Source organism: Corythoichthys intestinalis, chromosome 8 (genome assembly GCF_030265065.1).
Source record: "Corythoichthys intestinalis isolate RoL2023-P3 chromosome 8, ASM3026506v1, whole genome shotgun sequence".
NCBI classification, from domain to species: Eukaryota; Metazoa; Chordata; class Actinopteri; order Syngnathiformes; family Syngnathidae; genus Corythoichthys; species Corythoichthys intestinalis.
The window spans coordinates 14,723,793-15,012,150 of NC_080402.1; the positions used below are offsets into that span (position 1 = coordinate 14,723,793).

The following is a 288,358-nucleotide window of genomic DNA, read 5'->3' on the forward strand; positions in this document are numbered from 1 at the left end:
GAGGACAGTACAGCTGCATTCAAGTGATGCCAGTACATGGTATCAGCGCCCTTATTTGTTGGTACTAGCCGATACCGATACCAACCTTTCGCCGTAATTTCCCGAATATAATGCACACTTTTTTTCCCCAAAATCAACTTGTAAAATCATGGTGCGCATTATAAACGGGTACATGGATGGAGACAGAAATATATATATATATTATATGTCTTGAAAAAAAAAAAACTAGAATACTTCGAGTGCTGCGTTCAACGTTTTATTTCTTGCTTTCAATGAACTTAAATGCCGACAGTCCGGCTATAATGCGGCGCTCTTTTGTCTAGCCTCAGCGGCCCTCTGGCTCATAGACAATCACAACATAGATATGACAAAACAGCAGCATGGATCCACCAGTGCCACAACATAGAACAACATAACATAGAATATCAATATGTCACAGTGTCGACAGCGATGAGCTCTCTCAGATTTCCGACTTACGTTTTCACTTTCATTTTTTCGTATCAGTCCATGGAAGAAACATTTATTCATAATGATGAAACGAGCAAGTTATACAGAAGCCTTTAAAAGAAAAGTCACATCTGTTTTGTTTTCTCCTAGATTCTGGTAAATTGGAGAAGTTGTCAAATCATACTATTACCGTAAATATTGTCAGTTTATGGTAATGTTTTGAACTACCAATATGCTATGCTTGTGCTGTGTTTCACCAGTCAGTAAAATGACATTTCTGTATCTGTACACGAGCTCTGTTTTCTTGTATTCTTCTATTTGTTGGTGCTAAAATTAGGGTGCGTGTTATGTATAAACGGGTACAATAATTTTCCCTAGATTTTTCAAGTAAATTTGGGGTGCGCATTATACACGGGTGCGCCTTATATTCGGGAAATTACGGTAGGCCGGATCAGCGCCCCCTGCCAATCCTGGTATTGGTGCAACATTAATAAGAACCATTGACCTAGTTGGTTGCGACCAACTATTTGAGAAACACTGACCTAAAACAATAAAGTAAAGCAATGTTGTTGTTTTTGACAATTTTAATCCTTTAACACCTAAGCCTATTTTGGCCGAATTTGCATGCATTTGATGTTGCCTTTATATTTCGAAGAAAAAATTGTTTACAATGGCCAAGTTGGGTCCCTTTCTTCAGAACACCTTGAACTTCATGTCCAAACTGTTGTTTTCTTCACTGACCAATTACAATCCACATTTTGGACCCAAAAAGACAAAAAAATCCCAAAATCTTTTTTCAAAATTTGTAATGTTGATGTCCAATTGACAACCAAACATGCTCGACCAACCGTTTTGAAGCTTGATAATATTTATTCAACTAGTTAGGATAAACATTCAATAGAAAAAAATAAGATTGAATAGTTTTATGTTTGACAATTCAACACAAACAGCAGGTATGGTCATTGGCGTTTTTGGCCTTTACACATACTATGGTCAAAACAGATTATATACTGTGCAAAACAGTGAGAAAAAAATTATATATATCATCTAACACAAAAAGGGTTTGGAGGATATCTCTTTGTGAAGTTAGGTGTTGTACCCATCACCTTATCAAAAGTATATACGTACATGCAATCAAGCTTGTCGGACACACATCTACATAAAAATGGAAAAGATTATAGTGAAGAAAAAATATATATAGCATTGGAAAAAAAATGTATTTTCAAAAATATTGACAAGTAGTTCAGTTCAATTCAAGTTTTTTCAGGCATGTGACCCAATAAAGGTTTGTTTTTTTTGTTGTTTTTTTTTTCGCACTCAATAAAGCTTCTTCTTGAACAGGTCACGGAGCTGCGTCGCACACAACGTCACACAGCTTACTCTTTCGCCGTTTGCGCGCTGCTGTCACTTCTACTTGCAGTAACGCCGACTCATCCCAAGAAAACAACGACAAATACGGCTCATCTTCTTCCTTGAGTTAATGAAATAACGCATTAGCTTGCGCTAAATGTAGTTTTAGATTCATTCTGCACATTTCAAAGTCGCTCGCTCAAACCAACCGGCCGTTGCTTGCTTCGCATGTCTCCCTTTCAATAGTTGGCGCCTCGCTCGGAAATTTATTAAAAATGATCACATTCGGTTCGTCCTTCATGACATCACAACGGCTCTTGGGATAAGTAGTCTTTTGTGCTGCTTTCGGTTTTGAAAAAGGACAAGAAATGATGGAAATATGGATACATGGTCCATGCAGCGTTTTAATGCATATTTATGAGTGCAATAAAACTATAAAACTCAAATGACATCATCTCCCGTTTTTCTTGGCCGATTGACTTCTGATGTGGACATCAACTCCCGCACTTTCAAACGAGACCTACCAGCGGCACGTGGGTGACGTAATTACAGCGTGATGAAGCTTCAAAGACGATATGCGTAAACGCGTCGCTGCCGACACGTTCGGTGTTAAAGGGTTAAAAGATGACAATGTTGATCAACATTTTGTATTTTGATCGATTTGAATTTAATTGTTCTTAAATTAATATATCGATGTAGATCTCTTTATCGTAACACCTGTAGTTCTATCATGCTGCATGAACTCAAAACCAGACAAAAATATGAATTCAGCTGACAGTTTGGCCTTGTGTCAAGCCTGCAAATGGACAATTGGGTTATACCAGAGTTCAGTATATACACAACATTGTTAAAGCAAATGGTAATGTTAAAATGGCGGCTGATTATATTCATAAATATTCCTTTCGCACAAGTGTCTCCACCATGCTGTGTTGCTGTGCTGTGATATCACAAGGATCGTTGATTGTCTAGCCAGAGTTTGACTTTTGCATCTGGGAAACATCAGTTGTAAATCAAAAGGTAGCACGTTTGCCAAGCTGGAGACTGTCAAGGGGCAAAGAATGTTCTGGAAAATCGAATCAAAACTATCAAAAAATTTACGGATGATTTATTCAACAATGTAAATTAAAACCAGAAACATTATACATACTTCAAATGTGATGTTTTGCTTTGCATCAACTATTGCAAAACAATTTTCCATTCTCAAGGTCAATATTATCCATTGTGACTACATCGAGCCAATAAATGTGTTCATCCCTAAAACCGTGACTTTCTGTGAGAAATATTCTATTCCAACATTTTTTTTTTTTACTGACAATACCATCTTAAAACAAGCACATGAATTCCTTGATAAAAATATATTCTTACAATGTAGAAACACAGACAAACTGCTGTCAGTCTTGTTCTTGTTTATTGAAAAGATCCAATACAGTCATGGGAGTGTTATTTCTGCACGGATTTCTTTATATTTGGCTTTTGATCCCATGTCGGCACTTTGTGGGAATCACACAATATAAATCAAACATTTTAGAAGTAATAATCCCTCGGTCAAAGTTGCGTGTCACAACCCTATAGTGCATCTGTGTCTATTGTGTGTCTATCAACTTTGACAGGTCTGTCAACAAACTGACCGTTCGTCCACAATGAGGCGGTGCATTGAAAGGACATTCATCTTCATTTGAATTGTTTTCGCTTCAATATCTACTTAGTGCCAGCTAAACAGAACCTGATACCAAGCCCGTCGACAGGGGAGGGGCAACTGGGTATGTTGTCCCGGGCCTCAAGACCATAGGGGTCCCTGAATGACCCTTAATTTTATTTTACTTTACATTCACATATTTCTTTTTTATTTAAATCATTGTCTGATTAAATATTATGTTCTACTCGACATATACCGTCATTTCCCGAACATAAGCGCACCTCAAATTTACTTGTAAAATCTAGGGAAAATTATTGTACCCGTGTATAACGCGCACCCTAAATTTAGCACCAATAAATAGAAGAATACAAAAAAACAGAGCTCGTGTACAGATACAGAAATGTAATTTTACTGACTGGTGAAACACAGCACAAGATTAGCACATTGGTAGTTCAAAACATTAGAGTAAACTGACAGTACGTACGGTAATAATATGATCTGATCACTTCTTCAACCTACCAGAATCCAAGAGAAAACAAAACAGATGTGACTTTTCTTTTAAAGGCTGCTGTATAACTTGCTCGTTTCATTATGATGAATACATGTTTCTTCAACACGGACTTTCAACTCCCTCCACAGATTTTCCATGGGGTTGAGATCTGGAGACTGGCTAGGCCACTCAGGACCAGTGTTGTTAATTTTACTTTAAAAAAGTAATTAATTACAGTTACACATTACTTCTCCCAAAAAGTAACTCAATTACCTGAATTTAAGAGTAATTAGTTACTTGGCAAAGTAACTAGAGATAATTTTTATGTTTTTCAAAAAAAAAAAAAAAAAAAAAGGTCACACAATGTGAAGTTTAAAGGGTTTTTGGGACAATTGGCCCTAGCCCAATTCTTTACCCTCCACTTAACTAGACACAAGGGTATTGCAATAACTAGATCGTAACCTTTGCTATGTGTGGAAGTCATTTAAAGTTGTGAATCAACCGTTAAAGTTGTTAAAATTGCTCCCGCTATTGCATTAGTTCCCTCATGTCTACTTTCAACATGTGTACGTTTTAAAACTGTTTCATCATTTAAAGATAGATTTAAGTCAAGATTTTGCTGATTTAGGACCATTTTAGATTAAAAAAAAAAAAAAAAAGTAGGTTCGCTAGGAAGGATCTCTACAACGGAGCCTTCCCGAGAGGTCTACTGCTTTAAGATGGCGGCTGTTTACTAACGCATGTAGTCCTTAAAACATGTTGCTAATGCAGCCGTGTCTATCATTTGCATCTAGTTCTATAATATGTGATATCTACCATATCATGTGGGTGTAGTTTGTAGGCTACAGTCAGGTATTATTGGAGCCACCTAGCATCGCGTTTGCAACGGCGTCTTCCCCACTCCTGCTCTGCTCTCTCGTCTCCGTGAGTCCGTCTCTCTGACTTTTTTTATTCAACCAACTTAGTAACACATAGTAACGCACGCCTTTCCAGTCTCAGTAATGGTAACGGCGTTGCCAAGATGAGAAAAGTAATTAATTAGATTACTCACTACTGAAAAAAATAACACCGTTAGTAACGCCGTTATATTGTAACGCAGTTATTAACAACACTGCTCAGGACCTTGAAATCCTTCTTACGGAGCCACTCCTTTGTTGCCCTGGCTGTGTGTTTGGAATCATTGTCATGCTGAAAGACCCAAGCACGTCTCATCTTCAATGCCCTTGCTGATGGAAGGAGATTTTCACTTATAATCTCTCGATACATGGCCCCATTCATTCTTTCCTTTACACAGATCAGTCATCCTGGTCCCTTTGCAGCAAAACAGCCCCAAAGCATGACGTTTCCACCCCCATGCTTCACAGTGGTTATGGTGTTCTTCAAATGCAGTTCAGTATTCTTTCTCCTCCAAACACGAGAACCTGTGTTTCTCCAAGAAAGTTCTATTTTGGTTTCATCTAACTATAACAAATTCTCCCAGTCCTCGTCTGGATCATCCAAATGCTCTCTAGCGAACCGCAGACGGGCCTGGACGTGTACCGGCTTCAGCAGGGGGACACTTCTGGCAGTGCAGGATTTGAGTCCCTGGCGGCGCATTGTGTTACTAATAGTAGCCTTTGTTACTGTGGTCCCAGCTCTCTTTAGGTCATTCACTAGGCCACCCCGTGTGGTTCTGGGATTTTTGCTCACCGTTCTTGTCATCATTTTAACGCCATGGGTGAGATCTTGCATGGAGCCCCAGATGGAGGGAGATTATCAGTGGTCTTGTATATCTTCCATTTTCTAATAATTGCACCCACAGTTGATTTCTTTACACCAAGTGTTTTACCTATTGCAGATTCAGTCTTCCCAGCCTGGTGCAGGTCTACAGTTTTGTCTCTGGTGTCTTTCGTCAGCTCTTCGGTCTTGGCCATAGGGGAGTTTGGAGTGTGACTGACTGAAGTTGTGGACAGGAGTCTTTTATGGTGATAATGAGTTAAAACAGGTGCCATTAATACAGGTAACGAGTGGAGCCTCGTTAGAAGAGGTTAGACCTCTTGGACAGCCAGAAATCTTGCTTGTTTGTAGGTGACCAAATACTTATTTTCCACTCTAATTTGGAAATAAATTCTTTAAAAATCAAACAATGTTATTTTCTGGGGGGGGGGTTTCACATTCTGTCTCTCATGGTTGAGGTTTACCCATGTTGACTATTACAGGCCTCTCTAATCTTTTCAAGTAGGAGAACTTGTACAATTGGTGGTTGACTAAATACTTATTTGCCCCACTGTATATTTAAGAAAAATGCAGCCCTACCATTGCTATTAAACCATTCAGTTCAACACAGCAGCTTTTCCATCCTCCTGTGATGCTGCACCCTGCAAAACAATGCCAAACTTTAACAACCATTTTCAAAGCATGCTTATTCACACACAGCCAAAATTCTACTTCCAACTACAGTCTGACCGTGTTTCAAATTTAGATAAGAATCCATTACTATTGGTGGATCCAGCACACAGCCTCAAATTAACTCGTACGCTTCTCGCTAGTGTTTGCTGGCAGAGCATTAATCATCATTTGCTGGTGCTGTCAGCAGTATTTGTGATTTTTCTTGATTGAAGCAGGTGATACAAGGTCACCCGAAAATGTCCTGTTCAATATCAGCCGGAGAAGAAAGGAAAGTGCTTCAAGGCGTCACTACTACTGAGCACACCCTGATTCAAAGCCACATTATACACACATGCAAGTCAACATTGATTTATTCTTTGAGAGACGAGATGCAGCTTCAAGGTTAATAAATGAAATTAACAAAATAAAATGACTAATGGAATGCAAGTGATGCGCATTCACATCATTTTTTCTCTGCAAGAATTGTGTCTGGTTCTCAGCCTTTATAAAGACATTTGTAGGCTCAATTTTGACTGAGAAGTATAGATTGATAATCAGATGATTAGTGTGTGGGGTGAGGCTACTGAAGAGCTTTAGTGTTGATTTAAAACAATGTGCAAATATGGGACAATTTAGGAAACTGAATAAAGATTTTCCAAAAATATAAGGGTGAAGGAGATGTGGAGGATAACTAGGTGTGTTGTGACAATTGTGACACATATTTGTGATATTCTGGTTATTTATGTATAATGTTTTTTTATTTTTTTTATGGGTTAGATTAATGGACTAGGCCAGGGGTCGACAACCCATAATGTTGAAGGAGCCATATTGGACCAAAAACACAAAAAAACAAATATGTTTGGAGTCGCAAAAAAATTAAAGCCTTAAATATGCCTAAGAATGAAGGCAACACATGCTGTATGTATCTGTATTAGCTATATTCCAGTCCCCCCCCCCCCAAAAAATAAACAAATCCAAAATGTCTAAAGCAGATCGTCATATGTGGGGGAAAAAAAAAAAAAAAATCAAAGACTATGACTATGACCAAGACAGTGATCCCTCACTACTTCATTCGCTTCAAACTTCACGCTCTCTGTCCATCGTAGATTTTTTTTTGTATTAAAAAAAAATTAATTTAATTTTAAAAAAATACAGATGAGCTGTCCCGAGACGATTGCGTAATCTCACTCTCCCTCCCTCTCCCTACTCTTTGTTGCTCAGGCAGTGCACTGGAGTTGCTTATTAACGTTAACGATGATTGACAGACGTTTAATGTTTGATTTAGCCAGACACCTGGAACCTGAAGCTTCAAAGCACCGCATGTGTCAATCATCGTTTAACTTGTTAAACACTTGCTGTGGCAACTCATTGAGCAGATTTGAGTGGACTCACTCAATGAAGCATTTAATAAAGACAAGCATTTTTATTAGGGTTGTTCCGATCATGTTTTTTTGCTCCCGATCCGATCCTGATCGTTTTAGTTTGAGTATCCGCCGATCCCGATATTTCCCGATCCGATTTTTTTTGCGCTCCCGATTCAATTCCAATCATTCCCGATAATTTTTCCCGATCATATACATTTTGGCAATGCATTAAGAAAAAAATGAATAAAACTCGGACGAATATACCGTATTTTTCGGACTACAAGTCGCTCCTGAGTATAAGTCGATCCAGCCATAAAATGCCCAACGAAGAGAAAAAAAAACATATACAAGTCGCACTGGAGTATAAGTCGAATTTTGGGGGGAAATTTACTTGATAAAATCCAACACATAGAACAGACATGTCATCTTGAAAGGCAATTTAATATAAAAATACAACAGAGAACAACATGCTAAATAAATATACAGTGTACAGTGCATGAACAACGAAATGGGAATATACTGTCCTACGCTACAGCTCGGTCCTGGCTGTACAGCGAACTCCCAAAAGACAATGCTGGACGTCCATATAATTTGCTGAATCAATTTGGTCCTCGATAGAAAACAGGTTCGCATCAACGTAAATAAATGATAATTAGGTACTATTAGTAATAAGTAACAGGTTAGCATGCGTTCGATATCATTAGCACATCGTTCAAACAACCACACAACTGGCTCTAAGTGTCCGATCGCGGGTGGAAAACACACAACAACAACAGAAAAGATGATACACGCAGGCGTTGCCTCTGCAGAGATGATTTTAAAGCATAAACAATGAAAGTAGGCTAGCAGCCGTCTATTCTCTCTCGCTGTAACTCGCCCACTCACTGACTCACTCACTCAGAGCTACGTAGCTGTCCGTCTTCTTCTGGCGTGTGAGCACTCTTCTCCACGTAAACAAGTGCGAGTGCGCCCTCACGTGGGCATGAAAGCGCCACAAACTAAATGCATCCATTTCAAGATAAAAAAGTCAATAATACAATTGAACATACACTGCCAAAGGCAGAACGCGAACGTGGCCATAGCTATAAAGAGTTATTCAGATAACTATAGCATAAGAACATGCTAACAACTTTACAAAACCATCAGTGTCACTGCAAAACACCAAAATAACATGTGAAATTATATCATAATGTGTTAATAATTCCACACATAAGTCGCTCCTGAGTATAAGTCGCACCCCCAGCCAAAATATGAAAAAAACCGCGACTTATAGTCCGAAAAATACGGTATACATTCCACATACAGTACATAAGTACTGTATTTGTTTATTATGACAATAAATCCTCAAGATGGCATTTACATTATTAACATTCTTTCTGTGAGAGGGATCCACGGATAGAAAGACTTGTAATTCTTAAGGGATGAATGTGACTTTGTAAATTGTGACTAAATATTGCCATCTAGTGTATTTGTTGAGCTTTCAGTAAATGATACTGCAGCCATTCAACCCAACTGCAAGATGGGAAGTGCAACCATGACTATGCGTAGGGGCACCAATTTATATATCTTCTCTGCGTTGGGAAAGAACATAGGGAGTTAAGAAAATGATCAACTACCACCTTTCTTCCTCATATTGCCTCACACGTTAATTTTAATTGCTGAGAGAGGGAATGTAAGGCTTTAACCAAATAAAAAAAGGCTCCAAAGGCTGTCAAAATTCTCACTATTCATTATACGCTGCGTTTAGCTTTATATATTGGTAAAACGGTGCCTTTATGGATTGTACGCGACAATGCGTGAGTGGGACGTGCAGCTCATTCGTTAATTATTTAACGTGATTAATTGAGAAAAAATACCGCCGTTAACGCAATAAATTTGATAGCCCTACTTTAAGCCAAAACTACTCTGGATGAGTGTAAGACATTTTGTCTGTAACGTTATATACAATTAGAAAACGATTAAAAAAAAAATATATATATATATATATATATATATACACATATATATATATATATAAAAGGCATGTCCGATATTTTTTTGCCAATTCCGATACTTTGAAAATGACGTGATCGGACCCGATTGATCGGCATCATCTTTAATTTTTATACTTTATTCTTGTGCTTAAAAACCATCTATTAAAATATGTACATGGCGGAAAACACACACAAGGCTGAAAAAGAAGTTTCTGCTCTTGCACCCCTCTTTAAAATAAACTAGTGTATTTTAAGCCAAAAGAACTGTAGTGTTTGATTGAACAATGTGTTTATATGCTGACATAGCAGTTTCATGGTGCAATATGCTCCAGGACTATTTTTAATTTGTCCGTTTTACCCTGGAAACGCGCGTTTACAGACACTGCACAACCGCTTTTGTTTCAACCCAGCTATAAAAAGAAGGTTATTATATTTATGATTCGAAATGCCAATCATTTTTAGCTTAGAATCAGCCCACAAAATAGAGATTTTAGGTTTTCCAATGATGTATCACACATGCATCTAGGACCCGAGCTTGAGACAAACAGCATCCCACCCGACTAGGGGAGATGGTGGGACTCAACTCTTACTATTTTTACACACTAAAACGCCCAAGAATGCAAAGGGGTAAAACATCGGAATATTCTGAAGTTGCCTTCAATAAGCACTGATCTACAGTATATCCGTTCAAACGTCTGTGGAAAGAACTTTCTTTGGCCACTGTCACTGTGGCATTTTCAAGTTTTTCGACCATCATCAATTACAGCCAATAAGATATGTTGTCAGCGTGAGAGTGACCATACCTTCGGTGATCATGCTCAAAAAGTGCTTTTAATTCATTAATAAAATGCATGAGAGCTGTCATTACAAAAACGACCAATGATCTCAGCCTCCTTCCCAGTTGATAACACTGAAGCTTCCAACTGCTGTTCATGCAATAAGGAGATATAGGCAATATAGTCAAGGGAAAAAAAACACATAACTTATCAAGACTGAGATCTATAACTAACATATGCTGTTTGGACAATTTAAACCTGTGCACAGTGAAATAACGTAAGGCATGTGGAGTGTTTCCTTTGCTCATCAGGACCAGATGGAATCAGCTATTAGTTAAGAACTTGAGCTTCACTGGAAAATGTTGGATTTCACAGCAAGTGTTGTTTCCTTGTGTGACTAAGCTACCTACACTTGATGTCAATGTAACACACATGCGCTTTAATCCATGTCTAGTAGCCACACGAGGGGAAACAGAAGAAATATGCATGCCCTACGGTGTTTTTATCATGCTATTCATCACCTATGGGGCACTTTTCACTTCACCACGGACTGTTTATTTACATGTGCGGCAAATGTACATGAAACAGTCTGCTATAAGGTGAGAGTCAAAAGAATATGAAAATTCTAAATAAATAGTCAAATATGCCGAGGCGGAGGAGAAAAAACAGCCTCTTAGATGTCAGTCACCTTGACATACGTATGTGGGGGGTTATGGTGTTTGCCGGCTGAACAAATAACAGAATTAAGTAAAGGAGATGCAAAGTAGATAAAGAATATCCACTGTATGGTCCACATTTGTCAGCTGGGACCTCCTGGACAGGATACACGGATGGATGGACGCTAATAGCTGTTAAGTGCCTTACTTCATACAAACTCAGCACACACAATCAACCAGGAAAGAGACCTCTGAACCTAAGCGTTAAAAAATTTGGTACAATACCACTACATCACATACATAGACTTCATAATATATTGACGGGGCCCGGGCCCATTAATAGGGGGCCTGTCACCGTAAAAGCTGACCGAGTGGAAACACAGACAAAGAGCTTTTTACGTTGAAAATTTTTGTGAATAAATGCTTACAGTGCCTGTGACACGAAAAAGCATGTTTATCTCATAATACGCGGTATTTTATGCTCCTGAATGAAATGGACCGCTTGGATGTGTGGAACTTTCTTTATATAAAGGACCACTTACGTTTGATCATGGATGGGCACGTAAAAAGCTCTCCTCATACACATTTGCTGCACATGTTAGCTGCACAACAACTGCAGCTGCTCGCCTATGACTCTCTCTGGCTGTTCACGACTTCGCAGTAGTAGTAACGTAAAGTTATGTTACACGCTACACAGCTACACAGTGATCCGACGTCGGCCTGTTTGTTCAGCGGTCATTGTCCAGCTGCTTCCCCGGCGAGCTCTCCTGTCCGTAGTAGCAGGGAAACGAGCTGTAAATTGCTCTCCGCCGGGCGGTTTGCCAATCGGCGAAGACAATCAACAACCCAGTCGTCATGTGAAATGATCAGGTCTAGTTATGCGTGATTTTCGGCTTCGAAGACTTTGAAACATCACTGGGTTCGGGTTAGCATGTTTGGTAGTTGTCACGCCTCTTGGTTTTCTTACATTCTCCGAAGCCGGGGAAGGGAAATGACAGAAGCTCGATTTAGGTGGCATAAAATATTGTTCGGGAGGTGCGACAGTAAAGGTGAAGTTGACAGTTTTGACCATTATGGAGTAATTTTGCCATGTCGTCTTGAATAAATGCATTTTTATTATTTCATATTCCATTTAGCACATGACTGTTATTTGTCATGACCATGCCATTTATTTAGCTATTGGGGAAAAAAATACTTGGATAAAAAAATATCCTGTAAAAATATTGGAGTAGAGAGACTGAAACAATGACATTTTGCGGCTCTCTTCGTCACTTTTTCCTCGTTCTGAATAATTCCCCCTCAACGGGCTGACTGGTCCTTCTCAAACCATTTATTTAGCTATTGGGGAAAAATACTGGGATAAAAAGAATATCCTGTAAAAATACTGGAGTAGAGAGACTGAAACAATGACATTTTGTGGCTGTCTTCGTGGCGTTTTCCTCGTCGTGAATAATTCCCCCTTAATGGGCTGCATACTAAATCAGATGAAATCGTGACTCCGCTGACGTCATCCACCTGTTGGGGACGCTAGAACCCTATAATGGTAGGCGTGGCTAAGTGGCAGATTAAAAGACTAATTTCTCGTCACCTGTGCTTTGCTAAATTGTTGTATATAGTCTAATCGTCTCAAAATATGATTCTAATTCACATAATAATCCTATTTAAGACTTTTTTCTCCTGTTGTACGCACTTTAAATCCCTGAATTCTTTATAGATATGGACGTAAAACAGTCTCGATTCTTGGGTAAAAGCAAAAAAAACCAGGCAGTTAGCATTTATTACACGTAAATATATCGAATGTACTGCTAGTCTTTAAGCAACTGTGGCGCCTTATCACCACAAAGAGCTTTTTACATTGAAAATTCTTCTGAACAAATGCTTAAATCCCTGTATACTTTATAGATATGAACGTAAAACAGTCTCGATTCTTGGTTAAAAGCAGAAAAACAAATTTTGCGAATTATGACGCCAATGCAGTAGTGGTTAATTTCTCCCATTGATTTATTTCACAACGTGTCAGATGCATGCATGGCACTAAACATATAATAATTACCTTGAATCCTTGAACAAATCACTCCTGAGATAATCCTTCCTGTTTGCATGCAGTACAGCTTTCATACTTTTTCAACCTATATCCGGCGTTGGATCGCTGCATGTGTTGAATAAATGTGACCGACTGCGAATAAATGAAAGGGAGGGTGGGATGGCCCCCTACTTGAAGGCGTGGCACAGTGTCTGTGGATGGGGTCCCGTCAATATCGTTATGAAGTCTATGTCACATAATAGCCGATGATGCGAGGAGAGTATAACTATGCAATATCTTGTGCTGATTATGAATATTAACTCTGTTTTGGTTGTTTTGTTTGTAATAACTAAATCAAAAATACAGTTGAACAAGTGGAAAAACATGATGTAAGGCACCATTTACAAAAACAGTTTCCAGATTGAACCCTATGCCAAAGTGTGCATGGTCGGTCTTTCTTAAATAAACAAATGCATGAATTATTTACAATTTGGCTGAAATTGGACAAGCGTGGTGATTGGTGAACTTTTCTACTGTTCAGATGATCCACAACAGAGAGTCTTGTTCCAATCACAAAGAGCACTTAACGCTCAATTAACACAGTTGTCAAGATGATCTCTTTGAAAAAGAATAACTCGTGGCCCATCAACTACCCCACTGGATTTATTTTTGGAGGATGGATTAAGGGTGCAGATACTGGTATGCGTGCATTGGCCAATATAAATAGTACTCTGACGCTTAAATTACTGCAATTTATGCTCTGTGAGGTAACAAGACTGTGCAAATATACCATCTGGGACCTTGAAAGCTGCCAGTTGCTCTGTGACATCAACAGTTGTTGCTAAATTACACATGATATTGCATTTAAAATGACAAAAAGATTTAAGTAAGATAGGAAGGTAAAAATTATCCATCCATTCATTTATTTACCCGATTGACCTCATTAGGTTAACAATAAGCATATCTCCAATGTGTAGGTAAAATAAAAGGGAACCACGGATAGAAAGACTAGTAGTTCTTAAAAGATAAACGTTATTATGAGTTAAAATAATTTGATATTAAAACCCCTCTTGATGTTTTTGTTTTTAATTCAATTTGGAACATTAATTAGTAGGTTGCCATTGTTCACAGTAACTGGGTTACGCTGCCGGGCTTCCAGAGTATGACTCTAGCGACATAAGCATTTCATCTGTTCAGCCCTTTCAATTTGAACCAGAGAGGAAAATTAATGAGCATTACAGACCTGTCGATATTTCGCAAAAGGAGCAGCAAACGCAAAACGGACAGGAAAGATGGGATGAAACGAGACGAGTAGGACAAAAACGGTGATCCGCCTAAAATTGCAACACCGGCGAAAAGTGCTACAAGAAACAAATTTGACAACCAAAGTACAGGGTGTCCATAAAGTCTCTTTAGCATTTCAAAAATGTATTAAAATTGCAGAAGCCTAACTCAGCGTTTAATCACAAAATAAGGATGGATGGGTTAGTGTAAGACAAAGACCATAAATGATTTCCAGAAAATATGTAAATCGCAGCACAACATCTTTATGTATTCTATTAAACGCTTTAGTTGTTTGTTAAAGAGTTAGATCTCCTAAATAATCAACATATTCATTCTCATTCGAGTGGTATGTGAATCTTTCCAAATTCCCCCCCAACAAAACTTCCCATGGAGAGTTCCCAGAAATAATGCAAAATGCCCTCCCTTTTGGAGCCCTAGTGACATTTTAGTCACAATTAAGTTTGTTGTTGACTATACTCCCAGAGTCACTTCAGTCCAACAGTCTCCTTGTACAGACAGGGAGGCTACCTGTTCACTGTTTACCAGAAAACCTGGAATCCCCCTTCCGAACAACAAAAGGTGGACGTGCATATGCAAGTGGACTGTGTCTATTTGTGTACACTTAAGTGTGTTGACTCCATGTCCTCTCAGATGTTGCTGCTCAGTCTCCCCACATCTCCCACTCACATACAGTAGGTGTGACCTGCTCTGTACACAGCCTGCACTCCTCATCCTTCCCAAGTCAGGGGTGCGAGCATTCAAGGGAGCAGCTCGCTACGGAAACAATGGCGACGTGCTTCAGGGTGACAGCAGGGGACAGGAATATGCACAAACACAGGAACTGGCCGTTCTGCCACGAAGGCAGGCCACCCTGAGAATCTGGAGGCGGGACTTTCTTTCCCTCTCTTATATGCCCAAATATGAGAAAAATGACACACTTGCTGATTGTGTACTGTTATTAGCCAACAGGTCCCTATGGGAGCGGCTCAGAGCGCCACACAGTCTTAGGGGATAGGATGGAGATATTCCCAGACAATGTATGGTTCACTTGGAGCCAAGAAATCTGCTAAAGTGAGTTTTCAAAAATTGTGAGGAATGATAAAAGGACTCTGCACGTGGGGTTGTGATTAAAAGGTTACACTTTATGTGACTGCTTCTTAAGATGGTGTCAGAACACTGTCATAATCATGACATGACACCTGACATGAATAAGAATGAATGCTTATGGCAGTTGTCATTAAGTGTCGTTTAGTAAACTGTCAATTTTAATCCAGAATTGTTTCAAATGTGTATTGGCCGGGGTTAGAGTTTAGGAACTGTTAGGGTTCGGTCACTTAATGACATCTGTCATAAGCATTCAATCATGTTTATTGAGATGTGTCATTTCATTATTATGAATTCATTATTATTATTATGTCTTATGACACTGTCGTAAGAAGCATTTTAAAAAACGGCTGCCTTATTTGCCTAAAAGCAGAGTTATGCTTCCGCGTCAGACTTCCGCCGTCAAGGAAGACCCGATTTACGACCCTGCGCCATAGCCTGACGTGTTCCTATAGAATTTTCAAACCCTAGCGTCGCGACGACGCATATGACGTAGTGGAAATGGACTGTGATTGGTCCGCTCAGGCTGTTGTTTCCGGTTCAGCGCTAAATCACCGCCATTGTAGAATAATAACAATAGAATCAAACATTATTTTTCTACACGCAAGAATGGACCAAGCTTACGGGAGTATCATCGAAGAGCAAGTCTCGTCAAGACATCATAAAGATTGCCAAATGGCAAGGTCAGCGATTGAATTTAAAAAAAAAAGACCACCGAGACGTGTGTGTTCGGAATCGAGTGGCCACACGAAGCGGTGACCCGGTCGGCCAAAAACTGCCAGCATTTTATCACTTTATGTCCTATTTTTGGTTGGTGCACTTCATCATTTATTGTGTACATCAGTTTGCTGTCAGTCTGACTTATTTACGAGTCACACTTCAAATATCTGAAGAATAAAGCACAGGTTTGGTGCCAAAAGAGTTGTTTTGATGTTTAATTTTCAACAACAGACAGTTCACACACACGATACATCATCACTGATTGAGAGTGCCTCGGTGCTTTTATGATAACGTTAACATCAAGGCTTCCAACGCAGTTTGGGAAGTTCCATAGACGCCAGAAATCTGCTATGGCTTCCCACTGGCTGGTTGTAGATCACGGCAAACAAATCAGGCCGGAGGGCTTTGCAGACCTCGGACAAAACGCTGGACGCAGTCCTCGATGCCAGTTTGAAGATAGCAGCCACAGCTAGCTGGCTTCCACCCGAGGCTAGAACTCTCTATGCGGCATCAAAAGTTGGACAGACCGCCTTGAAACCGTCTTCTGCGTCGCATGCGCCTCAACATTTGTAGGATCAACATTTATTCAATGTTGATGACCCGTTAAACTAGACAAGAGGAAGTCAACAAGCATGCTCCAAAACCGTACAAACATAACGCCACACCCCTTTGGTGGCTTGGCGGTGAATTACATCGCAACGTGTCACCTGGCCGGAGAACCATCGAATGTCGAATGACGCCGTAGTCACTGCACCGTCACCGCAACGCGGGAGCATAACTCAGCCTTTAGAACAGAGGTTTCCCAACAGGTCCTCAAAGTCCACTGTGGGTCCTGTTTTTTGTTCCAACCGATCGAGCACAGAGTTTAACCAATGAGGTTTCTGCTAAAACAAGCAGCATCTGATTGCAATCAACTGATTACGATTGTAAGACACCAGATTGGTGCAAATGTGTTTTCTCGTTTTGTTAGAATGAAATCTAGCACCCACTGCAGCCCTATGTGGAATAGTTTGGAGACCACTGCCTTAGGATCTCAGTTCAGATCCTCCTGACCCCGTTACAACAGAGATTGAGAGCTGCTCTTGTCAGGGTTCCCGCGGGGCATTAAAAAGTCTTATAAATACTAATCCTGATAAATGGTCTTAAATGGCATTGGGTTTTGTCTGATTGACCTTAAATTTCTTAAGATTTAAAAATAGTTCTGCATTACATGAAACTGTGCTGAGGAGTTACTAAAGTTTTATGATGTTGCCTGGGAAACTAACCCCAAAATTGGCATTAAAGTTTATTTGAAGTGGTCTGGAAAAAAAAAAAAGTCTTAAATTTCATGAAATCTTTCAGAATTTATTAATCCTATTCGTAATTTAAAGTGAATTATGTATTTTCTTGTGTATGTACTGCATTAACCAATCCACTGCCTCTGTACATCAACGGCGAGTGTATGAAGAGGGTCCACACCTTCAGGTTCCTGGGAGTCCAGATCTCAGATGACCTCTCATGGACAGCAAACATAACAGTCATCATGAAGAAGACTGAGCAGCGTCTGCACTTCCTCAGAGTTCTCAGGAAGAACAAGTTGGACAGAAAGCTGCTGCTGGCCTTCTACCACTCTTCCATTGAGAGCCTGCTAACATACTTTATTTCCACCTGGTACGGGAGCTGCACTGCTGGAGACAGGTAAAAGTTTCAGAGGCCAGTCAAGGCAGAACAGAGGATCATTGGCTGTCCTCTCCCTTCCCTGATGGACATCTACTCCTCCCGGTGCCTCAGCAGAGCTCTAAACAGTCTCAAAGACAGTTCACATCCTGGTTTTCAGCTGTTTGAACTGCTTCCCTCTGAGAGACGCTATAGGTGTTTAAAAGCTAGAGCAAACCGACTGAGGAACAGTTTCTTTACTAAAGCCATTTCCACCCTGAACTGCCATATGTAACACCACATCACCGAGCGTCCAATATTCATTTGCATGCAATATTCTATGCGCAATACTTACTACGTGCAATATTAATGTGCAATATTCCATGCCTTCACTGTCAAACTGCTGCTACTTACTTCCATTATTTGCACTGCTTGAACATAGGACTCATACACATTTTATATTTATATTTATTTAGATTTTTTACTTTTATACTTGCAAGTCACTTTGAGATTTTATCTTATCTTACAATGTAGAGGGAGATGCTCCATAATTTCATTGTACAACTGTATAATGACAATAAAGGGCTATTGTATTCTATTCTTAAGAAGATGTTCAAAATAAAAGTATCTTAACATACACTATGATATACAATTTGGGGCTGTATCAACATAATTGTTTTTTTTTTCTACGGATATTGTGTTACAATATAAAATAATCGCCAGGTTTTGAGACAAAAAAGTAACAGGATATCGTTCAAGATTTTTTTAAAGCATTGTTAAACTCTTTATTTATTAGCATAAGGCATTTTAGTTAAAAAAAAATAAAATTAAAAAAAAAACACTGAAAGTTCAAATATCCTGTTAGCATGTATCTAATCACAAACAAAAGTGGCCTTGTTTGTGCTTAGTGGTCAAAGGGTGATGAATAATTCTAATTAAGTATCAGTGAGGACCATTAATCATTGCTTGTATTTGGTGAATGGATGGTTAATGTTAGTGAGTGTGTCAGCTGTTTCTGCAGTTCCAACTTTAGCAATTTTTCATTTTGCGACTGGACACAGCCATAGTTACAGTATGTGCTGATTGACAGACTTGATGACAACCAGCTTTTATTCTATTCTTAATGTATGTATTGTGGTGGTAGTAGTAGTGTGTCATTAATTGTGTTTTCCACAATGGTACCGACTAATAGTAACGTAATAGAGCAATAAACCTGCCAATCCTTGATGCACAACAAACTGTTGACTTCCTGCCTTTGTCATTACTGTGTGCTGACAGCCTCGAGCTCTATAAAAAATTAACAGATTACCAATCGGCACACATGGGATATACACCTTAGTACCTACACCAAACTCCCCAACTTTCTACCCCCGCCCTCCTGTAGCTTTGTTGTCACATTGTTTGGTATTGATGAGCTTGACCTTGAGGAAATCCTCCACAGCGCCTGTCAGTCTGTCCTGGCAGGAGTTGCCAAAGTCAACACAGCTAATCAGACTATAAATCACGTTCGGATGTACATGACACCTCCCTGATTAGGAGTAAGCTCGTTGTGACCTTGTGGAACTATAAAACTACATAGCCACTGCCACTGGTGTTGGGAACATGGGCAACAGAATGTTAGGACTAAATAAAGCAGTTTTCCTCCTTCTATCCTGTATTACTCCCAGTCTGGGTCAGATTTGTTGTTTTTTGCAGGAACCTACCACTGAGTGAGACTTTCAAAGAGTACAAATTTAAAAGTTGGACCCATTAGGAATTTTTGAGAACATGCGTTGCTTCTTTGTGTAATAAACATTTAGTGCATTAAGGGCAACTACTGAATGAACTGAATTTCTGTGCAACTATAACTTGTAACTATAACAGAGTTACTTAAAAACCTAAATAACCAACTATACATCAAGTTTCTCCATCCATAAAATTGTAGCTAGGCTGGCCAAAACAGTGCTTTCAAATCACTACATTGTCTTAAACACCAATGGAGTGCTGTTAGGGCTTTTGTAACCTTCTCTGCTGGGTTTCATCTACACCTTAGAAAATTGTATTCATTTATTTCCACCAGTCTTTCCAGGTCTTTTTGTCTAATAAAGTTTCAGCTCCGTTTGTTGCTATATTAACACAATCTACCAAGACTTTCAAAAACCTATGTACAGTGGGGCAAATAAGTATTTAGTCAACCACTAATTGTGCAAGTTCTCCCACTTGAAAACATTAGAGGGGCCTGTAATTGTCAACATGGGTAAACCTCAACCATGAGAGACAGAATGTGGAGAAAAAAAACAGCAAATCACATTATTTGATATTTAAAGAATTTATTTGCAAATCATGGTGGAAAATAAGTATATAGTCAATACCAAAAGTTCATCTCAATACTTTGTTATGTACTCTTTGTTGGCAATAACGGAGGCCAAACGTTTTCTGTAACTCTTCACAAGCTTTTCACACACTGTTGCTGGTATTTTGGCACATTCCTTCATGCAGATCTCCTCTAGAGCAGTGATGTTTTGGGGCTGTCATTGGGCAACACGGACTTCCAACTCTCTCCACAGATTTTCTATGGGGTCTAGATCTGGAGACTGGCTAGGCCACTCCAGGACCTGGAAATGCTTCTGTTGAAGCCACTCCATTGTTGCCCTGGCTGTGTGTTTGGGATCATTGTCATGCTGAAAGACCCAGCCACGTCTCATCTTCAATGCCCTTGCTGATGGAAGGAGATTTTCACTCATAATCTTTCGATGCATGGCCCCATTCATTTTTCCTTTACACAGATCAGTCGTCCTGGTCCCTTTGCAGAAAAACAGCCCCAAAGCATGATATTTCCACCCCCATGCTTCACAGTGGGTATGGTGTTCTTCGGATGCAATTCAGTATTCTTTCTCCTCCAAACACAAGAACCTGTGTTTCTACCCAAAGTTCTATTTTGGATTAATCTGACCATAACACATTCTCCCAGTCCTCTTCTGGATCATCCAAATGCTCTGTAGCGAACCGCAGACGGGCCTGGACGTGTACTTTCTTCAGCAGGGGGACATGTCTGGCAGTGCAGGATTTGAGTCCCTGGCGGCGCATTGTGTTACTGATAGTAGCCTTTGTTACTGTGGTCCCAGCTCTCTGTAGGTCATTCACTAGGTGCCCCCGTGTGGTTCTGGGATTTTTGCTCACCGTTCTTGTTATCATTTTGACACCACGGGGTGAGATCTTGCATGGAGCCCCAGATCAAGGGAGATTATCAGTGGTCTTGTATGTCTTCCATTTTCTAATAATTGCTCCTACAGTTGATTTCTTTACACCAAGCATTTTACCTATTGCAGATTCAGTCTTCCCAGCCTGGTGGAGGTCTACAATTTTGTCTCCGGTGTCCTTCGACAGCTCTTTGGTCTGAGCCATAGTGGAGTTTGGAGTGTGACTGACCGAGATTGTGGACAGGTGTCTTTTATACAGATAATATTTAAAATAGGTGCAATTAATCTAGGTAACGAGTGGAGCCTCGTTAGACCTCGTTAGAAGAAGTTAGATCTCTTTGACAGCCAGAAATCTTGCTTGTTTGTAGGTGACCAAATAATTATTTTCCACTCTAATTTGGAAATAAATTCTTTAAAAATCAAACAATGTGATTTTCTGTTTTTTTCCACATTCTGTCTCTCATGGTTGAGGTTTACCCATGTTGACAATTACAGGCCTCTGTAATCTTTTCAAGTAGGAGAACTTGCATTATTGGTGGTTGACTAAATACTTATTTGCCCCACTGTATACTTGAAACTAAAAACTTTGTAACCCCCCTTTTACACAGGGATGGAAATCATTGGGCGACAATTGAGCGATGAAAAAATGTGCCTGGTCAATGATCTCGCAATGATTTTAAAGCAATCTCCAGGGGTTGCAACGGTCTCCTGAAACTTTTGACTCAGTCCAAAACAGTCTCTCAACAGTCTTGGAGGGAATAAACCTTTTCCACTGCCAAGTGGTCTATAGCTAATACTATTTGTAACCTCAACCACACCCTTGTCAATGAGGGGTCAGAGCGGAACCTACTGTAAGCTAGCTGGTTGGTCAATGATTTTTGTCTGCGTGCTCTTTAGCCACAGTATTATTTAGTATTTACTTAAACTGAAGTCTAGTTTACTTAAATTTATGACTTCGAACTACTCAAGGGAAGTCCAATTTATATTAAAGAGTGAGTTCAAACTACAAACCTGATGTCCAGTTAAGTTGTTTTTAGTTTGCTATCAAAACTTGACAATTCAAGTGAAATTAGGTGACTTGAAATTTCAAGTTCTGCGAACATTTTTTTACAGTCTGTGTGTGTGTGAGAGTTAGTATTAAAGGGAACCTCGGTCATAAAGACTTGGGGGCTCTAATGAGTCACAATTGTTCTCTCTTTTTTACTAAAATATGTTATTAGAAACACATAAATCATTGCCATTGATGTAAAAATCTATAATATTTAGTACAAGTTTTGACCTACGGAAGGTCCCATGTTTTACGCCCTGTGGGGTGATGACCCAGTTGGACTGGATTGGGAGAATAGTTGTGCTAGCAAGCAAGCTAAGCTGGTATGACAACTGGCATTATTTTGTCACATTCTGCTGCTAGTCAGATTGTTTTGTTACAGAGCTGTGGAATGAGTTGCCAACGACGTACCTGCATTCAATTCCAGCTCATCAGCATTGTCTTTAAACCGATCCTAGGTGGCTTGCTGAGATATTGACTTGCTGCCATTTGACAGTTTTTATTCCTGACCAGAGGTTGCGCTGGACATTTTCGTTGTCTGTCATTTTAACTGACAGGGTCATAAAAATCCGGTCATAATCTATTTTTACCCGTCACTTAAACTTTTAAAATGATAATGATGACATATTCAATAGTATTTAGTTTACATTCATTTTTAATTAATATTGTGACGCTTGCTTGGCGGCAAAAAATTAGACACGGAAGTCGTATTTTTCTCCCTCTTTTTACTCTGCTTACCGCCAACAACACCAACAAAACAACAACTCCACCTCCAAAGAAAAAGGGGCAACTATATAGACCCCAATCACCAACGTCACACAATGATCTTAATTGTGGTTGTCAGTCCAAAATCTTCTAAATATATATTAAATGCATCTTACCAGATATAAAATGACTACTACATAGTCTGTGGTGATCGTTTGGTGCTCAGATTTCTTGTCGAATTACAGCAGTCCATCTCGCTCTCCTCTTCGGGTCTCTCAGAATACGGTAGAACTTCAAGTCTCTCCGTCTATCTTCTCTATTACTGCAACCAACCGCCACACACGACTTCACCATTTTGATTATTAATGTTAACGAGCAGAAAAACACGCCGTAATAGGAAGCATTTACGTAGCGGTAATGTGTAAACACGACGAGTTGACGGACAATATGGCGGCTACAGTCAGGGGGGCAGAGTTGTGACGTCGTGTGATTGGGGTCTATACACAGGCGGCAATCTAGTCCACCAATTGGATGACGCGCTGGCACACTGGGTGCACCAATAAGAACCTCGCGTTGAGGTGTCAATCACGGTGCCGCCGCCAGACCCCGGTGATGCTACAACATTCTGACTGAATAGCCAACGACGTCATGCATTAAGAGAGACAATAGCTAATTAATATGCTCACTCACCACCCTGTGGTCTGGGGTGTGAATTGCAACCTGTCAAAATGACGGACGGACTTCAGTTTTTTCCGTCACCATTTTAAAAAACTGGTCAACGACGGAAAATATTCGGTTAACGCGACCCCTGTTCTTGACCCTTTCGTTGCAAGTTGCATCTTTGCCTTCGTTTTTCTGTTTGTCTGCGTCTCACCGCAGTTTTCACTCTTTAAAAAAAAAAAATTGGGGGGGGGGGGGGATCCCTACCTATGGTCACGGACCCTTTCTGTGGTCCCCCTTTTCGCAATCACGTGTGTTTTTTTGTGTGTGTTCAATAAACCCTTTTACGCAACCCCTATTTCATTGTTGTCTGCTTGCTTCCGCATTCGTGGACAATACCAGATTTGTTGGTTTTCATCTCAGGACTTGTTACTGATTGCAGCTAATAGATCGAATAGCTCTTTATAAGAAAAATCATGATTCCAACATCATGCGGAAGTATACCCATGTGGTCTACGCGTAACTTACAGTGCCTTGCAAAAGTATTCGGCCCCCTTGAATCTTGCAAACTTTCGCCACATTTCAGGCTTCAAACATAAAGATATGAAATTTATTTTTTTTGTCAAGAATCAACAACAAGTGGGACACAATCGTGAAGTGGAACAACATTTATTGGATAATTTAAACTTTTTTAACAAATAAAAAACTGAAAAGTGGGGCGTGCAATATTATTCGGCCCCTTTACTTTCAGTGCAGCAAACTCACTCCAGAAGTTCAGTGAGGATCTCTGAATGATCCAATGTTGTACTAAATGACCGATGATGATAAATAGAATCCACCTGTGTGTAATCAAGTCTCCGTATAAATGCACCTGCTCTGTGATAGTCTCAGGGTTCTGTTTAAAGTGCAGAGAGCATTATGAAAACCAAGAAACACACCAGGCAGGTCCGAGATACTGTTGTGGAGAAGTTTAAAGCCGGATTTGAATACAAAAAGATTTCCCAAGCTTTAAACATCTCAAGGAGCACTACGCAAGCCATCATATTGAAATGGAAGGAGCATCAGACCACTGCAAATCTACCAAGACCCGGCCGTCCTTCCAAACTTTCTTCTCAAACAAGGAGAAAACTGATCAGAGATGCAGCCAAGAGGCCCGTGATCACTCTGGATGAACTGCAGAGATCTACAGCTGAGGTGGGAGAGTCTGTCCATAGGACAACAATCAGTCGTACACTGCACAAATCTGGCCTTTATGGAAGAGTGGCAAGAAGAAAGCCATTTCTCAAAGATATCCATAAAAAGTCTCGTTTAAAGTTTGCCACAAGCCACCTGGGAGACACACCAAACATGTGGAAGAAGGTGCTCTGGTCAGATGAAGCCAAAATTGAACTTTTTGGCCACAATGCAAAACGATATGTTTGGCGTAAAAGCAACACAGCTCATCACCCTAAACACACCATCCCCACTCTCAAACATGGTGGTGGCAGCATCATGGTTTGGGCCTGCTTTTCTTCAGCAGGGACAGGGAAGATGGTTAAAATTGACAGGAAGATGGATGCAGCCAAATACAGGAACATTCTGGAAGAAAACCTGTTGGTATCTGCACAAGACCTGAGACTGGGACGGAGATTTATCTTCCAACAGGACAATGATCCAAAACATAAAGCCAAATCTACAATAGAATGGTTCAAAAATAAACGTATCCAGGTGTTAGAATGGCCAAGTCAAAGTCCAGACCTGAATCCAATCGAGAATCTGTTGAAAGAGCTGAAGACTGCTGTTCACAAACACTCTCCATCCAACCTCACTGAGCTCGAGCTGTTTTGCAAGGAAGAATGGGCAAGAATGTCAGTCTCTCGATGTGCAAAACTGATAGAAACATACCTCAAGCGACTTGCAGCTGTAATTGGAGCAAAAGGTGGCGCTACAAAGTATTAACGCAAGGGGGCCGAATAATATTGCACGCCCCACTTTTCAGTTTTTTATTTGTTAAAAAAGTTTAAATTATCCAATAAATTTTGTTCCACTTCACGATCGTGTCCCACTTGTTGTTGATTCTTGACAAAAAATTAAAATTTTATATCTTTATGTTTGAAGCCTGAAATGTGGAGAAAGGTTGCAAGGTTCAAGGGGGCCGAATACTTCTGCAAGGCACTGTATGCTAACATTTATCTTTTAAGAATTACATGTCGTTCTTTCCGTGCTAGCCTTTAAAAATGAAGATTAGCATAGAAATGTACAATTACCTGACTGTAACTAGTATCTAGACAATGGAATGGAATATTTTGTCAGCATCACTGGAGTATACAAACTGGGGAGATGGCTTAAGACCTGTGCTTATTTTGTCTTCATATAAAATAAATAATCTGACATGCTTTCCTTGAGACTCAAAATGTTGAGTTTGGACTGTGGATTTTCTGGTGAAAGAATGTGTCTGTTTGGGGAAATTAAAGAAAGAAAAAGATACATTTGGTAGAAGTGCAAAGGCGAGAATACTTGGACTCCATCAAGCAAACAAGGAGACAGTTCACCCAAGAAAACAATGGATGTTGTGATGCATACAGTCCATTGTCTATTGTGAGATTCTCCTAGCCTCTCCCAGTGTTACCCACAACATGTCCCTTTGACTATTACTGGAAAAAAACAGAGTGGCCAAGTGAATCCTGAACTCTTTTTATTTTCGAATACATCCCAACTGCAAGTGCTTTGTCTGGCTTAAGCCCAGGTTTCCATGATAATAGGACACATGGCCTCCTTTTGAGCCATACTTGTTCAATCGATTGCTGTATTTTATGTCAATCCTATAATTACAGAAATGTGTCAAATTTCTGCGAACTTAACCAACTGTAAAAATAACTAGAAACAGCCATTTCTGGAGAAATTACAATGGGGCTTTGCTGTGGTAGATACATACAGTTGTGGTCAAAAGTTTACATACACTTGTGAAGAACATAATGTCATGGCTCTCTTGTGTTTCCAGTTATTTCTACAACTCAGATTTTTCTCTGATAGAGTGATTGGAACAGATAGTTCTTTGTCACAAAAAACATTCATGATGTTTGGTTCTTTTATGACTTTATTATGGGTGAACAGAAAAAAGTGATCAAATCTGCTGGGTCAAAAATATTCATACAGCAGTGCTAATATTTGATAACATGTCCCTTGGCCATTTTCACTTCAATTAGGCGCTTTTGGTAGCCATCCACAAGCTTCTGGCAAGCGTCTGGTTGAATCTTTGACCACTCCTCTTGACAGAATTGGTGCAGTTCAGTTAAATTTGATGGCTTTCTAACATGGACTTGTTTCTTCAGCATTGTCCACAAGTTCTCAATGGGGTTTAAGTCAGGACTTTGGGAAGGCCATTCAAAAACCCTAATTCTAGCCTGATTTAGCCATTCCATTACCACTTTTGATGTGTGTTTGGGGTCATTGTCCTGTTGGAACACCCAACTGCGCCTAAGACCCAATCTTCGGGCTGATGATGTTAGGTTATCTTGAAGAATTTGAAGGTAATCCTCCTTCTTCATTATCCCATTTACGCTCTGTAAAGCACCAGTTCCATTGGTAGCAAAACAGCCCCACAGCATAATACTACCACCACTGCGCTTGACGGTAGGCATGGTGTACTTGGGGTTAAAGGCCTCACCTTTTCTCCTCCAAACATATTGCTGGGCATTGTGGCCAAACAGCTTGATTTTTGTTTCGTCTAACCACAGAACTTTCCTCCAGAAGGTCTTATCTTTGTCCATGTGATCAGCAGCAAACTTCAGTCCAGCCTTAAGGTGCCGCTTTTGGAGCAAGGGCTTCCTTCTTGCATGGCAGCCTCTCAGTCCATGGAGATGCAAAACACGCTTGACTGTGGACACTGACACCTGTGTTCCAGCAGCTTCGCTTCTAATTCTTGGCAGATCTGCTTTTTGGTGATTCTCGGTTGAATCTTCACCCTCCTGACCAATTTTCTCTCAGCAGCAGGTGATAGCTTGCGTTTTCTTCCTGATCGTGGTAGTGACAAAACAGTGCCATGCACTTTATACTTACAAACAATTGTTTGCACTGTTGCTCTTGGGACCTGCAGCTGCTTTGAAATGGCTCCAAGTGACTTTTCTGACTTGTTCAAGTCAATGATTCGCTTTTTCAGATCCATGTATGTATATTTTTGACCCAGCAGATTTGATCACTTTTTCTGTTAACCCATAATAAAGTCATAAAAAAACCAAAGTTCATGAATGTTTTTTGTGACAAAGAAGTATCTGTTCCAATCACTCTATCGGAGAATAATCAGAGTTGTAGAAATAACTGGAAAATCAAGAGAGCCATGACATTATGTTCTTCACAAGTGTATGTAAACTTTTGACCACAACTGTATCTCTCAGGTCACTTCCAGTTGATTTGGGGACATTTTGGGGACACCTGTTGAAATCAGGTCACTTCCTGTTGATTTTGGGACATTTCGGGGACACGCCCTGCTGCATGGCTGTCAATGGCATCGACTCACTTGGGCACCAGTTGAATGTCAATGTGCTGTAATAGTAAGTTTTTGGTCAAAAATCACAACCAGACAGGTTTTTCTGCCGTTGAAAATGAAAAGGGAAATTTGGACGTACATGGCCATCAATGGCATCGACTTACTTGGGCGCTTGTTTAATGTCAATGGGCTGTCATGATATGTCATGGTAAAATCTGGACGTACATGGCTGTCAATGGCATCCCATTAGAAATGAACTGGACATTTTTTGGCGAATTTTGGGGGAACCGTAAGTTATTGGCAAATTCTGTATACATCTTTTATGCCCCTAACTAGGGGTGTGACAAAATATCGAAATGGTGATATATCGTGATACTTTGTATCCCAAAATGTTATCGATATGCTACTGCCAAGAATCGGGATATCGTTTTAAAAAGGCTTCAATGTCTAAAAAATAAATAAATAAAAATAATAAGGAACCAACAAGTTGCTACCAAAATCTTCTACCATAATCGTGTCTGTTAACTCCAAGGCTGCATTGACGGTGCTCGACACCCAATCCATTCAGACTGGGGACGTTCTTTCATTCGAAACCAGAGCATTCACGGTCATTTTGTACGATTTTCAGGGCATTTACAGGTCAGTTGCTGTTCATTTTAGGGCATTTAGAGGTCATTTTCTGTTGAGTTTGAGTCACTGCCTATTCATTTGGGTGATTCCCAGGTCACTTTCTGTTCTGTAACTGTGACGGCCCTGGCCGTTTAATAGTTAATTTTCTGAGGTTCTTCCAGTCAGCTGATCGTCGCCTCCACCAGCTGGCTGCTTCCCCTCTCACTGTGACGAAAGCTGATCGACGCAGGACGGACCGACGACGTCGCTGCCGCTGATTGACCACGGAAAAAAGGCGTCAAGCTTCTTAAACCTGCCGCTGTCAACGCTCTATTAGGTCGCAATTGACAGCATTCGGTCGCGGTCCCCCTCGCCAGCTGTTTGCTCGCCATTCACTCTCGTTTGCATTTGATCTCTAGTTTGATACACTCCCGCTTTTTCGGTGAGGTCTTTTGTGTTTATTCATTATTGGATCGTTTTTGTTCACCTCTGTAAATAAGAGCACAGAAGCAAGTAAGGATAAGTCGGCATTTCTGTTCAACCCGTTTTCTCCTGTTTTGTATAGAGTAGGAAGTTAGGTTAGAAGCTGTCTTATCTTTGTTCCTTTTACATGATCAGGGTTTAGTTAGCGGGTGGGGTTTAAGTGTAGTTCCTTTTGTTTGTTGTTTTGGCCTGGGCTTACCCTGAAGTCACTCTTCGTCGGCATTCTGTACATATTCATTGCGAGTTTGATTGTTGTGTAAATAAATTTGTGTCCACTCGTACATTTGTGTGGCTTGTTTTATGTTACGCCCTTCGCGAGCCGTCCTTGGCACGTAACAGTAACCGAAAATAAACAGGAAGTGACCCATAAAATACCCCAAAATTAACAGGAAGTAACTGAAAATCAACAGGTAAATGACCTTAAATGGCCCAAAATGACCTCATTGCCTGGCATTGGCTGCCACTGACGGCCATAAACGTTCAATCCGTTTGAAGTGGGAGGGATGGCAGCGAATGAACGAACGTTCATTCGCTGCCACCCTCCCAGTTCAAACAGATTGGACGTCTATTATTGATAAACTCTTTCCAATTCACAGCAGAAGCTTATTTTTCTGTTTGTTAGTTGTTTGTAGAATATCCTAGAATGATTTCCTGACCAATGTATCGATAATCGTTGTATCGTCGTATCGTCAGATCATCGTTATCGTGAGCTTTGTATCGCAAATCGTATCGTATCGTGAGGTACCAAGAGGTTCCCACTCCTACCCCTAACCATCACAGAATTTTTTATGGGTAAGTTATGTGATTTGGTCAAAAATTGTAGGACTAGATACATTAAAAAATTTATTTTTTTTATTTTTTTTTTAAAACACATTTACAGGCAAATGGAAATTTTGGGGGGGTCAAATTGTGGTCATTTTGACATTCGAACCGTGACAGTTGGTCAAACAGTTTGGGCTGTACAGCGCGCCGAAGAAACGCCAGTCAAAAAAAAAGGAATTTACTATATGGGTCTTTGCCTTACAGAGCCCCATGTAATGATAATAATATTTTTTTTAAATGTGGGTGTTGTCTGGTTGTGGGCGATTATTGACCAATGATGGAGTGAGATCAGTAAAATTTCCATGGCCTTTCCACCACTTGTAATTAAAGATGTCCCGTATCACGTCATTTTCAAAGTATCGGAATCGGCAATAAAATATCGTACATGCCTTTTTTAATTAAAAAAAAAAAAAAGTTTTTATTTAGATCGTTTTCTAATTGTATTTAACGTGACAGACAAAATGTCTTACACTCATCCAAAGTAGTTTTGGTTTAAAGTAGGGTTATCAAATTTATTGCGTTAACGGCGGTAATGAATTTTTTAAAATTCATCACATTAAATAATTAACACATGCACTGCACGACCCACTCACGCATTCTCGCATTTAATCTATAATGGCGCCGTTTTACCTATATATAGAGCTAAAAGGCAGCGTAAAATGAGTAAAGTGAATTTTGGCAGCCTTTGGAGCCTTTTTTAATTGGCTAAAGCCTTACAATCCCTCTCCCTACGATTAGAAATATCGTGGGAAGCAATGAGGGGAAGAAAGATAGTAGTTGATCATTTTCTTAATACCCTATTTTCTTTCCCAACACAGAGAAGATATATCAATTGATGCCCCTACGCACAGTCATGGTTGCACTTCCCATCATGCATTTGGGCAGAACAGTTAAATGGCTGCAGTATCATTTACTGAAAGCTCAACAAATACACTAGATGGCAATATTTAGTCACAATATACAAAGTCACATTTATCCTTTAAGAATTACAAGTCTTTCTATCCGTGGATCCCTCTCACAGAAAGAATGTTAATAATGTAAATGCCATCTTGAGGATTTATTGTCATAATCAACAAATACAGTACTTATGTACTGTATGTTGAATGTATATATTCGTCCGAGTTTTATTCATTTTTTTCTTAATGCATTGCCAAAATGTATTTGATCGGGAAAAATTATCGGGAGTGATTGGAATTGAATCGGGAGCAAAATAACATGATCGGAACAACCCTACTTGTTATCATTTTCTCCTACAAAATAGGATTTCTCCTCAACAATATATTTAGGGTAGTGATCAGGCTTAGGGTTCATCTCTGCTCCATGTGTTTCAGATTTTCTTGGAGACATAGTGGATCATAGATACTGTATAAATGGGATAAGGGATTGTAGAGCTTTTAGGGATAACACTGCAAAGAGAGCTGCAAGTACATTCAAATTATTTCAGGAATAAAACATAATACTCAACATAGAGGCTGCAAGTACTGAAAAGATTAAGCTAATCGCAGATGAGTAGGGAGAAAACCTTCAATGGGTATTGAGATATCGTTGCAGTAATGAAATCCCAGTGGTTTCAACCTGTGGCATTCTTCCCATGCAGTATGTCAGGTACAGTTAATATCAAGCACACAGAGAATATACGTTGAACTATCATTAAGATTCTTGTATCCACCTGCACTTTATAATGAGGCTATTGCAACACACGCAGCGAGAAAACGATAATCAAATCACATGCCTGTCTCATGTGTCCACGTTCCTCTTTTTGTTAGCCTACAGCTTCTACGGTCTTTTTACTGCCACGGAGTCGAAGAAAAGTGTGTTTCTAATTATAAACTGGGCCCGAGGTTAAGCACACTCTCTACAGGCCACCATAGCCATGGGGATTTATGGTTCCGAGTTCCAAACTCCCACCAGAGATGCGATGCGGGCCACTTTCTCGTTGCAATATATCAAAAAGTATGCTACCAGACATACTTTTTGTCTGGTAGCAGCACTTGCTTTTCATACTGAGATGTATCCTGGAGGAAACAACAAATCTAAGTACATTTCAGGGGCCTATTCTAAAACACTTGAAACTTACAGTGGGGCAAATAAGTATTTAGTCAACCACCAATTGTGCAAGTTCTCCTACTTGAAAAGATTAGACAGGCCTGTAATTGTCAACATGGGTAAACCTCAACCATGAGAGACAGAATGTGGAGAAAAAAAAAACAGAAAATCACATCGTTTGATTTTTAAAGAATTTATTTCCAAATTACAGTGGAAAATAAGTATTTGGTCACCTACAAGCAAGCAAGATTTCTGGCTGTCAAACAGGTCTAACTTCTTCTAACTACGTCTAAACAAGGCTCCACCTGTATTAATGGCACCTGTTTTAACTCATTAGTGGTATAAAAGATACCTGTCCACAACCTCAGTCAGTCACACTCCAAACTCCACTATGGCCAAGACCAAAGAGCTGTCGCAGGACACCAGAGACAAAATTGTACACCTGCACCAGGCTTGGAAGTCTGAATCTGCAATAGGTAAAACGCTCGGTGTAAAGAAAGCAACTGTAGGAGCAATTATTAGAAAATGGAAGACATACAAGACCATTGATAAACTCCCTCGATCTGGGGCTCCATGCAAGATCTCACCCCGTGGCGTCAAAATGATAACAAGAACGGTGAGCAAAAATCCCAGAACCACACAGGGGGACCTAGTGAATGACCTACAGAGAGCTGGGACCACAGTAACAAAGGCTACTATCAGTAACACAATGAGCCGCCAGGGACTCAAATCCTGCACTGCCACACGTGTTCCCCTGCTGAAGCCAGTACACGTCCAGGCTCATCTGCGGTTTGCTAGAGAGCATTTGGATGATCCAGAAGAGGACTTGGAGAATGTGTTATGGTCAGATGAAACCAAAATCAAACTTTTTGGTAGAAACACAGATTCTGGTGTTTGGAGGAGAAAGAATAGTGAATTGCATCCGAAGAACACCATACCCACTGTGAAGCATGGGGGTGGAAACATCATGCTTTGGGGCTGTGTTTCTGCAAAGGGACCAGGACGACTGATCTGTGTAAAGGAAAGAATGAATGGGGCCATGTATCGAGAGATTTTGAGTGAAAATCTCCTTACATCAGCAAGGACATTGAAGATGAGACGTGGGTGGGTCTTTCAGCATGACAATGATCCCAAACACACAGCCAGGGCAACAAAGGAGTGGCTTCGTAAGAAGCATTTCAAGGTCCTGGAGTGGCCTTGTCAGTCTCCAGATCTCAACCCCATAGAAAATCTATGGAGGGAGTTGAAAGTGTGTTGCCCAACCACAGCCCCAAAACATCACTGCTCTAGAGGTAATCTGCATGGAGGAATGGGCCAAAATACCAGCAACAGTGTGTGAAAAGCTTGTGAAGAGTTACAGAAAATGTTTGGGCTCCATTATTGCCAACAAAGGGTACATAACAAAGTATTGAGATGAACTTTTGGTATTGACCAAATACTTACTTTCCACCATGATTTGCAAATAAATTCTTTAAAAATCAAATAATGTGATTTTCTGGGGGGGGGGAGTTCTCCACATTCTGTCTCTCATGGTTGAGGTTTACCCATGTTGACAATTACAGGCCTCTTTAATATTTTCAAGTGGGAGAACTTGCACAATTAGTTGTTGATTAAATACTTATTTGCCCCACTGTATTTTTATCCTCAGTCATTCATCTCATGTTTCACAACATAAAAGTTAAAATGTTTTAACCTTTAAAGAACCCTCATATTGTCAAATACGTGAAAGTGGTATTATTTATCACATTCACCACAACCTCTCTGTGATAAACGGAGAAAAAAAAAACTAAAAACACTGCCGCTTACCAAAATGTGCTGTATCTGACATTTTTAAAGTGATTTATTTGCATTTTCTATTGTATATCAGTACATACATTGTACAAGTGGTCAAAATATGATTATTTTTCACATATAATTTACCATATTAGCTTTACATTGTCACCAATATAATTTGGATCAAATCTGGAATAAACTGTGACCTAGCTTTACACATGTTTATTAGATTTCTATGCAAATTTTGTTAGTTGACAATTGAAAACAATAACAAAAACTCAGCAGGAAGCACACAAAACTAAAGGAACATATTCATACTAATGACAACATAGCCACTTTAAGCAGGTAAGCTAAGCTACCTATCATTCAAATACAGGCTTTTGTGGCCAGCCTGACATCATTAAGTTTGACTACCTCAATAAGACAGAGTGGACGTTTTGTGATCATTGGACATCTAGCACAGTCACAGGCAGCCAATGAGTTAATAACTAACAAGTAATTCATTAAAACATTTTGGCAGAGGTGGGTAATAAGACTTTACATGTACTCCGGTACATTTACTTGAGTAACCTTTTGACAAAAAATGTACTTCTAAGAGTAGTTTTACTAAGCCATACTTTTTACTTTAATATATTTGTGAAGAAAAAACGCTACTCTTACGACGCTAATTTGAGCAACACAAAGTCGTTATATTTTTTCTCTTTATTCTACATATTAGATTTATTATTTTTTGGCCGGCGATGCAAAGAGTAGCTTTACCAGTTTCACCAATGAGACGTCACAACAATAATCACATGACTCCATTACACCAATCTGACGCAAGCTTGCCGTTCTATGATCACGCCAGCCTGTTCAATCACGTGGCGTCTTTAAAGCACTCTAAAAAATGAAGTATTTGACACGCGCAGCCCTCAACATGACTCAAAAGCGCGGACTGAAACCTCTCTCCCAGTTTTTATTTGGCACTGATTGACCACGGAAAACTGGAGATATGATCCTTTTAATTTCATAATAGTAACTATGAAGGAACTACTATATTCACTATTCGAACTAGGAACTATTTTCTCCAATAGAGGGAACTCAAGGTCATTGGACAAATAATGCTTCATTTCTGCCTTTTTTTTTTTTTTTTTTGAGAGACAGCGAGAACCAAAAGTGGTATTTGCCATGTGGTAAAATGGGATTTTGCATGTGCCGTTTTTTTGACATGTGGCCTTTTTTTGGTTTGTGGCAAAAAGGAGTTTGGTATGTGGCTTTTTTGGGGGGGTTTGTGGTATTTTTACAGGCCATGCACGTCCATGTCATTGACGGCTAAGCATGTCCAAATTTTCCATTTTTTTTGAATGGCAGAAAAACGTGTGTCTGTGATTTTTGACCATACACTTTACATTACAGCGCATTGAGAAACAACTGGCACCCAAAAAAATGCCACCCTCCTCCAAAAAATGCCAAAAACCAAAATCCATTTTGCCACAAACGCACAAAAAAAAATGCCACAAGGCAAAATCTATTTTGCCACATGGTAAAAAAATGCCACATGGCAAAATCCATTTTGCCACATGTCAATATCAATTTTGCCACATACCAAATACCACTTTTCGTTCTCAGCCCTGCTGTTTTTTTTCTCTAGCCAGACTGCAATGATTTTATTTATCTATTTTGGGGGGGGGGTATTTCTTTGGGTTAATTTGGTTATGTAATGGGTTATTGTACAGTATCACAACAACAGTATAACAACAGTTCATATAGATAAGTTTGTGCTGAGAGAAAAAAACAAACAAAAATAAGCAGTTACTCAAAATGTTACTTATTACTTCAGTATTGTTTTGACTGCATATTTTTTTTTACTTGAACTTGAGTATATTTTTTACTCTTACTTGAGTAATATTGTTTTGGAGTAAAGCTACTCTTACTAGAGTTAAGTTTTTTGGCTACTCTACATACCTCTGCCTTTTGGTCACACAGGCAGAGAATTTCACAACAGACTCACAACTATATCAGGTAAAAATGTCCCGATCGATTGGTCCGATCACGTCATTTTCAAAGTATCGGAATCGGCAAAAAAATATCGGACATGCCTTTTTTTAATATAAATATATATATATATATATATATTATAATTAAATCGTTTTCTAATTGTATTTAACGTTACAGACAAAATGTCTTACACTCATCCAGAGTCTTTAGTGTTGGCTTAAAGTAGGGCTATCAAATTTATCGCGTTAACGGCGGTAATTAATGTTTTTTTTAATCACGTTAAAATATTTAACACAATTAACGCATGCACGACCCACTCACGCATTGTCGCATTCAATCTATAATGGCGCCGATTTACCTATATATAGAGCTAAAAGGCAGCGTAAAATGAGTAGAGTGAATTTTGGCAGTCTTTGGAGCCTTTTTTTAATTGGCTAAAGCCTTAAAATCCCTCTCTCAACAATGAGAAATATCGTGGGAAAGCAATGTGGGGAAGAAAGGTAGTAGTTGATCTTTTTCTTTACACCCTATGTTATTTCCCAACGCAGGGAAGATATATCAATTGGTGCCACTACGCACAGTCATGGTTGCACTTCCCATCATGCATTTGGGCAGAACAGTTAAATGGCTACAGTATCATTTACTGAAAGCTCAACAAATACACTAGATGGCAATATTTAGTCACAATATACAAGGTCACATTTATCCTTTAAGAATTACAAGTCTTTCTACCCGTGGATCCCTCTCACTGAAAGAATGTTAATAATGTAAATGCCATCTTGAGGATTTATTGTCATAATAAACAAATACAGTACTTATGTACTGTATGTTGAATGTATATATTCGTCCGAGTTTTATTCAAATATTTTTCTTAAATGCATTGCCAAAATGTATATGATTGGGAAAAATTATCGGGAATGATTGGAATTGAATCGGGAGCAAAAAAAAAAAAAGCAAAGCACTCGGATCGGGAAATATCGGGATCGGCAGATACTCAAACTAAAACGATTGGGATCGGATCGGGAGCAAAAAAACATGATCGGAACAACCCTAATATCGGGCCTTCATAATTCTGTTTCTCTTTCCAATTTTTTTTTTTTTAAACCAATAATTACAGAATTTTATAACACTGGCAGCTGGGATCGGCTCTGGTACCCCCACAACCCTCTTGAGAATAAAAATTATAGCTAACGGAGGCCTAGTGACAATTTCCACAAATCCAAAAGTTATTGCTGAGGCCCTAACATACCTTGAGATGAACCAAATGGTTTTACAGTAAAATCACGACGCAACAAGTGTTGATAACTCAGGGTTGGTCAGACTATTGAAAACAAGAGGAAATGCTCGGCAGACAGGAAAGTTTCCCTTGTGTGTAGTAAAGATTCAAAAAGTAATGACAAAAACAATATGGAATGTACATTTAACAATGAAAGGGAACAACAAGCTCTCCTGATAAATGTGTGATCTCTATGATCTGGCATGACTTTACACTCTGTCATAGGCTCACTAAAGCATTTATTGTCTAAGTGGTGATCTAAACAGGATGGCATTTCGAAATGTTATTCTAAGGAAAACACAAACAGCCTCCATGCTCACCAGTCCTTTATGGGCCTCCTATATGCATGTAGTATTGTTAATGACTAATGAGTCCAAAAAAAAAAAAAAACAGCATGGCTGTTCATAAACGCAGGAAACAAAGTTGACTATAAAGAGCTAAATCATTAGTACAGCTATGGAGTCAAGTTCAATGCGATATTGTTGATCGTAGGAAGCTCGTCTCAGTTATTAACAATGAGCAAACAAACAGAGGTGGGTCTGAAGTCACAATGTTTAGGAACAAGACTACAAGAAGGAGCTGTGGGGCTTTCCTACGTTGGAACATAGCTCTCTTGGGCCCTTATGAGAAAGTCCACTTCAATACATGGAGGTTTGGCAAGGAGGGAAAAAAAAAAAACCTTGAGTCTAAGATCATTCTTTGTTCTTGTTTTCAAGTACTCGGGGAGCCCATAGGTGAGCTGATGCTGGCCAACGGCTTTCAAGTGGGATAGTAACTACACAATAACTTATTGTTTATTCTCTGTCGACAATGTTTGCGTGGATTTATAATTAACAGTACTGGAAATAGAAGCCCTCAAGGGGTCTGTTCCCTTGCAATGACACATGGCATTGGATGCACTTGTGTTTTTCTATCTTCATAATAAAACAATCAGTCACAAAATGAAAACAAAGATAGTGTATAACAATGGCAATAGTGTTAGGTAATAGGTATGCAGGAAAAGTGCAACCTTGTCTAGGTGAAAAGCAACTCTTTTCTGCTTAATGCCGTTGCAGTCGGTGTAAAATAAACAAAACGGGTTCAAGTGACATCTAGTGGATTAAATTATGTATTACAACTATTATACACCCCCGCCAAAATCATTTTAGACCAACTTTATCCGTTCAAACATTGCAAAGTATAATTTCATCAAAGGCAAATTTTGACAAGACAAGAAAAACCACTAATACAAACAACAAACACTTGATTGGCTGAGAGTTCAATAACGAACCAATGAGCTTGTAGTTTGTATCAAACTGCAATTTGATTGGCTCTCTGACAAATGAGGAGGGCTTACTGCATGTTGTGCCCTTTCTCACGAGGAATCCAGCATATTCCGAAAGGTAAACATGATTTATTGCCATTTTTGTTATTCACGGTGATAAACATAGTCACTTGCTGTGACAACACTGATCCATGCAGTGTTATGATTAAGCTTTTCGCCATTGTATGCCGCCTAGCTGCTAGCTGCTAACTGAGAGGACGTGCTGTGCCAGTTTTGTAACCGTCCACCAGAATGTCAATGGGATTGCTCCGCAATCTAAAAAGACTACAGTATTTATTTTTATGATGTGTACTAAAGACTAACACCGGGGTGAAAGTGGCTCGAATTTCTTGCCAGAACTCCCCAACGTGAAGGTCGCCACAGAGCCAGAAATTTTATTTATTTTTCATTCAAAATTGTATTTTTTCAATGATTTGCAAAATAAAAGTGAACAAAAACGGCAATAACCCCAACCTCCATCTCCTAATTTTTATTTTCCCTAATTTCCTCACATACTAAATGCCAAATCTCAATTTTAACTACTTAAGAACATAGTATATACCGTATATTAAAATTGAAGTTAATGTAAACTGTTATTTATTTTATTTTTATTTTTTTATAATAAAGATATAAGTAACATACATTTAGAAAAATAAGTACAAATGACTTATTATGACTATATTATTACTTATATTATGCAGAGTGAAATGAAATATATTTTGAAGATCGCGCAAACATAGAATTTTTAAATCATAAGCAGTGTTGTTAATCTTACTGAAAAAAAGTAATTAATTATAGTTACAAATTACTTCTCCCAAAAAGTAATTGCGTTAGTAACTCAATTACCTGAATGTAAGAGTAATTAGTTACTTGGCAAAGTAATTGGTGATAATTACTTTTTTTTTTTTTTTCCCTCAAAAAAAACAAAAAAAACATTGGCCACACTATGTGAAGTTTTTTGTGAAGGTTTTTGGTACAATTGGCCCGAGCCCAATTCTTTACCCTAATTTACCCTTTACCCTGGATCAACTGTAAAAAGTTGTTAAAATTGCTCCCATTATTGCATTTGTTCCCTTCTCTCTACTTTCGACATATGAAAGTTTTAAAACTGTTTCATCATTTAAAGATAGATTCAAGTCAAGATTTTGCCGATTTAGAAGTATTTATATAAAAAGATTAAAAAAAGATAAAAAGTTACTTAGGTTCGCTAGGAAGGTTCTCTACAACAGAGCCGTCCTAAAAAGTCTACTGCTTTAAGATGGCGGCTGTCTACTAACGCATTTAGTGCCATGCAGTGTTGTTAATTTTACTTTAAAAAAGTAATTAATTACAGTTACAAATTACTTCTCCCAAAAAGTAATTGCGTTAGTAACTCAGTTACCTGAATGTAAGAGTAATTAGTTACGTGGCAAAGTAACTAGTGATGTTTTTTTCTTTCTCAAAAAAAAAAAAAAAACACACACACACACACACACACACACACACACACACACACAGGTCACACAATGTGAAGCTTAAAGTGTTTGGGGGACAATTGGCCCTAGCCCAATTCTTTACCCTCCACTTAACTAGACACAAGGGTATTGCGATAACTAGCTAGTAACCTTTGCTATGTGTGGAAGTCATTTAAAGTTGTGAATCAATCGTTAAAGTTGTTAAAATTTCTCCCGTTATTGCATTAGTTCCCTTTTGTCTACTTTAAACATGTGTAAGTTTTAAAACTGTTTCATCATTTAAAGATAGATTTAAGTTAAGATTTTGCCGATTTAGGAGCATTTTAGATTTTAAAAAATTACTTAGGTTCGCTAGGAAGGATCTCTACATCAGGGCCTTCCTGAGAGGTCTACTGCTTTAAGATGGCGGCTGTTTACAAACGCATGTAGTCCTTAAAACATGTTGGCAGTGCAGCAGTGTCTATCATTTGCATCTAGTTCTATAATATGATATCTACCGTGTCATGTGGGCGTAGTTTGTCAGCTATGGCTGCAGTCAGGTATTATTGGAGCCACCTAGCATCGCGGTTGCAACGGCGTCTTCCCCAGTCCTGCTCTGCTCTCGTCCCCGTGAGTCCGTTTCTCTCAGACTTTTTTTTATTCAACCAACTTAGTAACGCATAGTAACGCACGCCTTTCCCGCCTCAGTAACGGTAACGGCGTTGCCAAGATGAGAAAAGTAATTAATTAGATTACTCATTACTGAAAAAAATAACGCCGTTAGTAACGCCGTTATATTGTAACGCCGTTATTAACAACACTGATCATAAGGAAATGAATAAGTAGCCTAACATAAATGAACAAATATAAGTCCAAAGTGCACATTGACAGCTAAGATGTTCTAACCTCCGCATCAGAGCAAATACAACATTCATTCATTCATTCATTTTCCATGCCGCTTTTTCCTCACGAGGGTCACGGAGGTGCTGGAGCCTATCCCAGCCACCTATGGGCAGTAGGCAGGGGACACCCTGAACTGGTTGCCAGCCAATCGCAGGGCACAAGGAGACATACAACCAATCACGCACACACTCATACCTACGGACAATTTAGAGTGTTCAATCAGCCTACCATGCATGTTTTTGGGATGTGGGAGGAAACCGGAGTACCCGGAGGAAACCCACGCAGGCACGGGGAGAACATGCAAACTCCACACAGGAAGGCCGAAGCCCGGAATTGAACCCTTGATCTCAGAACTGTGAGGCAGACGTGCTAACCACTCAGCCACCGTGCCGCTGCAAATACAACAAAATATGATAAATAAGCCTAAACTCTTTCGTTGCTCTTAAAGATTTGATCCATTTTATGTTGGATTTGCCCTTTTTTTGTAGCATTAATTCAAGTTTTTTTTTTTTTTTTTTTTTTTGCTGTTCCAGAAAACATGCACATTTGAACCAATCAGACCTAACCATCTCTGCTGATCACATGTCAGTATGTCAGCCAACTGAACGGATGAGTCCAGGCGTTTTGCTTTAGTTTTGCTGCGTGCATTCGCACGTTGACGTGACTCATCATCGTCAGACTCAGATAACTGCAGCAGCTGGGGAAACCTCCATGCCGTCCGTGAAATAAAAACTGCGTTCCTGACCGTTCTGGCCCACTTTCACCCCCGACTAACACCAAGACATTGCGATATAAGTAGAAATAAGGTATAACCAGCAAAATAATAATTACTAATGATTATTATTTCTAAATTACAATCATACAAATTCAGTGAGTTTTTCCGCAATATTTTAATTTAAACGCTCCACCAGTTGCTATGCTAGTTTTTTTTTGTTTTTGTTTTTTTAATTTAATGAAATTACCTTAAAAAAAAGAGCCACTGTAACTGTACAATCTAAGTGTAGCGCCAATTTTATCAGTGTTGTGGTCTATTATAATGTAAAAGTAATGGATTGTAAAACATGAATTCATGTATGTGAATAAACCTAATCTCATTTTAAGGTCAATCTATTGGGAGCCAACCAAAAAGATGAATACAGAACAAAAAACAAATGGAGTGTTTTTTGATGGAAGTGAGGATGAAGTTCTAAGGTAAGCAAACCAAAACTGGATTATTTTTTTTTCACCTTTAATGTAGCATAATTTATAATGGCTTGCATTTATTTCTTCTTCCATGTAGTCCAAGTGACTTGTCTGAGATGTTAGCTGAAGGTACCAAGGAAGCCCACGACCGAGCTGAGAACTGCCAGTTTGTCAAAGACTTCCTCAGAGGACGCATTCAAAGAGAGCTGTTTAAGGTATCTGATAATGAGGAAGATTACCACTGTGTACGTTAATGATCTTCTGAATTGTCCAATTTTCAGATTCATGTGAAGAAAAAAAAAGGAGTGCAGTTGCTCTATCTAGTGGAGAATTGTAAAATTACACTTGTCACATATAACATCCAAATTGAATAGGTAGTTTAGAGAAGAATTTGATTTTGCATTCAGCAAAACAAAATTAAGTAATTTGTTGCCGATCAGGTTGCTAGCACAGTCTTAGGTAGGAGCATCTTCTTTTAAATTCAAAATATTTTTAAACACTTCACCTAATTTATGTCAGGTGTTCTAGAAAAGCTGTCGAATTTTAATTTTAGTTTTATAAGCTAGGGTGACCAAACGTCCTCTTTTGCCCGGACATGTCCACTTTTCACAACTTGTCCGTGGCTCCGGCCGCGTTTTATAAATTCAAGAAAATGTTAGGTTTTCATTATTTTTCACAGGACCAATTAGCGCGTGTTGAAGTTGACTGAATATTACGGTACAGTGCTGCCTGTGACGTGTTCCCAGAGAGCCTGCCCAGTTGTTAATAGATTTTTACGTTCAATAAGTATATAATCAAATGCTCACATACCAAAAGAGTAAGTGGAAAATACCTTTTTTCTACTTTGGATACAAATTTGCACATGCGTGCACAATCACAGACTTGCTTTATAATGGCGTTAACTTTCAATTCTTATTCACAAACAAACCTTCGTCACAACAGGAGCTCACAGGCTACAGGTACACTTGCTAAACTTACTTTTTGGCAACTGTTGAATTCTGTCGGAGCTTTGTACTGGCGTGATCTGTAAAATCCCGTTTGGTGTCGCATCGTTGCGCTGCTTGATTGATTTGATTTTGCCTCGGCTACCGGTTTTCGCTAATAGGGTCGCTATCAGTGAGCTAAGCCGCGCTTGGCATTGTGGGAAATGTAGTTTTGAACTGCTGCGTTTGAAAACATACCGGTTGAATAGTTCGTCAGTTTATTTCGGTTATTGTTTGCGTGCAATCGAGAACATTGAATGAGAAAAACTAGAGGGAAAAACTATTGAGAGGGAATAACAATTTGTCAATGACAATTGTCGTGATAGTAATTTATAAAAATGTTTAGTTGGCACATAGCCTACTCTTTGTGTGTGTATTGAGTGGACTACATTTCCATGAGTCTGCAGTGTATTATTATTTTTTTAATCATTATTTAATTCGTTTTTGTGTGTGTTTTTGATTATTTTTAGGAAAACTAAAGCTTGTTGAGTAACCTCTTAAGAATTTGAATTGTTCTTTGGTTATATACTATATGGCAATGCTTTTTTTTTTTTAAAAAAATATATATATATATAATTGAATTTTTCTATCCAGACGGAGGAGGCACACTTTAAATATATTGAAGTGATAAAGGCACCTTTGAGTGAACTTCGAGTAAAATTCAAGTATCTCAAGGCCGGGCCGTGTGTCCTCATTTTTGGAAATCAAAAATATCGTCACCCTATTATAAGCCAACAAGAAGGATTCCACCAATGAATGAAACTTGGATTCAAACACTAATGATCAAACAATGCAAACAGCATTGCTAAATGCTAATACCAACAGTTGCTGTTTTGGAAGCCACAATTAATGGAACAAAAACAGTGGAACAACACATATAAAACAAAACTCATTTTTATGGGAAAAAGAAGACTATCTTACATCCAAATGAATCACTTACAGTAGTAATGCACTGTTTATTTGCCAGATGTCAGTCAGTGTTAGTGCTTCCAACATCCTAAACTTAATTTTGTTATTCTTTTATTATCAGCGAGGAACAGCAGCTCTATACTTTGTCTATTTGGCCATGGAGGAGGAGATAGAGAAGAACAAAGATCACCCACAGGTTGCTCCAATCTACTTCCCCACAGAGTTGCACAGATGTGAGGCTTTGGCCCGAGATCTCGAGTATTTCTACGGTGCCGACTGGGAATCTCAGGTCAGCGAAAAAGCCTTTAAGTTTTCTAGTTGACATAATCATTTGGAAATCATCCTGAATGTCTCCATCTCTCTTAGATCACCCTCTCAGCAGGCACCAAGCCTTATGTGGAGCGCATCCATGAGGTTGGGGAGCAGGACCCAGTGTTGTTGGTGGCCCACTCGTACACGCGCTATATGGGCGATCTCTCGGGCGGGCAGATCCTGAAGAAAGTGGCTCAGAGGGCACTCAAACTCCCCTCCACTGGCGAGGGCGTCAACTTCTACCAGTTCGAAGGCATCCACAGTCACAAAGCCTTCAAGCAGCTGTACAGGAGCAGAATGAATGAGATAGAGCTGGACACTGAAACCAAGCGGAAGATTGTGGCTGAATCCAACCGGACTTTTGGCTTCAACATGATGGTGAGAGAATGGTTAGGAGTAATTCAGACAAGAACGTCCTAAGACTTGTCTAAAAATAGGTGTTCGGGGAGCTTGAAGAGATTGGAAAAAGCCTCCCAGAGGAAGCACGAGAGGCAGGTTTTGGTCATAGTCATGCAGAAATCATGCAGGGAGGTGATATCAACAAGTGCCCGTACTATGCAGCTAAAATGGGTAAGACATAGATCTACTGTACATTATTCTGTAGTCATATTTCTTATGACTAACCCGCTCTCTCTCTTTCCTCCTCATGTTCTAATGGCTTCTTTAAAGCCGTAAGTGGAAATCCAACATATGCTTGCCAGTTCGCCAAGGCACTTCTACAACATTTACCCTGTCAAGTGGCTCTGGCCACCTGGATCGCTTTCCTTGCCGGCTTTACAGCCTGGTACCTTCTGTGAATGTTGACAACTGTGGTATTCTATTTCATTCTGACATCCAGACAACTGCCATAATATACTCTCGTATTTATGTTGTGCTGTTAAATAACTGTATGATAATAATAATTAATTATTAAGAGGTCCTCCAGAGAAGTTATGACATTAGTGTTTCAATATATTTACTGCAATAATGACCTAAAGGGAATGACAACACCTTTATCATGTCGATCCCGGCTGGAAGAATCTTGTTTAATAAGTTGTAAAGACGCAATTTCATTTTCATTATGCATAATAGTGGAGAAAACTTGAAGGAGCCACTTGACATTGAGGCTGACACTTTATCAATGCGTGTCTGTTTTAGCCAATTAAATGTGAGTGTCCCAAATTGGCCGGCCTTCCTTGTTTTGTCATTAATACCCATCATCACATGCACCTGTTCACGAGCCTATCAGTGTATGTGTGTGACATGGTAGGGTCCCTAAGTGGGTCATTGTTTGTGTAAACATTATTTTCTCAATTATCAGAAAGCCAGACATTTACGATTTGCACACTTAAAAACTTTAACCCCTCTTTTTTTTTTTTTTAGTTTTTTTCTTTCCCTTTAAGCTCATGTCAGTGACAACAAATACATTCTTGTATGTCAACCACTACAAACGTTTGATCAAATATACTGTGATTTAACTGTATTCAAGTCTGTTCCTTATATTTTTAACTTGCAACCCAAATATTACACATCTCTCATGAAGCAGTACAGCTCTAACAAATGTGAACTACAGTGGGGCAAATAAGTATTTAGTCAACCAACAATTGTGCAAGTTCTTCTACTTGAAAAAAATAGAGAGGCCTGTAATTGTCAACATGGGTAAACCTCAACCATGAGAGACAGTATGTGGGAAAAAAAAAAAAAAAACAGAAAATCACGTTGTTTGATTTTTAAATAATTTATTTGCAAATTAGAGTGGAAAATAAGTATTTGGTCACCTACAAACACGCAAGATTTCTGGCTGTCAAAGAGGTCTAACTTCTTCTAAAGGTGTCTAACGAGGCTCCACTCGTTACCTGTATAAATGGCACCTGTTTTAACCCCTTAATGCCTAATTTTTTTTCCAATAATAAAAAAAATAATTGGGGTGTGTTTTTACTTTCAAATAGATGCTAAATTAAATTGAAAGTGTTAATTTGAATATAGCCCATAAAATAGTCATACATTTAGGTATGATGCCGATTAGCGACAACAGGCAATTAAGGAAAACAAATGGCAAAAAAGGCACATTCCCATCTCAGGTCTGAACACACTTTTATCGCAACATCTTTTTTCACTGCTTGTGAAATTCTGAAAATCAATTATTGTTTTTGTTTAAACACAGATGTACATCACATTTTTAATCAGACTAAAAGACATATGATGTAAATAAATAAATAAAAGATGATTTTTATCATAACAGGCAGGGCACTGGCAAATGTGCTGGCAACAATCACCCCTCTATTATCAAACCATTTGACTGCTCTTATGCAGACATTGTCCACAAGAGCCTCTTGCTCTTCAAATGTCCCTCTTCGCTTCTTCTTCATCTATGAGTCTGCACTGAAACAGCACCCACGCAGGTGATTGTGCTGCACGGTCCCAAGTGCAGGTATGCCCTTTTTTGCAAGAGCAACAAACAGATCTACAGATGAGAACCAGTTATCAAAGAACAGCAGGATGAATGACTTGTGCAAGCTTGAGCACAATGTTACCACTGGCTCCTATGTCTGGTTGGCCTGGTACCGGATCTATTTTCCCTGTGAATATGTCAAATGAGTGCACCAGACCTCTTGTGTCGCACAGTACAAAAATCTTGTATCCCAATTTGTGTGGCTTTTTTTTTGATATATTGCTTTAGGCTCGATCTGCCCTTGATGTAGCTCTTGCAGGTCTTGCAGGTGCAGCACTGGTGGTTGGAGGTGGATGAGGCGGATCATCATCATCATCTTCCTCACTGCTGCTAATGTCCACTGTAGAGTCATTGCTGCTGCTTTCATCACCTGGTGCAGAAAATAATAAATCACTTTAGGAAATACCAAACATTTTTATCTTTTCAGTGTGTTCACATAGTTACATCCATAGATGTCAAACAAGCTCAAACTTGACACAAACTCACCTTCACTTGCTTTATTAGGATTGTACTCCTCATCGCTGCCCTCACTCTCACTGAGAGCACTCTCAACAGGAGGTGGTTTGGCCCAGTGTGCTAGCTTTGCGTAAAAAGCTGCTGCATTCATTTGTATTTCTGCAGAAAAATAAGGTAAAGAAATTACTGTTATAATTTCAAAACAAAATGTGTTGAAAACCATCAACATACATACATTTGCTTCTGTTTGGTAGTTATCAGCTCATGCTGTGTTCATTTTTCATTATATAGAAATAAGAAAAATAGATCAATAGCAATGACATTGTTTATGCAACACGTTATGTTTATTATGTCTACAGATGACAACAAGTGTGGCAATGTCTGAATAAAACGTGTCTAAAAGTGGAACGACATGGAGGCACCCGTGTGCACCGTTGCATATAAAGGATGCGTTCATTTATTTGTTGTACAGAAAAATAGTAACCACAAATGCCCTTTTTTATGCAACACATTACTTTTGTAATGTTTACAGATGATAACGAGAGTGATAGTTTATGGATAAAACGCGTGCGAGTGTTGCAAACCTTCGACAAACAATGCATTTACGTTTGCGGGGTGGCGGGGGAGGGGGGAGGTGCTTTTCCGATGATGCCGGCTGTAGCGATAGCGCTACAAACCAAAATCGTCATAGAGCTTCAAAAATACTCATCATAGAAACTCGTATCTCATCGTGTTAGCAACACAAGTACACAATAAGACGGTACATATTTTTTTATTTTAGCTGACTTACCTTGAATTGAATGAATTAGTCAAGTTGGTGCGCAGGACTTCGACGTGGCTTTCATCTTGAATATCACGGTCCGGAAAAGGAAGCGGTGTTGTCTCTGGTCGGACACGACTGAAACTAATGCTTGAAAAAGGTTCCTAGGCATGTGTTTGACATTAATGTACCAGCAGTGAACAAAGGCAGACGATATTTTGGCCGCTTTCAAAGCGGGAACGGTATGATGCCGAATCGCGACATTCGGCGTTAAGGGGTTAACTCATTATCGGTATAAAAGACACCTGTCCACAACCTCAGCCAGTCACACTCCAAACTCCACTATGGCCAAGACCAAAGAGCTGTCGAAGGACACCAGAGACAAAATTGTAGACCTACACCAGGGTGGGAAGACTGAATCTTCATTAGGTAAAACACTTGGTGTAAAGAAATCAACTGTGGGAGCAATTATTAGAAAATGGAAGACATACAAGACCACTGATAATCTCCCTCGATCTGGGGCTCCATGCAAGATCTCACCCCGTGGCGTCAAAATGATAAGAACGGTGAGCAAAAATCCCAAAACCACATGGGGAGACCTAGTGAATGACCTACAGAGAGCTGGGACCACAGTAACAATGGCTACTGTCAGTAACACAATGCGCCGCCAGGGACTCAAATCCTGCACTGCCAGACGTGTCCCCCTGCTGAAGAAAATACACGTCCAGGCCCGTCTGCGGTTCACTATAGAGCATTTGGATGATCCAGAACAGGACTGGGAGAATGTGTAATGGTCAGATAAAACCAAAATAGAACTTTTTGGTAGAAACACAAGTTCTCGTGTTTGGAGGAGAAAGAATACTGAATTGCATCCGAAGAACACCATACCCACTGTGAGGCATGGGGGTGGAAACATCATGCTTTGGGGCTGTTTTTCTGCAAAGGGACCAGGATAACTGATCTGTGTAAAGGAAAGAATGTATCAAGAGATTTTGAGTGAAAATCTCCTTCCATCAGCAACGGCATTGAAGATGAGACGTGGCTGGGTCTTTCAGTTTGACAATGATCCCAAAAACACAGCCAGGGCAACAAAGGAGTGGCTTCGTAAGAAGCATTTCAAAGTCATGGAGTGGCCTAGCCAGTCTCCAGATCTCAACCCCATTGAAAGTCTGTGGAGGGAGTTGAAAGTCCGTGTTGCCCAACGACAGCCCCAAAACAGCACTGCTCTAGAGGAGATCTGCATGGAGGAATGGGCCAAAATACCAGCAACAGTGTGTGAAAAGCTTGTAAAGAGTTCCAGAAAATGTTTGGCCTCAGTTATTGCCAACAAAGGGTACATAACAAAGTACTGAGATTAACTTTTGGTATTGACCAAATACTTACTTTCCACCATGATTTGCAAATAAATTCTGTAAGTTCTAATGGATTCACTTAAAAATTTCAAACAAAGTGGTATCGGCCGATACTGCACAGCCAGGTATCAGTATCGGGGCCAAAAAATGGTATCCGTGCAACACTACTTTTGACCACCCTAGTTGTGATGATGAGTCCTTCATCATCTCAATCTCAGGATGGTATTTTTTATCATTTATGTGACAACAAAAAAAACTAACAAGACAGTTTGTAAAAACTACAGCAGCTTAGTTCATTTATTGGATTGCATGTAATACATACAGTAGTTTCATAAATACAGAACAGAAATACCATTCAGTATCATTCAGCAAAATTCTTTCCTACTACGGTACACATACTACTAACACACTGAGCAATGTTATCCTTAAATTTGGATACCACATAATGGAAGGAATTTTACATGAAAAAAATCATCATTTCTGTTGTGAAACAGACCAATTTAATCTTAAAAATTGAAATACAAAACTTCCGATCTATGACACGGAACACATGTCAACTCATACTACCAAACACCTTCTTAAAACGTTCTTTGTCTACCACTTGCCCAAAACGTGTGGAGAAATAAAAAGTCTGAGGAGTGCTGTATCGCTTGAGTTTTAGGATGGTCTCATTTGGAGAGTCCCCAGTGTCACCAACAGTCATAACATCTGATACAGGCATGAAGATGTCATGACGCCTGCCCCAAAAAGTCAGGTGGGACACTTTAAGCGTGCTATCGGACGAATCCAGGTACATCATTCCCACAACCCTTCTGAAGAAGTGGCTAGCTGTGTATAACATGACACCAGCAAACAGAGCCATTCCCGTCGAGTAGTTGACAAGAAAGAGTGGTACGTCTCCCATGAAGTACAGAGTGTACACAGGTGGGAGGATAATCACAGTGATCCCAGTTTGGAGTAATTTTAGCCTCGATACAGCTCTGAAGAGCTTTATATAATGGAATTTATAAATCATGTCGTAATTCCGTGTGGACAAGTCTGAATACCTGACACATGTGGTGATTTGAGGAGTAAGAGATCCATGAGAGCCATATAGGAGGGTTGGGAGCTTGGATGCAGAAGTCCGCACTCCAAAAAATGAAGGAATGGTGAACCGGCGTGATCTTCTTAAGCATGACAGAAAGTTGGGCATAAATCTGCCTGCTGACACTGACCAAATCTGGTGGGGGAAACGGAAGAACATGTTAGAAACATCTTTCCTAAATCAAATTGTGCAATACTATACCCTGTTATAATCTACAATAACTTATTCATTGCCAAAGGCATCTTTTTATGTCTTCTACCCATGAAAAGGTGTAAGAATGAGTACTGCAATTTCCATGTTTGCAAAAACAGGGCAACTCATTGATTGAAATGATGGCGATAAACCTCCATTTCATTTGAACTGGGAGGGGAAACAACATCACTGCCAGCCCTTCCTTGCCACCAATGCCAGCCAGTGAGGAAATAATGGCATAATACTAACATGGAAGTGAGTCACCCTGTTGTAGTGAGTCCCGCTTTCTCGGCGCATTATAATAAGGTATGTTACTGTGGACATATGCTCTAACTGCAGTAGCTATTCTGGCATAGGGGAGAGCAGAGTTGGTTGTCACATTTTTCACTCTGCCAAGAATATCTTCCAAAGCTAAGCTAAAAACTAGCATTCACCTGGCTAGCTATAAAATGTGATTTAAAACTGTAGCTTTGTTCTCATACTTTTTAGTGGTAACGTTGTAAAAGCCCACAAAAACAATAGTGAAAATCTAAAAATTTTGAAAAGGACTCTATCAATACTGCTACAGGTAGTTCCCGGCCCCAGGTTACGACATATCCAAATTACGTGATTTCGACTTTACAACGCCAGGGTCTTTTTTTTTTTTGTTTTTTTGTGATGCATGCTTTTATTTTGGCGCAGAAAGCGTAGAGCAGGTAGTACTTCCACACACAATTAAGAGCGCATATACACACTAGGGCTGCAGCTATCGAATATTTTGGTAATCGAGTAATCGACTGAAAATTCTATCGATTAATCGAGTAATCGGATAAAACAAATATACTTTTAGGTGAAGAGCAATTATAAATATACATGAGAAAACAAGACATTTTATCTAATCTTGAACCATTTTCAGTCAATCAATGTCTTTATTTTCGATGTATATTGTTGAAAACAGCCAACAATTGCATCTCAGATGTAACTAGAATAAAAAAGACTAATTCACTGCTTTCACTCAAAAAACCTTCAGCTCTTATAAAAATATATATATATATATATATATATATATACCTGAAAATGCCGTCACGCTTGATAACACACATCACCTAAAAGTTATGATTTTTTCCTACGTGTTTCAATTGAATTTCTATTTGTGTCAAGCCATTTTTAAGTTCCAGTTAAGTTTTAAGTTAGTCTAAACTGTAAGTCCTGATAGGATTTTGACTTTTTGCAGTGTTCAAAATAAATGTATGATACAGGCTGTATTGGAGCACATTAGGGACCAGTGCTACTTGGTGTTTTATCCAGCAATGACTACTGGGCTAAAATTGATAGTTAGCATTATTTAGTTTTTATTTTACACCCTCATCACGCCACAACTCTATGTTATGTTAAAGCCTGTATGTAAGACACGTTAGCCACGCATCGAAAGTGGTCATAATTAATAGAAAGGTAGCCCTCTGCACGGCTAACTTTACTTGAGCTAGTGACAGTAACGTTAATCTTATTTATTAGCGCTTAGCGCTCTACTGCTTTAAGATGGCGGCTGTTTATTAACGCTGCCCATATGCGGCCGAGTCTGTCATTCAACATACATGTGATCTCTATGAGACTCATCAGACGCTACCTGTTACCAACGTAGCATCGTGCGGGCTAGTATTTAGCAACGTCGACGTCATTTGTAGCGGCTGTCGGCTGCAGTAAGTTTTTTTTTTTTTTTGCTCCTTCCTCTACGCACGTGACATCAGCGCGTTGTCCCGCATTAAAAGTAGTCCGAGCAAAACGTGATGCTTAGAGCTGTCAAAATAAACGATTACTCTAGGTGAATAAAATTACACGAATCAGTTTTTAAACTCGAGTTAGTCGAGTTGCTCGAGTATTTGTTTCAGCTCTAATACACACGAAGAAGAACTTATTTGCACCCACGAGGAAGAGCGCACGCGCAACGAGGAAGAGGGCACGCGCACACACGAAGAAGCGAGTCGCACAGCCGAGTGAGAGAAAGGGCAAAGATGAAAGCTGAAAGCCTGTGCGCACATTTGTTGCTTGTGAAGCATCCACAAAGGCAACACCTGTATATATCACCTTTTGTACTGTTTAATGTGCGTTTTCAACTGTGGTCGAATACTTGGGGAGAGTTTATGTGATTGTTTTTTAATGCTGTGCTGACACTTAACAGATACATGCTAATCATTTGTGTAGGTTGTTATTGCTGTATCAGCAGCTAGTTATAAACACAAATTTGAATTGCTGTTGTTGAGGATGAAACATATTTACAGTAATTTCATTTTTATTTTTAGAGATGTCCCGATCGATCGGCATCCCGATCAATCGAGTCCGATCACGTCATTTTCAAAGTATCGGAATCGGCAAAAAAATATCGGACATGCCTTTTTTAATATATATATATATATATATTTTTTTTTATTTATTTTTTTTTTTTTTTATTAAATCGTTTTCTAATTGTATTTAACGTTACAGACAAAATGTCTTACACTCATCCAGAGTCTTTAGTTTTAGCTTAAAGTGGGGCTGTCAAATTTATCGGGTCAACGGCGGTAATAACATTAAAATACTTAACGCAATTAACGCATAGGCTGCACTACCCACTCACGCACTGTTGCATTCAATCTATAATGGCACCGTATTACGTATATATAGAACTAAAAGGCAACGTACAATGAGTAGAGAGGATTTTGGCAGCTTTTGAAGCCTTTTTTTTACTTGGCTAAAGCCTTACAATCCCTCTCTCAACGATCAGAAATATCGTGGGAAGCAATGTGGGGAAAAAAGGTAATAGTTGATCTTTTTCTTAACACCCTATTTTATTTCCCAACGCTGAGAAGATATATCAACTGGTACCATTACGCACAGTCATGGTTGCACTTCCCATCATGCATTTGGGCAGAAGTTAAATGGCTGAATTATCATTTACTGAAAGCTCATAAAAATCCACTAGATGGCAATATTTAGTCACAATATACAAAGTCACATTTGTCCTTTAAGAATTAAAAGTCTTTCTATCCGTGGATCCCTCTCACAGAAAGAATGTTAATAATGTAAATGCCATCTTGAGGATTTATTGTCATAATAAACAAATACAGTACTATGTACTGTATGGTGAATGTATATATTTGTCCAAGTTTTATTCATTTTTTTCTGAATGCATTGCCAAAATGTATATGATCGGGAAAAATTATCGGGAATGATTGGAATTGAATCGGGAGCACAAAAAAATAAAAGCAACTGGATTGGGAAATATCGGGATCGGCAGATACTCAAAACGATCGGGTTTGGATCGGGAGCGAAAAAAGAAGATCGGAACAACCCTATTTATTTTAGTTTTATTCTGCAAGTGTTGATGTCATGAGCAGCTGAATAAAGTCAGCAAACCACACAGATGTCTGACATCGTCATCATCTAGCTAGGACTTAGCTCCAACATCTTGGCGAGGACTGTACAATGACGTATAATCCATGTTTTTGGATAGCTATTTTGAGATTTAGGGAGTATCTAGGGGTACTTAAAAGGGTTAATTCCGACCTACACGGAAATTCGGGTTATGTCCCTAGCGTAGGAACGTAACTCGTTCGTAACCCGCCGGGACTATCTGTGTTGCGCAACATAGCCCTCTGGTGGTCAAATTATAACATGCATGACATCCAAGGAAGGTACATGTGTGCTTATTTTGGGGGGAAATACAGTACACAAACTTTCCATTGAAATTTTCCAGGAAGATTCCATTCTCCAGTCTCTGGCTGCATTTTGAACGTTCAATTTCCGTGCACGATTACCACTACTGCGCTACATTAGATTAATAACTGATTAAATAGTAAATAATTATTGTTCACCCCAACTTCACGGTTGGATATTTACCGTTTACAGCGAACTGACATCATCATAAGATATAAGGACATTTGAAAACACGTCTGATGTCTTATTTGCTGAGGTTTTGTGTAATTATGAGGATCATTATATTCGTAAGTAAATAAGGAATACGCCTAATGTCCACTAGAATGTTTTTTCCTCAAGGATTTTTTGTATTTGTCTACATACCATCTGACAGTGTACGTCAAAAACTTTGCCTCCTTGGATAATAATTGCTCTTCTTTAACAAAAAGCAAGACTTTAGCATTTCACACGTGTACTGTTTTACAAATAAGCAAATTTCTCACCAAAGCAGGCATCGGGACACGCAACGGGATGAATAAAGAAATGTTGCTTGTGAATTTAAGGAGTATATATTGCTGACATTGTGCAGCCGACTTCTGGATGTAGGGCACGAGAGAAACCCGGAAGTGTTTAAGTTCCTTCATAGGTCATGAAAGCAGCTCGTAAAACAATGCAAATGCTCACTGTTGCCACCAAGTGTAGAAAATAAGTCAACACCTTTTTATAAACGTTTTCTTATTTGACCTTCAAAACAAACCATCACAATATATTAATTTACATTTCAGTATGTGTTTATGACAACATATATTATTCGTTGCATTGTTGTATGTTGTCTAAAGGCGTCAGTTAACCACTTGCGGATATGACGCTGAGAGACTGCGGAGGTTGCGGCTTCGTCGCACATCAAACGGGACGAGGTACCGTCGTGGCCGGGGGGCGACATGCTGCAGCTGGGCGATGAAGTCTCACTCTACTCGGTCGTGTTCGTGTTGGCTCTGCTTGCCACTCGCAGCCCGGTGTGGTCCGGAGTCCTTACCGGCTGCCTCTACCTCTTCCTGGCCATGTTCCGTTTCCCGCAGCTGCCAGCCAGCCGAGCACGACAAGTGCTTCACCCGGCTGGATCCGGGAAGGTGTCCGTGGTCGCTCACCGGGGAGGCGGCCACGACGCACCAGAAAACACGATAGCGGCAATCCGGCTGGTAAGAGTGGGATTCCTTGGTTTTAAGGGGTTGGTGGGCTATGCCTTGTTGACACTCATACACGTCGTGGTAACTAATGAATTATTAACCCGTTAACAAACGATGTAGAAAATTTACCCATTTCCTAGATGCATTTATATAACAAAAACCCATTCATCCAAACATTTCCTGTGCTATGCTGTTTATACGCCTTTATTACAGTAACGTGGAGACGCCTCGAAACTCGTTGCTCAGTTCATATGCTCTTTAAAAGCTTCAGCAGCCATCTTTTAGTTTTCAAAATAAAAGGTCGCGTCAGGTCAACTGTTTTACTCTAAAAAGCGAAATACATGAGGATATAAATGTCTAGTCACTTTATTACTACACTGCTTGCCAAAAGTATTGCCACTAGAGCTGGGAATCTTTGGGCACCTAACGATTCGATTACGATTACGATTCAGAGGCTCCGATTCGATTATAAAACGATTATTGATGCACCCCCCTCCTTTTTTTTTTTTTTTTTTTAATGTTTTGTACATTAGTTCCAAAATTGTTCAAAAATACTCTCAGGCTAAACCACACTATTTCAGTATCAAGATAACATATAGCAGTAAACAAATATACAAAAATAAAATTAAATTAAAAACTCCAGTCCCCATTCTGTATCAGCAGCTTTAAACTACATTCAATTAATTTAATGTTGTGAATCAACTGTTAAATTTGTTAAAATTGCTCCCGTTATTCCATAATTTCCCTTTTGTCTACTTTCGACATGTGAAAGTTTTCAAACTATTTTAAAGATAGATTCAAGTCAATATTTTACCGATTTAGGAGTATTTTAGATAAAAAGTTAATTAGGTTTGCTTGGAAGGTTCGCTACAACAGCCTTGCAGGGAAGTGTACTGCTTTAAGATGGCGGCCGTTTATAACGCCCGCATCTAGCTTTTTGTAGATGTGCTGCTAACACTACCAAATTTTTATAGCATCTAGTCCTATATAAATGATATCCACCGTAACATTATATGGATGGACTTTGTTGCAGCTTTTCGGCAGCAGTCAGGTATGTTGTTGTGTTTTTCTATCTCGTTGCATGAGTTGAGCTAGAGCCGTGAGTTGAGCATTGGCATTACCCGAGGGGCCGGGTAATGGGAAGCATGATGTTTAGCTACTCTCGCTTCGTTCCGTCCCGAAGACCGCGCGGCGAAGACCCGCTTTACTTCGCATAGTTCAATAATCGGAATTTGGATGTTTGTGAATCGTTCTCGAATCTTCCACGGTCGAATTGCGAATAATCTAAGAATCGGAAATTTTGCACACCTCTAATTGCCACCCCTGCAATTCTGTCAGATAATGCTTCAAAACACAAAAGAGAATGAAAAAAAAAACAAATACAAATCATTATCATTTTACACAAAACTCCAAAAATGGGCCGTACAAAAGTATTAGCACCCTCAGCCTATACTTGGTAGCACAACAATTAGACAAAATAACTGTGAACAACAGCTTCCGGTATCCATCAATGAGTTTCTTACAATGCTCTGCTGGAATTTTAGACCATTCTTCTTTGGCCAACTGCTCCAGGTCTCTGAGATTTGAAGGATGCCTTCTCCAAACTGCCATTTTTTATCTCTCCACAGGTGTTCTATGGTATTCAGGTCAAGGCTCATTGCTGGCCACTTTAGAAGTCTCCAGTGCTTTCTCTCAAACCATTTTCTAGTGCTTTTTGAAGTGTCTTTTGGGTCGATTTCCTGCTGGAAGACCCATGACCTCTGAGGGAGCCCCATCTTTCTCACACTGGGCCCTACATTATGCTATAAAATTTGTTGGTAGTCTTCAGACCTCATAATGCCATGCACACGGTCAAGCAGTCCAGTGCCAGAGGCAGCAAAGCAACCCCAAAACATCAGGAAAACTCTGCAATGTTTGACTGTGGGGACTGTGTTCTTTTCTTTGAAGGCCTCTTTTTTTCCCTGTAAACTCTATGTTGATGCCTTTTCCCAAAAAAGTCTACTTTTGTCTCATCAGAAACCGACGTATAGTAAGGGTTCACACTGCTGTACCCTCGGACTGCAGGACCACCTGAACTTGTTTGGATGTTAGTCGAGGTTCTTTTCTTTCGTTGAAATCTCTAGGTCTATTTTTCTTATCCGTCCACATATACGGAGGTTAGCCACAGTACCATGGGCTTAACACTTATTGATAACACTGCAGACGGAAGACACAGAAACATTCAGGTCTTTGGAGAGTGACTCGTAGCCTTGAGATTGCCCATGCTTCCTCACAATTTTGCTTCTCAAGTTCTCAGACAGTTCTTTGGTCTTCTTTCTTTTCTCCATGCTCAATGTGCTACACACAAGCACACAGGACAGAGGTTGAGTCAACTTTAATCCATTTTAACTGCCTGCAAGTGTGATTTAATTATTGCCACCACCTGTAATGTGCCACAGGTAAGTAACAGGTGCTGTTAATTACACATATTAGAGAAGCACCACATGCTTATCCAAAGGTTGCCAATACTTTTGTCTGGCCCATTCAATTTAAGTTTTTCCAGTCACTCACACCCTTGCGAAACAAAGCTTCACCTAAGCAAAGCAAATGACCGTCTCTAAGGTGCTAGTCACAAGATTTGTTCGAAAATTATTTTGACCAATTATAAAAATACTTTTTTTGTTCGTTTGATTCATTTTTGTTGTTTGTTTTATTGCTTTACAACTTTTATAGGAAACATTTTACCGGCAAAGTCTTAATTTTAAACTCATATATTGAAAAGTCAATTACATACAATGACAGTTTCGGCCACCGCGTATGCTTGTTGACAAAAATGTTTAGTGTGAAAATAACATGTGAAATGATATAATAATGTCTTAGTAATTTCACACATAAATTGCTCCAGACCAAGTTGCACCCCTGCCCAAACTATTTTTTTTTTTTTAAACTGCGACTTGTAAACCGAAAATGCTAAACCAAGTATGATATATAACAGTTAATAACATAACATATAATATATATATACATATATGGAAGTGCCCTGCGATTGGCTGGCAACCAGTTCAGGGTGTCCCCTGCCTACTGCCCATAGTCAGCTGGGATAGGCTCCAGCACATCCGTGACCCTCGTGAGGAAAAAGCGGCATGGAAAATGAATGAATGAATACATATATGGAAATATTGCAGAATCTATGTGATATAACCAGAGTGACTGTTTCTTAATAATACATTTATAATGCATCGGCCTTTCTGACTGCCACCAACCACTCATTCTCACCTACTTCCACAGCATCTTCTATTTTATTCATTGATCTTATTATTTCTATCTTGCAGGCTAGCAAGAACGGGGCATCTGGAGTGGAACTTGACTTGGAGTTCTCTGCAGATGGAGTCCCAATTCTGATGCATGACGAGAGTGTGGATCGGACCACAAATGGATCAGGCCCACTCAGTCAAATGAAATTCGCTGACTTGGGTAAACTAGACGCAGCTGCTAAACATCGACTCAGGTAAAATTAAAGATGTGAATAAAACAACTTAAGTTTTTTTGTGTACAGCTTTAATTATTTTATTGTATGTCAGTTAATGGGATGCTTGAGAGTTCAGACCAGAGCTACATTCTGGAATTAAAACCACATATAAAAAGTGAGCTACCTAGGTTGGATTTGAAATGATCCACTTCTATGCGACTTGTCCCGTTCATGCGGTCAAGTTAATGCCTCGCTCAAGTCGGAAAAACACTAAAAAATCGGATTGTTGATTGATTGGAAATTGATTTGTGCATCAAGACTTGTGGTATGAACCAAGCCCAAATTCTGATGTTTGTGCACTCTTTGCGATAAGCTACAACAACATTAGCAGGAACTGTTAGCGCACTGAAAATCAACACTGATATACAATGGGGCAAATAAGTATTTAGTCAACCACTAATTGTGCAAGTTCTCCCACTTGAAAATATTAGAAAGGCCTGTAATTGTCAACATTGGTAAACCTCAACCAAGAGAGACAGAATGTGGATGAAAAAGTCCAGAAAATCACATTGTTTGATTTTTAAAGAATTTATTTGCAAATCATGGTGGAAAATAAGTATTCGGTCAATACAAAAGTTCAGCTCAATACTTTGTTATGTACCCTTTGTTGTCAATAACGGAGGCCAAAGGTTTTCTGTGACTCTTCACAACCTTTTTACACACTGTTGCTGGTATTTTGGCCCATTCCTCCATGCAGATCTCCTCTAGAGCAGTGATGTTTTGGGGCTGTCGTTGGGCAACACGGACTTTCAACTCCCTCCACAGATTTTCTGTGGGGTGGAGATCTGGAGACTGGCTAGGCCACTCCAGGACCTTGAAATGCTTCTTACGAAGCCACTCCTTTGTTGCCCTGGCTGTGTGTTTGGGATCATTGTCACGCTGAAAGACTCAGCCACGTCTCATCTTCAATGCCCTTGCTGATGGAAGGAGATTTTCACTCAAAATCTCTCGATACATGGCCCCACTCATTCTTTCCTTTACACAGATCAGTCGTCCTGGTCCCTTTGCAGAAAAACAGTCCCAAAGCATGATGTTTCCACCCCCATGCTTCACAGTGGGTATGGTGTTCTTCGGATGCATTTCAGTATTCTTTCTCCTCCAAACACGAGAACCTGTGTTTCTACCAAAAATTTCTATTTTGGTTTCATCTGACCATAACACATTCTCCCAGTTCTCTTCTGGATCATTCAAATGCTCTCTAGGGAACCACAGACGGGCCTGGACGTGTACTGGCTTGAGCATGGGGACACATCTGGCAGTGCAGGATTTGAGTCCCTGACGGCGCATTGTGTTACTGAAAGTAGCCTTTGTTACTGTGGTCCCAGCTCACTGTAGGTCATTCACTAGGTCCCCCCGTGTGGTTCTGGGATTTTTGCTCACCGTTCTTGTTATCATTTTGACGCCACGGGGTGAGGTCTTGCATGGAGCCCCAGATTGAGGGAGATTATCAGTGGTCTTGTATGTCTTCCATTTTCTAATATTTGCTCCCACAATTGATTTCTTTACACCAAGCATTTTACCTATTGCAGATTCAGTCATCCCAGCCTGGTGCAGGTCTACAATTTTGTCTTCGGTGTCCTTCGACAGCTCTTTGGTCTTGGCCATAGCGGAGTTTGGAGTGTGACTGACTGATCTTGTGGACAGGTGTCTTTTATACCGATAATGAGTTAAAACAGGTGTCATTAATACAGGTAACGAGTGGAGCCTCGTTAGACCTCGTTAGAAGAAGTTAGACCTCTTTGACAGCCAGAAATCTTGCTTGTTTGCAGGTGACCAAATACTTATTTTCCACTCAAATTTGGAAATAAATTATTTAAAAATCAAACAATGTGATTTTCTGTTTTTTTTTCTGTTGTTTTTTCCCCCACATTCTGTCTCTCATGGTTGAGGTTTACCCATGTTGACAATTACGGGCCTCTCTAATCTTTTCAAGTAGGAGAATTTGCACAATTGGTGGTTGACTAAATACTTATTTGCCCCACTGTGTGAGTATACATACATACATATATTATATATATATATATATTAGGGCTGTCAAAATTATCGCGTTAACGGGCGGTAATTAATTTTTTAAAATTAATCACGTAAAAATATTTGACGCAATTAACGCACATGTCCCACTCAGACAGATTTAAATGTCAGTAGAGTGAAATGCCCACTTGTTAATTGTGTTTTATGGAGTTTTGCCGCCCTCTGCTGGCGCTTGGGTGCGACTGATTTTATAGGCTTTCAGCACCCATGAGCATTATGTAAGTAAATATTGACATCAACAATGGCGGGCTACTAGTTTATTTTTTGATTGAAAATTTTACAAATTTTAATAAAAGGAAGACATTAAGAGGGGTTTTAATATAAAATTTCTATAACTTGTACTAACATTTATCTTTTAAGAACTACAAGTCTTTCTATCCATGGATCGCTTTAACAGAATGTTAATAATGTTAATGCCATCTTGTTGATTTATTGTTATAATAAACAAATACAGTCCTTATGTACCGTATGTTGAATGTATATATCCATCTTGTGTCATGATTAGCCAGGTGTGGGTTGGAACCAAAATGCAGATTCGGTGACAAGCTTGACAGTTTGGCCAGGAGGCCGTTTATTGCAATCAACAGCAGAGTGTAAAAACAGCAAAAAGAGGCAGACCGGATTACTGAAGTCAGGCGTGGTTGCGTGGCCGTCAAGAAGAGCAGGCAGGATTACATATGAAGGAGGTCTCAGGACGTGAAGCTTTGTGCTGGAACGATCAGACAGTGAAGTGATGTGAGCCTGCCACTTAAATACTCCCCTAACGATGATCAGTAGCAGCTGTGCCAAGCCGAGAGGCGGGAAAAGGCAGGTGAGTGAACCAGAGAGGCAGGGAACATGACATCTTGTGTCTTATCTTTCCATTCCAACAATTTATTTTACAGAATATATATATAATTTACAGAAAAATATGGCATATTTTATAGATGGTTTGAATTGCGATTAATTAATTAAGCTGTAATTAACTCGATGAAAAATTTTAATCGTTTGACAGCCCTAATATATATATATATATATGTCCTAGTATAGAGGACCTTTATGTGAAAGACGGTTGCTGTAATAACATAAATATGCAAATCAAGAATTTCCTAGAACTATGACAACAGAGAAAATAATGAGGAAAATTACACCACTAACAGGCGCTGCCATTTTAGGGCAAATGTGACGTCCGTTATTGGGATACTTGAGAGTTCAGACCGCAGCCACATTCTGGAAAAATGTGGCCCATGTCGGGTTTTAAAGCCACATATGAAAGTGACATACCTAGATCCGATTTGAAATAGTCCACTTCTATGCGACTTGTGCCGTTCAGACTGTCAAGTTAATGTCTTGCTCATGTCGGACAACCAAGAAAAAATTGGATTTGTGCAATGAAACCTGTGGTATGAACCTACCGGTAGCCCATATTCTGATGTTTGTGCACTCTTTGCGATAGGTTGCAACAACATTAGCACAAACTGTTAGCACACAGAACATAAACGCTTATATACTTAAATACAGTTTTAAAAAAGCAAAAATAAAATAGGCGCACAGTCGCACACTCTTTAAAGTTACTAAAACTGTTCTTGTGTGACATTAAATGACATGAGAAAAACTGAGATAAATTATGGACTCTGTACCTAGAACTGTTTTTAAAACAGCTGTCCGACCTAATTTAACAAAATTTATGTTTCCCAGTGTAACCCTTGCTGTTTATAACATCACTGTCTTCATCAGGGATAAATTTGCTGGTGAGAAGATCCCAACATTGCAGCAGGCTGTGGACGAATGCATCAAACTCCAGCTCAGCATTTACTTTGATGTGAAAGGACATCCAGATGAGGTACCGTGGAAAATAACTAAATAATGTTTGCTTCTGTTTAACACACTCACACAGATAAGAAATATGTGAAAATGCTCAAACAAGTATGTGGCATCCTTCCCTGACAGGCAGCTGCAGCTCTTTCCGCTTTGTACAAGAAGCATCCAATTCTGTACAACAGCAGCATCGTATGCTCCTTTGAGCCTAAGGTCATCTATAAGGTCAGAGGGTGTTTAAACATATTTTAAAGTGTTGGCGACTTATTTTTCCCCCTAACTTGTCTATCTATACACACTAATTTCTGCAATAGCGGTTATGTGTTTGACCTACTTAAATCATGTTTATTGTGGGAGTGCTTTGTTTAACACTTTTCATTCAATTAGGATTTTTTTTCAACCCTTACAGGAAACTCCTTTAACTCATTGGCTGCCATTGAAAGTCGTTCATTCGCCCCTCTCAGTCAAAAGGGATTGGACGTCTAGCGTTATCAATGGCACTGAAAGATGAGCATGAACAGCCAGTCTTCCCAGTTAAAGTGAAATTAACATCTATCGCAATCAATTGAAAAAACAAACGAAAATAACGTTTAACGCAGGCGACAATTTGAAAAGTGGTGCAGTAAAAAAGTACAGATATGTGCTGTATAATGTAGTGAAGTAAAAGTACCTCTTCATTTTTGTACTCAAGTAACGTGCAGATACAGTGGGGCAAATAAGTATTTAGTCAACCACTAATTGTGCAAGTTCCCCCACTTGGAAATATTAGAGAGGCCTGTAATTGTCAACATGGGTCAACCTCAACCATGAGAGACAGAATGTGGGGAAAAAAAACAGAAAATGACATTGTTTTAATTTTTAAAGAATTTATTTGCAAATCGTGGTGAAAAATAAGTATTTGGTCAATACCGAAAGTTCATCTCAATACTTTGTTATGTACCCTTTGTTGGCAATAACGGAGGCCAAACGTTTTCCGTAACTCTTCACAAGCTTTTCACACACTGTTGCTGGTATTTTGGCCCATTCCTCCATGCAGATCTCCTCTAGAGCAGTGATGTTTTGGGGCTGTTATTTGGCAACACGCACTTTCAACTCCCTCCACAGATTTTCTATGGGGTCGAGATCTGGAGGCTAGCTATGCCACTCCAGGACCTTGAAATGCTTCTTACGAAGCCACTCCTTTGTTGCCCTGGCTGTGTGTTTGGGATCATTGTCATGCTGAAAGACCCAGCCACGTCTCATCTTCAATGGAGATTTTCACTCAAAATCTCTCGATACATGGTTCCACTCATTCTTTCCTTTACACGGATTAGTCGTCCTGGTCCCTTTGCAGAAAAACAGCCCCAAAGCATGATGTTTCCACCCCCATGCTTCACAGTGGGTATGGTGTTCTTCTGATGCATTTCAGTATTCTTTCTCCTCCAAACACGAGAACCTGTGTTTCTATCAAAAAGTCCTATTTTGGTTTCATCTGACTATAACACATTCTTCCAGTCCTCTTCTGGATCATCCAAATGCTCTCTAGCGAACCGCAGACGGGCCTGGACGTGAACTGGCTTCAGCAGGGGGACACGTCTAGCAGTGCAGGATTTGAGTCCCTGGCGGCGCATTGTGTTACTGATAGTAGCCTTTGTTACTGTGGTCCCAGCTCTCTGTAGGTCATTCACTAGGTCCCATCGTGTGGTTCTGGGATTTTTGCTCACCGTTTTTGTTATCATTTTGATGCCACGGGGTGAGATCTTGCATGGAGCCCCAGATTGAGGGAGATTATCAGTGGTTTTGTATGTCTTCCATTTTCTAATAATTGCTCCCACAGTTGATTTCTTTACATCAAGCGTTTTACCTATTGCAGATTCAGTCTTCCCAGCCTGGTGCAGGTCTACAATTTTGTCTCTGGTGTCCTTCGACACCTCTTTGGTCTTGGCCATAGTAGAGTTTGGAGTGTGACTGACAGAGTTTGTGGACAGGTGTCTTTTATACCGATAATGAGGTAAAACAGGTGCCAATAATACAGGTAACGAGTGGAGCTCGTTAGACCTCGTTAGAAGAAGTTAGACCTCTTTGACAGCCAGAAATCTTGTTTTCTAGGTGACCAAATACTTATTTTCCACTCTAATTTGCAAATAAATTCTTTAAAAATCAAACAATTTGATTTTGTGTTTTTTTCCACATTCCGTATCTCATGGTTGAGGTTTACCCATGTTGACAATTACAGGCCTCTCTAATCTTTTGAAGTTTGAGAACTTGCACAATTGGTGGTTGACTAAATACTTATTTGCCCCACTGTATTGCCTCTAAATCAAAAGAAACTGTCCCTTAACTGCCATAAAAATGACCTAAATATCCCATATCATTCCCATGCAGTTTCACCAGAAATGTCATTTTCAAGTTAGAAAAAAAAAACATTTCACTCTTCCTTTGTCCATTCCTCACTCAGATGAGGCAGACTAACCCACAGGTAGTCACCGCATTGACTCACAGGCCCTGGAGTCTGAGCCGCTTCGGTGACGGCTCCCCGCGTTACAGTTCACCGTGGAAACACCATTGGCTGACATTAATGGATATTGTGTTAGACTGGGCTCACCATCACTTGCTATGGAAGCTATGCGGCATTTCTGCATTTCTGGTGCAAAAGAACTTTGTCTCGCAGTGAGTTTTTTCCCCCCAGTCATTAAGTCATATCTGTAATTCCAATGTGTAAGTATTCATGTTTTTTTAGGGACTATGTGCAATACTGGAGCCAGAGAGGAGTGGAAGTGGTTGCCTGGACCGTAAACACCGGCGTGGAGAAGCAACACTACCAGGAGCTTCTGAAAATCAGCTATATCACAGACAGCCTTGTGGAGGACTGCGATCCTCACTATTAACACTCCAACACGTACTGACAAAAAATCCAACGTAGAACTCCTCATGTGCCATTCTTTAGAAAGTACATGTGTATATGAATAGTTTATACTAGGAGTTTAAGAATAAATCAATCTGGATCATTACATCGGTTAAGCAACGAGCATCGGTTAACCAAATTAATTGATCGGAAGACAAATCATTGATCAATACAGTGGGACCTCTACTTATGAACGTCTCTACAAATGGAATGTTTAGGTTATGAACGCCTCAACAGGAAAATATTGACTTTATACGAAAGAAATTTCAGAATACGAGAGGCAAAAATACAATATGGTCTGCTACTCGCAGCTCTGAGAGTTACTGAACGAAACATGCTTAGTGATCCGACGCTACTTCGCGCTTCAAACTTCGCGCCCACAGTCCATCACAGATTTTTTTTTTCCAATTAAAAAATAAATAAATAAATGTGTCACTCATCGTTTAACTTGTTAAACAGTTGCTGTGGCAACTCGTGTGTAAGTGAAAAGCTTGAGCAACTCGAAGCATTTAACAAAGACATGTTTTTTTTTTTTACTTTATTCTTGTTTAGAAAATAATTCGATTGGACAGTAACATGTTTCAACTTATCATAATTCTTACAATCTAAGTGCTTAAAAACCATTTATTAAAATGAATGGCGGAAAACACAGGCAAGGCTGAAAAAGCCGTTTCTGCTCTTGCAGCCCTCTTTAAAATAAACTGCTGTATTTTAAGCCGAAAAAAAATGTTGTGTTTGATAAAACGATATGTCTATATGCTGCCATAGCAGTTTCATGGCGCATTAAGCCCCCAAACTATTTTTAAATTCTCTGTTTTACCCTGGAGACCCGTTTACTGACACCACACAACCGCTTTTGTTTCAACCCAGCCATAAAAAGAAGGTAAGTAACTGTATTTATTATTCAAAATGTCTATCATTTTTAGCTTAGAATCATTAATTGATGTCTAATATTTAGTTTAAAAAATAAAATAATAAAAAAGCGACTTTTAAAAAATTATTCACTCGCATATTTTAAACTTTTAAGGAAATTACATCACAATGAAAAAAAATGGTGTCTGTAAATAAGTCACGGATATCTACCTCATAACGATCGCTTAATTGTTTTTTTTTTTTTTTTTTTTTTTTTGTTACTGTCCTATTTTCCCCAATATTTTAGATGATAAATAATGGATTGAAACAAATAAATTGAAGGGAAAAAAACGTTTAAATTAGAGCTGAAACGAATACTCGAGCAACTCGAGTTTAAAAACTGATCCGAGTAATTTTATTCACCTCGAGTATTCGTTTATTTTGACAGCTCTAAGCATCACGTTTTGCTCGGACTACTTTTAATGCGGGACAACGCGCTGATGTTACGTGCGTAGAGGACGAAGCAAAAAAACAACAACAACAAAACTTACTGCAGCAGACAGCCGCTACACACGACGCCGACGTTGCTAAATACTTGCCCGCACGATGCTAGTTGGTAGCCGGTAGCGTCTGATGCGTCTCATAGAGATCACATGTATGTTGAACTAGATGCGAAATGACAGACTCGGCCGCGTCTGGGCAGCGTTGGTAAACCGCCGCCATCTTAAAGCAGTAGAGCGCTAAGCGCTAATAAAGAGCGCTAAGGCTAATAAATAAGATTAACGGTACTGTCACAAGCTCACGTAACGTTAGCCCTGCGGAGGGCTAGGTTTCTATTAAGTATGACCACTGTCGATGCATGGCTAACGTGTCTTACATACAGGCTTTAACATAACATAGCGTTGTGGAGTGATGAGGGTGTAAAATAAAAACTCAATAATGCTAACTATCAATTTTAGCCCAGTAGTCATTGCTGGATAAAACACCAAGTAGCACTGGTCCCTAATGTGCTCCAATACAGCCTGTATCATACATTTATTTTGAACACTGCAAAAACTCAAAATCCTATCAGGACTTACAGTTTAGACTAACTTAAAACTTAACTAGAACTTAAAAATGGCTTGACACAAATAGAAATTCAATTGAAACACGTGGGGAAAAAAATCCTAACTTTTAAGCGATGTGTGTTATCAAGCGTAACGGCATTTTTAGGTAAGATATATATATTTTTTTTTTCATAAGATCTAAAAGTTTTTTGAGTGAAAGCAGTGAATTAGTCTTTTTTTTATTCTAGTTACATCTGAGATGCAATTGTTGGCTGTTTTCAACAATATACATCGAAAATAAAGACATTGATTGACTGAAAATGGAGCAAGATTAGAGGAAATGTCTTGTTTTCTCATGTATATTTATAATTGCTCTTCACCTAAAAATATATTTGTTTTATCCGATTACTCGATTAATCGATAGAATTTTCAGTCGATTACTCGATTACTAAAATATTCGCTAGCTGCAGCCCTAGTTTAAATGATATATATATGAAAAAGAAAATGTAGACCACTCCTTGATGTTTGCGATTTCTGCATCGTGACCCTTGTTATATTACCATGTTTCACCCATAAAATCCCCCCAAAATCCTGCTGTGGCCATACACAGCTGTGTCTTGACACTCGGTTATACATGCTACATGGAGTTTTTGGCTCAAAAGAGGCAAGTTGGCGATAATATCTCGTTAAAATCACGGCCTCTTTAATTATGCTCTCGCATGCTCTCACCTCCAGTTGGGGTTTTGCTGTTCAATCTTTTTTTTTTAAATTCACTCCAGTTCAATTTTTTTCTTCCCCCAGAAAATTGAGATTTCAAGCTTTCCAATGATGTATCACACGTGCATATAGAACAATTTTGAAATTTGGCCATATTGGGGGTCTCAGAGCGGAACTTCAAGTCACCTGAGTGTTTTGCGCCATATACATTTTTTTAAAATTATACTTTGGGGGGGTTAAAGAATATGTCATATATATCACTTTCTAATGTTAAATTTAAATAAATACATTGAACACACACACAAAAATACAGCAAGAAATAAAAAATTTATGGGCGGGCGGGCGCTACTTCCGGGTTTTTCACTTATCCGGAAGGCTACTGTTCCCCATTAACCGCGAAAAACGAGGGATCATAGCTGCTCTGCCATTGGCTATTGCCTAACATCTTGCTGACATCCTATTGGCAAGGGGAACCTCTACTGTATGTGTATGTGTGTATCGCAGCGTCCTCTTCATTCGCTGTGAGGGGTACCGACATGATTTACGTGAGTGTATTAACTTTTATTCTTTACTCAATTTATCGTGTTTTTACATTATGCACCACTCTCATTTTATGTTTATTGTGCAATACACTAATTGTGACATGAATGTGTCACGTTTTGATGCATTTTTATGCTTTGTAAAAGATTTGTGTCTTAATTTGGAGGGCGAGGGGTGGAACAGATTAGGGTTTTACATGGAAAGCGCGTCTGTACTTTACGGAATTTTCAGTTTACGAAACTATTTGCAGAACGAATTAATTTTGTAAATAGAGGTACCACTGTATTGTCATCTTTTAGATATTCAATTTTATTGAAAATAATGTCTTTCTATCAAATTTCTGAAATGTTTCAACAACATTTTTAAAAATGTCTTAATTCCTTTTTAAAGCAACACTAGGTAACTTTTCAACCTTGATATTTTCATAACATTTGTGATATTTCAACTGGTAACTAGTTGAATGACACCTCTTTTATATCATGAAGGGGTCTGTATCGCTTTCACCGGCACTAATTAACTATTAGGAGGGTGGCAGGAACCCTGTCCATAGACTTCATAATGATATTGACGGGGCATGGTGCTGATAAATAAAGGGCCTGCATTGTTGGCGTGGTTGTCAAAGCTGACAGCGGAATCACAGACAGAGTTTTTTTTCAATGAAAATTCTTATGAGCAAATGCTTAAATCCCTGAAATCTTTATAGATATGGACGTAAAACTCTCGATTTTTGGGTAAAAGCAAACAAAAAAAACGTGCAGTTAGCATTTATTTTGCGTAAATATGCCGAAGTACGATGCTAGTCTGTTAGTCAATGTGGCGGCCGCCATATGTAAACAGAACTTTTCCATAGGGCTGTCAAAATTATCGTGTTAACGGGTGGTATTTTTTTTTTTTTTTTTTTTAATTAATCACGTTAAAATATTTGGCGCAATTAACGCACATACCCGCTCAAACAGATTAAAATGACAGTACAGTGTAATGCCCGCTTGTTACTTGTTTTTTGGTATTTGGCGCCCTCTGCTGGCACTTGGGTCCAACTGATTTTATGGGTTAGTACCATGAGTGAGCATGGTGTAATTATTGACATCAACAATGGCGAGCTACTAGTTTATTTTTTGATTGAAAATTTTACAAATTTTAATAAAACGAAAACATTATGAGGGGTTTTAATATAAAATTTCTATAACTTGTACTAACATTTATCTTTTAAGAACTACAATTCTCTATCCATGGATCACTTTAAGAGGATGTTAATAATGTTAATGCCATCTTGTTGATTTATTGCTATAATAAACAAATACAGTACTTATGAACCGTATGTTGAATGTATATATCCGTCTTGTGTCTTATCTTTCCATTCCAACAATAATTTACAGAAAAATATGGCGTATTTTATAGATGGTTTGAAATGCGATTAATTTTTAAGGTGTAATTAAATCGATTAAAAATTTTAATCGTTTGACAGCCTTACTTTTCCAGTGAAAATTCTTGTGAATAAGTGCTTGAATCCCTGAATTCTTCATAGATATGGATGAAAAACAGTCTCGATTCTTTGTTAAAAGAGCAAAAAAAACAAAAAACGTGCAGCTAGCTTATTTTTTTTTTAACGTAAATATGTTGAAGTACGATACTAGTCTGTTAGTCAATCTGGCGGCCGCCCACTTTTCCAGTGACAATTCTTGTGAATAATTGCTTAAATCCCTGAATTCTTTATAGATATGGACGTAAAACAGTCTCGATTCTTTGTTAAAAGAGCATAAAAACGGGCAGTCAGCATTTATTTTACGTAAATGTAACAGGTGTGTCAGCGCCGCCCCGCGTTCCGCTCCCACCTCTGACTAGGTTGGGACGCAAACCCGTGCTCCACGACACTTCCACTCGGCAGGTAGGGACACTGGCGGCTGTCCCGTTGGCTCGAACTTTATGGCGCAGTGGTTAGCGTCCCAACCTAGTCAGAGAGGTGGGAGCGGATCGTGTCGGGGCGCGTTTCAAACCGGTTACAATGGTGCCGTGACCCGGATCGGCAGTGAAGGTTTCGGGGGGTGAGTGTAACGGGTACACGCAGGGCCGTTGTGGAGCGTGGAAACCTCCCTGCCGATTCCTTCATGTGGGGACGCTGACGGCTGTCCCGTTGGCTCGAGCTGATAGTTGATGAACTAATGTTGATAAATAGTTGATTGAGGATTGACCGGCAAATCTGATTGAAAAGTAATTCAATTATGGATGAGCGGGCGTTTTGGTTGAAAACATAACATTGATTCAGCGTTGTTCCAATATTATTAATGATCCAAATGATGTTTAGATTTTGTAAGGATTTCAACGTTGAAACAACATTAATTGAAGATGCAAAATTGACGTTGATTCAACGATATAAGATGAACAGCGGAATGTTGATCCAACATCTTTTCAACGTCGGTCTGCTATCTGGGTACCTTGAATCCTCGGACAAATCACTCCTGAGACAATCCTTCCTGTTTGTATCCGGGACAGCTTTCATACTTTTTCAACCCAAATCCGGTGTTGGATCGCTGCATGTATCCCTGCAATCGACTGCGAATAACTGAAGCGGATTGTGGGATGGCCCCCTGTTTGAAGGCGTGGCACAGTGAAGGTTGAATCTGATACAAATGTGCTGACTGCTTTACGGCATACGTCACTTGCCCCTTTCCCCATTCATTATAAAGACAGAAGTCGATGCTAATGCTTTTGCGCTAATTCTGCAAAAGTGGCAGAGCGACAGAGACAAAAAGGAGAAAAAAGAAAGGGTTGCTAGCAGGATATACAGAATAAACATTGGCCCGGCTTTCACTCGCTGGCATGACGCACCCCTTCGCCACCACTGAACTCGTTAGCGCTGATGAGTTCGGGTGGGGTAGGGGTTTTAGCCACACTGTTGCGAACCGTCATATGTAGAGATGTCGGGTCCGATCACGTCATTTTCAAAATATCGGAATCGCCAAAAAAAATCGAACATAGGTTTTTTTTTTTATATATATATCTTTTTTAATTAAATCCTTTTCTAATTGTATTTAACATTACAGACATACTATGTTACACTTATCCAGAGTCTTTAGTTTAGGCTTAAGGTAGGGTTATCAAATTTATCCCGATAACGGCGGTAATAAATTTTTTAAAAAGTGTATCATGTTAAAATATTTAACGCAATTAATGAATGCGCTGCACGACCCACTCACGCATTGTCGCGCCCAATCTGTAATAGCGCTGTTTTACCTATGTAGAGAGCTAAAAGGCAGCGTAAAATGAGTAGACTGATTTTGGCAGCCTTTGGAGCCTTGTTTTAAATGGCTAAATTACAATCCCTCTCCCTACAATTAGAAATATCGTGGGAAGCAATGTGGGGAAGCAAGGTAGTAATTGATCTTTTTCTTAACACCCTATTTTATTTCCCAACGCAGAGAAGATATATCAATTGGTAGCACTAAGCACAGTCATGGTTGCACTTCCCATCATGCATTTGGGCATGGCTACAGTATCATTTACGGAAAGCTCAACAAATACACTAGATGGCAATTATTTAGTCACAATATACAAAGTCAAAGTCTTTCTATCCGTGGATCCCTCTCACAGAAAAAATGTTAATAACGTAAATGCCATCTTGAGGATTTATTGTCATAATAAACAAATACGTTGAATGTATATATTCGTCCGAGTTTTATTCATTTTTTTCTTAATGCATTGCCAAAATGTATATGATCGGGAAAAATTATCGGGAATGATTGGAATTGAATCGGGAGGGGGGAAAAAAAGCAAACGGATCGGGAAATATCGGGATCGGCAGATACTCAAACTAAAACGATCGGGATCGGATCGGAAGCAAAAAAAACATGATCGGAACAACCCTAGTCATATGCTATTGTTTAGCCACAACTGGATTCATTACCTTATTACTTTCCATCCTTCACACAGCCGCCGGAAACAGAACTGTTGTTTAATCCATCTGCAGGCGACCATCATGATTTTACGACAGTGCGGGTGTGCGCTGGTCCTGGGAAACGCAGTCTTCCTTTAGGCAAAATACTTCCGCTTTTGTACACCGGCGTCGCTAAAATAGACTAAAACTGAAAAGTTACCAAGTGTTGCTTTAGTTTTTATTGCTTTATGTGAAATGTAATGTTAAATATTATTGTATTAAATCGAATTGTGGCATACTTTCTAATATTGGCAAATATTGTAATAGTGTCCAAAGAATCAATATAATATCGCCATGAAATTGGTGATTTCCACCCATAGTACTGTATTATGCACTCTCCTACCAACAGCAGCAATAAAGGTGGCCAAATGCCCACAATGGTCAGATCACACAGAACATTCTGATTAAGCATTGGTTTCATAGTTTGATATGAATGTAACCTCAGGACATTATTCCAAAAATGTACTTCATTGAGTGTGTGATAGCAACCTTGTCAACTCATCTGTTTTTAAACTGAGACTCTTGCTTTTGGACAATGGACTCGGGTTAGTGACCCACATAGTAAGAGATAGGCAAACAGAGGTGATATCGGTCTGGATAAGCCTGTCTGAGCCGCTTCTTGATCGCAATGCTCATCAGCGTCAACCCACAGATGACCCTTGTTACCTCGAGTCTTAAACGGAAATTAAATGTACACTAAGAAAAGCTATGATGGAAGACAAATGATTGCATGTGTGTACATAAATGGTCTGAAATTTCATTTTGTGATATCATTATTAAAGCCAGTATTTATGAAAGTGTAACTTATGTGGAATGACTTTTAGGTTTATTAGTTTCCAATCGTCTATTTAATTGAGCCTGTGTAAAGCATTTGTAGGTGAAAGGTAAATTCCCACTGCAACCTCCGAGAAACACTCCAGAGGGTGTGAAGTGAGGTGACGGAGGGGGTTGCCCAGCCGATGCATGCAAATTACAGGGCGGAAATTAAAGAGTAGAACTTCAAAATAAAAGTGTTTTCTTTGAACGAGCACTGAGTTTGACAAGTGGAAGACAATTGCTCAAACATAACCTCAGGTTCAGTCATATTAATAATCAAAACTTAAAATGTATGCATCCCTAATGTCTGTTTTTTTCACGCCACTACAGCATCTAAAATACAAAATTGACTGGATTTTAAATGCATATGGCGGAAAACACAAAGGACTGAAAAAGCAGTTTCAGCTGTTGCAACCCTCTTTAAAATAAACGGCTGTATCTTAAGCCAAAAGAACTGTTGTGTTTCATAGAACAATATGTTTATATGCTGCAATAGCATAGTCATGTCGCATGAACCCCCGAACTATTTTTAATGTGTCTGTTTTACCCTGGAAACCTCCATTTACAGATGTCGTGCAACCGCTTTTGTTTCAACCTAGCCATAAAAAGAAGATAAGTAATTATATTTCTTATTCAAAATGTGTGTCATTTTTAGCTAAGAATCATTAATTGATGTCTAATATTTCGTATAAAAAAAAAAAAAACGACTTTAAAAAAATTATTCACACGCATATTTTAAACTTTTAAACAAATTTAGGGCTGTCAAACGATTACAATTTTTAATTGAGTTAATTACAGCTTAAAAATTAATTAATCGTAATTAATCGCAATTCAAACCATCTATAAAATATGCCATATTTTTCTGTAAATTATTGTTGAAATGGAAAGATAAGACACAAGATGGATTTATACATTCAACATACGGTACATAAGTACTGTATTTGTTTATTATAACAATAAATCAACAAGATGGAAAACTTGTAGTTCTTAAAAGATAAATGTTAGTACAAGTTATAGAAGTTTTATATTAAAACCCAGCGGCACGGTGGCTGAGTGGTTAGCACATCTGCCTCACAGTTCTGAGATCAAGGGTTCAATCCCGGGCTTCGGCCTTCCTGTGTGGAGTTTGCATGTTCTCCCCGTGCCTGCGGGCGTTTCCTCCGGGAACTCCGGTTTCCTCCCACATCCCAAAAACATGCATGGTAGGCTGATTGAACACTCTAAATTGTCCGTAGGTATGAGTGTGTGCGTGAATGGTTGTGTGTCTCCTTGTGCCCTGCGATTGGCTGGCAACCAGTTCAGGGTGTCCCCTGCCTACTGCCCGTTGTTAGCTGGGATAGGCTCCAGCACCTCCGCGACCCTCGTGAGGAATAAGCGGCATGGAAAATGAATGAATGAATGAATATTAAAACCCCTCTTAATGTTTTCGTTTTAATAAAATCTGTAAAATTTTCAATCAAAAAATAAACTAGTAGCCCGTCATTATTGATGTCAATAATTACACAATGCTCATGGGTGCTTAAGCCCATAAAATCCGTCGCACCCAAGCGCCAGCAGAGGGCGACAAAACTCCAAAAAACACAAGTAACAAGTTGGCATTGCACTGTGCTGTCATTTTAATCTGTTTGAGTGGGGCATGTGCGTTAATTGCGTCAAATATTTTAACGTGATTAATAATTAAAAAAAAAAAAACGCCCGTTAATACGATAATTTTGACAGCCCTAAAAATTACATCACAATGAAAAAAAATGGTGTCTGTAAAAGTCACGGATATCTATCTTATAACTATCGCTTAATTGTATTTTTTTGTTACTGTCGCATTTCCCCCGATATGTTAGATGATTAATAATCGATCCAAACAAAGAAATTTGAAAAAATACATTTAAAAGGGTAAATACATGAAAAAGAACATCTCGACCACGCCTTGATATTTGCGATTTCTGCATCGCAACCCTTGCTATATTACCATGTTTCACCCATAAAATCCCCAAAAAGTCTGCCTATGACCATTCACATCTGTGTTTTGACACTTGATGATACATGCTACATGGAGTTTTTTGGATCGAAACAAGATAAGAACGCAATAATATGTCATTAAAATCATGGCATTTTTAAATCTGCTCTCGTGTGCTCTCACCTCCAGTAAGGGTTTTGCTGTTTATTTATTTATTTATTTTTAAATGTCCTCCTGTTTAAAAAAATTTTCCCCCCAGAAAATTCAGATTTTAAGCTTTCCAATGATGGAATAATACACATGCATATAGGACAATTTTCAAATTTGGCCAAATTGGGGCGTGGCCTACTGACGCCAAGAATGCAATGACATTGTATTAGATGGAAGTTATAATAACTGTACTACTGTATCACAAATGAAATCAATCAATATTTTACGTAAGATGTATGGGTATGGGTCAGTGATGCTGTGGGGCTGTTTCACTTCCAAAGGCCCTGGGAACCTTGTTAGGGTGCATGGCATCATGAATGCTTTGAAATACCAGGACATTTTAAATCAAAATCTGTTCTCTCTGCCCGAAAGCTGCAGATGGGTCGTCACTGGGTCTTTCAGCAAGACAATGACCCTAAACATATGGCCAAATCTACACAGAAATGGTTCACCAGACACAAAATCAAGCTCCTCCCATGGCCATCTCAGTCCCCAGACCTTGTTTTGTTGTTAAAAGGGGGTTGTACAAAGTATTAACACCAGAGGTGCTAATAATTGTGACACACATTATTTGATGTCAAATAATAATATTTCTTTATGTGGGATTTTTTCCCCCACTGAATAAATGCACTTGTATTGAAGGTTGGATTTTTCTCTTTTTTCCATTAAGGTCCCATATTATTTAGAGAAAAAATATATTAGAAGCTAAAAAAAACACATAATTATTATAAATCCAATAATTATGGAGGGCACTGTGTATATATATACAGTGGGGAGAACAAGTATTTGATACTTTCCCCAGTGTATATATACAGTGGGGAGAACAAGTATTTGATACACTGCCAATGGGAAAACCCATTGACAATATATCAAATACTTGTTCTCCCCACTGTATTTAATACCCAATGTTAAATACTCTATTTTTCAATGTTTTTATTTATTTTAAAAAATCTACCAAAACACTTTTTTCTCCCCAACACCAGGGGTGCTGCAGCACTTCTCCCCACCTCAGCACCCAACTTCCCGCGCCACTTTGCCTCAGTAGCCCTGCAACCCTCATGAAGATGATGAATTAATTAATATTTGATGGTTTTTCTAATTCAAAAAAAGGGTTTTCCAATGTTTGAACTTTTTCCTGAGAGAATTTGATTCTATACGGCGATCCCTAAATTACTTGACAAAAAAATAAAAAACACTAAAATGATGAGAATGTTTTAATTTCCCTGAAGCCTCTATTGGAAAAATGTATCGTAGTACGTCCACACTTTGCAGGCTACTGTGTATATTTTAATTTTCCATTTTTTTATTACTTGACACTGAGATTACAATTGACCACATTTGTATCAAACCTGTCAATGACTGTCGATAACTATGCGTGCGAAGCAGATGTCTGTTTGAATTGTGAATTTTGGATGAAATTAAGATTTTTTTTAAAAATGAGTGCTTAATTATCTTCCCAGGTGTATATGGGCTCTGATTACACTTGCAAGAAATCGAAAAATCATAGCTTTTCTAGGATTAAAAAAACAAAACAAAACAAATGAACAGTCATAATGATCACATTACAAATATTACTCCTGAATGATTTCATCTAATCATAATTTTAAACGACAATACAGGACTGATTGAAATCGTCGTCGAATTATTTTGGAAATCACCAACCGGAAGTGATTGACATGAAAGAGGCTAACTTTAACGCTGAGGGAAACATGATCGTATTCCGTCCTAGTGTGGTGGAAATAATAAAGTGAGTCGTGTCCTTGTGTCCTGCAGTCAGACGCTGAGCGGCGGCACAGCGACTAGCTACTTTATCGGGAAGCAGGAGGCCAAGTGTCCGCTTCGTGAGTCACTGCCCTCGGGTACTGACAAGCGCCGTGTGTCCCCGTGTGCCAGTAAGTGGTGGCGGCGGCATGTGGAGCCGCGTTCTCCTTGGATGACCTACACGCCACGAGTAGAATACCTTGCCGAGGGTCAAGTGGAGCGGCGGGGTCCGTGCTCACCTTTCCACGCGTGCACGCCGACTTGCAAGGCGTCTTCCACCACGGGTTACGTCTCTCCGCCGCGAGCACGCACGAGGGTGTTGAATAAAGTTTGAGTGGGCATCATTCCGAAAGTGGACACTCGACACTGGTGTGGTCCCATGATGTACACCATCACCAGAGGGCCCAGCAAACTCGTTACACAACGGAGGACGACAGGTGAGCCTTACCTAAAATGTGACGCAATATCGCGTCATTTTGCGTTGACTGACATGTGCTCGTCTCATCTCGAAGCTCCCACGCAGCAGATAGAGAGTCAATTCGCCGAGTTGAAGCGCAAGCCGACCAAGTGGTTCACGTCCAAGTAAGTTGCCTTTTGTTTGTCGCCTTTTTGTAGACAATGACACAGCACGTAAAACTGCGTCACAAATTATGGCTTTTTCAACATGTGTCGAGCCAGCCTGGTTGTTGTTATGGTGCGTTCACGGCCCGTCACCCGAGACCTCACTTCTAGTACCAGGCCAGGACTGTTGGCTGCCATTGACACGGATAGACATTCAAAGGATTTGGACTAGGTCAGGGGTCTGCAACCAAAAATGTTGGAAGAAACATAATGGACCAAAACAAAAAACAAAATGTCTGGAGCAGCAAAAAATTAAAAGCCTTTTTTTTTTTTTTTTTTTAGCCTTGTAATGAAGGCAACACATATGTATTTATGTTAGCTATACAGTGATCCCTCGTTTTTCGCAGTTAATAGGGACGAGAATCCACCGCGATACGTGAAAAACCGTGAAGTAGTGCCCCCCACCCCACCCTGACATTTTTTTTGGTGTGTTCAATGTGTTTATTCAGAATTAGCATTGAAAAGAGATATTATTTTTTCCATCTTCACTTTCCCTGTAAAGGGTTAGCTAAATTCTGGCACCTGTTGCCCTTATTTGTTTAGGAGCATGACCTTTGTGTTCAACAAAACAGACCTAAATTTTAGACTATGTACATTTCTGAACGAATTGATCATTAAATAAGTTCACTTTCAGCAAAGCTACTGTGTAACTTCTGTTATACTGCAATGCTAACAAGTGTTTTTGACTCTCCCCCTCAGCACTCCACCTCCAAAGATCGTGTTTCATCGCTTCAATGGGAAAACTTACCATGTCCCGTCCGCGCAGAAAGTCAACAGCCCGGCAGAGGGATTCACTCCGGCTCATGAGGAGAACGTCAGATTTGTATATGAAGGTGAGAGATGCGAAACGTGCGATGGAGTAAATTGTTAAAACAACTGTAGAATATTCAAAATGTTACAATCACATACCTCCAAAGATGACAGGTGTCAAATCTACAAAGCAAAGTAAAGGCAACCGGCGCAGCACATGAATGGTGATTTACAAGCCACAATGAAGATATGCGTGCAGATAGGACGACAGTGATAGCATTAAGTGCACATGAACAAAACGGTGTAAATAGTGTAAAGCCTAATCATTAATCTAAACCCATTCACTAATACTCACTAGGATATAGTTCAATTTAAATGAGGCCTGCCTGCAATGTTATAGTTAATATGTTAAATCGGGACGGTAAACCTGAAACTTTTAGACAAGCCGGATTCCCAAGAAGTTGGGACGCTATACAAATTGCGGATAAAAACTGAATGCAATGATGTGAAAGTGCCAAATTTCAATATTCAAAATAGAACATAGACAACAGATCAAATGTTTAAACCGAGAAAAAGTATCATTTTTGGGGAAAACTACCTATTTAAAAATGGTGTCAACAAATCTCAAAAAAAGGTGGCAATAAGCAGCTGGAAAACTCGATTGTACATATAAGAAACATCTGAAAGAAAAATCGGCACTAATTAGGTCCATTGGCAACATGATAGGCAGGGTATGAAAAGAGCCCTCAGAGGCCAAGAGGAGTAGGAACTGCAAAGAATTTGATGTTCTCCTCATCCACAGTGTATATAATCCAAAGATTGAGACTCTAGAAATGCAGACATTTGCCACGTTTACATGGAGCCAAATATTCCAATTACAATCGGAATATTTGTTCAAACCGAATAAATGTGTTCCATATAAACACCTCATTCGGAATGAACAGGCCCAAACCGAATGGAATTTCATTCCGATTCACAGGGGTGGAATATTCCTTTTCCCAAACCGATTAGAAGTAAAATTATATCATGTAAACAGGGAAGCGGAATGGTGTCTGGTTGCGTTCTTTCTGCACATGCTCCGTACTGACGTGGTGACGTCACTTGGTGACGTTAGTAACGTCACTTGCAACATGGCTTCCAAGCACACGCACAGCGCACCCACCCAACTTTTTAAATGAACGGCGTATCATTCTGAAGTTTTGTTTCCACTCGAAAAGTTAAAACGGCAGCTGATCTGACGATCGATCTCCATGTTTTGCAACGTGACGCTTTGTTTTGATTAATCTGCGCATGTCAGACGGCAGTTGTCAAACGTCCTTTCGGAATAAAGGCAGACACATGTAAACGCTGGATCGGAATAGATGAAGTGACATGTAAACAGCTGATGTGAAATTTCCATTCGGAATGATTTGAATTGGTATGAATAAAAGTCAGCATGTAAACGTGGCTATTGTCTTTGGGCCAAATGGAGTGTGGAAAACCCTTCTCTCAGCGCTCGGTTCAGAAGCCTGTATCTATGGGGTTGCATGAATGTGTGTGACATGGGCAGCTTGCACATCTTGAACGGCACTGTCAATTCATAAAGGTATATTTCGGGATAAGGGTTTTCATGCATGCCAGTCAGATTATTAATTGGCATTAACCATAACCACCCCTCACGTTCAGATTACAATGTGTTTGATCGACCTTCATGAAGTTCTAGGTGGAAGCCTCTTCTGAAGACGGTACACAAGAAAGCCCGCCCGTCTCATCAGACCATAATACATGGTTCCAGTAATCCATCTGCTTTGTTGACATGTCTCCAGCAAACTGTTTGCGGGCTTTCTTGTGTACCGTCTTCGGCAGAGGCTTCCTCCTGGGGTGACAGCCATGCACACCAATTTGATGTAGAGTGCGGCGGATGGTCTGAGCACTAACAGGCTGACCCATCACCTCTTCAATCTCTGCAGCACTGCTGACAGCACTCCTGTAACAAGTCACATGACATTTTGGAAGGGAAATGACAAGCAGTACTCAATTTGGACATTTAGGGATGTACGTAGTTTCTATGGGGTGTACTCACTTTCGTTGCCAGGGGTTTAGATATTAATGGCTATATTTTGAGTTATTTTGAGGGGAAATTAAATTAACTCTAAGCTGCACAGACTACTTTTCATTGTGTAAAAGTGTCATTTTGTCAGTGTTGTCGCATGAAAAGATGTACTTAAATATCTGCAGAAATGCGAGGGGCATACTCACTTTTGTGATACTGTATTTTTTACTAGTTTTTAAGCACTTTAAATGTAATAATTATGATAAGTTTTAAACTAGGGCTGTCAAACGATTAAAATTTTTAATCGAGTTAATCACAGCTTAAAAATTGTAATTAATCGCAATTTAAACCATCTATAAAATATGCCATAATTTTCAGTAAATTGTTGGAATGGAAAGATAAGACACAAGACGGATATTTACATTCAACATACAGTACATAAGAACTGTATTTGTTAATTATAACAAATCAACAAGATGGCATTAACATTCTGTTAAAGCGATCCATGGATAGAAAGACATGTAGTTCTTAAAAGATAAATGTTAGTACAAGTTATAGAAATGTTATATTAAAACCCCTCTTTATGTTTTCGTTATGATAAAATTCGTAAAATTTTCAATCAAAAAATAAACTAGTAGCTCGCCATTGTTGATGTCAATAATTACACAATGCTCACGGTGCTTAAACCCATAAAATCAGTCGCACCAAAGCGAAAATTCATTACCGCCCGTTAACACGATAATTTTGACAGCCCTATTTTAAACACCTTACTGTCCAACTGTTATTTTTTAAATAAGAAAAAAAGACTCCCAATCCATTTTAAAAAAGTAAAAAAAAATTTTTTTTTTAAATGCTTGTCTTGATTAAACGCTGAGTGAGTCCACTCAAATTCACTCCAGCTACTCACTTACACACAGAGTTGCCACAGGAACTGTTCAACGAGTTAAACTGCGATTGATGCATGGGGTACTTTGAAGGCTGAGTCTCTGGGAAGATCAAAGCTTAAAAGTCTGTCAATCATCGTTTACTTTAACAAGCCACTCCACTTCACTCTCTAAAGAACAAACAGTAGCAAACAGCAGGGAGAGGGAGGGAGATGGAGAGTGAGACTATGCAATCGACTTAAGACAGCGACTCTGTTTTTATGTATTTTTTGAGAAAAACGTGATGACTGAGGGTGCGAAGTTTGAAGCGCAAAGTAGCAAGGGATCACTATTGTATTTTGTTTAATAATGGAGGATACACTGCCCTCTGGTGGCAATGTTAGGTCTGGCTGGACTGTCACCTTGTATGACTGAGAAGCAGACTCAGACGTCTATGGATAAAGGATAGCTGCGCTCTGGTTTGGGCCAGATAAGGCTGTAAGTCGTTTCAGCTAATATATGTTTGTGTATGCATTTGTAAGTAAGTTTACAGCTACAGTTAGTGGAGTTACGTGTGAGCGATTTACTATGGGAATCGTAAATATGCAAGCATTTGTAGCATTTGAGCTAGCGGACTTTTGTCAGGCAAATTTAGGCTAATTTAATCTACTAAATTTACATATTGATCAGACTAGATGGATGCTTGAACACCAATTGTTGATATTCTGAATTGGGTGTGTACATTAAGCATTTTTATTCCAAACAGGTTTGAATGAATGTTTCCATGTAAACCTATCCAGTGTTAAATAAATATGCTGTCATTAGTCTTTGGCTGAAGGTTGAACGCATTCAGTGCAGCCAAAACCTTGAAGCTTATCTACGAATGAAAGTGGAAATAGCTTAAACTCGCAGCTGACACGGATACACTGAAGTCAAACAAGTACATTAAGCACCTCATTGTGGTAATTTTCCTGTCAAACCAGTATATGTTTTTCATAACGACGGGCTCTATTTCACCAGCATGGCGGGAGGTGGAGCAGAAGCTTGGAGACGGAAATGACGGGAAATCGACGGGCAGCCGGGGGCCTGTTCAGTATACAGAGAAGACCCCCAGCGCTGTCATGAAGAGTAAGCATCCATGTCATTAGCCTTGTGCTCTGCTGTTGTGAACACATACACATAATATAAGGTCTCAACTAGTTTTGGTGCCAAAACGTGACAATTTGAGAGAGAAATGTTTCACTCGGTGTAAATTTTCAGAATCAGTTATCCCTCACATTTAACGTTCCGTAAACACATCTTTTATCAATTCTAAGTTCCATTATCATGAAATAAACATCGCCAAGTGATCAAAAATTGCATTTTGTTAAGGTTACTCCAAAAAGATGTCAGAATTTAGCTCAAAATGTGGCATAACAATCGCTTCTCCGTTTTTGTACATATTAAGTTTACGGATATCAAAATGCTAATTTTTAGCCTATTTTAACAATTTTTGACAGCATGAGCTAAAATTAAGCAGGAAAAATGTAAAGATGGTCCATAACACTCGCATTTATTTTGGTGTAGCAAGAGGCTATCCAATATTCCAGCCTATTTTCAAATACTGCACAATACGAGCTCAATCTGTGAATGTACTCTTATTTTCTCCATTAAAAATAATAGAACTCCACTTAACGTGAGCAACACTTCCCATGTTACCCCTAAAATAATAACTCACGGCATTATTTTTAAGGCAGACATACATAGTCTATAACATTCAAGGAAATGATAGCGTAACATGAACAAAGTTTTTGGTGTAAGTAACCTGGGGGAGATGGTTAATGTTCACTTGTAAGCACAAATGATTTGGATAGACTTCATTACAAAATTGTATCACCAGAGACTAAGAGGATGAGCGGCAGGTGAGCAGATGCTCGAATGTCTTCTATTGGGTTGCCGAGACACTTGGGCGGTCAAAGTGAAAGAGAGCTCGTACGCCACCTGCCGGGATGCCGAGACACTCGGACACGCCGAGCGAGAGAGAGGCTTTTCCAGATTTCGTTCATATCGTGAAAATTTGCTCGCATAATGACATAGATTTTCTCTCGTGGCGAAGCGCTTGTATCATGAGGGTCCACTGTATTGCTAGGATTTTAGTCGGAAAACGTGATTTTTATTTGAGTTTATTCAGTTTTTTACAGATCCTAAAGGTAAACCAAAAGGGGTTAATATTTAATGGCTCTTTGGAAGATGACCGAAGTTTGGATGGTACTTAAAATGAATGTGTTGTGTAATGTAATGGTCTAAGCAGTGTTGTTTTGGCTGCTCTTTTAATTTTCGTCTTGGTCTAATGATACTTCTAACTGTAAATTTCGTTCTAGTATTAGTTGAGGTTTACTAAAAATGTTTTCGTCTGTAAAATTGAATGTAAAAAAATTTCGAATATACACTGACAGACGAGCAAATACTGTAGCATCTTCAAGGACAACGCAACTTAGTGATACTTGTTCATTTATGTTAGGCTACTTATTAATTTCCTTATGATTTAAAAAAAGTCAATGTTTGCGCGATCTTCAAAATATATTCCATTTCACTCTGCATAATATAAGTCATTTGTACTTACCGTATTGGCCCGAATATAAGACGGCCCTGATTATAAGATGACCCCCTTTTTTTCAAGACTCAAGTTTGAAAAAAAGACTTTTTGAACACCAAATTAATTTTTATACAGAAAATAATTACAGTACATCCGAAACAAATGATTATAACAATATATTTGGTAAATGGTGTTATACTTATATAGCGCTTTTCCACCTTTCAAGGCGCTCAAAGCGCTTTCCACTATCTCGCCATTTACCTACTGGTGACGCAGCACCAGGAGTAAAGTGGGGTTCAGTATCTTGCTCAAGGATACTTGGGTGAGTTCATCAGGGCGAAGAACCGAACCCACAACCTCTGGGTTGGGGGACAACTACTCTACCACTGAGCCACGCCACCCCATTTGAGAGAAAAAGCATGTTATTTTGACTCATTCAAATCTTAATATCTGAACATTTAAATATGTTAACTAAAGTGCAATCACATTCGTAAATGAATGGCTTCTGGTTTTTGAAATGTAAATAACCCAATCTATTGTGATAAAACAACAAAACTGCAATAACTGCATTAACCATCAAAGTGAAGTCTAACTGTAGTCTGGAAACATCTGAATAAGGAAAAACATTGCAATAAAATAATGCAAACTGGTTAAACTTGAGAGTAGAGCTGAAACGAATACTCGAGCAACTCGAGTTTAAAAACTGATCCGAGTAATTTTATTCACCTCGAGTAATCGTTTATTTTGACAGCTCTAAGCATCACGTTTTGCTCGGAATACTTTTAATGCGGGACAACGCGCTGATGTCACGTACGTAGAGGAAGAAGCAAAAAAAAAAAATTACTGCAGCCGACAACCGCTACAAACGACGCCGACGTTGCTAAATACTAGGTTAGTTGCAGGTAGCTTCTGATGAGTCTCATAGAGATCACATGTATGTTGAACTAGATGCACAATGACAGACTAGGCCGCGTCTGGGAAGCGTTAGCAAACAGCCGCCATCTTAAAGCAGTAGAGCGCTAAGTGCTAATATATAAGATTAACGTTACTGTCACTACTAGCTCACCTTACGTTAGCCCTGCGGAGGGCTAGGTTTCTATTAATGATGACCACAGTCGATGCGTGGCTAACGTGTCTTACATACAGGCTTTAACATAACATAGCGTTGTGGAGTGATGAGGGTGTCAAGTAAAAACTCAATCATGCTAACTATCAATTTTAGCTCAGTAGTCATTGCTGGATAAAACACCAAGTAGCACTAGTCCCTAATGTGCTCCAATACAGCCTGTATCATACATTTATTTTGAACACTGCAAAAACTCAAAATCCTATCAGGACTTACAGTTTAGACTAACTTAAAACTTAACTAGAACTTAAAAATGGCTTGACACACATAGAAATTCAATTGAAAAACGTGGGGAAAAATCCTAACTTTTAAGTGATGTGTGTTATCAAGCGTAAAGACATTTTTAGGTGTGTGTATATATACACACATATATATATATATATATATATATATATATATATATATATATATATATATATACTTTTTTAAAAATCTAAAGGTTTTTTGAGTGAAAGCAGTGAATTAGTCTTTTTTTTTGTTTTTTGTTTTTTTTAAATTCTAGTTACTTTTGAGATGCAATTGTTGGCTGTTTTCAACAATATACATCAAAAATAAAGACATTGATTGACTGAAAATGATAAAATGTCTTGTTTTCTCATGTATATCTATAATTGCTCTTCACCTAAAAATATATTTGTTTTATCCGATTACTCGATAGAATTTTCAGTCGATTACTCGATTACTAAAATATTCGATAGTTGCAGCCCTACTTGAGACTAGCTGAGATCTGTCATGACAGAACATCGCTTCAATGATATCTGGCGCCATCTAGCTTCGTGAATGGATAAAATGTCTAGACCGCGAATATAAGACGACCCCCACTTTTTCAGTCTTATTTCAATGCAAAAAACAGTCTTATATTCGGGCCAATACGGTATGTGGAATGTTTCCATTTTTGTGCCTTTTTGAACAAAAGAAAATGCCATTGCTTGGAGTGGGCGGGCATGTTGTCTTCCGGGCTGAGGAGGTCAAAGTGCATCATTTGCTGTCTCCTTGTAAATCTGCACTGCCCCCTAGGGCCTGGCATGAATACTACAATGTTTTCATGCAGTATTGCGACATTGTTCGAATGGAGACCGAGCCATATAAATACAAACATGAAATTTTTCGTCTTCTCGGAGAGTGACCATGTAAACGCCCCCTTAGGCTCCCAAGACACATTTTTAGCTCGATATCGTCTGGTAATCGTCATGACAAAAAGTGTTCGTGGACGAAAACAACACTGGGTCTAAGTAATTTTGGCAACTGCAGATTTCTTCATTTTCACGTTCTTTTCGTAATGTTTTCTATTGTGGAAGTAGATAGCTTGCTATTGTCATTCATCTTTATCTTTGTTTCCACTCAGACTTTGTTCCCATCGATCTGGAGGAGTGGTGGGCCGAGCGCTTCCTTGCTAACATTGCAAGCCTCTCATGATTGCTCTGAGGATTTGAAGCCCCTTTGGAGATGTGTCAATGCCTTAACAGCGAAGGCACCACAAGGGTCGAGACGACAGCCACGTCGGGCTGTAGGATGCTCCTTGTGAAGAATTGTTCGCCATTTGGCGCTCGAGCTGAAATCTGAATCTTCATGCTGCTTTATGGAGAACAGAACTCACCGAACAGCCGAGACGTGATGTGTTGCTGCAAAAAAGGCTGTTCTACTTGAATGACACATTTGATAGAAGTTAATCGTTTTTCTTGTTCAAAAAGAGCTTCCTTCCTTCCTTCCTCATCTGTTGTATTGAATTTACTGGCTCAGCTTTGTATTTTGGATCTACTGAAGAGCACAAGTAAAAATTTTCAAAATGTTCTCAATAACTTCTATCGGTGTATTTTCTTTCAAGGTGCCAAAAAAAGTTTGTCATCAACAGAAATGGATTGTACATTTCATCCTGATTTGTGCTCAAAAAATACAAAAGGTTTTTGGTTTCATTCAAATGTTGCGGTTAGGTGTTTTTTCCACACCGAATGAAAATTTACAATATTGCATAACAAACCTTTTATTTTTGGTTTAAGTTTGTTTAAAAATATATTTATAAAACGATCAATTCTAAAGGAACATGTTTTAGTCTTGGTACCTGTGTTGAACAGCTGCAAAACATTTTTTTTTTCCCACTTGATGCCTCTTTGGAGCCTTCTGCTGTAAGTCATTTCCTTGCAGCTTTTATCGTTCCTTTTTTCTTGACACGTCTGCGAGTGTGTGCGGGCTGTCCCGGTTTCGCCGTGGTGAAGGTGATGCACTGCGAGTCCAGAAAGCTCACCAACTTGGCGGCGCCGAGGCGGATGCCTGCCGCTTTTAAGCGCTCTTGGAGTTTAGACAGAACCAGAGGCTGGTACTGAAGAATCTGAGTGTACAGACTCGAGTCGGACAAGATAAACGTGCGCACGGCCTGCAGGCGATCTTGAAGGCGCGTGGCCGCTTGGGAAGCAGAGATCCCGCCATCGCTGTCCGATTCTCCGCCAGAGGACGGGCACAGCTCTGGGTTATGCCTGCAAAGTACATGCTATGGATTATTTTATAGTTAATTTATTCAAATAGCTACTGAATGAATCACCCAAAAAGTCTTCCACAATTCATATCAGATGGGTCATTCCGGAATTGGAGGAGATTTTACATCTCACCCTGAAAATGTTCAATAATTGTCACACAAAACACTAAAACATGCAGTTTCTGAGCAGATTTACTTATCCTAAAACAACAAATCAAGAGAAAAGAAAATGCTTCTAAAAATGCCAAATTGGTCTGGGGTGCTGCCTAAATTGCAATTTTTCTTTGGTCTCACGCCCTTAAAGGGAAAGGGAACCTTGGACGACTTCTCTTTTACTAAAATATGTTAATAGAACAAAGGCGTAGGTTTGCATAGGGACGTACTGTAACACTACCAACTTTTAAGTAACTTATTTGCATTAAATAATAGGTTCACTCATATACAGTGGGGCAAATAAGTATTTAGTCAACCAATAATTGTGCAAGTTCTCCCACTTGAAAATATTAGGCCTGTAATTGTCAACATGGGTAAACCTCAACCATGCAAGACAATGTGGAAGAAAAAAAAACAGTGAATCACATTGTTTGATTTTTAAAGAATTTATTCGCAAATCATGGCGGAAAAGTATTTGGTCAATACCAAAAGTTTATCTCAATACTTTGTTATGTAAACTTTGTTGGCAATACGTAGGCCAAACGTTTTCTGTAACTCTTCACAAGCTTTTCACACACTGTTGCTGGTATTTTGGCCCATTCCTCCATGCAGATCTCCTCTAGAGCAGTGATGTTTTGGGACTGTTGTTGGGCAACACGGACTTTCAACTCCCTCCACAGATTTTCTGTGGGGTTGAGATCTGGAGACTGGCTAGGCCACTCCGGGACCTTGAAATGCTTCTTACGAAGCCACTCCTTTGTTGCCCTGGCTGTGTGTTTGGGATCATTGTCATGCTGAAAGACCCAGCCACGACTCATCTTCAATGCCCTTGCTGATGGAAGGAGATTTTCACTGAAAATCTCTCGATACATGGCCCAATTCATTCTTTCCTTTACACAGATCAGTCGTCCTGGTCCCTTTGCAGAAAAACAGCCCCAAAGCATGATGTTTCCACCACCATGCTTCACAGTGGGTATGGTGTTCTCTGGATGCAATTCAGTATTCTTTCTCCTCCAAACACGAGAACCTGTGTTTCTACCAAAAAGTTCTATTTTGGTATCATCTAAACATAACACATTCTCCCAGTCCTTTTCTGGATCATCCAAATGCTCCCTAGTGAACCGCAGACGGGCCTGGACGTGTACTGGCTTCAGCAGGGGGACACGTATGGCAGTGCAGGATTTGAATCCCTGGCGGCGCATTGTGTAGTAGCCTTTGTTACTGTGGTCCCAGCTCTCTGTAGGTCATTCACTAGGTCCACCCGTGTGGTTCTGGGATTTTTGCTCACCGTTCTTGTTATCATTTTGACGCCACGGGGTGAGATCTTGCATGGAGCCCCAGATCGAGGGAGATTTTCAGTTGTCTTGTATGTCTTCCATTTTCTAATAATTGCTCCCACAGTTGATTTCTTTACACCAAGCGTTTTACCTATTGCAGATTCAGTCTTCCCAGCCTGATGGAGGTCTACAATTTTGTCTCTGGTGTCCTTCGATAGCTCTTTGGTCTTGGCCATAGTGGAGTTTGGAGTGTGACTGACTGAGATTGTGGACAGCTGTCTTTTATACCGATAAACCCTGAACCCAGGTAATGGGTGGAGCCTCGTTAGAAGAAGTTAGACCTCTTTGACAGCCAGAAATCTTGCTTGTTTGTAGGTGACCAAATACTAATTTTCCACTCTAATTTGGAAATACATTCTTTAAAAATCACACAATGTGATTTTCTGGGGTTTTTTCCACATTCTGTCTCTCATGGTTGAGGTTTACCCATGTTGACAATTAAAGGCCTCTCTAATATTTTCAAGTGGGAGAACTTGCACAATTGGTGGTTGACTAGATACTTATTTGCCCCACTGCAAGTTATAGTCAAATATTTCAATTTAAAATTTCTAATAAAATCAAGACATTTATTCTGGAAGTTTTCAAAAAGATTTCTTTCGTAGTTTTTGAAAACAAAGGTTTGAATTGGACAGTGTATCACCTGAACCAATACACATGAAAGATGGTGTAAGTCAATACAGATTTATTTAGCCTATCAATTAAGTTCGTATCTGTGAGAAATGTAGCCCTGAGCTCCGTTCACCCAATCTTTTTGGTCTTAACAATGTCCCGTCCCTAGCAAAAAGTCTATATAAAGGCGATGCTGTTTTACCGTCCTAACCAATGTTGAGACCAAACCTACGGCCTAAAATATTGCCATTGATTTAAAAATCTATTATATTTAGTACATATTTTGACATACGGAGGGCGCCATGTTTTACGGACGCTCGGGGTGATGACGTAGCATAGACTTTACTATCAGTTGATGGTGCTCGCGGGCCGATCCGTAAGGGGAGGATTTTAAAAAACTTAAAAATTCAAATATTTGCAAAGCCACGAGCGATATGAGTCTCCATGAGCAGCGGCATCAAAAAATTCAAAGTCGTTCCCTAATAAAATCCCGATTAATTATTTTTTTCTATAAGTATAAAAAAACTTAAAGTGGCTATAAAATTCTCAAATTTTACTCTAGATTCACAAAAATCGCCAAATGCAGAAATATTCACCTATATTTTCAGGATCAATAGCAAAACTGAACATATCATATAAGTTTTTGCCCGAAGTAGCAACTTATTATTTTATTTAGTGCACTTTTAACACTACAGCAGTTTTGTCGAGAAGAATAGGCCAAGATTAGTCCTGATCGATGTGCCAGACTGATCTGCAGCTACAGGAAGTGTCTTGTTGAAGTTATTGCTGCCAAAGGGGCTGCCACAAAATATTAAATGTGATGCTTCACTTATTTTTTCCCCCTTATCTCATTGTTTGTATACTATCATCATTAACGTACAAAAACCTATAAATGTTTGGGTGGTTTTAGTTAAAGCAGACAGTTTTTTCATCTGTGTGATTTTAACATACAGTGCCCTCCATAATTATTGGATTTATAATAACTATGTGTTTTTTAGCTTCTAATATATTTTTTTCCTTTCTAAATAATATGGGACCTTAATGGAAAAAAGAGGAAAAATCCAACCTTGAATACAAGTCCATTTATTCAGTGGGGAAAAAATCCCACATAAAGAAATAATTATTTGACATCAAATAATGTGTGTCACAATTATTAGCACCCCTGGTGTTAGTACTTTGTACAACCAACAAAACAGTGTCTAATCTTCTCATATGTTTCACAAGATGGAAAAAGACAGAAAGAGGGATCTTCAGCCATTCCTCTTTGCAGAATCTCTCTAAATCATCCAGAGACCTGGGTCCTCTCCTCTGTACTCTCCTCTTCAGCTCACTCCACAGGTTTTCAATGGGGTTGAGGTCTGGGGACTGAGATGGCCATGGGAGGAGCTTGATTTTGTGTCTGGTGAACCATTTCTGTGTAGATTTGGCGATATGTTTAGGGTCATTGTTTTGCTGAAAGAGCCAGTGATGACCCATCTTCAGCTTTCGGGCAGAGGGCAACAGATTTTGATTTAAAATGTCCTGGTATTTCACAGCATTCATGATGCCATGCAACCTAACAAGGTTCCCAGGGCCTTTGGAAGCGAAACAGCCCCACAGCATCACTGACCCACCCCCATACTTCACAGTGTGTATGAGGTGCTGTCTACACGCCAACAAGCTGTTTGGGAGGCATGCACGGAGAAAACCTTTTCTCACTCACAATCATAAACGCAAACGTCTGGAGTTCGCCAAGCGGCATTGGGGCTTCAACTGGGACGGTGTGCTTTGGTCAGATGAGACCAAGATTGAGCTTTTTGGCAACAAACACTCTAAGTGGGTCTGGCGTGCCACGAAAGATGCGCATGCTGAAAAGCACCTCATACCCACTGTGAAGTATGGGGGTGGGTCAGTGATGCTGTGGGGCTGTTTCGCTTACAAAGGTCCTGGGAACCTTGTTAGGGTGCATGGCATCATGAATGCTTTGAAATACCAGGACATTTTAAATCAAAATCTGTTGCCCACTGCCCGAAAGCTGAAGATGGGTCATCACTGGGTCTTTCAGCAAGACAATGACCCCAAACATATGGCCAAATCTACACAGAAATGGTTCACCAGACACAAGATCAAGCTCCTCCCATGGCCATCTCAGTCCCCAGACCTCAACCCCATTGAAATCCTGTGGGGTGAGCTGAAGAGGAGAGGACCCAGGTCTCTGGATGATTTAGAGAGATTCTGCAAAGAGGAATGGCTGAAGATCCCTCTTTCTGTCTTTTCCCATCTTATGAAATATTATAGGAGAAGATTAGGTGCTGTTTTGTTGGCAAAAGGGGGTTGTACAAAGTATTAACACCAGGGGTCCTAATAATTGCGACAAACATTATTTGATGTCAAATAATTATTTCTTTATGTGGGATTTTTTCCCCACTGAATAAATGCACTTGTATTGAACGTTGGATTTTTCTTTTTTTTTTCCATTAAGGTCCCATATTATTTAGAAAAAATATATATTATTAGAAGCTAAAAAACACATAATTATTATAAATCCAATAATTATGGAGGGCACTGTAGATGAGATCACATTTGATGGTGATTTTATGCAGAAATGTGAGAAATTCCAAAAGGTTCAGATACTTTTTCATACCACTAAAATCGTGTCACAAAAAAATTCAACTGATCTACAAGCTGATATACTGATATAAATGTAGCAAGAAAACCAGAGAAGGCTTATTTTTCAAGATTCCTGAAGCCAAAATGTTCGCCAATTCCAAAATGTCCCAGTTACTGTTGACGTGCACACGGTACCTTTCGGATTCATCAAGTGAAGAGACGGAAGAGGAATTTGAGTCTTGAGAGTTTGATAGTGGCTCCATGCCCTCATCCTCTCGGGTGTGTTTTGCCAGAGTGAGGGAAGCTGGCACCCTGGGCTCCTTGAAATTGGCTTCCTGTTCAGCAGCCAAAGACTTGCAGGGAGGGGCTTTTGTCTGGGCTCCATTCCCCACAGGAAGTGCCTCTTCATCAGAGTCAGAGTTGACGAGCTGGTGGGTGTACTGATGGATCTCCTTCAACTTGAGGATCATCTGGCGCTTCGGTAACGCCCGAACACCAAAACTGCAATGGATACTCACAATGAGTGTGATCGGCATAACTCATGGTCAAGCAAATGGACTAACCTGTTCAGTTTGTTTTTGAGTTCCGGTGTGTCCATATCAGAGAAGTGAGGCATTGGAGTTATTGGTACTAAAGTGTGACGGCTTTTAATGCGGGAAGAAGCTATGAAGGCACAGTCAGAAGTAGTGTTTTAGCTTCTTTGCAAAATAGAATGATTAGTGTTGCACTGATACCGATACTAGTATCAGAAGGGGCCCCGATACAGCATTAAAATGTAGATATCGGTATTGCCTAGAACTAAGAAATAACGCATCGATGCTGCAGGATATGAATTCTTTATAAATTTAGTTTCCAACTGCCGATCACCAATCCCAGTATGATCACTGATTATGAACATTGCCGAATATAAAGCAGAGGGGAAAAAAGCTTCTAAGCCTAGGAGAGTTTTTATTCTGGTAAGTGTTTGTTGAATATGCTCAATTAACGGTCATATTTCCAATTTATGGATCAAACCTTTAAAGCAACACTTTGAAACTTTTAGTTTTGTCGATTTTGGTGACGCCGGTGGACAAAAGCGGTAGTGCTTTGCCTTAAGGAAACTGCGTTTCCCATGAGGACCAACGTGTGAAAGCCGGGCAAATGTTTATTGTGTATATCCTGGTAGCCTATCTTTTTTTCGCCCCTCAGACAAACTTTTTGTCTCTTGTTGCTCTGCCATCTTTGCAGCATTCGCGCGAAAGCGTTAGCATCGGCTTCCGTCTTTATAATGAATGGGGAAAGGTGGAAGTGACGTGTGCCGTGAATAGGGATGGGAATTGATAGGATTTTTACGATTCCGATTCCATTATCGATATTGCTTAACGATTCGATTCTTTATCGATTCTCTTATCGATTCTAATTTGGGAAAAAAGAAGAACAAACGTTTTGATTGGCATCGAGTTTGTTTAATCAGAAGTCACAACCTTACAAACTCACAACGAGATCAAAAGAGGCCCAAATCCTCAATGTTAACTGTGGCAATAAGTGGCAAATACACAAGAATGTGTAACATTTTACTGAAACATTTATCTAATAGAAATAAAAAATATTGGTATATATATATATAGGCAGATAGGTTTTTGTTCTGCCTTTGGCAATATGTGTTAAAGCAGGGGTCCCCAAACTTTTTCCTGTGAGGGCCACATAACTTTTCCCTTCTCTGATGAGGGGCCGGGGTCAGTTTGTTACAGAAAAAGTGTGACGATTGCAGAAGTGCATAAATGTAAAAAATTATTGTTTTTCAGAAAGCCACAATCAAATAACCCTTTCTGGATTCTTTATAATAATAATAATAATAATTAATAATAAAAACACTATTAATCAAATAGATAATAACCAAATAACCCTCTCTGAATTCTTCAAGGAAAAGGCCAGAAAATAAATAACACGATTGAGAAAAAAAAATTCAAAATGGCCGGACCAAATGTGGAGGCGGGCCATATTTGGGCCGCGGGCCGCAGTTTGAGGACCACTGGAGCGCGCATACACCCAAAGAAGAAATGGCGCATCCAAGTGAGTGAGAGAGGGAAACACTTCTACGAGCCTACGTTCTTTGTTAATGTTAATATCTACAGAGGCAACGCCTGTATGTATCATCTTTTGTGTTGTTGTTGTTGTGTTTCCACTCGCGATCGGACACTTAAGTCCAGTTGTGTAGTGGTTTGAACGATGTGCTAATGCTAGCGAACGAATGCTAACCATACTGTTATTAGCAGCTAATCATCGCTGATTTACTTTGATGCAAACCTGTTTGTTATTGGGGACGAAATTGATTTGTTTCATTTCTATTCTTAGTTTCACTCCTCAAGTGATGGTTGAATAAAGTCAGCAAATTATACCAACGTCTTCTGCATCGTCATTTGGGAGTTTAGCTAACTGTATAGCCGGGACTTTGTACTGTGAAGACACACTTTCAAGCGTTTGAACCTACGTGCTGTCATTGTTATGTTTATGGCTGCAATGCTCGTGCTTACCCGTCGTAACCTTTCATTTTCACACTCTTTCCTGGTGAAGTGTAGTCAAACTTTGGAGCGAGTGGTTCTTGGCGCCATGCTAGTTTGATGCATTTGGACAACAAGACAGTCACGACGCAATATGCGTCTTCAGGACTCGTTAAAGGGATCGTTCAGGCTTTTTCATTGTGATGTCGAGGCCTCGAAACACTCGGAACCGGTTCCGAATTGGAATCGGATTTCGATTCCCATCCCTAGCCGTGAAGCAGTCAGCAAATTTGTAGGGTTTTTTTGTGTGGCAGGGCTCCCGCCACCCTCCTCAAATTTAATTAATGCCGGTGAAAGTCATACAGACCCCCGATAAAAGTAATGTCATTTAACTAGTTGTAAGTCGACATATTTTTTCAAATGTTATGAAAGTATTTTATAAAGGTTGAAAAGTTACCTGGTGTTGCTTTAAATGTGGATAAATGTAAACGTTAAAGTGGTAATACCAGTGTTATGAACACTGAAATTGACACGAGAGTCTATAAATTCTGACTGAGTGTATAAATATTTTAGCTTTGTTAGAAGGTGGGAAAACTGGAAAAAAAACAATAGGACTTGTGTCCTCTGCTAGCATAAGCGGATGAGCTAAGCTAAATTACTGAGTGTAATTTTCACACTATAAACCACTACTTTGTACCCTCATTTTGAATCTTGCGGCTTATGGTCCAGTGTGGCTTATTTGTTGATTTATTTGGGTTAAACGGTAACACTTTATTTGACAGTGGCGTCATAAGACCGTCATAATTATGAAATGACACTATTATGGGCTTTAATGAATGCTGATGACGGTTGTCATTTAGTGTCATCTGGCAAATTATGTCACAAACTCCATTTATGTCCAGCTCGGATCTTTTACATCCATTCAAAAGTGAGGTAATTTGCCGGATGACACAAAATGACATCTGTCATAAACATTTATTAATGCTCGTGTCAGTGTCAGTTATGATGATCTTATGACAGTCTTATGGTGCTGCTGTCAAATAAACTGTTACCAAATACCATAACTAGCAATTAATGAAACAACTAGAACAGTAACTGAAGAATTATCACAAAAAATGATTTTTTTTTTAAATTGTAATTTACATCTGTAGCACTGCAATGCATGCTAGGAGGCATGTTGGACGACAAGAGTGTTGATAGAAGGTGGCAGCAGAGGTTGACTGTCTCCCCCAAGGGAGCAGTGATGGCCAAATAAAGCTTCTTGAAGCTATTAAGCTTTGCAGCCAATTGGTTCAAAGCTTCATGGGGTACATTTGGTCATATGATTGTCTTATGATGCCACTGTCAAATAAAGTGTTACCAGTTAATATCTTTTGGTGTAAATATCCCATGATACAGTGAGGACAACTGCGGTTTATATTCCAGTGCAGCTTATCGATGAACAAATGCCGTTTTCATTTCAAATTTGGTGGGTGGCGGCTTATAGTCAGGAGCGCCTTTTTGTCCAAAAATTCCAGTATGTGGTATAATGACACTGACTGTGGAGTTAAGAGGTGGAGTATCAGGCTTGATACCAAATCGAACAAAAATCAAAAACATTTTGGCCTTGCTTTGAGAGCATTTTAGGTCTTACGTTTTAAATCGGTTTATTCATTTAATCTCACCCATACCAGGTCATACTATACCATACCAGCACAAAGTTTGTTAAGCAGTGCCTGACCAAGCCATGATAGCAGTTATTTTACATTCGAGTATGCAGAAATTGAGTAATAAAAGGAAAACAGAGTATTTAAAAAAAACATGGTATCGGTACAGTATTGGCAGATACTCCACATCCGGGAAGCAAAATCGGTATCGGGACCCCTCCAAAAAATGGCACCGTGCAACACTAATGACACTGTTTGAGAAACACTGGTTTAGACTAGGGCTGTCAAATTTATCGCGTTAACGGGCGGTAATTAATTTTTTAAATTAATCACGTTAAAATATTTACGCATGCGCGGAACGACCCACTCACGCATTGCCGCAAACAGACTACAATGGCGCCGTGGACACAGGCATTCATTGGGGCTGCGCTATTTATTGGCAAAAGCTTTGGCATCTCTTCTACAACAATTATAACTATTGTGGCAAGCGACGTGGGGAAGAATGACAGGAGGTGATCACCCTGGTTTGTACACAACGCAGAGAATATATACCATATGCAGCCACCACTGACAGTCATGGTTGCCCAACTTCCCATTATGCATTTGGGCGAAACAATTAAGTTTCTACATTATCATTTACTGAAAGCACAACAAAAATAATATTCCTATCTCTCAAAAAAGCGCTTTTTTTCCACAAAAAGCGCTCAATGCAAAGAGAACTGGCATTCCCAATCAAAATAGCTAGGCAAAATAATACTCAGACTTTAGTCAAACTATTCAAACATTTCGTTTAGCTCAACAAATACACTAGATGGCAATATTGAGTCACAATATACAAACTCACATTTATCTTTTAAGAATTACAAGTCTTTCTATCCATGGATCCCTTTGACAGTAAGAATGTTAATAATGTTAATGCCATCTTGTGGATTTATTGTTATAGTAAACAAATACAGCACTTATGTACAATATGCTGAATGTGTATATCAGTCTTGTCTTATTTTTCCATTCCAACAACAATTTACAGAAAAATATGGCATATTTTAGAGATGGTTTGAATTGCGATTAATTACGATTAATTAATTTTTAAGCTGTGATTAACTCGATTAAAAAATTTAATTGTTTGACAGCCCTAGTTTAGACGATATCTCCTTTGAATTATGACGAAATCCATTCACAAGAATGAAATGATGCCGTTAAAAAGTACTTACGTGGAGTTTTTAGGTTTAGCCTTTGTGAAAGAGGAAGAATTTCTTCTTCTTCCCCTGAGTAGTCCTGCATATTCGCAACCAGGAGACTGTCACTTAAATCTGGTGGCGTATCGGTGATCTTATCAGGGGTTGAAGGCGAGATCCGGCAGTTTTTACTCGTAGATGGCTGTGAAATAAGGTTTTTAGGTTCTTGGTATTGACTGCTTTCCTCTAGCCTCGGACTAAAGCATCCCGGATTCCCTGCAATGTCATCACAGGCGTCGAGACCCCACGAGTCGTTGAAAGCTATCGGCGGGTCGTCCATGATTAGCAAGCTCTGCTCAAAACTCGCATGTGGCGATGCTGTTTTTTCTCTTCCACCTACTTCCTTGTCATCATCCAACTCTGGAATTGGCTTGGTCTTGACTCCTGTGCTATCGTGACTTCTGGAGCGAGCAGGACTCAGACTGGAGTACTTGCTAACTCTCTCTGAACTAGGAAGACTTCGGTGAGAAGTAGAAGAATGTCGAGCTGAAGGGTCAGAGAGTGGGGAAAGATGAAAACTCTCAAATTGCATCCTTTCCGGGCTTTTATGTTCTGGACTGAATGACTTTTGCTTGTCAGGCTCTGTGTCGAGGAAAGAGGTGTTAGGTCGGACGTGGTTATGGACAACATCAAAATGCGTGGGAGTGCTGCTATAAGGGTCAACGTGTAGCTGGAGATGTGTCTTTGGCTTCGGTTCCGCAAACACTAAGTCCACTTCTGCACTGTCCAGTTCATTCTCTTCTGGGAACAGCTTTGTCCTAAATGAGCTGATTTTAGTTTGAGAGGAACTTTCCATGCTTGTTTTGATGGGACTGGGGCTGATTGGTGTGGAGGGAATTAACCAAGAGAGCTCAGGAGAACAATCAGCTGGACTAAGTTGTTTGGGAGATGGACTTATATCAGTGATATTACATTCCAGATTTCTGGTCTGTTCCATCTCCACAGAGGGCTCTCTCGATTTTAAGTGAGTGAAGCTCTGTCCTGCATGGGAATGAGTGAGAATAGGACTCTGGGAACAGGGTTCAGCATTGAATACCTCCATTTCCTCACTTGATCCTGACAAAACTATCAGTTCTGGCTCATTTTTGTGGCGTGAATTAGGAGGGAGCAGGACATGAATACCACCAGAAACTTGACTTTGACACTTTGGAGGCGTACAATGTTCCAAAGGTTCTTGTTCTCTAACTACTTCCTTGACTCCAATGGTGCAACAGTTCCTATCCCTGTCTGGGGACACACCAGGGACAGGCAAGTTGGATGTATTGGGGGAACTGCCGCTGCCAATACTTGCTGAGGAGTGAAGCAAATTTCTCCCAGACAATGTTGAAATAGGGGTTGTAGGTATGTGTGCTCTTGGTGGAGTCGAGGAAGAGGAATCTTTTTTGTAGACCCCGTCAGAATCTGAGAAGATGCGATTACAGCTGTTCTCCAGGTTGCGGTCCAGAAATTTGTCGGATTCAGGCTCTAGGATTTTGTCACAAAACCTTTCTGGAGTCTCTCTTGGCTCAGTCAGCTCTCCATCATCTCCCTCGCTTTCTTCAACCATCACCGTCTCCTCATCTCTCTTTCTCTGCGTGGCAGCAAATTCGTAAATCTCATCCAGCTCTTCCTCATTCACCTGCTCCTCGGGGAGCTCCCTGTCACAGGATGTTTCGTCAGCAGCTTTTTCCAGACCGTTCTCGTCATTCCCTTCTTGATCCGCGTCGTCTTCGTGGCTCCACATGGACTTGAAGAGTGCTGTTAAGGCCATGTCTGTCTTGTTGAGACGCTCCGTCGGGCTCATAGCGGCTCCATCGTCATTTTGAGCAGATGGGTCTTCAGTATGAAGTTCACATAGCTGCCGCAATTCCTGTAAATCGAACCTTGAAATATAGGAGGTGGTAAGTTGTATACCTCATAAAAAATATTCCATATTACTTTTTAGGACTTTCTTGATTAATTGAATTGAGGGCTTTTTTGTTGTATGCTGTAATTTTTTTCTATTCCTATATTAATGGTGTTTTAAACAGATTCTTTATTATTTTCACTTAGCGGTGTGCCAATAAATCAATTATTAGATTAATCCAGATTCAACATGTTATGATTCATAAATGTTCAAAAATGATTTTTCCTAATACCTTAACTCATTTGCTCCCAAAATCGTATAAATACATTCTATTTTTAATTGTTTCAGTGTCCCAAAGACGTATTTATACGTCTTTTACGTTTTTTTTTCACAAGACACATCTCTGGATTCTGATTCAATTTAGCTCCAAAGCACAAAGCTGAAAATCGATTTTAAAGCAATAAAACTGGCCACTGGAGGGCAGTAGCGCATTTGGTAAGACCCGCAACCAGATTCAATGGCAGCGCACGGCCGGTGCGCCGCCGGAAGACGACCGAATGAAGAACAACCTAGTGGACGCCCGGGATACCAGGCGCTGGACGACCGAGCAGAACGACCGGGACCACCAATGCAGTGGGCGATGCCGTTGAGTATGTGCTGCTCGCCGAGCAGACACCGCAGAGACTCAAAAAATCCATCTTTATGAGACAGGCTGCGATGAGGGAAAAGTTTACCCATCTGTCGCGGCCACAACAGCGTCATCTCTCAGTTAGTTATGTGTAAATAAATTGTTACTTTGCTATCAAAAGCTCTATTTGTCTTGTTGTTTATGTTATTTTGTAAAAGGAAAACATTATTCAGATGTTTGGGATGTAACTAAAGCAAAAAATAGCTGTGTTAAAGTCAAAGTTATGTTTGAAATGTATTCACAAAAAGCTCAATTTCTGTTTTTTCATCAGAAATTGGAAAATTGCTCAAACTAAGCTATTTTCTAATGCTGATTTGTAAAGAATGGAAAAGGATATGAAGTAACTTTTTTTCCTGCTGAAAGAAGAGAGTCTAATCTTTCTTTTGGTGGGTTCCATGTTTACATAGCAATAGAAAAGAATTTTCTGTGGGCCTTGCAAAATCAGTCAAAATCCAGTAAAACGGTGAAAATGGCTGGGAGTGAATGAGTTAATGACAGCCGTTAGTAGCGGAAAACGGCCGGGAGCGAAGGTGAAAATGGCTGGGAGTGAATGAGTCAATGATAGCCGTTAGTAGCGGAACAAAATTCAAGACTCGTCTGCCGCCCGGACACGTTAAGGGACGCACAAGGTTATGATGACTGCAGCTGAAGTTACTGAGGGAAATAATTACGCCTGTTCAAAAGACTCGAAAATACATTTGTGTATGAGACAGGTAGGGACCCGGCGGTCACGCTTTGGGTCCTTATTTTATAGAGCAAGTTATTTTTTAGAGCAAGAGGGGAAGAGAGATAGTTCGTTGCTCCTTGCCTTTAAGTGTCCAGCAGTAGGTTCAAGTCGTGTTTATTGGAAAATGTCCCTAGTGTGTTGCTAAGTCCTGTGTGCATCTAAAAGAGGCGAGTACACGAACCCTCTTGTACTGTTTAGCCTTTATTGTTGTTTTTGAGATGTTACTAGTTAGCACCGAGCGCTATGCTAATTAGCGAATTCGCTAACGTGTATTTCCATGTCCATTTGTGCGTTGTTTGGTGGTGTAAAAAAATTACTCCAGATGCACAACGTATAAAACCAGGATTAAGTACAACGGTAATGCTACAAACAAACGAAATAGTACAGAAATATGTGAAAACAAAGTATATTGGTTAAAAGAAGTCTTATTTCCAGAAAACGTGGAATTCATTTTATTGTATTGATGAGAGAAATAAGTACTGCCTTTGAAACAGCTAATCTTTTCGCACTTTCTTGTGGAAAAAAGAGCATCTTAAGGTCAGCTGTGTGTTGTATAGGCATGTTGAGAAATAAATACTACCTTTGAAATGGTTAATATTTTTGTAGCTTTTTGTTGTATGAGCATGTTTCCATCGTTCCTGTTGAATCTTTAGGATATTTTAAATAAATAATTAACAAATTTGTTTGGCTATTTTTATTAATTAATAATGTATGATGCAGCGATACTTGTGATAATCGTGATAACCGTGATCATCGTTCAATAATCGAATCGTAGCACCCTGAATTGTAATCGAATCGATTCATAGGGTGTATTAGATGGCACGCCCTTATTTTCATTAGAGGTGCAACAATTAATCGACAACTATTTTGATAACCAATTAATCGTTTAGGACATTTTTCACCTTAAACTTGTCTAAATTCTTGAAATGATGACATATATATATAATTTCTCAATTGTAAATATCACATTTCTTCAGTATTAAAAAACTTAAATGTATATTTATAGAAATATTTAATGGTTTTTAATCAATGCAAATGTTATAATTATGAGATAAATGAGAAATGTATAAAAGAAAACTGATTTATACATGTATACATGCATATAAACATTTTTAAATAAAATACTGTATTTTTACTAGGGCTGTCAAACGATTAAAATTTTTGATCAAGTTAATCACAGCTTAAAAATTAATTAATCGTAATTCATCGCAATTCAAACCATCTATAAAATATGCCATATTTTTCTGTAAATTATTGTTGGAATGGAAAGATAAGACACAAGACGGATATATACATTCAACATACTGTACATAAGTACTGTATTTGTTTATTATAACAATAAATCAACAAGATGGCATTAACATTAACATTCTGTTAAAGCGATCCATGGATAGAAAGATTTGTAGTTTTTAAAAGATAAATGTTAGTACAAGTTATAGAAATTTTATATTAAAACCCCTCCTAATGTTTTCGTTTTACTCAAATTTGTAAAATTTTCAATCAGAAAATAAACTAGTAGCTCGCCATTGTTGATGCCAATAATTACACAATGCTCATTGTGCTTACGCCCTTAAAATCAGTCGCACCCAACCGCCAGCAGAGGGTGACAAAACCCCAAAAAACACAAGTAACAAGTTGACATGACACTGTGCTGTCATTTTAATCTGTTTGAGCAGGGCATGTGTGTTAATTGCGTCAAATATTTTAACGTGATTAATTAAAAAAATTAATTACCGCCCGTTAACGCGATAATTTTGACAGCCCTAATTTTTCTATTGAAAAAAATCTGTCATGAACTAAGGACGTTAAGTTTGAAGCGCGAAGTAGCGAGGGATCACTGTAATTACTATAATAATCAGTGATGAATCGACTAATCAGTGAAGAAATTCTGGCAGGCCTGGTTTGTTTGCTGCTGTTCAAGCTCAACAACATATGACAAAGTGTTCTTCTGCTCACTCACCTGGATGCCAACTCCAGCACATGAGGCTGCAATGACGCTGGGAGGGAAACGCTAGCAGAATACAGGTACTCCAACAGAATCAACACCGCCTGACCTGGGACGTCGCTGATCAACACCCTGTGAGCTGCGGGCATCCCTTCCTCATGCACCCCGAAACCACTTTCGTGCATCTGGAGTGAAATGTATCACAATTTTAAAGTCACTAAAAGACTCTTGGTATTTTTGATAGTAGCTCAACATGGGAAAAAGTCCATATTTCTCCTTTTAACGCGGTATTGTAGTTACCATTTCAGCCAGAAGAGGGCAGCGTGCATATATCATGAAGGAATGAGCAAAGAAGACTTCGCCACTGTCAACTTGCAGTTGCCAGTCACTGAGTTGAGGGTTGTTCACCATGCTGCTAAGGTTTGATGCCAAGTTCGATAGCGCCACCTTTAGAGAAAAAGGAGAGTCAATTCGTTTTGTCATATCCAAAATTTGCCTTAGAAATATGAAGCAGCATCTTACAGATGAATGGCTGCTGTGCTCTTGAGCTTCTCCGGGCTGACACACAGACCTTCTTGCTTGGAGGCCATTTGTATCGGTATGTGTGTCACTCACATGGACATCAGCGATCTCTTCGAGAAAGAAGCCACTCATTTGGAAGTTTGCGGAAAAACTGGCGTTTTGGTCTGTGGGTGCATCATTTTAATAAACAGAGATCAAATAAAGATAATTAGTTTTTGCCTGTTTGTTTTACCTTGGCCAGTGTCAGGAGCAATGTGTTCGCCTTGGTCCGTAGCAATCTCATTGTCAGACAAATCCACAAGGTCTTGCAGTGCCTGACTGTTAGCAGGAAGCTGCCCGGCGGCCGGAGTGGAGGGAGTCGAGGAGGGCGTGATGCAAGCTTTGGCATTGGGTTGGGATAAAGTGCAGAGAGGCTATGGGTAGAAGTTAGAAAGTGGTAAGACTTGGAAAACTCCTTCGATACTCTACATCTCCTTACTTGTGCTGCTTCCCAAGGCGTGATGAAGTCTCTAAGCTCCGGGACGAAGAAGTCTAATACACAACTATTTCCAGTGAGCAGAGCACTTTTTTGCCAGAGGGGGGTGGCACCGCTCAAGGCAGACACGGTGCTTGGACAGCGGGTCGGCGTAGGTGGTGATGGAGCTCTAGTGCGTAGGAGTAGATTAGAGACCCGTTCCTGCAGTCTAGTCAGGGCCGCATCAGGATCTTGAATGAGGAGGATTGGAGGAGGACGTGGGACGGTGCCCTTTTTCTTTTTAGTGCATCCTTTACCTAAAACACAAGGAATTGCAATATTACAACTCATGCACACAGCATTTAGGTTCAAATACTATAACCATTCTTCTCCCATTTCATCATTTTACTTGTATCGTCAATATGATCTATTTTTAAAATAAATCCTGATGTAATTGATCTTGTTGTATACAGCCGTAAACACGAATTATGACTATTAACATTTATCAACAATCCTTAGACGTAGAGTTGTACAAAAAGGCAGAGTCTTGAAATAGTTTTAACAACAAAATAATGACACAATGCAATTCCGTGCAATGGCAGAGAGCTGGGACAGGTTTGTTCACACATCGACCATAGGATGTCACCACCCGACGCCGTTAAAATGCGGCTATACACTGCTGGCCAAAAGTATTGGCACCCCTGCAATAAGGCTCAATTTTTCCCAGAAAATGATTGCAATTACAAATGCTTTGGTAGTAATATCTTCATTGATTTTGCTTGCAATGAAAAAACACAACAGAGAATGGGAAAAAAATTTAATCATTATCATTTTACACATAATTCCACAAATTTCCAGACAAAAGTATTGACACCGTTTGAAAAATCATGTGATGCTTCTCTAATTTGTGTAAATTAACAGCACCTGTTACTTACCTGTGGCACATAACAGGTAGTGGCAATAACTAAATCACACTTGCAGCCAGTTAAAATGGATTAAAGTTGACTCAACCTCTGTCCTGTTTCCTTGTGTGTATCACATTGAGCATGGAGAAAAGAAAGAAGAGAAAAGAACTCTCTGAGGACTTAAGAAGCAAAATTGTGAGGAGGCATTAGAAATCTCAAGGCTAAAAGTCCTTTCCAAAGACCTGAATGTTCCTGTGTCTACCATGCGCAGTGTCATCAATAACTGTGAAGCCTATGGCACTGTGGCTAACCTCCCCAGATGTGGATGGAAAGGAAAAATTGACGAGAGATTTCAACAAAAGATAGTGCGGATGGTGGATAAAGAACCTCGACTAACATCCAAACAAGTTCAAGCAGTCCTGCAGTCCGAGGGTATAACAGTGTCAACCAGTACTATCCGTCAGCGTCTGAATGAAAAGGGACTCTATGGTAGGATAACCAGGAAGACCCCACTTCTGACCCAGAGACATACAAAAGCCAGGTTGGAGTTTGCCAAAACCTACCTGAGAAAGCCAAAAACGTTTTGGAAGAATGTTCTCTGGGCAGATGTGACAAAAGTTTTTGGGGAAAAGGCATCAACATAGAGTTTACAGGAAAAAAAAACAAGGCCTTCAAAGAAAAGAACACGGTCCCCACAGTCAAACATGGCGAAGGTTCCCTGATGTTTTGGGGTTGCTTTGCTATCTCTGGCACTGGACTGCTTGACCGTGTGCATTGCATTATGAAGTCTGAAGACTACCAGCAATTTTGCAGCATAATGTAGGGCCCACTGTGAAAAAGCCGGGTCTCCCTCAGAGGTCATGGTTCTTCCAGCAGGACAATGACACAAAACACACTTCAAAAAGCAAAAGAAAATGGTTTGCGAGAAAGCACTGGAGACTTCTAAAGTGGGCAGCAATGAGTCCAGACCTGAATCCCATAGAACACCTGTGGAGAGATCTGAAAATGCCAGTTTGGAGAAGGCACCCTTCAAATCTCAGAGACCTGGAGCGGTTGGCCAAAGAATAATGGTCTGAAATTCCTGCAGAGCATTGTAAGAAACTGGATACTGGAAGCGGTTGTTTGCAGTTATTTTGTCTAAAGGTTGTGCTACCAGGTATTAGGCTGACGGTGCCAATACTTTTGCCCAGCCCATTTTTGGAGTTTTGTGTAAAATGATAATGATTTAATTTTTTTTTCATTCCCTTTTGTGTTTTTTCATTGCAAGCAAAATAAATGAAAAAAGATATTACTTCCAAAGCATTTGTTATTGCAATCATTTTCTGGGAGAAATTGAGCATTAGCTGACAGAGTTGCAGAGGTGCCAGTACTTTTGGCCAGCTGTGTATGTATAACATACAACATCTCTAATAACTGAAAAATGGCTTGATCGGCCCGATTTCCGATCACGTGATGGGATTGGGACATCTGGAACATAAATGTTTACTTAACTCTGAATCACACAAAAAACTGATGTGACATAAAATCGACAATCTTGTGTGACAGAAGACATGAGGTGAAACTGTACCGGCATCTGGCCTCCACTTCAACACAGATGTCATAGAGGAATCAGCGGCAGTCGTCTGTGCTTTTGCCGCATTCAGTTGCTCCCGCTCCTGTTCTAACAGAGAGGATGACAGCGCCAGAGCCATCATGGTGTCTTCATCCAGGATATCGGTCTTTTTCCGTGGCTTCTTTCTCCCTGCCGGGCCTGCCTGAGTGACACCTTTCCTTTTAGTGCCTCCGGGCTGTGAGCTGAACATTATAAAAACATTGGGCCAAACACATTAGAATTCAGAATACATTTAGAAAGACATCAAAAGACAATGAATTAGGTAGTTTCACCACAACCCTCAACAAACATTAAATTACAGTGATCCCTGGTTTTTCGTGGTTAATGGGGACCAGAACCCACCGCGTTAAGTGAAAAACTGCTTAAAAATTGTGTGTATTCAATGTATTTATTCAGATTTAGCATTGGAAAGATATATATAGAAGGCATGGTTTTCCCCCACTTTTTTCCCCCAAAGTATAATTTAAAAAAACATTTATTTATATACAGTATATGGCTGAAAACACAGACAAGACTGAACCCCCCCCAAGGCCCTTGCTCAATCTCCCAACCCCTGCGCTCATCGGTTTGTTTTCTCTGCGTGCTCACTTGGGCACACACGTTCCAAATGTGCCATGAAGTTAACCAATCATACAGCGGGCAGAAATACACCGATTGGCTGTTCACAAAGAAGTCATCCTTCTCCTCTCCAATTCAGCCAATCAGTGTACTTCTAAGCCTGTCGCAATATGCAATGATTCCATTTATCGCACGGTAAATAAAAATGAAGGCGATCATTTTCCCGCTGCGATTTATCGTCTCGAGTGCACCTGCGTGCGGCTGACGTGCTGTTAAAAGTTTGGCTTCCTTGTTAACAACTACGCAAAATGCATTTTAGTTCTGTTTTTAGTTTAGTGCAGGTGGAGAAAAAAAAAAGAAAAGGTGATGCTTACCATTGAAATGAAGATGTGAATGATAGCAAAATATAAGCATGGTGTGTGCATCCATGAACTGGGTCGTAGAATGCCGATCTCGGCCGGCGGTCCCCCTCCGTTCGCCAGTCTTTATAAGTTAAGGTGACAGTTCTTATTGTGGTAACATCACCTAAGAAATCGCCAGCTTTCAAACCATTTATTCCATCAACTCGCCGAGTGTCCACTGCTGTTGACGCCAGGATCGAAACAGAAAGTAATATAGCGCTCTCCTGCTCACCGTCAGCCCCGCGGTGCGTTCAGGTACAGCAAAACTCCACATTGGAAGCTGATTCGTTACATTATTACAGGTACTGTACTGTATTATTGTTATTATTGCTTTCATTATATTATTGTTATTCTGATTTTTATTCATATTTTATTTGTTTTGCTCTTTGTAATTGCTATTTGCAATAGTAACAGCAGTATTTATAAAGGATGTAGTGTGGGTTTTTGGGCTGTGGAACGAATTATTGGAATTACAATGTATTCTTATGGGAAAATCCTGCTCGACATACGACCATTTCGACTTACAAACAAGCTCCTGGAACGAATAAACTTCGTATGTAGAGGTACCACTGTATTACACATGGAACGCCATAGCAGAAGCTATGAGGGGAAAGGTGGAATTTTATTTTTCTTAAAAAACACATTTTATTTCTTCTGTCTTTCTATGCTGTATTAATATTGTTGTCTTTTACTTAAAAGAGGCATGGTCTATTGTTTTTAGTTGTGATTTCCTAAAAAGTATTTTTGAATTTAAGAGTAAATATTTATTGCGTTTAAATGGGTTTACATGATCTATTAATATATACTGTATTCTCACAGTGTTATTGTAATTTTTTTTTTTTTTTTTTAATTGGGGGATGCAATAATATCGCATATCGCAATAATTTATTAAATAAATTATCGCACACTAAAATTTGTTATCGCGACAGGCCCATGTACTTCCGCCAGCAAGTAAAAGTCATCCAAAAAAATCTACTCAAGTACAAGTAAAAAAGTATTTGGTGAAAAGAATACTCAAGTAATGAGTAACGTTGTGAGTAACCGCTTATATATTTTTGTTGGATTTTTTTTTTTTTAATGTTTTTTTTTTCTGAGCACAAAGTTATCTACAGTGGCGCAAATAAGTATTTAGTTAACCACAAATTGTGCAAGTTCTCCCTTGCAAATCATAGTGGAAAATAAGTATTTGGTCGATACTGATTTGGTCGATTTGGTCGACATCTTCCATGGCCGCAGCGTTGCATAACTGAAGTGTCTGGGTCATTTTGACTGTTTACATGATTGTTTACATGAGCCCTTGCTTACATACGTGTACTTACTTAGTTCCACCTACATGCACACACATATCCAATCGAAAATCACATGGGTGTCTCCAGCTTGCTCTCCCCCTCCCTCAGGGCGGCACCCATTTTTTAGGACAAACCCCTAAATAAAATACCAAGGAGGATTTTTTTTCTTTAGATCAATTTTGGTGACTGTCACTAGTCACTCTTTTGCTCTCCTTGGCCAAGAAAACTGAGTGTCTTCTCTCCTTATTTTTGGGTAATTTTACAATGTCTACCTAAGGATCTATTTTTGAACTTGACCAAAAGTTCATCTCAATACTTTGTTTTATGTACCCTTTGTTGGCAATAACAGAGGCCAAACATTTTCTGTAACTCTTCACAAGCTTTTCACACACTGTTGCTGGTATTTTGGCCCATTCCTCAATGCAGATCTCCTCTAGAGCAGTGATGTTTTAGGGCTGTTATTAGGCAACACGGACTTTCAACTCCCTCCACAGATTTTCTATGGGGTTGAGACCTGGAGACTGGCTAGGCCACTCCAGGACCTTGAAATGCTTCTTACGAAGCCACTCCCTTGTTGCCCTGGCTGTGTGTTTGTGATCATTGCCATGCTGAAAGACCCAGCCACGTCTAATCTTCAATGCCCTTGCTGATGGAAGGAGATTTTCACTCAAAATCTCTCGATACTTGGCCCCATTCATTCTTTCCTTTACACAGATTAGTCGTCCTGGTCCCTTTGCAGAAAAACAGCCCCACACCATGATGTTTCCACCCCCATGCTTCACAGTGGGTATGGTGCAATTCAGTATTCTTTTTCCTCCAAACAAGAGTACCTGTGTTTCTATCAAAAAGTTCTATTTTGGTTTCATTTGACCATAACACAATCTCCCACTCCTCTTCTGGATCATCCAAATTTCAATTTCATCTTTAGCGAAACGCAGACGGGCCTGGATGTGTACTTTCTTCAGCAGGGAGACACGTCTGGCAGTGCAGGATTGGAGTCCCTGGCAGCGCATTGTGTTACTGATAGTAGCCTTTGTTACTGTGGTCCCAGCTCTCTGTAGGTCATTCACTAGGTCCCTCTGTGTGGTTCTGGGATTTTTGCTCCCCGTTCTTGTTACCATTTTGACGCCACGGGGTGAGGAGGGAGTTGGAAGTCCGTATTGCCCAATGACAGCCCCAAAACATCACTGCTCTAGAGGAGATCTGCATGGAGGAATGGGCCAAAATACCAGCAACAGTGCGTGAAAAGCTTCTGAAGAGTTAGAGAAAACGTTTGGCCTCCGTTATTGCCAACAAAGGGTACATAACAAAGTATTGAGATGAACTTTTGGTATCGACCAAATACTTTTTTTCCGCCATGATTTGCAAATAAATTATTTAAAAATCAAACAATGTGATTTTCTGTTTTTTTTTTTCCACATTCTGTCTCTTATGGTTGAGGTTTACCCATGTTGACAATTACAGGCCTCTCTAATATTTTCAAGTGGGAGAACTTGCACAATTAGTGGTTAACAATTTTTTGGTCAGAAAAAAAATACAATTAAAAAAAAAAAAAATCAACAAAAATATAAGCGGTTACTCACAACATTACTCATTACTTGAGTATTATTTTCACCAAATACTTTTTACTTTTAGGTTTACCCATGTTGACAATTACAAGCCTCTCTAATATTTTCAAGTGGGAGAACTTGCATAATTAGTGGTTGAATAAATACTTATTTGCCCCAATGTATATGAACTGTCGTTTAATGATACTGTACAATAAACGATTACATAACCACATTAAGCCAAAGAAATAGAAAAAATAAATAAATAATTGAATTCCGATGAGAAAAAAAAAAAACATAAATGAACGATTATTCGTCCAAAGAGCATGAGTGACCTCTGGTGGAAAAAATACTTCTTAGTTTGAATAGTTCCTTAGTTCCTTCATATTACTACTATTATTACTATTTTGAAATTAAACGGATCATATCTCCGGTTTTCCATGGTCAATCGGTGCCAAATAAAAAGAAGAGAAGTTAAAATCCACGCTTTCGAGTCATGTTGAGGGTAGCGCTCTATATCAAATACTTCATTTTTTTACGGTGCTTTAAAGACACCACATTATTGAACAGGCTGGCGTGAAGATACAACGACAAGCTTGAATCTGATTGGTATAATGGAGTCATGTGATTATTGTTGCAACGTCTCAGTGTTGAAATCGGTAGAGCTACTCTTAGCATCGCTGGCTGAAAAAATATTAAATCTAATATGTAGAATAAAGAGGAACAATGCACCGACTCTTGTGTAGCCCAAAGTAGAGGAGTAAGAGTAGCGTTTTTTCTTCACAAATCTACTCAAGTAAAAGTAAAAAGTATAGCTGAGTAAAACTAGTCTTAGAAGTGCTTTTTTCTCAAGTAAATGTATAGGAGTACATGTAATGTGTTACTACCCACCTCTGCTACTTTGACACTTTAATGAAGAAATCTAATATTTACAACGGAGAAGTTATTTTATAATTTCAGGAAGTGAGACACATTTAAGGTGAAGAAGGTCCTAAGCAATTAGATGGCCATCAAAATAGTTGACGATTAACTTTCTAATCGATTAATCGATTAATTGTTGCACCTTTACTCATTGGTGAAACTGTTAGAGCCACTGTGGGCATCTCTGCCAAAAATAAAGTCAAATTTAGTATGTAAAGAGGAAAAATGTAACAGTGAGAGTTGTGTTTCTTCTTCTTAAATCTACTCAAGTAAAAAATATGGTGTGGTAAAACTACTCTAAGGAGAATAATTTTCTCTAAAGGTTCCTCAAGTAAATGTAACAGTAAATGTAAAGCGTTACTACGCACCTCTACTTATCAATTCTTATTGGAAAACCTCTTTCAAAGTCCCCCAAAGTCTGCCCTCAGCAATGAATATAGTGGTTTAACTGTATCTATGGATGACTGATGTAAAGTGCGGCTAGAACAGACATACACAGTGTTGGCAGCAGCAAGCTGTGTTTCCTCAGCCTGCCTCTGGAGAGCCTGCAGCAGGACGGCAGGACTGACGCCCATTGCCGTCGAGCAGCGCTTCAAATGGGTAGAGCGACTCTTGTGCGACTTGAATTTCTTGCCACAGATTGGACAGTCGGGGACACCCAGAAGAAGATGGGGTACCGGGGGAGCAGCCATTTGATGCTCACTACCATCCAAACACCTAACAGCAGAAATGTAAAAATTGGAGTAAAACCTTGATTAAAATTACTGGTGCACGATAATTATCAGTCCGATAATTATCGGTCCGATAATAGGAATTATGACGTCATCCCAATAAATCCAATAACATAATTAATAGGACCGATAATACAGTATGAACTGTGCTCGCTGGCTGGGAAATCAGTGGACCATTTGCGGGGCATTGCTGCCACCTGCCTGTCAGAATAATTTGCTGCATCTATAATTTGGCCCACAAACTCATTCACTTTACACAGTGCTGTGTCTAGCGTTAGCATTGACAATCGTGAATGCTTTCTGTTACCTACGTTTCTGCCTCGGAAATATATGTCTGTTAGTATTTATGTTTACTATAACATATGGATGTGCAATATATTTACTTCAGTGGTGAAGTATCATATGTAAAGAAATTCATAAGTTGTTGTGTTATAGAAGCCGGCAAATGCTTAAGGCTAGTAGCTCAAGCTACTGTGCTATGCTATACATACATATAATAGTTGTCGTGTAATGTTAGTCCTGTCAGCATGCTTGGTAGGATTTTATACTATGCAGAGAATAAACCTCATACTTTATTGAATATGGGTTCACTCACTGCCGTTTATATTGATTATTATTAGTAGGGTTGTTCCGATCAAGTTTTTTTGCTCCCGATCCGATCCCGATCGTTTTAGTTTGAGTATCTGCCGATCCCGATATTTCCCGATCCGATTGCTTTTTTTTGCTCCCGATTCAATTCCAATCATTCCGATCATTTTTCCCGATCATATACATTTTGGCAATGCATTAAGAAAAAAATGAATAAAACTCGGACGAATATATACATTCAACATACAGAACATAAGTGCTGTATTTGTTTATTATGACAATAAATCCTCAAGATGGCATTTACATTATTAACATTCTTTCTGTGAGAGGGATACACAGATAGAAAGACTTGTAATTCTTAAAGGATAAATGTGACTTTGTATATTGTGACTAAATATTGCCATCTAGTGTATTTGTTGAGCTTTCAGTAAATGATACTGTAGCCATTTAATTTCTGCCCAAATGCATGATGGGAAGTGCAACCATGACTGTGCGTCGTGGTACCAATTGGGATATCTTTTCTGCGTTGGGAAATGACATAGGGTGTTAAGGAAAAGATCAACTACTACCTTACTTCCTCACATTGCTTCCCACGATTGTTCTAATCGTTGGGAGAGGTATTGTAAGGCTTTAGCCATTTAAAAAAAAGGCTCCAAAGGCTGCCAAAATTCACTGTACTCATTTTACGCTGCCTTTGAGCTCTATATATTGTATGGGTAAAACGGCGCCATTATAGATTGAACACGACAATGCGTGAGTGGGTCGTGCAGCGTATGCCTTAATTGCGTTACATATTGTAACGTGATAAATGTAAAAAATATTAATTCTCGCCGTTAACACGACAAATTTTATAACCCTACCTTAAGCTTAAACTAAAGACTCTGGAAGAGTGTAACACATTATGTCTGTAACGTTAAATACAATTAGAAAACGATTTAATAAAAAAATATATATATATATATTAAAAAAAGGCATGTCCGATATTTTTTTGCCGATTCCGATACTTTGAAAATGAAGTTATCGGACGATCGGGACATCTCTAATTATAAGGCAAGCCATTAATCCTTTTTGTTCTACCATATTTTTGTTATGAGGAGTGAGTGATAAACCTTACTATATAATGTTTACAGTGTCAGTTATAAGTTCGTAAGTTATTGAGAGGCCTTTTGGTTATTGATAGGCTTGCTGTCCTAACCTGTCTCCCAGGTTAAGAAAGTTGTTTCATGGACCAAGACCACAACAGTCTCCTGTAGCACCAAATATTTTTATCTGATGACAAAGCACAATACCTGTTGGGTTTATGTTTTAGTTCAGTGCTCATTGTTCAGGAAACACATCTTCAATTATATTGACTAATTGATTGTAATTGACTCAAATTATATTTATTTGAAAAAATAAATATTGGCACTTTATTTAAAGTCAAGACTGTTTTAGCTTTGTTGTGTTCATTATAATAATGTTAATGTCATTATGAACATTCTGGTGAGATCAAAGACAAATCTATGTTGAATCCACCATTATCATTTTTTTTTTTTAAACCTCCAGGTGTTCAAAAACTCGGGTGAATATACATTTTAAAAATTATATATTTATTATCGGTTATCGGTATCGGCTTCGAGGAGCAGGAAGTTATCGATATCGGTTTCAAAAAATGGATATCGTGCACCCCTAATTAAAATACATTAAAATTACTGAAACATATCTTTAGGTTTTTACACTTTTCTTTGAATTTTTTTTTTCATGATACAAACGAGCTTTTAATACATTTTTTCAGCATTTATACAAGGAATAGCCCACAGAAATGTTTAAGTGATCAAAATCACAAATGGCACGGCTTTCTCTTCTCAGCAATTACCGGTAGTCGTTCTGAGCATGAACTTACAACAATATTCACAAAAATATTTTGTTTTCATGACAGATAATCAGGAAATAAGTGATAAATCGTAAATGGCAAAAGCAACATTCTCAACTGCGAATAAACAAATAGTTGGATGATTATTAACATTTTTATGTAAACAACACAAAAGTAAGGAAATGTGTTGGTAGATCTATCATAAACATGAATCTCAGAGAAAAAATATCTTAAATTGGGACAGCCTGCATTTTTCCTTTTAAATGGTTGTAAGGAGCACAAAAGAAGAAAAATTCACATAAAAGCAACTTTCATAGTTGAACCATTTAAAGAGAAATAAACACGCTTCCGTAAATGAAGGGCAAATGCTAAATTCTACTTGCTTAGTAAAAATACTCACCTGTTGATGTGCTGCGTGCGCCCCTCAGGTGTCATGTGAGATAAGTCTCTGTGACAGATGTGGCAGAAAAAGAGGCTCTCGGCTGCCAAGCCAGTTGTGTGGACCTCTGCCGCCTCGCGGTCAAGTTGCTGCTGCAGGCATATGGCCAGAGCCTCATCACTGTCCTGAGGACACATACGGCCATCGGAAGTGGACGGTTGGACTATTTCTGGGGACAGATCAGTGTGGATGTCATATTTTGGACTGATTTATCGTTAACGGTGGTTAGACATGTGCCGATTACCGGTTTCAAGGTATACCATGGTATGAAAACATCACGGTTTCAAAACCACAAAAATTCTCCGTCCTACTGTCCCTACGGTATTAGTTATTTTTTATGTCCCAAAAATGCGGGGAGAAATCCCTTGTTTGCAGCTGCAAGGCTTAACCCTCCCCCACCGGTTAGTGGTCAGTGTCAGTGAGTTAGCTGTGCTATACAATGGCAGGAGGAAGTGAAACTCCTGAACTTTTACGCCCCATCGATGAAAACGAAATTGCTGGTATGGGAATACTGCAGAAAAGTTAGATGGCCGCGGCTTAGAGGAGGACGGCCAACCGATATGTAAGACATGTTTGTGGACGGTGGCTGCTGAGGAGGCAAAACCCCCAATATGATTTCATATTTACACAAAATTAAAGGTTAGTAAACACTGTAATGAACGTTTCTCACCAGCTACGAGAGTTAACTCTAGCATGTTTAGTGTGTCTAGCGGTTGTGGAACATGTTTTTCTCCCTGGCAACTGTCTGTGTTGAGAAAGAGAATGTGTGCATAATGTAAACATGATTCGAGTCATACACACGTGCTTTTTATGGAAAAATTATTTTTAAATTATTTTAAATTATTTTTGTTCTTATTGTAATAATGTTGAGCTGTAGGTTTAGACTCACCAAAAGGACTGCATTTATTTTAATTTTATTTAGAATACTTTTTTTTTTTTTTAAATTTATTTTAACTTAACATTATGCTTAAATTCCAATTTGCTAACATGTTTTGAAAAATAAAAATCCTGTTCAATCGAAATGTTTTTTTTTATTTTTATTTTTTTTTATTTTATACCCAGATATCTCAAAGTAACACATTTTAGAACTATAATTGCAATACTGTGATATCGTAAAACCGTGATATATTGGCTTAAGATTATCATACAGTCAGAATCTAATACCGGCTAGGCATGTGCTGGTTACAGGTTCCAAGGTTTAGCGTGGTATGAAAACTTCAGTTTCTTATTTTTTTAATGTCCCAAAAATTAACATGAAAAGTAACATCAGTTACTAGAGATGCCGATCAATCGGGTCCGATCACGTCATATTCAAAGTATCGGAATCGGCAAAAAAATATCGGACATGCGTTTTTTTAATATATATATATATTTTTTAATTAAATCGTTTTCTAATTGTATCTAATGTTACAGACATAATGTGTTACACTCATCCAGAGTTTTTAGCTTTGGCCTAAGGTAGGGTTATCAAATTTATCCCGATAATGGCGGTAATTAATTTTTTTTAAAAATGTATCACGTTAAACGCACACGTTAACGCAATTAATGCATGCGCTGCAAGACCCACTTACGCATTGTCGCGCTTAATCTGTAATAGCGCCATTTTACCTATGGAGAGAGCTAAAACGCAGCGTAAAAGGACTAGAGTGAATTTTGGAAGCCTTTGGAACCTTTTTTTAATTGGCTTACAATCCCTCTCCCTACAATTAGATATATCGTGGGAAGCAAGGTAGTAATTGATCTTCTTCTTAACACCCTATGTTATTTCCGAACGCAGAGAAGATATATCAATTGGTAGCACTACGCACAGTCATGGTTCCACTTCCCATCATGCATTTGGGCATGGCTACAGTATCATTTACTGAAAGCTGAACAAATACACTAGATGGCCATATTTAGTCACAATATACAAAGTCACATTTGTCCTTTAAGAATTACAAGTCTTTCTATCCGTGGATCCCTCTCACAGAAAGAATGTTAATAATGTAAATCCCATCTTGAGGATTTATTGTCATAATAAACAAATGTACTTATGTACTGTATGTTGAATGTATATATTCGTCCGGGTTTTATTCATTTTTTTCTTGATGCATTTCCAAAATGTATATGATCGGGAAAAATTATCGGGAATGATTGGAATTGAATCGGGAGCAAAAAAAAAGCAATCGGATCAGGAAATATCGGGATTGGCAGATACTCAAACTAAAACGATCGGGATCGGATCGGGAGCAAAAAAACATGATCGGAACAACCCTATCAGTTACTCTCCTGAGTAACTAATTACTCTTCCAATGAGGTAACTGAGGTACTAGCTCAATTACTTTTTGGGAGAAGTAATTTGTAATTGTAACAAACAATTTTTTTTTTAAAGTAAGATTAACAACTGATCTTTTTTTTTTTCCCTGATCATTTTTTTTTCTCTGATCATTTTTTTTTCTTCATTGCCTTGATGTACGCAGGCTCCTGACTATAAGCTTTTATTAGCTTCTTAAGGAGACCTGACTCACACATAATCTTGGTTCAGCACTATGATATGATGTACAATTTGTAAATATGAATGTGTGTGAATAAACTGAATTGAATTGAACAACACTGGTCAGGTTAAATTACAAAAGGCCCAAATAAAGAATTGATATCCCAGGTGTAATCCAGTGAAAAAGTAGAGTAAATTCATTTTTGTAAAAAGCAGTAAAAAGCAAAATATTCACTGCATAAAATTTACTAAATGAATAGATATGCATACATACCCATTGTTTGCCTAGTCTAGATTAACGGTCTGAAGTGGCATCCACAAATAAACTCCTTAGTTTAAAAAAAAAAAAAAAAAGACTTAATTTGTTGAGACTATTTTCATCATTGCACATTTTCTAGTGAGCCAATAAAGAGAAAACAGCAGATAATGCTTGATTCAACCTGCTAGCTCAGTAGGGCAAATTAATTGTCATTCGCAGTTCAGCCACATTAAAAGCCAAGAATATTTTTTTAAGGAGGGTGAGAATGTATTTGAAAATATTTCCCTTTAACATCTGTAACTACTGAGGTAGCCTTAAAAATAACATTATTTGAGTTTTGGCTATTTATACAGTCAGGCCTTCTGGGTGGGTTTTCTCCCTGATTTTGCCCGGGCATGTTCACAATTTGTCTGGGCAAGTTTGAGTGCGAACCCCAAGGGGTAACCTGAATCCTCTGTAGTCGCCTGCAGTACCAGAGATTGCCACTGCAGGCTGGCTTCAAAACAGAGCAATCTCCCATTTACTTCCATAATAAAATAAAACCTTCGATTTTACCATCAAAATAAATCTGGTACAAATTTGGTCTGTATATAGACACCATTGCTTCAAAAAAAAAAAAAAAAAAAAAAAGTTTTTAATGCATGACTGCCAAATATCAAACTTGCCAACGATTTAGTTGTTCGTTCATGGCGCGATAAATTATGTACCCTCAATATTCATTTGAGCAACATATTTCTCTCTCTGTGTTAGAAAAATAGCTCTCTGATTAATTCAAAATTAACATAAAATAATTAAATAAGAATAAAAGAGCTTTTCTGCTGCAGAAAGTGGTGTATGATACTATTTTGACATCAATCTATGTCCAAGTGACTATGTGGCCAAATATTGCCGATAAAGATACTATCCAATATCTAAGGAAATCAAATTGTAATCAACAATGACACTATCAGTTATTGTGAGTTCTGGAAAAAATATCCTAAAAAGTTGTTATCATGACTGGCCTACTATAGTGTATGATGAAATGACGTATAGGAAGAATGTCAGTTTACCTGACTCTGAAGGAGAGGAATCCTTGCCATGCTCCATGTTGTTAACCATCTTAGGACAGACTCTCTTAAACTCTTGCATCCGTATGATCAATTTTTCTTTAGCTCCACATGCATTTTCAGTTGTCTGTTCTGGAGCTAGTACAACTCGTGGATGATGCTCACCCTTGACCGTAATCCCCATGACCTGATGTGCATGACCAGTTTGTGATTGCGCAGTGACACGATGATGCTCAGAGACAGTCTCGTATCTTTCATGGTCTCCATCCTTGGCCTGACTTGATGCCTGGTCAGACCGTTTTTGTTTTGTCTCGACTCCTTTCTTGCGGGAACGTTTTAACAGCTTTGAGCAGAGGTCAACAAAGTCCTGGTCCGAGTCGTTCATGGCTTTTTTTGTCACCTTGAAAAGTTTACACCAACATGTACTCGGCGTTGGCATATATCCATATCAGAAAGCTGATGCAAAACCATCTCGCAGTTTGAGTCAAGGTTCCAAACGGACTTTTATAAGAAAGAAAGAGGAATTACATAGATGCAGCGGTCCTAAAAATGAGTAAAATGCCTTATTACCAGACTTTCAGCCTTAACGTTGCGCCTCATCCTTTTTTAAATTGCCAGCAGTCACTCTAGGGACAGTGTTTCGAAATTACATTGGCTTGTTTTCGTTTCAAAGCAATGGCCAACCCGGGGTTTCCTCCCTTTACTTCCGGTCACGTGACAGGAAGCAAGTAATGCTTTACATCCGGGTCATACACAATCCATTACGCTTTTTTATTATTAACAAGAAACAAATTAACAATCAACAATACAACAACAACAAAAAAAAACAATACAAAATAAAAAATTCTGTAATCAATTACTCAAAAAAAGTTCTAGTTTTAACAAATGTAAATTGTTTTTCGGCTTTCAAATTGATTTTTTAAAACAGATTTATGTAGCATGCAGTTTCGTTATGAAGAGGAGAAATGAAAGGTGACTGCTTGCTTAGTTTTGATAATAAAACGAGTGGATTAATAATAAAAATATGGTCACTCTTGAGATTTTTATATAAACAAAAAAATTATATTTTCCCATTTGAGTTCTAAGTCCACATGGAGATTCTTGCTGATGAAATTGCAAAATTCCAAAATTTATTGGAAAAATAGCAGGTCCAAAAAAGGTGCTGAACTGTCTCTGGATGATTTCCACGAAACGAACAGTTTGTATCAAAGTCCCGCTTGAATTTTTCATTTAATGGTTTGCAGTAGGGTTGTTCCGATCATGTTTTTTTGCTCCCGATCCGATCCCGATTGTTTTAGTTTGAGTATCTGCCGATCCCGATATTTCCCGATCCGATTGCTTTTTTTTTTTTTGCTCCCGATTCACTTTCAATCCTTCCTGATAATTTTTCCCGATCATATACATTTTGGCAATGCGTTAAGAAAAAAATGAATAAAACTCGGACGAATATATATATTCAACATACAGTACATAAGTATTGTATTTGTTTATTATGACAATAAATCCTCAAGATGGCATTTACATTATTAACATTCTTTCTGTGAGAGGGATCCACGGATAGAAAGACTTGTAATTCTTAAAGGATAAATGGGACTTGCTCCTTTTATCTCTATACATAGATAAAACGGCGCCATTATAGATTGAACGCGACAATGCGTGAGTGGGTCGTGCAGCCCGTGCGGTAATTGCATTAAATAATTTAACGTGATTAATTTTTTAAAAATTAATTACCGCCGTTAACGCGATAAATTTGATAGCCCTAATTTAAGCCAAAACTAAAGACTCTGGATGAGTGTAAGACATTTTGTCTGTAACGTTAAATACAATTAGAAAACGATTCAATTAATATATATATAATTTAAAAAAGGCATGTGTGATATTTTTATGCCGATTCCGATACTTTGAAAATGACGTGATCGGACCAGATCGATCGGGACATCTTTAGTTTGCAGGATAGAATCTACGGATGATATTGAAAGAGGCTTCTTTGACCTTATTTGTCAATAGAAACATGTTGGGGATAGTCCATACCTTAGACGAAATTATATCTCCAACAAATTGATTCCAAAAAGACTTAACATATGGTGTGGATCTTAGTTCATTCTGAAATACAGAACGAACAGATCTATTCCAATTTTTTTATGTAGCAAACATAATTTCCCTACACTTGAATTTAGTATATTTGGAGAAAATACATTTTACTATGGCAAGTTTGTATTTCTGCACAGCATAATGATAGCTGAAGGAATTGCATCATAAACAATGGCATATTGCTGAGGTCTAACTGGGAACTGAAAAAATTCCAAAAACTCCACATAAGACATAAGGTCCCCGCTGCCATCAAAAAGTTGAGGCACAAAAATGATTTTTTTCTGCTTCCAATTGTCCAAGAATAAAGTATATTAGATATCAATTAATGATACTAAGCTAAAAATGACATTTTGAATAGTAAATATAATTAATTACCTTTGTTTTATGGCTTGGTTGAAACAAAAGTGGTTACCCGACGTCTGTAAACGTGGCTTTCCAGGGTAAAACGGACAAATTAAAAATAGTCCGGGGCCAAATGCGCCATGAATCTGCTATTGCAGCATATAGACATATTGTTCCATCATACACAGCAGTTGTTTTAGCTTAAAATACAGCAGTTTCTTTTAAAGAGGAGTGCAAGAGCAGAAACTGCTTATTCAGTCTTGTCTGTGTTTTCCGCCATATGCAAACATATGGCAAACAAGTAAGATTTTGTGAATTGTGATAGTGTTAGTATTAGGGCTGTCAAAATTATCGCGTTAACGGGCTGTAATTAATTGTTTTTAATTAATCACGTTGAAATATTTGACGCAATTAACGCACATGCCCCGCTCAAACAGATTAAAATGACAGTACAGTGTAATGCCCGCTTGTTATTTGTTTTTTGGTGTTTGGCGCCCTCTGCTGGCACTTGGGTCCAACTGATTTTATGGGTTAGTACCATGAGTGAGCATGGTGTAATTATTGACATCAACAATGGTGAGCTACTAGTTTATTTTTTGATTGAAAATTTTACAAATTTTAATAAAACAAACATTAAGAGGGGTTTTAATACAAAATTTGTATAATTTGTACTAACATTTATCTTTTAAGAACTGCAAGTCTTTCTATCCATGGACCACTTTAAGAGAATGTTAATAATGTTAATGCCATCTTGTTGATTTATCGTTAGAATAAACAAATACAGTACTTATGTACCGAATGTTGAATGTATATATCCGTCTTGTGTCTTATCTTTCCATTCCAACAATTTACAGAAAAATATGGCATATTTTATAGTTTGAATTGCGATTAATTACGATTTTTAAGCTGTTATTAACTTGATTAAAAATTGTAATCGTTTGACAGCCCTAGTTAGTATAAATATTTTTGATAATTATAATTAAAAAAAAAAGAAAAAAAAACGGGATTTGTGCTGTTACAGAGCTACGTGTAGTGTTATGCCCTTTAGATACAGCACCCTTTTATCGTATGTTGAATTTGGCATTCCACTTACCTTTTAAAAGCACTGGTTAGAAATATTTTTTTTCTCTCTGACATGATTACAGTCATACATTATCTGTATGAGCTGAATCAGTCATGTTCAATTTAAATGGTGTGCATTAGGAAATATTTCTCACAGCAACTGTGAAAGATGCTATAAATTCTCACCCGAGTGCAACCTAAATTGCGTGCAACATTACTTGCTCACTTCTAGTGACGTGGTTGTAAATAAAATCAACTAACCCTTTGTAGCGAATTCAATGGTTTCCACATCTCCGTGTCCAAAGGGATTGGATGGCTAGCATCGTCAGGGGCACTGAAAGATGAGCATTCACACCCTTTCCTCACAGTTTGAACAAATTAAACAATGGTAGCCAATGAGAAAAAAATACTGTAAAGACTAATCCAAGCAAAATGACCGGAAGTACCCCATCCGCCATTGCTGGGGTGTGCCACCCGCAACACACACAGCCAGCAGATGGCAGCAGCTAACGTTATTGTGTACGTTAACTGAGCCCATCCTGTCACCCCCCCAGGGATCCAAGGTGGTCCCGCGGTCCACCCGCACCCCCATCAACCGGCCTTCAAGGAGTGGAAGATTAATAATTGAGACCTGGTCAGGATTTAACAGTCTGGGTCATGTTAACCACACGTGTACTACCAATATATACAACACTTAGCAAAAAGTATGGAATCACCTGTCTCGGACGAGCACTCTCATTTTATTATGTAGAACAAACTCGGATAAAAGCTTGAAAAAATTATGAATTAGTATTATTAGCATTCTGAAACACTAAAAGAAAAGAATTAAAAAAAACATTGTGGTGGTTAGTAAATGTTACTTTTATAAAGCAAGTGCAGGGAAATATAGAATCACTCCATTCTGAGGGAAAATATATGGAATCATGAGAAACAAAGAAATTACAATCAAAACATCACTATTATTTAGTTGCAACACCTCTGGCTTTTATGACAGCTTGCAGTCTGAGGCATGGACTTGATGAGTGACACAGTATTCATCAATTTGGTGCTAACTCTCTGATTGCAGTTGCCAGATCATTCTTGCAGGTCGGAGCCTTGCTGTGGACCATTTTTTCAACTTCGACCACAGGTTTTCAATAGGGTTAAGATCTGGGCTATTTGCAGGCCATGACATCGACTAGATGAGCCTCCAAGGAATGCTTTAACAGTTTTAGCTCTGTGGCATGATGCATTGTCATCTTGTAAAATTATTTCATTATCCCCAAACATATTTTCAATTGAAGGGATAAGAAAGCTGTCTGAAATTTCAATGTAAACTTGTGCATTTATTGAAGATTTAACCACAGCCATCTTGCCAGTGCCTTGCCTGACATGCAGGCCCATATCATCAACGACTGAGGGAATTTTGAGGTTCTCTCCAAGGTGTGATAACTGCACTGTTTTTAACTGCTGACTAACAAGCAGATCTAATCTGATGCAGGGGCCCAATTGAGGAAAGGAAATTGACTGGGTGTGTCTGTATATTCTACTCAAAATGGAGTGATTCCATATTTTCTTCAGAATGGAGTGATTAATTTTTTCCCTGCACTTGCTCTATAAAAGTGACATTTACTGACCACCACTATGTTTTTCGTTCATTTCTTTTAGTGTTTCTGAATGCCAAGGAGTTGCACTTTTGAACTAATTCATTATTTTTTCAAGCTTTTTATCAGAGTTTGTTCTATATAATAAAATGTCTGAGTGAGTGCTCATCAGAGACTGGTGATTCCATACTTTTTGCTACGGGTTGTATACACCACAGTATTGTCGCCTATTTATTAAGGGAAGTTGTTGTCTTGCCCTTAAAGGTACACATTTAGAAAAATGTGCAGATGTGCAAATTTGTCATTAATCTTCATCTGAAACAATCTAAAATACTGTAGTTGTGATCCTTCTTGGTTTAGTCAATGGAGTTTAGTTCAACTGTTGCAGTTTATTTAACAATATGGTATAGAAGTAAGAAATGAACCTTTATACCAGTTTGTACAGTGTTTTCGTTCTCTCGCAGTTATATTTATAGTATTTTCCATAATATGTGGATTTACAATAGGAGAAAGAGCAAACCCTTCCCACCTTTTCAAGTTTTTGCGTGATAGGGATAAATGAAGGTTGTTGATTCCAAAGATGGTGCTTCCATTTTCAGTTTAGTGTGTAAACTAAAGGGTGGGTTATCCTTGCACCACATATTAGGGTACTGGTCTCTTTCTCCCACTCTCTTTACACTTTACAATAGTTGTATAGTGAAAAAACATGACAGTTTCCTTTTTTTATGTCAAAGTAACAATTTTCTACAACAGCAAATCAAGTGTTTCCAACTTCCAGGGATCCGAGTTGGAGGCTGCAAATCTTAGATTTAGGGGGTTTGTGAAACCAATGGGATCTGGGATTCTTTAGGTCAACGTGAGGTTTCCCTCCGTGTCTTCATGTGCACCTGTAATTGTGTCTGTGTAAACAACCTGCCACAGTCCACATTTCCTATTTTAATACAACTGAGTGCTCTTCATACACACAGACAAGAAGAGATAGGTCTCAGTCCCTCAGAACATTATGTTGGAGTAATGGTATATGACCACAAATGCCAGGAACAACAGCTTGAGAACAGAACAAAAACCTGGCTCAGCTCCCAGACAAACTTAAACACAAAAGGTTGTTTCTTTTTTCCTAATGGTACAAAAGATATGAATAATATAATGCAATTGTACATTTTCTTTAGAAAAAAACACAAACTATGAGGATGGTATGAAATCACACCAATAACCAACCGAAAACAAATTGCGTATTCAACACATTTGGTCTCAACCAAAAAATATATTCTTAGTGACTTAAATTGCATTTCAAGAAGCGAATTGCAAACCCCGTTACATTTTTCAGGAAGGGGCGCTGGACTTTTTCTTCTTTCCTCTACCAAATTCTCCTTTTTGTTTTTACAACAGTTTTTTCCCCATACAGGTACAAAAATGCGCTCAATAGTAGAAAGAACAAACAAAGCCCTCTTAGATAAAGAGTCTGAGGGAATTCAGGAAGAATTTAGCAAGGGTCCCAGGTACTGAGACGTGGTGGTTCTTCATTCCCCAGCAGAAATGCTACAATCCCTCCACAAACTTCTCTAGAGTGTCTCCTGTAGCATCTCCCACCATATTCAAGTCACTATTTAGTACCCCTCTGTTGGGAGGGTTAAGCTGGGGTAGCATGGCGCTTTGTTCTGGTGTCCCCAAGTGTCCCTGTTCCATGGAACTTGAAAGTCCAAGTCCATGATGGGGGGAACTGGAGTGGGGTGGAGGCGGGTGCTGCGGTGAAGGCTGGGGCTGGTTCTGTATCTGCGGCGAGGGACTGGAATGTGGTGGTGGTTGCGAGGGTGGGCAGGGGGACTGAACTGGCGCAGGGGAACGGACTTGATTGCTGAGACTGTTGGCTAGTGAGGGCTGACCAGGGAGATGCTGCCCACCTTGTGGCTGACTGCCAAGCAGGTGGGTCTGGGGGCTCAGGGGGCTGGGCTGGGCAGGAGAGGCCATTTGCGGCTTGAGGACAGCCTGTTGCTGCGGGAGATGTTGCTGCTGCTGTTGTTGTTGTTGTTGCTGCTGCTGCTGAAGCAACCGTTGATGCATTAGTTTCTGAGCAGGGTCCATTCCCATGCTTTGCTGAGCCATCTGAGCCATGGGTGGTAGCTGGCCCATTGGTCCTCCTGCTGCTCCTGCACCTGCTTGCATGGCCTGCATCTGTTGTTGCTGCATGCGAAGCTGGGAGTAAGTAGCTGCTGTACCCTGGGCTTGGGCAGGGAACTGACCGGGGTGTCCCTGAGGCATCACTCCTTGTTGCTGCTGCTGTTGTTGCTGCTGCTGTTGCTGCTGCCTCAAGAGTTGCCGACGATATAGCTCTTGAAGCTGCGGGTTGGTGTTGTGAGCTGCGTTCATCAGCTGCCCTTGAGCGCCCATCGCTGCCATACCCTGAGCAGGAGTCTGCTGAGGTTGCGGAGATGGCATCCCTGGCCTTTGCACCGCACCTCCCGGCATAGCCATGGTCTGCATTGTGGGCAAACCTTGCTGCTGGCCTGCTTGCTGCTGCGGCTGGTTGGCGTGGTACTTGGCTGTTCGTTGCTTGATGAACGCAGCCATTAGCTGGGGGTTTGATTTGAGGATGTTGAGGACTTGCTGCTGCTGCTGAGGTGAGCTGGGGGACTTGAGGGTACGGAGGAGATCTTGGAGGGCATTGGGGGCTATGGCACCAGGTCTCTGCGGTGCCTGTGGCCTCGCACCAGGTTGCTGTGGAATTAGCATCCTCTGGCCAGGAGGTTGCTGTCCTGGGGTCATCATGGCTCGCTGCATGGTCATGGCCTGCGGGGGTGTCTGGCCCGGGACAAGACCTGGTTGTTGAGTCTGTGCAGCCTGCATGGGGCCTGCAGGTCCAGGCCATTGACCTGACGCCATGTTTGTTTGCATGACTTGCGGTCCCCGAGGACCTGGTACCATTTGCATGGGTGGTTGCATTGGTCCCGCCATACGCTGCTGTGGCTGCTGAGGGTTCATGGGCAAGCTGTTCATGTTGACCAGATAGTTCTGCTGGTTCTGTTGGGCCTGTGCCATTAACTCAATGTGGCGTGCCATCTTGACAGCGGCGAGGGGAGGCTGCTGCTGAATTTGTTGCGGCTGAGGTGGCTGTTGGACAGGGGACGGTTGCTGATGCAAAGGAGAGGCTTGCGGCCCTGGTTTACCCTGGGGCACGGCTGCTGGCGGCTGCCCGCTACGAGGTGCGTTGGGGAAAGAGGGGGACATGACGCCGGCCGAGTTGGGCGTCTGAGGCTGATTGGACAGCGGCTGCTGTGGCGTCTGGGGTGTGTTGGGCTGAGGGTGGGAAGTAGGAGTTGTCGGAGCAGCCGGCGGGGACGGTAGAGGCATGGTTCTGCCTTGCATTGTAGCCATTCTTCTCCTCATCAAGTGAGCCTGCTGCAGCCTGTGTTGCAGCTGCTGCTGCCGTAGCTTATGTTTGATATTCAGGCAGAACGGCACCGGACACTTATTCTCCTGACAGTTCTTTGCATGGTAACAGCATAAAGCAATAAGTTGCTTGCACACAGGACAGCCGCCGTTTGTTTTCCGCTTGCAGCACTTGGTGTGCTGTACCACTCTCTTCATCTTTTGGCAGGACGGTAGAGAGCAATTGGCGTTGCGGCACTGACAAGCGTGAACAAGCGACTGGATGCAGCGTTGAATGCTCAAACGCCGACTTTCCTGGGGGCTCTTTGAGGCCTCGCCACTCTGGCTGTTGTTGTCATCATCCAGGCCGAGACCCCATTTGACCATCTGGTGCTCATGGCCCTTTGCGTTATAACAATTAATACAAAGGTCAAAGTCCTGCGGAAAGGAAGGGACAAGTTAGATAACGCAAGCATTACAAACATTCATCAAAATGTGATATTCACGTATAGTATGCTGTCTTTGGTTGAATAAAATAGACCATTAGGCAAAAGACACACCTCGCACACTGTGCAGTGCCACCGCGTCTCGACGTGGTGCTTGCACTCATTGCAAGTGTACACAAAGCGGTCCTGTCCCTGGTTGTGCAGCTCAACGAGCATACACATGGTGCTCCACTTGCACCTCCTGAGAGAGCTGAACTCCCAATGTTTGTCCCTGGCCAAAGTCAGGAAAGCATCACGGCCATCCATCAGGTCACAGGAGAGTAAGGGGTCAGGGTCAATAATGGGAGGCAAACTGTTGACCATGGGGCCGGAGTGGAGGTGGATTACAAAGAAAACCTACAAATGGACAAAGAAACAGTTTAGGAAGAAACTGACACAGACGAAAAAAAGGTCCATAATTTCTGGTTTGGTCTTGGGTAGACATGTGCCGGTTACCGGTTTCACGGTTTACCGTGGTGTGAAAACGTCGCGGTTACAAAACCACTAAAATTTTCCGTCATACCTTAGTACGGTATTCGCTATTTTTCATGTGCCAAAATGCAGCCGAAGTGACTTGGTGCGGCAGCGCTCACCCTTCCCCTGTTTGTTGCCGTGAGTGTCAGTGACGCTATTCTGCTAAACAGCCAGCAAACCCCAAAAACAAACCCTCCAAACACAAGGCGTACTTTTCTTCAATTTATTGAGCTCTCAAATCGTGCTTAAATATACAAATGAATACATTTAAAACGTTGTACAATTGTATTTTTCCACGTGTGATTAGGTTCAACAGGATAGCAGTAGCACCATTAAAAAGTTTGCCAAAAGCAAAACACACATTTTCCTTTCAAATTTAATATACAAACTTACAAAGACGAATGTTAACCGAGGCTAAGCTGGGAGAGCAGCATTGTCGAGGTTTTATGTCTCACAGCCGCTGAGTGACAAACAAGCTTGAATGAAGGGGGGTAGAAAAGGATCGCGTCAAAGATCGCTAATTGAGAAAGGAGGTCTCACTCCTCACTTTTTTTTTTAGATGAAACCTTTCCTCAACAATATTTACATTTTAACTAACTTATAAAACTAACATACATTTTTAACTAACTTATTAACTTATGAATTCTTTGTTCTTTTTAACACAAGGGCATGGCATCATGTAGACTAGAGTTGACACAGTGGCTGAAAATGGCAAAACTTCACTTGAGCTCCCTCCCCTCAAAAAAAGTCATACAGTATATATTTTTAATTTTATTTAGAAGTGTTTTTACTTTTTTATAGCAATTATTTTGTTCTTACTCTAATATTGAGCAACTTGAGCTGTGGCTGTGGGTATAGTCTAGGTTCTATTTATTTTAATTTTATATAAAATATTTCTTATTTTTTGTTAATTTATTTATTTTCACATTATATTCATGTTCCAATTTGCGAATATGTTTTGTAAAAAAAATCCTGTTTAATGGGAAAATTTTTTTTTTCTTTTTTTTAAACCCATACATCTCAAAATTTTGGAGCTATAATTGCAATACCGTGATACCGTGAAACCGCGGTATTTTTGCTCGCGGTTATCGTACCGTCAAAATCTCATACCGGCACATGCCTAGTCTTGGGTCAAAAAATTTTAACCAGTCTCACCTCTTTGTGCTTTTCCATGGTGGCATAAAGCTTCTGGGACAAATCGTTTGCTACATTCGGCATTCCAGGCTTCTTCTTGTTGGCTCGACTCACGCTACTTTTGTTTTTATTTGTCTTCTTGTTGTTTTTCTTCTTAGCATTTTTGCTGTCACCCGGGGTACCCTGAGAATTAGAAACACACAATAAGAGTAAGAAAATCGCTACCACAGGATGACATTCATTAATTTTCTCATAAATTATCATCTTAGGAATGCTGAGACATACTTCTGGAGTTTCAGAGGCAGCTGTATTCTCCTCCTTCTTTCTCTCCTCCTCTTCCTGCTCCAACTCCTTGATGCTTTCCTCCAAAACATTGGGCCAGAAGTCTCCTTCAAAGTAGGGCAGCTCATTGGCGCTGGTAAGTCGGTCTTCAGTTGCTTGTTTGAAAATATCCTGCACGAAAGACAAAAAGCATGTATGCTGAGTTAAAATGCACATGCAAGGCTAAACCCTCCCCCACTGGTTGTTGCTCAGTGTCAGTGCTGTGCTACACGATGGCCATAGGAGGTGAAACTCCTGAACTTTCCCCCCCATCAAAGAAAAGGAAATCGCTTGTATGGGAATACTTCAACTACAGAAAGGTTACAGATGGCCGCGGCTTAGAGGAGTAGGGCCAACTGACATGTAAAACATGTCTGCGTAGGGTGGCTGCCGAGTAGGCAATACCTCCAATATAATTTTGCATTTATACAAAATTGAATGAATGGATGAATGCTTTATTTTGGACAATCAGACAAACCAATTATAATACTTGAGATAAAAGCAACAATATTTAAGACAATAATAATAATAAATAATATTAGAATGTATTCATTGTGTCCAAAAAGTTGTAGGATGAAGCATTTGCTCATTAAAACCTACCCCCCTTTTCTATTCCTCAATAATATCAGTCTGCCCTATTTAATTAGTCCTCATATCAACAAAGAAATAATGTAACCAAATTAAGACGTTAGTAAACACCGTCATCAACGTTTCCCACCAGCTACGAGAATTAACTCCAGCGTGTTAAGTGTGTCTAGCGGTGGTAAAATGTGTTTTTTTCCCTCTGTAGCAACGGTGTGTTGAGAAAGAGTGTGTGTATTATGTAAACATGATACGAGTCATACAGACGTGCTTTTTATGGAAAATAATTCAATTATTTTTGTTCTGATGGTAAATAGAGGAGGTCCAAAAAAATCGATTAATACATGCATCGCGATTCGACACGTGACGATTCGATTACGATTCATAAAGGTTCAAAAACGATTATTTTCCCTCATAACCTTATGGCAGCCGCTCGTAGCAGACCGAAATTCAAGACATGTCTGCCGCCTGGGCACCGTTAACGGGCGCACGCACGTTATGATGGCTGCTGCAGGTTACTGAGAGAGAGATTTACTTCTTTTAAAAGACTGGAAAATAAATGCGTGTATTAGACAGGCAGGCACAGAAGCGCGACCCTGCACAAGTTGTTTTTTAGAGCAAGAGGGGAAGAGAGATAGTTTGTTGCTCCTTTTCTTTTCAGAAAAGGATATCATCATCGCACACACAACATAATTGTTTGCATTAGTCTAACACATATATAGTCTAACACATACATATGGTACAGGTTCTCGTAGGCACCGTCTAACTGTTTGCATTACTCTAACACTTAATATAATTAATCAGGAAATAATATCATTTTCATATTTACGGTAGGACTACACTACTAATATAAAATAAATAGAACACCATAGTTTAATGAGAAGAAATAGAAGAGATACACAATGCCGTCTTATCACAAGATTGACGCACCAACTCTGGCAATCAGCTCTCCCAGCAAACTCCAAGGACAAAGCGCTTTGTCCTAAAACAAGTACAACCAGCCCGGACAGCAAAGTTGATAGCGGGCGTCCCAATCCGCGCACGAACCTAAGCCGCCCAAAACTGGCCACAGAGGGGATGACCCAAAAGCAACGCCCAGAAACGCCTTCGACAAGGCCCGCCTCAGCAAAGACTTAAAAAGACTGGACACTGAGATAACACTGATTTTTTTCTGCTCGGAAACCTGTAGCCTTGTTTTGGATCCAGAATTGTCCCTCCGTCGTCTGTTTTTGCCTTGTTTTTACCATTGTCGACGAATAAATTGTCAACCTGTTTTCGGTGAGTGTTCTTCAAGCTTTTGAAACATGGAGTCAGTACAAAGGGTTAAAATAAGAGGACGCGCGAGATTCGGCCTTCCCGGCGGGTGCACGCGGGGCAGCGTCAGCCGAGCGGCACTTGTTTTGGTTGGTGGTGTCCGCGGGTGCGTCTGAGCCGGGGGGGCAAATTTCAACATGTGCAGCAGTAGTTTTAAGGGATTTCAATCAAAAAATGTCCTGAGTGTGTTGCTCAGACCCATGTGCATCTGTAAGAGGTGAGTACACGAACCCTCCTGTACTGTTAACCTTTTATTGTTGTTGTTTTTGAGATGTTAATAGTTATCGCCGAGCGCTAAGCTAATTAGCTAATTCGCTAACGTGTTTTTTATGCAGAACGTGTAAAACCATGATTAAGTACAGCGGTAACACTTCAAACTTGTAAAATCGTACATAAATCGGTAAAACCAAAGTATATTGGTTAAAAGAAGTCTTATTTCTAAAGATATTTTGTTTCCAGAAAATGTGGCATTCCACTTGTGTAAATTTTATTGTATTGTTTAGAGAAATAAGTGCTCCCTTTAAAGTGGTTAATGTTTTTGCACTTTCTAGTAAAAAAAAAAAAAAAAAAAAATGTTATATTAATAATTTGTTTGGCTACTGTAGCAATTAGTCATGTACGATGCTTCGATAATCGTGATAATCGCGATTATCGTCGATGCCGTGATCATCGTTCTATAATGGAATCGTAGCGCCCTGAATCGTAATCTAATCGAATCGTGGGGTGCCTAAGGTGGCACACCCCTAATGGTAAGGATGTTGAACTGTGGCTGTGGGTTTTAGCTCACCAAAAGGACATTTATTTTAACTTTATTTAGAATATTTCAGTTATTATTATCAGTTCTTTTTTAAAATGTATTTTAACATTATACTTATGTTCCAATTTGCTAATATGTTTTGAAAAATAAAAATCCTGTTCAATGGATTTTTTAAAAACCCAGATATCTCAAAGTAGCACATTTTAGAGCTGTGATTGCAATACTGTGAAACCGTGATATTTTGGCTTAAGATTATTATACAGTCAGAATCTCTTACCGGCACTTGCCTACACTAGCATTTAAAAATGTCTGATGTCTATTTTGCTTACTTCTGGGAAATATTGGCTATTACCGTATTTTTCGGACAATAAGGCGTAGTTTTTTTTTTTCCATAGTTTGGCTGGTGGTGCTACTTATACTCTGGAGCGACTTATGTGTGAAATTATTAACAGATTATTATATCATTTCACATGTTATTCTGGTGTTTTGGAGTGACACTGATGGTTTGGTAAACTTGTTGGCATGTTCTTTATGCTATAGTTATCTGAATAACTTATTAGCTACAGTGGGGAGAACAAGTATTTGATACACCGCCAATGGGTTTTCCCATTGCCAGTGTATCAAATACTTGTTCTATGTTCTTGTTTCTATGGGAAAACCCATTGGCGGTGTATCAAATACTTGTTCTCCCAACTGTATGTTACGTTAACACACCGGCCACGTTCGCATTTCGTTGTTCATTCATCATGTAACGTTATCATACTGTACTCTCATACTGTTCTCTATTGTATTTTGATTTTAAATTGCCTTTCAAGATGACATATCTGTTCTATGTGTTGAAAATGCGACTTATACTCCGGTGCGACTTATATGTTTTTTTTCTCCTCTTCATTGCGTATTTTTGGGCTGGTGCGACTTATACTCAGGTGTGACTTCTAGTTCGAAAAATACGGGATTTACATTTTTCTCCACTATCACACATCGGAAAAAAATTTTTCAACGTTTTTTTTTCTCCCCATTGAGATGCACATGATCAAGGTATGTTGATCCTCTTCAATTAAACATTTAAAAAAAAATACTTAACCAAGTGTCTACATACATGTAGCAAAAGAAAAAAAAAGTCCTTTACAGCCACAATGCCAACTAAACTTTACCTTTCCCGATATACATTAAAATTCTCTAGGTCAATTCAACATACTTAAACACCATCTTGTACATGATTTCTTCTACCAGAAATAATGATAAAATAAATAAATAAATATTTTGTGAATAGTGAACATGGAGGAGATTACAGTTAACAATTTTATGTATTGATCTATTATTTCATTTTTTTTAATCAATCCACTTGACAGATCTTCAAAAGTACAGACGTGAAAGCTACGTTATGCACACCTTGTAGTTGTGCAAGATCCTTTCCCCAAAAGCTTTGTCCAGCATCTTCCGATACCAGTCTTGAAGCCTCTTAGGTTTAGGGATCTTCTGCTCGGGAGGATGACAGTGGAAGATGTAGTCATCCCCCTCACTTGGTGGACATGCCCAGATGTGGCCTTGAGCATAGCTTCACACGAGCAGAGGGCAAAGGTGAGACCCGAGAACTGTTTGTGATAAGAACAAAATACGTGATACATGCAGAATTAGGATTACCCGAGTTTCTTGGCATATTCTAGATAGCCGATAAGGATCTCATGGTACACTGCTGTTCTTAAAACTCTGGGTTTGAAGAAGTGAATACTGTCAAGGTAAGATATGTAGACTCGTCTGCAAAGGTAAGGAGAGTAGAGGTTAAAATTTTCCCAACCATACAAATAATCGATTGTCACGTACGTCATTATGGAATAATTAGAGGTACAGACCTAGTGTTGGGGAAAGGGCATTCAGAGCCGTACTCCTGTACATGCATGCCAAAGAAGCACACATCTACACCATCAATCTCTTCAAAGGCGAAAAGTGCTTTGGTTCTGTAAGGAAAGGTCTCTGGCATCTCACCGGTATCCACAAACCTAAAATCAGCAAGAGTAAACATATTTGAAAGTGTGACATGAAAGTAAAAGTAGGAAAATTGTGTCATGTATGAATTAGTGCTGCAACGATTAATCGATTAACTCGAGTATTCGATTGGAAAAAAATATTCGAATTAAATTTTGTTGCTTCGAGTATTCGTTTAATTAACGTGGCGTTGTAATGGTTTATTTTGAAAGTTTTTGCATTTAGTTTTATTGATTAGAGCGGATATAGTGCCCTCTGGTCTGCCTCTTTTCACATGGCTGAATGCAACTGCTCCCTGTTAAGACCAACGTAAGGTAAGTTTTTGTTTGAGCTAATGTTTTTTAATGCATTTATAATTTAGTATATAGGTATATTTGGCCGTTTTTTGTGGGAATATGTGTCTGAACCATTTGTTAAGTGACTTTAGCATTTTATAGCATTTAAGCTAGCGGACGTTTTCTATGCAAGTTAGCTAATTGTTCTTTTGTTGTACAGACATCCTCATTTAAAAAAAAGAAATTTATACCGTTTGAGGCTGAGATATTTTAATTTTTCATGTTCCTTATCCGATTACTCGATTATTCGAACTAACTAGTCCATCGATTAATCGACTACTAAAATATTCGATAGCTGCAGCCCTAGCATGAATTAGGGTTGGGAACCCCTGCGTACCTCATGATACGATACGATACGATCTGCGATAAAAGGCTCATTGATCTCACGATATGGCGATACAACAACTATCGATACATTCTCCAGGAAATCATTCTAGGACAGACATGATCAACGTCCGACCCGGGGGCCAAATGCGTCCCGTGGACAAATTTCATCCGGCCCCCAGCCTCTGTCATAAAATCAATAACGTCTGGCCCACACACAGACTTAATAAATTGGTCAGCAGTACTGCTACCAGCATATGAAGTAGCTTACACACTAAATGCTGCTCCTCATTTACCCACTAAAAGGCAGCAGCACTCTAAACAACATTACCATGTGTGACCCTTTACTCGCAAATTTCTAAAATGGCGACAATCAACAAAAAAAGAAAGTTGATTGCGACAGCCGACGCTTCAAGGACAGGTGGAAATTGGACTATTTCTCCACTAAAATACGCAACAACTGTGTCTGCCTCATTTGCAAAGAGACAGTTGCTGCTATTAAAGAGTTCAATGTGAGGCGATATTACCAAAGACGACACGCTAACATGTACGACAAGATTACAGGGAAGATACGTAGCGAGAAATTGAAACAACTTGAAGTTAGTTTAATTTCACAGCAGTACCGTGAGTTGAAAGAGTACACCACAAAGGCTAGTTGAGAGATTGTTAAAATTATTAATTTGAAAAAATAATTAAGCAAATGTGACACACAGAATGGCTTGCTAAAATTTGCCTAAATAATATTTCTACGTAAAGGACGTCAGCCAAGGTCGGCCCCCCACATTTTTACCACACCAAATCTGGCCCTCTTTGCAAAACGTTTGGACACCCCTGTTCTAGGATGTTCTACAAACAAACTAATAAAAAGAAAACAAGTTATTTTCATTTTTCAGCTGTGAATTAAAATGAAATCATGACTAGTAGACGTCCAATCCTAATGAACATTCGTTCCTTCGCTGCAATCCCTCACACTCCAAACGGCTTAGACGTCAATGGCCGTCAGTGTCAGTAAATGCCAGGAAATGAGTTCATTTTAGGGCATTTACACGTAACTTACTGTTGATTTTGGAGCATTTACCAGTCACTTCCAGTTTATTTTGGGATATTGAAAAAGTAGTGACTCTAGAATGTCTCCAAATGATCGGAACGGACTCAAAATCAATCGGAAATAACCTGTAAATGCCCGACAATGAACAGGAATTGACCTGTAAATGCCTACAAGGCTGGCTGCGAATGCCCCGGTTTTCAGTGCCATTGGCACGGCGCTAGATGTCCAATCCAGTCAAAATAAATTGGATGTCTAGCGCAGTCAATGGCAGCCAGTGAGCTAACAGACACTTTTCTAATGGAAGATTTTGTTAGAAACCTGTTGGTTCATTTGTTTAAACAGTGAGATCCTTATAAAATAATATTTAGATTCTTGGCAGGAGAATATCGATAACCTTTTGTCTACATCACCTTTTTGATATATTGTCACACCCCTAGTGAAAATAATGGAATCAATCTTGACCACTTACTGTATTTTAAAAGTGAAATAAAGTTTAACTTTTTGATTATTTCAATTAACAGAAATATTATATATATATATATATATATAAAAAACGATTAAAAAAAATTTTTTTTTTTACTGACACAGCCACGTTGTGTTGAAGAAACGTAGGCGGCGACCCGTTGCCGACCATTACGGTACATGACGTCACCGTTTCGGTAATACTTCACTCTAATCGGCCGAATGATTTCGTCTGTGTTAAATTCTGCTTTTTCACTCCTCATAAAGCACAGAATTTAGTTTCTTGAACTCATTTGAGTCAACGTTTATTGCAGCTCCGCAACTCGGACCATAACAAACGTAAACACACAGACTTCCTGTGTCCGTCAACTATATCTGTCCCTCGGGAAACTTAAACCCAAATAACAATATTCCTATTGTTACTGTCGTGTTGACAGCGATGAGCTCTCACGGATTTCCGACTTACGTTCTCACTTTCATTTTACCGTATCAATCCATGGAAGAAACATTTATTCATCATGATGAAACGAGCAAGTTATACAGCAGCCTTTAAAAGAAAAGTCACATCTGTTTTTTTTTCTCCTAGATTCTGGTAAGTTGGAGAAGTTGTCGAATCATATTATTACTGTAAATATTGTCAGTTTATGGTAATGTTTTGAACTACCAATATGCTATGCTTATGCTGTTTCACCAGTCAGTAAAATGACATTTCTGTATCTGTACACGAGCGCTGTTTTCTTATATTCTTCTATTTATTGGTGCTAAAATTAGGGTGCGCGTTATAAACGGGTACAATAATTTCCCCTAGATTTTACAAGAAAATTTGGGGTGCGCATTATACACAGGTGCGCCTTATATTTGGGAAATTACGGTATTTGCATTACAAATGCTGACAAATATTCAAAGTAGAACACAAACCCCTTTTTTCTTAACTTGGTCAGGAATACTCTCACCTTGCTTTCATGCCTTGTTTCACCTCCACCGTTTTGTCCGAACTTGCAACCACCCGCACAAACACCTCTCCAGCTTCCGGGTGGTTCTGTCGCTTCAAGAATTTATTGACACGCTCTTCTATAGACATTCCCAGTCGGGTTGACTGCAGCCCTGCAGCATTAATACAGGAGTTAAAATTATGATGTTTACTATAGTTTGTTAAAAACAATGCAGACAGTTCAATAAAATACACACACACACAAAAAAGAATGCATCGAGATGGTTGACTTAAGAGAATGTGAACTAACTTTTAGCTGAGAACTTGTTGTCCTTCCGTGTTTTCCCACTTCTCTTTAAACAGTTGTCACAGATGAATCTGTCAATAGTAAGGTTTATATACAATACTTACTCATTGGAAAGAAGCACATTTACATTCAAAGTATGTCAATTTTGGACAGGTTTCTCACCCAGATGGCCAAATAACCTCATAGTGCAAGACACATATCTGGTGCATCTTCCGTCCACAATCTTTACATTCAACAAACCTGATAAGAAGCAAACAAACAACAGACTTACCATCACAACATTAACATGGCAAAAGCCTTGATACTTGAGTAACAAACACCACTCTCTACATAGAGTACTTGCAAGCAGAGAGGTGCAAAATAGAACCAATAGGACAAGGTGCGGTGGTTTGTGTCTACTTACGGCTCAGGTTCCAGTACATCGTTCTTCTTTTTTTCAAACTGGTCTTTTGATATCATCCTGATGGGGAAATAATAAAAAAATAATGACATGAAGAACGACAAACGCTTGTTTCAGTGACATTAAAGCTGTGGAAACCAGTGGTGTAACAATTCGCATGGATGTATTGAACCGTTTTGTTTCGCATGTTCGGTTTTCTTGGGTTTATAATTTTTTTTGCCCCACCCCCAAAAAATATTTCTTTTTGGCCACCCAATTTAAGTTACCAATCGACAAAAGCAAGAGGATAACCCTATAGTTGTGTGTACATTGTTCCATGGAGACGGTGTATGGCACAAGTAAAACATTTAAAATGTCAACGCACTTAAAGGGAACCTCGGACTTAAAGACTTGTAGGCTCTAAAAGCCACAATTGTTCTCTTATACTAAAATATATCATTAGAAACAAATAAAATATTGCCATTGATTTGAAAATCTATAATATTTAGTAGTGATGCACGATAATACATTTTTCAACAGATACCGATAACCGATAATTTCCTCCTCATTCCAACCGATAACCGATAATGTCAAGCCGATAATTCTATTTAAAGATTTATGTAAAATTTAAAAGTATACACAAAAGAAAATATTACTGTGCAAAAATATAATTTATTGCTCTTTTTTTCAACATAAAATATGAACAAGTCGTCAATTCCAACATCTAAATAATGACAGATTGTCTGACATTGTGTAATGGTAAACTTTTGGCAACAATTACTTACAGAGTAAATACCCAAGTTGCACAAAAATGCCTTTAAAAGTAAGCCATTCCTAACATATATAACATTAATACACTGCAAAACACACCTCCTTAAAACTATTCAGTTTTAAGTGTAAATCTATTGGAAATAAGTAAAATTATCTGCCAGCGCTTCAAGTTTATTTCTCTCAGCTTTCTTGGAAGAAAAATAGCTAGCTGAAAATAATCTTAACAGCCTTATTTTAAGCAATACATTATTATACTTAATCCTAAAAAAAAAAAAAAAACCTTGGAAGAAGAAAAGATTTTGAATAATATTTGTGGCTACAGAATATTATTGTTATTTCATTACAACAGGAATGTGCATATTTAAATTGATAAGTGCCAATAAATTTTGATTATCTACTGTGACTGCAATTGAGCAGACAAATAAATTAATTTGAAAATGATTACTAATGTTATATGCTTTGTTGCATACTGTGAAAATGATTAACTCAAAAGAGCGAGATGTCATGTACCCATTCTGCAGCGCTTTGTTTACATTTGCGGCACTAACGACATGTGCTTTACAGCAGCTAAACTGATACACGGCAGTACTATTTGGATGGAGTTGGAGCTCGCATCTCCGTGCGTGTTGTTTTGTGCCTGAGTTTTGTTAAGCCAAAAATAAAGGCAGCGTTACAAAGTCATCTGACCGCTCGTCATTTTACATACTGAATGCATTATTGGCTGGCTGACTTCATTTTCTCCATGTTTAAATTATCATCTAACCACTGTGCCGTCATGATAAGCTTGCTTACTGGACATCACTTCTCCAAATGTACACGGTGAAAATGTGATTGGCATGTTTTTCATGAAGAATGGTGGTCGTATAAACTGCATTATTTTTTTATCCAGGGCTTTGGCTCTCGGGTCATTTAGGTAAAAAAAAAATCATATCTCGTCTCGGCGGCGGCTACGTTCCTACCAGATAATCCGCCCGCACCGGCCGGTTCGCCGCGGCGTATTCGGGGGCTGGCTCTGCTCGCACGCCGTGAGGGAACGCTCGAGAAACCGCGGTGTTCGCCGGAGGTCCTGAAGCCGTGGAACCGGGCTCTGCCCGCCGCGGCGGCCTGCCGGACCAGCCAGAGCGGCGGGCTCCGTTGGAGGACGGCTACTTGCCGACTATCGGTCTCCAGTCGTGCCGGTGTTTAGCCTTAGACGCGAGTTTACCACCCGCCTTGGGCTGCTTTCCCAAACAACCCGACTCTGTATCGTCACAAGCCCCGTAGTTTAACTTAGTGTTTACAATAGCTTTAGCATTCCCGCTAGCAGCAGCAGGCTCGTATTCGTTCCAAAAATCTTTGTGATGCAGTTTTAAATGGATGCTGGGTTAGTGGTTTTGAATGAGGACGCTTTCTTTCGGTCTTGTGGAACTTCTGCGGTACATGTTTCGAAGATGGCGAGAGCGTCGTTTTTTTAGTAACAGCCGCCATAATATTCAACTATTTCTTGTCGTGTAACTCCGCCTCCTCAACCCCTCCTCCCTCAGGGGCTTCAGAGAGGGGAGGGGTTGAGGAGGCAGCATGCTGAATTCTTCGGTTGCGCACATTTGGAGGCTAAATCAAATAAAGTATATAATTATCGGATTGCATTATCGGTTGAATTTTTTTATTATCTGGATTATCTGTGTGACGTCATAATTGCCATTATCGGCCAATAATTATCGGCGACCGATATTATCGTGTATCTTTAATATTTAGTATGTTTTGGCCTAAGGAGGGTGCCATTTTTATGCGTGCAATGGATGCTTGGGGTGATGACGTAGTCTATCACCGTCACTAGACAACACTACCGGTGTTCTGAAATTCCGCGGCGAGACGTCCAACACATGCGCACATCGATTAAATACGGTATTTATCTTTTGTGTTTTATAGTCTTTTATTACCTTTTCATTTCCTCATTTTTTGCATGTGCTTCCTACTCATACTTTTAAGCATTGTTTTCTTGAGGTAGCTTTAAAGCAAATTGTTGATCTGTTTGACCAAATTAGTCACGTAGCGTATTTAAACCACCCTTATTTGATATTACTATGTTTAAGTGTTTTCTTAAGACATCTTTAATATCTTCTGTATGCATCTAAACAAAAAAAGCTAAAAGCGCATGGTAGTACTTTGGGTGTCAAATTTGCGCATTCTAAGACATTTCGCCGGTTTAGCACATTTTGGCAGAACACCGGTTTTGTCCTACTTTCGTCTTGTCTTATCCTGTCTTTCCTGTTCATTTTGCTTTTGCTGCTCGTTTTGTGAAATATCGACAGTTCTGTCATGGTCATTAATGTTCCTCTCGGGTTCAAATTGAAAGGGTTGAAAAGATGACATATTTATGTAGCTAGAGTCATACTCTGGAAGCCTGGCAGCGTAACCAAGTGACGTCACCGCCCTGCGATTTCAACAACAATGGCAAACTGCTAGTTAGACTAATTTTACAAATTTTATTAAAACAAAAACACCAAGAGGGGTCTTAATTAGGGCTGTCAAACGATTAAAATTTTTAATAGAGTTAATTACAGCTTAAAAATTAATTAATCATAATTAATCGCAATTAATCGCAATTCAAACCACCTATAAAATATGCCATATTTTTCTGTAAATTATTGTTGGAATGGAAAGATAAGGCACAAGATGGATATATACATTCAACATACGGTACATAAGGAATGTATTTGTTTATTATAAAAATAAATCAACAAGATGGCATTAACATTATTAACATTCTGTTAAAGCGATCCATGGATAGAAAGACTCGAAGTTCTTAAAAAAAAAAAAAAAAAAAAAAAAAATGTTAGTACAAGTAATAGAAATTTTATATTAAAACCCCTCTTAATGTTTTCGTTTTAATAAAATTTGTAAAATTTTCAATCAAAAAATAAACTAATAGCCCGCCATTGATGTCGATAATTACTTACACAATGCTCATGGGAGCTGAACCCTATAGAATCAGTCGCACCCAAGCGCCAGCAGAGGGCGGCAAAACTCCATAGACACAACAAGTGAGCGTTTCACTGCACTGTCATTTAAATCTGTGAGCGGGCCATCTGCGTTAATTGTGTCAAATAGTTTAACGTGATTAATTTTAAAAATTAATTAACGCCCGTTAACGCGATAATTTTGACAGCCCTAGTTTTAATATAAAATTATTTTAACTAAGGGTGTAACGGTACATGCATTTGTATTGAACCGTTTCGGTACGTGGTGCTCGGTTCGGAACGGTGGCGTACTTAACGAGTTTCTGACGTAATGTAACCCTTACTTTTCGAGGCCGTGAGTCGATCGGGTTACAGTTTCTTTTTGTAGATTATATTTACTCCGTCTTCTCTACTATAATGAGGACCAACACGGTAGGACAGTATAACCCAGAAACGTCAATGGCGCGACAACGTGGCCGCCGTGAGAACGCAATGAAACGTGGGCGTTAAAGTCAATCAGCCAATGCACACCAGTCGCAGTGCGGTCGCGTCCCAGAAGCGGCTCAACACGACGCCCGCGAAAAGAACAGCAGAGTTTATTATTTGACGCGAGACACTACCCTCCTGCGTCAATACTACTACCGGTAGTAATTAATTTCTAATTAATTTCTGTGTGGCACTCTAACTTGAGAAAATCCACGAATAAAGCTTTTGAAAACAGTTCATAAGAAAAAAAAAAAATGATTCATTGAGGCATTTCATTTGTAAAATACGTGTTAAAATCTTGGTCATTGGGATTGCTTTTCTCTTTAGCATAGGACTTCTTTTTTCTTCTTTCTTTCAGAAAGAAAGCTGACCAATACGCGGGGTCTGAAAGGCAAATTGTTGTTGGATTATTATCTTTAAATACCCACTACTTTTTGAGCAGAATTCTAGCTTTGTATAGGCTAATGCTCCTATTGTTGAAAGCACAAAGGTGTGTAATAAACAACTAGCACATTTATATTTTGCATTTTGTTTTCTTACTGTACCGAAAATGAAAAGAACCGTGACCTCAAAACCGAGGTACGTACCGAACCGAGATTTTTGTGTACCGTTACACCCCTAATTTTAACTCAACCTTTATCTTTTAAGAACTACAAGTCTTTCTATCCGTGGATCCCTTTAAAACAGCTCCATCTGACAATGAATGCTGCTTCTACACGAAGAAAATGAGTTTGATATTATTACTACAACCAAATCTCTGCTGTAAGCAGAAAATATGGTTTAGTCCAAAAATTCTAGCCTGATTAGTTACATTTGCCATGTTCAGGCACATTTTCCTTGTTTACTCATATTTCATGTAATTTTTTATCTAATTGTAACAATTTAAGAATTTATTTTGTGATTTATTTATTTTTAAAGATTTTTTAAAAAACTAACATATATTAAATTATTATTTTTAATTTATTAGAAAATTGAAGTATCTAAAATTGAAAGCATTTTAAAGTAAACTTGTTCACTGCCTTTTTGTACCTAAAATTAACCAAACCACGCACTTAAACTGAACCAAAATTACATTGTGCTGTTTTGTTACACCCCTAGTATAAACTTGTGCTCTTTGACCAAGTATCATAAGCAGGGGTGCACATAAGTGGTCCGCATGCGCGCATGCGGACTGGACGTACACAAACGCGCTGGCCCTCAACGGCTTCCATACGCTTTTGCGTACCGATGGCTGACCACTGTATTTGCGGCAGACACGAGAAAATAACTTCTCAAAATGTCGAAGAGGCAGGCCACACTGAGTAATTACTTCCGTGTTCCCCCACCCCCGTCAAAAGACAGACAGACGACAGAGACGTCACCGGAGCTACCGAAAAAAAGGACTTTTGCCGAAAAGTGGCTACAGGAGGTACAATGGCAAGAAGCAAATGATGCTGGCACGGAAATGCGGTACAAAATGTGCCGTGAGAATCCCAATGTCGCCGATAAGAGCATCGCATTTTTTGTAGGGTTAAAGAATTTCAGCCATCCAAACTTTGAAAAGCACGAAAAAAACAGCATGTGGCAATTAAGCAAACTATCGATGTCAGACACGACCCCACTCGCCCTATGGACAAGTCGCGGAATAAAGGTAATGAACAGCGACATACACTGACAAACGTGTTTTTGCTCGCATTTTACAAAGCTAAACATGCACGTTCAATGAGGTCTTATGAGGAGGACATCCCACTTTTAAAAAGGCTTGGAGTTAATGTGGGAACCACATAATGCCCTTTATTTTGAATTGGTGCTTTTATGTTTATTTCTTTACATTTCACTTCAAAGTAATCACAATTTTGTTGTGCCAGTTGATGTTAATCCAGCATTAATTGTTAATATAATTAATTAAAGTTAATTGGCTCTAAGTAAAACTTGTCATAAATTTATCGCATCAGGCGGGTCGGCTCTCAAGCTCAATGAGGACCAAGTCACATCTCCAGGTCCTCCTCTGAGTACCTGGGCGAAAAATTATGTGCACCCCTGATCATAAGTTAAATTTCTATTGCATAAGATTCTAAAAATATAGGAAAAAAACTCAAATGCTTTAATCTAATTTAATACAACAATGTTATACATAACTGAAAAATCAGCTGTACGTGTATTATTTTACTTACGTTTGCGGCTGTGCAGGGTCATCTCCTAACGTCACACTTTCTCCCTGAATCTCATTGAAGCACTTCTCACAAAAATGGTACCTGGGAACATTTTGCAAATTGTTGCAAAGTGACATTTTAAACATAAAACAGTTATTATTTTAACTCCTTAAGTTCTTAAAGGAACAATGTTAATTGAGTTTGTTCATTTCAAATTATTTAATAGCGGAAAAAGTTTTCTGGAATTAAGCATATTCCTGCTGGTCTGTGCAAAGTGTGCAGTGACAGAAGAATATGGCTGTAATTACCAAGTTCATACTGTAGGAGGTGCAAGGGAATACGGTTTAAAAAACCGAGTGGATGGCGATAGTCAAATGGAAGATATTGTAGTTTTTTTTTGCTCTTTTTATGCCAATTAAAGAAGCCATAAGTAAGAATTGCACGTCAATTATTCATTGAATTGCCCAAATATATCAATTGACATTAAAGACGCGTTTTTGTTGTTGTTTTTTTTTGCAATATTCCAAAAAGTTCTCAATGATGAAGCCCAGATTGTACCATTTTAAAAGATTGTCAGCCCTTAAAAGTTATTTTGATTCTGCGATTGTGACGAATGTTCCGCCCTCCACAAATCCAATGACAAGATCAGTTCTATGTCTGCATCCAGATTGGCAGAGCTCTGTAATCTGTAGGACTATTCAAACACTTTCCAAACAAACCAATACAACGCCACTAATTTAACGAATCCTCAAAGCACCAAAATTTGATTAGAAATTTTTTGTAATCGAATTACTGGAGTTTAATCGATTAATCTTTGCAGCACTACAAAGTTGCACTATTTCTCCTCGAAAGGTTGATGTACTTTTGGGTTTTCCTACATTACTTTCATTACTATTCAACCACAGCGCAACTTGAAACCCTTACATTTGAAGACAATTGTATACTCCATACATTCTTATGTAATAGACATAGGTTGTTGAATACACATGCTGTTTATTCACATGATCATTGCTAACGTTAGTGTGTGGTTTGTTAGCCTCTGTCTCTTCTGATTAAAATGCAAAATTGGTATGATAACGCAGCTTGATTCATATTTTGCGAAGCAATCATCAGAAGGGATCTGAGGGGATCCTGGTTGCAGTACCATTTTTGACCACCAATCTTACACATGGCTTCTTGAAATTGCAGTATTCTCTGTGTGATTCCACAACTGTGAAATGTGGACTGCTTACAAATGTGTCGAGCCTTTCAGAATGTTCTAATCACGGTGGCATGACTGGAAATGTCAACATAGAACGGTGGGGAAAATACCTGTTTTGGTAACTGTAGTATGTGCCGCCAGTTGGGATGGTGCAAAGCTGTTTTCCATAACAACAGAGTGTTTGTGGGGAAAATTCAAACTGCACATAAACATGGGAGAAAAAGAAATATTGCAAAAACAACTAAAATGTCAACAGACATTACAACAGTATAAGAAAAGGAATTCATCACAGATGAAAATGGCCTTGTTCAAAGTTTTTAAGATTTGTTGAAAACATAGAATTTGAAATTAATATTTTCCTCTTAAAATTATACATTTTCTCAGGTGAAACTTTTGTTCTGTTCTGATTCAAATATTGAAATTTGTCACTTACAGCATCATTGCTTTTTTTTTTTTTTTTTTTTCCACAATTTGTAAGGTGTCCCAAATTTTGGAACCCGGTTTGTAGTATACAGCTTTCTCGGTACATCATACCTTCCTGCCGCAGCAGTAGCCCAAGCTTTGCATGACGGGGTCAATCTCAGCCTCGAAAACCTCGGCTAACTTGGAGCAACACTTGTACACACGAGAGGTCTTGCGGTTGTACAGCCATGCATTGTTGAACATCAGCCAGACATCATCTACATACTGCCAGGGATCCTGGTACTGGCCAGTGTCCAGTTTGCGCTTTATGGTGGACAGATCTATTGGGTTCTTAACTATGTCAAAATAGTCCTAAGGAGAGAAAATAACATGTTTTAAGTTAGAGCAGAGCAGTGTTACTATGCAGATGAGAACTTGGCAACGTTACATTTCCTTTTAATTAGTTTACTTTGAAGGTTTATTATGTTACAATAGTCAGAATAAATGCCTTTAGTTTGTAGTTCCAAATCATTCTACAATGTAATTTCTTACTTATGGACAATATGCCTCAACTTTTTTTCTACAAATTTCAAATTTATGCAGCTCATTTGCAGATTTTAACAATTCTGAAGTAAAGCGTGTAGATAAATAAACAGACTACTAAACTTGGAGGGGGGGAGCAGGATGATCATTTTCTACATGATGGGCAACATTTATATTAAAGGGATCCACGGATAGGAAGACTTGTAGTTCTTAAAAGATAAACATTAGTATGAGTTAAAATAATTTGATATTGAAAACCCTCTTGATATTTTCATTTTTATACAATTTGTAAAATTAGTTTAACTGGACGTCGACGTCACATGGTTACGTTGCCGGGCTTCCAGAGTATGACTCTAGCGACATAAACATGTCATCTGTTCAACCCTGATCAATTTGAACCAAGAGGAACATTAATGAGCCTGACAGAAATGTCGATATTTCACAAAACAAGCAGCAAAAGCAAAATGAACAGGAAAGACGGGACGAGACAAGAGTAGGACAAAACTAGTGTTCTCCCAAAATGTGCTAGAAGACACATATTAGACACTCAAAGTACTCCCGTGCGCTTTCAGCTTGTTTTGTTTATATGCATACAGACAGAACATACTAAAGATGCCGTAAGAAAATACTTTAACATTGTAATATCAAATAAGGATGGTTTAAATACGCTACGTTACTGTGGTCAACAGATGAACAATCTGCTTTAAAGCAACCACAACAAAATGCTTAAAAGTATGAGAGGGAAACAATCCAAAAAGTGTTTTGAGGCAATGAAAAGGTTATAAAACACTTAATAAAAACACAAATAGTAAGTACTCGCCGCTTTTAACCGATGAGCGCATGTGATGGACGTCTCGTAGCATAGAAGGAATTGCAGTAACCTGGAAGTGTTCGTCTAGTGACCGTGACGTTGTGCGCTTAAATAATGGCGCCCTCCGTTAGTTAAAACGTGCTAAATATTAGATGTTAAATCAATTTTATGTGTTTCTAATAACATATTTCAGTTATACACAACAACTGTTGCTTTTTACAAGTGTTTAAGTCCGAGGTTCTCTTTAAAAACTGATTAATTCATTTGTGCCCCCCCGGTTTTTTGAAAATCTCAATGAGCACACACTTTCCAAGTTCTATATTTGTGTGTGTTACTTACTGGAATACACAAAAGCATAGGGTCAACTGGCTGTCTAAAGGGCAAAGACTCGGAATCCTGTCTGTACAGGGATTCCAAAGTCGGCATAAGGGCCTGGCGCAATTCTTCAGGCTTGAAGACTGAAAGAAAAATCATTTGTCTTGTTAAATACAAGAGCAATAAAAAATGATTATCTAAGTCCCTAAAAACTAAGGGTGGCATTCAGTACCATTGTCAGCTAGTGGATTTACAGGAAATGATTGAATGTCTTGTACAATTTGCAAGGTTTTTTGTTCAGAAGTGATCTTTGTCCAATTTGTTACTTGGGCTCACTGACTGACCTTTCTTCCGAGACGGGGAAGAGGACGCTGTTCTGTTGGTTCCATCCACGTCCTCTTCTTTAGGCTCTGTCTTTATTTCCACTTTCTTCTCCTCCACCTGCATTGGTTCCTGCTTTTCCTCTGGCTCCTCCTTCTTCACCAATGAAGAACTCGAGTCTTCATCCGTCTAAATATGAAGGCACATTCAAAAAGCAAAGTTTAGAGAAAAATACTCAAGTAAGAAAACTGCCTCAAGTATCAATTCAGAGTGAAAACTGTGGGAATCTAGCTTCAACCAACCTCCATTTTGGGTTCAGTTTTGCCGCCAGCGGCCTCAAACTCATTTTTATCATAGTGTGCCTCTGTTTTGACCTCCTTAACAGGCAGGTCGGCTGCGGCTTGCTGCGAGTGGAGGTCAGCACTTGCAGCCGAGGCTGGCGTGGGCACCCGGTTATCCAGACTGGCTCCTGGTTGAGAAAGCTATAAGGCAAAGAAGAAAAAATAAATAAAGCTGAGAGGACTACACAGAGCAAATCAACTGGGTCGTTGCATGCGTAGCTGAATGGACTGCACAAACTCCCATATGAATTTCACTGTTCCCTTAAAATGCAACCATCCAAAGTGTCATGGATGTTACAAAGACAGGTGAAATTATGTTATTAGACAGCGAGGTGAAGATGATGGCACGGGTTGGCAGGGGTCAAAAGTGGAGGGCATGCGGAGGAGCTCAAGCTCACCGGTGTGGTAGGGGGCTGAGGCAAGGGCTGAGGCAGGGGCTGCGTCTGTGCTGACGAGGGGACCTCCACTTGTGTTTGGGGCTGAGTTGGACAGGGTGGGGTAGCACCTTGGGCAGATGCAAGGCCAGACAGGGTGGGAGTGGCACTACGGCTGGAGGACTGGGGGAGGGGCAGGTTAGTGCCCGCCCCAGTCGTGGAGGCGGAAGAGGCAGCAGGCGGAGGAGTTGAGTGCAAGGGGGTTTGGGAAGAGGCTAGCTGAGGGCCCAGCGAGGGGCCAAGTGCATTCATGGGGAGGTTAGCGCTCTGCTGCTGTTGTGGCTGCTGAAGAAGACACACACACAAAAGGAAGGCAGACAAGCACACACAAGAAGCAGACAAATGAAGTTATCAGATTAGACGGACAATCACAACGCCACACATCAGCACCAGGTTTTGGCTTTTGAGACCTTCTTGGAATGGGAACAAACCAAATCTAATTAGTGAATTCTGATTGGTTAAACAGCAAATCTTGATGCCAAACTATTAGATTATTGCAATTATTTAAAAACTTGATATAGTTTTCCAGTTTCAACACACAACATAGACAGTGGTTAATCACACTAGTTTAGCTAGGCTCACAAATATTGGGACTCGGGCAAAATTTCCATCTTTTGGTTCTAAACACCATCAGAATGGATTTGAAAAAGCAAACACCTACTGTATTTTTTGGACTATAAGTCCCTTTTTTTTCTCCATATTTTGGCTGGGGGTGCGACTTATACTCCGGAGCGACTTATGTGTGAAATTATAAACACATTATGATATCATTTCACATGTTATTTTGGTGTTTTAGAGTGACACTGATGGTTTGGTAAACTTGTTAGCATGTTCTTTATGCTATAGTTATCTGAATAACTCTTAATAGCTATGCCACGTTCGTGTTCTGCCTTTGGCAATAGACCCTACTCACCTAGGTCACGAAATGACGTGGCACTGTATCCGGCCGCCATATTGTCCGTCATTTTTTAGCCCTATTCTCAATGGTTTCAATTAGTCGTGCAATTTATAGAGCAATTCATGGAAGCCCCGGTGTTATCTGACACTGCAAACTCATTGGATGCGTTGCATAAAAGGCGTTATGTGGAAAAGCTTCAGTTTATCCATTCGCCAGATCCATATTTGATGTCTAAATCGATGTTTTTCGACACGCTGTCTTCGCCATCTCTGCCTGACATTTGCTACCCTGATATTTACAACTATCTTGTCCACACAAAATCAGCCTATTCTCACGAAAGTTTGAAAAACTTTAAGAGCTTGGAGGCTTATAAATACTTCGTTGCTGGTTGGATGAAACAGGTCCTCGTCCACGAAAATTCGGCAGGAATCTATCTTGTGCTCGGGAAGGTGAGTTACGAAATTTCCAATTCAAAATCTTTTGTTCTTGCTAAGATTTACTGTCAAGTCTAATGTATTTCATGTCATTTGTCAATGGAGCTCGGGCTTTTAATGTTTATATGGTTTAGCGATAGCACTCTCACTACATACATATATAATATGTAAAAAATATGAAGTGCGATAGCACTACTCCAGATTGTCCCTAGTTGAATTTATTTTTTGGCTTTTGACCTCAATAGTGAAATTGTAAATTAATTGTATAACATCTGTCTTATTATCCGCTTATAATTATATATTTTCAGGTAGTTCATTCACAACGTCTGAGTGTATGTTGTCGGTGATTAGCCTAGCAATGATCTTAATTGTGGTTGTCAGCCCAAAACCCTCTAAATATATATTAAATGCATCTTACCAGATATAAAATGACTACTACATAATCTGTGGTAATTGTTTGGAGCCCAGTTTTCTCGTCGAATTGCAGCAGCCCATCTCGCTCTCCTCTCCGGGTCTCTCGGAATCCGGTAGAACTTCAAGTCTCTCCGTGTATCTTCTCTGTTATTGCAACCGACCCCCACACACGCCTTCACCATTTTGATTATTAATGTTAACGAGCAGAAAAACACGCCATAATAGGAGGAATTTACGTAGCGGTAATGCATCAACAGTGACGAGTTGACGGACAATATGGCGCGGAGGCGTGGTTGTGACGTCATGTGAGTAGGGTCTATAGAGGTGGGAATCTTTGGGCACCTAACAATTCGATCACGATTTCGATTCAGAGGCTCCGATTCGATTATAAATCAATTATTGACGCTTTAAATTTTTTGTACAGTAGTTCCAAAATTGTTCAAAAATCCAATCAGGCTAAACAAACTACTATTTCAGTATCAAGTTAACCGTTAAAAATAGTATATAAAATACTCAAGTCCCCATTGTGTATCGGCAGCTTTAAACTACATTCAATTAATTTAATGTTGGTAATCAATCGTTAAAGTTGTTAAAATTGCTCCCGTTATTCCATAATTTCCCTTCTGTCTACATTCAACATGTGAAAGTTTTAAAAGTGTTTCATCATTTAAAGATAGATTTTTTTTTTTTTTTTTTTTTAAAGATAAAAAGTAATTAGGTTCGCTACAACAGAGCAACAGAAGTCTACTGCTTTAAGATGGTGCCTGTTTACGAGTGCAGGAAAGTGTCATATGTATCTAGTTCTTGGTATATGATCTAACACGGCCGTCGTCTGTCATTTCACATCTAGTTCTAGATATATGTGATATCTACCATAGCCGTATGTTTGTAGCAACTAGCAACTGGGCGCTGTTTGTAGCGGCTGACTGCCGCAGTCAGGTATTATTGTTTGTTTTTATCTAGCGACATGAGTTGAACATGATATTTACTCTCTGTCCGTTTCTCATTACGTCCTGAAGACCGCGCTGGCTGTGTTTTTATTCCGCTTTACCTGGTATCATTCAATAATCGGAATTTGGATGTTTGTGAATCGTTCTCTAATCTTCCACGGCCGAATCGCGAATAATCTAAGAATCGGAAATTTCGCACGCCTCTATTTGGCAATTTGTGTTCAATTGTAGTATTGACTTTTTTTTAATATCAAAATGCGTGCTTTTAGTTTGTGGCGCTTTCACGCCCACGTGGGGGCGCACTTGCACTTGTTTCCTTGAAGAAGAGCGCTCACACGCCAGAAGAGAATGGACAGCTACGTAGCTCTGAGTGAGTGGGCGAATTAGCGAGAGAGAAACACGGCTGCGAACCTACGTTCATTGTTTATGCTTTCAAAATATCTCTACAGAGGCAACGCCTGTGTATATCATCTTTTCTGTTGTTGTTGTGTGTTTTCCATCCGCAGTCCGACACTTAGAGTCAGTTGTGTGGTTGTTTGAAAGATGTGCTAATGCTAGCGAACGCATGCAAACCGTTTATGTCATTGCTGTAAGAGCACCTAATTATCATTTATTTACGTTGATGCGAACCTGTTTGGTATCGAGGACCAAATTCATTCAGAAAATTATACGGACGTCCAGCATCGTCATTTGGGAGTTCGCTGTATAGCCAGGACGGAGCCGTAGCGTCCTGGTGAGGACAGTACATTCGCATTTCGTTGTTCATGCACTGTACACTGTACATTTATTCAGCATGTTGTTCTCTATTGTATTTTTATATTAAATTGCCTTTCAAGATGACATATCTGTTCTATGTGTTGGATTTTATCAAGTAAATTTCCCCCAAAAATGCGGCTTACTGGACTGTCTCAGAAAATTAGAATACACAATATTCTAATTTTCTGAGACAGTCCTGTACATTAATCCACCATTTAAAGCAGGGGTGTCCAAACTTTTTGCAAAGGGGACCAGATTTGGCGTGGTAAAAATGTGGGGGGCCGACCTTGGCTGACGTCCTTTACATAGAACAATATACAGGACTGTCTCAGAAAATTAGAATATTGTATATTCTAATTTTCTGAGACAGTCCAGTATACTCAGGTGCGACTTATATGTTTTTTTTCTCTTCGTTGGGCATTTTATGGCTGGTGCGACTTATACTCAGGTGCGAGTTGTAGTCCGAAAAATACGGTAATTGTACCCTAATTACAGAATTTCAGCTTCAATTCTACAGTAATGCTATCTAAATAAGGTGAACAATTAATGACTTCATTTTATAGGGGCCAAAATTAATAGAACAAATTGGTCATCTAATTTTCGCTTTTATGACTTGTTCCTTTCACGTTAAAAATTTGGTAACACTTGGTAAAAAAAACTTGGTAACATTAAAAATTTGAGATCACAATGCGCCAAACTTGAGTAAAATGTAAGGAGTAAACTGCAAATTTCACCGCCAAAATCTGTGTATATGAACAGGTCAGTAATAACTGTGCCATGACACTTGTTGCATGCATTATAAAATAAGCAGTGATTAGTCCATCTAAATCTTTAGTGTGAATGCCCTAATTGCATCAACTATGTTGGAAATCCAGTGTGTATAACGAACAATGTACTTTGTGGCATTGTACTCATTGTCAAATGGTTTACAAAACCTGATAAAACATTGCACAATTCTCAAGTGAGGTGACTGGAACTTGAAGTACAATACGTAATGCTTGCTAACAACACTCAAATGGTCTCACCTGAGTAACAGCTGCCTGTGCTGGGGGCTGTACCAATCCAGGTGCCAATGTGACATTCATTGCCCCTGTTGCAGAGACAGCGGTGGATCCTGGACCGAACTGAGTCTGAGCCATAAACTGTCCCTGGCTGGCTGTTTGGCCCACAATGTTACCACTGTTGTGACTTGCTATCATACCCTGGGTTTGAGGCATCCGCGATGGTGACATTCCCACCTACACAGCAAAAGTAGATGACACTAGTAAGACACTAATTGGGTAAAGCTGATATGCATTAGTAACAATAAAAGAAAAAGTTATAAAAGGTGAAATGCATAAACTACATAATTTTCACACTATAAGGCGCACCTGACTATAAGCCGCCACAACGAAATTTGGCACGAAAACGGCATTTGTTCATAGATGAGCCGCACTGGACTATAGCCGCAGCTGTCCTCACTGTATTATGGGATATTTACACCAAAAGATAATAACTGGTAACACTTTATTTGACAGCGGCATCATACGAATGTCATAAGATCAAATGAACTACCTTGGCAGCGTTGGGTCTGGCTTGAAATGAAGCCTCCTGAAGCAATGAAGGTTTGCAGCCAATTGGTTCAAGCTTCATTGCTTTAAGAAGCTTCATATGAAGCTTCTTAAAGCTTATGAAGCATATGAAGCTTTACAGTCAATTGGTTCAAAGCTTCATTGCTTTAAGAAGCTTCATTTGGCCATCACTGCTCCCTTGAGGGAGACAGTCAACCTCTGCTGCCAACACTGCTGTAGTCCAACATGCCTCCTAGCATGCATTGCAACGTTATAGATATAAATAACAATCAAAATTCATGTTCTGTGCTAGTTATTTCTTCAGTTATTGTTCCAGTTGTTTCATCAATTGCTAGTTATGGTATTTGGTAACACTTTATTTGACAGTGGTGCCATAAGACTGTCATTAGACAATCATAATATTGACATGACATTGTCCTGAGCAATAATAATTGCTTATAACAGATGTCATTTAGTGTTATCTGGCAAATTCTCTCACTTTTGAATGGATGGATGTAAAAGATCCAAGCTGGACATTAATGGAGTTAGTTACACAGTGTGTCGGATGACACTTAATTACATAAGTATTCAGTAATGCTCATGTTAGTGTCATGTCATAATTATGACGGTCTTATAACAGTCTTATGAAGCCGCTCTCAAATAAAGTGTTTAGGGCTGTCCCAAACGACTAATTTTCTCCCGGTTAGTCAGCCGACTATTTTCACGATTAGTCGACTAATCTAATAATAATTTTTTTTTTTTTTTTTTTTTTTACTAATTTAGCAATGAAATTTTTGTTGACGCTTATCAATTCACAAAAAACATTGGAACACTCAAATTATTTATTAAAGTACAAATAAACACGTAAATAACAATAATAAATCACAAATAAACAATGAGTTCAAATGCTGATAGAATTAACTAGTGTAGCCTCCCAATTGAAAAGATGGTCTCTTAAACTGATGGTTTACAACTTTTATTCCATCCTTGATGTAAACACACTGTAAAGAGCTACAGTGCACACAAATAAAGCAACACAATTAGAAATTAACAAAAACTTTTCACCTTTTTCCTTTTAAACCTTATTTATATATCAATGAATTGCCTATATGAATTGCCTTTACCTTAATTTATGACCTTATCATTGACAATCTCTCCCTTGAGTGCAATCACTGTATATACTGTATATATTTATGACCTTTTAACCTTATATAATTTTCTATACCATAAAATAAAGCATAACATGAAATAAACCTTTCATTTAGCATTAAGAACAATACTAATAGCACTTATAGGCCCACTGTCAATGAAACATTATTATTTACTAAGGCGACAGCACCCTCTGGTGTACAAAAAAAAATAAAAAAATTACAAACTGCGTGAAGGCGCTTGAGGTGTTTATTCACGGCCGACGTGCAGCCAAGCTTGGCATTGAAGAGACAGGACAGAAGAGTGTACTCTCCTTTGTTTCTTTGAAATAAGGCAATGTTTTGGACACTCTGGTGCGCTTTTTTTGGCTTTGTGCCGCTTTCCCCGCTTGCAAACAGAGCATCCGACATTCTAACTTTCCACGCATATATTTTTTAAACCCTTCATTAACCGTCGACGGGATGTTGTGCTCGTCGACGGATTTACGTCATCGATGACGTCGACTATGTCGACTAGTCGGGACAGCTCTAAAAGTGTTACATAATAACCCAAATAAATCAACAAATAAGCCGCACTGGACTATAAGCCACAGGATTCAAAATGAAGGAAAAAAGTAGTGGCTTATAGTCTGAAAATTACGGTAACTGATGATCTGGCCCTAGTTTCCCCAGCCCTCCTCACCGCTGGGACAGAGTTCATGTTCATTTGTTGTGGGTGATTCATTGGCGAGGCAGCACGAGGCCCCATTGTCGTCTGAGATATCTGAGCATTGGGCAAAGCCATGTGATTAAACTGGTTGATTCCTGTCAGATAAGAACAAAATATACACAGCATTAGACACCCTGAAGGTGTAAAAACAATAATAGTTCATTGTTTTGAATGACAACAGTTCTTTTGACTTTTGAAATAAATGTGAGAAATTATTTGCAAGATACAAACACTAAATCTTCTTTTCTCAATGAGTTGTATGGTCATTTAGTTGAGAAGCAGGGGTGTTTTCGTCAACGATGACGATAACAAAAATAATTCGTTAATGAGCAATTTTTTCGTGACGATGACGTCACGATGACGAGCTAAAAATGTGTCTTCGGAGACTAAAACATAACGAAATGGATGCCAGTTGTCGTCTGACAAGATGAAAATTCGGCATAGTTTGCATCATAAATTCACAATGTGTGATGTTTTCTTATCGTATGTATAGTTAGCACGCATTTCACGCAGCGTTTAGTCATGTCACTCATGTGACATGCTGCGCCTCCCTCTGACTCCCCGCCCCACACAGACTAAAGCGTGTGCCCATTCCAGGCTTCTTTTGTGAAAAATTTGTCAGGTGCTGCTTGAAAGTTTTGTTTTCTTATCTTGTTTACAGTTCTGTACTGAGTGATTATCACACACTAAACTAATTTGAAGCGTTAGCACAGTGTTCGCGTTAGCATTAGCATTTAGCGCGGTGACAGTTCTTAAACTCTTGGAAATCTTTTGACATTATGTTCGTTGAGTCTAGGTGAGTTTAATTAATTGCAACTAATGTGCTGTTTTCCTTCTGAGTGTGTATTATCATCATGAAGATGTTGATGTCCTTGTAGACTACAATTATGTTCATTCGAAATTGTTGGAAACCTTTTATTTATTTATTTATTCATTCTTGGACTAAACCAAGTTTATAGACAACATTTTGAGAATTGTCCTCTAAAACTAGAGGAAATTTGAGTTTTCGTTGACAAAAAACTAAACAAAGACTAAGACATTTTGAAATAACCAAGATATGACTAAGACTAATTAGTGTTTTCGTCCAAAAGACTAAGACGAAAATCAAAAGAGCTGCCAAAAACAACACTGTTGAGAAGTCTCTACATTTAAAAAAAATATATAATAAAACAGGATAATTTTAAGATTTATCCTGCAGATCTTTAATGTACAGATCAAAACTCGGCACTCAGTTGTGCAAATAAACTAATAACTGCTGACATAAATGTTTAATATGTATCAACATTTATTAAAATCAGACTACCCTTTTTTAAGCTACCATTAACAATGCATCAATGGATTTGTGGTTTTCGTCACAAGAGCACTGATTCCAATATTTTGTGACTCCATTTAACAATAGCTGGTTTGTCAGTCTTCTGGTATCAATTAATAAATATCCCTTTGTGGGGTCGTTACTTGTGTAATTCATTGCCTATGAGGCCATGAGTAGTGGCTTAGGAGCACACTTTAGTCAGATTTGCATAAACATAGCCAAATCAGAACACTTGGCATCTCTAAGGTGTACCTTGTGAAACCTGCATCCGGTTCATGATTTGATTTGGCATGTTTGGTAGAGGGCTAGGTCCATCTAAATGGGAAAAGAAAAGAAATCACAATTAGAACATTCTTTTAAATCACTATCGCAATAACACATTTAGTGATTCTTCAAATACCATTAGATGAAGTAGTACACTTTGAGAATGATTAAGTAAGTTTATACTTACTCTGTGGCCTGGGGCCTAAAGGATTGTTGGGCTGTGGGAGCCCAGGTTGCTGGGTGCCCTGGGCGGCCATAGGTGCCTGATTGATGATCTGTTTCTGTAACCGTGAGCGCCTCTTCTCTTCTAATTCCTTTTGGATCTTATATATTTTTTCCGCAAGGAAGTGATAGTACTCATCCTAAGCAGAAGGTAATAAATTAATATCATATTACTCAAACGTCAGGCAGTGATTTAACACAACAATACAAATGAGCGGTCAATTTAGTCACCTACCCGACTATTTGCAGACTCGTACATGTCGCCCTCCACTTTTCTGGCATAAGCAACTAGGTTCTCCATCCGTCGGTCCTTCAATGCTGCCGGGTCAGGGGTAGGAAAAATGGCTTGTACTCTGCAGTGGAACATAGGAATTGAGAACATTGACTCTAGATGTCATTCAAGCAACAGTCAACAAATACATGGTTGCAGTCAATTGTATTTATCCTACTCAACATAACACGAATGCTATTTTTAGACCGCAAGGTTGCGTGACGTCACCATCGTAAATCGGAAAGGGGTCAACACAGCGCGCGCTCCAATACAACCCATGCTAATACTGCTTGTTTTCTGCCGGTAATCTTTCAAAAAAGAACATGCCGAGTCAACACTGCTGCAATGGAACTTGTAGAAACGACTAGACATTACGACATATGAAGGATGTTTTCTTCATACGTTTCCCGAAACCAAAAAAAAAGAGGGAAAAATTTTAACAATGGATCAACTTGCGCGGATGTCATAAAGACCAGTTTAAACTGGCAAGATGAAGCAATTCGCCTTCATATTAAGTAAACATTTTGTTGGGGGTCACTAGAGGCGTGCGAAATTTCCGATTCTTAGATTATTCACAGTTCGGCCGTGGAAGATTCGACAACGATTCACAAATTCCGATTATTGAATTATACCAGGTAAAGCGGAACCAAAACACAGTCAGCGCGGTCTTCGGGACACAATGAGGAACGGACAGAGAGTAAATATGTTCAACTCATGCCGCTAGATAAAAAAACAATAATACTTGACTGCGGCAGACAGCTGCTACAAACAACGCCAACTTGCTAGTTGCTACATACAAACAGCCACAATAATGCCACACTAGATATCACATATATGTAAAAATAGATGCGAAATGACAGACGACGGTGGCGTTAGAACATGTATAGCGAACTAGATGCGAAATGGCAAACTTGCTGGCGTTAGTAAACAGCCACCATCTTAAAGCGGTAGACTTCTCTGGAAGGCTCTGTTGTAGCGAACCTAATTAACTTTTTATCTAAAATACTCGTAAATCGGCAAAATCTTGACTTGAATCTATCTTTTAATGATGAAACGGATCGCTGCACAATAACAGCAATATAAATTACCCCAACGAACGATCGAAGACGTAAGACAACCAGAGAATATAATATATAAGAAAGACAGGGCATACGGTGGTAAAGGATAGCTTGTTGAAACAGGAGATTGAAAAAGGTGTCGATAAAAAAGCTACCTCTGGATCAGGTTGACTCTTTTTCCCGTCTTTTTCAGCCCTTGACACTCAAGCCATCTCTTTAACTGAACGTCTGTATGTTCTTCCAAATCTTTACCAGTGAATTTGGCACCAGGGACATTATTTTTAGACAGAATTGGTAGGTTTAGCTCAGTAAACATCACATTTGTACACTATTTACATGCATCTAGCATGAGGGACAAGCGCGAGTTTGACCCCCCCAGCAACAATTGCTAACCGCATGAATATTAATAAGCAAATGTGACCTGTTACGTGCGGCACATTATTGCTGTAGATCAAAGGTGTGAAATTCAAGGCCGGGGGCCAGATTCATCCCGCCAAATCATATTCAGCGGCCCCTGAAAGTAAATCATGTTGTCGACTTCACCCGTTTCCCAACTATGATGCGCATTGTAAAACTTTTTCTTTTTCTTTTGGCAATATCGTTGTACCTCTGGATGATTTTGTTGCAATACTCACCTAAATATCCATTAGAAAAAAAAAACCAAAAAAAACCCTGATCTTATTTTTTAAAACCCAACTCAGATCCTCTGAAAAATTACGCGATTGGCTTGATTTATGACCACGTGATTAGATCGGGGAAATCTTTTGCAGATTCATCAAGATCAGGTAATGTTTTGATATAAATTATAATAAAGTTATGTTAAAATCTATGATCATTGGCCCTGAGCGGGAAAAAAAACCCAGCCACAGGCAAAATATTTTCCAATGCATCCTGTTGATTTACAACAAAATGACAAAGACACTTTCAGATTCACACTGGAGCTGCAGCTATCGATTATTTTAGTAGTCGATTAATCGATGAACTAGTTAGTTCGAATAATCGAGTAATCGGATAGGGAACATAGAAAATTAAAATAACTTAGCTGAGCCTCAACCAGGATAAAAAATAAAGGTACAACAAAAGAACAATTGGCTAACTTGCATAGGAAAAGTCTGCGAGCTTAAATGTTACAATTTTTTTTTTAAATTTAATTTATACAATGCTCTAAACAAATGGTTCAGACACATATTCCCACAAAAATTGGCTGAATATACCTTTAAACTAAATTAAGAATGCATTAAAAAAAAAAACATTAGCTCAAACAAAAACTCAGCATATGTTGGTCTTAACAGGGAGCAGATGGATTCAGCCATGCGAACGAGGCAGACAAGAGGGCAGCATATCCACCCAAATCAATAAAACTAAAGGCAAACACTTTCAAAACAAACCATTACAACACCACTTTAATTAAACAAATACTCAAAGTAGCAAAATTTAATCCAGTGCTTCTCAATTATTTTCTGTTACGCCCCCCCAAGGAAGACGTAATGTTTCGCGCCCCCCCATACTCTGCCGCCACTGTAAATAGTATCATTTGTCTATAATATTACTATTATAAGTACGCCTCTGCCTCACATTATATCCTTTTTTTCTATTAAAGAAAATAACAGATCAACTTATAAAGTATAACTTTATTAACATTGTTTTGTTTGTAACAGGAAAGACTTAACGTGCATCATTTTGCCTGAATTAAAAAAAAAAAAAAGTCACAACTGTAAAAATACACTCAAGGTACATTTTTTACCATTTGATACTGAAAAATAAAATCAGTAAATAATAACAAATTCAAATTGATTAGAAACATTAACTCATGAGGACAATATGCCAAAAAAATTGACCGAAAAAACAAAACTGAATAGAAGAAAAAATAGTGTCTTTGGACAGAAGGACAGTTTTTATTTTCGCTGCTTGCTGCTCACAATATCACCTCCAGTTTGCAATGGTGTGGGGTTATTTTGCACTGAGCATGCTAACAGTGCTCACTGGTTTACTGATATAACTCTGACAAAGCGGGACGATTGTTGGCAATATTCGGCACGTTTTCACTGAAAAACAACCAAGCGGCTTATCAATGAGATTGGGGTCTAATGTCTTTAAGTGGCGTCTCAATTTATTTGGCTTCCGGCTGTCCGCTATAATCATTTTTAGACACAGTAAACAGTGGTCTTTCCACATCTACCACTGTATTAAATGTCAAAGCCAGAAGGCAAACGGCCCGAAAAAAGCGCATTCTCGGCGGCCAAGGGAGAACCGTAGGTGAGGGCGTCGTCGTGACGATCCCAAGCCAAAAATGGCACTTCTCGGGTGGACACGTGAGAACCGGAGAAGACAGTGGGTCGCTGCGCGAGTCCGGACGGAAAATGGCTTTCAAAAACAGCATACAGCTCTCCAGCTCTTCATTAGTCCCTTCCGTGTGCTCATGCTTACTTCAAAAATTATGCGCGCACTTTGAAAATGAGAGCGCCACTGCCACCCACTGAGTGGATGTGCAAGTACACTATTATAATATGACACACACACAAAAAAAAAAAGCATGTTCCCCGAGGTTACACGCGCCACCCCTGGCATCGCTCTGCGCCCCACTATTTGAGAAGTACTGAGTTAATCGATTAATCGCTGCAGCACTAATTCACACTTACAGTTTGTGTACAAGGTGATTGCGCAGGTCCTGGGTTACATGTTCATGCCAGGCTTTCCTGGTGCCCGTGGCGGAGATGGGCGCAGCTGTGGGTAGGTTGCCCATTGTGCCTACAGCTGATCCATCAGACAACAGCTGACTAAAATTGGAAGAAAAGAGCATGAACATAGAATAAATAGCTGTTTTTTAACATTCAGAACCAAAGATTTAAATGCAACATTCTAGCAAAACTACTGACTTGTTAGTGTTGAGTGTGTTTGGAAGTGAATCACTGTGCAAGCTAGTCTGTTCTGAAGTGGTCACACCCATTGTTGAGCCTGTAAGAGCCATCTGGTTGCCTGTAAGACCACAAAACTGTGAGTACACATCTGTGCTTTAATTTTGTAATAATACAAATTAAGGTTTCTAGCTGTACACAAATTTAAGTGCCAAATTATCAAGTTAACACAACTGGGAAAGACAACCGGCAGAATTCCTGACTTTACCAAGTGCATTGATGGATCTCATCTGTTGAGGAAGCTGTTGCTGGGCCTGAACATTCTGTGCACCTGCAGGCTGCCCAGGACCAGAGGCCTGCTGAGACTGGGCCTGCCCAGTGGCTTGGCTACCGTAAGGCAGCCCAAGTGCTGCGTATGCTCTCTGCATGGAACTCGGGTCTATGGGAGTCGAGGTATTGATGGTAGGGGTACTTGACTGGCCCACACCAACAGTAGACATGGAGTTCTGGAGACTGGTATTGGGGGAACTCAGCATAGCTAGAAAAAGAAGTCAAAGCAGAATATACAATATCTGTTTTTCCGTTACTAAAGAACAACCGCAATTACCAGTGGTAACATAGTCCATCTTTGAACACATAATGAAGAACCGACCGTAAGATTCTTAATATGCATGAGTGTTTCGCTTCAACTTACGCTGCTGTGTGCGCTTGTCACTGGCGTTCTTCAGCGGCAGGCAAACCGGACAGTCATGCCGTGTGCAATTTTTCCAGTGGGAGATGATCTGTCTGGACGATGCACAGTGAGCCACTGCAGAGAAACGATACAAGGAGTAGGATTCATATTAAAATATTCCAAATAGATGGAATCATGGAATATAGTCAAACTGTGTTGGGGAGGGGGAGGTGCATCGTTAGGACTGGGTATCGTTTGGGTTTTATCAGATATTGGATACTACACGGTATGTTTTAAAACACTTCCAGTGCTGAAACGGTTCTCGAACAGATTCTTCCATTCTGATAAATTCACAAATGAAGAACACTCTAGACACATATTTTCATGCTACTTATCTGTGTGCACCAATAAAACAGATCTAATTAAAAGTGAAAAAGTAATGCTCTTCCTTTTTGAAGTGCAGGATTCCATTATCCCCCAACCTTTGTCTGCTTAGTGATCCGAGTGCTTGACATCCCAAATAAGGAAGCCCATTTGTTATTGGTGATTTTAACAATAGCAAAATATATATGGCGGAAAACACAAACATGACTGAAAAAGCAGTTTCTGCTCTTGCACTCCTCTTTAAAAGAAACTGCTGTATTTTAAGCCAAAACAACTGTTGTGTTTTATAGAACAATATGTCTAAGTGCTGCCATAGCAGATTCATGGCGCATTAAGCCCCCAAACTATTTTTAATTTGCTTTGTTTACCCTGAAAATCCCTGTTTACAGACGTCGCGCAACTGCTTTTTGTTTCAACCCAGCCATATAACGAAGGTAATTATACTTATTATTCAAAATCTGTCATTTTTAGCTTAGAATCATTAATTGATGTCTAATATTTCGTAAAAAAAAAAAAACGACTTTAAAAAACTTATTCACTCGCATATTTTAGACTTTTAAACAAATTACGTCACAATGAAAAAAATGGCGTCTGTAAAAAAGTCAGATATTTACCTCATAGCTATCGCTTAATTGTATTTTTTTTGTTTGTCGCATTTTTCCGATATGTTAGAGGATAAATATTTGATCCAAACAAAGAAAAATTGAAAAAAAAACATTTAAAATGGTAAATATATGAAACAGAAAATCTCGACCACCCCTTGATGTCTGCGATTTCTGCAACGATACCCTTGTTATATTACCATGTGTTACCCATAAAAATCAATCAAAAAATCCAGCTGTGGCCATTCACAGCTGTGTCTTGACACTCAGTGATAGATGCTACATGGAGTTTTTGGATCGAAACATGGTTAGTACGTGATAGTGATAATATCTCTTTAAAGTCATGGTGTCTGTAACTCTGCTCTCACGTGCTCTCGCCTCCAGATAGGGTTTTGCCGTTTAAAACATTTTCAAAATGTCCTCCTGTTCAAAATTTTTCTTCCCCCAGAAAATTGAGATTCTAAGCTTTCTAATGATGTATCACACATGCATATCGGACAATTTTGAAAGTTGGCCAAATTGGAGGTCTCAGAGCGGAACTTCAAGTCGCCTGAGTGTTTTCCGCCATATATATCGTTAAATTGGAGAAGAGAGGGGGAAAAAAGCAAAATACTAGCACAAAACAATGGCTAAATCTAGTCATGGAACATATAACACTGGAGAAAATATCTGCAAAATAGAATAACCAACTCGGGGTGCAGCTATCCATTATTTAAGTAATTGCTTACTCTATCAATTAGTTTGAATTATCGAGTAATCAGATTATGAAAAATTTAATGTGTTGCAGAATAAATTTCAGAAGATGTAAAACGAAGGTTTGCTTAGATTGCACTTTCAAAAGAACAAAATGCGAATACAAAATAAAATTCCTGAGTTTTTGTTAAAGCTATTCACAATTGCATTTTCATTTCACAAGAGCAATAAGCGCACTTAAAAATAAATGATCTGAGCTTGGCCTCAAACAGTATAAAAAAAAAAAATAGTAAATGAGGATCATGAGCTCAGACAAAAACAAAGAAAAAGTACAGATGTCATGACCACTGTTTCCACTGGAGGTCAGTGTATCCACCCAAGTCAATAAAACTAAAGGCAAACACTTTCAAAACAAACCATGAGAACACCACTAATTAGAGGAATCCTCAAAGCAGCTGAATTTGATTTGAAGAGTTTTTCGAACTGAATTACTGCAGTAAATTAATTGTTGTAGCACTATAAACAATTAAATAACTATGGAAAAAAATGTTAAATATCCATTACAATGGTGAACCTGGAATAAAGATTCATTCACGCCTGCGAATTAATGCCATACTAAAAAATAGCAGTGTTTAAATGTTGCAATCCTTTAGGGCAGGAGTCCCCAACCGCCGGGCCGCGGACCGGTACCGGTCTGTGGCGCATTCGCTACTGGACCGCAAAAGAAATAATAATTCATCAACGACTGCATTCTGGCCAAATTAACTTTGGCCTGTGCCCCTTGACACACCAATATCCCTGTCTACTCTAGATATGATACTACAGGACAGAATTTCACCATAGGAATCCATTTACTGGACTGCTAGCAGTGCATCTTGTTTTGTATATCTATGTGCGCTTGTCCTCGATATTAATATATGGCGTAGGGCGGACGTATCACATTTGTTCACAGAAAAAATTTGCTCCCACACTAGAATGACTAAAAAACAGACGTCTTTGGATAGATTTTTTTACTAGGAAAAGGGCACCTGACGAGCCAGAAGATGAGCCTACAACCTCGAAGAAAACAACATCTACGCTACTTCCCAATCACTAAAGACCCACGAACTTTGATTAAGTGGATTTGTGACCCGTTTGTGAGTAAACCGAGTGATTCGAGCATGTCTGTGCAACAGGACGATCAGCTTGTAGAGATCGCAAATGACAGCGAACTTAAATGTACATTTGAGACAACAACTCTTCTGAGGTTCTAGATTAAAGTAATTCCGGAATATCCTGACATCGCTAGGAGAGCACTGAAAACCGTGCTACAATTTCCATGTGTGTACTGTTAAAAATGGCTGCAAATGCAGCGATTCCAAAGTAAACACTACAAACTTTCTTTAAGAAAGGAATATTAACTTACGTTTGCCTTGTTAGCTGCACAAAACAACTGCACGCAGCTGTCTCACTTAACTACTTCGCCATGTCGTCAAGCATTAATTTACGCCATTTTTGTGTTGTACATGTATGTTTATGATGTACCGGCAAATAGTTTTTTAGCACCATTGGATAACATTGAGAGTACAACTGAATATAAAAGAGGGCTTTTTCACCCCCACAGAAGCTTTGAGAACAAAATTTTATAAGGGTCCAAAATTTGATGGAACACTGGTCCGTGAAAAAAAGACCCAAATCACACCGGTCCGTGGTGTAAAAAAGGTTGGGGACCCCCGCTTTAGGGTACCTGGCCCACTCTGTCCTGAGGTGGCCTCCTGTCGTTCTCATGTCCCCCCCATCTACCTCTCAAAACAGTGAAATTTGTATGCAAACCCTTTTAAAGAAGAGGAAAATTTACTGCCCGCAAACGTGCAAATGGATGAGGAATATACTGGAATTAACTTAAATTTTAGGGGCAACAATGCACTCGCAGAGGCGTCGCGTCCCATTAGGCAAACCAGGCAATTGCCTAGGGCCCGCAGCCAGCAGGGGCCCCAAGAGGGCCAACAGATTTAGCACACGCAGCTTTACTGCACTGTCGCAGCGACAAGTGCAGGGTGGGTTTCAATACCATGGAATCATTTGGCAGATTATCTAACGATTCTGTTATCAATCCCAATCAGCACTAACCATGTCACGTAGATTATACATGTTTAAGAAAGTCCAATCAGCTATTAATACCACATGATTGTTTAAAGAGTGACTCACCGAGTACTCTCTGGAAAGTCCTTGCCAAGTTGTTTTACGTTGATTTTCACAGGCCAGCTCATTACTGATGTGACTACTTAAAGAAATGGTGATTTTTCCAAATATGTCTATTAATGGGTATATCGTATTCCTCGTCGAATACTCAATAAGAAAAATATAACATATATGCATCCAAAATAATCCTAAACTATTTATTAACAATTTTAATACTCCTTTTAGCAAGGTTCCTTGGGTATGCGTACGTCCCCATAGCAACGAGCGAGAATAGGCGTAAGGTGCGCATTTCGAGCAGAGGACGGTCTTCAATTTATTGAGCTCTCAAATTGTGGTAAGTGTAATATACAAAATGAATACATTTAAAATGTTGTACAATTAGATTTTTCCATGTGAGTAGCTTCAACAGATTAGCACCATGGAAAAAGTTCGCCAAAAACAAAACACACATTTTCCTTTCAAATTCAATATACAAACTAACTAAAAGCTTACAAAGATGAAAGTTAGCCTACGCTTAGCTGGGAGAGCAACTTGGTTGAGTGTGACAGCCGCAGAGTGAGAAAACAAGCTTGATTCGCTTGAATGAAGGGGAAAACGTGATAGCGTCAAAGATCGCTAATTGCGAAAGATGATCTTGCCCTATGCACAAATCCACGTTCGCTGGATCAAGGAGAGGTCTCACTCCCATTGTTTTTAAATTTTTTTTTTTAGATGAAACCTTTCCACAACAATATTGACATTTTAACTAACTTATACATTTTAACTAACTTATAAATTCTTTCTGTTCTTTTTAACACAGAGGCATGACATCATGTAGACTAGAGTTGACACCGTGGCTGAAAATGGCGAAACTTCACTTAATAAGCTTTTCCACCCTCAAAAAAAAAACAAAAAAAAAACTCATGCAGTATAAATTTTTAAAATTTTTTATTCAGAAGTGTTTTTACTTTTTTATAGAAATTATTTTGTTCTTGCTCTAATCTTGAGCTGTGGCTGTGAGTATAGTCTATAAATTATATTTATTTTATTAAAAAAAAAAAATTTAATTGATAATGTATTTATTTATTTTAACAATATATTCATGTTCCAATTTGCAACTATGGTCTGAAAAAAAAAATCCTGTTCAATGGAAAAAAAGTTTTTTTTTTTAACCCGTACATCTCAAAATTTTTGGGAGCTATATTTGCAATACCGCGATACCGCGGTATTTTTGCTCACAGTTATCGTACCGTCAAAATATCATACCGGCACATGCCTAGTCTCGTTAAAGGATTAGAAATGAAGGACTGAAATGTTTTGTTTTTACCCGGTCAAGTTACCACTGGTTGCTTAGAAACTGCTACCAAATTGATAATTGCTAATCTTATTCATCATTACCAAATAAAAATATATGCAGTAATTTGAGAGAAAAACTATGCCAGCAGTGGAATAGATGGATGTTCATTGAGAATTTTAGCAGTGTTTCTTTATGGTCTTACTCCATGTATTTTAGAAAATTCCACCAAAATGTCAGCCACTTGTCAATTTGCATGTCCCACGTCAGAGGTCACGGAAACGTGGACCGGACCCCCAAGCCGTCTGGACCAGATCTCAAGCTGTCCGGACTAATACACGTTGCAACAACAAAAATCTTTTTTTTCTGCGGGTTTGCAGAGCGGAGCTGGGCAACAAACAACAACCTTAGCGGTGACACGCGTGAGCCAGCCAATGGGAGTGAAGCATTTAAAAGTAATTTTTAGAACAGCATGTCTCACACTCGCTTTCCAGACTCCGCAGAGTGACAGCCAAAAACTGAGCCGAAAGAAGTTGGAGGAAGAGGCGAAAAGGTACGGCAAATGGCGTGCTCAAAACTACACAAGATTGATGCAGAAAACAGTGTTTAAGGAGGAGTAGACCAACACATTTTTGTTCATTTTACCTTGCGGCAGCACAAGACCGCTATGCCTCATGTGTTCAGAGACTGTGTTCTGCCAAAATCTGCTACATCGGCGAAACGTCCCACATTAGTCGAATTTGACACACAAAGTACTACTGTGCGCGCTTAACTTGTTTTGTTTGGATGCATACAGGCAGAACGTACTAAAAAATGCCTAATATTTAAATGCAGTTATACCAAATAAGGACGGTTTGAATACGCTACGTGACTAATGTGGTCAACTGCTTCAAAGCCAACACAAAAAAACACAATGGTTAAAAGTATGAGAGGGTAATACATGCAAAAAGTATTTTTCAGGCAATGAAAAATGTTCTAAAAAACGAAATAAAAACAAAAATAGTGAGTACTCGCCGCTTCTAACCGATGTGCGCATGCGTGCGGATGCTTGCCCAAGCGCGCTGAGCGTTGTGTAGACGTTTTGCCACGTAGTAAGGAATGGCCGAACAACGGAAGCGCTTGTAAAAAGCAGCCATTTGAAAAGGTGCTATGAAGCACGCAGCTTTTTCGAAAAGTTTCCCAATGAACTCTGCCATCTGTTCTCCAAAAATAGCGGAATTAATGGCTCAATATGATTGCTTTATTATTTATTACTAATTAACTATTATTAAATATTATTCATTACTTACTTTAAATGTATTTTTTATATTTTATTTACATTTTTGAATGTTGTAATTATCAGCATGGCCACGTAAAGATACGTTTGTATTTTTGGGAAAAAAAGAAGCATTAAAAATATTTCCGGACCGAGATTGTTCTAATTTTTTATTTTCGGACCCAGAGGATTTTTAATTCATGACCCCTGTCCTAAGTACACAAAACATACCCTGGCATGACTTTCCAGCCTGGCAGTGAGTCATGTGGTTGAGGACGTTCTTCATGGTGCGACAATGAGGTAGGGCACAGGACCGCAACTCCCCATTGGCCTGCTCCCGTCGCTGGCACTTGTGTGCATGCAGCAGCAGGACCAGCTGCTGCTGGATCAGCTTGCGCTTCTCTGGGTCGGCTGTCGGTCCTGCTGAAGGAGCGGCTACACTTCCACCGCCAGACAGTGGCAACATGGCTGCCTGTTGTTGTTGCTGTTGCATGGTGGAAAATGACAAACATCAGCTCTTTGATTCATTGAAATCAAGTCTGTATGCATAAATCGTTAACATCATCTTCATAAACCTGTCAATCATCGATAACTAAGTCACAAACTCCAGCTGCCTGCTGACCAAGAAAAGCAGCAGGAGTGAGAGTGAGAGGCTGTACGAGCATGAAGCAGAAAAACTTTTTTTTTTTTTTAATAAATTAAAAACCTGGTCCTTTTCAACAGATTTACTGATACTGAGCGAGAGATTTACTCCTTTTCAAAAGAGTGGAAAATAAATTTGTGTATGAGACAGGCAGGAACCCTGCGGTCGCGCTTCTGTGCGCAAGTTATTTTTTAGAGCGAGAGGGAAGAGAGATAGTTCGTTGCGCCTCGTCTTTTAGTTGTCCGGCAGTAGGTTCAAGTCGTGTTAATTGGGATAAGTCCCTAGTGTTTTGTGTCCCGTGTCTGACTATCAGAGGTGAGTACACGAACCCTCTTGTACGGTTTAGCGTTTATTGTTTTTTTTTTAGATGTTACTAGTTAGCGCCGAGCACTATGCTAATTAGAGACTTCGCTAATATGTATTTCCATGTCAAGTTGTGCGTTGTTTGGTGGTGTACATAAATTACTCCAGATGCAGAACGTTTAAAACCAGGATTAAGTACAGTCATAAAAATACAAACATGCAAAATAGTAAAAAAAATCTGTGAAAACAAAGTATATTGGTTCAAAGAAGTTATTTCAAAAGACACTTTGTTTCCAGAAAATGTGGACTTCATTCCACCAGTGTAAATTTTCTTGTTTTGTTGAGAGAAATAAGTACTTGATGTTACCCCCCCACCCCGGTTTTAATTAATTTGCACATTAGTTTCAAAATTGTTCAAAAATCCTCTCAGGCTAAACCAAACTAATATATCAGTATCAAGTTAACAGTTAAAAACAAGAAAATAAAATACTCAAGTCCCATTGTGTATCAGCAGCCTTAAACTACATTCAATTAATTTAATGATGTGAATCAACCGTTAAAGTTGCTCCTGTTATTCCATAATTTCCCTTCTGTCTACTTTCAACAAGTCAAAGTTTTAAAACTGTTTCATCATTTCAAGATGGATTCAAGTTAAGATTTTGCCGATTTAGGTGTATTTTAGATAAAAAGTTTATTAGGTTTGCTCCAACAGAGCCTTCTAGAGAAGTCCACTGCTTTAAGATGGCGGCTGTTAACAACGCGGCATTTATTAAACGGCAAGTCAGACATTTTGCATCTTGTTCTTTTTACATGTTTTAACTCCGCCGTCGGATGTCATTTTGCATCTAGTTCTACATATATGTGATATCGACTATAGCCGTATGTGGCTGTATGTTTGTAGCGACTAGCAACTGGGCGTTGTTTGAAGCAGCTGTCGGCCGCAGTCATGTATTATTGTTTTTTTTTTAATCTAGCGGCATGAGTTGAACATGATATTTACTCTCGGTCCGTTCCTCATTGCGTCCCGAAGATCGCGCTGACTGTGTTTTAAGTCGGCTTTAACTGGAATAGTTCAATAATCGGAATTTGGATGTTTGTGAATCGTTTTCGAATCTTCCACAGCCGAATCGCGAAAAATCTAAGAATCGGAAATTTGGTACGCCTCTACTAACTACAGTAATAGTAAGAAATAGTGTTGTTTCTGATCTAATCTCTTCATTAAGTGTAACTGACATAACCGTAGAACAAACAACAAACGGGGGGGAAAAAAAAAAAAAGACTTTTAAGGTGACACTAAAATACCTTCTCTTAAAAAGTCGACTATTGTTATCTTCCTTTCTGCTTATCCTCACGAGGGCAATAATCAATTCTTTTTCCCACCCCTTGTTCATAGTAAGGTCACCGAACAATATGTAGCAGGCACATACCATGTTTGGCACACTGTTGACAGCTGCCACCTTCAGTTCATTCGGGAAAGGTGGTAGACTGTTAGCAAGGGCGGCCTTGTTCTGGAGCTGCTGCTGAGGGTTGAGCTGCTGGCCAGGCCCTGCCGCACCCTGTCCATAAGACTGAGTCACAAACGGACCCCCATTGCTTCCAAGGTTTATCTGGAAACACAACAAACATGATAAATAAGTATGACTAAGTCTGCAGCTTGTAATTCACAAACATGACAAAATATCCACCAAAAACAATTATAAAGTTCTGTTCAAAATTATTCCACCTCCACAAGGGATAAGTGTTTTTGCAAGTCTGACATTCATTTTTCATCTTGTTTATAATCACATCAATTAATGACATGTCAAATAGACAAATGCAACTGAAATAACAAAATTATTTTTGGGAATATTCCAATTAATGGCCTTTCTATGATTACCTCATTGACAAAATTATTACGCCCCCCCCCCCAAAAAAAATCCTCCACGCTTCAGAACAAAGGTTTCCATCAGGTGTTGTCAAACAGCTGATTAAAACATCACTAGATGTGAACGGAACCCTGATGAGCAGCAATTAAGCAGATTTAAAAGGACTGTGTCACATGGCTCTTCTTGGCAGTTAATGACATCTTTACAACATGGTGAAGTTAAAGAAATAGTCCAAAAAGTTCAGAGAGTTGGTCATCTCACTTTTTAAGCAAGGATATAGATCTAAAAAGATGACAAAAGGACTAAAAAAAATTCAAGGGACACAATTGGGAGCATAGTCTGCAAGTTTAAAGCTAAAGGCACAGTAGAAACGCTAAATGTAAAAAACTTTAAAATTCCTCCGGATGTTGTGGAGGTTTTGTAGTGGGCTTTGGGTGCTCTCAAAGCTTGTAAAAATGCTGAAAAGTGCCGCTAAAAATGAGCCTTGAGGTCTTGTTGAAATCCTTGTGCAAGACAAGATAAAACAATGATAAAACGATGTGCGCCATGTAGAGCTGAAACGAATACTCGAGCAACTCGAGTAACTCGAGTTTAAAAACTGATCCGAGTAATTTTATTCACCTCGAGTAATCGTTTATTTTGACAGCTCTAAGCATCACGTTTTGCTCGGACTACTTTTAATGCGGGACAACGCGCTGATGTCACGTGCGTAGAGGAAGAAGCAAAAAAAAAAAACTTACTGCAGCCGACAACCGCTACAAACGACGCCGACGTTGCTAAATACTAGCCCGCTCATGCTACGTTAGTTGCAGGTGGCGTCCAGTGAGTCTCATAGAGATCACATGTATGTTGAACTAGATGCGCAATGACAGACTAGGCCGCGTCTGGGCAGCGTTAGCAAACAGCCGCCATCTTAAAGCAGTAGAGCGCTAAGCGCTAATAAAGAGCGCTAAACGCTAATATACTGTATAAGATTAACGTTACTGTCACTACTAGCTCACCTTACGTTAGCACTGCGGAGGGCTAGGTTTCAATTAATTAAGACCGCTTTCGATGCGTGGCTAACGTGTCTTACATACAGGCTATAACATAACATAGCGTTGTGGAGTGATGAGCATGTCAAATAAAAACTCAACAATGCTAACTATCAATTTTAGCTCAGTAATCATTGCTGGATAAAACACCAAGTAGCACTAGTCCCTGATGTGCTCCAATACAGCCTGTATCATACATTTATTCTGAACAGTGCAAAAACTTAAATCCTATCAGGACTTACAGTTTAGACTAACTTAAAACTTAACTAGAACTTAAAAATGGCTTGACACAAATAGAAATTTAATTGAAAAACGTAGGAAAAAATCCTAACTTTTAAGTGATGTGTGTTATCAAGCGTAAAGGCATTTTTAGGTGTGTTTATATATATATATATATATATATATATATATATATATATATATATATATATATATATATATATATATATATATATATAAATAAGATCTAAAGGTTTTTTGAGTGAAAGCAGTGAATTAGTCATTTTTTTAAATTCTAGTTACATCTGAGATGCAATTGTTGGCTGTTTTCAACAATATACATAAAAAATAAAGACATTGATTGACTGAAAATGATAAAATGTCTTGTTTTCTCATGTATATCTATAATTGCTCTTCACCTAAAAATATATTTGTTTTATCCGATTACTCGATTAATCGATAGAATTTTCAGTCGATTACTCGATTACTAAAATATTCGATAGCTGCAGCCCTACATGTACACGACATGTACAGAAAGCCAGATGCGGGCGTTAGTAAACGGCCGCCATCTTAAAGCAGTAGACTTCCCTGCAAGGCTGTTGTAGCGAACCTTCCAAGCTAACCTAATTAACTTTTTATCTAAAATACTCCTAAATCGGTAAAATATTGACTTGAATCTATCTTTAAAATAGTTTTAAAACTTTCACATGTCGAAAGTAGACAAAAGGGAAATTATTGAATAACGGGAGCAATTTTAACAACTTTAACGGTTGATTCACAACATTAAATTAATTGAATGTAGTTTAAAGCTGCTGATACAGAATGGGGATTTGAGTATATTATTTATTGTTTTTAACCGTTAACTTGATACTGAAATAGTCGTTTATTTAATCCTGCGAGGCTTTTTTTTTTTTTTTTTTTTTTTTTTTTTAAAACAGTTTTTGTAACTAATGTACAAAACATTAAAAGCAGCTAATAGCGAGGGGTTTTAATCGAATCATAGACTCTCAATCGTAATTGTAATCGAATCGTTAGGTGCCCAAAGATTCCCACCTCTAGCTCCAATAATACTAATAAGACTGTAGCCGATAGCCTACAAACTACGCCCACATGATGCTTCGGTAGATATCACAAATATACAGAACTAGATGCAAATGACAGACACGGTGGCATTCGCAACAAGTATAATAAAGAACTAGATGCGTTAGTAAACAGCCCCCATCTTGAAGCAGTCGACGTCTCAAGAAAGCTCTGTTGTAGAGAACCTTCCTAGCGAACCTAAGTAACTTTTTATCCAAAATACTCCTAAATTGGCAAAACTGAACTTAAATCCATCTTTAAATGATAAAACAGTTTTAAAACTTAAAACATGTCGAATAGACAGAAGGGAAATAATGCAATAACGGGAGCAATTTTAACAACTTTAACGGTTGATTCACAACATTAAATGACACATAGCAAAGGTTACTATTTAGTTATTGCAATATCCGCAATACCCCTGTGTCTAGTTAAGTTTAGGGTAAAGAATTGGGCTAGGCCCAATTGTACCCAAAAGCCCTTTAAACTTCATATTGTGTGACCTGTTTTTTTCTTTTTTTCTTTTTTTTTTTTTAGAAAAAAAAAAGAAAATTATCACCAGTTACTTTGCCAAGTAACTAATTACTCTTACATTCAGGTAACTGAGTTACTAACGCAATTACTTTTTGGGAGGAGTAATTTGTAACTGTAATGGATTACTTTTTTAAAGTAAGATTAACAACACTGGTTTTGTTATGTATCAATCTTGCACCAGGTCCCAATCACGTGCCTCAGTGTGTACTGGTGGGTATGTACAAAGCCCCTGAGTGATGTACATTGTGTTTTGCTGCGAAACATTCTCTCTTGAATACTTTTTTAAAATCCGCGGATAACAAACCGCAAATTTGGAAGCACGAATTGGTGAGGGACCTCTATATATATCATTTTAAAATAACAGCTCTTCACCGTTTTTAGGATGAATTCTGTCTTTTCATTTTCAGAGCATTACATGGTCTGGCTCCTCCCTATATGTGTTATTTGATCCAGCCTTAAAACCCCAAATGGGCACTGAGGTCAGGAAATAAAAACAGGAGCCATCTAAAATTCAAGACTTGAATAAATAGCACAAAAATGCTTGTGAAGTAGGTAGGGTCAACTTACCTTGTTAATGTTGCTTGCTTGCTGTGCTGCATTGAGCGTAGCATGTGTCTGCTGTCCTCCCTGGGTGAGCGTGTCTGCCAAAGCACTGCCGGCACCTGATGCAGCTCCTTGCATCGTTTGTCCTTGGTACTGCATGCCGACCACAGCTGCTCCTCGCCCTCTTCCGACACCGGGACCAAGTCCCCCGTTCATGACCTGCCCAGGCTGGGGCTGCCCACCCTGCGTTAACAGCCCAGAATGACTCTGGCTATCATTCATCAAGGCCTGATTGAAGCCTGGGTTGTTCAAACTCATTGTGGTAGCACTGTTGTTGTTCTGTCCTGTCACTCCAGTTGGTGTTCCTGCCTTTTGGGCTTGAGGAGATGGGTGGTTGTTGGGTGAGCCTTGGCTAAGAGGGCTCTTACCCAAAGGTGTGCCAAGCTGGGGACCAATACCTCCAGGCTGAGGGCTACCAGAGCTCAGCCCTACACCTGTGATTGCGGAGGTGCTACCTGCTCGTAGAAGCTCCGAGAGCTGCTTGTGTTTTGCAGCGGCATCAGAGACCACAGTGGTACCACCAGGCCCAGGTGCTGGTCCTCCATTTGTTGGCATCCCACCCATCAGGCTCAGCTCTCCACCATTGGGAATCAACTCATCTGGGAGGTCATTTTCTAAATCATCCCACGACAGTGACCCAAGGTCTTGAAGAGAAGAAAAGAGAGGACAATAATTAGGATGAACATTCATTGAAAATCAAAAAAACTAATTCAGTTGGGAAACTGAATAAGAAACGTAGACAAATAATCAGTTCAAATGATGATAAAAGTATCAATTTTACCAGCTCCCTTTAAACCCAACAGTAGACAGCCACCATGTCTTAAAGACAACTCAACTTGCTGTTCCTCAGACTACCCATACACCCTATCGCCCCTGACCTTCAAACCCCCTACTCCCCGAATTTCATAGAGTCATTGCAGCTCTGTATGAATAGGTAGCAGAAATTAAAATTTGAGGTGTTGAGGTCAAAGGTCATAGATGTCAGAAAAAAACTTTCCGATAAACAGTTTTTAGTCTAGTTACATTTGAAAGCATGAGGGCAAAGGTAGAGTGCCTACTTTAACTAATATGGAGACCCTTAGAAATTGGCCACTTAGGCGGAATTGTGCTCAGAGTGTCCTTTTGTTTTATATAGTGCCTCAGTAGTAGAGCCCGACGGTTTACCGAAAATGTACTGTTACCGAGATGGTTCACGATGACAGACGTAATTTTGACTATGTCGGTGAATTAATTTTTTTAACACTGGAAGTTCCTTTTTTTGGGCTATTAAGAAATACCAGAAAGGCGTCAAATGACCCCGATACCAAACTGACTACTCGGCTTTGTCAAACAATAGACCACTCAAACAAGCAATCAAACAACCTAGGTGTGAAGGAGGAGGTTCACTCTGGATAGCTGCAATTAGCATATTGAATATTTGCAAATCCATGGCTCTCTTGGCCTTGTCAAACAATGAGGAACACAGAGATGGCCAGTCACCGTGTCCTACAATATGATTGACATATGTGTTGCATCAGGCATGCACCGGAAGGCAAAGAGACAGCTGGACTTCTTAGTGAGTCTTGCAAAGGAATTGGCTCACTCTCACGTGGGCGGAAAGAAGGCGCAGAAGGAAAAATTGCTTTGGCAACTACCTCCAACACCTAGCCCCGGGAAAAGGGCGAAGTGCCATATGTCACCAGATAAAAAATGTTTTGTACATAAAAAGGTTGTCCGCCAGATTGCCTGCCTGCGAGGTCCACTGTCCGACAAAGCCAAGGCAGCTCTGCCCTGCAAACACTCAAGATGCTAACTGGAGCAATCCAACCATGTGGTTTTGCGGGTGTGAATGGGAATGAGTAATGAAGACCTTAATGCTCATAAAAGATATGCTGTTTAGAGTCAGACGACCTTTCTCTGGTAACAAAAGTGATTTGTATCAACTGATCCACCCTTCGTAGTTCAAGTGTTAATGAAACGAAAAAAAGTATTTTCAGCCCGCTTTGACTGTGTGTTGTTCAGCTATGCTGATTCCCCTCTAAGAAAGCAGTCTGTGTGCTTACGTGTGAAGTCACATGGCTATCAGGAAATCAGACAAATAGAAGCCCAATACGCTAAGGCGAGCGGCTAATGCTACAAGTATACGTGATGTAGTCAGATTATAGTGAAACGGCTACTGGTAGCCAGGCCACAGGCATTTCGAGTATAGCATTAATTGACATTCATTGTGTGGTGTTGGTGCCAAGAAAGAGCTCGACGTTGGATGTCTGGAAAATTTTGGGATTCAAGAAGGAAGACAAACTATGGAGCCCTACATCAGTTTGAAATTCCATTTCATAGACAACATGTGGGAGCTGCTGGATACAGCCTATTTCTCGGACGACCACACGGGTGAAATGATCGCTCAGGTCCTGAAAAAAAAAAAAAAAAAAAGCTCTCTGCATGGAACGTGAAGTCACTATCACTACCTGCGACAGCGGCTCTAAACTCGTCGAAGCGGCTGAACTTTAAAGGATTGAGCACGATCAGTATATCACGTTATTTTGTGTGTGTGTGTGTGTGTGTGTGTTATTTCTCTGATAGCTTTTATGATGGTACAGCATTCAGCATAATCCAACAGTGAAGCCTATAACAGTTTAATGGCCACAGCTATTTTTCTGTATGTGCTTGCTTTATTCTTTGTCATTACTGCCATCTTAAAATCTTAAATGTTTCATTGGCATAATAGTGGGAGCAATATAGCTTTATTTGTGTGTGTGTGTTTGGGTGTATGTGTGCGTGCGTACATTTCAGAAAATGCTCGGGAAAAAAAACATGACCATAAACCATAAACACTTGTGTTCAGTAATCATGTCACAGCAGCCATTAACAATATGTTGTCTGATACTCGGCTCTGTTTGAAGTGTACTGTTCAAGCCCCCTTTGCTGTAATTTTTGCACAGTGGCCATATTGATATTTAAATTGCTGTACATTGTTCAAGTCATACAAGCTGTTATAAATGTTATTTGAATGCTTATTGTTAAGATATTTTTATATACTTGATGTTTACACTGCATGTAAAACTGTTAAATATGTTAAATTGAAAGCTGGCCAATAAATAAACAAGAAACTGTTAATTTCATGTACTGAGTCAGATTTTCAAATTATATAAACAAATTTATCATTATCGAGGTAAATCTGCTCAATTAACCGTGATAAGTAGTTAAGGCCATATCGCCCAGCCTACTCAGTCGCTTTCACATCACTTTAAAAATTATTAGAGCTGAAACGAATACTCGAGCAACTTGAGTAACTCGAGTTTAAAAACTGATCCGAGTAGTTTTATTCACCTCGAGTAATCGTTTATTTTGACAGCTCTAAGCGTCACGTTTTGCTCGGACTACTTTTAATGCGGGACGCGCTGATGTCACGTACGTAGAGGAAGAAGAAGAAGAGAAAAAAAACTTACTGCAGCCGACAGCCGCTACAAACGACGCCGACATTGCTAAATACTAGCCCGCACGATGCTAGTTGGTAGCAGGTAGTATCTGATGAGTCTCAGAGATCACATGTATGTTGAACTAGATGCGAAATGACAGACTCGGCCGCATCTGGGCAGCGTTAGTAAACAGCCGCCATCTTAAAGCAGTAGAGAGCTAAGCGCTAATAAATAAGATTAATGTAACGTTAGCCCTGCGAAGGGCTAGGTTTCTATTCATTATGACCACTGTCGATGCTTGGCTAACGTGTCTTACATACAGGTTTTAACATAACATAGCGATGTGGAGTGATGAGGGTGTAAAATAAAAACTCAATAATGCTAACTATCAATTTTAGCTCAGTAGTCATTGCTGGATAAAACATCAAGTAGCACTGGTCCCTAATGTGCTCCAACACAGCCTTTATCATACATTTATTTTGAACACTGCAAAAACTCAAAATCCTATCAGGACTTACAGTTTAGATTAACTTAAAACTTCACTAGAACTTAAAAATGGCTTGTCACAAATAGAAATTCAATGGAAACACGTGGGGGAAAAAATCCTAACTTTTAAGTGATGTGTGTTATCAAGCGTAACGGCATTTTTAGGTATATGTGTGTATATATATATATATATATATATATATATATATATTCTTTTTTTTTTTTTTAATTAAGATCTAAAGGTTTTTTGAGTGAAAGCAGTGAATTAGTCTTTTTTTTTAATTTTAGTTACATCTGAGATGCAATTGTTGGCTGTTTTCAACAATATACATCGAAAATAAAGACATTGATTGACTGAAAATGGTTCAAGATTAAATGAAATGTCTTGTTTTCTCATGTATATTTATAATTGCTCTTCACCCAAAAATATATTTGTTTTATCCGATTACTCGATTAATCGATAGAATTTTCAGTCGATTACTCGTGTACTAAAATATTCGATAGCTGCAGCCCTAAAAATTATTAAAAGTTGATCTGAAAGTGGACATTTTTGAAAATACTAGTATGATATAATATAGCACTTCTACTACTGCCACTTAAAGGCCACTGTTGAGTTAGCATGGTCTACTGTGCTATATAAGGGCAAGGTAAATATCTGATTTGTAGATTAATATTTCTAACATCATCAGGTGACTCAACGAGAGACATCTGTCACAACATGCTGTTTTCACTGCTATTCTGACAAGAGTCCAAAATTTATTCAGGACACTTGACCAACTAACTTCTCTAAATAAACAGTCTTCCTGATTGTGGAGGACGCTTGTTTAAGGCTTAAGGGAGCATCAATCTTTTTGCTCACTCATTCGTCTCAGCTCCTCCTTTGAAACCAGCAAACACATGGATGCTTGGCACAGCATTCATTTCTAAACAGAGATGCACACTCTGAAAGCTTGCCTGCAGGCTCTTTGGCTGTAAACCAAAAATGCAAAGCAATGTTTTAGTTGGGTAGCACCACATGGAGCTTGAGGAGAAGGGGGAAGGAAGACAGCCGTTTTACGAGGAGCCACTAGGAAATTGTTGTACTTCATTGATTTTCAATGCAATCTTACACAATTTTCTTGATCGAACTTTTCATATTACAAATATGAATATTCAAAACCTTCCATTAAATACACAATTTCATGATTATATCTTATAAGTAAAACAAGATCACAAGTATTTTATGAAATGGACTCCGGCAAGGAGAGCTAGCTTGATGGCAGATCACGAAAAATCTGCAAATACTTTTCCATTGAACAGGATTTTTATTTTTCAAAACATAATAGTGAATCGGAACATAAATATAATGTTAAGTTGAAATATTTTTTTTTTCTAAATCTAAATAAAATTAAAATTAATGCAGTCCCTTCGGTGGGCCTAAACCCACAGCCACAGCCCAGCATTATTACCATCAGAACAAAAATAGTTGGATTATGGATTAAAAAAAAAAAAAGCAAGTGTGTGTGACTCGTATCATATTTACATTATACACACACACACACACACACACACACACTCTCTCAACACAGACAGTTGCCAGAGATAAAAAAAAAAACATGTTTTACCACTGCTAAACACACTAAACATGCTAGAGTTAACTCACGTAGCGGCTGGGAAACGTTCATGACAGTGTTTACTAACTTTTAATTGTGTATAAATGCGAAATCATATTGGAGGTAGTGCCTCCTCGGCAGCCACCCTCCGCAAACATGTTTTGCATGTCAGTTGGACCTCCTCCTTTAAGATGGGCCAACTGTAACTTTTCTGTAGCCAAAGGAAAACGTTCAGGAGTTTCACCTGCTTTAGATGGTTCTAATTTGCACTGTGTGTAAACAGAAGGTTTGAACCACCCGGACTCAACTGGGAGCTGATGGCTGAGCCAATTTTTAGAGTGTCCCAAACCTGGGGAAACTTCAAGAAAGCGGATTCATCAACGTTTCCTCTGCTGTGACCATTGTGTATCTGTCTGCCAAAACAGCATAACACTGCCCCAGCACCTCTACTATTGGACCTGCTCAAAGTTTGCCTCTCTGAAATAGAACAAGTTTCTATTGGGACCCCCCCTCCACGGCAAAAATCACTCAAGCTTTGCCGCGCTTTCCGAAATGACCACGAACACCCCCGCCAAAATACACAATGTGTGGGTTTCTGTGTGGCAAACTGTGCATTGCTAACCACTACTGTGAAAAGGCCTCGAGTCACAGAAGTGACCGAGAGCCCGTTGGTCACTTTGTCAGAACTCCAATGGTCTTTTGTGGAGAGAATAGAACATACGAGAAGCACCTGACCATTCAAAAGAGGACACGGGAGTTCTCTTCGGGTTTGACGAAAGGAACCTGAAGGCATGTCTCAGACCCTGAGGAATTAAATTCTGCCATCTAGTAAGAAATAGATTGAACATTTTGGCGTCGTTGGCACTGCTCATTACCTGATCAATCACAAATTTCCTAGTGACACGATACCAATTTTCTGGACAACAACATGTTATTTGCTAATATTATAAGTCTATCCTGAATGTATTCGATTCAATTCTTTGATCAAATTAATATATTTGCTCATTTAACAGTAATATTTCACCCACAATAAACACAAAGCAATTATGATGTTTTTCATAATTTTGTTGTTTCAGAAATTTTTAATAAACGATGATGATCAATGTTTTGCGTTCCAATCGATTTGATTAGACCGTTACTTAACCAATATATGTAGTGATCCAGATCCATGTAACATTACAGCCCGAAGAATTACTACCAAATGTGTATCAACAAAGTATTTAGCAAAGAATGTCAATTCTAATTTCAATGCAGAGCTCCTCCAAGTTTTATTAAGGTAAATTATTATTCAGGTAAAGACATTTAAAAACCACTTATGTCAGAATTGAATGCCAATTATAGGATAAATTTTACAAACAACTTCACACAAAAAAAAATGGTATTTTTTAAAACATTACCATGTTGATCGATAGTTTATGTTGTTTCGATTAATTTGTTTGGAGTGTTGCTTAATCAGTGGATGTATCCACCCAGATTGATGTAAACCCATGAGAGACACTTCACTGTTCAGTTGAATGAGAAAGTGTCTTAAAACTTTTGACCACGGATTTATTATTACACTCCTACAAAATTCAAAACTTTTAGTCCCTGCTGGAACCCTGATTTTATACCAACTCTGTGGCAAATATTACCAAGCTCCCCATGAAAAAGAAACAATCAACTCAGAAAATATCTTAAAATTTCTCACATCCAGACCTTTTGGACCCCCCCCCCCCCCCCAAAACCTAGCCACTGTTGTTAAGTGAGCGTGATACGTCAAGCTCTATGCATGTCTTCATTGTATGATTAATTTGGCGGTTACTGGCAGCTAGAGGTGTGAAATTTCCGATTCTTAGATTATTCGCGGTTCGGCCGTGGAAGATTCGAGAACGATTCAGATCAAATCATCCAAATTCCGATTACTGAAATATGCCAAGTAAGGCAGAACTAAAACAGTCAGTGCGGTCTCCGGGACGCAATGAAGAACGGACAGAGAGTAAACATCATACTCAACTAATGCCACTAGATAAAAAAACAGTAATACCTGACAGCGGGCGACAGCCGCTGCAAAATACGCCCACATAATGCTACGGTAGATATTACATGTATATATAACTAGATGGGAAATGACAGACTCGCATCAGTTAGTAAACAGCCATCTTAAAGCGGTAGACTTCTCTGGAAGGCTGTTGGAGCAAACCTTCCGAGCGAACCTAATTAACTTTTTATCTAAAATACTCCTAAATCGGCAAAATCTTGACTTGAATCTATCTTAAAATGATGAAAGTGTTTTAAGACTTTCACATGTTGAAAGTAGACAGAAGGGAAATTATGGAATGATGGGAGCAATTTTAACAACTGTAACGGTTGATTCACAACATTCAATTAATTGAATGTAGTTTAAAGCTGCTGATACAGAATAAGGACTTGAGTATTTTATTAACCGTTTAGAACTGTGAAATTTATGGTGAAAGTTTATTTAAGTCTGAGAGGATTTTTATACAATTTTTTTAACTACAGTATTGGCCCGAAAATAAGACTGAAAAAGTGGGAGTCGTCTTATATTCGGGGTCTAAACATTATACCCATTCACGACGCTAGATGGCGCCAGATATCATTGAAGCGAATGCTGAACTTGAGGAGTAATGTTTTGTCATGACAGATCTCAGCTACTCTCAAGTTTAACCAGTTTGCATTATTTTATTGCAATGTTTTTCAGATTTGTTTCAAGACTACAGTTACAGTTAAAGCTCATTTTGATGGTTAATGCAGTTATTGCAATTTTGTTGTTTTATCACAATAGATTGGCTTATTTACATTTCAAAAACCGGAAGCCATTCATTTACGAATGTGATTGCACTTTAGTTTACATATTTAAATGTTCAGATATTAAGATTTGAATGAGGCAAAATAACATGCTTTTTTTCTCAAATATATTGTTATAATCATTTGTTTCAGATGTACTGTAATTATTTTCTATATAAAAATTAATTGGTGTTCAAAAAGTCTTTTTCCAAACTTGAGTCTTGAAAAAGAGGGAGTTGTCTTATAATCAGGGCCGTCTTGTATTCGGGCCAATACGGTAAGGTACGAAACATTAAAAGCAGCTATTAGCGGAGGGGGGGGGGGGGGGGTTGTGTCAGGGGTGCCCCAAGATTCCCACCTCTAGCCATTATATTACTTATTTTTACGTTACGTGAAACCAGGGTTGTTTTCGTCAACCATGACGATAACGAAAATATTTCGTCAACGAACAATTTTTTCACCACAACACGCGGACGAGATGAAAATTCGCCATTGTTTCCGTCATAAATTCACAATGTGTGATATTTTCTTATTGTATGTGTAGTTAGAAGGCATCTAGCACTGTTTGGTTGTGTCAGTCATGTGACGTGCTGCGCCCCCAAACACACACGCTCCGATGAGTAAGCCTTTGCCCATTCCAGCGTCATTTTGTGAAACGTGTCAGGTGCTGCTTGGTAAGTTTTGCTTTCTTATCGTGGTTAAATTTGCCATGTTTCTTTAGCCTTTCAAGGTCTGTGCTGAGTGATCATCACACACTACATAGCGTTCACGTTAGCATTATCATTTAGCGCGGTGACTCTGTGTCTTATTAAACTCTTGGAAAACATTTTACATACAGTTCATGGTGTCCAGGTGAGTTTAATTAATTGCAAATAATGAGCAGTTTTCCTGCTGAGTGTGTATTATCATCATGAAAATGCTAATGTCCTTACAGACTCTACAGTTATGTGCTCATCCGTCATGTTATTTCGAAATTGTTGGAAACCTTATACTTATTCAAGGACTAAAACTTTTGAAGTTTATAGACGAAAACCATTTTTAGAATTACCGACTAAAACTAGACGAAAACCATTTTCGTTGACTAAAAGTAGACGAAGACGAAAACATTTTGAAATGACTAAAATATGACTAAGACTAATAAGTATTTTCATCCAAAAACAACACTGCGTGAAATGGAAGAATTTCAGGCTACGCAGACTTCAATTTTTGGTGACGTTAAAATGTGTGTGAACACAACTAGCGATACGTTGTTGCACAACAAATCGTGTCATGTCAGAAAGAATCATAAGGCGAGATTAAGCTAATGAGTTCTAAATTGCTAGGTGCGTTGCTTTACTTGCTTTAGAAGAGGCAAGAACATTTATAAAACTGGATATCAAAGTTTTACTGTTGTCTATTATTATATATTACTATTATGTCCTCGCTATAATGTCTAAATTGAATAATTAGCTCAAATCAGATTTGTGCCTTTCTTTGCTTTGGTCTCAGTTTTATGGGTGCGCTATCATTAAGGCAATCCTTGCTTTTTTATACAAACATGGCATCCCAATTAGCACAGTGAACTTAATGAGTTTTCATTTAGCATTTTGTGAACAGAAACCCTACACCAAACATGTCCAAAGTGCGGCCCGGGGGCCAAATGCGGCCCGTGGTCAAATTCATCTGGCCCCCAGCCTCTGTCATAAGATCATTAACGTCTGGCCCGCACACAGACTTAATAAATTGGTCAGCAGAACTGCTACCAGCATATGAAGGAGCTTACACATTAAATGCTTATCCTCATTTACCTATCCTCATTTACCCACTAAAAGGCAACAGCCCTTCAAGCAACATTACCCCGTGTGACCCTTGACTTCCAATTTTCTAAAATGGCAACAATCAACAACAACAACAAAAAAGTTGACTGCGACGACCGACGCGTTAAGGATAGGTAGAAATTGGACTATTTCTTCACTAAAATACGCAACAACTGTGTCTGCCTCATTTGCAAAGAAACAGTCGCTGTTTTTAAAGAGTTTAATGTGAGGCGATATTACCAAACAAGACACGCTGACATGTAAGACAAGATTACAGGAAAGATACACGGCAAGAAATTGAAGAAACTTGAAGCTAGTTTAATTTCACAGCAGCAGTATTTCGCAAGATCCCGAGAATCGAAAGAGAACGCCACAAAGGCTAGTTGCGAGATTGTTGAAAATATTAATTAAAAAAAAAAATAATAAAGCAAATGTGACACACAGAATGGCTTGCTAAAATTTGCTTAAATATATTGTTCTCCGTAAAGTACGTCAGCCAAGGTCGGCCCCCCACATTTTTACCACACCAAATCTGGCCCCCTTTGCAAAAAGTTTGGACATCCCTGCCCTACACCTTACTATCCCAACCCTGTGCTTGCTGTACAAATGTTGAACCTGTATGCTTTTGCCTTGATTGTTGTAGTTTCCCTTTTGCCAAAAATGTTTATATTTTGAATATAACTCTCCGCAGCATATTGTAAACCCCTTTTCCTCATCGGGAGGGTATTGCTCCAAAATAAAATCACTAATACACTCCGCTATATGTCTTCGTGACATGGCTTGTGCCGTCGGAGAGTCGCAAAGCTTGACGGACTAGCAACAGTAACTAAGGGGGACGGAGCTTTTGCTAAAGGTCGATTTAATTCAATGCAGCACAATTAAAATTTTAAAACCTACCAGACAATACTGAATGCCTTTCTATGACACTTTATTAAGATTTAGAAATTTAAGATTTTAATCCATTTTACGAATTCATTTTAGTTTTTCATTGCAAAAAATGCTTTTTATTGTTTGACAAAAGGGCAAACAAACTTTTGGGTAAATTTTTTTTTTTAATTTCTCGGCCATTTTGCCTACACGTAGCTTCCATTGACGGCGATAAATGCCGAAACTAGGAGAGATCCTTCCACTTAAATTGAATTGGACGCCTATTGCCACTATGGGTGCACGATATCCATTTTTTGAAACCGATATCGATAACCGATAATATATATAACTTTTCAATGTATATTCACCTGAGTTTTTGAACACCTGTAGGTCATAAATACTAGTGGTTAATTTAGCTTAGATTTGCCTTTGACCGAACCAGAATTTTCATGATGACATGAACATTATTATAATGAACAAAACAAAGACAGTAACAAAACTTTGCACACTGGAAAAACAGGAGTGGAAACAAACGCACAAATCCCAATCCGACACTGTGCCAAAAATATGATTAATAGGGCCGATAATATATTACGTTATCGGATTTATTGGAATGACGTCATAATTCCTATTATCGGACCGATAATTATAGTGCCCCTCTAATTGCCACCAAATTTGATTTTAAAAAAATCAAACAAAACTTATGTTGTCATGACTTGGGGTGTGACAAAATATCCAAACGGTGATATATCGTGATACTTTGTATCCCGAAAGGTTACCGATATGCTCCTGCCAAGAATCGATACATTGTTGGGGCGCTTACAGGCAGTGTTGTTAATCTTACTGAAAAAAAGTAATTAATTATAGTTACAAATTACTTCTCCCAAAAAGTAATTGCGTTACTAACTCAATTACCTGAATGTAAGAGTAATCAGTTACTTGGCAAAGTAATTGGTGATAATTACTTTTTTTTTTTTCCCCTCAAAAAAAAAAAAAAAAAAAAAAAACATTGGCCACACTATGTGAAGTTTTTTGTGGAGGTTTTTGGTACAATTGGCCCGAGCCCAATTCTTTACCCTAATTTACCCTTTACCCTGAATCAACAGTTAAAAGTTGTTAAAATTGCTCCCATTATTGCATTAGTTCCCTTCTCTCTACTTTCGACATATGAAAGTTTTAAAACTGTTTCATCATTTAAAGATAGATTCAAGTCAAGATTTTGCCGATTTAGAAGTATTTTGGATAAAAAGTTACTTAGGTTCGCGAGGAAGGTTCTCTACAACAGAGCCGTCCTAAAAAGCCTACTGCTTTAAGATGGCGGCTGTCATTTTGCATCTAGTTATATCTATATACAGTACATGGGATATCTACCATGTCTACCATATCTACCATAACCTGCGGGCGTAGTTTGTCCGGCTATCGGCTACAACATGTATTATTGGAGCTACCTAGCATCGCGTTTGCTCGGCTTCACAACTTTCTTGCCTCCTCCCCGCTCCTGCTCTGCTCTGTCGTCTCGGTGAGTCCGTCTCCCTCAGACTTTTCGACCAATATAGTAACGCATAGTAACGCATGCCTTTCCGTCCTCAGTAACGGTAACGGCGTTGCCAAGATGAGAAAAGTAATTAATTAGATTACCCACTACTGAAAAAAATAACGCCGTTAGTAACGCCGTTATATTGTAACGCCGTTATTAACAACACTGCTTAAAGGTCACTTTTTGTTCATTTTAGGGCATTTACAGGACACTTTCTGTTGAGTTTGAGTCAATGCCTATTTATTTAGGGAGATTCTTGGGTCACTTCCTGTTCTGCAACTCAAAATAAACTAGAAGTGACCCGTAAATGCCCCAAAATAAACAGGAAGTGACCCATAAATGCCCCAAAATCAACAAATAGGGACTAAAACTCAACAGCAAATAACCCGAAATGCACCCATATATAATTCATTGGTAGACATTGACCGCCATAGACATCCAATCCATTTGAAGAACAAATTGTCATTCACCGCCTCCTTCCCAGCTCAAACGGATTGGACATCTACTAGTCATAAACTCATTCCAAATCATAGCAAAAGGACTAAAAATAGCTTGTGTTTGTGTTTATTACGTTTTTATGGAACATCCTAGAATGATTTCCTGACCAGTGTATTGATAATCGTTGTATCGACGTATCGTGATATCATCGTTATCGTGAGCTTTGTATCGCAAATTAGGGCTGAACGATATTGGAAAAAAACTTGCATTGCGGCTTTTTGGGGGTTTGTGATATATCACGATGGCGATGTTCAAACGATAAATTGTGCAGGCCTATCGCAAGTCGCATCAAATCGTGAGGTAACAAGAGGTTCCCACTGGAGGTGTGCGAAATTTCCGATTCATAGATTATTCTCGATTCACAAACATCAAAATTCCAATTATTGAAATATGCCAAGTAGACAATGTCAATAGGTTATGAAGTCTTTGTTCAATATTAAATGAAATGTCTTGTTTTCTCATGTATAGAGGTGCACGATAATTATTGGTCCGATAATAGGAATTATGACGTCATCCCAATAAATCCGATAACATTATTGATAGGCCCAATAATATATAATATTTTTGGCACGGTGTCGGTGGACTGGGACGTGTGCGTTTGTTTCCACTCCTGTTTTGCCACTATGCAAAGTTTTGTTACTGTTGTAGAGGCCATATTTTTCCATCATTGAGTGATAAACCTGACTATGGCAATTAGCAAATGTTTGCATTTTACAGCGTTATGTTCACAAGTTCTTGAGAGGCTTTTTGGTCATTGATAGGCTTGCTGTTCTATAATTGCCAGGTTAAGAAAGTTGTTTCATGGACCAAGACCACAAAAGTCTCCTCTCTGTTGCGTTTGTTTTAGTTCAGTGCTCATTGTTCAGGGGAAAACATCATCAATGACATTGTCTGATTGAATGTGATTGACTCAAATTAATTTATTTGAAAAAATAAATATGGCCACATTATTTAAGTCAAAACTATTCTAGTCTTTGTATTGTTCATTATAATAATGTTCATGTCATCATGAAAATTCTGGTTAGGTCAAAGGCAAATCTATGCTGAATCCACCACTAGTATTTTTGACCTACAGGTGTCCAGAAATATACATTATAATACATTTAAAAATGATAACCGGCGGCAGCTATCGATAATTTTAGTAGTCGATTAATCGATTTACTTAGTTTGAATAATCGTGTAATCGGATAAGGAACATTAAAAAAATGAAATACCTGAGCTGAACCTCAAACGGTATAAAAACAAAACAAAAAAATGAGGGTCTATGTACAACCATTGAACATTTGGCTAACTTACATAGCAAAAGGCCGCTAGCTTAACTTTTTTTTTTTTTTTTTTTACAATGCTCTTAAATGGTTCAGACACATATTCAGACAAAAATGGCTAAATATACCTATACTACTTTACGAATGCATTAAAAAAATATATTAGCACAAACAAAAACATATTATGTTGGTCTTAACAAGGAGCAGCTAGGTTCAGTCACATGAAATGAGGCAGACTAGAGGGCAGTGTATCCACCCAAATCAATAAAACTAATTGCAAACACTTTTAAAACAAACCGTTACGAAGCCACTTTATAATTAAACTAATACTCGAAGAAGCAAAGTTTAATTCGAATATTTCTTTCTAATCAAATATTCGAGTTAATCGATTAATCGTTGCAGCACTAAATTATGTACCGTATTGCCCCAAATACAAGACTGTGTTTTTTGCATTGAAATAAGACTGAAAAAGAGGGGGTTGTCTTATATTCGCGGTCTAGGCATTATACCCATTCATGACGCTAGATGGCGCCAGATATCATTGAAGCGACGTTCTGTCATGACAGATCTCAGCTACTCTCCCCATTCACGACGCTAGATGGAGCCAGATATCATTGAAGCAATGTTCTGTCATAACAGATCTCAGCTCATCTCAAGTTTAACCAGTTTGCATTATTTTATTGCAGTTTTTCCTTATTCAGATTTGTTTCAATACTACAGTTACAGTTAGACTTCACTTTGATGGTTAATGCAGTTTAGTGCTGCAACGATTAATCGATTAACTCGAGTATTCGATTAGAAAAAATGATTCGAATTAAATTTTGCTGCTTCGAGTATTCGTTTAAGTGGTGTTGTAATGGTTTATTTTGAAAGAGTTTGCATTTAGTTTTATTGATTGGCTTCTAGTCTGCCTCATTTCACATGGCTGAATCCAGGTGCTCCCTGTTAAGACCAATATAAGCTAAGTTGTTGTTTGAGCGAATGTTTTTTTTTTTTTTTAATGCATTCGTTATTTACTTTACAGGTATTTTTAGCCTATTTTAGTGGGAATATGTGTCCGAACCATTTGTTAAGAGGATTGTAAAAAAGTTAGCATATTATGGCATTTCAACTCGCGGACCTTTGCTATGTAAGTTAGCCAATTGGCTCTTTTGTTGTACATAGATCCTCATTTATTCATTTTTTAATACCGCTGGAGGCTCAGCTAATTTAATTTTTCATGTTCCTTATCCGATTATTCGAACTAATGGTTCATCGATTAATCGACTACTAAAATAATCGATAGCTGCAGCCCTAATGCAGTTATTGCAATTTTGTTGTTTTATCACAATAGATTGGTTTATTTACATTTCAAAAACCAGAAGCTATTTCATTTACGAATGTGATTGCACTTTGGTTTACATATTTAAATGTTCAGAAATCAAGATTTGAGTTAGGCAAAATAACATGCTTTTTCTCTTAAATATATTGTTATAATCAATTGTTTCGGATGTACTGTAATTATTTTCTGTATAAAAATTAATTTGGTGTTCAAAAAGTCTTTTAATCAGGGCAGGGCTTTCGTCTTATAATCAGGGCAGTCTTATATTCGGGCCAATACGGTACTTATTATCGGTTATCGTATCCATATCGGCCTTGAGGAGAAGGAAGTTATCGATATCAGTTTCAAAAAATGGACATCCTGCACCCCTAGTTTTCAAGAATGTACATCGAAAATAAAGACATTGATTGGCTGAAAATGGTTCAATATTAGATGAAATGTCTTGTTTTCTCATGTATATTTATAATTGCTCTTTACCATAAAAAAAAATATGTTTTATACGAATACTCGATGGATTTTTTCGGTCGAATACTCGATTACTAAAATATTTGATAGCTGCAGTCCTAATCTATCGTTGTGAATGGAAGGCAATTCAACAACTGTTGTCATCAACTCGCGATTCGGACGTCAACATTTTCAAATTATGATGAAACGTTACGGTTGTTATGCAGCACGGACAACACCCATACCTTACATCTGCAATTAGCTGTTGAAAACTTGCAGTAAATAACAAAAATTAAGTTGCTATTTTGGTCAAAAACCTATCTGTTAAATATTGCTATTGATCCTGAAAATATAGGTGATTGTCTCTGCATTTGGTGATTTTTGTGCATCTACTGTAAAATCTGACTTTTATAGGCATTTTAAGTTGTGTTTTACTTATATAAAATATAATTAATCGCGATTTTATAAGGGAATGACGAGGCCTGTCGCGATAACAAATTTTAGTGTGCGATAATCATTCTCATAAATTATTGCGACATTATTGCGCCCCCCCCATTTCTTTACACAAATTTACAATAACAGTGAGAATACAGTATATATTAATAGATCAAGTACACCCATTTAAACGAGATAAATATTTACTCTTAAATTCAAAAATATTTTTTAAGAAATCACAACTAAAAACAATAGACCATGCCTCTTAAGTACAAAAAGACAATATTGATACCGCACAGAAAAACAGAATAAAATGTGTTAAAAAAAATAAAAATACAAAAAAATTGCACTTAATAACTCAAGCATTTAGGCAAATGAAAACTTTCCCGTCATAGCTTCTGCAATGGTGTTCCATAGGGATGCAACGATACAATTAAGTCATGGTTCGGTACGATTTTTGATACGGGGGACACGATTTTCGATCAGATTCAATACATTTAATGCTCTGTAAAAAAAATAACATTTATATTTTTTGTTTCGTTTTTTTGTTGTTGTTGTTGTTGTTTTTTTTGCTAACGAGCGAAAATTAAATTGCCATCATATAAACATGCATTTTAGTGCATAATATTTATGTGCTTACTTCTTACTGATCTGAAAATTTTTTGTATAAAAGTGCTGACAACAATCTTTACTGTTTGTAAAGTGAGGCAGGGCACACTGTTGATTGCTACAGCTCTCTTAGCAGCTAGGTTTACTATATGAGCATGACATTCTATTTGTGGTCCGAATCCATCTGTATCACGTACTGTATTAACAATATTTGCACCATTATCTATAGTCACTGGTATGGATTGATTTGGCCTTCTTAATTTCCATTCAGTCATGACAGTTTAGAATTCATCGATGTAGTGTCCCATAATCACTCTGGGCTCACGTAGCCAACGGCATGGACAAAGCACATCTAGTTTGCCATTTCATGATATCTAGTGTGCGCGCATTAAAAAAGTTAGCAAGCGCCGCTGAAGTCACGTCTGCTCATTACGACACAACACAAGCATATGACAATCGACTTTCAGAAACAGGACGAGTTTGAAGCAGCTGTTCGTTGTCAAAGCGAGGTTGTTCGTAGCAGCCAAGTCGGTAACAATGTTTTGGCGGACTTCGTTGTAAATATCCGGCGTTGTGCCGAAAAATAGCCGCCCCGCGTGACGGGAGCGCCCACACGTCAACAACACCAGCGCGCCATAGATAGTCCACAGTCACTCCGGAGCACTGACGCGGCCGGTATACGTTGAACAATAGGATATAATGGGAACGATTGGCCCCGCGCTAGTTTTTGCCAGACCTGGAACGAAGATGCATTTTGCGCAGTTGGTAACGAGGAATCCGAACTTTTAACAGCACGTCTGCCACACGCGCGCACGCGGAAAAATTACCGCCTTCATTTTTATTTATCGCGCGATAAATGGAATTATTGCATATAGCGACAGGCTTAGGAATGACTTAATTTTTTTATGCCGCTGTTCATTGAGACTCATGTATGGCTAAGGTAGGTGCCTGTTTTGGTTTTAGCTCGGTAGCAGCTTTGGTTTTGAAAATATCTGAATTTGAAATTTTTGAATATAGGCCCCCTACGAATCAGCCCAGTTTCCTGTGTCATGTCAATAGGTTATGAAGTCTATGGTTCATCGATTAATCGACTACTAAAATAATCGATAGCTGCAGCCCCAGTGTGTTATCAAGTAGAGTTGTTCAGATCATGTTTTTTTGCTCTCGATCTGATCGTTTTAGTCTGAGTATCTGCCAATCCCGATATTTCCCGATCTAATTGCTTTTTTTTGCTCCCGATTCAATTCCAATCATTCCCGATAATTTTTCCCGATCATGTACATTTTGGCAACGCATTAAGAAAAAAATGAATAAAACTCGGACGAATATATACATTCAACATACAGTACATAAGTACTGTATTTGTTTATTATGACAATAAATCCTCAAGATGGAATTTACATTATTAACATTCTTTCTGTGAGAGGGATCCACGGATAGAAAGACTTGTCATTCTTAAAGGATAAATGTGACTTTGTATATTGTGACTAAATATTGCCATCTAGTGTATTTGTTGAGCTTTCAGTAAATGATACTGTAGCCATTTAACTTCTGCCCAAATGCATAATGGGAAGTGCAACCATGACTGTGCGTCGTGGTACCAATTCATATATCTTCTCTGCGTTGGGAAATAACATAGGGTGTTACGAAAAAGATCAACTACTACCTATCTTCCCCACATTGCTTCCCACGATTATTCTAATCATTGGGAGAGGCATTGTAAGGCTTTAGCTGCCTTTAAGCTCTATATACTGCATGGGTAAAACGGCGCCGTTATAGATTGAATGGGACAATGCGTGAGTGGGTTGTGCAGCGCGTGCATTAATTGCGTTAAATATTGTAACGTGATAAATGTAAAAACTATTAATTCTCGCCGGTAACGCGATAAATTTGATAACCCTACCTTAGCTTAAACCAGTACTCCTCAAATAGTGGGGCGGGCCCCCCCAGGGGGTGCGGAGCGATGCTGGGGGTGGCGCATGTGACTTGGGTAACATACTTTTTCGCCATACTAGAATAAAGTGTAATTGCACATCCACTGAGTGGGTGGCAGTGGTGCTCTCATTTTCAGCATAAACGCAGTATTTTTGAACCAAACAAGAGCCCACAGCAAAGAGCACTGGAGATATGAAAAGCTAAGACGAAGAAATATGATGAAGCGTATGTAGCATCTGGCTTTTGGCTTTTACTTTTAGTACAGTGAGAGACGAGGATAGACCAGTCTGTTTAGTTTGTCTAATGTTCGCAGCGGACAGCAGGATTTCTTTTTTCCCCAGCGAAAACGTGCCAAATATTGCCAACAATCGTCCCGCTTTGTCAGTGTTACGTCAGTAAACCAGCAAAGACTATCAGCATCACATAAGGAGGCATATAAATTTGCTAAATGTAAAATAAGCAAATACCACAGCAAAGGAGCTGATACTGCCCGCAGCAAGAATAAAAACCGTCTCTCCGTCCAATGACACTGTTGTTTTTGTTCCATTTTTTTTTTCCCCCAGATTAATAGTTTCGCATATTGTCCTCTCAAGTTAATGTTGCTAATCAATTTGAGTTTATGATTATTTATTGATTTTATTTTATTTTTTCAGTGTCAAATGTTTAAAAAAATGTATCTGATAAATGTATGGATGTGTATTTTTTTTTTTACTTTTTTTCTTCTTTAATATTAAAAGGGACAATGTTATGCAGAGATGTACTTATAATGATAAGAATTTTATAGACAGATGATACTACAGTATATTTACAGTGGCAACAGAGTTCGGGGGGGGGGGGGGGGCGCAGAGAAGCACTGGCTTAAACTAAAGACTCTGGAAGAGTGTAACACATTATGTCTGTTATGTTAAATGCAATTAGAAAACGATTTAATTAAAAAAAAAAAAAGGCATGTCCGATATTTTTTTGCCGATTCCGATACTTTGAAAATGACGTGATCGGACCCGATCGATCGGGATCCCGATCTCTATTACATCTCTATTATCAAGCGTAATGAAATTTTTAGGCAAGAAATAAGATTTTTTTTTTGTAAGATCTAGAAGTTTTTGAGTGAAAGCAGTCAGTTAGGTTTTTTTTTCTAGTCACTTTTGAGATGCAATTGTTTGCTGTTTTCAACAACGTACATTGAAAATAAAGACATTGAATGACTGAAAATGGCTCCACATTTGATCTCGTGTATATTTATAATTGCTCTATGCCATGAAAAAAAATGTTTTATCTAATTACTCGATAGAATTTTCAGTCAAATACTGGCTTACTAAAATATTCGATTGCTGCAGCCCTAATCTACCGTTGTCAATGAAAGGTAATTCAACAACTGTTGTCATCAACTCCCGATTTGGACGTCAACATTTTCAAATTATGATGAAACGTTACGGTTGTTATGCAGCACAGACAACACCCATACTTTACATCTGTGATTAGCTGCTGAAAACTTGCATTAAATAAAAAAAAAAAAATTAAGTTGCCATTTTGGTCAAAAACTTATCTGTTAAATATTGCTATTGATCCTGAAAATATAGGAGATTATCTCTGCATTTGGTGATTTTTGTGCATCTACTGTAAAATCTGACTTTTATAGACGTCTAAAGTTGTGTTTTACTTATATAAAAAATAGTTAATCGCGATTTTATAAGGGAATGACTTAATTTTTTGATGCCGCTGCTCATTGAGACTCATATATGGCTAAGGTAGGTGCCTGTTTTGGTTTTAGCTCGGTAGCAGCTTTGGTTTTGAAAATATTTAAGGTTTTTAATATCGGCCCCCTACGAATCGGTCCAGTTTCCCGTGTCACGTCAATAGGTTACGAAGTCTATGGTTCATCCATTATCGACTACTAAAATAATCGATAGCTGCAGCCCAAGTGTGTTATCAAGTGTAATGAAATTTTGAGGCAAGAAATAAGTTTTTTTTTTTTTGTAATATCCAGAAGTTTTTGAGTGAAAGCAGTGAATTAGTTTTTTTATAGTCACTTTGAGATGCAACTGTTAGCTGTTTTCAACAACGTACATTGAAAATAAAGACATTGAATGACTGAAAATGGTTCCATATTAGATGAAATGTCTTGTTTTCTCTTGTATATTCATAATTGCGCTTTACCATTAAGAAAAAAAAATGTTTTATCCAATTACTCGATAGAATTTTCAGTCGAATACTCGCTTACTAAAATATTCGATAGCTGCAGCCCTAATCTATCGTTATCAATGGAAGGTAATTCAACAACTATTGTCATCAACTCCCGATTCGGACTTCAACATTTTCAAATTACGATGAAACGTTGCGGTTGTTATGCAGCACGGACAACACCCATACTTTACATCTGCAATTAAATTGTCACCAGGTATTCCTTGCTAACGCCGCAAACGCCAGTCGTGAACGTTCCTAGCAAGCATTCCGGTACACATTCACGGCCTGTCAACGCGAACGCAAGCGTGCTGACAATGAATGCGGTGGAAAGACTTCCAGATGCAAAAACTAACAGTAAATGCATGCAAGGTTTGCGAGGCCTTTACCTGGTCCATCAGACGCTGACAGGGCAGGTGAATTCAGTTTCGGCCGCTTGGAGCTCGGAGGTCCGATGTCCAGGAGGTTTTCAGCCATGGTTAGCTCCCCTGCCCCGCTGGTCACTTTCGATGAGAACCGCAATTATCGAAGGTCGCTCGCTTTCGGGTTAATACATTAGCGAGTTGACTTGCTAACGTGAGCTAACTGACTAGCAGCTAAGTTAACAGTTAGCGTTTAGCTAGCTCCTCCGTGGTGAGCGAGTCGGGTGTCTTCAAAAGAGATGCAATAGCGCCCCGCTCCGCCACCGCCACTCACCCCATGATAATCCAACACCCAACACCCACATTATTAGCATTAAATAACCCAAATTAAAAGATTCCCCATGTAAAACTCCAATTTAAGCAAATCCGTCCAATGAAATCAGGTGAACCGCTGCATTCCGATGAAAAGGTCGTAAATTCTAGATGTTCAAAGTACTCATTTTGCGTGACGTCAAATTTCTTCATGCAAAAATTGCGAGAAGCTCCACAAAAAATGCACGGCTGCACGAAAATAAGGGGGGGAAATGCAATTCTCCACGAAAGCAGCGGGCCGATCCCAGCTTGCGAACGGTAAACAATACTGCTCCCGAACGGCGACGGGGTTGAATCGCCGCACTCTGAAGGGGAAATCGGATATAGCGAGCGTTTCTGTCCGACGACCACCGATCCGATTTGGCTTTTTTTCTGCACAAAACGTCTCCGAGTCGATGTTAAGATTTCATTTTCGGGGGAAGGAAGCTGTCATAGCGCGGAAAGCATGCTCTATTTAAACGTTAAACCCAGTGTTGGACCGAAATCCCTATTCCGAGCCACAACAAGATGGCGGCTGTTGATTCCTTCGATACAAAAAAGTTTTTTTTTTCTTTTCCAGCTCGGCTGTGAAGGGGGAGGGGCCGCGCAATCACGCCCTACGTGAACACTTACCCTGCTTGGCCACGGAGGGCGCTGCGGTACTGTCAAAAGAATTTATGAAAATGGTTACCTGCAGACATAATTCCTTTGAAAGCTGAAAAACTAAAACAGGTCCTTCTAAAAAAAATAGCATAATGTGATAAAGTTAATTATTTTCTGTAATGTACTGATAAACATTAGAATTTCATATATTTTAGATTCATTACACACAACTGAAGTAGTTCAAGCCTTTTATTGTTTTAATATTGATGATTTTGGCAAAAAAGTCAAGAAAAAACAAAAATCCCTATCTCAAAAAATTGGCATATTTCATCCGACAAATACAAAAAAAGTGTTTTTTAATACATAAAAGTCAACCTTCAATTAATCATATCAGCTATGCACTCAATACTTGGTCGGGAATCCTTTTGCAGAAATGACTGCTTCAGTGTGGCGTTGCATGGAGACAATCAGCCTGTGGCACTGCTGAGGGGTTATGGAGGGCCAGGGTGCTTCGATGGCGGCCTTAAGCTCATCCAAAGTGTTGGGTCTGGTGTCTTTCAACTTCTTCTTCACAATATCCCCCAGATTCTCTATGGGGTTCAGGTCGGGAGAGTTGGCAGGCCAATTTAGCACAGGTCAGTGAACCATTTACCAGTGGTTTTGGCACTGTGAGCAGGTGCCAGGTCGTGCTGAAAAATGAGATCTTCATCTCCATCAAGCTTTTCAGCAGATTGAGGTATGAATTGCTCCAAAATCTCCTGATAACTAGCTGCATTGACCCTGCCCTTGATAAAACACAGTAGACCAACACCAGCAGCTGACATGGAACCCCAGACCATCACTGACTGTACTTGACACTGGACTTCCAGGCATTTTGGCATTTCCTTCTCCCCAGTCTGCCTCCAAACTCTGGCACCTTGATTTCCGAATGACATGAAAAATATGCTTTCATCTGAAAAAAGTACTTTGGACCAGTGAGCAACAGTCCAGAGCTGCTTCTCTGTAGCCCAGGTCAGGCGCTTCTGCTGCTGTTTCAGGTTCCAAAGTGACTTGACCTGGGGAATGCGGCACCTGTAGCCCATTTCCAGCACACGCCTGTGCACAGTAGCTCTGGATGTTTCTACTCCAGATTCAGTCCATTGTTTCTGCAGGTCCCCCAAGGTCTGGAATCGGCCCTTCTCCACAATCTTTCTCAGGGTGCGATCACCTCTTCTGGTTGTACAGCGTTTCCTGCCACACTTTTTCCTTCCCACTGAGGTGCCTTGATACAGCAGTCTGGGAACAGCCTATTCGCTCAGAAATTTCTTTTTGTGTCTTAGCCTCTTGCTTGAGGGTGTCAATGATGGCCTTCTGGACAGCAGTCAGGTCAGCAGGCTTGCCCATGATTGCGGTTTTGACTAATGAACCAGGCTGGGAGTTTTTAAAAGCCTCAGCAATCTTTCGCAGGGGTTTCGAGTTAATTGGTTGATTCAGATGATTAGGTTAGTAGTTTCTTTAGAGTACCTTTTCATGATATGCTAATTTTTTGAGATAGGGATTTTTGTTTTTTCTCAACATTTTTGCCAAAATCATCAACATTAAAACAATAAAAGGCTTGAGCTACTTCAGTTGTGTGTAATGAATCTAAAATATATGAAAGTCTAATGTTTATCAGTACAATACAGAAAATAATTAACTTTATCACAATATGCTAATTTTTTGAAGACCTGTATTAAAAAAAAAAAAAAAAAAGAGGCAAGCTAAATAATTTTCAAGATCATCATAAAATGCACTACTGCCTCCGGAGGCAAACTTAATTTGACCTCCAAATGTTTTACTGTAACACTCGTTTAGCATACACACTGGTGTTCTCAAACATGAAGCTTAATTGACAAAAACGACACCAATAATTTCATTTTAAATGGAGTACAATGATCGATCATTTTTCGTGGTAAATGTGAACAAGAACCTGCCGCAATGACTGAAAAACCGGGAAGTAGCACCCCACACACACATTTTTTGTCCCGATCTTTATATGGCGGAAAACACAGACAAGGCTGAAAAAGCAGTTTCTGCTATTGCACCCCTTTTAAATAAATTGCTGTATTTCAAGCCAAAAGAATTGTTGTGTTTGATAGAACAATATGTCTACATGCTGCCATAGCAGTTTCATGGCGAATTAAGCCCCCAAACTATTTTTAATTTGTCCGTTTTACCCTGGAGACCCCCGTTTACAGACACCGCTCAACCGCTTATGTTTCAACCCAGCAATAAAAAGGTAAGTCATTATATTTATTATTCGAAATGTCTGTCATTTTTAGCTTAGAATCATTAATTGATGTCCAATATGTAGTTTAAAAAAACACGACTTTATAAAATTATTCACTCGCATATTTTAAACTTTTATACAAATTACGATCATGATTATGATAATCGATCCAAACAAAGAAAAATTGGGAAAAAAAAAGTTTAAAAGGGTAAATATTTGAAAAAGAAAATCTCGACCACTCCTTGATGTCTGCGATTACTGCATTGTGACCCTTGATATATTACCGTGTTTCACCCATAAAATTCACAGCTGTGTCTTGACACCCGATGAGACATGCTTACATGCTACATCGAGTTTTTGGTTTGAAACAAGGTAGGAAATCCCTCCTGTTCAAATTTTTTCTTTTCTTTCTTTTCAAATACAGCGTTATCGGTTAATATCTTTTGGTGTAAATATACCGTAATACAGTGAGGACAGCTGCCACTTATAGTCCGGTGTGGCTCTCTATGAACAAATGTAGTTTTCGTGTCAGATTTGGTGGGTTGTGGCTTATAGCCAAGTGCGCCTCATAGTCCTAAAATTACAGTAAATGATTTTTTAACATTCAAATGTAATAATTACGATACGTTTTAAATATCTTACTGTTATACCTAATTATTTTTAACAAGAGTAAAGTACAAAAATGCTTGTCTTTATTGAATGCTTTATTGAGTGAGTCCACTCAAATCCGCTCAAGCTGCTAACTTACAATGAGTTACCACAGAAACTGTTTAACAAGTTAAACGATGATTGGCGCATGCGACGCTTTGGAGTTTCGGCTTCCAAGCATCTGTGGCAAGATCAAACCTTAACGTCTGTCACTCATCGTTAACTTTAATAAGCAACTCCAGTGCATTGCCTGACCAACAAAGAAAAGCAGGAGGGAGAGTGAGACTACGTCATAGGCTTGGGACAGCTCATCTGTATTTATTTATTTATTTTTTAATTGAAAAAAAAATCAAGGATGGACTGAGGGTGCAAAATTTGAAGCGCGAAGGAGCAAAGGATCACTGTACTTAATCAATTCTGTCCATTATGCTATTCACGTTTTGGCACAAAACACGACAATTAACAAATTATCAACGAATTGCACCTATCTCAAGGAATAAACCTAACGTACATGTTTTATGGGTCATAAAACTAATATATGGAATAATTGGACATGGCCATTACAAATATAGAAGGGAAATTAGCTTCAAATGTAAAGGTTATAGTGCTGATTGGGTTATTCCTATAATTTGACTCAAAAATCTGGTAGCACTTTTTTGTCAGTATTGTACAGTATATATATTTTTAACAACTCCAGGTGAAAAAACACACATACACACATTATACAATGCCCTCCATAATTATTGGCACCTCTGGTTAAGATGTGTTTTTAGTTTCTAATTATTTTTTTCATTCAAATAATATGGGACCTAATGGAAAAAAAGAGAAAAATCCAACCCAGTGACGACCCATCTTCAGCTTTCGGGCATAGGGCAACAGATTTTGATTTAAAATGTCCTGGTATTTCAAACCATTCATGATGCCATGCACCCTAACAAGGTTCCCAGGGCCTTTGGAAGCAAAACAGCCCCACAGCATCACTGACCCACCCCCATACTTCACAGTGGGTATGAGTAAGCCTGTCGCAATATGCAATAATTCCATTTATCGCACGATAAATAAAAATGAAGGCGGTAATTTTTCCGCTGCGATTTATCGCCTCGCGTGCACGTGCGTGTGCTCCAGACGTGCTGTTAAAAGTTCGGCTTCTTTGTTACCAACTACGAAAAATGCGTCTTCGTTCCGGGTCCGGCAAAAAAATAGCGCTGGAGCCAATCCGTTCCCATTATATCCTATTGTTCAATGTATACCGGCCGCGTCAGTGCTTCGGATTGACTGCGGACCATCTCCACGTGGGTTTCTATTTTCTATCCCGATTTTCTATTTTTGCTGGAGACGCATCCATCAAAATGGGCGGATCCAGGCCTGGAGTCAACAGCCCAGTGTCTTATTAACGGTTTAAACACCAGCGAACATGGACGAAGAACAATTTATGATGCAGTAGATTATTATTATAAGGACAGCATTAAAAAGGAAGCTGCACGATGTCCTATTAATTGTGTTTTTCTGGCAATGATATCAAACACACGACGTGCTGACAACTTTGTTTTTATTAACACACGGCGCTAACAACACTTCCTCAACCTGTGGCTCTCGTTAGACCGTCTCTTTCTCACTCCCGCATCAATTGAACAAAACAACATCACCGTTGCGTGCGCTTCATGGTGCCTCAGAAAACATCAAATCAGAACATTACACATGCAACGCCATAGCAGAAGCTATGAGGGGGAAAATTTTCATTTGCCTAAATGCTTAAGTTATTAAGTGCATTTTTTTTTTTTCTTGAAGAAGACATTTTATTTATTCTGTGTTTCTGTGCGGTATCAATATTGTTGTCTTTTACTTAAAAGAAGCATGGTCTATTTTTTTTGGTGGTGATTTCTTAAAAAGTATTCTTGAATTTAAGAGTAAACATTTATCGCGTTTAAATGGGTGTACTTGATCTATGAATATATATTGTATATTGCTGGCGCAATAATATCGCATATCGCAATAACTTATGAGATAAATTATCGCACACTAAAATTTGTTATCGCGACAGGCCTAGGTATGAGATGCTTTTCAGCATGCGCATCTTTCTTGGCACGCCAGACCCACTTAGAGTGTTTGGTTCCAAAAAGCTCAATCTTGGTCTCATCTGACCAAAGCACACGGTCCCAGTTGAAGCCTGGGACCGTGTGCTTTGGTCAGATGAGACCAAGATTGAGCTTTTTGGCAACAAGATTGAGCTTTTTAGAACCAAACACTCTAAGTGGGTCTGGCGTGCCAAGAAAGATGCGCATGCTGAAAAGCACCTCATACCCACAGTGAAGTATGGGGGTGGGTCAGTGATGCTGTGGGGCTGTTTCGCTTCCAAAGGCCCTGGGAACCTTGTTAGGGTGCATGGCATCATGAATGCTTTGAAATACCAGGACATTTTAAATCAAAATCTGTTGCCCTCTGCCCGAAAGCTGAAGATGGGTCGTCACTGGGTCTTTCAGCAAGACAATGGCCCTAAACATATGGCCAAATCTACACAGAAATGGTTCACCAGACACAAAATCAAGCTCCTCCCATGGCCATTTCCGTCCCTAAACCTTGTTTTGTTGGCAAAAGGGGGTTGTACAAAGTATTAACACCAGGGGTGCTAATAATTGTGACACACATTATTTGATGTCAAATAATTATTTCTTTTTGTGGGATTTTTTCCCCACTGAATAAATGCACTTGTATTGAAGGTTGGATTTTTCTCTTTTTTTCCATTAAGGTCCCATATTATTTAAAATATATAAATATATATATTAGAAGCTAAAAAACACATCTTAACCAGGGGTCCAATAATTATGGAGGGCACTGTATATAGAACAGTTCTAAAATTTGAACAGGGTTCTTGATTTTTGTTCCCAGAATAAAAAGAGACTGCAGCTAAACCTATGTTCTGGAAAATAAATAAATAAAATACAGTAGTTACAACTAGTCTCTTGTTTTTAATTCCGAAAAAAATGAAACCTTTCCAAATTTGAGGCCTGTTTTATGGGGGGGGTCACCCTGTATACAGTGTATTCCAAAAGTGAGTACACCCCTCGTATTTCTGCAGAATTTTATCTTTTTAGGGGACAATACTGACAAAATGACACTTTGACGCAATGAAAAGTAGTATGTGTGCATCTTACATAATAAAGGTAATTTATTTTCCCCTCAAAATAACTCACAATACAGCCATTAGTATCCAAACCCTGGCAACAAAAGTGAGTACACCCCTTAGAAACATCCCTAAATGTCCAAATTGAGTACTGCTTGTCATTTTCCCTCCAAAATGTCATGTGACTCGTTACAGGGGTGCTGTCAGCATTGCCGCAACGATTGAAGAGGTGGGGTGTCAGCCTGTTAGTGCTCAGACCATACGCCACACTCTACATCAAATTGGTGTGCATGGCTCCCACCCCAGGAGGAAGCCTTTTCTGAAGACTGTACACAAGAAAGCCCGCAAAAAGTTTGCTGAAGACATTTCAACAAAGCACATGGATTACTGGAACCGTGTCCTATGGTCTGATGAGACGGGCGGGCTTTCTTGTGTACCGTCTTCAGAAGAGGCTTCCTCCTGGGGTGACAGCCATGCACAACAATTTGATGTAGAGTGCGGCGTATGATCTGAGCACTAACAGGCTGACCCCCCCACCTCTTCAATCTCTGCAGCAATGCTGAAAGCAGCATTTTGGAGAAAAAATGACAAGCAGTACTTAATTTGGACATTTAGGGATGTATGTTTTTTCAAAGGGGTGTACTCCGTTTTGTTGCTAGGGGTTTAGATATTGATGGCTATATTTTGAGGGAAAATCAATTAACTCTATTATATAAGCTGCACACAGACTACTTTTCATTATGCCAAAGTTTTTTTTGTCAGTGGTGTTCTATGAAAAGATGTACTTAAATATCTGCAGAAATGTGAGGGGTGTACTCACTTTTGTAATACACTATACATACACACACATACACACACATTCTAGTACACACAAAAGTACAACAAATTTTTGTTGAGTATAGTCTTAAAGCTATTTTTTAACAATTTCTTTGGGTGCAGAATCTATCAATCATGTCAATTTTTTTAACTATAGGATCCCTGTTTTCTGATAAATATGAAGAATACTGTGACATATGTGCGTATTTTTTTTTTAAAAGTGAAAATATTCACATACAATGAAATTAAAGACATGACCTTAGATCACAAGAGCTTCTACGGCAATGAAAAAAGTGACGGGCTAACTAACGCACTAATTAAGTCGTAATAACATAAAACATTTGTATAAAACACTTCCAGGCAAGAAACTTAAAACAATCCGATCAAAACCAGTAACGATACTGATACCCAAGTGTTTTGGGGATCTTGTGACTAACAAAATCCACTTGAAAAACAATGCCGCAAAGCTCATATTTGGCAAGAAATCATTTTTATGCAGTGTTCACAACTTTTTTTGCTTGTAGTTTTATTTCAATCATACTGAAAAATAAAGAGTAATGAAAATCTTAACATTCACACTCAAATAGGCACACATTGCATCCATTGTGAGAACAGGCGTCTCCTTTTTATAGCAAAATTTGACACGTTCATGTATAAAAACAATTATCTAACAAACCAATTGCATATGTACAAACATTGAGTACTTTGTGCAAAATGTGTATGGATAATTATCATGTGTGATATAAGATAATGTGCACAAAACAATGCATCGCAATGAGCATTAAACCAACATATAATAAAAGTAAAACAATCTTGGGGGTAAAAAGAAAAATCTTTTCAAACAGCTCTCAACTGCCCAGTGTACTTGAAAACCAAATACATTGAAATGAAGGGTTAAATAAATTGTTAACCTGTCCATATTAATATGACAGATTACGATGTTGTACTGATTTTAACAAATGCTGGCAAAATGTGGAAGTTGCTTGTTCGTTGGGGGATTAACCAAACCAGTTTTTGTGCAAAACAGCTGTTACAATACAATTCATTTATAAAGTCTGATATTATCGGGTTAGCCGACAACATTAAGCCACACGGTTGCCAACTGTCACATGCAATTGTTAAGCCACAACTAGATACCTTATTACGATTCATCTTTAACACAGCCACTGAAAACAGAAATGTTGTTTGAACCATCTGTAGGCGACCTGGAGTTGATTTGTGATTGATTATTTTACGACACTGTGCGGGTGTGCACTGGTCCTAATGGAAAATGCAGTTTTCCTTAATTAAATACCTGCAACATGAAGCAATTATCAGAGAATCCCAAAATTTGAAAAATAAGGTCCTAATGAAACCTTTTTTTTTTTTCAAATTTGTAAAAAGAAAAGTCAAAATGAATATGTGTAATAAGCGCTGATATCTATAACCCTTGCTAAATCCTGTTTTATTTTTCTCGTGGAACCTGCAGATGCATGTGTTGACTTGCATCCATCATTTTTTTCAAAAAGAAAAGTCAAAATTCTGAATTAGTTTCAAAATCATGAAATTTTAGGTGTATCAAATGTGATACATTTGGCAATATAGGGTTAAGGCAAAACACTACCAATTTTGTCCACCGGCGTCGCTAAAATCGACCAAAACTGAAAAGTTTGTGTTGCTTTTTGCTTTAAGTCCACGACCGCATATATCGGTATCAGTTTGATATCGGTATTGGATTTTTGGAGTTAAATAATATCGGGATATCGGTTAATAAGTCATTATTGGACAACTCTAGTTATCGTGTCCTATAAATGAGCAGAATTGAGGGACTTGTGTGCTGCAATTGATGTCGTTATCTAATACCGTACTTCTTATTCATGAGGGATCTGAAATGTTTGTTGTAAAATCCATTTAAAGATTGTGCCTATATTTATCATATTCTCTTCAACTTTTATCTCGATTGCATTGCGAGGTTAAGGAAAATAAGTGATGTCGACAACAATGCTTGGAACTTATAAAGCACTTTGTGTGAATGACTGTTGAGTCTCTAAAGTTTTACTGGTGAGAAATGCACTTGAAAATGTACAAAATACACTAATGTACTGTACATTATAAACCATATTGGTGTTAAGGCACTTTTTGAATTGCACAAGGGCAAAGGTAAGAGTTTCCTTAATGTTATATTTAAAAAACATATATATAGAGTGAGGGGCAGAAGTATTTGCACCCCTTGTGATTTTACAAGTTCACCCACTTGGATAATAGGTAGAGGTCTGAAATTTCAATCATAGATGCATTTCCACTCATAGAGACATATCACATTGTATGATTTAAAAAAAGAATTTATTTGTAACTTACTGGGGTTCGTAAGTATTTGTACCCCTGAGAATCAGCAAGAATTATGACACTAAAAGAGTTGTCAGTCTACGTTTAAAAAAATCCACCTTTACCCCATGAGTAACCAACCACCCACCACTCGTTTGCGCTCAATATTGTCACCAGTGCACCCCACAGTCAGTCATAATCCAACTGCTACCATGGGCAAGACCAGAGAGCTTTCGAAAGACACTCGATAAAAAAATGTTGTGCTCCACAAAGCTGGAAAGGGCTATGGGACAATTGGAAAGCAGCTTGGTGAGAATAAATCATCAGTTGCAGCAATTGTTAAAGGATGGAAAAGGCTAAACATGACTCGTCCTCGAACTGGGGCTCCATGTAAGATCTCTCTTCGTGGGGTATCACTCATGATAAGAAAAATGAGGGCTCAGCCTAGAACTACATGGCAGGAGATGGTCAATGACCTGAAGTGAGCTGGATGCACAGTTTCAAGGCTACTGTCAGCAGAACACTACGGTGTAATGGTTTAAAATTAGGGTTGTTCCGATCATGTTTTTTTGCTCCTGATCCGATCCCGATCGTTTTAGTTTGAGTATCTGCCGATCCCGATATTTCCCGATACGATTGCTTTTTTTTTGCTCCCGATTCAATTCCAATCATTCCCGATAATTTTTCCCGATCATATACATTTTGGCAATGCATTAAGAAAAAAATGAATAAAACTCGGACGAATATATACATTCAACATACAGTACATAAGTACTGTATTTGTTTATTATGACAATAAATCCTCAAGATGGCATTTACATTATTAACATTCTTTCTGTGAGAGGGATCCAAGGATAGAAAGACTTGTAATTCTTAAAGGATAAATGTGACTTTGTATATTGTGACTAAATATTGCCATCTAGTGTATTTGTTGAGCTTTCAGTAAATGATACTGTAGCCATCTGTTCTGCCTTAATGCATGGGAAGTGCACCCATGACTGTGCGTAGTGGTACCAATTGATATATCTTCTCTGCGTTGGGAAATAAAATAGGGCAACGATCAATTGCTACCTTTCTTCCCCACATTGCTTCCCACGATGTTTCTAATCGTAGGGAGAAGGATTGTAAGGCTTTAGCCAAATAAAAAAAGGCTTCGAAGGGTGCCAAAATTCACTCTACTCATATTACGCTGCCTTTTAGCTCTACATATAGGTAAAACGGCGGCATTACAGGTTGAACGCGACAATGCGTGAGTGGGCCGTGCAGCGCATGCATTAATTGCGTTAAATATTTTAACGTGATACATTTTTTAAAAAATTAATTACCGCCGTTAACGGGATACATTTGATAACCCTACCTTAAGCCTAAAGACTCTGGATGAGTGTAACATATTATGTCCGTAATGTTAAATACAATTAGAAAACAATTTATTTAACAAATATATATATATTAAAAAAAGGCATGGCCGATATTTTTTTGCCGATTCCGATACTTTGAAAATGATGTGATCGGACCCGATCGATCGGCATCTCTATTTAAAATCATGCATTGCTCAGAAGGTTCCCCTGTTGAAGACAGTACAAGTGAAGGCCCATCTGTATTTGCCAGGGACCATCTGAATGATGCAGAGGGGTCATGGCAGAAAGTCATGTGGTCAGATGAGACCAAAGTAGAACTTTTTGGTGCACACTTTACTCGTCGTGTGTGATGGAAAAAAGATGAGTACAATTCCAAGAACACCATCCCCACTGTGAAGTATGAGGGTGGAAACCTCATGCTTTGGGCTACTTTTCGGCAAAGGGGACAGGACGATTGAATTGTATAAAGCAGAGGATGAATGGTGAAATGTATCGTTAGATTTTCAGCCACAACCTCCTTCCCTCAGTCAGAGACTTGAAGATGAGTCGTGGCTAGATCTTCCAACATGACAATGATCCGAAGCACACAGCCAAGTTGACCAAGTGGCTGTGTAAAAAGCATATCAAGGTTCTGGAGTGGCCTAGCCAGTCTCCAGACCTCAATCCAATAGAAAGTCTTTGGATGGAGCTGAAACTTTGGGTTTCTCAACAACATCCCAGAAACCTTACAGATCTAGAGAAGATTTGTGTGGAGGAATGGGCCAAAATTCCTGTTCACATATGTGAAAACCTAATGAAAAACTACACAAAGCGTCTGACCTCTGTAATTGAAAACAAAGGCTTCTGCACTAAATATTCGGACTGATTTTCTCAGGAGTACAAATACTTTTGAACCCCAGTAAATTACAATTATTGAAAAATCATACAATGTGAGTTCCATATTTTTTTAGATTATGTCTCAAAGTGGAAATGTACGTATGATTGAAATTTCAGACCTCTATTTTCTAAGTGGGCGAACTTGCAAAATCACACAGGGTGCAAATACTTAATCTCTTCACTGTATATCACTCACAAACAGTGACGTAGATTTCAAGTTTAACGGTTGTACACATTTATTATTTAGTTGAGTACAAAAAAAAATAAAATAAAATGCTGTATTTTTTCTAGGGCTGTCAAAATTATCGCGTTAACGGGCGGTAATCAATTTTTTTAAAATTAATCACGTTAAAATATTTGACGCATTTAACTAGGGTTGTTCCGATCATGTTTTTTTGCTCCCGATCCGATCCCGATCATTTTAGTTTGAGTATCTGCCGATCCCGATCCGATTGCTTTTTTTTGCACCCGATTAAATTCCAATCATTCCCGATATTTTTTCCCGATCATATGCATTTTGGCAATGCATTAAGAAAAAAATGAAACTCGGACGAATATCTACATTCAACATACAGTACTTAAGTACAGAATTTGTTTGGTATGACAAGAAATCCTCAAGATGGCATTTACATTATCAACATTTTTTCTGTGAGAGGGATCCAAGGATAGAAAGACTTGTGACTTTGTATATTGTGACTAAATACTGCCATCTAGTGTATTTGTTGAGCTTTCAGTAAATGATACTGAAGGCCATGCCCAATGCATGATGGGAAGTGGAACCATGACAAGTGAAACCACGACTGTGCGTAGTGCTACCAATTCATATACTATCTTCTCTGCAATAGGATATAATTTAAGGTGTTAAGAAAAAGAGCACTTGTTACCTTGCTTCCCCACAATCCTTCCCATGATATTTTTAATCGTACGGAGAGGGATTGTAAGGCTTTAGCCAATTAAAATAAGGCTCTAAAAGCTGCCAAAATTCACTGTACTCATTTTATGCAGCCTTTTAACTCTCTCTCTATTGGCAAAACGGCGCCATTACAGATGGAGCGCGACAATGCGTGAGTGGGTCGTGCGGCGCATGCATTAATTGCGTTAAATATTTTCACGTGATACATTTTTTTTTTAATTATTTACCACCGTTATTGGAATAAATTTGATAACCCTACCTTAAGCCTAAACTAAAGACTCTGGATAAGTGTAACATATTATGTCTGTAACGTTAAATACAATTAGAAAACGATTTAATTAAAAAAAATAGATATATATTAAAAAAAGGCATGGCCGATATGTTTTGCCGATTCCGATCGATCGGGACATCTCTACATTTAACGCACATGCCCCGCTCAAACATATTAAAATTACAGGCACATTGTAATGTAATGGTGTTTTGTCGCCCTATGCTGGCGCTTGGGTGCGACTGACTTTATGGGTTTCATGACATGAACAATGGCGAGCTACTAGTTTATTTTTTGATTGAAAATGTCACAAATTTTATTAAAACGAAAACATTAAGAGGGGTTTTAATATAAAAGTTCTATAACTTGTACTAACATTTATCTTTTAAGAACTACAAGTCTTTCTATCCATAGATCGCTTTAACAGAATATAAATAATGTTAATGCCATCTTGTTGATTTATTGTTATAATAAACAAATACAGTACTTATGTACTGTATGTTGAATGTATCTATCCGTCTTGTGTCTTATCTTTCCATTCCAACAATAATTTACAAAAAAATATGGCATATTTTATTGGTTTGAATTGCGATTAATTACGATTAATTAATTTTTAAGCTGTAATTAACTCGATTAAAAATTGTAATCATTTGACAGCCCTAATTTTTTCCTTATTTGACAAAAGTTACAACTGTGTGGAATCAAATGTCACCACTATTTTTTGGAGTGTGTATGGATTTAAATCTGGACCGATATATAAAGATGCAATTTTGCCCACAGCACTGCAGTCACTTCAACACTGGCCCTGTGGCAGATTAATTTGTTTTTCTGTTCAATTTCTGCAACTATATCTGCATTACTAACTTTAACGACATCTATATCTTAGACTTAATTGAAAACAAGTGCTTCATTTCATACAGACGCCACCATGGTAACAAAGGCGGGCAATTAACGTAGCGTTGAAAAATGGTAAAAATATAACTGTCACTTATAAAAACACATACTTTTGCGCAAAAGCAGGTTTCACCCCTGAACATATAACCATCTATTTTCAGCATGATAGCATTCATTCTGCAAAGCAAATTCCTCACATATACACTCATACCTTCAGGCACTACAAAACAATCAACTAATTTAGGCTTTGATGCACCTAAAGATCACACAATTAAAGTGGCACAATATTATGTCTATTGATACAGTAGAGGCCCCCTCAACGAAGAGGCTGTGTCCGTCCCACACGTTAAAACAATCACACAAAATGAAGGAAGGGGGGAACAAAACACTGAAATATTGAATAAATATAACAGGCGGACTGACCAATCAGTTATTTTCCCCTTCTAAGGCAACAAATCAATGTTCTGTGCTTCGATTCTCCAATGTGAACGTCTTAGTCTGCACAGTGACTGTCCCTCCGAGTCCCTCTTAACTCAGTGGATGCCATTGACAGAGGTAGATGTCCAATCTAGTCAAAATGGATTGGGCGTCAATTGGTGTTTTTAAGGGTACTCTGTGAATATTGTACAGACAGCATATCTGGGCTGGCAGTGAATGAATTAATCTACTTATTCTTTCCATTCTTTTCAATATCATACCATTCAATACCTTTGCATGAGGAGGAAATCTGAACAGTTTGCAAATCTTGTCAGACTGCAGACAAGTTTGTCGTGTGACCATTAGCGTTAAATTTCAATGATTTAAGTACAGGAGCCTGAACGATTGTTTCACGCTCACATTTTAGGTCACAGTATCAAGTTTAGCTAAAGTGCCTTCCTGCTATTTGTGATGATCTCCCTTTTTGCCCTAACATGAATTGTGTCAGATTTAATTTTGTGCTTTTGATTGTACTTTGCGAGAGAAAAAAAATTTGATTTGAGCTACAGTGATCCCTCGTTTTTCGCGGTTAATGGAGACCAGAACCCGGGCGCGATAAGTGAAAAACTGCGAAGTAGAATTTTTGTGTGTGTTCAACATGTTTATTCAGATTTAGTATTGGAAAGATATATATATATATATATATAAGGCATGTTTTTCCACTTTTTTCCCTCCAAAGTATAATTAAAAAAAAAACATATCAAAATATGGCGGAAAACACAGACAAGGCTGAAAAAGCAGTTTCTGCTCTTGCACCCCTCTTTAAAATAAACTGCTGTATTTTAAGCCAAATGAAGTGTTGTGTTTGATATATAAGTATAACACCATTTACCATAGAACAATATGTCTATATGCTGCCATAGCATTTTCATGGCGCATTAAGCCCCCAAACTATTTTTAACGTGTCCGTTTTACCCTGGAGACCCCCGTTTACAGACACCGAGCAACCACTTTTGTTTCAACCCAGCCATTAAAAGAATTGTATTTGTTATTCGAAATGTCTATTATTTTTAGCTTAGAATCATTAATTGATGCCTAATATTTAGTTGGAAAAAAAAAACTTTATAAAATTATTCACTCGCATATTTTGAACTTTTAAACAAATTACGTCACAAGAAAAAAAATAGTGTCTCTAAATAGTTCACGGATATCTACCTCATAACTATCACTTGATTGTAGTATTATTTTTTTTTGTTACTGTCGCATTTCCCCCGATATTTTAGATTATCGATCCAAACAAAGTACTGTCGCATTTCCCCCGATATTTTAGATAATCGATCCAAACAAAGAAAAATTGGAAAAAAAAAAAAAAAGTTTGAAAGGTTAAATATTTGTAAAAGAAAATCTCAACCACTCCTTGATGTCTGCGATTTCTGCATTGCAACCCTTGTTATATGACCGTGTTTCACCCATAAAATCCCCCAAAAGTACAGCAGTGGCCATCCACAGCTGTGTCTTGACACTTGGTGAGACATGCTACATGGAGTTTTTTGGATTGAAACAAGGTAAGTACACGATAATATCTCGTTAAAATCATGGTGTCTTTAATCATGCTCTGTCAGCTTCTCACCTCGAGTTAGGGTTTAAGGGTTTAATTTTTTTTTTAAATGCCTTCCTGTTCAAAATTGTTCTTCCCCCAGAAAATTGAGATTTTAAGCTTTCCAATGATGTATCACACATGCATATTGGATAATTTTGAAATTTGGCCAAATTGGAGGTCTCAGAGCAAAACTTCAAGTCACCTTTTCCGCCAAATATATATTTTAATAAATTGTTTTTAAGCACTTCAAATGTAATAAGTTTTAAACATGTTACTGTCCCACCAAATTATTTTTAAACAAGAAAACGAGAAGTAGAAAAATGCTTGTCTTTTTTAAATGCTTCATTGAGTGAGTCCACTCAAATCCGCTTAAGCTGCTCACTTAAATTGAGTTGCCACAGCAATTGTTTAACAAGTTCAATGATGATTGACGCATGCGGCGCTTTGAAGCTTCGGCTTCCAAGCATCTGTGGCAAGATCAAACAATAAAAGTCTGTCAATCATTGTTAACTTTAATACCGTATTAGCCCCAATATAAGATGGTGTTTTTTGCATTGAAATAAGACTGAAAAAGTGTGGGTCGTCTTATATTCAGGGTCTAGACATGATACACATTCACGACGCTAGATGGCGCCAGATATCATTGAAGCGATGTTCTGTCATGACAGATCCCAGCTACTCTCAAGTTTAACCAGTTTGCATTATTTTATTGCAATGTTTCCTTATTCAGATTTGTTTCAAGACTACAGTTACAGTTAGACCTCACTTTGATGGGTAATGCAGTTATTGCAATTTTGTTGTTTTATCCCAATAGATTGGTTTATTTACATTTCAAAAACCAGAAGCCATTCATTTACGGATTTGATTGCACTTTAGTTTACATATTTAAAGGTTCAGATATTAAGATTTGAATGATGCAAAATAACATGTTTTTTCTCTCAAATATATTGTTATAATCATTTGTTTCAGATGTACTCTAATTATTTTCTGTATAAAAATTTGGTGATCAATAAGTCTTTTTTCAAATTTGAGTCTTGAAAAAGAGGGAGTCGTCTTATAAGCAGAGTCGTCTTATATTCGGGCCAATACGCTACATTAAAATACCAGTACAAAGTAGGGGATTTCAAAACAAGGCCGGCAGAGGTGTCGAATGGCGCTCAGCAAGTTAATATCTCGGCACCCTTTTTTCGGATCGCCTGGGCTTAAAATACAGTCTTGATGATCTTGAACTGGCTGCTGTTACGACGTCTGGAACACTTCCACGCTCTGTAACAAAACATGAAAGTGTCCACCCCGTGTCATTCCCGGGATGTCTCTACATACGTGGTAGCAATGACGTGAGTAAATACCATATCACTTTACATGGGAATTTACCGGGATATGTTTGTGAAGGGGCTAAAAAGCAGCAGGAGGGAGAGTGAGACTACGTGATTGGCTCGGGACAGCTAATCTGTATTTTTTACTGGTGCACGATAATTATTGGTCCGATAATTATCGGTCCAATAATAGGAATTATGACGTCATCCCCATAAATCCAATAACATTTAGAATAGGACCGATAATATGTACTGTTGTGGCTTTACAGTTTACAAACTAGTATGGGAAATCAGTTGACCATTTGCGGGGCATTGCTCCCACCTGCTGGTCAGAATAATTCACTGCATCTATTTTTTGTTACAGTAGTTTGTTTCAATCACTTATACATTGCGGTGTCTAGCGGTAGCATTGACAGTCGTGAATGCTTTCTGTTACGTTTCCGCCTCGGAAATATATGTAAGTATTTTATGTTTACTATAACATATGGATGTGCAATATATGTTTATTTCTGTGGTGAAGGGTCAAATGTCCAGAACTTCATAAGTTGTTATAGAAGCCACCCAATGCTTTAGTAGCTCAAGCCAGTGTGCTATGCTATACATATAATAGTTGTGTATGTAAGTGTATTGTGCAGTTTCTTGTATATTGAGTATTGAATATAGCAGTGGGAACCTCTTCGTACCTCATGATATGATACGATTTGCGATACAAAGCTCACGATAACGATGATCTGACGATATGGCGATACAACGATTAGCAATACATTGGTCAGGAAACCATTCTAGGATATTCTACAAACAACTAATTAACAGAAAAACAAGCTTTTAGTGTGAATTGGAATTAGTTTATCACTAGTAGACGTCCAATCCATTTGTACTGGGAGGGTGGCCATCCCTCCCACTTCAAACGGATTGAACGTCTATGGCTGTCAGTGGCAGTCAATGCCAGGCAATTAGGTAATTTTGGGCCATTTAAGGTCTCACTGGAACAGCACCAAACAAAAGTTTCAGCATCATCACCTTGTCCAACTCAGATTCTTGACTCTTGACCCCTTGTCCAATGCAGATTCTTGACTCTTGACAAGGTGATGATGCTGGAACTTTTGTTTGGTGCCGTTCCAGTGAGGTTTACAAAGATGATTGCCTGAAAAAGACATCAAAATTCCCTTAGTCCTTGATGATATGGGGCTGCATGTCAGGCAAAGGCACGGGGGAGATGGCTGTGGTTAAATCTTCAATAAATACACAAGTTTACATTGAAATTTTAGACAGCTTTCTTATCCCTTCAATTAAAAATACGTTTGTCATTTTTCAAGATGACAATGCATCATGCTACAGAGCTAAAACTGCTAACGCATTCCTTGGAGAAAGACTCATCCAGTTAATATCATGGCCTGCAAGTAGCCCAGATCCCAGAAACGATATCTCGATTCTTGGCAGGAGCATATCGATAACCTTTTAGGATACAAGCTATCACGATATATCACCATTTCGATATTTTGTCACACCCCTAATTGAATATGTGTATTTTTCTGTTGTACTTTCACAATATTAGGACGAGTGTCCTCCCATAAAAGCAAGAAAAGACCAAGCCTTGTGGTTTATGGAAGTGCATTCACTCTTAGCTGGCTGTCGGGTAGTGCAGAACTGAAACGCACTGTTTTGTTCATGTCATTATGAAAAATCTGGTGTGATCAAAGGCAAATCTATGTTGAATCCACCACTTTTTTTTTTTTTTTTTTAAACCTCCAAGTGTTCAAAAACTCAGGTTATACATTTAAAAAATTATATATTTATTATCGGTTATCGATATCGGTATCGGCTTTGAGGAGCAGGAAGTTATCGATATCGGTTTCAAAAAATGGATATCGTGCACCCCTATTATTTTGTATTGAAAAAAAATCCGCGATGGACTGAGTGCGCAAAATTTAAAGCGCTTAGTAACGAGGGATCACTGTATTTCAAAAGTGGTCGAGGAAAAAACGCTGTACAATCTTTGCAGCCTGCTTTGTAGCATAAAATCTTAAAACATGCGCAATACTGTATATAGCCCTCATGTCAAGTTAGAATACATGGAAAATTTAACACTGCTTCATGTGATTCCCTCATTCTTCCCATAGTTCCCTGCCTCAGCCTATTATTACAAACCCTAAATGATTTTTTCCCTTAATCAACATCAAGTTTGAATGATATGGCACAACAATTATGATTTTTTTGTATGTTGTCGCATAAGAAACCACAGAATGTTCGGCAGTCTACATCATACGGGCTAAGCAACTTTGTTCGGTGTTCATATATGTTTTGTTTTAGTCCTTAAGGCACCTAATAACAACGGGAATAATAAAAAAAAAAAACAATACCAACAAAATATGGTTTGCCCCTTTGCCCATCATCCTTCTCTCCTGTGCTCAACACAGGTTCAGTCCACTGCATCATTAAATTCCATTTAACGATGTAAAGAGCGATTTTTTTCCTTTTATACCTCAACCATATTCTTCTTCATCATGACTTGGCAAGAGGAAGGCACATCCTGCCTGGACCGGCAAACATCTCTGGAGTGATAGCAGCTCAGGGCAGGATGGGTGATTAAAAAAATCAGAGGCGGGCGTAAAATTCCTCATTGAGTCTTGTTAGCTCATTCGCCTCCTCCTCTATATGCTCCTCTCCACTTGTAGAGGTGGTGGAAAGGAGCTGATGGTCTTTGATGGAGGACTCCCCACCTTGGTTTGAAGCGTCCGTATATCCTTCCTTTCTTGCTTCCTCGGACAAAGCCAAGCCGGTCTTGGGCCTGACTACGCTTTCTAAGGGCACCGCTGCTTGGGCAATAGCTGATATAGTGTTTGTCAACGATGCCCTAGCAATAGGCTCCTGTTGATCTTGGCACATACACTCCCCGTTTTTCGGGAACAGAAAGGTCCTCATTTGGCCTTTTCCTTTCACATTCACAGTTCCTCTATAATCAAATTCCAAGCCCATGGCCCTGAGCACAGCGTGGCTTTCCTCGCTCACCTGCACCCGACATTCCACACCGGTGGAGTCCATACGGCTGGCAATGTTGACCGTGTCTCCCCAGATGTCGTAGAGCAGCTTGGTGGTGCCGATCACCCCCGCTGTGAGCGGCCCGTGGTTGAATCCGATGCGGAGCTTGAAGCCGAAGCCCAGCATGTTCTTGTTGAAGTCGTCCAGTACGCCCATCATCTCCAGGGCGAAGTTAAACAGCGCCCTCAGGTGAGCGTGTGGAGAGTCCTCTTCATTCTCTGCTAGCTGCTGGACGTTCAGGCCAGACGCCGCCATGTAGGTGGCACCGATCGTCTTGATTTTTTCCACGCTTTTGAATTCAGGCTTTCGAAGGAGCTCGTCAAAGTCTCCGATTAGCTCGTTGAGGACACGGTAACACTCTTTGCCACCTTCGTAGCTTTCCTCGTAGAACTCACTGAAGTTTACAATACTGGCAAAGATCACGCCCACGCTGTCATGGTTTTTGGAGTAGCTCTGTGTCACCTGGGAAAAATAAAACAAACATAATAGAAGTTTGGAATTGAAGTCAAAATTTCATTTTCATTCGATCTGGTCCAAAAAAGGATCACAATTTTAATTTTCAATCTCAATTCTTTTCAAAATATTTTTGTATTATTTCTGAACTGGTAGTTTAAAAAAAATCTGCAATGAAACCACTAGGGAGTAAACATTTTATTCCCATATGAATAGTTTTGAGATTTAAATAAGGCAAATTGAGCTAATTTTTGTTTTCGTTAGTACGGAATTGCAATCTTGAAATTGTAGCATTAAGCTAGTGGGTGATTGAAAAACAAACTGTATTTAATGAATAGTATGTGTAATTTTTAGTTGTACGATAATGAATTTTTAACCGATAACCCCATATTGTCCAAACTCCAAAAATCCAATACCAATATCAAACCGATACTGATATATGCGGTCGTGGACTTAACATATTAATGAATAATAGTATTATGATCAGAGGTGGGTAAAGTAGCGAAAAATTTTACTAATATAAGAGTAGCGATGCTTCAAAATAATATTACTCAAGGAAAAGAAGTCATCACAAAAATGTATTCAAGTACAAGTAAAAAAAAAAAAAAAAAGTATTTGGTGAAAAGAATACTCAAGTAATGAGTAACATTGTGAGTAAACACTTAGGAGTTGTTTTGATTTTTCAAACAATGATAAATATTTTTTTGTTATTAATAGGAACTTATTATTTCAGTGGGCAGGGAAGCTTTAAACAACTCATCAGTGATTGGGTACACGCCTAACTTAAATTGTTTGGTAAAAATTGGTTTCAACTGCTCTTTACGCCTCCTTAGGCAGAGGGTTCACTTACTTATTTTTCCCCCTTCTGTCATTGTTTGCATGCTATCCTCATTAAAATATGAAAACCTATAAATGTTTGGGTGGTTTTCGTTAAAGCAGAGTTTTTTCATCTGTATGATTTTGACAAAGATCAGATCACATTTGATGGGGATTTTATGCATAAATGTGAGAAATTCTAAAAGGCTCTGATACTTTTTCATACCACTGTATACTGTACTATAACCTATTACATAAACACATTAAACGAAAGAAATACCTAAAAAAATTATTAGAATTCGGCAAGAGAAAAACATCTGCAGAAATGAAGTATTATTCATCCAAAGAGCATAACTGCCCTCTAGTGGAGAAAACATATTTCCAATTATGAAACTAAAAGGATCATATCTTCGGTTTTCCGTGGTCAGTCGGTGCCAAATAAAAACTGGGAGAGAGGTTAAAATTTGCACTTTGGAGTCATGTTGATGTCAGCGCTCTATGTCAAATACTTAATTTTTTACAATGCTTTAAAGACGCCACGTGATTAAACAGGCCGGCGTGATCATAGAACGCAAGCTTGAGTCTGATTGGTGTAATTGAGTAGTGTGATTATTGTTGCAATGTCTCAATGGTGAAACTGGTAGAGCCTCTGTTGGGGTCTCTGGCAAAAAACAAAACAAAAGTAAAATCGAATATGTAGAATAAAGAGGAAAAATGTAACGACTAGTGTAGCCTGAAATAGCGGAAAAAGTATGGCTTCATAAAACTTCTCTTAGAAGTAAATTTTTCTCAAAAAGTTACTCAAATAAATGCAACGGGGTACAGTTGTGGTAAAAAGTTTACATACACTTGTGAAGAACATAATGTCATGGCTCTCTTGAGTTTCCAGTTATTTCTACAACTCTGATTTTTCTCCGATAGAGTGATTGGAACAGATACTTCTTTGTCACAAAAAACATTCATGAAGTTTGGTTCTTTTATGACTTTATTATGGGTTAACAGAAAAAGTGATCAAATCTGCTGGGTCAAAAATATACATACATGGATCTGATAAGCGAATCATTGACTTGAACAAGACAGGAAAGTCACTTGGAGCCATTTCAAAGCAGCTGCAGGTCCCAAGAGCAACAGTGCAAGCACTTGTTTGTAAGTATAAAGTGCATGGCACTGTTTTGTCACTGCCACGATCAGGAAGAAAACGCAAGCTATCACCTGCTGCTGAGAGAAAATTGGTCAGGAGGGTGAAGATTCAACCGAGAATCACCAAAAAGCAGATCTGCCAAGAATTAGAAGTTGCTGGAACACAGGTGTCAGTGTCCACAGTCAAGCGTGTTTTGCACCTCCATGGACTGAGAGGCTGCCGTGCAAGAAGGAAGCCCTTGCTCCAAAAGCGGCACCTTAAGGCTCGACTGAAGTTTGCTGCTGATCACACGGACAAAGATGAGACCTTCTGGAGGAAAGTTCTGTGGTCAGACGAAACAAAAATCGAGCTGTTTGGCCACAATGCCCAGCAATATGTTTGGAGGAGAAAAGGTGAGGCCTTTAACCCCATGTACACCATGCCTACCGTCAAGCACGGTGGTGGTAGTATTATGCTGTGGGGCTGTTTTGCTGCCAATGGAACTGGTGCTTTACAGAGAGTAAATGGGATAATGAAGAAGGAGGATTACCTTCAAATTCTTCAAGATAACCTAACGTCATCAGCCCGAAGACTGGGTTTTGGGCGCAGTTGGGTGTTCCAACAGGACAATGACTCCAAACACACATCAAAAGTGGTAATGGAATGGCTAAATCAGGCTAGAATTCAGGTTTTCGAATGGCCTTCCCAAAGTCCTGACTTAAACCCCACTGAGAACTCGTGGACAATGCTGAAGAAACAACTCCATGTCAGAAAGCCATCAAATTTTACTGAACTGCACCAATTCTGTCAAGAGGAGTGGTCAAAGATTCAACCAGAAGCTTGTGGATGGCTACCAAAAGCGCCTAATTGAAGTGAAAATGGCCAAGGGACATGTTACCAAATATTAGCGCTGCTGTATGTATATTTTTGACCCAGCAGATTTGATCACTTTTTTCTGTTCACCCATAATAAAGTCATAAAAGAACCAAACTTCATTAATGTTTTTTGTGACAAAGAAGTATCTGTTCCAATCACTCTATCGGAGAAAAATCAGAGTTGAAGAAATAACTGGAAACTCAAAAGAGCCATGACATTATGTTCTTCACAATTGTATGTAAACTTTTGACCACAACTGTAAATGTAACGTGTTACTACCCATCTCTGATTGTGATATATTGTATTTATTAAATTTTATGGTTTAGTATGTTGAAAAAACGATGTCGATATTATCCGATATCATTTTTAAATGCTTTCATCAGCCGCCAATAATATCCGACAACTGTAGGAATTGTATTTGTGTGTTCAGAGTTAAAGTTTACCTCATATGGATTGTAATAAACTGCTTGAAAAACATCAACATTTGACTCTTTTTGAAGGACTGTTAGCTATCTGCCAATCTACACCTGCGGTCAAAGGTTTTGAGACACTTCACTATTCAGTAGGAAGAGAAATTGTTTCAAAACTTTTGAGAAAGGATGTACAGTCAATTTTCGCCCAGCTGTACAAGTCTGAGGATTGTTAATCCAAAAAGTCTGGTGCAACATTTTGATCGATACCTTGAGCTGGTCAGCAACATGGATAGGGATTATGTTGCCAAGTAACCACTCTGCCTGGTCCCGCATCGTCTGGATCTTGGAGCGGTGCTTGTCTGCTTCCACGTTGCCATGGTAATGCAAACGGTAACTGACTTCAAACTCGCGGTTTAGGAACCAGACAAGGAGAAGAAGCAGGAAGAAGGCAAGAACTGCTTCTGGAACCAGGAGATCATGGGGTCTTAGAGAAGGGTGATGGTCTGAAAGTGGAGTTGACCCAACATTCCGTAACATGGAGGTGTTCAACCTGAGGGACAAAATATATATATATATATATATAAAGTCAAACTAAAAGCTAGAGGGAAGACTTGAAAAACATTAAAGGAGGAATTGGATAATCGGCATCAAAGTTTAATTTTGATATATCGATAATAATATTCACTTTATTATCAAACCTCTCATACTGTATGTATCCGAAATCCATCCACCTCAAACAGTTACATTTTTATATTTGCCCTCGCTTAACAACACCAAAGACAACTACTTGGCCAACACAATTAACTGAAGAAATTCAATTCACGGTTTCCACGGTCACAATTTGTGATGGTAACAACTTGGAGTGGTATGAAAAAGTATCTGAACCTGGTGGAACTTCTCACATTTCTGCATAAAATCACCATCAAATGTGATCCGATCTTTGTCAAAATCACACAGATGACGAAACTGTCTGCTTTAACTCAAACCACCCAAACATTTATAGGTTTTTAAATTTTAATGAGGCTAGCAGGCAAACAATGACAGATGGGGGGAAAAATAAGTAAATGAACCATCACATTTAATATTTTGTGTTAGTAATTTTTGACAGCAGTGGCTTCGTCCGTGGCGTCCTCCCATGAACACCATTCTTGGCCATAGTTTTACATATAGTTGATGTGTGCACAGAGATATTGGACTGTGCCAGTGACTTCTGTAAGTCTTTAGCAGACACACTAGGGTTCTTTTTACCTCTCTGAGTATTCTGCGCTGAACTCTTGGCGTCATCTTTGGTGGACGGCCACTCCTTGGAAGAGGAGCAACAATGCCAAACTCTCTCCATTTGACAAGTTCTCTGACTGTCTATTGATGAACATCCAGACTTCTAGAGATGGCTTAGTATCCTTTCCCAGCTTTATACAAATCAACAATTCTTGATCGCAGGTCTTCAGACAGCTCTTTTGACCGAGCCCTGATGCACATCAGACAATGCTTCTGATCAAGACATTTCTTACCAGGTGTGTGTTTTATACTTGTTTGGTAAAAATTGGTTTCAATTGTTCTTTAATTCTGCTTAGGCAAAGGGCTCACTTCCTTATTTTCCCTCTTCTGTCATTGTTTGCATGCTATCTTCATTAAAATATAAACCTTTAAATGTTTGGGTGGTTTTAGTTAAAACACTTTTTTCATCTGTGTGATTTTGACAAAGATCAGATCACATTTGATGGGGATTTCATGCAGAAATGATAGAAATTCCAAAAGGTTCAGATACTTTTTCATACCACTGTAACTGCGGGTTTACCAACAGTGGAGATAAACCCAAATTGATTAATCAATTGAAAATACTTTTTTTTCAATGTCAGAACTTCTAACACACATTGACTCACCTTTTAAAATTGAACCATGATTGGACCTATGCAAACTGCTTTGAAAATTCAAGCCAGATCTGGGCTTACAGTTTCAAATCCTACTGTAGCAAACTGGGACAAATGCTCTCATTTATTTCTATGATTACTATTTGAAATATTAATACATACACTCACCGGCCACTTTATTAGGTAGACCTGTCCAACTGCTCGTTAACACTTAATTTCTAATCGGCCAATCACATGGCGGCAACTCAGTGCAATTAGGCATATAGACATGGTTTAAGACATCTCCTGCAGTTTAAACCGAGCATCAGTATGGGGAAGAAAGGTGATTTGAGTGACTTTGAACGTGGCATGGTTGTTGGTGCCAGAAGGGCTGGTCTGAGTATTTCAGAAACGGCTGATCTACTGGGATTTTCACGCACAACCATCTCTAGGGTTTACAGAGACTGGTCCGAAAAAGAAAATATATCCAGTGAGCGGCAGTTCTGTGGGCGGAAATGCCTTGTTGATCCCAGAGGTCAGAGGAGACTGGCCAGACTGGTTTGAGCTGATAGAAAGGCAACAGTGACTCAAATAACCACCCGTTACAATCAAGGTAGGCAGAAGAGCATCTCTGAACGCACAGTACGTCGAACTTTGAGACAGATGGGCTACATCAGCAGAAGACCACGCCGGGTGCCACTCCTTGCAGCTAAGAACAGGAAACTGAGGCTAAAATTTGCACAAGCTCAACGAAATTGGACAATAGAAGATTGGAAAAACGTTGCCTGGTCTGATGAGTCTCGATTTCTGCTACGACATTCGGATGGTAGGGTCAGAATTTGCCGTCAACAACATGAAAGCATGGATCCATCCTGCCTTGTATCAACGGTTCAGACTGATGGTGGTGGTGTAATGGTGTGGGGAATATTTTCTTGTCACTCTTTGAGCCCCTTGGTACCAATTGAGCATCGCTGGAACGCCACAGCCTACCTGAGTATTGTTGCTGACCATGTCCATCGCTTTATGACCACAATGTACCCAACGTCTGATGGTTACTTTCAGCAAGATAATGCGCCAAGTCATAAAGCTGGAATCATCTCAGACTGGTTTCTTGAACATGACAATGAGTTCACTGTACTCAAATGGCCTCCACAGTCACCAGATCTCAATCCAATAGAGCATCTTTGGGATGTGGTGGAATGGGAGATTTGCATCATGGATGTGCAGCCGACAAATCTGCACCAACTGTGTGATGCCATCATGTCAATATGGACCAAACTCTGAGGAATACTTCCACCACCTTGTTGAATCTATGCCACGAAGAATTGAGGCAGTTCTGAAGGCAAAAGGGGGTCCAACCCGTTACTAACATGGTGTACCTAATAAAGTGGCCGGTGAGTGTAGTTGGCATGGTGGGTTAAGTGGTTAGCACGTCCGCCTCACATTTCTGAAATCAAGGGCTCAATCCATTACCACGCCTTCCTTTGTAGAGTTTGCCTGTTCTCCCCATGACTGTGTGGGTTTTCTCCAGGTATTTCCTCCCTTATCCCAAAAACATGCATGGTAAATGAACTGACAACTTGTAATTCTCAATAGGTGTTATTATTAAAGGTGTGCGAAATTTCTGATTCTTAGATTATTCGCGATTCGGCCGTGGAAGATTCAAGAACGATTTACAAACATCCAAATTCCAATTATTGAAATATGCCAAGTAAAGCAGAACTAAAACACAGTCAGCGTGGTCTTTGGGACACAATGAGGACCGAGAGTAAACATCATGCTCAACTCATGCTGCTAGATAAAAAAACAATAATACCTGACTGCGGCCAACAGCCGCTACAAACTACGGCCACATAATGCTTCGGTAAATATCACAAGTATATAGAGCTAGATGCGAAATGCCAGACTCGCCGGCGTAAGTAAACAGCCGCCATCTTAAAGCAGTAGACATCTCTGGAAGGCTGTTGTAGCGAACCTTCCGAGAGAACCTAATTAACTTTATCTAAAATACTCCTAAATTTGCAAAATGTTGACTTGAATCTGTCTTTAAATGATGAAACAGTTTTAAATCTTTCACATGTTGAAAGTAAGGAAGGCGAATTATGTAATTATGGGAGCAATTTTAACAACTTTAACGGGTGATTCACAACATTAGCTGCTGATACAGAATGGGGACTTGAGTATTTTATTTACGGTTTTGAACTGTTAGCTTGTATACTAAAATAGTTTACTTAAGCCCGAAAGGATACGGGGGGGGGGGGGGGTTGGGGGGGGGGGGGGTACAAAAATAATCGATTTATAATCGAATCTAGCCTCTGAATCGTAATTATAATTGAATCGCTAAGTGCCCCAAGATTCCCACCTCTAGTTATTATTAGTGTCTGTTTGTCTATGTGTGCCCTGCAATTAGCTGGCAGCCGGGTCAGGGCGTACCCCAACCCCAGCCCATAATTAGCACGGTTAGTCTCCAGCACCCCCGTGACCTTCATAAGGATAAGCAGTACAGAAGATGAATTAATGATATTTTTACAGGCATCCAATTGAGCAATTTTTAGTTTATTATACATCTAAAATTTCCTTAGTAGTTCTAAAAGAGGTATAGAAATGTAAGTTTTTTTTCAATGTCTAAATTAAAAGTACAGGGTGACCCCCAAAAAACTGGAACTTTTTACAGTTAAATAAAACCAAGAGTGATAGAAGAAAAAAGTGTTAGTTATTATTTATAGTAATTGAAACCTTAAATCATGCCGTTTTTTTGTTGTTGTTTTTTTTAACTGCGTTCTTTCAATTGTGTCCTCCTTGATCCATAGTTTAAGGCAGGAGTGTCCAAACTTTTTGCAAAGGGGGCCAGATTTGGTGTCGCAAAAATTTGGGGGGCCGACCTTGGCTGACGTTTTTTATGTAGAACAATTAGGGCTGTCAAAATTATCGCGTTAACGGGCGTTAATTAATTTTTTAAAATTAATTACGTTAAAATATTTGACGCATTTGACGCACATGCCCCGCTCAAACAGATTAAAATGACAGCTAAGTGTCATTTCCACTTGTTACTTGTTACGTTACTTGTGTTTTTTGGTGTTTTTCCGCCCTCTGCTGGCGCTTGGGTGCGACTGATTTTATGGGTTTCAGGCTTCAGCACCATAATTATGATTGACATCAACAATGGCGTGCTACTAGTTTATTTTTTGATTGGAAAATTTTACAATCTTTATCAAAACGAAAACATTAAGAGGGGTTTTAATATAAAATTTCTATGACTTGTACTAACATTTATCTTTTAAGAACTACAAGTCTTTCTATCCATGGATCGCTTTAACAGAATGTTAATAATGTTAATGCCATCTTGTTGATTTATTGTTATTGTTGCAATGTTGTTGCAGTTGTTGCGTATTTTGGTGAAGAAATAGTCCATTTTCCACCTATCCTTGAAGCGTCGGCCGTCACAGTCAACTTTTTTTTTTTTTTTGTTGATTGTCATTTTAGAAAATTGGGAGTAAAGGGTCACAATGGGTAATGTTGCTTAGAGTGCTGCTGCCTTTTAATGGGTAAATGATGAGTAGCATTTAGTGTGTGAGCTACTTCATATGCTGGTAGCAGTACTGCTGACCAATTAAGTCTGTGTGTGGGCCAGACGTTATTGATTTTAGGACAGAGGCTGGGGGCCTGATGAAATTTGACCACGGGCCGCATTTGGCCCCCGGGCCGGACTTTGGACATGTCTGGTTTAAGGTTTCAAATACTATAAACAAAATATCTTTCTTCCTATCAATTTCTATCACTTTAGGTTTTATCGGTTTTATTGGAATGCTAAAAAGTTCCCCTTTTTTGGGGTCACCCTATATAATATACATTCATTAACTATATACAAACCAGATTCCCAAAAAGTTGGGACACGCTACAAATTGTGAAGGAAAACTAAATGCAAAGATGTGTAAGTGCCTAATTTTAATGTTTTATTCAAAATAGTACATAGATTATAAATCAAAAGTTTCAACTATAGAAATATTAGGAGAAAATATGTTGATTTCAAATTTAACGGTGTCAACAAATACAAAAATCAAAAGATTGCAAAAGGTAACATTAACAAACTAGAAAATTCACTTACACATATAAAGAACGACTGAAAGATTAATTATCATTAATTAGGTCCATTAGCAACATGATTGAGTGCTTTTCAAAGTGGCAAAGTGTCTCAGAAGCCAAGATGAAGAAATTTGTATTTTATATTACCTAATTGAAAAAACACATTTTCACAAGGAGTCATTTTTGTTTGAATACCAAACCTTTAAAATAAAAACATCATTATCCTCACCTTTAATGAGTGCTACTTTCTGAGATTATTAAATTGTAGCATATATTCTTTTCATTACCATCATGTTCAATAATACTGTACTCTTGTGACAAAGTCAGAAAAAAACCCAAAGAAATTGCTAAAATATGCAAGAAAGTCACCTGCCTTAAGTACACCACACTACACCAATAATGTCAAATACATAACCAGTGGAGGCTGTAAGCGTCATTACCAACACAAGTGACATTTAGAAGCGATTTCTCCTAGCGCACAGTGAGAGTGATAAGGAGAGAGGGGCTTGGTGAAATAATGGGACTGTATAAAAGCCAGCTGAAAGCTGTAGTTATGAGAAAAAAAAACTATAAAAGGCAAGCCATTGCTCCTATTGACCCAGGAAATGTCACTTATCCATCATACATCTCTGTTCCCATGGAGACACTCACCCATGAACTGGCAAGTTGTTATTACCGGAGCTGAAAAAGGAAAGTGGTGTCAATCAGAACTGCAGTCACATACGGAAACACACATATACACACACAAAATATTACTAAAAGCTTATATGATCGACAAAAGTACAAATTCACTACTTTAAGTGATTTTTTAAATAGTAGGCAACCATGCACATATTGAAACATGCAGTAGGCTGCTGTATCTTTTTTTTATAGGCAGGATAAACAAGCGTATGAACCCTGTACCTGTGCAAAGGGCTATAAAGCAACAGCAACATGGCGATCCCAGTAGCAGTTGCCAAGACCGACCGCATCCAAAAACTGAGTTGACAGAAGTTGCAGTATTGGATGATGGCGATGATATTGGCACAGCACAAGAACATTGTCAGCTAGAGGAAAGGAATTGAAGGAATTTGAACAGTTAGTAACCTCTTACAGACCCTGTGAATTGAGTACACTATAATTTAGATGTTTGTCAATTAATGCACTTTGGAGTACAGCATTGACTCCCCTTCCACACTGTAAAGAATGTGAGCGACATAGTTCTCATTCTCAATTGTGCATTAGGTTTACTGCACGTAATTACTCTGCCAACTTCTGCCACGATATCATGCAGCTAGCTAGCAAGGTTTGCCTACACACAGAAAATATTTTGTATATTGTCTGTCAGATGGGCCACAGCCTGAATCATGTGTGATGCTGTGCTTAATAAATGGTTGAATTTACCTATCTTGGTTATATGAACCTATACAGCAACACAAGATTAGTGCTGCAACGATGAATCGAAACAATCAAAATTCATGTTTTGTGCTCATTATTTCTTCACTGTTCCAGTTGTTTCATTAATTTCTAGTTACGGTATTTGGTAACACTTTATTTGACAATGGCGCAATAAGACTGTCATTAGACCATCATAATTTTGACATGACACTGTCATGAGCACCAATTAATGCTTATGACCAATGCTATTTTGTGTCATCCAGCAAATGATCTCACTTTTGAATAGATGTAAAAGATCCGAGCTGGACATACCGTATTGGCCTGAATATTAAGACAGTGTTTTTTTGCATTGAAATAAGACTGAAAAAGAGGGGGTTGTCTTATATTCGCAGTCTAGACATTATACTCATTCACGACGCTAGATGGCACCAGATATCATTGAAGCGATGTTCTGTCATGGCAGATCTCAGCTACTCTCAAGTTAAACCAGTTTGCATTATTTTATTGCAGTGTTTTTCCTTATTCAGATTTGTTTCAAGACTACAATTACAGTTAGACTTTACTTTGATGATTAATGCAGTTATTGCAATTTTGTAGTTTTATCACAATAGATTGGTTTATTTACATTTCAAAAAACAGAAGCCATTCATTTACGAATGTGATTGCACTTTAGTTTACATATTTAAATGTTCAGATATCATGATTTGAATAAGGCAAAAATAACCTGCTTTTTCTCTCAAATATATTGTTATAATCATTTGTTTCGGATGTACTCTAATTATTTTCTATATAAAAATTAATTTGGTGTTCAAAAAGTCTTTTTTCAAACTTGAGTCTTGAAAAAGAGGGGGTCGTCTTATAATCAGGGCCAGTTTATATTCGGGCCAGTACGGTAAATGTTATAGACATAATTCATTGTCAATCAATCAATCAATGTAATTAATGTCTTATGACAGTCTTATGGCACTGCTGTCAAAGAAAGTGTTAACTATTAACCCAAGTAAATCAACAAATAAGCCACACTGGACTATACACCGCAGGATTCAAAATAAGGGAAAAAAGTAGCAGTTTATAGTTCGAAAATTACGCACTGGAGTATAAGTCACATTTTTAGGGGTCAATTTTTTAACTGATCTAAAACCCAGAACAATCATTGTACTTTAAAGTAATAATAGTACAGTTAGCACAACATGCTAAATAGGCCTCTGCTAACATAACATATTAAGTTTTTCGGATAACAATGGCATAAAGAACACAAGATAACAGGCTGAGTGGAAAAGACATTTATATTTATAAAAACAATTTTTTTGACTGCAATGAGGTCCAGATATGCTTGTCTCAAATATGGCTACGTTCATACTACAGGTCTTAATGCAGGAATCCAATTTTTTCGTGTTTTTCCCGACTCGAGTGAGGCATTAACTTGACGGTCTGAACGTGACAAGTCGCATAGAACTGGACCATTTAAAATCCGATCTGGGTCACTTTTGTATGTGGTTCAAATCTGATCTGGGCCACATTTTTCCAGACTGTCGTGGCGATCTGTATTGTCCAGTCTCTAAAATCGGAATTCATGCAGCAATTACGTCATCAAAACGCGAGAGAGACGCTACGGTTGCGGTGCAGTTGTGCGTCATTAGCGCCTAGCTTGCCTTGAACACGGCTTTTTAGGAAGGGTCCGACTTGACACCAGTCATAAAAAAAATAAAAATGGGTTGAGGATAAGCCTGAGAATGATCGGTTTTCTGTCTGCTTCATATAAGCAATATTTCAACATTGCTTACACGGCCGAGAGTCGGGGCAAACTGCCCGTATGTGTGTGTGACATGCACGGACAGTGCGTGCATGCTATCGATCCATATAGTTTGAATATAAGCCTAGACGGGGATTATTTATGTCTGTTATTTGTGTCCTCTTTTTAAAAAGCAAGATATTATATCCCTGGGAATGACGGATGACAGCCAGCATGTGTGGTCATTTGTTTTGATGCTTCTGCGCATGCGGGTCGTCTTGCTCAGCGCTTGTCGGACTGCGAATTAGTGCGCATGCGTAATACTTGAATACTCTCAATGGACAAAGGCAGTATGAACGGGCACGCCAAAAAAAAAACAGATGATAAAAAATCGGATTTGTGCATTAAGACCTGTAGTATGAACGTAGCCTATGATACATTTGGCAGTATAGTTTATGTGCACTTTGGACTTATTTTTGTTCATTTACCTATGTTAGGCTACTTGTTTCCTTATAATACAAAAAAAATCAATGTTTGTGTTATGTTCAAAATATAGTCAATTTCACTGTGCATAATGTGATAATAATAATGCATGTATGTTACCGTAAAATACAATTTTAAATGAAAATCAGTTTCTCATGTACAGATTCATGTGTAAAACCAGCTTTTTTTTTTTTTTTGCATTTCTGTGGTTTTAGGAGGTTTGACCCCCCCCCCCCCCCCCCCCCCCAAAAAAAAAAAAAAAACACACATCTGGCTTCGTGGCGACGTTTTTGTCAGCGAATTCCAGCAAGAAATTCTCGCCACTTTCACCCCTGATTATCTGTCCAACTCAAAAAAGGTACAGTATTTCCCAAATATTATCATTCATATGTCAAAAAACTCATGTGACTAAACACTGAATGATTATTCCGAGCACTGGTACACAGATTATCTTCCAGAGCCCCCTGTTTACCTGAAGAGGTAGCTGAACACCGTAGCTAAGATGGGACAAGACGGAGACGGCTGGTAGTGAGACTAACACAGCCCCAATCATGTGCCGGGCAGCCCAGCCAGACACCACCAGAAGCAGAGAGCGTGTACAGTTCATCACTTCCTCTAGATAGAAGGCCATGCTGCGGGAGAGGAAATGCGACTGTTAGTCTCATCTGCAGAAAAGTACAATTCAGTGAATCTAAGCAGGCTCACCGTATCGAGAGCACCAACGAGGCCAGCTCTAACAGACCAGCCAGGGGGGCCACAGCCAGTGATGCAGAAGACGGAGGGCCCACAGAGGCGGAGCTCACCAGCGGTGGAAGGAAACATGCCAGGGTGAGGGCCAAAAAGACAAAACAGCTGAGGAGAACGTCGAGGAACGAGCTGAATGTGCAGCTTGCAAAGGTCTGTTCCTGGACCTGGTTTTTAACCTTAAGGGAAAAAGTGATGATAGTAGTTGGCCTAAATGTATTGGAAATAATCGTTGCATCACTCTTGCACAAATAAACACATTTATGAATGCTAAAATAACATGTACAGAACATGCTGGTAGCTGTGGTGAGAAGCTAACAGCAAGATACTGTAGCATCATGCAAGAGTGATACTGTGGGCATAAGAAAATATTTTCCAAAATGCAGAAAATATTTATTATATAATAGTTTTCATATATAAATATTTGAATATCTTTTTTTTTTTTATTGAATATATTGTAGAGCTGAAACGAATATTCGAGTAACTTGAGTTTAAAAACTGATCCCAGTAATTTTATTCACCTTGATGAATCGTTTAATTTTGCCAGCTTTAAGCATTACGTTTTGCCCGGACTACTTTTAATGCGGGACAACGCGCTGATGTCACGTGCGTAGAGGAAGAAGCAATGAAAAAACAATATAAATACCTTTCTGCAGCCTACAGCCGCTACTAACTTCGCCGTCGTTGCTAAAAACTAGCCCGCATGATGTGGTGGTAGCAAGTAGCATCTGATGCGTCTCATAGATATCACATGTATGTTGAACTAGATGTGAAATGACAGAGTCAGCGGTGTTAGTAAACAGCCGCCATCTTAAAGCAGTACACTCCTCAGCGCTAATAAATAAGATTAACGTTACGGTCACTCGCTCACGTACGTAACGTTAGCCCTGCGGAGGGCTAGGTTTCTATTAAGACCACTGTTGATGCGTGGCTAACGTGTCTTACATACAGGCTTTATTTAATATGTGAAACATAGCGCTGTAGAGTGATGAGGGTATAAAATGAAAATATGATAAAGCTAACTGTCAATTTTAGCTCAGTAGTGACAATCATTGCTGGATAAAACACCAAGTAGCACTGTCCCCTAATGTGCTCCAATACAGCAGGTATCATACTGTAACATTGACAAAGAGTCACCTGCTTCGTTAGGTTGCAATTATTTCTTTTTTTGGGAACTTGTGGAACGACAACAACAACAACAGGAAGGCATGTCTCTCGCTCTCCCGCACCTCCCTCACCCCTGCACGTCACGCGTTGTAGTCAGGAACACATGCAAATATCCCCGCCATATTATAACCTGATATGTTACAATACATTTATTTTGAACTAGGGCTGCAGCTATCGAATATTTTAGTAATTGAGTAATCGACTGAAAATTCTATCGATTAATCGAGTAATCGGATAAAACATTTTTTTTTAGGTAAAGAGCAATTATACATATACATGAGAAAAAAAGACATTTAATCCAATATTGAACCAATTTCAGTCAATCAATGTCTTTATTTTCGATGTACATTGTTGAAAACAGCCAACAATTGCATCTAAGATGTCACTAGAAAAAAAAAATCACTGCTTTCACTCAAAAAACTTATATTAAAAAAAAACATATTTCTTACCCAGGGGTCGCGTTAACCGAATATTTCCCGTCGTTGACAGGTTTTTTAAAACGGTGACGGAAAAAACTGAAGTCCGTCCGTCATTTTGACAGGTTGCAATTCACACCCCAGACCACAGGGTGGCGATTGAGCATATTACTTAGCTATTGTCTCTCTTAATGCATGACGTCGTTGGCTATTCTGTCAAAATATTGTAGCATCACCGGGGTCTGGCGGCGGCACCGTGATTGACACATCAACGCGAGGTCTTATTGGTGCACCCGGTGTGCCAGCGCGTCATCCAATTGGTGGACTATTGCCGCCTGTGTATAGACCCCAATCACATGACGTCACAACTCCGCCCCCCTGACTGGAACCGCCATATTGTCCGTCAGCTCGTCGTGTTTACACATTACCGCTACGTACATGCCTCCTATTACGGTGTGTTTTTCTGCTCGTTAACATTAATAATCAAAATGGTGAAGGCGTGTGTGGCGGTTGGTTGCAGTAACAGGGAAGATAGGCGGAGAGACTTGAAGTTCTACCGTATTCCGAGAGACCCGAAGAGTAGAACTAGATGGACTGCTGCAATTCGACGAGAATACTGGGCACCAAACGATCACCACGGACTATGTAGTAGTCATTTTATATCTGGTAAGATGCATTTAATATATATTTAGAAGATTTTGGGCTGACAACCACAATTAAGATCATTGTGTGACATTGGTGATTGGGGTCTATATAGTTGCCTCTTTTTCTTTGGGGGTGGAGTTGTTGTTTTGTTGGTGTTGTTGGCGGTAAGCACAGTAAAAAGAGGGACAAAATACCATGACTTCCATGTCTAATTTTTCGCCGCCAAGCAAGCGTTACAATATTAATTAAAAATGAATGAAAACTAAATACTATTAAATATGTCATCATTATCATTTTAAAAATTTAAGTGACGGGTAAAAATAGATTATGACCGGATTTTTATGACTGTCAGTCAAAATGACAGACAACGAAAATGTCTAGCGTAACCTCTCATCTTACCTAAAAATGTAATTACGCTTGATAACAGACATCACTTGAAAGCTACGTGTTTTTCCCACGTGTTTCAATTTAGTTTCCATTTGTGTCAAGCTATTTTTAAGTTCTAGTTAAGTTTTAAGTTAGTCTAAACTGTAAGTACTGGTAGGATTTTGAGTTTTTGCAGTGTTCAAAATAAATGTATGATACCTGCTGTATTGGAGCACATTTATTCAGCAACGACTACTGAGCTAAAACTGACAGCTTTATTATGTTTTAATTTTACACCCTCATCACTCTACAGCGCTGTGTTTTTACAGATTAAATCAAGCCTGTATGTAAGACACGTTAGCCACGCATCGACAGTGGTCATAATCAATAGAAACCTAGCCCTCCGAAGGGCTAACGTTACGTGAGCATGTGACAGTAACGTTATATTTATTAGCGATGAGAAGTCTACTGCTTAAAGATGGCGGCTGTTTACTAACGCTGCCCAGACGCGGCCGAGTCTGTCATTTCACATCTAGTGCTAAATGCATGCGATATTTATGAGACGCATCGGACACTACCTGCTACCAAACTAGCATCATGCGGGCGTAGTTTTTAGCAACGTCGGCGTAGTTTGTAGTGGCTGTCGGCTGCGGTAAGTTTGTATTCTTTTATTGCTTCATCCTCTACGCACGTGACGTCAGCGCGTTGTCCCGCATTAAAAGTAGTCCGGGCAAAACGGGATGCTTAAGAGCTGGCAAAATTAAACGATTCCTCGAGGTGAATAAAATTACTCGGATCAGTTTTAAAACTCGAGTTGCTCAAGTATTCGTTTCAGCTCTATTTTGAACACTGCAAAAACTCAAAATCCTATAAGGACTTACAGTTTAGACTAACTTAAAACTTAACTAGAACTTAAAAATGGCTTGACACAAATGGAAATTCAATTGAAACACGTGGGAAAACCCCTTTTAAGTGATGTGTGTTATCAAGCATAATGGCATTTTTAGGTAAGAAATATATATTTTTTTTATAAGATCTAAAAGTTTTTAGAGTGAAAGCAGTAAATTGGTCTTTTTTTTATTCTAGTCACATCTGAGAGGCAATTGTTGGCTGTTTTCAACAATATACATTGAAAATAAAGACATTGATGGACTGAAAATGGTTCAATATTAGATGAAATGTCTTTCTTTCCCATGTATATTTATAATTGCTCTTTACCTAAAAAATATGTTTTATCCGATTACTCGATTAATCGATAGGATTTAAAGTCGATTACTCGATTACTAAAATATTTGATGCCTGCAGACCTAATATATTGTCAAAGCATCAGATTGGGACACAGTATCGGCAGATCCTCAAAATCAGGTGATTCGGAATCGGACTTGGGTGCAATTATTTTGCCTGGTATACCAGACTCACCGCTGTTCCAGCGATTGAGTCTGGCGACCGTCCGGCGGATCAAATTCCGAGGGCGGAGCAAGCCACAGCAAACAGACAGCGAAGTGGACTAATCAGCGACGGGCAGACGTGACGTTGTTAAAGCGACACGTAATTAGCGTGAGCGAAGAATGGAGAAGTTTATTCAACACGGCTAGCACGAGCCATGTTGACTGTTGTCAATGACTTGTTTCGATGTGTTTTTGGTCATTTAAAACTGGTTTTACCGCGGATTGGAACATATTCTCGGCTCTCCTGTTCGCCATCTGTGTTGTTGTAGACACGACTTTCGGCGCGCAAGAGTGACGTTACTCGTTAAGAACACGTCATGCAAATAAACGGATCTGATTGGACGATTGATTTTGTACCTTGCTCGAGAGGCCGTTAATGGGCTGGGTCCCAGACTAAATTCTCACAGTGTTTGAAAGATACAGGGAGAATAGTCTGGCTGTGCCAGGCAAGCAATTATTGACCTCCCTAGACGATAGTAAATTGACTATCATTTTCATGATTAGTATGTCAAATCACCAGCACTACCTGAAGGTAGAGCAGGGCGGTAAACCGAAAATTTACCGTCACCGAAATTCTTAACGATGACCGACGTAATTTTGACCATGTCGGTAAATTCGGTAAATTAATAAAACAAGAAAATATAGTCTTTTCATCCCGCTTTGATTCTGTGTTGTTCGTCTATGTTCATTCCCCTTTTAGAAAGCAGTGAATGTGCTTACGTAGGGAGTCACGTGATCATCAGGAAGCCAATCAAACAAAAGCCCGGTAAGCTAACGCTAGCAGCTAACGCTACAAGCAAAACGTGATGGAGTGTGGCTTAAGGGAGGTTCACCAAACTTTCAACCGACATTTAGTAGACTCTTGGTGGCATCCAGACGGGCTTTCACCCGCTGTCCTCCTTTGTTCTCACGATTTCCGGAGATGGTGCTTTCAGTGCTTTCTACTGGTAGCCAGGCTAACGCTAGCTAGCGGCTAACGCTACAAATGAACGTTATGGAGTCGGATAGCGGCTCTAACCTTGTCGAAACGGCTGAACTTAATGAGTGGATTGGGCACGGACTGCATCTAGCAATTACTATGTGGCGTTATTTTGTATCTGTCTGTGTGTGATTCCTCTGATAGCTTTTGTGATGTTAAAGCATTCAGCATAAAGTACAATCCAACGGCAAAACTTATAATGACCGAGAAATGGCCCCAGCTATTTTTATTGTGCGTGCATTTATTAAAAAATGCACTGGGGGGGAAAAAACCCTTAAACCATAAAGTAAACACTTGTATTTAATAATTATGTCACAGCAGCCATTAACAATAAGTTGTCTTTTTGAAGTGTACTGTTCAAGCTGCAAGTCATTTGTGTTACAATTACATGTTTGCACAGGCATATTGATTTTGACAATGTACATTGTTCAAGTCATACACGCTGTTATAAATGTTCATAATTGAATTCTTATTGCTTACAATACATTTTTATAAACTTAATGTTTAGACTGCATGTACAATTGTTAAATACAGTATATCAAATTGAATGCTGGTAAATAAATCAACAAGAAATAGTTCATCTGTAGTTCATGCATTGATTCAGATTTTCAAATTATATAACAGTCCGCTTGGGCGAATTTATCGTCATTTATCGTTATCGAGATAAATCTGCTCAATTTATCGTGATACATGTTTAAGGCCATATCGCCCAGCCCTACCTGAAGGTGAATAAAACCTTGCAGAACAGGAACAGTATCATGTTAAACTTGAAGGTGAATAAAACCTTGCAGAACAGGAACAGTATCATGTTAAACTTGAATAAATAGTATAAGCAATAATTTGACCTAAATTTAGTTTGACAACAGTTACGTGTGACATCGTCCTTCTACTGCATCACTAATGTTAAGCAAGAATCGAATTTTTCTCATTTCTAAATTTATAAATCTCACAAACCATTGCACTATTTCAACTCACAGGTCTAAAATAAAACAGTTTATCCATCTACAAACAAACATTGAAATTTCCTGCTAAGTGTTTGTATTAACTGAGCTAAACGGAGTAGCGTTTGTATTGATGGAGCAACAGCAGGATCGCAGGCAGTGATTTTGCCCTCTATTCAATGTGGAAGCATTGCTATTTAGCCCTAAGAAGATATAGTATTAAACCCTTTTTATACTATAGGTAGTCCCCGGGTTACGAACGAGTTGTGTTCCTACGCTGGCGACGTGAACCGAATTTCTGCGTTAAGTACCTCAAAATAACTATCCAAAAAGTTCAAAAGTATTGTATTTTGTTTAATGATGGAGGATACACTGCCCTCTGGTGGCAGCATTGGGCCTGGCTGAACTGTCGCCTTGTATGACTAAAGAGCAGACTCAGATGTCTGACATGGATAAAGGAAGGCTGCGCTCTGGTTTGGCCCACATTGGGTTTTAAGTTGTTTCAGCTAATATAAGTTTGTGTATGCATTTGTAATTAAGTTTACAGCTACAGCTTGTGGAGTTATGAGTGAGCGATTTGCCTTGAGGATTGCAAATACTTTAACATTCTTAGCATTCAAGGTAGCAGACTTTTGTTAGGCAAATTAGGTCATTTAATCTACTAAATTTACATATAGATCAGACTAGATGAACATTTGAATACCAATCCTTTTGTGTCAAGTGTTTTAATGTTAAAATGTGTGTCGTTTTGAACATAAGTGTATATACATGTGTTACAGCTTCACCAATTGTCAGAAGTGAAAGAAGTAAAATGCTTCAAAAAGCCCAATTGCCTTGTTTGATGTCTGCAAAGCTGAATAATTTCACGTTTAGTGAGGACAAAACACATCATATTCATAAAGTAAAAAATAAGATACTTGGAGGTACAATAAGGTACTGTTTATGCGACAAAAAAACTAAACAAAAACGACTGAAGACAAAAAGGCGAACGAGACTCCGGTGTCGTAAAAGTCGAAATTGCGTAAGTCGAGTACACCGTAACCCGGAAACTACCTGTATTTCTTCATTTATTTGATAAATTGCATTAAGACTTTTTATATCAATGTTGATCGTGTTTGCACCTCATCTTTGTAGCTGCTGCGATAGGCTGTCTCCAGGGGTCGGTCTAGAAAGGTGAGGCTGATCTTGTTGATGGGTGGTTTGAAAAAATAGTCCTTCATCAGACTGGAAACATGACAAAAATGACAATAATGTGTTATTACAACAGTAAGTAGAAAAATAACAACAGCAGAAAATGAACAAACTCCTTACTGCTTTAGTTGATTATCACTAACTTTTGTAGTTAGTTCAGTGAATGATATTAAAGTCAATGGTGAAAGAACCTTTAACATTAAAAGTGAAGAATAATACAAATAATGTTGAACATTTCACCGATGCTATTCAAACTACCGTGATTTTCGAATATATGCCGCAGCTGTCCTCACTGTATTATGGGATATTTACACCAAAAGATATTAATCGGTAACACTATTTGACAGTGGAATCATAAGACTTTCATAAGCCCAAATGAACCACCATGAAGCTTTGAACCAACTGGATGCAATGCTTCATTGTATCCAGTTGGTTCATTTGGCCATCACTGTCCCTTGAGGGAGACAATCAACAACTGCTGCCACCTGCTGTCAACACTGTTGCTGTCCAACATGCCTCCTAGCATGCATTGCAGCGCTACAGATGTAAATAACAATCAAAATTCATGTTCTGTGCTAATTATTTCTTCACTGACTGTTCCAGTTGTTTCTTTGATTGCTAGTTATGGTATGTGGTAAGACTTTATTTGACAGCGGTGCCGTAAGACCGTCATAAGACAATCATAATTATGGCACGACACTGTCATGAGAATTAATGAATGCTTATAACAGATGTCATTTAGTGTCATCCGGCAAATTATCTCACTTTTGATTGGATGTAAACGATCCGAGCTGGACATAAATGAGTGGCATAATTTGCCGGATGACACTTAATGACATCTGTCATAAGCGTTCAGTAATGCCAATGATAGTGTCATGTCATAATTGTGACAGCCGCAGAATTCCAAATAACGGGGGGAAAAAAGTCACAGCTTTTAGTCTGAAATTTACGGTAAATCAAGTCTCGCAGATTAGGAGTTGAGAAATTCCACTTGCTCACCTGTCCTCTCTGATAACATCCACGAAGTGAGCGTCACTTTTCTCTCGAAAGTTCTTGGCACGCAGCTGAATAAGAGCAGAGTGCTCCATGCCAGTACCCGGAGGTCCAGCACCAACTGCGATGCCCACACTGGTGCCGGTCATTGTGCTTGTGCTGGTTTTCTTCTCTTTCTCCTGGAGAATGTCACTCAGTGAGCTTGCACTTGCCATCACAGGATCCTCCAGTGGGGGGCTCAAAAGGCCGTTGGCCGTCCTGAGACTGTTACTAGGAAGGTACTAGAAAGAGAAAAACAAGGAACAGAATCAAGACTGGACATTGGTGTGATGATTTAATTTTGAAGGAGTGACAGACATATTCACTCTTGTAAGGCACCTTAGCACTGTTGCTCTTGCGCTCATCCTGACAGCCGTTAAGCACTGTCACTTCATCACCCTGTTCTCCCACTGAAGACAAAACCTCAAGTCGGGAAGCACAGGGATGCTGGACAACAAAAGAGGTCATTAGGGGAAGGAGTGTAATAACACTTCAAGATATGATTTTCAACAGCAGCAGTCTGTGATGTACGCCAATGTGGTAAAAGAACTACATTATATTCGGTGCACAGTATAGAGTCTGGAAGTAATACAGTAAAATAAGGTCACAAGTAAATAGGTCACAAAAATGTACTTTTTCCCCACCCACACACAAAAACTACATATTACACACATACACCAAACTAACTGTTGAAAGTGGAAACGGCACAGAATTAATTATTTATAGGGTAACAACAAAATTATTCACAAAAAAAAGTGCTTGATCATCATTACATATATTCAATAGCCTAGTTTATTGTCACATTTTTGGCATAATAAAAGGTGTGAATCTGAATATGGACCGTATAATAAATGCATACAAGGAAAAAAATATTTTAAGCGGTGCTTTCAGGTGTGCTATATTAAACTGTAATTTAGTTTATAGGTATATTTAGCCGTTTTTATGTGGGGGATATGTGTCTGAACCATTTGTTAAGAGCATTGTGGGGGGAAAAAATGTTAGCGTTTTAATAGCATTTAAGCTAGCGGACTTTTGCTATGTAAGTTAGCCAATTGTTCTTTTGTTGTACATTTATCCATATTTATTTTTTCATACCGTTTGAGGCTCAGCTCAGGTATTTTAATTTTTCACGTTCCTTATCCGATTACTCGATTATTCGAACTAACTAGTTCATCGATAAATCGACGATGAAAATAATCGATAGATGCAGCCCCACTATAATTTTGCATTGCACAAAATATTTCAATCTTGATTTGGAAAAAGAAACAATAACAAAAAAGAAAAAAAAAACATGGTCAGATTTGGATTCAACACTCCAAAATGATGTAAGAACGTGCATCAATGCAACATTTTTTTGTTAACAAGTGTAAGCAACACCTAAGACATGTTTGATCACTAAAGAAGGATAGGGAGTTAACAGTCATGCTAATGCTAAAATATCAATAGGGATGACGTAAAACACCAGAATAAGGGTTACATATACAGGAAAGAATAATGGCTGTAACCGTGTCCCAGTGTTGCATCAAGTGCTCATACGACAACAGAAAATGCATCAACAGCAACATACTGCCGAGATCAGTCGTTCTTCTGACTTACCCCACTCATGTCTGATGGTTGATTGGGAAAATAGGTTTCGGCAGCTTTGACACCACCATGGACATTTTCAGGGGCATAGCTATGCGTACAGGAGGGCAGGCTCATCCCAACAAAGTCACTTCCCAGGTGAGAGCAGCCACACTGCACATCTCGTCCCAACTTTCTCCCAGAGATCAGGTATGTTTTCAAACCTGAGAAGATGCAACAAGTAAAAAAAACATTGATCTTTGATTTTCAAAGTTTTACTTGAAAGTAGGAAAAACAAGTGACAAAGAAGTGCCTCCAGGTGCCGTATTGAAGTTCTTCGATGTAAAATTTGTGATACTTGTATACTAGTGGTTCTTAGCTGGGGTTTGATCAAACCCCAGGGGTTCGGTGAGTAAGCCTCAGGTGAAGGTTAAGAAACGTAGAGCTCTATTTTGTACACTGACTAAATCTAGGCGAAGTGGCGTTTTAGACTATGTTTTGGACTGGTTTGCCCTCCGTTTACAGGCTTTATTCCGTTGCTTTCAAATGCCAAAACCTCTATCTAATGGGAGGAGAAATTAGTTTTCTCAGTGGAAGGTTGATTGGCACTTGGTATGAGGAAGTATAACAGACCTACAGACAATGCAAACTGTGTTGTTTTACGCCATGAAAATAGTGTTCCAAGACAATGAGATTGTAGACTTTAAGGCAAAAAAAAGGAACAGTGTGAAATGAAATGAGTCATTTCATTTACCAACGTGAAAATTAGGGGTGCACGATATCCTTTTTTTTTTTTTTTTTAAACCGATACTGATCATTTCCTGCTCCTCAAGGCCGATACCGATACGATAACTGATAATATATATAGAATTTTTCAATGTATATTCACCTGACTTTTTGAACACCTGTAGGTCAAAAATACTATTGGTTGATTCAGCATAGATTTGCCTTTGACCGAACCAGAATTTTCATGATGACATGAGCATTATTATAATGAACAAAAGAAAGACAAGAACATTTTTGACATCAGATAAAGTGCTCATATTAATTTTTTCAAATAAATATGATTTGAGTCAATCACATTCAATCAGTCAATATCATTGACGATGTGTTCCCCTGAACAATGAGCACTGATCTGAAACTAACAAACATAAACCCAACAGGTATTGTGCTTTGTCAGCAGATAAAATATTGGGTGCAACAGGAGAGGAGACTTGGTCCATGAAACAACTTTCTGAACCTGGCAATTACAGAAAAGCAAGCCTATCAATAACCAAAAGGCCTCTCAAGAACTTGTAAACATAACACTTTAAAATACAAACATTTGTTAATTGTTAATTAAAAAGTAAGGTTTATAACTCAGTGAAGGAAAAATACAGCCTATAGAATAGTAAAACTTTGCATTCTGGCAAAACAGGAGTGGAAACAAACGCACACATCCCAATTCGACACTGTGCCAAAAATGGGCCCGATAATATATTTTGTTATCGGATTCATTGGGATGACATCATAATTCCTGTGCACCTCTAGTGAAAATCAACAGCAAAAGGCTATTAATTATGTGTAGTAAAGTTGAAATCTGGAAGAAATTTGAACAGGAATTCACTGATATGTTAGCTTACTAGGTTTTGAATACGTAAAAAAAAAAAAAAAAAAAAGGTTTTATTATGAAATTCCGAAGGGTTCGGTGAATTCACCTATAGAACTCTTGGGGTTCGTTACTTTTGGCAAGGTTAAGAACCATTGTTTTATACATACACACTCAAACCAACCATGGCAAGCAGGTAGTAACTCCACACTACTTGTTTCCCCAACTTTGTTTACACATCATCCCAGAGATCATGTTCACACTGCTGTAGGGCCAACAAGGAAATATGCAAACAGTGGATTAGAGTAGTGGCCCAAAGCCAGCTGCTATCACCGTGTCCAAACACACACTACTAATCCAACTAGATGGCCTTTGTCAAGGTGCAATGTGTTGGCACGAGTTAAGTATCTGTTGACTACAAAGGATAGGCTATGGAGCAGTAGGGATCTCTGCAGGTCAAACACACTTGCTTACACACAACATTTAAAAGTGATTCTTCAAATAATGAAGATAACAGATTGAGTAGGTCTATACATTCCACTCCATTAATTTTCACTTAATAGCCAAACAAAAAAGCACTTGTTAGTTATCCCAATTGTCAATCAAATACATTAAGTTGAAAGAAAAATATCTAATCTGCATGTTTTAAAAACACTGAGGATCCACTTGTGGTAGAACGTGCGTCAGTCTGATGCTGAGGGGGTGTGCTCATGGAATGGTTTGTGTACTCGAGTATATTTGCTACATTTTTACTAAAACAAACAATGTGAAACAAAATGTGTTTGCACATGTGTGTTTGTATGTGTAGTTAACCATGATGACATTTTCTAGGTAGCATCATTACCATTTAGGAATCAATTTAAAGGGAACCACGCAGGGAAAGACTTGTACTTCTTAAAAGATAAATGTTAGCGTGAGTTAGGCCTGTAGACACTGCTGATGAGCTGGAATCGGACACAGGTACGACGTTGGGAACTCATCCCACAGCTCTATAAAAAAAAAACAAAAAAAAAACAATCTGACCAGCAGTAGAATGTTACGAAATCATGCCAGTTGTCATACTAGCTTCGCTTGCTAGATAGCACAGAGATTCTCTGTCCATTCCTATCGCGTCATGACCCCTAGCGTGCATTTTGCGCGTAAAACATCGTCAAAACATTTACTAAATATTATACATTTTTAAATCAATGGCAATAGGGCTGCAGCTATCGAATATTTTAGTAATCGAGTAATCGACTGAAAATTCTATCGATTAATCGAGTAATCGGATAAAACAAATATATTTTTAGGTGAAGAGCAATTATAAATATATATGAGAAAACAAGACATTTCATCTAATCTTGAACCATTTTCAGTCAATCAATGTCTTTATTTTCGATGTATATTGTTGAAAACAGCCAACAATTGCATCTCAGATGTAACTAGAATTAAAAAAAAAAAAAAAGACTAATTCACTGCTTTCACTCAAAAAACTTTTAGATCTTATTTAAAAAAAATATATATATATATCTTACCTAAAAATGCAGTTACGTTTGATAACACACATCACTTAAAAGTTAGGATTTTTTCCCACATGTTTCAATTGAATTTCTCTTTGTGTCAAGCCATTTTTAAGTTCTAGTTAAGTTTTAAGTTAGTCTAAACTGTAAGTCCTGATAGGATTTTGAGTTTTTGCAGTGTTCAAAATAAATGTATGATACAGGCTGTATTGGAGCACATTAGGGACCAGTGCTACTTGGTGTTTTATCCAGCAATGACTACTGAGCTAAAATTGAGAGTTAGCATGATTAAGTTTTTATTTTACACCCTCATCACTCCACAATGCTATGTTATGTTAAAGCCTGTATGTAAGACACGTTAGCCACGCATCGACAGTGGTCATAATTAATTGAAACCTAGCCCTCCGCAGGGCTAACGTTACGTGAGCTAGTAGCGACAGTAACGTTAATCTTATTTATTAGCGCTTAGCGCTCTTTATTAGCGCTCAGCGCTCTACTGCTTTAAGATTGCGGCTGTTTACTAACGCTGACCAGACGCAGACGAGTCTGTCATTTCGCATCTAGTTCAACATACATGTGATCTCTATGAGACGCATCAGACGCTACCTGTACCAACGTAGCATCGTGCGGCAACGTCGGCGTCATTTGTGGCGGCTGTCGGCTGCAGTAAGTTTTTTTTTTTTTTTTCTTCCTCTCCGCACGTGACAGCGCGTTGTCCCGCATTAAAAGTAGTCCGAGCAAAACGTTATGCTTAGAGCTGTCAAAATAAACGATTACTCGAGGTGAATAAAATTACTCGGATCAGTTTTTAAACTCGAGTTACTCGAGTTGCTCGAGTACTCGTTTCAACTCTAAATGGCAATAATATATGTGTTTCTAATAACATTTTAGTAAAAGAGAAAAATTGTGGCTTATTAGGGCCTTGAAGTCTTTAAGTCTGCGGTTCCCTTTAGGTCATTTGTCTCATTGGTTTCTAAATCAAGTTTACACACAGCTGTTATTCAATTTAACCATACAAGTCTTCCAGTCAAACTGCAATAACTCGCATTGATAGTGTAGACACAAAAATGTCACCAGTGGAACCAATGACCATGACTGACTTTCAACACAACTCTTTGTCCTGCTTGCTTGCCCTCATGAATAAAATTAGTCATGAATGCCAAACCAAAATCAATTTATCTTGGGAGTCTGCAAGTAAAGTCGACTTGGCAGACGTGCTCATCTTTTATGCCAGCACCAGGCCTTACTTTGCCTTTGAGGCTTTTTTCACACACTTGAAACGTGTCAATTCATAAGACACAAACACAAACCCATGACAACGATATGATCTCTCTCAGATGTTCCCTGCATGCTACCGGGGAGCTTTTGTACAACAAGGAAAGTACAAGGCAATGAATGGCCAACAGCTATTGATCTTTAACCTTCGAATCTTTAATCCTAGCCTCGCTGCGGGTATATCACTCTCACTGACTCCCACTGGCAGCACAGTACTTTGGTGGTCACAATTCAGCTACATTAATGAATGCTTCAAACAGAAAAAGTACACATTTGAGACCAAAGTTCAAGCACAATATTTCTGGGGTGATTTTATGAAGCTGCGTGTTACTTTAAATTACTCTCCTACACAGTTGGCAAGTGTGCACATTTCATTTTGGGTCACTGACTTTCTTATTATCTTGTCAAAATTAGCCAGTGATTCAAAAGCAACACAAATGAGAGAAGATATTTTTTCTTGATTAGAAATGTGAATGTAAAAAGATATAACTAGAAGGAGGGCAGACTGGAAAAATATTTTATGCTTAAAGTAAGGGTGTAACGGTACATATATTTGTATTGGGGATGTCCCGATCCAGGTTTTTTCACTTCCGATCCGATACCGATATTGTTTTGCACTTCCGATCCGATACAGATACTGGCCGATACCGATACCGGCTTATCTGAGCATGGGTAAAGTTATTTAGCCTCCTTACTTAGTCGTCAGACTCATGTTGAAAAGAGTTTAAGTACTCTTGATAACAACTAGCCAGCTGAATTAGGCGAGTTTGAATAACACACAACGGTTGGTAACAAGAAACTGACCTGTTTATTCAATGGCAAACACAAAACATTATAAATAACAAACAGAAATGGCATAGTCAGTCAGTAAAATGTGCAAATAATATTGTAAACTGTCTTAAAAAAAGCAAAACACACATACAACCTCAGTGGAAAATCTCACAAACCCCCCCAAGCTATTTGATGCTTTTAATGTTTTGTGCATTAGTTACAATAATTGTATAAGCAGCCTCTCAGGTTTAAATAAACGACTATTTAAGTATCAAGTTAACATTTTAAAACAGTAAATAAAATACTCAAGTCCCCATTCTGTATCAGCAGCTTTAAACTACATTCAATTCATTGAATTTTGCGAATCAACTGTCAAAGTTGTTAAAATTGCTCCCGTTATTCCATAATTTCCCTTCTGTCTACTTTCGACATGTGAAAGTTTTAAAACTGTTTTGAAGATAGATTCAAGTCAAGATTTTGCCAATTTAGGAGTATTTTAGATAAAAAGTTAATTAGATTCGCTTGGAAGGTTCATAACAGCCTACTAGGGAAGTCTCCTGCTTTAAGATGGCGGCTGTTTACAAACGCATCTAGTTTTCCATACTTCAATGTTGCCAACGCCGTTGAGTCTGTCAAATTGCATCAAGTTCTATATACATATGATATCTATTATCTACAGTAAAACGATGTTGACGTAGTTTGTAGCGGCTGTCAGCAGCAGTCAGGTATTCTTGTGTTTTTTATCCAGCGGCATGAGTTGAGCTAAAGCCGTGAGTTGAGCATTGGCATTACCCGGGTCTATGACAAGCGTTTCTCATTGCGTCCCGAAGAACGCGTTGTGTATCAGTTCCGCTTTACTCGATATATTTCAATAATCGGAATTTGGATGTTTGTGAATCGATCTCGAATCTTTCACGGCCAAATGTAATGATGGCTGGGCATTTTGTACCGTGGTTCTAAGTGTTGGATGGTGGCTGGTCATCCAGAATGAATTCTTCGGCAATGACTCTTGCTATTCCCTGGGCTTTGGGACTGTCGAGTGCCAGTTTGTCATGCATAGCAAAAGTTTCTGCCAGTGTTAGTTGCGTAGAAACTTTGTTTTTGTCTTCGGTTTTCTTAACATACGCCTTATATTGTTTGCTGTGGTATTTCGCTAAATGCTTGATTAGGTTCGTTGTATTAAAACTTCTTACAGCTTTACTACCACTCTTGACTTTATTGTGGCATATGTGGCACTCTGCCTCTTCGTCTTTGTCATCCTTTAAGGTTGAAATGATCCCACACAGCTGACATTTATACCGATAAAGTCTCTCGGTAAATTGGGAGACGGTAATGTAGTGTGTTGAAGGTGTGCCGTAAAATACGGACTGTATTTTAGGGAAACCGAAGCAAAAAACTGGAATGGATTATGTAAATCAGTGCGCTGGGAAACCAGGACTGGACCAGTTTAAAAAAACTCGATCGGAAGTTTGGATCGGAATTTTTCCGTGTCGGCCGTTCCGATACCGATGTGCATTTTTTCGCCCATATCGGCGTCCGATCCGATCCAAATATCGGATCGGGACAGCTCTAATTTGTATTGAACCGTTTCGGTACTGGGTGCTCGGTTCGGAACGGAGGCGTACCGAACAAGTTTCTAACGTAATGTAACCCTTACTTTTCGAGGCTGTGAGTCGATCGGGTTACAGTTTACTCCGTCTTCTATACTATAATGAGGACCAACACGGTAGGACAGTACAGTGGTACCTCTACATACGATCACTTCGACACACGATCTTTTCGACATCCGACGTAAAGTTTGAGCCGCCATTTGTTTCTACATCCGACGATTTGCTCGAAATACGACGACATGACAGCACTGCAAATGAACGCACGGTGGATTTTCTTGTGTGAGAAATCAACACAGTTTTCAAAAAAAGTTGATACAGTTGGAGAAACAAGGAAAAAAGTGATGCTTACCTTTGAAATGAAGATGCAAGTTATAGAAAAATATGAGCTTGGGGTGCGCGTCCCTGAACTGGCTCAACAATACAGCTCCGTGGTCCTCTTCCGACCACCGTTCGCCACTATTTATAAGTTAAGGTGACAGTTATCATTGTGCTAACATTGCCAAGGAAATCGCCAGCTTCGTCACGTTTTTATCATTTATTTAAGAACTTATCCAACACAAAACGCCCATTGTCTTAAGCAGTTGACTGCTCTCAAGAAAACGAAAGTATTATCTCTACCGCACCGACCTATCTCACTGAGACGTCAGCTTCGCGGTGCGTTCAGGGACAGTAAAAAGTGTCCGCCATATTAGAATCCGCTTCGTTACATTATTTACAGGAATAATTATTAATTATTCTTCTTATTATTATATTATTCTGAATTATGTATTCATAACTTATTTGTTTTTCTATGTTTAATTGCCATTTGTAACAGTGCCAGCAGTATTTATTAAGAATTTAGTGTATGTTTTTAGGCTTTGGAACGAATTAATGGAATTATAATGTATTCCTATGGGGAAATCCTGCTCGACATACGACCATTTCGACTTACAAACAAGGTCCTGGAACGAATTAAATTCATATGTAGAGGTACCACTGTATATAACCCAGAAACGTCAACGGCGCGACCACGTGGCCGCCGTGAGAACGCCGTGGCGTTCAAGTCAGTCAGCCAATGCACACCAGTCGCAGTGTGGCCGCGTGTTAGACGCGTCCCAGAAGTGGCTCAACGCGACGCACGCGAAAAGAACGGTAGAGTTTATTATTTGACGCGAGACGCGGCCCTTCTGCGTCAATACTACTATTTAGGATCGGGCAGACTGGAAGTCACTCGTGTAAAAATATTAATACAGCCATTAATATAGGTAACGAGTCGAGCCTCGTTACACCTCGTTGGAAGACGTTAGACCTCTTTAACAGCCAGAAATCTTGCTTGTTTGTTGGTGACCAAATACTTATTTTCCACTCTAATTTGGAAATAAATTCTTTAAAAATCAAACATTGTGATTTTCTGTTTTTTTCCCCACATTCTGTCTCTCACGGCTGAGGTTTACCCATGTTGACGATTACAGGACTCTCTAATCTTTTCAAGTAGGATAACTTGCACAATTGGTGGTTGACTAAATACTTATTTGCCCCACTGTATAATGGAGTGTCCTAATTTTTTCACATGACTGTATAAACCCTTTCAATTTCAAGGAATGTTCACAAAATTCCTTTGAACTGCCTTCAGCAACATATTCTAAACATCACTGCAAAAATCCTCTGCATTCAGTATACTTCAATCATTTGTAATGAACATAACTTTACTTGCTTTATTGTTTTTTATACATATGCAAAGAAGGGGATCTAACTCGCACAAAAATGACATCTTGGGTAGACAGCCGTGCTATCTGCTTGTTTGAATGGCATGTCCTTAAACACACACGCGAACAGACACACACAGAGACACACACCACACAAATATGACATCCCCTTTCATGACTCATCTAAAGTAGTGCAATGTTGCACCATTACACTTGCCTCTCGTATCTGTTAAAAGTGTTAAGTCACATTTACCATTGCAATATGCGATCAGCTGAATGAATGAAGAAAAGGATGAATGGAGAGGAAGCATAACTGTGCTGTGAAATTCCACATGCACACCAGAAGATCATAAACACCATGGACACGCACCTCAGAAAAACACTATTCTATCGCACACTCTCTAACTTCTGACTACCACGCATGCACATATCACACTTGCACTGAAACAAATTGGGAATGAAAAATGTCAAAACTGCAAAGCTAATAAAATGATGCACAGTATTTACTGTAAAGAGTGTGGGAAAACCATGACTTGGAATAGCGCATTTATAGCTGGTTATGATAAGTTACAAATAAGAGGCTGAAAAAGCACAACGTGCCCATGAAACGAGGTACGGGCCGTGACAAATGTACTATCCAAGTGTTTCCACATATCGCCCATTCTAATGATGTTTTTTTGTCTCGTGCCGCTTAATATTATTATTGAAAATTACGAAAAGCTCTATAAAGCACTTTAAGTACTCAAGGTAGAGCCGGGCGGTAGACCGAAAATTTACAGTTACCGAAATTCTTCACGAAGACCGACGTAGTTTTGACCATGTCGGTAGATTCGTTAATTTAATAAAACAAGAAAATATATCTTTTCATCCCGCTTTGACTGTGTTGTTCGGCTATGTTCATTCCCCTTTAAGAAAGCAGTCAGTGTGCTTACGTATGAAGTCACATAGTTATCAGAAACTCAAACAAACAGAAGCCTGGTAGGCTAACGCTAGTGGCTTACGCTAGCGGCTATCGCTACAAGCAAACGTGATGGAGTCGGGCTTCAGGGAGCTTCGCCAGCCTTTCACACGACTTAACTCTTGGCAGCCTCCAAACAGGCTTTAAACCGCCTTCTCACGATTTCAGTAGAGGGTACTTTCTACAGGTAGCCTTGACACATGCTAACGCTAGCGGCTAACGCTATGAAATGAACGTGATGAAGTCGGATAGCGGCTCTACCTGGTCAAAACGGCTAAACTTAATGAGTGGATTGGGCACGGACTGCATCTAGCAATTAGTATGTTGCGTGATTTTGTATCAGTGTGTGTGTGTGTGTGTGTGTGTGTGTGTGTGATTTCTTTGATTTCTTTTAGGAGGGTAAAGCATTTAACATAAATTACCGTATTGGCCCGAATATAAAACAGTGTTTTTTTGCATTGAAATAAGACTGAAAAAGAGGGGGTCGTCTTATATTCGCTGTCTAGACATTATACCCATTCACGACACTAGATGGCACCAGATAACATTGAAGCGATGTTCTGTCATGACAGATCTCAGCTACTCTCAAGTTTAACCAGTTTGCATTATTTTATTGCAATGTTTTTCCTTATTCAGATTTGTTTCAAGACTACAGTTACAGTTAGACTTCACTTTGATGGTTAATGCAGTTATTGCAATTTTGTTGTTTCATCACAATAGATTGGTTTATTTACATTTCAAAAACCAGAAGCCATTCATTTACGAATGTGATTGCACTTTAGTTTACATATTTAAATGTTCAGATATTAAGATTTGAATGAGTCAAATAACATGCTTTTCTCTCAAATATATTGTTATTAGAGGTGTGCAAAATTTCCAATTCTTAGATTATTCGCGATTCGGCCGTGGAAGATTCGAGAACGATTCACAAACATCCAAATTCCGATTATTGAAATATGCCAAGTAAAGCGGAAGTACAACACACTCAGCGCCGCGCGGTCAATGAGCAACGGAGCGAGAGTAGCTAAACATCATGCTTCTGATTACGCGGCTCCTCGGGTAATGCCAATGCTCAACTCACTGCTCTAGCTCAACTCATGCCACGAGATAAAAAAACACAACAACATACCTGACTGCTGCCGAAAAGCTGCTACAAAGTACATCCACATAATGTTACGGTAGATATCATTTATATAGGACTAGATGCAATATATATTCGGTAGCGTTAGCAGCACACCTACAAAAAGCTAGATGCGGGCGTTAGTAAACGGCCGCCATCTTAAAGCAGTACACTTCCTTGCAAGGCTGTTGTAGCGAACCTTCCAAGCACACCAATTAAATTTTATCTAAAATACTCTTAAATCGGTAAAATATTGACTTGAATCTATCTTTAAAATAGTTTTAAAACTTTCACATGTCGAAAGTAGACAAAAGGGAAATTATGGATTAACGGGAGCAATTTTAACAACTTTAACGGTTGATTCACAACATTAAATTAATTGAATGTAGTTTAAAGCTGCTGATACAGAATGGGGACTAGAGTTTTTTATTTACTGTTATTTTTGTGTATTTGTTTACTGCTATATGTTAACTTGATACTGAAATAGTATTTTGGTTTAGCCTGAGAGTATTTTTGAACAATTTTGGAACTAATGTACATAACATTAAAAAAAAAAAAAAAAAAAAAAAAAAAAAAAAAAGGAGGGGGGTGCATCAATAATCGTTTTAGAATCGAATCGGAGCCTCTGAATCGTAATCGTAATCGAGTCGTTAGGTGCCCAAAGATTCCCAGTTCTAATTGTTATAATCATTTGTTTCGGATGTACTGTAATTCTAATTCTAATTCTTTTCTGTATAAAAATTAATTTGGTGTTCAAAAAGTCTTTTTTCAAACTTGAGTCTTGAAAAAGAGAGGGTCGTCTTGTAATCAGGGCTGTCTTATATTCGGGCCAATACGGTATAATGCAACAGTGAAGCTTATAATATGACCGTTTAATGGCCACAGCTATTTTTCTGTATGTGCTTGCTTCATTCTGTGTCATAACTGCCATGATAAAATCTTAAATGTTTCATTGGCAAAAGAGCAATATAGCTTTAATATGTGTGTGTGTGTGTCTGTCTGTGGGGGGGTGCATGTGTGCATGCATGTATTAAAAAAAGCTCGGGGGGAAAAAAACCTGAAACCTTGAAGTAAACTCAGTTAATAATATATTATTATTCTGATTTTTATTTATAATTTGTTTGTTTTGCTATGTGTAATTGCCATTTTTTAAAATTGTACCAGCAGTAGTTAATAAGGATTTAGTGTAGGTTTTTGGGCTGTGGAACGAATTAATTGAATTATAATGTATTCTTATGGTAAAATCCTGCTCGATATACGACCATTTCAACTTACAAACAAGATCCTGGAACGAATTAACTTCGTATGTAGAGGTACCACTGTACATTGTTCAAGTCATAAAAGCTGTTATAAATGTTCATACTTGAATTCTAGACTGCATGTACAATTGTTTAAATATGTTAATTTGAAATCTGGTAAATAAATCAATGAGAAACAGATACCGTATTGGTCTGGATATAAGACGGCCCTGATTATCAGACGACCCCCTCTTTTTCAAGACTCAAGTTTGAAAAAAAGACTTTTTCAACACCAAATTAATTTTTATACAGAAAATAATTACAGTACATCTGAAACAAATGATTATAACAATATATTTGAGAGAAAAAGCATGTTATTTTGCCTCATTCAGATTTTAATGTGCCGATCGATCGGGTCCGATCACGTCATTTTCAAAGTATCGGAATTGGCAAAAAAATATCGGACATGCCTTTTTTTAATATATACTGTATATATTTTTTAAATAAATCGTTTTCTAATTGAATTTAATGTTACAGACATAATATGTTACACTCATCCAGAGTCTTTAGTTTAGGGTTAAGGTAGGGTTATCAAATTTATCCCGAAAGGGCTATATAAATAAATTTGATTTGATTTGATTTAATGCATGCGCTGCACGGCCTACTCACGCATTGTCGTGTTCAATCTGTAATGGCGCCGTTTTACCTATATATAGAGCTAAAAGGCAGCGTAATATGAGTAGAGTGAATTTTGGCAGCCTTTGGAGCCTTTTTTTAATTGGCTAAAGCCTTACAATCCCTCTCCCTACGATTAGAAACATCGTGGGAAGCAATGTGGGGAAGAAAGGTAGTAATCGATCTTTTTCTTAACACCCTGTCATTTTCCAACGCAGAGAAGATATATCAATTGGTACCACTACGCAGTCATGGGTGCACTTCCCATCATGCATTTGGGCAGAACAGATGGCTACAGTATCATTTACTGAAAGCTCAACAAATACACAAGATGGCAATATTTAGTCACAATATACAAAGTCACATTTATCCTTTAAGAATTACAAGTCTTTCCATCCGTGGATCCCTCTCACAGAAAGAATGTTAATAATGTAATGCCATTTTGAGGATTTATTGTCATAATAAACAAATACAGTACTTATGTACTGTATGTTGAATATATATATTCGTCCAAGTTTTATTCATTTTTGTCTTAATGCATTGCCAAAATGTGTATGATCGGGAAAAATTATCGGGAATGATTGGAATTGAATCGGGAGCAAAAAAAAAATGCAATCGGATCGGGAAATATCGGGATCGGCAGATACTCAAACTGAAACGATCGGGATCGGATCGGGAGCAAAAAAACATGATCGGAACAACCCTAATCTGAACATTTAAATACTGTCAACTACAGTGCAATCACATTCGTAAATGAATGGCTTCTGGTTTTGAAATGTAAACACAGTCTTAAATAAAGTCTTACAGTCTGAAAATTACAGTATATTATCATTCCAATTTTTATTAATAATTTATTTGTTTTGCTATGTGTAATTGCCATATGTATTAGTATCAGCAGTATTTATCAAGGATTTAGTGTCGGTTTTCGGGCTGTGGAACGAATTAATGGAATTATAATCCTGCTTGACATATGACCATTTCAATTTACAAACAAGCTCCTGGAACAAATTAACTTTGTATGTAGAGGTACCACTGTACTTTAAATGAGTATTTAGGTTTCTATTTAAGACTGTTATTGGGAAGTCTTCATCAACATGGTGTAGTTAAGAGCAACACTTTAATTTATTGCTAAACTCTCTAATAGTCACCAAACTTTTTTTGTAATTCTTCACTTTTATCTTACTCCCTCGAACTGAGAGTAAACAGTTCCAAGGCTAAAAATAGATTTCGACTTGCTTTCTTTTTTCAGCCTTAGGCTTGCAAATGTCCAACATTGCTGAAACCGCTGTATATCGTTCTAACCTTCATCTCTAGAAGTCTCTCTGTTGTCTTGCCAAGACTACATCCCTCACCACCTCACGCAGACCATCTTTATATCTGTGTCTGAGCTACGTTCTCAATTTTATGTCTTGCTTTAACTTAACCCTTTTCCCATAGGTCTTTTTTTCTACTCCCCACCCTTTCCTACCCTCCAGTTTTCTGCCCGGTCGGTGGCAGGTCTTGAGAACAGGCTCTTGTGCAATAGCAGATCCATATTTGGACACGCCGATGGAAGCGTGGGATGAGACTCTCACATGATACTCGTTCGAATACCCTCCCATTCCTCCTTCCTTTCTTCTTTTTTTAAATTCTATTAGTGCAGTGAGTTCATTGAAATCTCCCAATCTTTTAGAATGCCAATTTCACCATATATATAATGTAAATGGGGAAATGTACAAATAGTTGGGAGCTAAGGAAAAATATATCAACCATTATTCTAAATGCATTCATCAGTTACACATTTACAGCATAGGCGGAGTTTGACTTTTGGGGCGGGGGAGCACAACATATTGATGACCCCCGAAACGCAGTGTCAGCAATAAAGTTAACCGACAAGAATATTTATAATAATAAGTTGACTATGAGCGTTTTTTGTTTCCCATCATTCTTGAGGTGAATTCTAAATCAGGCTGCTTACGCAATACTTTTCGCCAAGATTGTCATCCATTGAATATGGTACGCCCGCCGGTGTCGTGCCAATGTAGTTACCCCAGTCAAAATTGTATCCCCGGGCGGAGCCATAAGGAGGTAGATTTGTGTCTTTATTATTCAACCCAAAAAAAAAATGTTGCTTCAATTAAAAAAAATGTGTTTGAATGCAAAAATAAATTTGAAACCCCCGTTTACAGATGTCGCGCAACCGCTTTTGTTTCAACCCAGCCATAAAAAGGTTATTAATTATATTTACTATTCAAAATGTCTGTCATTTTTAGCTTAGAATAATTAATTGATCTAATTTCATTAAAAAAAAATAATAATAAAATAAAAGACTAAAAAAATTATTCACTCGCATATTTTAAACTTTTAAACAAATTACATCACAATGAAAAAAATGGTGTCTGTAAAAAAGTCACGGATATATCTACCTCATAACTATCGCTTAGTTGTATTTTTTTTTGTTAATGTCGCATTTTCTCTGATATGTTAAATGATAATTAATTGATCCAAACCTATAAAAGGGTAGATACAATATATGAAAGAGAACACCTCAACCACTCCTTGATGTCTGCGATTTCTGCATCACGACCCTTGTTATATTACCATGTTTCACCCATAAAATCCCCCAAAAATCCAGTTCTGGCCATTCACAGCTGTGTCTTGATATTCGGTGATACATGCTACATGGAGTTTTTTAATCGAAATAAGGTAAGTACGCGATAATATCTCTTAAAGTCATGGCGTCTGTAATTCTGCTCTCGTGTGCTCTCACCTCCAGATAGGGTTTTGCTGTTTAAAAAACTTTTTTTTTTCTAAAAATGCCCTCCTGTTGAAGATTTTTCTTCCCCCAGAAAATTGAGAGTTTAAGCTTTCCAATGATGTATCACTCATGCATATCGGGCAATTTTGAAAGTTGGCCAAATTGGGGGTTTCAGAGCGGAACTTCAAGTCACCTGAGTGTTTTCCGCCATATATATGCATTTTTTTCAATCAATATTTTTTGTCCGAATTAGTAACATTAGATAATTTATTGTGGCACACCTGATGATCTCTCACGGCACGCTATTCTGCCACGGCCCATTGACTGAGAATCCCTGGTATAAACATAGCAAACATGCTAGTCAAAGTAGCATTGGCACATTGACTGAGAACCCCTGGGGTTGAAATAGCAAACAAGCTAGTCAAAGTAGCATCAATTTTCCACCTCGGACCAACTAGAAGTAGATGATTGACATTTGACACTTGAGGGGCCCTTGCTTAGAGCACAGTCAGAGGACAAGCATTCTTAGCCCTGACAGCCTCGCCTTATTTCCCCCCATTTTAAAAACCTTTTACAGTTACTTAAAAATGATCTATTTATCTTCTTTTTGTCTCTTATAAATTCAAAAGTGTTAACAACACATTTTACTTTGGTGTGTCAAATTGTTCATTGATGTTGACTTTCAATTTACAGGACCTTTTTTTTTTTTTATCAAGACATTTGTACCCAAACTATTCTATTTGATCAATATAGCAGAAAAACAACAGACGACAGGGGTGAAATTAAATGGATTTCTATGGAGAAAAGCTCATTTCATCTGGCTGTGAATTACATTGGAAATCATGTGGAGGTTTCAAAGCCTTTAAAACACCACCAAAAATAAAACTAAAGCTAAGCAAAAATCAATAATGTGTGTTTTTTGCTGTTCAACAGTCGGGGTGTGACAACATATCAAAATGGTGATATATCGTGATACTTTGTATCCCAAAAGGTTATCGATATGCTCCGACCAAGAACCGAGACATTGTTTTAAAAAGGTGTCAATGTTAAAAAACAAAACAAAACAAAAAAAAACGAAGCAACCAACAAGTTGTTACCGAAATCTTCCACAATAGTGTCTCAGTTAACTCTTAAGGCTGTCAATGACGATGCTCGATGCCCAATCCTTTTAGACTGGGAACGTTCATTCATTCAAAACCAGAGCATTCACAGTCATTCGGTCCGATTTTCGGGGCATTAACAGGTCACTAGCTGTTTATTTTAGGGCATTTACTAAGGGTACATGTATACGGTACATGTATTTGTATTGAACCGGTTCGGTACGTGGTGCTCGGTTCGGAACGGAGGCGTACCAAACGAGTTTCTGACGGAATGTAACCCTTACTTTTCGAGGCTGTGAGTCAATCGTGTAGATTATATTTACTCCGTCTTCGCTACTATAATGAGGACCAACACGGTACGACAGTATAACCCAGAAACGTCAATTGCGCGACAACGTGGCCGCCGCGAGAACGCAGTGAAACGCGGGCGTTAAAGTCAATCAGCCAATGCACACCGGTCGCAGTGCGGCCGCGTGTTAGACACGTCCCAGAAGCGGCTCAATGAGACGCACGCGAAAAGAACGGCAGTATTTATTATTTGACGCGAGACGCGACCCTCCTGCGTCAAGACTACTACCGGTAGCTAGGATCGGGTTGCCTGGTACACCAGAGTCACCGCTGTTCCAGCTATTGAGTCTGGCCACCATTCAGCGGATACACTTTCCAGGGCGGAGCAAGCCACAGCAAACAGACAGCGGAGTGGACCAATCAGCGACGGGCAGACGGGACGTTAGTAAAATGACGAGGGACTTGCGCGCAGAAGTAAACATACGAGGAGAGCAGAGTTTATTCAACATGGCTCGCGCGAGAGACTGTTGTGAATGACTCGTGTCGATGTGTTTTTGGTAATTTAAAACTGATTTTACCGTGAATTGGAACATATTCTCGGCTCTCTTGTTCACCGTCTGTGTTGTTGTGGAGACGACTTCGGACACGCAAGAGTGACGTTGCTCGTTAAGAACACGTCACGCAAATAAACAAATCTGATTTGTCGATTGATTTTGTACCTGCTCGAGAGGCCGTTAATGGGCTGGTTGCCAGACTTTGCTCTCAGTGTTTGAAAAAATACAAAGAGAACAGTCTGGCCATGTCAGGCAAAGGATCGGGCAGACCGGAAGTCACTCGTGTAAAAATACGGTGGATCCGGTCGATTTTCAAACTAATATGCAATCTTGAGTGGTAGATCGGGGCAATTGATTTGTCTTTGTTGATTTAATGCTGTCTTCTCTGCTATAATAATAACCAAGACGGGCCCGTGTTCAATACAAAACCCTCCTACCACAACAAAACAAGTAGGAACTAATATTCACATAGGAACTAAAGTTATACAACATAAAATATACAATATAAATGAATACTACATCACATTTTTAAAATATAAACACATAATAAAATAAATAAAAGCCCATTTAAATAAAATAAAATAAAATGAGCTAAAACACCTGTAATTAAATAATAAGAATAATACACAGATCCTGCTTACACAATTAAATTTATTAATTTCTGTGTGGCGCTTTAACTTGAGAAAATCCACCAATAAAGCTTTTGAAAACCGTTCATAAGAAAAAAAATGATTCATTGAGGCATTTCATTTGTAAAATACATGTTAAAATCTTTGTCATTGGGATTGCTTTTCTCTTTAGCACAGGACTTCTTTTTTCTTCTTTCTTTCAGAAAGAAAGCTGACCAATATGCGGGGTCTGAAAAGCAAATTGTTGTTGGATTATCTTTAAATACCCGCAACTTTTTGAGCAGAATTCTAGCTTTGTATATTGTTGAAAGCACAAAGGTGTGTAATAAACAACTAGCACATTTATATTTTACATTTTGTTTTCTTACTGTACCGAAAATGAACCGAACAGTGACCTCAAAACCGAGGTACGTACCGAACCGAGATTTTTGTGTACCGTTACACCCCTAACATTTAGAGGTCATTTCCTGTTGAGTTTGAGTCACTGCCTATTGATTTAAGTGATTCTCAGGTCACTTCCTGTTTTGTAACTCAAAATTAACAGGAAGTAACCCATAAAATACCCCAAAATCTACAGGAAGTAACTGAAAATAAACAGGTAAATGATCTTAAATGGCCAAAAATTACCTCATTGCCTGGCGTTGGCTGCCACTGACGGCCATAGACGTTCAATCCGTTTGAAGTGGGAGGGTGGCAGCGAATAAACATTCATTCATTCGCTGCCACCCTCCCACTTCAAATGGATTGGACGTCTACGAGTGATTAACTCATTTCAATTCACAACAGAAGCTTCTTTTTCTTCTATGGAGGAAGCCATGTTTGCGACACCAATATGATGTGCACCGGGTCCAGGCTGTGACAACATTACAAAGACTTTTCTGTCCCAGCAAAAGCCGGGGCCTTATGGAGTACAGTATGTATGCTCAACAATCCCAGTGGTGATAAACAACAAAAAAAGGGCTAGACTGGTGAGAAATAAAAAACGTTCAATAAATTCTGCCAACCTGTTAACCATATTATGTCATTCCCAAAGCTCACCAGTGAATCCAGTCTGGCATCTCCAATTGGCTCTGCTAAATATTAGATCTTTAGCTGGCAAATCTTTCTTAATTAATGATTTTATCTGCAAACATAACCTTGACATGTTGTTCCTAACAGAAACTTGGTTAGATCAAGATAAGAGTTCGACAGTTCTGATCGAGGCAACCCCCGCAAACTTCAATTTCTTTAGTGCGCCAAGAACCCATAAGAAAGGAGGTGGGGTTTCCAGTCTGATCAGGGACAGTTTTCAATGCACAAATATTTCATGTGGTCAGTTTGATTCCTTTGAGTATATTGTCATTCAGCTAAAAAGCCCTTGCAGAGCTGCCTTGGTAACAATTTACAGACCACCGAAGTATAACACAATGTTTTTTGATGAGTTTACCAAAATACTGTCTTCTGTGTGCATGGACTTTGATTGTGTTGTTTTAGTGGGTGACTTTAACATTCATGTTGATAATCCTGAAGAAGGATGTGCTAGAGAGCTTTTAAATATTTTGGATACATTTGGTTTATCTCAGCATGTCACAGTTCCAACACATAACAGAGGGCACATACTGGACTTAATAATATCCAAAGGTCTTAACATCTCTGAGGTCACAGTGAATGATGTTGCTCTGTCTGATCACTACTGCATTATGTTTAAAATGACCACCCCTGTCCATCCTCTGAAAAGGGAAACAGAGTTTATTAGGAAGCGTTACATAAGTGATAACACATGTGCGTTATTCACACAGGCCTATGCCTCATTATTAACCCCTACAATAGCTCCAGTGGAAGAACTTGTAAATAGTTTCAGTTCCGGTGTGATGACTGTAATGGACACTATTGCCCCGATTAAGACAAAAACAAGAAAGAAGAGGTCACCCTGGAGAAATGCCATACTAGCTATAAAACAAAAGCAAGTTTGTAGACGAGCAGAACGCAGATGGCGAAAAAACAAACTCCTAGTTTTTTATGATATCTACAAAGAGAGTCTTCGCATATACAACCAGGAACTGAAAAATGCTAGACAATCATATTTTTCAGAGATCATTAGTAGAAACACCAACAATACTCGCACACTATTTTCTGTTGTTGACAAACTGACAAACCCACAAGCATCAATACCTCAGGAATTGGCATCTGAGGTGTCCTGTAATAATTTCGCAGCATTTTTTACACACAAAGTACTAATGATTAGACAGACTGTGTGCAACTCCGGATTAACAAATGTTACACTAAATGCCTCCCAACATGTCCCCCACGTCAATCTTAGACAGTTTAGCCTCTTGGACTATGCCACTTTAACAGAAATTGTGTCGAAACTAAAGCCCACAACATGCTGCCTTGACATCCTTCCTTCAAACTTTTTCAAAACTGTTTTTCATTGCATAGCCCCAGACATACTTCAGATTATAAATACTTCCCTCCAAACAGGAGAGTTTCCTCAGACTTTAAAAACTGCAGTAATAAAACCTCTCCTAAAAAAACCTAATCTGGATGCCTCAACCATTAGTAATTACAGGCCAATATCAAATCTGACATTCCTGGGGAAAATTATCGAAAGGGTTGTGTTTGAACAGATCCAGACTTTTATGATCCAAAACAATCTTTTTAACTCATTTCAGTCTGGATTTCGGCCACAACACAGCACCGAGACCGTGCTTATCAAAGTCCTAAATGATATTCGTCGGAATACCGATGCAGGCAAATCATCTGTTCTGCTACTATTGGATCTCAGCGCCGCATTTGACACGGTTGATCACAACATACTACTCAGCAGATTGGAACAGTGGGTAGGGCTTACTGACACTATTCTTCAGTGGTTCACATCCTATTTACATGATAGGGATTTCTTTGTGTCAATCGGAAATTATCAGTCAGAACGAACCAAATTCACGTGTGGAGTCCCTCAAGGGTCAATTCTTGGACCACTCTTATTTAACATCTATATGCTTCCGTTAGCTCAGATAATGGAACAGTATGACATCTCCTATCACGCCTATGCAGATGACACACAACTGTACATTTCTGTGTCCCCACATGATTATAGTCCCTTAGTCTCCCTGAGTAAATGCATTCATCAAATCAATGAATGGATGTGCCAGAATTTTCTCCTGTTAAATGTGGAGAAAACAGAGGTGATCATTTTTGGGCCAAAAAAGGAAAGGTCAAAGATAAGCAGCCAACTTAGCACAATGTCACTTACAGCTACAAATCAAGTCAGAAACCTTGGCGTAATTATTGACTCAGACCTAAAATTTGATAGCCATCTAAAGTCCGTCACTAAATCCGCTTATTACCACCTAAAAAATATAACCAGAATTAAGGGGCTTCTGACTCAACAAGACATGGAAAAACTTATGCATGCATTCATTTTCAGCAGATTGGACTACTGCAACGGTATATTTACAGGTCTTGATAAAAAATCAGTCAGGAAGCTGCAGCTAGTACAGAATGCTGCAGCCAGAGTCCTCACAAATACAAGGAAGCTGGACCACATTACACCGGTTTTGAAATCGCTACACTGGCTTCCAGTGAGTCAAAGGATAGACTATAAAATACTACTGCTCGTCTACAAAACACTTAATGGCCTTGGACCAAAATACATGCTTGACTTGTTAGATTCCTATGAGACATCTAGACCCCTAAGGTCGTCTGGAACGGGTCTTCTGCATGTTCCAAGAACAAGAACCAAGCAGGGTGAGGCAGCATTTAGTTATTATGCTCCTCACCTCTGGAACAAGTTACCCGAACGTCTGAAGTATGCTCAAACCGTTAGCTCCTTTAAATCAGGGCTAAAAACGCTTTTGTTTAGCACTGCATATCCATAACTGTCTATATATTTCAATCTACCTGCCTTCTATTCCTCTTGTGCTTATCTCCATTGCTGATTTCAATGATTATTATTAGTAGTAGTTTTTGCTTTATTTCTATTTTTGTTTTATTTTCATTTATTTATTTTTATTCTGTGATTAAATGCGATCTTTTGTCTTGGTTTTTACGCTGTGTTGATTTAAATGTGATTTTTATGGTTTTCATGTGATGTAAAGCACTTTGAATTGCCTTGTGTTGAATTGTGCTATATAAATAAATTTGCCTTGCCTTGCCTTGCCTTTTCTGTTTATTAGTTTGTAAAATATCCTAGAATGATTTCCATATCAATTTATCGATAAGCGTTGTATCGCCATATCGTCAGATCAGGGTTATCGTGAGCTTTGTATCGCAAATTGTGTCGTATCGTGAGGTACCAAGAAGTTCCCACTCCTATCCAACAGTATAAAATAAGGGCTGATATTTGTTGCATTACATAAGCACTTTTAAGTAGGACAGCTTTGACACACTCAGGCTCACTTGTTGACATTTATGCCCACAACTGTACAGTAACATCAAAAAATCCAAACATTAGCGACGGTTAGACATCGTGAGGTGCCTCGAGAGATGTAGTGACACACGCTGTCTACGTCAAACTCAAACACATGCGTACACACAGCTGCTCACTGCACCTTAGTGATGCAATTCACATTAAGTGCCTCTCACATTACGGGGTAGGACAGTGCTTGAGCGAGAAATGACCAACCTGTGCGCAACTGTAAATGAACCCATGTCTCCTGAGGAACTTATGCACTAACAAGTTAGGTCAGTAATTCTACAAAACATGCTTAAGAAATGGTAGAAATGATGGCAACGTCTTGTGAACTTTCAATGCACTGTCTCAGATCAGACATAAAGTGTCCGCTTTAGATATGCAAAACAATAAAGAAAAACATACAAATATAAGCTCCCTGAGCTACCCTAAGATAGACTGTGGGAACTTGATGGTAAAGGTCGTGACCAGAAAATATGCGACTTGTTCTCCCTTCTTCCTCCCTTCTCTTCTTCCTAATGACTCAGAAGTCTGTCTTTCCACAGGACTTTACTAGCACAGCTTAGTCTAATACAGCTCAGAATCCCTTTTCCGACATTATTTGGTCTTACATTTTAAAAGACCGCTAAAACATGTGAGATACGGCCTTGATGGCAACAAGAAAGGCAAGATTCCGAAAAGTTTATTTATTTATTTTTTTAAACAAAAGTTCCAAACATCTTAGTGTCCCACCGTGCTGCCTTCATAATGTGAATTATTTAGGGCTGCAGATATTGATTATTTTAGTAGTCGATTAATCAATGAACTAGTCAGTTTGAATAATCGAGTAATCGGATTAGAATATGAAAAATTAAAATACCTGAGCTCAGCCTCAAACGGTATAAAAATTAAATGAGGATCTATGTACAACAAAAGAACAATTGGCTCACTTACATAGCAAAAGTCCGCTAGCTTAAATGCTATAAATAGCTAACTTTTTATTCATTTATTTATTTTTAATTACGCTCTTAACAAATGGTTCAGACATATTCCCACAAAAAACAGCTAAATATAGCTATAAACTAAATGATGAACGCAGTAAAAAACACATGAGCACAAACCAAAACTTGGCTTATGTTGGTCTTAACAGGGAGCAGCTGGATTCACCCATGTGAAATGAGGCAGACCAGAGGGCAGTGTATCCACCCATATCAATAAAACTAAATGCAAACCCTTTCACAATAAACCATTACAACGCCACTTTAAATAAGCGAATACTCGAAGCAGCAAAATTTAATTTGAATATTTTTTCTAATCGATTATTCAATTCTAATTCACTTTATTTGTCCCCGAGGGCCAATTAAAAAAGCATAACCAGCAGCATTGCAGGACAGACACACCAACAACAATACAAAAACCCACATAAAGTGCTACAGTAAAAATATCAAGTTACTGCCATTTAATCGATTACATCAATTACTCGAGTTAATCGATTAATCGTTGCAGCACTAGAATTATTTTTAAACAAGAATAACGCAGAAAAATGCTTGTCTTTATTAAATGCTTCGTTGAGTGACTCCACTCAAATCCACTCACACATTTACGCTCATTACCTCTGAGAACAGCCTCTGACTTACACAATGAGTTGCCACAGCACACTTATGCAAATTTAACGATGATTGATGTATTTGTGCCTTTGATCGTAGAGCTACCAAGCTTCTCTGACAAGCTCAAAGCTACAAACCTGTCAATCATTATTAACTTTAAGTACCAAACACAAGCTGTACAGTTTGGTCACACTGCTTAGCAGGAGGGAGGATGAGAGGCTGTGGCGTTGTACAGGCATAAAACCGAAAAACAACTATATTTTTTCATTAAAAACCCGATCCTTTTCACCCGTTTCTGATCCTCATGATCGGCTCGGGACATCCCTATCAACTACAATTTTAAAGTTATTTGAAATCTTAAAAGCACAATGAATCAAAATGCAATAGTCCTGAGGAACCAGAGCTGCATGTAGCTATTTTGAGTTTGTTTGTAATTTTAATTTCTGTAGCTTATTCATTTTTTAAATGTACAGTGAGGAGAAGAAGTGTTTGCACCCCTTGTGATTTTGCCAAATTCACGTCGCCTACGTTGCCTCAGCACAAGCAGAGTGTTGATCCTTTGCTGCATTTCGACCATTTTGAGGGCAGTAAAAAGCATGAAAACAGAGAACACAAACGGAAAGGAAGCTTCTACATTGCTTTGCATTGTTTACTTCCTTGAACTGAATGAATTCGGTCGTACTTGTCGAAGCGCGTCTAAGCGTGGTGACGTCACGAACCTTACGCACGGCTGAGGAGGGGTTGGGGGTTAGACGGGTGGAAAAAAAAAAAAAGACACGGCTTTTTTTTTTTTTTTTCCCAATGGGAAAGGTGCCAAATGCCAATTGCTAGCGGGTTGCATCGGCTTGGAAAAACGCGCGTTGACCCACTAGTTTCAGTGGGAAAGGGGTAAAAGAGTTGTCAGTCTACCTTAAAAAAAGTCCACCTTTAACCCATGAGTAACCATCCACCCACCACCCGTTTGCCGCCTGTGCACCCCAACAGTCATTCATAATCCAACTGTTACCATGGGCAAGACCAGAGAGCTTTCGAAAGACACCAGAGAAAAAAATGTTGAGCTCCACAAAGCTGGAAAAGGCTGTGGGACAATTGTAAAGCAGCTTGGAGAGAATAAATCAAAGTGGAACATTTTGGTGCAGACTTTACTTGTCGGGTGTGGAGGAAAAAGAAGGATGAGTACAATCCCAAGAACACCATCCCCACTGTGAAGTATGGGGCTGGAAACTTCATGCTTTGGGGCTGCTTTTCGGCAAAAGGGGCAGGACGACTGTACTGTATAAAGCAGAGGATGAATGGTGAAATGTATCGTCAGATATTGAGCCACAACGTCCTTCCCTCAGTCAGAGACTTGAAGATGAGTCGAGACTGGATCATCCAACCTCACAATGATCAGAAGCACAAAGCCAAGCTGACCAAGGAGTGGCTGCGTAAAAAACATACCAAGGTTTTGGTGTGGCCTAGCCAGTCTCCTGACCTCGATCCAATCGAAAATCTTTTAAAGGAGCTGAAACTACTTGTTTCTCAACAACAGCCCCCAAACCTGACAGATCTAGAGAAGATTTGTGTGGAGGAATGTGCCAAAATCCCTGTTTCCATATGTGAAAACCTGGTGAAGAACTACAGAAAGCGTCTGGCCTCTGTAATTGCAAACAAAGTCTTTTGCACTAAATATTAGCACTGATTTTCTTAAGGGTACAAATACTTATGAACCCCAGTAAATTACAAATAAATTATAGAAAAATCATAGAATGTGAGTTACATTTTTTTTAAAATAATGTTTACGAAGTGGAAATGCATCTATGATTGATATTTTAGACCTCTACCCCTCTACCTATTTTCTAAGTGGGTGAACTTGCAAAATCACAAGGTTTGCAAAATCACAAGGGGGTGGGGGGCTAAATACTTCTGCCACTCACTGTAATTCTAATGTTGAAGAGGCTGGTGCAGTTCTGAAAAAATAAAAACTAAAACAATGTGTCACTCAAACTATGCATCACAAGCACAACACAACAACTGAGCTATTCAACCCCTTGTAGGCAAACCATGAATAAATGAAAGTAAAGAAAGGCTTCTGAAGAAATCTAGTTTAATACAGTCTCGCCTAAGTGTCTTTTCTCAGTTCAAAACTGTTTGGTACATTATTTTAATTCCCTGTTTACCAATTTGTGTGGCGGTTTTAGCAAAACTGATTGATTTTCCCTTATACAAGCGATTAAACCATTGTAGTATTACCCATACAGTATCTGTTTTACAAGCGCCACAGCTGTAGAAACCAGTGGGAAGGAAACACATCAATCTTTAAAATGCCTTGTAGTGACTCTTCATATTTATTATTTACAATGGCCAATTAACATGGCGTTACGCAAGAATATTGTCGTTAGCGCATTCGGTGTAGCATATAGCCTCACTGCAGTTTTCTGAAGGGTAGAACTACATTGCATCATGTTTTGATATTATTATTTACTGTTATGGTGTTCTACTTGTATAGCGCTTTTCCACCTTTAAATTGAAAGGCTGCAATTTCCTTTTCCAATTCCGTTTTAGAAAATGCAAAAGTTCAAATTGTCTTTTTCAATTCTTTTTAATGATTTGTTTCATGTCTGCCAATACAAAAAGCAAACAACAGTTAACAATTAAAATGCATCAACTTTCACAGATATATTAAGAAAAACAATTATTTTCCTTTGAAATTAATGAAATAAGTGTTTTCCACAAAAACAATCTTAAGAAAATATTAACAATATTTACTCAACAATTTAAAAAAAATAGAACAAAATAAGATTGATCTAATTTAAAGTCTTGAGTGTTTTGCCTCTTAATATTGTATTTACTGTCCAACCTCTCTGTACAGCCAAAAGCCAAACACTGTGACACACTGACACTTTTTTCTCCTTTCCAGCAGACCTGGATCAGAAGAGAGCCACCCCAAATTTAAGTATGGCAAGAAAGACTAACCTACAGCAAAATGAGTAGGACAAAATACACAACATTTTTGTTTTTGTTCGAGCAAAATCAGTATATACGCAGCTAAAGAAGTGACAACTTGGATGTAAACAACACTGCCATCGCAATAGCCTAGGAAATTTTGGGTGTATCTGATGTCAAGAGCAATGCAGACATTATGAAATACTCGCATTTGATTGGCTAAAACAGTGCTGGCATTTAAAAATGGCTGCTTACGGGAATTTTGCCTACTTCCTGAAAATAACAGCCTTTTATGACGTTTGTCCACGCTATAAAACTTCAGAAATGAAATTCTGTTATTTTTAAAATTCTTAAGATTTTTTTTCTGCTGGGATGAACTTTATCAAAAAGAATTCAATAAGATTCCTTAAAAAATTAAATATCACATTTCAAGTAATGATGTTACATACCTTTGGCATTCACATCATTGACGTTAGCAAATCATCACTTGCATAGTCGTACTTCTATAAACAATTAAACAGGTTCTTCATGTTGCCCGAATTTGAGACCACTGGCATACCTTGCACATAAGCTTAATTTGGAGATATCGCCACAAATGTGACAGTGTGCACTGTGCAACACCTCTTTTCAAAAATAGCTCGTCCTCTAAGGATAAATCCAAGTTATGCCTTACATCTTCAGTCAGCTGTCTGTTGAGCACCAAATTTAGTGTTTCAGTTTACTTTAACAACTTTTAAACAACAGCAGTTTAGAGGAAAAAAAAAAAAAAAAAATCAACTGATTGGGTGTTGTCAGCCACATTTCTGCCGCGTCTGTTCGAATAAGCACTCTCATAGCCGATCACCATGAACTTTAAAACCATGACAAATCACGATCAAACAACAGTAATCAACGGGACTTACTAGTAAGTATTCAAAATAATTATCCAGATTTGGTAAATACAGATACACATAACAAAGGCAGTATACTCAAATGTACTGATCATAACATCTTAGTGTACTTTGTGTCAATGTGTGTGCAAGCAATAATCAGTAATCAAGCTACAAGTAGGTTGGACACACTTATCAGCACTCAACACACAGGCGCACACAAACATACACTTGACTCAACACATTCCTTAGCAGTACGAATGACGAGCCAACTTACTGTAAGTGTTTAAAGAGCACGCTTAATGAGTAAGCCAGTATATAATGCAAATGCAGAGGAGGTTTAAAACTAAACAATATCTGCAGTTGAACATAAAGTATGTCCGTGGCTGACTCACATATTGTCCGCTGTGCATAATTATTGGCTAAAGTCTCACAACTGAAGCAATAAAGGCGTCAAAACTGCAAGACAGATTACCCCAAGATGGAACAGAACTGGATGACCACAAATTCCCAAAACTAAATTTAGCTTTATGATATATTGTATTCATATGTTTTATATATTTTTCTTTGGACTGTCAATCTAAAATATGTCTTCAGATGAAACCTGGCCAAGGCAGTTATAGGAGAAAAAATACGTTTTGGCCTGCTTTATGTCATTTAGATTTAGAGGCTCCCAGACAGAGACGTAAAGGCACTTTGTTGTGTGGAAACTGAAAGCAAAAGTTCCTGTCCAACAAGTATGTATGCACTACATCAGACCCCGGCAGTGACATCGTCAAGCATGTACTGTGCAGTAATTTATTTGATTACTGGGCATTAAGGATGGGAATCGAAATCCAATTCCAATTCCGAACCAGTTCCTAGTGTTTCGAGGCCTCGACATTACAATGAAAAAGAAAATTTTAACGATCCCTTCAACGATTCCTGAAGACGTGTATTGCGTCGTGACGTGTCTTGTTGTCTAGACGCATCAAACTAGCACGGCACCAAGAATCACTCGCTCCAAAGTTTGACTACACTTCACCAGGTAAGACGGTGAAAATGAAAGGTTACGATGGTTTAGCACGAGCATTGCAGCCGTAAACATTACAATGACAGCACATAGGTTCAAACGCTCGAAAGTGTGTCTTCACTTCACGAGGAAAAATTACAACAAAGCGACTTGCAGTCATTGCAAGGTGGAGATAACTGCATCGGGAGAGAATACGACTGCACTGTCCTCACCGAGACGCTAAGGCTCAGTCCTGGCTATATAGCTAGCTAAACTCCCGAATGACGATGCAGAAGACGTTGGTATAATTTGGTGACTTTATTCAACCATCACTTGAAGAGTGAAACTAAAAAGTAGAAATGAAAAATCAAATTCATCCACAATAACAAACAGGTTTGCATCAACGTAAATCAGCGATGATTAGCTGCCAACACAGTAATAATAAACGGTTAGCATGCGTTCGCTAGCATTAGCACATCGTTCAAACCACTACACAACTGGATTTAAGTGTCCGATCAACACAAAAGATGATACATACAGGCGTTGCCGCTGTAGATATTTTACAAACATTAACAAAGAACGTAGGCTCATAGCTGTGTTTCCCTCTCTCACTAACTCGCTCACTCGCTTGGAAGGCAAAAGTTATGTGGCCCTCACAGGAAAAAGTTTGGGGACCCATGCTTTAACACATATTGCCAAAGGCAGAACAACAACCTATGCCAATATATACCAATATTTTTTTTTTCTATTAGAAAAATGTTACACATTCTTGTGTATTTGCCACTTAATGCCACAGTTAACATTGAGGCTATGGGCCTCTTTTGACCTAGTTATGAGTTTGTAAGGTTGTGACTTCTGATTAAACAAACTCGATGCCAATCAAAACATTTGTTCTTCTTTTTCCCCAAATTAGAATCGATAAGAGAATCGATAAAGAATCGAATCGTTAAGCAATACCGATAATGGAATCGGAATCGCAAAAATCGTATCAATTCCCATCCCTACTGGGCATATTTAGACTCTTCACTTGACATAAGTAAGTTTGGGTGAAGTAACAGTAGGCTTAAAAAAGAACCTCGGACTTAAATACTTGTAAAAAGCCACAGTTGTTCTCTCTTACTAAAATGTTATTAAAAACACATAAAATATTGCCATTGATTTAAAAATTTATAATATTTAGTACATGTTTTGACCTACGGAGGGCACCATGTTTTATCCCCGCAATGGACGCTCGGGATGATGACGTAGTTTGTCACTGTTACTAGACGAACACTACTGGGTTACTGCAATTCCTTCTACACGGCGAGATGTCCAACACATGCGCTCATCGGTTACAAGCGACGCGTACTTACTATTTGTGTATTTATTGAGTCTTTTATTACCTTTTTATTGCCTCAACATACTTTTTGCATGGGTTTCCCTCTCATACTTTTAAGCATTGTGTTTTCTTGTGGTAGCTTTCAAGCAGATTGTTGATCACATTAGTCACGTAGCATATTTGAACCACCATTATTTTGTATTAATACTAGGGCTGTCAAACGATTAAAATTTTTAATCGAGTTAATTACAGCTTAAAAATTAATTAATCGTAATTAATCGCAATTAATCGCAATTCAAACTATCTATAAAATATGCCATATTTTTCTGTGAATTATATATATATTCTGTAAAATAATTTGTTGGAATGGAAAGATAAGACAAGACGGATATATACATTTAACATACGGTACATAAGGACTGTAGTGGGCATTTCACTCTACTGTCATTTAAATCTGTCTATGCTGTCCTCACTCCGAAGCGTCTACTTTTTCCAAAGCTAGACAGCTAGTGAACGACGCCTTAATAATCAGACTTCTTCCTTTTTCATCTGATTTATTAATAAAATGGCCTCAAACCATTGTCCTCTTTAGACCGTAGCGAAACTACAAAAAAAAGTACACAAGCATTGCATTAGCAACAACGTTAGCTTAGCACGCTATACAGGTTCACTAAACATAAACAAAAAGCGTCTCATACAAAAAATATAACATTTCGCTTACTAACATAATATGTACATTCTTTACAACAACCATACTTACGGACAAATCTTGTCCAAGGATCATATAAGCACAACATTACAACGTGGGCGTTAGCCCGAGACATCGTGCAGCCATATTGAACTGGCAAGAAAGCAATAAACCATGTCGCAAAGCGACCACAAGAGTTCGCTGTTAGAGAGCACAAAAAACCTTGCTGTAAAACTTACCAAAAGGTTAGCATCTTCTGTCTGTATGCTTCTGTCTGTATGCATCTAAACTATAAACGATTAAAGCGCACGGCAGTACAGCGGTACCTCAGCTAGGTCTCTCGCAATAACAAATTTTAGTGGGCGATAAATTATTATAAAAAAATTACTGCGATATTATTGCGTCCCCCCCCAATTTTTTCAACCGATTTACAATAACCCAGTGAGAATACAGTATATATTAATAGATCAAGTACACCCATTTAAACTCAATAAATTTTTACTCTTAAATTAAAAAATACTTTTTAAGAAATAACTAAAAACAATAGACCATGCCTCTTTCAAGAAAAAGACAATATTAATACCGCAAAGAAACACATAATAAATAAAATGTCTTTTTCAAGAAAAAATAAAATTGCACTTAATAACTCAAGCATTTAGGCACATAGGTATAAAGTTGTAGTAACAGTAACTGCATTTCAACAACAACAGAGAAAAATAGAATAAGTAGCAGTAACAAAAATTTGGCTTCAAAAAGTATCAAATAACGTTAAACAGAGGTAAAACGGTCTCATTTTTTCATCAATGTAGCAGACTTCACTTTCGGTGAGGGAACGCTTGTTTTGCGCGGTGTCGTTTGTATTTCTCACATCAAGCGAACACCTCCAATGGTCAATTGACGTGAGCAGTGAAAACTGAAGAGGGTGATAGTGTTTCAAATGAGCATGTAGATTTATTCTGTTGGCCGTCTTTGTTGAAACAACCTCCAAACACATTTTGCAGACTGGTTCGACCTTTTTGGTTGCCTCGCCATTATTATTTGGATTCAAATCAAAAAGTTTTCCACACCGGGGCTGTGGTGTTTTCCGTCCGTTTTCGTATTCCTCACATCGCTCGCTCATTGCTATGCGCCGACAGTGCACTCAGCCCCGCCTCCCTCCATTGAATGATGGTCACTCAAACTCAAATGTATAAAACGAACATACCCAGAAGTCAATAAAACAGAGCGAGTCCTCGTCGCAGCATGTTGCGTAGTTGGCAACAAGGAAGCCGAACTTTTAACCGCACGTCCACGTGAATCTATAAATAGCAGCGGGAAAATTACCGCCTTCATTCTTATATACCGCGCGATAAATGGAATTATTGCATTTTACAACAGGCTTAACCTCAACATACAATCGCTTCGACACACAATCTTTTCGACATCCGACGTAAAATTTGACTTGCCATTTGTTTCTATATCCGACGACATGCTCGAAATACGATTTATGACAGCGCCGCAGTTTCTTTGTTTTCCTGCAAGACGGACGCACAGTTAATTTTCTTGAGAGAAATCAACATGGATTCAAACAATGTTGGTGCATGTGGTAAAAAAAGGTGAGGCTTATCATTGAAAGGAAGATGGAAATGATAGAAAAATATGAGCGTGGTATGTGCGTCCGTGAACGGGCGCGACAATTTGGCCGTCTCGACGGTCCTCCTCAGACCTCCATTCGTCAGTCTTTATAAGTTAAGGTGACAATTATTATTGTGGTAACATCGCCAAAAAATCGCCAGCTTCGTCATGTTTTCAATAATTTCAGAACTTGTGCAACACAACATGCCTACTGTCCGCCCGCAGCTAAACATGAAAAGTGAAAGTATAAATTCCTCTCTCACTCTGGTACGCATGGTACACCACTCTGTGCATTCAGGTAGACCACGCAAAACCTATCCGCCACATTAGACCCGATTTGTTACATTATTACAGGTCTTATTACTATTATTATATTATTATTCCAATTTTTTTTCTTTCTTTTTTTTTTGCTCTGTGTAATTGCTCTTTGCAATAGCACCAGCAGCATTTATTTGGGATTTAGTGTAGGTTTTTGGGCTGTGGAACGAATTAATGGAATTGTAATGTATTCTTATGGGAATGCTCGACATATACAACCATTTCGACTTACAAAAAAGGTCCTGGAACTAATTAACTTAGTATGTAGAGGTAAGGGTCAAATTCGTCTCTTGTAGGACGTTTCACCGGTGAAGCACATTTTGGCAGAACACCATTTTTTTATCCTACTTTCGTCTCGTCTCATCCCGTCTTTCCTATTCATTTTGCTTTTGCTGCTCGTTTTGTGAAATATTGACAGTGCTGTCTTGCTCATTAATGTTCTTCTCGCGCTCAAATTGAAAGGGTCGAACAGATGACACGTTAACGTCACTAGAGTCACACTCTGGAAGCCCGGCAGTGTATCCATGTGACGTCAACGCCCTGCGACGTGAACAACAATGGTGACCTATAAGTTAAACTAATTTTACAAATTGTATAAAAATGAAAATATCAAAAGGTGTTTCAACATCAAATTATTTTAACTCATAATAACATTTATCTTTTAAGAACTACAAGTCTTTCTTTCCATGGATCCCGTTAGGTTTCTAAAGTCTCGAACATGGAAGACTTAAACTTGTTATGCTCTAATTTGATGCCAAATTGAGGTTAGCATGCTGCCTTAATTTTCTCGTCTTTGAGTTTTCATATTAGCGCAACCAACACGCACCGCGCCATCGAAATACCTATTCGTTATGTATGTTGGCAGGGGTCGGTACCTGCACAAAGGAGTGTTGCTGGGAGTTTAGGGTGGTATTGCGCGGCAAAAGTAAATTTGCGCCACTAGGATGCTGCCCAGTTACAGTCACAATAAATGGCGATATCTGTGTTGTGTCAGAACTAGGCATGTGCCAGTTACCGGTTTCACGGTTTACCGTGGTGTGAAAACGTCGCGGTTTCAAAACCACTAAAATGTTCCGTCAGACCGTAGTACGGTATTCGCTATTTTTCTTGTGTCAAAAATGCAGCCAGAAGCGGCTTGGCGCAGCAGCGCTCACCCCGTTCGCTGGATCAAGGAGAGGTCTCACTCCCAATGTTTTTAAAAAAATTTTTTTAGATGAAACCTTTCCACAACAATATTGACATTTTAACTAACTTATACATTTTTAACTAACTTATGAATTCTTTCTGTTCTTTTTAACACAAATGCATGACATCATGTAGACTAGAGTTGACGCAGTGGCTGAAAATGACGAAACCTCACTTAAGCTTTTCCACCCTCAAAAAAAAAAAAAAAAAAAAAGTCATGCAATATAAATTTTCTAAATTTTTTATTCAGAAGTGTTTTTACTTTTTTATAGAAATTATTTTGTTCTTACTCTAATCTTGAGCAATTTGAGCTGTGGCTGTGAGTATAGTCTACTAGTTATATTTTGTTTAATTTTATTAAAAAAAAAAAAAAAAAAATTATTGATAATTTATTTATTTTATCAATATATTCATGTTCCAATTTGCAACTATGGTCTGAAAAAAAAATCCTGTTCAATGGAAAAAAGTTTTTTTTTTTAAACCATACATCTCAAAATTTTTTGGAGCTATAACTGCAATACCGTGATACCGTGAAACCGCGGTATTTTTGCTCACGGTTATCGTACCGTCAAAATATCATACCGGCACATGCCTAGTCAGAACGTATGTTTCCGAAAAGTGTTGTTTCACATCATACTTCCTGGTTCCGGGAACTTGTGTATTTTTAAAGAGAATGCTCATTCATGCATTCTGTAACAAAACTCCATCAATTCTGTTTGACACTGTATAGTTATAGTACTAAAATCAGCATCGAATTTTATTGAGACGAACACGAATGCTCAAGTAAACAGAGACGGACTGCGATGTGGGTCTCGTGCGCTTGTGAGTGGTGCCCCTGCATGTGCATAGTTGGCCGTCTCGATGCACCCGGCGGCGAAACAACAGTAGCAGGCTCTGTCTGTTGACGTGTGTCAGCAAACAAAAGTGCAAAATTCTGAATCCAAATTTTGAGGTAGAGACAAACACTACTGTCTGAGGCAAAGGCTCTCTCCGTTTAAGCAACACTAGGTAGCTTTTCAATCTTCATAAAATATTTTCATAATATTTGTGATAATCTGTCAACTGACAACTGGTTGAATGACACCTCTTTTAAATCTTGAGGGAAAATCTGTATCGCTTTCACCGGCACTAATTATATTTGAGGACGGGGGCCAGGAACCCTGCCACATTAAAAAATTTTTTTTTAAAAACTACAAACTACTACTACTGCTTTACGGCATATGTCACTTCCCCCATTCATTATAAAGATGGAAGTTGATGTGAACGCTTTCGCGCGAATTCTATAAAGATGGCAGAGCAACAAAAGAGACAAAAAGCTTTGTCTGAGGAGGGAAAAAAAAAGCCCGGCTTTTCCTCACTGCTCCGCCCCCGTCAACCGAACTCAGCAGTGCTGACGAGTTCAAATGAGGTAGCCACACATTTGCTAACTGTCAAATGCTATTTTTAGCCACAATTGGAATCATTACTAGGAGTGGTAACCTCTTGGTACTTCCCGATACGATAAGATTTGCGATACAAAGCTCAAGATAACGATCTGACGATATGGCGGTACAACGATTATCGATACATTGGTCAGAAAATCATTCTAGGATATTCTACAAACAACTAATAAACAGAAAAAAAAGTTTCTGCTGTGAATTGGAATGAGTTTTTCACTAGTAGACGTCCAACCCATTTGAACATTTGAACACTTCAACCGGATTGAACATCTATTGCCGTTAGTGGCAGCCAATGCCAGGTAATGAGGTAATTTCGGGCCATTTAAGGTCATTTACCTGTTGATTTTCAGTTACTTCCTGTTGATTTGGGGATATTTTACAGGTCACTTCCTGTTTATTTTGAGTTACAGAACAGGAAGTGACCTGGGAATCACCCAAATGAAATGAATAGGCAGTGACTCAAACTCAACAGGAAATGACCTGTAAATGCCCTGAAAATCGGACTGAATGACTGTGAATGCGCTGGTTTCGAAAGAACGAACATTTCTAGTGTAAATGGATTGGGCGTCGAGCACAGTCAATGCAGCCTTAGAGTTAACTGAGTAAGTACTTTTGGTAGCAACTTGTTGGTTAATTTTTATCTATTTCTTTAGACACTGACACCTTTTTAAAACGATATCTCGATTCTTGGAGCATATCGATAACCTTTTGGGATACAAAGTATCATGATATATCACCATTTCGATATTTTGTCACACCCCTAATCATTACCTTATTCATTTCATTTGAGAACGATAAACCGATACGACCGGATATCCGATTTTACAGGTGAGTGATACAGATGTATCGATAGTAAAGATACCATTCGACAGTAATTAGCCATTAAATATTTAATGAACCGATAGTAGAGATAGAATTTGGCTATCGCGTGCACAAGAATCGGCTTCTAATGCCTAGTTCAATGCATTGCTTAATATGATAATAATTTAGCTTTTACTTCACATGCTGCGCTTGTGTCATTCACCACACAGCGCACTTAGATCGAGACCGCACGCATGGTATAATATGGACAAGCACTACTCACAATCGTGGTTGCCTCAACTTCCCATGCATTTCGGTAGAACCGCTACTCGTTCAATCGTCACGGGCTTGTCATAACAACGCGAGAGCTAACGAAACCACTGTAACGCACACTGCGTAGTATTTTCTTCACAGCCCAAAACGAAACTAGTAGTGGCAATGAAGCAACATGCTAAAACAATGGACAGTGTGATCACCGACGCCAGCGATTGATTTTCAACGCACCCAGGAAAACAAAAGTCGGACCTTGAAGTGATGAAGGCAGCCAGATCTGTTAGCATGGGACAGAGCTTGTGTGAAGTGTGGAGCGGTACAGAGATCGTGAGTTTTTAAACCTGAAAAATAACCCACTACAATGGTTGAAAGGGCGGCATATTGTTTCCACGAAACGCAGTCTACTTAAACATGAACATGTGGATTAGTTGATCTTCCTCAAGAAAAATCTGCCCTTCAAAAAAATATGGACAGTGATGAGGAATAAAAAATGAGGAAGCACAGGCATAAGTGAATGACTTTGCTGTGTATTAGGTTAAAGTAATGATTATTGACCTGTCTGTCTAAAATGCCATGTTTTTATTCCCCCAATTATACCAGTCGTAAAGCATAATTTATTATTTATTTATGATAACACTAGCAGGTTTAATTCTTTTTTTTTTTCTAGAGCTGTTGCATATAATTAATATTTTTTGTTTGTAAGATGTTTACGTTGAAATTTTGCACTTAAATTACTTACCTCTTGTGTTAAAAGCACCAGGAAATATAGTAATTGAATTACTGCACTTTATTGTTGTCTGTCACTAGAGTTTTGTTTTATTATCAATCCCATCCGACAAAATGACGGTTATATATAGTAAGCCTTATTATTATTTTTTTTTTTTCATATAAAAATAATACATAACATTGGTATTAAATTTTGTTGTTTAATTTTGCTATATTAGAAATGTGGTCTTTTTATATGTTTAAAATACTGTACAAACCCACACAACAAATATTTACTATCGTATCGTTTTCACACTATCGAACCGTATCGTTCTTAAACTGTATCGGATCGCTCGGCCTTTAAAATGTATCGTTTTATATTCGAATCGTAACCTGTGTATCTAGATACATATCGAATCGGCTTCATGCCAGAGATTCCCTACCCTACTATTCATCCTTTACACAGCCGCTGAAAACGGAAATGTTGTTTAATCCATCTGCAAGCGACCGGGAGATTGATTTTTAATTGATGATTTTACGACACTTTGCGGGCGTGCGCTGGGAAACGCAGACTTCCTTAAGGCGTCGCTAAAATCGACCAAAACTGAAAAATTACCAAGTGTTTCTTTAAATTATTACCAAATCATGAACACTGAGGTCTAAATATAATTTCAGTGTTCAAATATAGTCATGTCATCATGATACACAAATCAATTTTATTCATAAAGCCCTTTGCAAAAACCTGAGAAGTCCTCAATGTGCTTTACAACAAAGCAACAAACTTTTCTTTAAGCCACCAAACACATTCCAGCAGAGTAATGCAAAATGTGCCTGTTTTGGGTACTCTAATCTCTTAATCTCTTCACCATGATCTTTTGCTGATCTGATGGACTGTTCCAACAAGACAAACTAGTAAGATAACATACATTAAGTGCTGGAAAGGCATGCAGTGACCCGACTCAACACTTGGTGATCAAGGGATAAAGTTCACATAGTCGTTCCTAATTAGAGGTTAACTTTTACTCACCCTTTAGCTTCTCCACCACACTCTCTCCGGCTCGCTCCACCACTTGGCCATCCTCCCGCTGGTAACGGTCATCCAGGAATTGAGCAGTAGCTTCGGACAGATGGACCTTGCCTGCCACACCGAGCTGCTCCATTAAATTGGCCAGATTGACATCATTTGACCATACGTCGAACTTGAAGCGCTTCATTCCAAGAATCCCGCACAGTACAGTGCCGGTATGAACACCAACACGCATGCTCACCGTCTCACAAGTCTCCTGACAAAATTGTTCAATGGCCTGGATCATACCTAGTCCCATCTCTACACAGCAGTAGGCATGGTCAGGTCTAGGGTCAGGACATCCCGCGACGCAGTAATAACAATCACCTAGTGTGCTGATCTTCTCACAATTTGTTAGCTCACAGAGACGGTCAAAGCGTCCGAAAAGATCATTAAGAAGACCAACCAAGGCTGGTGCAGATTTATTGGCAGACATTTTAGTGAAGCCCACAATATCTGCAAAAAGGATACTGACAGGTTCCATACGTTTCATGTTGAAAGGTCGAAATATTATCTGTCCGCGTGGGATGGAGGTCTTCTTGCGTTTGTGGTTGTTATGAGGGTAGTTCTTGGGGCTTGCGGCATTTGGTGATTGTGAGGCTCCAGTGACACCTCCTCCGGCGCCCAATGAGACAGCAGAGGAAGAGCAGGTACCAGAGGAATAACGTTTGCCACAGTTCTCACTGCCACCGCCCTCGTCGTCACCTTGTTTCATTAGCTCGTCCGCAACACGTCGAGGCATGACCGAATGGATCATGCGCTCCTTCAAGGCCTTCTCCACCCCTAAGTCCTTGCCATGCATGATAGCCTGGCCGACTTTGAGGAAGGTGCTGCGAGAGCGCACCTCTGACATGATGAACAAGTGGATACCGATGACGTGGACACACAGGTGAAGCAGCGCTTTGGCAAGACCTAGCCATTGGAGAGTGTCCTTTTCCCAATCGGAGCTGGAACTCCTCAAATCTATCCCCCACTCAGTAGAATCATAGCTTCTATGAAGTAACGGTACCCACCCTAGAGCCTCAAATAATATAGAATATAAAAATCCAAGCATCACTGAGGCATATAGACGCACATGTAGAACACTGTATAACAATAAGAGGACCTCTATACATAAAGAAAAGGTGGCTACTGGGGAGATGCAAGGGGATGGCTGGGCATCAGGAAAATGGTATGAAGCGTTTGCTTTTCTAGCCCACTCGAGCTCAGTGTAGCCCGCAGTCTGTATCTGTGGGGCCAAGGTGATGGCGAAGGTGACTGCAATAAGGAGCAATGACGTTTGGTTGTACAGTTGTGTGTAGTACTGAGTTAAGGTGAACACGAAAAGGAGTGCCAAGAGGACCAAAAAGGAGGCAGTTGGGGCCAAGAAAGTCGTGGGGTCGCAGCGGTCACTATTGACGCTAAAGTAAACGGCCCAGAGCACAGCTGCCACCGCCAGGTAGAACAGGACATATCGAAAGCGCCGTTGAGTCTGAGGAAAACACCTCTCTTGGCATGCCTCCTCGAGGATCGGGGAGTCAAACTTGGGGTCCCAACATTGGGCAGCGGAACGCTCAAATAATGGCGGTGCCTTCCTCTGCACCCTTGTTGCGGAGCTCCTAGCCAGTCTGGAGTCAGCGGAGCTGCAGCTGGAGGAAATACTGCATTTGTGGAGATTCGGATTCATTTTACTTCTATCTTCACGACCTCCTCCTCTGACACTAGTTACAGGCCTAACCGGCTCATGCTGTTGCATGTGCGGTGGCAGTGTACTGTTGGTAATCCGTACAGTCACAGCCCCATCCCTGCTGGAATTGCAGCTCACTTCTGTGGCGTGAGTGAGAAGCTGCCGGTGTTGTTGCAGCGTGGCCATATTGATGAGGGAAAGGAGGGGTGCAGGAGCGGGTTAAATATTAATAGCTTCGGATGGTGCTCAGGCAATTAGATGTGTTGCGTGGGCGCTGCGTGTTCACTGCGGGGCGGGAAGGACGGGGGCAGGGGCACAAAGGTGTTTTCGCAGAAGTAATCACACTTATAGCGCTGAGCACAAAGCACAGACGTCTTTGCTATGCATACAGAAGCCGAAACGTTCACTCACAGCAGACACACCGTTCCACCTAATTGAGCTGCTCATGATGAGACCCTGGATTTGCGTCACTACTTACGAGCATCATTCCGCAGTGAGCATCTGGGTTTCATACAGAGTTTCCTACTCACTACTTCTCCAAAATTTAAAATCCACGGCTGCATTGTGTGAGCACATCCAGATGCGGGCTGTCAACAGTTGGTAGTGCACAAAACTTAAAAAAAGACACTTTTAATCTGTCCAATAGCCTCTTAAAAAAATCCATAATTGTAGCAGCATAGATTCAAAAAGAAATTTTGAATTATTAGTCCAACCTTCAAAACATTCACTGCAGAAATCAGAATGGTTTCTTGATCAGGCAACTTTACCTTCTGCATTCCTGTGTGCTGAACAATTGGATTTCCGTGCATTCATGACTTCCATTTTGTCTTATAAATCTTCCTGACAACCAAATTTGGGAGTCCAATCCATGACTAGTATCCAGCTCATGAAGTATACGAGGCCCGAGAGTAGGAATGGCAGGCAGGCCTATTCCCACAGATCCAGCCCCGTCCTTTCCTGAACTCCCGCTCCGGATCTCCTCGTGTATCCCCCCTCTACCTTCCAAATCGGGTCAGGGAGGGGTATGTGCTATTCAGAGAGCGCAATCCGAAAAGAGAAGCAGAAAAAATACCAACCACTGGCCCAAATTAGCGTCGCTTTGCCTCTGCTGGGAGTGACTCCAACTTGTTGCGCGCAGTTGGCAAAACATACAAGAAAGATACGAGGAACAGCCTGGGTCGAGGCTGCGCTATAAATAGTGATGATCAAAGCTCTTTGCAATACTAACAACACAACGCGGGTTTAACATTAGAACACTTTTATCCGTATATCCAGCGGCGTTGGATTCCAGAAAGGTGTGGTTGGCTAAAAACTGTACTTTAAATTCCAGTCGTGCAAAACGTCAGCCCGTCTAAAAAAAAAAAGTTTTTTTTCCTTGGGCCGCATTTCCTGCGTTTAGAGTAGAACCAGTGAGGACTGTGGTTATTTGGAGCTCGATTTCCTCCCTTCTCATCCCCCTGGGCAAAGAAGTAAAGAATCCCCAGAGCAAACAAGAGGTCGTATCCTTGTTCAAATGATCCAAACGTAAGCGGACTTCTTAACGGAATCAACTCCTTATAGCACTATTTTGTATGTGTCCGACACGCGATAGTGTGCGTGTGTCTTCTTTAGTCCGCCGCTTGTCGCCTTTCTTTTTTTGCTTTACGAGGGCTCAAACGCGAGTTTCGACGCTTTACCCTGTTATCCGGGCGAGCAGAACATCCACACGCTTGGAGCTGCCACCATCTTCGCTGTGACGGGTTCGGAAATCCTCCCCCAGCTGTTGTGGCGGTATGGGATGGTGGGACCATTCTGTCAAGTTGGACGCCTTTACCAAACAATACCACTTCCGGTTAAAAGAACGTCCCTAAAATGCCTCTATCAAAACTTTGCGACTCTTACTGTGTACTCCTTTTATTTTAACAACTATATACTTATATTTGAGTGCTCGCAAATACAGAGAACCGACACTTGGAAAAAGCAGCCGTTTTTAAAATATGCTTTTATTTTTATTTTTTGCTTTTCTCAAAGGGAAAGACGACACCTTCACCGTGTGCAAATGATTTCTTGTTTGATCAATTCAACATTTTTCTAATGTGTAATAGCAAGGGCGTAGGTTTGCATATAGGGACATAACACTACCAACTTTTCAGGATGCTCAAATTGTCCCAAACAATTTTGAGGCAAACTTATTTGAATTGTATAATGATTAAAATTGATGATAATTATTAGTGATAACAGGGCAATATACGCCTATATGTAGACTATGCAGCTGCTTAGGGCCCCTGACCACTTGGGGCCCCCCAATCTGGCAATTGTTTAATTTATATTCAGGGGTGCACATAATTTTTTTGCCCAGGTTCTCAGAGGAGGACCTGCAGATGCGACTTGGTCCTCATTGAGCTTCAGAGCCGACCCGCCTGATGTGATAAAATTATGACAAGCTTTACTTGGAGCCAATTACCTTAAATTAATTTTATTAACAATTAACACTTGATTAACATCAACTGGCACAACAAAATTGCCATTACTCTGAAGTGAAATGTAAAGACATATACAGGGTTACGCATATTTTTTTTGCCTCCCACATTAACTCCAAGCCTTTGTAAAAGTGGGATGTCCACCTCTTTAGAGCTCATTGAACGTGCATGTTTAGCTTTGTGAAATGCGAGCAAAAACACGTTTGTCAGTGCATGGCGCTGTTCTTTATTAATTTTATTCCGCCACTTGTCCATAGGGCGAGCAGGGTCCTGTCTGGCATCGATAGTTTGCTTAATTGCCATCATGCTCTCTGTTTTTTTCGTGATTTTCAAAGTTTGGATGGCTGAAATTCTTTGACCCTACATAAAATGCACTGCTCTTATCAGCGACATTGAGATTCTCACGGCAAGTTTAGCACCACATTTCCATGAGAGCATCATTTGCTTCTAGCCATGGTACCTCCTGCAGCCACTTTTCAGCAAAAGTCCTTTTTTTCGGTAGCTCTGGTGACGTCTCTGTCGTCTGCAGTGTTGTTAATTTTACTTTAAAAAAAAAAGTAATTAATTACAGTTACAAAGTACTTCTCCCAAAAAGTAATTGCGTTAGTAACTCAGTTACCTGAATGTAAGAGTAATTAGTTACTTGGGAAAGTAACTAGTGGTCATTTCTCAGACTTTTTTTATTCAACCAATTTAGTAACGCATAGTAACGCACGCCTTTCCCGCCTCAGTAACGGTAACGGCGTTGCCAAGATAACAAAAGTAATTAAGTAGATTACTCATTACTGAAAAAAATATATATATATAAAAAATATATATATATATATTCTAACGCCGTTATTAACAACACTGGTCGTCTGTCTGTCTTTTGACGGGTGTGGGGGAACACGGAAATAATTATTCAGTGGGACCTGCCTCTTTGACATTTTGAGAATAGATTTTCTCGTGTCCGCCGCAAATACAGTGGTCAGCCATCGGCACGCAAAAGCGTATTGAAGCCGTTGAGGGCCAACGCATTTGTCTCCGTCCAGTACGCATGCGCGCATGCGGACCACTTATGTGCACCCCTGTTTATATTCTGTTTACTACAGTTTGCTTTATTTGACTTTTATGAGTTTTGATACTTGATTACAAGCTTAAAAAAATAAGTTCTTCCTTAACTTCTTTCTTTCCTCTTTTAGAAAAAGGTTTGGCGCTATCTACTGTAAATACTGACAATCATTTGGGGTGAGAAGTTTGAAGTATGCAGTGCAACAAAATCTGAGTAATATACAAAATATGGACGTATGGGTTGGATTGAATGTATGGGTTTCACAGTACACTGTGACGAAATGGTGGGCCAAAAATATGGGCCCCTTTGCATTATTTTGCTTAGGGCCCCAAAATGGCCTGGGCCGGCCCTGAGTGATAATAATTCATAGTGTCTTCCCATATGTTGTACGAATAGAATTGAACCTTCCATTATTAAGTGAATTACTGTATTTTCATTATGTTCAGACTTACATGTACCCAAGGGCGTAGGTTTGCATAGGGACAGGAGGGACATGACACTACCAACTTTTCAGGATGCTCAAATTGTCCCCACCAACTTTTAAGTAACCTTATTTGTATTCAGTATTGTCACAGATTACTTGAAAAAGTAATTTAATTACTGATTACTGATTATGCCTCAAAAAAGTAATCTAGTTACTTTACTGATTACTTCATTATCAAAGTAACTAAGTTACTTTAAAAGTAATCTATCAGTTACTTTTTACCCGTTTTTCTCCCTTTGCCGCCTCAACATAAGAATGACAACAGAAAAATGTCATCACATGTATTTGACTTTCCGATGATTGAATTTAAAGGGGCATATCAGCATTTCGCGCTAGTTTAGCCACTCCGGAGCCCTGAAACCAACAAATATCTGACAAACTGCTTGGAATTTGTTGAAATCAACTCCACCGACCAATTAAACCCCGCTAACTTTAAGATTAAGCCTAATGTCAAAACTTCTGAAATTCGGGTTTTGGTTAACAGCATATCAGTGCCAATGTAAAACAATACAAACTGACTGCACAAAATTGCAAAGGTCGTAGCGGGCGCGGATGCGCGTGCATAACCTGGAAGTACTCCCACAGATGCTAAACGAACACATCACCTCACGGCATAAATGTGCAACATGCATATGATGTAAACAAAGCTTGTCAACTTGGAGCGATGACTGCCCGTCGTTGCTGCGGCAAAGCTACGAAACGGTTGCGCATGTCGGGGGTCCAACCTTTTGCTGATACCCTCCAGAATGAAGGAAAAATACTCACTTTCATTCATGGATATCCACAGATCAACATTCCCTCGCAACGTCTCAACACTCGGCTCCAATGTCCACCCGCCTGGCCCACGCCTTCAGTCCCACAACACCGACCGAAACAGGAAATAGCTAAGAGGTTGTCATGAAAACACGTACCGGGAACCTTTTATTTTAGCATTTTCTATTCAAAATGCTCTTCCTACATGACTACAATATTCTTCATTCTACATACGTTATGAGGCAATGAAAAAATAGTAACACAGAGACACTAAGGAAACTAACTCTAATCAGATTACTGGTGTAAAAAAATGAACGCGTTAGATTACTCGTTACTGAAAAAAGTAATCAGATTACACTGATTGCATTATATAAAGAATTCAGTTATATAGGTAGTTTAGATTGTTTTCCCACATGTTGTAATGGTAGACTAGACCCTCCCATTACTAAGTGAATTATTTTCATTATATTCAGACTCACACTTATCCCTTTTCACTTGCTGAATGTGCCGGTCCACTCCCCCCCCCCCCCCAACAAAAGTTTGGTTGGCTGATGAGTTGAAGCCCCCCCACACCACACAGACACACACACACACACACACATACTCGCACAGCACTAACAGACTCATGTCGACAACATGCCGCCTCCTCCACCCCCTTCGGAGAGGAGGGATATTAGATTTTTTGGGGGGGGGCAGCAGCAGCCACTGTAAGTCATGTAAAAACACATCAATGTTGTTGAAGTGTGGGAAACACCACTAATTTTGCTACTGAAAGTTGGTAACCCTACCCTGTATCAGAGTTAGCATAACATTAAACTTCCTAACCTGAAAAACTACTGCGGTCGGGCCAGCCTCCACAAGGAACAATGAAGTTAAGCTCGCCGTCTCTTATTTGGATCATTGTTTGCATTATGTGCATTGTGGTGATATCGTCCCTACCAATGTTGAGACCAAAACTAAGCCCTAGCATGTACCCATAAGCGGAGCTTAAGGGGGTGCCGGGCTGCCCCATCCACCCCCTGGTGGCCGAAAAGTGTCACTGCATGTAATTGACTTTCCTATATATGTTTTTTAAAATTAAGAGTTTTCCAGTAATAATTGTATATAAATGATTTGTGTTATTATTATTATTTTACTCCTTGCCACTAGGGGCTGTCAAACGTTTCGTTACACTGACCTGGAGTCAGCCCTGATATACCTAAAATAATAGCTAATCATGACACAGGGGTTGGCAGTCAGGAGTGCAACAGTTTTTGACCATGACTTAGTGCATTGTGCTCGAAAGGATTGTGCCATATTTTTCGGACAATAAGTCGTACCTGAGTATAAGTCGCACCAGCCATAAAATGCCCAACGAAGAGGGAAAAAACATATATAAGTTGCACCGGAGTATAAGTCGCATTTGGGGGGGGAAATTTACTTGATAAAATCCAACAAATATAACAGATATGTCATCTTGAAAGGCAATTTAAAATAAAAATACAATGGAGAACAACATGCTGAGTAAGTGTACAGTATTTTGGTGTTTGGTATTTTAGTATTTTGTAGTGACACTGATGGTTTGATAAACGTGTTAGCATGTTCTTTATGCTATAGTTATCCGAATAACTCTTAATAGCTATGTTACGTTAACATATCGGCCACGTTTGCTTTTGGTTGTTCATGCATCATGTAACATGTCACTAATTCCATTTATGTCCAGCTCAGATCTATTACATCCATTCAAAAGTGAGATAATTTGCACAAAATGACATCAGTCATAAGCATTCATTAATGCTCATGGCATTGTCATGTCATAATTACGGTGGTCTCATGACAGTCGCCACCGCCAAATAAAGTCTTACCAAATACCATAACTAGCAATTAATTAAACAATTGGAACAGTATTTGAAGAAATAATTACAGCGATTGGACAAAATAATGGAAACACTTCACATTATTGCATCATAATCATTGAACATAATTGTTAAAGAATGGCATGAGGAACCATCTAATGAAGTTGAGCATCCTGTATGGCCAGCACAATCCCCAAACCTCAACAATATGGAGCTTTTATGATCAGTTTTAGAGATTCAATTACGACGTCAATTTCCACCGCCATCATCTCTCAAAGAGTTAGAGGGTATTCCAACTGAAGAATGGCTTAAAACCCTTAGGAAATATTTCACAAGTTGTATGAATCAATACCTCGGAGAATCGAAGCTGTAATTGCCGCAAAAGGCGGACCTACACCATATTAAATTAGTTTTTTTTTTTTTTTTTTAGAGGTGTTTCCATAATTTTGTCCAATTCCTGGAGCACACAACAGGATTTTTTTATTGTTATTTACATCTGTAGCGCTGCAATGCATGCTACGAGGCATGTTGGACGACAACAGTGTTGACAGCAGGTGGCAGCAGAGGTTGACTGTCTCCCCCAAGGGAGCAGTGAAGGCCAAATTAAACTTTTTGAAGCAATGAAGCTTTGCAGCCAATTGGTGCTTCATTTGACTGTCGTATGATTCCGTTGTCAAATAAAGTGTTACTTTTGGTGTAAAAATCCCATAATACAGTGAGGACAGCTGCGGCTTACAGTCTAGTGCAGATATGTCCAAAGTCCGGCCCGGGGGCCAAATGCGGCCCGTGGTCAAATTTCATCCGGCCCCCAGCCTCTGTCATAAAATCAATAACGTGATGTGTAAAGCTTGTGAAGATTTACAGAAAACGTTTAGCCTCCGTTATATCCAACAAAGGGTACATAACAAAGTATTGAGATGAACTTTTGGTATTGACCAAATACTTGTTTTCCACCATGATTTGCAAATTAATTCTTTAAAAATCAAAACTTAAAAATGAAACTTTTAATTAATGAACTAATTTACTTACATTTCTACTTTGTTGATTCTTATGTGATTATCAATTAATTCTTAAGGTATTTACTTTCAGGAGACAGAAAAGTGATCAGAATGTGCACAGCAGGCCCGCACAGCTCGGCCATAAAAATGCTAATTCTCTGATTCAGTGCGGGTGTGTTTGGGTGTGAGCTTGTCCTTTACTGGTGATAACAATGAAATACGAATCCAATAAACCTTAACCCATGTGTGCATTGTTCAAGTGTGTATACCAGTGGCATGTGGGCGGCGTGTGCAAGCGTGTGTACTCTCTTACTGTTTGAGAGCTTCTACGAGAGGCCTTTTCATAGAGCTGATAAAGCTGCGCTGATAAAAGTGTGTTAGCACTCTGGCCATAAGGCTTGGCAAATACAGATCTCATCCACACAATAAAAATACGACGGAATATTAGGGCCAAAGAAAGAAAGAAAAGAAATAGGACTATGAGAATAGTCATAATATTACATGGTTAAAGCCGTAATATCACGAGAATAAAGTCATGTGTTTTAATATTACATGATTAAAACTGTAATATTTCATACGTTGTAATATTACAAGATTACAGCCGTAATATTACGAGTTTTAAATGGTATTATTTAGGGCTGTCAAACAATTAAAATTTTTAATCGAGTTAATTACAGCTTAAAAAATAATTAATCGTAATTAATCGCAATTCAAACCATCTCTAAAATATGCCATATTTTTCTGTAAAAATTTCTGTGGA

The 288,358-nt window shown here is 38.9% G+C and overlaps 7 protein-coding genes across 10 annotated transcripts; 3 read left to right on the plus strand and 4 right to left on the minus strand.

Annotated features, from left to right (window-relative positions):
* Window positions 1-38,142: 38,142 nt before the first annotated feature.
* hmox2a (heme oxygenase 2a) lies at window positions 38,143-45,371 on the plus strand. Its single transcript, XM_057843049.1, has 7 exons — window positions 38,143-38,250; window positions 41,609-41,698; window positions 41,787-41,904; window positions 43,703-43,870; window positions 43,948-44,271; window positions 44,331-44,463; window positions 44,563-45,371. Exons 2-7 carry the CDS (start codon window positions 41,637-41,639, stop codon window positions 44,688-44,690), a joined length of 933 nt encoding a protein of 310 aa, XP_057699032.1. The 5' UTR covers window positions 38,143-38,250; window positions 41,609-41,636; the 3' UTR covers window positions 44,691-45,371.
* Window positions 43,299-55,235, minus strand: tmem186 (transmembrane protein 186). Of its 2 annotated transcripts, XR_009064107.1 has the most exons (4): window positions 54,323-55,235; window positions 47,571-50,111; window positions 46,811-46,939; window positions 43,299-46,694 (listed from the first exon to the last, which is right to left on the minus strand). XR_009064107.1 is itself a non-coding variant. In XM_057843051.1 (2 exons), the coding sequence occupies exons 1-2, from the start codon at window positions 54,461-54,463 to the stop codon at window positions 49,446-49,448; spliced, it is 807 nt and encodes a 268-aa protein (XP_057699034.1). In that variant the 5' UTR covers window positions 54,464-55,235; the 3' UTR covers window positions 47,326-49,445. The 2 variants fall into 2 exon arrangements, 1 of the variants encoding a protein (XP_057699034.1); XM_057843051.1 differs by lacking the exons at window positions 43,299-46,694; window positions 46,811-46,939 and having other exon boundaries at window positions 47,326-50,111.
* On the plus strand, window positions 54,563-73,415 carry gde1 (glycerophosphodiester phosphodiesterase 1). The gene is made up of 6 exons (XM_057843048.1): window positions 54,563-55,018; window positions 58,318-58,493; window positions 62,262-62,367; window positions 62,475-62,567; window positions 64,780-64,991; window positions 65,062-73,415. Exons 1-6 carry the CDS (start codon window positions 54,761-54,763, stop codon window positions 65,207-65,209), a joined length of 993 nt encoding a protein of 330 aa, XP_057699031.1. The 5' UTR covers window positions 54,563-54,760; the 3' UTR covers window positions 65,210-73,415.
* Window positions 73,416-76,941: 3,526 nt separating this feature from the next.
* Window positions 76,942-86,819, plus strand: mcrip2 (MAPK regulated corepressor interacting protein 2). The gene is made up of 5 exons (XM_057843052.1): window positions 76,942-77,490; window positions 77,566-77,635; window positions 78,374-78,507; window positions 82,340-82,447; window positions 86,366-86,819. Exons 1-5 carry the CDS (start codon window positions 77,433-77,435, stop codon window positions 86,434-86,436), a joined length of 441 nt encoding a protein of 146 aa, XP_057699035.1. The 5' UTR covers window positions 76,942-77,432; the 3' UTR covers window positions 86,437-86,819.
* On the minus strand, window positions 85,536-119,019 carry slx4 (SLX4 structure-specific endonuclease subunit homolog (S. cerevisiae)). Its single transcript, XM_057843047.1, has 14 exons — window positions 118,892-119,019; window positions 118,325-118,822; window positions 114,505-114,712; window positions 111,429-111,650; window positions 106,173-106,399; window positions 103,725-104,017; window positions 103,479-103,659; window positions 103,247-103,410; window positions 103,025-103,171; window positions 102,740-102,909; window positions 97,516-99,401; window positions 92,742-92,841; window positions 92,374-92,679; window positions 85,536-87,491 (listed from the first exon to the last, which is right to left on the minus strand). Exons 2-14 carry the CDS (start codon window positions 118,758-118,760, stop codon window positions 87,149-87,151), a joined length of 4,683 nt encoding a protein of 1,560 aa, XP_057699030.1. The 5' UTR covers window positions 118,761-118,822; window positions 118,892-119,019; the 3' UTR covers window positions 85,536-87,148.
* A 4,075-nt stretch (window positions 119,020-123,094) lies between these two features.
* On the minus strand, window positions 123,095-196,884 carry crebbpa (CREB binding protein a). Of its 3 annotated transcripts, none has more exons than XM_057843042.1 (31): window positions 196,018-196,884; window positions 174,445-175,124; window positions 170,576-170,755; window positions 168,434-168,686; window positions 161,836-161,949; window positions 161,410-161,679; window positions 161,163-161,262; window positions 160,926-161,063; window positions 157,193-157,310; window positions 156,923-157,097; window positions 156,724-156,786; window positions 155,133-155,254; window positions 152,778-152,990; window positions 148,265-148,582; window positions 147,828-148,007; window positions 147,549-147,714; window positions 147,229-147,347; window positions 145,668-145,907; window positions 145,244-145,332; window positions 143,954-144,034; window positions 137,629-137,685; window positions 137,388-137,465; window positions 137,229-137,296; window positions 136,941-137,091; window positions 133,686-133,832; window positions 133,477-133,590; window positions 133,225-133,390; window positions 129,144-129,311; window positions 128,880-129,041; window positions 127,326-127,607; window positions 123,095-127,203 (listed from the first exon to the last, which is right to left on the minus strand). In XM_057843042.1, exons 1-31 carry the CDS (start codon window positions 196,103-196,105, stop codon window positions 124,939-124,941), a joined length of 7,365 nt encoding a protein of 2,454 aa, XP_057699025.1. In that variant the 5' UTR covers window positions 196,106-196,884; the 3' UTR covers window positions 123,095-124,938. The 3 variants fall into 3 exon arrangements, with proteins under 3 accessions (XP_057699025.1, XP_057699024.1, XP_057699026.1); XM_057843041.1 differs by having other exon boundaries at window positions 123,096-127,203; window positions 148,265-148,585; XM_057843043.1 differs by lacking the exon at window positions 148,265-148,582 and having other exon boundaries at window positions 123,110-127,203.
* An 8,851-nt stretch (window positions 196,885-205,735) lies between these two features.
* adcy9 (adenylate cyclase 9) lies at window positions 205,736-281,811 on the minus strand. Its single transcript, XM_057843224.1, has 11 exons — window positions 278,314-281,811; window positions 240,491-240,681; window positions 239,234-239,341; window positions 238,862-239,136; window positions 237,793-237,895; window positions 230,671-230,888; window positions 230,438-230,597; window positions 227,277-227,419; window positions 227,025-227,054; window positions 220,708-220,990; window positions 205,736-217,224 (listed from the first exon to the last, which is right to left on the minus strand). The coding sequence occupies exons 1-11, from the start codon at window positions 280,202-280,204 to the stop codon at window positions 216,319-216,321; spliced, it is 4,308 nt and encodes a 1,435-aa protein (XP_057699207.1). The 5' UTR covers window positions 280,205-281,811; the 3' UTR covers window positions 205,736-216,318.
* Between the last annotated feature and the right edge of the window lie 6,547 nt (window positions 281,812-288,358).

Bases quoted from the DNA above. Each gene is read 5' to 3' on its own strand.
- hmox2a (XM_057843049.1), top strand. From the start codon at position 41,637: ATGAATACAGAACAAAAAACAAATGGAGTGTTTTTTGATGGAAGTGAG. The intron at 41,699-41,786 runs GTAAGCAAACCA...TCTTCCATGTAG, and splicing joins AGTGAGGATGAAGTTCTAAG to TCCAAGTGACTTGTCTGAGA. The intron at 44,272-44,330 runs GTGAGAGAATGG...GTCTAAAAATAG, and splicing joins CTTTTGGCTTCAACATGATG to GTGTTCGGGGAGCTTGAAGA.
- tmem186 (XM_057843051.1), bottom strand. From the start codon at position 54,463: ATGAAGGAACTTAAACACTTCCGGGTTTCTCTCGTGCCCTACATCCAG. The intron at 50,112-54,322 runs GTGAGAAATTTG...TTCCCCCACCAG, and splicing joins GTGTCCCGATGCCTGCTTTG to ATTTGGTCAGTGTCAGCAGG.
- gde1 (XM_057843048.1), top strand. From the start codon at position 54,761: ATGCTGCAGCTGGGCGATGAAGTCTCACTCTACTCGGTCGTGTTCGTG. The intron at 55,019-58,317 runs GTAAGAGTGGGA...TCTATCTTGCAG, and splicing joins CGATAGCGGCAATCCGGCTG to GCTAGCAAGAACGGGGCATC. The intron at 58,494-62,261 runs GTAAAATTAAAG...TGTCTTCATCAG, and splicing joins GCTGCTAAACATCGACTCAG to GGATAAATTTGCTGGTGAGA.
- mcrip2 (XM_057843052.1), top strand. From the start codon at position 77,433: ATGATGTACACCATCACCAGAGGGCCCAGCAAACTCGTTACACAACGG. The intron at 77,636-78,373 runs GTAAGTTGCCTT...TCTCCCCCTCAG, and splicing joins ACCAAGTGGTTCACGTCCAA to CACTCCACCTCCAAAGATCG. The intron at 82,448-86,365 runs GTAAGCATCCAT...GTTTCCACTCAG, and splicing joins CCCCAGCGCTGTCATGAAGA to ACTTTGTTCCCATCGATCTG.
- slx4 (XM_057843047.1), bottom strand. From the start codon at position 118,760: ATGCCAACGCCGAGTACATGTTGGTGTAAACTTTTCAAGGTGACAAAA. The intron at 102,910-103,024 runs GTAACTACAATA...ATTTCACTCCAG, and splicing joins GCCCTCTTCTGGCTGAAATG to ATGCACGAAAGTGGTTTCGG. The intron at 92,680-92,741 runs GTTAGTCCATTT...TATCCATTGCAG, and splicing joins CTCAAAAACAAACTGAACAG to TTTTGGTGTTCGGGCGTTAC.
- crebbpa (XM_057843041.1), bottom strand. From the start codon at position 196,105: ATGGCTGAAAACCTCCTGGACATCGGACCTCCGAGCTCCAAGCGGCCG. The intron at 161,950-168,433 runs GTATGTTTTGTG...GTTTCTCTGCAG, and splicing joins GGCTGGAAAGTCATGCCAGG to TGGCTCACTGTGCATCGTCC. The intron at 137,466-137,628 runs GTAAGTAGACAC...GCTTCTTATCAG, and splicing joins GATGTACTGGAACCTGAGCC to GTTTGTTGAATGTAAAGATT.
- adcy9 (XM_057843224.1), bottom strand. From the start codon at position 280,204: ATGGCCACGCTGCAACAACACCGGCAGCTTCTCACTCACGCCACAGAA. The intron at 240,682-278,313 runs GTGAGTAAAAGT...GCATCTTCTCAG, and splicing joins TGTGGTGGAGAAGCTAAAGG to GTTTGAAAACATACCTGATC. The intron at 227,055-227,276 runs GTACAGGGTTCA...TTCCTTTTTCAG, and splicing joins CTTTATAGCCCTTTGCACAG to CTCCGGTAATAACAACTTGC.